This window comes from Varroa jacobsoni, unplaced genomic scaffold, assembly GCF_002532875.2.
Source record: "Varroa jacobsoni isolate VJ856 unplaced genomic scaffold, vjacob_1.0 scaffold_1428, whole genome shotgun sequence".
Lineage (NCBI taxonomy): Eukaryota > Metazoa > Arthropoda > Arachnida > Mesostigmata > Varroidae > Varroa > Varroa jacobsoni.
In genome coordinates this window covers 764690-1053047 of record NW_019214330.1, presented here as the reverse complement: position 1 = coordinate 1053047, position 288358 = coordinate 764690, and the positions used below count along the sequence as shown (strand labels likewise).

The following is a 288358-nucleotide window of genomic DNA, read 5'->3' as shown; positions in this document are numbered from 1 at the left end:
AGAGCCGTCATTTGAACAATGAAAATGAATAGGTAAGCTCGCGCGAAACAAGAAGTGTGTGCGTGTGCAGTTTTTAGAAAATGACAGCTGTGAATGGGCGAAGTAATAAATTACACATAGATTTAACTGAATGAAAAAAAATTAAAGGAAATCTTTACTATATTTAAAAAAACTGGTTTTAGCCTTTATTACTTTTGGGATTACCGCAAGAAATTTGCTAACGCTGCCACGAATGGATATAGCTCTTAAATACACTCCATAGAACAACTGTACTTAAAATTTATAGTGGCATATTTGTGAATACTAATACATTATATAAAGAACATAAAAATTTTATTGCTTTATTCACGTTTCCTCATACTATTAGGTCTTTACAAACAAATCGAATAAACTTTCAAATGAAGTGGCTTTTGAACTCATCTGGCTGGAATGGTGATTTCATAATATGTTAAAAAGCAGATAGTATTTTTTATTTTCCATTCACTTGTCTCAGCGCTATCACAGATTTTGAACAACTATATACGTACCATCCTCGTTGCCATAGCTAATTTTTTTTCTCCATAATTGTTCAAAGTATGTCTATTTTGGGATATGTTTGCCTATCGGATGCCGTTTTTAGAGCACGAAAACCGTAATCACACGAATTTAGATAGAGAAAATAGGTGAACTGAAGTCTACGTTGGATATTTTTTTGCTTAATTCAAAACCTCATTGAGGCATGGCGATGAAATCTAGCGTTATCACCGATTACTGTGTCATCCTTTTGGTCCTTTGAACGACCCTTTTGAGTAACTCGAAATAGCAAACTGCATTTATGTCCTTTTTTTTCTGCGAGTATCTCATAATAGCAGATTCCTTTACAATTATTGCTATCACCTTATGTTCGAACTTATTCGATACGATGGCTCAATTGGGTATCTTTTTCGGCTGATGCCATTGTTATACCTAAACGTTCTCTGGCTGGCAGTAGAGGCCGAAGCATGCCTTATCTCGGCGGACGGGTTTTTTCTTGATTAAAAATCCATAAAATGTACCATACGCATTTTTAACTGGGTTCGAGTTAACACACAGTGGATATGTTTTTAATGTTTAGGTTATAATTCCGTAACACATTACATGTGATATGCCAGCTTTGGTCAACAGGCAACAATATTAGGCCCAAAACTCCGCTTTCGTGGATAACTTCTTCAATAGAGGCAATGCGTTTTTATTTTTCGGGTCCTGGCATTTGGTCAACTATTCGCCGGCCTTGTGCGTCCCGGTCTTTGTTCTTAACATGTACACAATACTTTTGCTTAATGGCTTCTTGCCTAGCGTCGTCACCGATCTTCGATAGGTTTCCGCAGTCATGTGGCTCTCGACGAATAAAAACTTAAGCAATAAATGTTACTTTTCGGAACCAAAGGTTGTCTTTCTTCTGAGCCTGCTAACCCCTGACAGAAATTCAATCATAAGTTTCTAGAGCACTGACCTATTCACCAGCTCTTTCGTCTGCAAGCCCCGCGAAATTTAAAAGTAATTTAGTTTTAAAATTCGCCAGATTCGCTTGTAAGAGCTTAATACATTATCTCAATGAATGATCAGGCGTTGCTTAATCGTTTAAATCTATCAGATGGCCACTAAGTCTTAGACCATAACACGTTACATGTCTTTTTCTATATTACGATTTCCGGTTTTTGATCCCTGTATGCTAATCATTATTATACCACATCATAGCAAAGGAAATACCACATACTATTTCACTGAAACCGCAGTACCATACTCATGCAGATAATATAATAACCATATTCCATATAAGGAGCAGTAATAGAGTGGTACAATGATAGCACTCGATCGTAGAGTGTGCCATACGCGTAACTAAACGACACACACAGACTGTTTTGTCGCCACAGACCCTAACTAACAACAAAGGGCAGACCCGTAGGCGTGTGAATCCGGAGAAGGTCCGTGAATGCTATACCTCGTTTTGCACAGCCTATAACCACGCATGGGCTCCGCCGTCCACAAATGACAATGTACGACCTCCTACGTCTAGCGGTTACAACACAGAACAAAGCACTTCGTTTCTGTGAGGTCGCGTGCCGTTGCCTTAAGTTCAGTTGCAGCTGGTACAGGACCCTCGCTGTCATGCTTGCAATCCTTGTCAGGTTCAGTCTGCTGTGGTCCGCCCCGCTGTCGCCCACTGACTATTCCGTGGGACTCTATCTGAGTAGCGAGCGGACTCTTTTGGGCTGAATATGGGACCTTGTCACGATTCTGTGAAACATTCATGAGTTACCCTCGCCTCAACCCCATTCAACGGTAGTAACGGTGACAGCAGCAGTAAGGGAAGCATGGTCCGCGCCTGCAAATCAAAGAATATGAAGTTGCCTAGATTGTCCAGTTATGCCATTCGCTGGCTAAGCGACAGCGATCAGAATAGATGTATGGCAGCATCGTACTTGTAGAATATGTCTAAAGAGATTACACATATCGGTACCTTGTCTATGGCGACAAGTGCTAGTACGGGGCATACTGTCTGGAATGATTTTGTTGCATAACTGAATACAAGCGGCTATCGGCGAAGTAGAAATAGAAATTGCCGAATGAGCTCCTGCTAAATCTATTTATGTACAGTTGGCTGGTTCCAACTAGCCGTCTTCGTGGCATCTGCTCTACTGTCGGGAAAATTGGAAGGCACTACCGTATCTTTTTTTAGCGCCCTTCGATGCGAACTCATCGTTTCCGGCAGGGCAGTAATCCTTCCTCTCAGAATAACGCCGTCAACCGGTATTGTGCTTGATTATGTTGTTGTATGAAGGCAATGTGCTACGCAACCCATAACCCAGGTGAAGGCGAGGATTGCTGGGCGTTCGGTGCCGTGAGATTCAACTGATAGGCGAGAGGCAATGTGCGTGGTGAAATCGAAAAGCTTTGCAAACTCTACTTGAAAGGTAATGTCAGCTTGAATGAATGTTTCATAGCTCCTTTTCCTTCGTTCGATTTCATCTTAGCTTAACGATCTCCGATGACAGGGGCTTAGAAGGGGATCGTGCACGAGCGTTATAGACAGTGCTACGCGGGCTTCAGCGTGAATCCATTGAAACAGGCTGAAGATCGGGTCAGATCGGCGATCGAAGCAAACAGCTTCCTGTAGAGCCTAGGAGGTCTTGTCCCTAGGCGCGTCGCGCCTGTCTCGCCAGCTTCAGGTAGCAAGACGCTCTACCTCCCAGGTAAAAGAAAGATGGCATTTCGTAGCTTTCCCAACTTATCTAAGCTTCTCCTTCTTTCTCCTTTGTGTGCCTCACTGCACCCCTCAGCCCAATCTCAAAAGAGCACAAGAAAACTAGCGTGGTCTTACATCCGCCCATGTCCATGCGTTCGTCACCACCAAGCAGACCTAGCCCCGATATTCAATTCACGCCCTACTATCGCCAAAGGTGAACGGGACCCAGACAAGCAGGCCGCTACTGTAAAAACCGCGTGATTTATTATTAGTCTTTGATAATCTCTTTCGCTCTGGCCCCTCCTTATCATTGTTCATCTTTTGCTTATGTACCTTATAGAAAACACAGACACGCTCATGCATAAGAGCTTGTTTCCCGCATTCTTGTCATTAGCTTTTACCCCTGACAAACGCGAACAACTATTATTTTAATGAAAATCACCAGAAAAGTAACAGTTCGAACAATTAGTTTTTAGTGCTACTGCTGTTGCTGCTATTGTAACTGTGTATTACTGATGCACGCGGCGCGACTCAATCTTCAGATCCGGGCCTAGTTCACCCATACAATACTCAGCACTTCCGTCGTTCTGCCTCAGATTAATGGCAAGCTACTGGATAACTACAATCCATTCATAGGGAAGTGACTATAGGCAAACCGGCAATATTACCTATTTTTTTGCCTTCCCTCGAAGCATCAGCGGCGGCTGGGTTGGACCAAACCTAGTTTCTTTGTTTGGTTCTTTTTTCGTTTTTGGCTCTCGCAGTTGTAGAAAGAGCGCTGCCAGAGAACGAGGCCAGTCGGGAACGGAGCAACGTACAAAAAATGGATCGAACTCATAAATCACGTACGTTTTGTAGTCCTTGTTGGTTTGCGATCGCAGTTACAAACAAGGGAACAAGAAGCAAATCTTCACCTTTCAGTAAAAACGACGCCCAATCCTAAGCTTCTGAACAGCAGGACAGCCATCGCATCTTTGATCTATCCCCTTCTACACTCAGACTGTTTCAGGACTCATCGAACGTGCCTGTGCTTGGGTAACTGATGAAAAAGTGAGAGGAAGGGAGGGAGGGCTGCCCAAATACTAAATGCGACCACCAATCTAAATGCTTGCTAGGACCGGATACCGGTGGCGAGCCTGCCTTCGCTGCCTGCCGGTTGTTCGCTATGGTAATTACAGGTAATCATAAACAATAGCCAGCCAACTAATCCACCCATAATAATAATGATAACAATAATAATTAAAGGCCCGGCCGATGAACGCAAGTTACGATGGGCGCGAATGAGTAAAGGAGACGAGTAGGTTGAGAGTCCGGTTGTTGAGTGGAAATGCGTACGCTAAAGTAAGTTGCCGGCAACTTTGATGTCTTGGATTGAAATACAACAAGAGGGAAACAGAACGAGAACAAACTACGAATATTATAGTGAGCAGCAACGGATATAGAAATGAAATAAATATATGGTATGGTCGTATAATTCGAAAAAGCCAAAGACGTCAAAGGGTGGTGTAGTGAAAATACTGCAATCAGGAATGGACAAAAAGAAAAAAGACCATCTTCTGCCGAAAATTAAGTTGCAAGCTAACTATATAGCTAGAAATAGATGGACTAACACAGTAAATACAACTGCAAAGGATAAGGACGGGTCCGTTCGCATAAACAGAAAAACGTGACTACGACCATGCCGATACGTCACGGTAATTAAGGTTACACGTTATACCCCAAATATTTTGCCAAAGTATTGATAAGGTAGTCTATAAGAACTGAAACATTCACGAAACAGACGGATTTCATAAGAGTACATGATACTTTTAGACAATTGAAAGACAACTCGGTTATGGTCAAAGAATATATTGTTAGAATGTAACACTATTAGCATTTCTACCTACGTGCTTTGTTTTTTTTTTGACTACAGATTGCGAGAAAAATAAACCTAAACAACAGCCTAAGTCAACATTGCTTCTCAACTATTCCAATTCAGAATTTACTTTGAATTCCCAAAGCGACGGGTAAAATTAAGTAGTGCCCGCGGATAAGAACAATGAAAAAGTTCGTTTCGGAAGATTTGGAAAAGTTTATACCATTCTATAGAGTAAATTAAAAGTACTAAAAGTAAGCCAGGAACCGCATTGAAAAGGACTTCTTGTAAAACTATAAAAAAAGGTTGATTAAGTGGACCTTTAGGACAAACCTCCATACAAAATATCACAGCGAGACATCATATAACAAACACGAATCTCGCTTGCTTCCAGAGTAGAATATAACGCTTAAAAAATAAGTATAAAGAGAAAGCATCAAATCGAACGTTGATTACGATGGCAAACTGCAGAACGGTGAGCAAAGCAAACGTCCGTAATTTCAAAGTAGCTATATTTATGAGTAAATCAAATCTAGTTATTATCAGAATCCGTTCGGTACTGTCCTACGAGGTACAACAGAACCCTAAATCTTCACCCCCAAATCCGCCAGTTTCATCGTTAAGACAAAAATGAATTTTTCTTAAAAATAGCAATCCGATTGGACCGATCACCGACCTGCGAAGCGGCGAAAATGAATTAAAAAAAAAAAAAGAAAAAAGAAACGTTTCCGGTTAAAAATATGTTTCATTTCAACAACTGCACTTCTAGCACCGGAAGATCGAACTGAATCGCTCCGAAGATATTTGTTTGAAGATAGTGGAGAAGTCACACGTGTTCTTCATACTGGACAATCCGGAAGATTTCCTTAATTGACACAGTTTGTGTTTGGCTTAAAAAAGATGCCAGCCAGATTTTAAAAGCATGCCTCGATGAATAAACTAGTCACTGTTTATTGAATTCTGCCTTATACCTAGATGACAAAAATGTTATAGGGGAAATGCTACCTCTGTATCCGGAAACGAGTCACCGGCAATGTGCATTGCAATGGATTTACGTAACTATTTTAGGTAGTTAAATTTCTTTTAATACATGTAAAAACATGCGACGTATCGTTTGAAACGTACCGTACAGCTGATTTTGCACGCCATCATTTCGATGGTATCGAAGTATCATTATAAATGTTAATGCATAGTATGGTAGTTCTCAGTTAGCTATAGAGAACCCGACCTGATTTTAAAGGATCACTTCTTGCGCTATTATCCGAGGTACTCAATCAAGGCCCCGCCATTAACGCAGATTGAAACGAAGCCTGAGGAGCTGTTCACATTATAGTAGTTAACAATATCGTGAAGTACACCACGATTTGTGACTATTCATGGCAAAATCAGGCTGTCATTTGAATTTCGTTCGATCAGATTAATGAGAGACACGACTGCAACAGCGAGTGAGGTAGGGGAGTCGTCCAGACAATCCTAAAAGAGATGACACATTAAAGAAAACCCTAAAAAGCTAGGACAAGCCAGTTCATGAAGAAATGCCCTAGGTGTTATATCCAGTGTGTCCTATAACCATTTCCTTAATATTATTCAGGTAGGTTATAAGTAACAAAATATTTACGTTTATCTAATAATAATTTAGCTAATAAAGGAACGTCTAACAATAAACAATGGTTGAGCAATAGACATGACAGAAATTATCAGAATGTGTTTTTACTGAGCGCTTTATCTACGAGTTCTTCTTTAACCGAAATTGTTCTCTCAAGTAGACTTTAACTGCTTGAGATTTCCAGGCTGCCCGCACGAGATTCGAAAACGGCCTACTAAAAAATTCCACAAAGATCAGACGCCAGCAACACGACGAAGAAACGCGACGGTCGCTGGAGTCATCGCTCCATGACGCTTCTTCCTTCGCCTCGACTCGTTCAGCTGTCGTTCTCTCTCTCGCCGCCTCGGAATCGGAGCCTACCGAAGTTGCTCCCAACTACTCATTCTCCATATGCAGAGAGCGCAGTACCTCCATCCACTCCAGCTCCACTATCAAAGGCAATGCTACCGGCACAAGCACGACTCTGGATGCAGCGCCCCCTAGACGCCCTCGCGCTCCAGCGGCGGGGGGGGGGGGGGGGTCAGGCCGGGAGGCCATAGCCAAAACACTCCCGTCTCGGCCTTCAGTCCGAGAGACCGGGCCGAACTGAATGCCGGCTGTATGGCTGCCAACACGACGCTCGTCGTAGCTGCGGCCATCCTGCTGGCCACAGCCGTCTACCTAAATACTCTGCCAGCAGATTTTGCCTACGATGACAACCGTGCAATCGTATCGAACCAAGACGTCCGACCAACGGAGCCTCTGCGGAACGTGTTTACTAACGATTTCTGGGGCACGCCACTGCGTCATTCCGGATCGCACAAGTCGTATCGGCCACTGTGTGTGTTATCCTTCCGGCTAAACTACCTCCTCAGTGGAATGGACCCCCGAAGCTATCATCTGTTAAACGTGCTACTTCACGCTATGGTAGCGGCATTATTCGCGTGGCTGGCTGGAACCCTGTTCGCCTGGGAAGAAGTGCCGACGTTCCTGGCGAGCATCATGTTCGCTTCACATCCGGTCCACACGGAGGCAGTAGCAGGCGTCGTGGGACGTGCGGATGTGGGCGCCTGCGCTTTTTTTCTTGTTGCGCTCTTCTCGTATATGAAATATTGTGAAAGTCGCGACGATTCCGTCAGCGTAGAGTCAAAACAGCATAAAAAGACCTATCTCCGAACGACGCTCGGCCTGACAATGGCAAGCATGCTAACAAAAGAACACGGTATCACCGTTTTATCGGTGTGTGCAGTGTACGATCTACTCGTGGCGCAACGTTGTAACCTAACGGATATCGTGAACCTCCTACGGAATAAGCGGAAAAAAGGATTACACCTTGAGGGGATAGTGAATTTGGCTTGTACCGCTATGGTACTTCTAGCGCTTCGTGTTTACCTCATGGGATTGTCGCCGCCAGCGTTCTCCAGCTCAGACAATCCGGCAGCCGATGATAAGTCATTGTTGACTCGCACGTTGACGTTCCTATATTTACCAGTGGTCAATCTTCAGCTGTTGTGCTATCCGAAATGGCTGTGTTTTGATTGGTCAATGGGCTCCATCCCGCTAATTCGCTCCTTCCAAGATCCGCGCAATATGCTGTCGCTTTTCCTCTACGCGGTGCTTACGTTCATCACGAGCCGGCTCTTGCGTGCAGTGAACGCCCGCGCCGACATCACGTGTAACGTGAATAACAACAACGAGCCATGTCAATGTGAAACGAATGTTCGGATTGACGCTAGCGTACTGGGTATGGCGATGTTGGTACTGCCGTATCTGCCTGCATCAAATCTGTTCTTCTACGTGGGCTTCGTTGTCGCCGAACGTGTTCTTTATATTCCGTCAATGGGCTATTGCATTCTGATCGCTATCGGCGCGGATTACCTGTACAAGAATATGCCCAATATCAAATACATTTGGATAGGTACACTTGCGTTGCTCGTGATCAGTTATATGGCACGAACCATGCAACGCAATGAAAACTGGCTCAATGAAGAAAGTTTATATCGCTCCGGAATTACGGTTAACCCCCCTAAGTCCTACGGCAATCTGGGAAACATTCTCAGCCAAGCGGGACGGAAAAGTGAAGCCGAGCAGGCATATCGCAAGGCGCTACAGTATCGTCCAAATATGGCAGATGTTCACTATAATCTTGGCCTACTCATGCACGAACAGGGTCGGTATGATGAGGCTCTTGAAAGCTACCAATTGGCAGTCCAATATCGACCCACACTTGCTCTAGCCCATTTGAACATTGGTTTAATTCTCGTCATTCTTGGACGGAAATACGAAGCTGAAACCGTTTTTAAACATACCGCCGGCATTGATGGTACCGGTTTGAAAGATCCGAAACTTCACGAGGCAACCAAGACTTCTGCACTGTACAACCTGGGTAAACTGTACGCCGACGACGGCAAGCATCGTCTGGCCTTGAAAGTATTTGAACGTGCTGTTACCACGATGCCCCGCTCATACCAACCTCAATCGCTCTATAATATGATTGGCGAGACTTATGCCCGTATGGAGAATTTTTCCGAAGCAGAAAAGTGGTACCTGGAAGCCCTCAAAGTCAAGCCTGACCATGTACCCGCGCTATTAACGTACGCCAAACTTCTGGCCCGTGTTAATAAGTCTGCCGACGCAGAAAAGCACTTTAAGCGAGCGATCGAAATCCGGCCGGGTGACACCGCCTCGTATCGTCATTACGGCCAGTTTCTTCAAGACCACAAGCGGTACCGTGACGCAGCCAACGTGATTCTTAAGGCAGCCCGCCTAGTTTCGTACGATTTTGAGACGGTGTTCGCGGCCGCGAGCGCCCTCCGTGAGGCGGGCCGCAATCAAGAGGCGGAGTCTCTGTACAGAAAGGCCGCCCAACTCCGGCCTCGCGACCACGTCGCCCATCTCAATCTTGGCGCCATGCTTCACGTCAACGGCAAGTTGGCCGAGGCCGAATCTGCCTATCTGGCCGCGTTGGACATACGGCCAGGTGATGGCCAGACCACCAGCAATCTGGCCAAACTGAAACATTTGCTCAATAAACAATAAAAATCACATCGAAATCAAAATCAGAGTCGCCGACCTAAAGTTCACAAAGATAGTGTAGAGGATTTGGAACGTCAAACACAACGGCAAAAACGGCAGAAGCGACAACAACAACGACGACGACGACGGCGACAGGCCAATCGGGAGCAGGTGACTTCAGCGGACCTTTCGAGCCTGCGCATGAATAATAACGACTACAAGAGACATTCGTAAAAATCGACAGAGCTATTTAACTCGAAGGGTATTTCTTGATTAGACGACGTTCATGCGATGGCCGCGAGAACGAACGTGGGGAACGGAAAGTTTTTGTACAGTAACTACCGGTGATACGTGGCTAGCAAATAGTCCACAGAATCGAAAGGAAGATGTCGGTACCGTACTATTAAGACTGGCATGAACTCCTTCTCATCAGATCCCTTCGAAGAAGACTAGTAAATCTGCGATGTACAACCTGGTGGAAAACTCGTTGAACAGTATTGGTGGGCGGTGCTACTTGTTCAAAAAAAAACTTGTTCTCTCGGTAAAAGAATCTTGTTTACGTGAATTCATCATCGTAACGTATACTTCGATCCGTGAAATATCACTTCCGTTCTAGAAATGACTATAACCACTAATATTTTTATGAAATTTTTCAGTTTTGCAAGAAAGACTTAGAAAAACAAGACACCTGGGAGCCGAAACTCGCGAATGAATCACGCCCAAAATGGATAACACCGATGGAAGGCGTCGGTTGTTACGATAGGGACAATATGTGCAAGAAATGTATATATTAACTGTAAATAAATTTAATATACATGCCGAAGATTACGATGAGCTTTCTGTGTTGTTATTTCAGAACATGCAAGCATATACTTGATTTAGTATATTCCGAGGTCATATCTGGCTTTCGGTCGTCTTTAATGGAGCTAAATACTGCTACTGAACAGACTAAAATCTTTAAAAAAAATGACCAACGTCTTTCCCCAGTTGTCCTTGGTTCATTTCTGCATGTATTTAGACAGATTGGCGTTTAGACTTGACAAAATGTTAGACTATCCAGTTCTGACCCTGAAGATAACCCTGACATTTCCAAATAAGCCATTCGGCCCACTGCTTTGAGGAAAGCTGAATAAACTAGGCTGCCAAACGAAATGGTGTAAACGAGAATGAGATAAAAAATTTACCTAGGCGAGCGACGTGAGTAGTTCTTCAAGCTTCACCTTTAGTATTAAAGTGCAAACAATTTATTTGTACAGCTGCTGGTTTATAACACATATTAAGGTCGCAGGCAACGTTTCACTTGCAAGGATGCCAGGTCAATTCTCTGCCGGGTTCCCATATAGCTTCGAACGCTTCATTTACGTATTTTCAAGGCCCTAGACATATGTTAGTCGTCGAATCTGCCGGTAATTAAATAAAAATTTCACCTGTTAGTTGAAAATTCTGGAAAAACAAAGCCTATTTCTATCACAGCCGACAAAATAAGATCCTCTTGTTCTAGCACGTGTCAAGAATGGTATAAAGTTCTAATATGTGTTCCAATATGGATATGTGATCCAAAAAAAGATAAGGTCACTTGCTACAATACAAAGTAAAACAGTAACATTATTGCACGACACAATCTCCGGTTAGCCCATCCGGGCAAAGAAGGCGCCGATTGGACTGAGCGACATCATGCTTTTAGACTTTCTTTGAAGACGGAAATTTATATAAACGAGCCAACGACCATGCGAACTTTGTAAGAGGAAATCGGGTCTGAAATTTAGTCATAGTGATGCCAATTGGTGATTGAAAATATCGTAGTATTGGGCTTCACCAGATAACTCGTCCCATATTTAACGCTCACACGTCCACTTCAAATCAAAATTCTAATACTGAAATAGAATTTTTTCTTCAGAATTTTAATATTGTGCCCTTGTTGGGATACCCGACACATAATGCCACTTATCAAGTTTTTAATATAGCTTTATTATGTCAAAAAGGGATTCATAATAGTAGAGGCGGTATGTGACGGTACGGCAAAAGGTTATTTATCTTTAGTGAGTAAAGCAGTGTACATAAAGTTGGCAGGGGCATTGTTCTTGTGCAGACATCTGGACACTTCCATACATCGAGCTATTACCTTTACGAAACTTTGGTTCTGCCAATTACTTCGTCCAATATTTAAAAATGTTTCACTCTTTAGATGCTGGCAAGGCTAAAGCGATACGTCGTTCCCTTCGAGTGCACAACACCGGTAGAGTCTTTCAGAAGACTATTTAAAACTTAGTCTATTAGTTGTACGACGGCAGAAAGAAGCATTACACTATCAATCACGCTCGTACTAACAAATGAATACTCCATTTTTTAAAATGGCGCATTTATCATCTGACAGAAACATGCCGTTATCATGGCACCAACAAAAAATATAGTCCACGACTGCAACGCTTCATAGGAACGTTCATTCGATTCACAAAAGACTGTCAACGTGTCCGAAGGTCCTTTAGCAACTATCGGTTAATGTCTAGAGCCGATATAGCATATCAGAGTGGTAAGATACAACTTTTCTACGGGGACATCAGAAATAGGTGGCTAAGACTGGCTTACCTTACTATCGACTTTAAAACTACTATAAACGACTATAAAAATGGAACGATGTTTGTTTTCTAGCAACCCATTATGATCTACTCTATAAACCGCACTTTTCTGGTCAAAATATATGCGCTGTCTACGGTACATAATCTTGACACGTTTCTAAGAGTTGCGTGTAAGTATAGCAGTATGGAATAAAACCGTGGTGTGCTGGATGTAAAAAAAGTCAATAATTTTTCCTCTGAATAAATCACCGATTTTTATTCAAAAACGTTACAGCCTAGGCCATCGATTCTCGAAATTGGTTTGCCGAAATAACTCAAGTTCGATAGCATCAGCATACGACCTACCAAATATTGAATAAAAAAGGCCTTTTTTATGAAAAAAAAAATGGCGAATCGTTTCAAGAGTACAATTATTATAAAATGTAGCTTCAGGCATCTTAACACATCCAAAATTACAGATGTGCAGATTTACTACTACGTCCAGAGGAAGCTGCAAGAGGAAGAAATGCCGGCCTCTTAAAAAAGGTACTCGATAAGAAAGTTTGCAGCGCGATCTGACCGTTCTAAAATCGCTAAATAGGCACCACGTCTTAAACAGCCTGAGAATGAACGGCCATGTTTGAAATTGAAGTTTCGATTTAGTTAACACCCTCTTTTTACAATTTCTAGGACAAGGTGTAGATATTGGTGGATCAAAATGCGTGTCATCCTTAATAAATGCAATTTGGGACTGAATTTTGCGAATATAAGCGTCTGGATCGATGGGTTGGGTAAAACTTTGAACAGAAAAATAAAATCATACTTTACTTTCGTACAGTCGCTAATATCTGTTAACAGGGTTGCGAGCAGCAATTCTGTCTCAGTTAATCTTCTTATCAATCTACCTGTCCATGTTCATCAAGAAATAAACATTATGTACTCTATAAGCGTTGGAAGATATAGCCTTATGATATGTTTCAATGGGAGAAGAACGCGGGATTGTATCAACTAACTGAATCAGTGTAAGAAACCAAAAATAGGTTCATGCTCAAGTTTGAACACATGAAATAAGTTCAAACGGGTCGTTATTATAACCGCGGTTTACAAATACGTATTGCTTCGTCATGTGGAACAGCGGTTGCCCGGTCTACGTTGGGTAAATGAAAATTACCATGAACTACTATAACTTAGAAAATTAAATACATCTTTACTATTGCAAATTTAACCATTTCTTAGATGAGCTAGGTAAATTGATGTTCTGGAAGATCCAACTCTATTGAAATCACTTCATTTTTACGGCACATCAACATAACCCATTTTATGAATCCTATTCAAGGCATAATAATGCCAAATTCAAGTTTAGGTTTGTGTTAGTTTTTGCGGACCGAAGGTCATGCTACGCACTCTAGATCATTGAGTTAAAACACGGGTATCACATCGCAGACATAGTTCAGCAGCAAATGTAAAAGCTAAATATATTTGTGTTACCTACAAAGGCCCACAAGCAAAACATCCTTGCAGGAGCGATTTGTTTTTTTGTTCTGACGTTATTAAAATATACACCTATGAACAACCAATAGCAATGACTTAGACATTGTCTATTTCTTTCTCAATACCAGTATAAACCAATACTAGTAAGTGTTTTTCCCAAACAAGGCAGAAATTTTCCCTTTTTCGATCTAAATCAACCAACAAAAAACTACAGCAGAGGATATTGAGGGTCGACGTTTTCAGGCACCTCATTTTCAACGTTTCGTGCGGTCGTCATGTCGTCGAACACTCCTCCTCCTGTTTTCATACAATATCGTGAAAAGCTAATGAGTACGTATAACTAACTACTTTCAATTAAAAAGAGAAAATAAACGTATTCTCTCTAATAGTAGTTCACCTACGTCAAATTATTGAACTGACTAACCGTGTCCCGCGGTAACGTACGAAAAGTGGATATCCTTTATTGCTAATTTTCATCCTACATACAGGTATTTGTATTGTCCTGCAGGCGTCCTGCGTACTCCTATACAAATACAAATCTAACTATTTCCAAAGCTTTCCAAAATTCCAGCAGCAAAAATAACTGTAGCAATTGATATCAAATTTAAAGCCAAGACTATCTATTGTGTTTAAACTAGTTTGCCCTAAAGAAAAGTCTATTTACAATTCCAATAAACTTTCTCTGATGTTGTTGTATATATAACATTCACCAATACTACAAACACAGTTACCAGATAATTTGCCACACGCGGAGTAAATGAAAACGAAAAATTTCAACATCGAGTCAAAGCCACTCGTTGTCTTGAAATCATTATAAACCGACTGAGATTCAATAGCAGAACTTGCAATTACTAATCGCACAACTACGTAGAGATAGGTTTTCATCCTTGCAGAGTCGATCTGATCACTTACCTGTCCTCAACTTAATATCGCAAAGTACTTTTTCCTAAATCATAAACCATAATTAAATGTATATGTATAACTGAGTACGCGAAAAAAATTTTAACGGCCCTACTATTTCTTAATATATTAAAATATATATAAAATATATATTAAAATATTTTGATTGAACGAATATGCTTGTTGCACGTTATAGCATCGAAAACGTATTGACTAGCCCTACTCACTATGGTGCATTTTGGGTCGGCAGTCAGTCCCCCACCGAATCGGCTATAAAACTTAACATTGAATCTAGTAAAATTTATTTCAAATAAGAACACTTCATTTCATATTTCAAATAAGTATTGTTTTCTTTTTCAAAACCAATCATTGCTTTCAAGTTGTTCATCTTCATTTAAATGTTACACTTATCTTCACTAAGTTGTATTTAATTGAATACCAGTCCTATTATGGGGTACGTGTACAGTCATTATCTTTTCTCCGTTGAGGCAGATTAGATTGTTTGGTGTTTTTCTACAAAAACTTATTTTAGACTGGGACAGCGCGTTTCAATTTACGTGTACACGGTGGCGCCATCTAGCGGCTTATTGGTAAATCTAATGACAAAACAAGACTTCGCAGAGAAGCAAGCTCTATTCAAACCGGGCTGTTACGTGTTTGTCGTCTCGTTTATAAATGCAGTGCAATCCAACCTTTGGTCGTTCATGGCCTAGCGCATTCAACTCGATACGATAAAGTTCCATTACGATATGAAATTATGTCGAGTAAATAAGTAATAGATCTAAAAATCTTGAGCCAAGGTTGTGGTGACGTCTACCTCTAAGTTCACAATGCTTACATACAATCCGGTGAGTGACACTAACCGATGGGGCGGGGGGGTGGTGGGGGTGGGAGTAAAGGGGAAAACCGTTAAGAGTAAATCACTGATTAGATTATGTGCTCGTAAACAAAGAACGATTAAAAATTTCAAAATTTACTTTTGAAGGTAGATTTTACCATTAGAAACTTTAGATTTGTCCGTAGTTTAAACATAATGCGCATATCAGCATCCTAGTTATTGTCAGGTATAAACTCCATGATTGCAGTTACAGTAAGCAATTACTTTTTGGTGTATATTTGTATAAAATGTTTAACTAAGGGTTTCATAGTTTGAGTGTTAACGACAGCTTGTTTAAGTCAACCTGCCATAGATAAAGGCTACGGAGAAATGTGTATTCTAGCTTGAAAAAAAGAGTCATTTCGAGCATTTTCTATTGGTATAAATAACTTCGCTTCTATAAGAGCGAGCTCCCAAAATAGGGACGACTGGGACGGGATTGCAGTCTTTGCATTTTAGTCACTTATTCACTTCAGTCAGGAGAAGAGCTAACATAAATTCATCTGATGCTAGCATCGTTTGTTCACAAGCCTCTAGGCGCACAAAGGTGCATAAGGCTAAAATAAAAACAAAAAGAATCAATAAAAGTTTTTAGATCATGTATCTCGAAGTTTTTTGCCTTGGAAATAACGCTGAATGTCAAGTTCAAGTATCAACAATGATCTCAAAAAGACTGTTCTTTTCTATCTATTTACTTAGGGGTAACTTTCTTATCGATGAATAGTTCTCTCTTAGATGATACATTCAGTATTACAAATATATTCGTGATGAAAGACACCTTCTATGGAAATGTTTTTTTTTTTTCTTATTTATTAGCTGCCGACTAACAGCGTATATAAAACGTGACTCACTGGAAACATAACCTACCCTATATGAACTCGCCTTGAATAATGATCTTACGATGTCTTACCTCAACATGTTGTCAATACCCCATGTTCAAGTAAATTTCACACCGTTTTACGGTAAGATGCAAAAGTGTGCCCTGCCCACATGGCTAACGATCTAATATACGGACCGATATTTACACACGTTATCGTTTTAAGAAGTTTTTCGAACGGTTTATATAAGTCATCATTCATCAAGAACGCTCATTATAAGAACTACTGACGACTTCCAGGGAAGAGTATTTGCGTTATAGTACAATTCGAATGTTCGAAATAGCTATTTCACTATCCTAAATTTCGGAACGTTCATGAGATTAGGTCTCGGTAATTATGATTGTGCTAAGGAAACACTTGACTTGTGGACAAAAAAACCCTAACGATGAAAACCAATGTTCCAGACCAACGTCTGCGTTTGGTACTTACCGTTAACAGAAACTATAGCTGAGTTTTTATCAGTTTGTATCAAACCTTAGATAGACCTAAATTTACTGGTCATAGTGCAGCACTGTTGGTATGGTACTAAAAGCTATATCTACATTGTGATGCGAGCAACTTTTGCAGAATGTACCTTTCGTCGAGTCGTTGAAACTAGTTCCGGGCGTTCAAATCCGAGTAGATGGACGTCCAAACTCTGACGCCAGAGCGTAAGTAACAGTTCAGGCAGCATATATTATCTATAGTGTATATTTTAGATAAGTCTTGGATAGAACCTCGGATAGCTCCTGTTGATTGGTAATTAGGCAGTGATAAAGTGGAGATACCGAGACCTGCCGTAGAAGGAGCAGCAGAGACTTAATAGTGGAAAAAATGCATTAATTTTGAATAAGTTTTACCTCGATACTAGAGTACCAATACATCTTGCACTATATGATTAGTTGTTATTTTTGTTATGCAGCTTTGCGATTAACCTGCAACAGGGTCCTGGTTTAAATCCTCGTTCACCAATTATACTGCATTTAGCTGCTTTATTCGAAGGATTCACTGGAGAAACCGGACGTGTGGTACGAAATCACCTAGTTGGAGAACACTGGGGTGTAGAGGAGAATCACGGACCTTCAATGCCCTTTGCTAGAAACAAGCCTTTCAGCGTACTTTTGCTGGTCCAGGACGCCCATTACAAGGTGTAGACAAATTATTGAAATACTAGTCGTGTTGCGCTACGCAAAAAATACCATTACGTTTATTCTTAAATCAGCAGTAGATTTTCGCTTTGATAACATGGCGAAAAACCCGAAACTCCATAGGTTACATTGTACCCGGGAAACTCCATATTTTATGCCCCTTGAATTCAATACGACGTCGGATTTGTTTATTTTTTCATCACCACAACCAGTTACCCGCAATTAACTATTTTGTGATACGCTGTTGTTGCTTTCTCAGATCGCTGTAGATGGGATACACTTCTGTGATTTTTTCCACCGACTTCCGTATCTCACCTGTACACATCTCGTGATAGATGGAGATGTTACCCTTAACCTAGTCGAGGTGACCCAAACATCGGCCATTGATACTGACCTCCCGACGGCGCCACCTGAGGTAAAAGTAACTTTTATAGTTATGCAACAGAATTGTTAAAGATGCTACAGTGGTTTCAAGTTATGCATACTTCATCTTCTATGTACGCATGAATCTAAGCTTTTCAAGTATTTCACTATTACAATTAGTAAATGTTATGCTGGTAACGGTTTTCGATTGTACACGTTTTTCAACTTGGTTATAATACAATGGCAAAATGTTCCTTACATAAGCTATATTAGGTTAAGGGCAGCGTTCCTATAGTGAGTACTATATATAATGCTCGGACGAAGCTACAGTTTTTTGAAGCTTACTTATATAAGTATATAAATAGCTATCGATGTCTTAAAAATACAAACGAACCTAGCTAACAAACAAACAAACTCCGTTAAGCTGTGGCTTAACAGTAACTTTTTTGGCTAGTAACAACTACAGTTAGGTGCGAAGATTCTGTGTACGTAACACGTAGGTTTCAACTACGAGCTGGTCTTAATAACTTTTAGCCGGACATTAAACTTTAAGACCGTCCTTTTTGTTGGCTAGGGTTCTTAGCATCGACTAGTCCAGCACTAAAGCAAGTTTCTTCAGGTACTTATCTTCAAAGATTATTAAGGTGTTGTATGGAGGAGAGTTGGGCATGAGAAAGTATTAGAGTGACTCGTACGAAAATAGCCATATTTTCCATAGGAACCACACTATGCTTCCATCAACAATATGTCAACTCGAGCGTTCGACACAGCATATCAAACCATCGATAAAGAATCATATACTTCATTGTAATTTATCTGAAGATATTATTCTAAATCGAAATCGATAAGATAAATCTTGGGGCAGATTTTACAGGAACTGTCAACGTAAGTAGCTCAGTTACTACAATATTCAATAGCTAAAACTAATATCCAAATGCTATTAACTAGAGCGTATTAATTCGTTGAGAGAATCAGGAGACCCTGTAACAGCTTTTCCCGTTTGGCCACGTAACTTCCAAACCTTAATCCTTTCGTTTAGTTCGTTAACGTCCGGTCCCAGAGCTATCTCGCTCGCACATGCTTAGATTGCATAACGTATTGATACAACATTTGTCCGTAACTCTCCATATTTTCCGTCATATTCTACTTGCCATTGATTCGGGGTCCACGTGAAGCCCTGATACACAGTGCACCCATAATCTGTGACGTCATCGCTGATAACACGACTCTCTACCCGTTCTCAGTCATCATGCGGCATTTTCTTTGCCCCTTCACGTTCAGTCTTTCCTACTTACACTCCTTTCATTGGACCGACGACGGCTTTGCCGTCCGCAACGGCACTGACACGCAGCGGATGTTTCATACACGTCTCACACATGGAAATAAATGAAGTTATTAGCTGATTTCCTATAAGATTATACATTATCTTATTATTCTTCACCGATGCATAGACACTGTGCCCTGTAGTGATGCACGAAAAGCTGATGACATTTTTCTATAGTTGGTGAGTTCTGTTTTAGAACGCTGACATCGCTGGTCTGAGTCTAACACGCGGAAACATTTCTGCATCCGCAATAATTATCTTGTACCGACCATATTACAGCAAGAACAAACCTCTCACTTAGCATCCAAATCAATGTCGATATTTGAGTCGGCGACTGGGGTCATCAATTCACTCTTACGAAAGGCGCATTTAGACACCACGGCAGCGATTATTTGTTATATCCGCCGTCTGTTGCTAGTCCGACCGATCCCAACTAGCTGTAGGACAACACGTCAAAAGGCTCGCTGACACAGCCACTTCCTGCTGTAGTCACTTTGCTCCTTGCCATCTAGGCCTACTGCATCAGACAGAACGTGCGAGAAGAGTGACAGTGAAGGCCCGTAGCGATGTCAATGATTTGTGAAGCAGTTGTCCCACTACTGTCGAACTTCAATTGAGTACGTTAACTGATGCAGTGCAAGTTGACAAAGCGACATTGGGGTTCGATGGTCTGAGTCATTTAGTGTTTGTAACTTGGAACTGATTTGTTGTATGTACGTCGATTGAGAAGAGAGCCAAAGGGTTAAGAAAAATCGAGAAGTCAGTGTTTTTTATAGCATGATCTATGTTCTAGAACAGCTAACGGAGTCAACTTAAAATCATAATGGTTAGTAACTTAAAGCATTCACTGTGACTCAAGTTACGATGCATTAACACATGGTGCTTATTCATAGCTTAACAGCTGATACTTGATATACGAATATACCTGCCTTAATAGTACTCAAAATAATAGAGGACATACTAGAAAAAAATGTGTAGATGCTGGGCTTTTGTCTGCCATCATAACTGACTGCTGTGCTTGAAGTTTCTCACAGTTATTCAGCACGGGAATAGTAGTAGAATTCGTCACTCGAAGGTCAATGTTAGCGCATTACCTGTTCGTGTAATTCGTAATTTTGCCTGACTTGGAGCCGTAGAATTGTGCATGATACCGATCGAACCTTAACACACTGTTTGTTTACGCAACAAATCTTCCAGGTGGCTGTCTAGTTGGATTTGTTCTGTCCGTAACTGCGTGGGTTGTTGGAAAACTTTATTATAAAAAAAGAAGTTAGCCTCGGAGCCTTTACTTTCTGTACTTGTCTTTACTGGAACTGTTATATCGATAACGTGGATGGGTCCAAATTTTCTTTGTTAAAAGCAGTTATGGGAACCTTTTTACAGTGACCTTAAATAGCGTTATATTAAAATCTTATCTGGCCATATTTGGTTAGAGGACTGGAATGGGAATATAGAGCTACGAATTATATTGAGTTTCGATGCCATGTCAATAAAGTAAATAAATTACCATATCCCTATATCGTTATTTCTTGTTCACTCATATTCGACACTTCATGTTCAGATAAGACGTATTTGACCTCAGCTATTCAAAGTTCAATTTCTGTGACGGTTGATTTGGGAACATTAACACAATTCCTGTTTCTCTGCAGCCGGGCTTCGTTTCCTCGGGCAGCTTTTATCCCAACTGTTTGTACAACTACGGCGATAATAACAATTATGGACCTAGTAAGTACGGGCCTTCATGTTATTTGCAAGAGGCTTGCAACATATAGTTATGGTAGCAACGACACCAGCCGTACAGCATCTTAGTAAGATTCGACGATTTGATCTTTTTTCAAAGAATTCTCCAGATTTTTACGTTTACTTTACGGTTGCAAGGTCGTAGTCAACCACGTTGCTGCTATACCATTTGCTTATGGAGATATTATATACAGGATAAAGTAAAAAATCAGTTAACAGTAAAAAATTTCCATTTATATTTGTTAAGTTAACATAAAACTATTATAACAGCCCTGTAAGTATCCAGAAACTTGCCTTCGAAGTGCCAAGGAACTTTTGCTTCATCAACTTCCATGAGTGCAACTATTATCCAATTATTTTACTTCCAATACAGTTGAACAACGTTCTCTGGCCCATTTCTAAGCATGTTGTGTCTGACTGCTTTATTTTGCTCTTATGTTCCTATAGGTTCCGTAGCGCCCCCTTATACGTTACAATCTGTGCCGTATCCAGGCGCATGCGCCTCAAATCCAAGCTATCCACGGCCGGCTCACGGTAACGTCACGCCATACCCGCCAGCTGTTCAGCCAAGTTATCCTGCACTGGGGGGCTACCCAGCGCCCGCCGGTTTCCCTGTGCCCCCACCAACAGCAGAGTACACACCCCAACCTAGTTATCCTTCTGGTGCGGGGTGTTTACCACCAGGACCATACCCAGGATATCCTACACAACCTGGCCAACCATCTCCTGTCAATAGCAGTGGTGGCGCAGCTTTGGGCGGGTTAGGGACCGCCTTCAGCAGCAGTGGCATCGGGGCTGCCGTTGGTGCTGCCGCATCGAAAATTTTCGGCAAGAAACATCTGGTAGGCTACACCAATGGACGTACAAATAATGCGAATGAGATGTCCTCCTCTGTCGCGTGACGAATTCAAGTACAAGTACCTAAGAGATTTTCAACGCTAAGAGAGAACGATCATGAGACAATGCGTAACTCAAATATGAATAATATTAAAAAGTATATTGTTTAATTATCTTACTGGTTCTGTTTAGTTTTTACTAATTGCTGAAAGTCCAATGGACGATTCTCTGTGCTATAATATTTACGAATTCAGAGTACTACCTCGTGATGCTGTACCATTCAAATAACTGCAGATGCATTTGGTAAATTGTAGCAAAACACTTCCGGAGCACATTCTGGACATTCGTCAAGCGGTTCAGCCTTAGGTACCGTTTTGGGCGTGGGAGCTGGTGCCTTAGCAGCTGGTGCTATACTTAAACATGCTAATCCGGTAAGTGTTCAACAGAGTTAGGATACCCAATGGCAAAAAGGACTTGCTTTTTTTTTTTGCATTGATCATTATTGTTCTCGCTGTCTTGTCATTTCTACCATCGGGCGTCACCTGAGCTAGTATAATTTCGAGTCGGATTGTTTTAATGATCGCCTGAAATTATGCAGTGCTTTCCTGTGAAGCGGCATAAGGCCACTTCGCAGAAATAGAAAAGATCGATTTTCTTATATTGCCAATAAATATCAGCTGCTCTTTTTTCTCGTATTGGAACTGCTGGTGAATCTAAACTATCCCTTTGGGCTAAGTTAAACTTACTTTTCTCGATAGCAGCACGTGTTGAAATTGCTTTAGATTCTTTTGCACTGGACGAGTCAAGTTTGCCAATTTCATTAATGCCTATTATTCGTTTTTTTCCGATAGAATGCCGCCCACAATAAGGTCTTTGCCTTAAAGATATATGCATATATATATCGAAAAGTATTGTCTTGGACAGTTGAAAGACATTTATATTGTTTCCTAGAGTACATCACCGGAACCCAGGCCGATTCATGGTAGGGACCTAACACTGGATATAATTGACGTTACCAAGTGTTGTCCGCGCGACCTTCGGTGTCCTCGGTGCTAAGTTTCCATTGGCGTTTTTCGGTCTTCGTCCCTCAGACCATCTTTTTCTAAGCGAAATTGCCCTATCTCTTTGCAGTGGGAAGATAGTGAGTGAACGACTGGCTGTTGTTCATTAATTCCATTATAATGTTCTCGTGTTGGTTTCAGTTGAAGAAAATGATGAAAGCCTTCGACTACTCGAGCTCCTCCGACAGCGACTGAGCACAGTGACGCCACGTGCAGCGTTTATTTTCATAATTTAGTGACGCCATAGGCAAATGTGGTATAGACTGCACAGGCATGGACCGCTGGAGAAAGGCAGGTTATTTACTGAGGTCTATCGCGTGCAACAAAACACAATTTCGAACGATAGAATTGACCACGTACTTTACTTCTACTATGTTCCCTAAACACATTGGGCATCTTTTGATAAATGGATGCCATTGCGACTGATAACGAATGCGTCTTGTGCTGTTAGCTCGCAATATAAGCTATTGAAGAGATAGGCCATGTTCGATAGTACAGCTATAATGAATTTAATGTACGCCATTTACATAAATGTTCATATTTCTATAGATGGTATAAATTTTCCAGATGATCTAGCCGACGCAATAGCTATCTAGTTGTAAGAAATTTTCAGCGTCAAACACCGAGATGTCAAGTAGTGTGTTCTATGAAGACGAAGCGATGATAATTTGTTTTTAGGTACTATACTTGATTCAACTTATAAATTGGTTAGTTAAGTTAATCTCATAAGGTAAATATCGTAGCGCTGCATGTCAACCGGGCAAGCTTTAAATATACTGAGTGCGTACACAAACGCGATCGCTACGTATAGAAATCCAAAAGTTCAATAAAGACTTCGACAACGGGTTTTCTATTTTCTCAGATACGCATTGTCATAGAAACCAGATGTCACCGCGCCGTGTTGTCTATATTGTATCATCTATGCGTAGACATTGTTTGTCATAAATAACGTCTAGAATTTGGCAGGACCCTTTTCGCTCCGTATTTTTTTCGTATCTTTCGAACGGTAGCGAAACGGAACCTTTCAAAACTTCTTGAATATATCTTCTACATATATATATATATATATATATATGATAATCACTTAGATGTTCCGGTTCTAACGATAGCTCTACTGCCTTATTCGTGAATGGTTGATCCAACAGCTTTATGTTTGTTATCGAAGTCACTATGAAGTGATCATCCATGTACACATTGTCGTATTGCGCATAATTGATGCCATACAAAAAGTGCGATTTTTCCCCCACTCGTCAGTTAGCGAAGCTTAAAAAAAATGTAGCACAGACACGGTTTCCTGGCTCACCAACGGTCTTCATCTTCATCGTCGCAGCTGTAGCAGTAGCAGCGATTAAACTCGTAGCTTCATAACGATACGGGAACTGTCGCTAGAATATCTTTATTTATCAGTTTGACATTCTACTGGAAATTGACTGGAAGATGCGAGCGATAGGCATCTCTAATTGTCAGCTGCTATCTGTAATGTCCTATTCTATCGGGACGAACAGCGTAACATACGGAGCCGCTCTAAACGCGTATGCTATTTCTACTTCATACACGATTGCGATTATTTTCAACATTACGCTATGTTAAAAATGAAGCAAGTATGTCTCTATGGAAAACAGACGTAAGTCTATACGATTTATTCGAACAACTTCATTCGAAGTTCTTCATTCTGTCAGTCTTGGCTTCATGGCAGCCTTGAAGCATTTAAGACCCTAGTGAATATTTGCACGCAAAAAGCATCTGTTGGTATTCCGATAGTGCACAAGATACTTGAGAGGTTTTTGTTCAATTTAAAGAGCTTCCTTTAGGATCGGGAGGACGACTGTTTTAATGGATCTTCATCCGAAACATATTGCTCTCTGAGTTCGCTGCTAGCGTCGAACGACAGATGGCGAACGATCGCTTAACCCACGGCTTCGTAAAGCTCATAGCAGATCACCGTTTAATCGGCGGATTAGTCGAGTCGATCATTAACTACTGGTCGAAGCCCAAATAAATTGCCGTGTGAGGATTTTAGAGGTCAAAAAAATGGGCTTCGCATTGTCGACAAACGAGTTGTTGTTCAACAGTTACGATGGTTATCATCTATCCATAATCCTATGCGTATATATTCGACAAATAAGGAAATGATAACAAAACGAGTCAAGAGGTCCAAACGAATATTCCTACGACCTGTGAGGTTTACTTCTATACGCTTCTATATACTATATATATACGCTATATACTTCTATCTACTCTATACTGTGAGGGAAGTGTACTTCTTCTATACGACTACTCAAAATCGGGCCGATGATCACCATCCGTCATGTGTCAAGTCATTGTAGATAATGGAAACGACCAAGTTAAAACGCTGTACGATTATTTTGGAAGGTCTGCCGAGTCCTGACAACGAACGAATTAAGTAAGGCAATTGAAAAGCTCGATTCTGTCATCATTTCAGAATTTTAACTTCTGCAAGTTGTATCACTAACACAAATTACACTGGACATAAAGGGAGTGAGAGCAATTGCGTATGATTTGTCTTTTATCATAGAACCGTAGAGACTGCAAATGGCACAGCGATATTTGCTAAGGCTGGTAATAATCAACGTACAGTTAAGAGCGTTAGGTGCCAAGAAGTACCGTTTTCCAATTTACATGCAATTTCATATTTGGTTTGTCCGAACCGTTATGTCAGGCTATGGATAAAAAACATCCCGCACCCACATAATGGACGATCTTTTTCATTTTTTATTTTCGCATAGTAAAGTTGCTTTACTGCATTTATATGTCTGTATCCGTTTACTTAATAGTCGTATCGTATTCTTTCCCCGCCTTATCGCGCTGTTCTGTATTGTGTGTATGTTTCTCAAACTAAGAAACGCAATTTAGTGCTTAAGGCAAGAAAGCATACAAACAGGCGAAAAAGAGCCAGTGGAAGGAGTTATTAATAGCTAATGCAATAGATACGTTGACAGATACCTAAGAGTAACGTATTAGGTGGGATTAGAGGACAAGAAATCGTCGACCAGGATCGCACGCGCACGCAGATATTGCACCCGCACAAACCTGGTCGCCTTTACCAGCTTCAATGATTTTGGCGGGTAGTACCGCAATAATCACTATCGCCTCCTATTAAAAAAAGCCAAATAACTATTAACATCATTATAGCGAAACGAAGGTACGCCTCCCCCATTCAACGTCCCTCGTTTATAGATGAAACAATTCTCTGACTTAACAAGAATAGAGATTTATTTTTATTTTTGTCGTCAATAAGGGAAAAGAGATCCAAAATTAGCGTTCCTACCCTTATTCAACATCTAGAGAAACAACACGATTACAAGAACAGGCAGGGTCTGCGCGCGTGACACAATAGGTAGACCGCAGGGTCGTTAAGCACGCAAGATTCAATTTAGCAACTGACGGCCATCATCTAATTTCCACCTGAATGTTGTCGATATAACGGGAACAGTTTTACGGCGACACCTGCCTTATATTGTACGACACTTCAATGCGTGTCGTGTACCGTATGCACTTTGACAGCGACACATCAGTCAAACTCAGAAAATAAAAATTCCTTTTGTTCCGGAACAATAAGGGCTTTTTCCTCGACAGGTATCCTCTCTCCATCCTTGCCGTTGACATCACTGTAGAAGCGGAATCAATTATTGTCCGTTCAACAAGACTTTCCCATCATATCAAACTAATAATCATCATTATCGTTATCACTATGTACAAAGCAAGAGCAGCCGATTCCAGCGGCATCCATACTGGTAGCCAAATAGTGGGGGATCCATGAAATTCGCTTCTTAACCAGACTTGAAGAGCAGAATAGCAACCTGGCCGAGGTAGAAATAGATGAAATGCTTTGTCTCATGTGTCACATAACTGCCGAAATTACGACCAACGATACAGTGCCATGTTGGCGAGTATTTCTTGTCGAACTCCTTCTTGATATACGCCGCAATGTCCTAAACGAAAAGCATCGGCACAGAAGAACGAGAAGACATTAGCGTTTGTTTTCTAGCAAATGTTAAGTGTCAGTAATGGTTTGAACCTTGGCCGCAGTTACGCATTGCTTCAGAAAGGTGTTTCACTTTCGATTTTGAACCTAAATCGCTCTACCGTGTCTCGAAACTTTGTAGGAAAATATGCTGTCGCGTCACCATCGAGGGGATGGGGAAAGATAAATCTAAGAACTTAAAACTTAATTTATTCGCGAAAAGTTCGTTAATTGCAGTATGAACGTCCTATAAAGCAAGTCGGTGATCGGCAATTTTACTTCAACTTGACTTTTAGGCGTGCCAAGATATGTAGAACAACTTGGGTAGATATAACACAGTGTCCTAGACACTGAAACGGCACAGCGTAATCAGAAGTTCGATAGCTCTCTGAAACATCTCTGAAAAAAAGCGCCATTACAACCCCGTCCTATCTTTATCGCAACTATACATAATCTGTTGCGCAGTTGATGAGGCATCTGGCGTTCCATGCTTTAGCACAATTTAAATCTATGGATCTTCTAAATCTACAAATAATCTAAAACTAGATTTACCAAAAACACAGTCAATAATTTATTAACTTCGATTCAAAATCAATTTCACACAGAGATGACAACTCATCGGCAACTGTTCTTCAAGTGTCTTCACGCACATGCATTGACCGATGAGGCAATGAAGAACGCCTATACCTGCTGACATCGTAGTACCTGCAGTTGCGACCATTATCCTATAGCTGAGTCTTCACGACGTCGACGCTAATGGATACACTGTTGTTTTCATGCAAAGTTCACTTTTCAATATTAATTTTGAATTTAGACGAATTTCACGCAACGTTTCCCTTACTATCTTTCATGACTGCTCCGGACCTAGTCACGGTGATAGATAATTACCTTTTCGATGTTATATTTCTCCATTGCCTGTGTGGCAATATCGACAGCATCCTGCTGCATCTCCTCAGACATGTCCGCATTTTTAATGACGGCCTTTCTGTCGCTGCTCATTTTGCTGTGTAAACGGTTGTGGACGATCTCTGCCAATTACACGTATCGATAAATCGGGCTAACAGTAATCACAACAACAAAAAATAAATTTAGCGCGTTAAATCATACTGCAGTTCGTGATTGGAATGCCATACAGAGGTGACGAATGGACACCTTTTGCCGTAGGGGGCGCGGGGGTGTAATATATAATATTATAATTATTATTGTTGTAACAATTGTAATCTGTCGTTACTTTTACCCTTTTCAATTGTGATTCGCAACATGTTTTTTTTTTAAATATAATAACTTAAATTTTTTAATGTAAACATAATAATATAAACTAAAAATAAATTTGATAGAATAATTAAACCACTAATATTCATATAATACGTTTTGCATAAATACCATGTATTCTAAGATACGGTTCGCTTAATTGTTTACTCTAGAAACGTAATTCTAAGAAAGTATTTATTTTCTTAAGGGCATGTTATACCGTAATTGGTTATGTGTAAATTATGTGATATGGATTTGTATAAGTTCATTCAGTATTTCCTTGGGGTCAGATGAGAAATGAACACTTTCGTAAAAATCGTACCACGTGCTTACTGTGGCGTAATTTGCGTAGTTGTACGTGCACATACGTTTGATCGTACCACATAAACCCAGACAGGTGGCACGATATACTCTAGATTTACTACTACAATTAGGAACCACTGTTGCCGTATCAGATGATTGCAGTTACGCTTGTTTACAATATGGCAATAATTCGTATGAATACGACGACTTAAAATATATTTGAGTGCGTTTCAAATTAAATCTCATTCCAAATGCAGACTAAATCTCGAAATCGTCATCTTTAACAGAATGGCTTACATCGATCGATACCTCCTACCACAGCGCATTCCGACCGCTGATTCCCCGCAATGGGAAAAGGCCTTCTACGTTCGCCGTTATCAAAGCGCTTCTTTCCACGCCAGCAATAATCTGACTAATCTGACTTACGCAGAGAAGGACAAATACTATGTACCGAGTAATAACGTCCATTCATAGAAGGCACTTCCGCTAACTCTGCTGTGACTAAACAAGTGGAAAGAGGTAGGTCAGACTCTCGATAAGTTATAATAATGTTTTTACAACTTATATATATAAAACGGCGCTTATAAATGTTTTTCGTTAAAGACGCTAGTTGAACGAAAAATAGATAAAAACTAGCTGGTCGCTAAGAGTTTTTAGATAACGGAACAGTGGCGAAGTAGACACCAATTCAGTGAGCGGTAACTACAAGATAAACATTGTTCTAAAGTTTAAAACGGTACGTGTTGTTATTTTCGTTGTGAACAAGCTCACGTATTATCACCAAAGTGGCAAATTAACGAAATATAGTTGTTTCGTTGAATGTGCCCTTCAAAACAATCTTTTAAGAGTCGCTCGTCTTGATATTTAGATAATGCATAACAGGTCTACGCTGATGCCTACATCGGCCATCATGTTAGAGTCATGATCAAAAAAATGGCCAAAAATTTTGCATAGACATTCAACGTGTCGTTTTGCGCAAAAGTGTCTTTTCTCTTTTACCGACCTTCAGCGTGTGTATTCGTTTTTATCATTAAATATGCTTGTTATTTTTAACTCTGATCAAGCGAACACACGCACTCTGCATAATGCTTAGTTTACCAAACGACAGTTATCTGGTACAGTATGCCGAATTTCATATATATCATGGGTACTTCTTAAGACCCTTCGTTTGACAAATCACCTATAAGAGACACTGCCTCGAAGAGTAGTCCGAGTCACAAATTTCTTCACAAGAAATCAATGAAAGAGGGTATTCGCACTTATCATTCGTATGCATCAACATATCGGCAACGCAAAACATTGATTCGGTATCAAACCCTTTTTCGAAAAACACTTGTTCTTTTATTACTGTATAATTGTCTGTCCTGTATCGGGTTCGAAGTACAGGCCTATTCAAATAGAGTTGCACAATTTATATTATTTTTGTTTGATAAGTTATTTATACCACAGTTAATTTAAGATCAATTTTGCTACGCCATATTGCTACCATATTAAAACGCTTCAGTTATCTTAATTTGTTTTTATACAACTCTAGGAGACCACTAGGAGAAAGCAGCTCAGTGTCGCTCTGTCGTCGAAATCACTAAGTGGCCGTAAAAAATTCTGTTATGCAAGTAGGCGCAGTAAGAGCCGGGTGAGCCAAAACACTCGCGCCAAAGGCATCCGCACCGTCTTTGATAAGATTTGATTGGACACAAATAGACGAGTTTCTTGTTTTGCAATTTTTATAAATCGTTGGCAAAAAAGCAAATTAGAAATCGGTTAATTCTTGATAATTGGCTAAAATTTGTAACATGTCCACCACGGTACACTCTCTAACCAATTTTATCAACGGCACCTATTCCTACTCACATAGCTAAAGATTCAAGCTGTGTAATAAAGGAACAAAAGGCCAACGAAAAGCTTGAATCACTTACGAGACCTCACCCAAACGCTGACCTAAATCAAAACAAAACTCACCTATCCTGGACACAAAGCATGGTCGGAGACAAATATAGCCATGTAATTCGGCAAGAGAGAATCTCAAAGAATAATATACCGTTAACTGATAGATGAAATTTACAACGGAGGTCCCTCGACCAAAGAGGGTTGGAGTTTAACTCAAGTTGCATCTGGCGTGACCTTACTCAAAAGGCGTATCGCAGGGTAAGGTCGTGCAAAACGTTATTCTCATAGCATATCAACTGTAATAGCCAGCCCCGCCTTCGATTGGACTTCGATTGAGGTGAATCTAGTGCTCGCCAGTCCTTTAAGCTCATTGATGGACTCCACGTTAAATCTATAATACGCTTACCGCTCTAATAATCAACCTATGCCCTATTCGCTTTACGTCGGCGTCATTTTACATGGTCATTATTTGATGATTCAGTCCTCTCCGTTTTTGCTTGAACCCTCGGTGCAGAGTCATACGGTCATGCCAAGTATACTAAAAGCGATGGCCGTCAGCTATTCCTGCTGTGAGTATTAAATTCTCCTAACCGTGACGATATAATGATCGGTCATATGAATCTACACAAACTTTCTGGTAAAACAGGAACATCGCAGACACCTTAGAGGCGCAGTCACGCCCTACGAAAGTTATGTGCATCGTACACGTAGACGAAAAGAGCTTTACGTAACTGCCATACTTTGTTTATAAATTTTAGAAAATTCCAGACATTTCTTTATAAAGAGTTACCCTTAAACAATAGGTTTCTTTGCGAAGAGAAACTAGTAGCAACACCGAAGCATCAATGTCTAACATACTCATATTCAATAGCAACAATCACGACAATAGAGACATATAAGGTAACACTTGTATATTTCGAACAATTTCATAACTATACCTTAGAAGTGTTTGTTTTAATTTATAGAAAAATAGCTGGGCTTTCTTCACGTAGAAACCGTACGACCAGTGGATAGGCCACACTCCTAGCTGGCGAGGAGAAAGCAGAAAGAAACAGTTGACAGGAGGATCACGCACACACGACTACGAAAAGCCATTTATTGATGTGGCCCCTGATACTAACAATAACGGTAACTCGTCATTACAGATGCATCATCATTGTCAAGCAAACTTGACGGATAAATGAGACTCGTGTTGCCAACATCGCCCTCTTGCTAACTATACGTGAGAGAATTGACTTAGCCTAGGCGTGACGAGCCTTTCGTGAACAGCTCTGCCAGCAAAGGCCTTTCTGACTGGCTTTTTTAGGCTTCTATTTCTAGTATGAGCATTGATGTATGTGAAAATCCTTTACACGAAAACTGTTACTTTCGGCTATTTGCAACGGCCACACGGAGCCCACAACACAGCAGTTACACGCATATCTGATAGAGAGAAATGGGCCGATAGTCACCAAATACACTGACAGTAACGCTGGTAGGACAGGAACGAACTTACCGGCTCGTTGGCGTTTCAATTGACGAAGGCAACACAAAATGATTGGTTACAGATCGTCCTGGTTGATTAGCTCACGACACGCACTTAGCCAGCGGTAACTGGATGACAGACTAAACTCAATCCACTCTTAGCCTGAAGTGTGAAACGACAATTCACGGTTTCTGTCCTGATCCGGCCGGCACAGTCGTTCCGAGATAGAGATGCTGATTGGCTGGCTAAATTGAGCGCGCGCGCTCCGCATTGGTCAGTAGATGGTCTTCCAACCGGACTTCCAACAGGCTCCGCCCTTTCGCGAGCAGACTGCTTGTGACGGCGCCATTCCTGGCGGACATGGACGCGGCAGAATTCGAATGAGCGCGCTAAAATGGCAGAGACTTCCCGCTAATAGCCACCATTTATACGACCACTCTTTCTCTATAGATATTTTTTCTCCTTATTCCTATTGCTGCCTGCAGCTGTTTATAGCTAACAGCGTCAACAGCGCTAGCTGCACAGTGCTCCCACCATCCAACTCTAACCTATGGACGGTTAGTACCCATACACGGCGACGGTGACCGGTGGTTCCTGCAATGACAAGCAGTTGACAATAGCAGCGCCATTGGTTGCAGTATTGTGCCACTTCTGAGGCATTCTCAAGGGCAACACGAAGCTTGTCATTCAATTTTAAGTGTATTATAATAACAGTAATAATAATATCAGCAGTAATATCACAATGCCGCGCCACTGTACAGTGTACCGTGGTGTGAACAGTGTGCTACGAGCAGTAGCAGCAAAAACTGGTAGCCGTTGATGAGAGTACGTCTAACCGTGTCTTTCTCGTCCGTCCATCGGCGTGTACTGGTCTATCTAGGACTGAGAAGGGAAGTGAGTCACAGAGACTTTGGATGATGGACGGGGGGCCATTACCAAGGTCTTGTGCCAGTACACTTAGACGCATTGCCGTCGGATCATCCGGCCAGCCGAACAGGAAGACAGCCCATTTGCTAGTTGTCCACAAGCAGTGGAAAAAAATGGCCAGCACCCAATGACAACGACAACGGATGAATGAACAATTAAACTGGCTTACTTGGCTTGTCAGTGTATCTGCCGGTACCTAGTCAACAATCATCTGGCTCAGTCTTACTAGGCAGTTCAGATCAACGCGACAATCAGTCTAGCGACCGCGTACCGCAACAGCAGTGACAGTAGCGGCTCATTCAAAAGTTCATTTTGCGACACTTTGCTAAGCGCTGTGTGCCTAGAGGCAAACACGGAGAGTCGGCGCAGCTGTGTATCTGCCCACGAGTCACAACCGCGCACGAACGGTAGCCGAGGCCGCTCTTCCCGCGCCCTGTCATGCTTTATACAGTAATTGCCGATATATATATATACGTACACCGCAAATGTGTATACAACAGCAGGCACAGCGACAGCCGTTGGCCGAACACGAAACTGACACGGGGGAACGTACGGTAGTAAAATGTATGATAGGACTGGACAGCAAAATCGACCAACAACTTTGTGGGCATCGAAGTCACTTTGTGACAACGGCTATTGCCAGCGTCTGAGTTCGTGAGGCGACTACTGCAATAGATGGGCGGTCCCGACGGTTGGATTCCGACCACTGTTTGGCGCTACGAATGGCTGTTCTGTACGATACTGATGTTGTCGCTGCTATTGGGCTATTATTCGAGCGGACGCCGCGAGCGCTGCTTGCACTGACGTTCACCTAACTCGGCGGCGAAGTCGGCCTCACACTTCACACCGAACTCATACATTTCGATACACATACATATATGAGAAAACATCATGACGTTCATCTATATGAATACATATATATTTACAAAGCCTAGGAGCAGCTGCGCCAGGACACCAGATGCGCTGAGCAGTAAGGTATACCTAAAGTCAACCCGCAATACTTGAGGGTACGGGGTGGACACGTCGGGCGGTGAAGGAATAGATTTCTAGAATCGAAACATGCAAACAAACAGATGTTATATGTATGAAGCAAAAATCGTCGCACTAATTTTATTAGTGAGAGATAAATTAAAAAAAAAAAGTAGTCTTAGTCAACACTCATTTTTTTAGAGCATATACAGCCCGTTGTCGATATGGCCTCGACTGTACCCAAAGCCAAAATAGAAGGAAAGAAGTAGTGTCATAATAATGAGGCGGAAATCTACGGAGGCGGAAGATAAACGAAAAAAGTTGAAAAAGATTTGCTTTTTTAGAAAATTTTTATCGTAAATAAAGGCTTGAAAGAGTTGAGTCCTGCATATCCGCGTGAAGCTTTTGTACTGCTAGAGAAAAATCACTGGCGTCAAATATCAAGTTTCGCTATATTCTACATTTTGTATTTTACAGTCGATTATGATATTTTGTACACTTCTTAGGCATTACCTTTCCGTGACCTGTCGACTGCTAGTAAAACTCAGGATCTAAAACTCGTTATAACTTGTCTAGTAATCTCGCTATTGAATTATAATATACCTGTAATTTTCGAATGCCAGCAGATCCTCCACTCCTTTAAAGTAATTAGGATTACAATTTGAAATCACCAGCGCCTATACGAGTTTCAGTCTGCATCTGCGATATGTCGAAATCGATTTTATGCAATTTCTAGTAAAAGATGGTTTATCCGTAGATCACATCGCTATGTGAGAAGGCAGACATCGTATCACATCTTGCTGCTGTTCAGAGTGACCAATAGGGAAAATGATTCCGCCCCTAGTGTAGACATTTTTCAGCAGCGCTCGACATGAAAATCAACTATATCATATATACAAGCGTATCATATGGGTATCGAATGTTGACAATTCATCAAATACTGATTAGCGACCTTAATCCACGTTGGGCTCAACTGCCTTCGAAGTCGCGAATCTTTAGGGAACTAACCTCATTTCGGCATGGCACGACCTGAAAAGCCACTTCAAGCACACTCTGATACGAAACGCTGGCCTAATTTTTTATTACACGTAGATCTTTCAGGTCAACGAGCAACGAGTGTCAGATAGTTAACGCCCAGGAAGAGTCTACCTGATATCTGCAAATACATGCACATCTATGTAAATAGCGACGAAATCAATTTTAACGATTTACGGCTAAATAAGAATATTGAATATGTAATATTGTTGTGAGAACAGTCAGTGGTTTATATGGGTTAGCCATATTCTGGCTATGGTTCTCGTACGCGTGGCTGGCATTTCCATTGAATCGCTGAATTTTATCGAATATTTTTGAGCAATAACGGGCTGATTATTTTTTCCATCTAATCTGTGTTCAGACATAGCTAATTGGGAATTTTTATAGGTTCTAGCACGAAGATGCTATAGGTATATTACGCGTAACAATAATGATATGGGTTTTAGAAACAACGCAACAGTCGGTCCTAACATATGGGTGTGAATTAAACTCGATCAGAAACTGCTTCTCGTAAATAATCACTCGTTTCTCGCTAAAACACTGAAAAATCTATTCTGTCGATAGTTAAGTGAATTATTTAGCGACGTTGCTAACAAATCTAAAACGTTTGTATCCAAAATAGCACGGAAACGACAAAAGTCTTTAATTTTTCATATATCGGACATCGGATGAGCACCGGAAAAGATAATGGATGTTACAGTATCGCAGAGAAGCAGTGATACATAACGTCCGATGCATCCCTGCTACGATCATATAGACATGTACCACTCCTTTTTCAACGACGTTTCAAGCAAATCACTTCGCCAGGAGTGGGGTTGATCACGCGGATGTGTCGAAAAACTCGATGAATACGTAAAATCAACGAAGACACCGAACGAGTTATTGCGGAGGTCGTAGCAAATCAATTCTGTATACATCTACCTTTTTTCGTATTAAGGGTTACTGTTTTCCGCATTGACGTTTCAGTAACAGTAGAAGATACTTAGTTATAGGCTGAATGGCTACATTTCCTACATCGTGCAATACTGAATTTCAGTATTTTTAGCCAGTTTTATTTTTAGTTATGTTTGTAAAAATATTTGTAGTTTAATAATATAAATTACTCAGGTAAATTCTAAAAAAAAAGACACATGATTTTCATTAGTCCTGAGTGGTCCCGAGCAAAATGAAAAGACTCGACAGCGAAAAAAATTATGAGTGCGCAAAAACCAAGTTCAAAGAAAGCTCCTTTTTACAGGTTAAATAGCTAAAAAAATTTTTGAAATACTGCAAATTTGTTATTTTAAATCAGGATTATAAGGTTTAAGTATTTTAGGCATACCTTTTTAAGCAGATACCGGCATCTAAGTCTCGTCTATTATTTCTATTAGAGAATCTACATAATAATAATTAAAAAAATACCATTGTCTCATTGTTAAAAGTCCAGCTGATTGTAGCTAGTAACCAGAATCACAGATGCTACTATATGAGACAGAAAGCCATGAAATACATTAAAACAACATTCCCATATATGTATAGAGGAGATTCTGGGTGTAGTACAGAGTCGTTCATGTCAGTAATTCCCCATAATCGGCTGTTTTCGTATTCTTGGCATTTGTTTTACAAGAGTCCAACGGACGTTCGGACATCCTGAACTGCCGCAACGTATCATTTAATGAGCAGTATCGCCGTTCTTCAGATGAGCCAGAAATATTTCCAGTGTGATGCGCGAAGAGAGAAAACGTTTTTATATAAAACATACATACTCACAAGAAGTGGTAAGATCATTTCGATAATAGTAATAGATATCCACAAATCACACTATCTGTACTGATCGTGATATTGTGCTGAGTATAAGATAGGAAATGAAAATTGACAGAGCTATTATTTCCATATTCTTTCTCTAGCATTCTCGAAACGGGATTTAGAACTTTGCCACAGTTTGACTCATAAATATTGAATTATCGAAAAAAGAAAGAAGACCTTTTCATCTACATTATCTCTTGTTTTATAATATTCAGTTTGCTCTAAATTCATGGCAGGTGTGTGATAAATTCAGTACTAATCTTCGATGTTAATATATCATTGATAAAAGCACATAAATAAAAAAAAAAAACATATATGTGACGTAAAAGAACAGTTCGCAAAGACTAATCAGTCCGTTCTTAGTTGATTCGGTCCATGCTTTCTTCTCGTCAGTAATAACTAAAATAACAATATACGCTGGCATAATATCAAGCGCGAAGATTCGCTCACTTATCACCACTTGTTCCTTGACAATAAGGAATTACATATTCGTATTTCCAGCCGACGATATGGTAACGTTACGTTTTTTTTATCTGTGATTCTTAACCGGTGACGCAAGGAGCAAACAGTGGGCTTTTGGAAATGTTTTTACAGTAAATCATTTTCTCATACGTGGCAAGAATATTTTCGTATACAAAAGCTAGCCGCGCAACGAATTCAAGGTCCTCCCTGTTCGAATTATTGCAGACACGGCTGTTAGACGACCAAAAGCATAACAGATAGGACCACAAAACAGGTCAAGATTTGTTAAACATTGTATGAATAGTCAATTCCAGCTCGACAGCACCTTTGCCTAAATGATCAATATAATATTAGATAGTGCTTTTAGTGTGTAGCAGTGGGTGAGGAAGGCAGCCTGCCTCGCTCCGAATCTAAACTCAGTTAATATTGAGAAGCAGGTATTTAATGATACTGAATCAATGTACTTGATAACTCGAATGCTAGCTGAGAATCTGACAAAATATTCCAAAACTTTTCTTGAGCCTTTAAAAGCCTGAGCTTTGAATGTCCATAATTATATAAAAAAAGACTAGATTAATTTAAAGTATAACGAAGGGGCCGACTTTCTGACCGTTATACTTGGTCTCGTAAGTAATAGCTTCGTCTTGCATGTAAATCTCAGGTCAACAATACAGAACTTCTGAAAGCGACGTAATATTCAGCCATTGTCTTTTAGCTAACCCTGAAGAGCTAATAAAGAAAAAGCGGAAATTTGCGCAAAAAAGCTGAACTAATGACGTCCTGATATTCATTCACAGCGTACGTTTAGGCGAGAGCTATGTTGATCTCGGCGGCGTACTTACCAGATTCGCTTAAATGACGACAAACGTGACTAGGCAGAGACGTGAGGTTACATACCAGTCACTTAGTTGCAAGTACTTGATGAAATGCATGAGGAATCGTACCAAGCTCGTATCGGGGAAAGTAAAGTAATATGATAGGATCGTTATGACGGAAATTTGGAGAGATACTTGACTGAATTAGTAATAGATCTATTCGGTCCACTTGTTTAATAACAGTACTAGGGAGGTAAAACTAATCTGGCATAAGAAGCTGGCATCTGTGTTTAGAAGAGACCTACATCTTTAGCCTATAGGTATGAATATTATTACAAATAAAAAAAATTATTTGATAAAAAACTTTTTACTTTAAATTGAAAATGGGAAATATGAGTGTGTGAGAAACTTAAAAAATTAATATAAGAATTGTAGAACTTGGAAATAGATTAGTGGTAAAGCTTTTGGCTGAATACCACCCGTACTAAAAAGCTTGTCTCTTTTATCTTGTAATGGGCGTGTGTTAATGTACTTTGGATTTTCCAATTAGTTGTTTAGTCACCAGAAATATGTAAGCTCTATGTAATTTATAACCGTAGAAGAACGTTGTTTGATTTTCAAATAACATCTACTAATATCCTTTTCGGAAATTGAAGTTGAATAGATAAAAATAAATTGTGTTCCGATGGACGATTTTCACCATTAACCCTCTCCGCTAAAACGATGTTGACAAACTGAGCAGACGACACCATCAATTGTTTTTCATACATGAAAATAGAACATTGGCGTCGCATGTGCCTGTTCTCAAAATCACCGCGCGGATAAAAGACGTTTTATAATAAGTGTTGTAATCTGTTCTGGTCGCTAGTTATCAAGGGTAACTCGAGATGCTTCGCACGGTACGGCAATTATCCAAGCAACCTCCTGCTCTTACGCGAGGCCTCCGCGGGCTCATACCGGAGCTCGCACCCACTTTAGAACAGCGGATGGAAAGTTAGTGAAATACGAGTGCTTAATAAATGCACATACAAGAGGGAAATCTTTATACTGATGACGAAAACGCTTGCCTTAGTGTATTATTTAAATTTCTACTGATTTAGATTTCTAGTTAATAGTCTCGTGTAAATGTTTCGTTGTGATCTACCATGGTCAGCAACTCGATCTCTGTATTGGATTTTGTTGCATTCAGTTTCAAACAATAAACAGATTTTGTAAGCCGATCTATCTATATAACATCTTTTGAGATGGTTTCATTACATTTGTACAGAGAGCAATTTTCCTATTGAAGGTTCCGTTTCTGGCTTTTAGATGCATACGATACAGGTGCTTGAAATACATCTGTTGCTTTACCTGTTCTGAAGTCTTCGCTGTCACGAAGTATATCTTATTGCTGGAGTTTAAACATAGGTCCATAAGTTTTTCAGCAAGAAGCTTAGGCATCAAAGCCACCGCGCCGATAAATTCTTGAATTATTTTTTGACTATGTCTAAGTAAACTTAAATTTACAAATGCAATTAAAGAAGTGAAAACTTTTTTCTCCAAGTTTAAGACCCCATAATACTAATACGCCCTTTCTACCTCAACAAACATCCTTTGATCGAGACTCATATGTGCTATCCTACGCAATAGCTGCATCACACAACACAACGAGATATCTAATTAGTTGACTTAGAATAAATGACCGAACAGACTTACGATCCATTTTCCAGTGCTAAACCCGTGGAATCAGGAGCTGCATGCCAGAGTCAATATTGGTTTTTACGAGAGGTGGAAGACTCCTCAATCGAAAAAACTCGCAAAGCAACGGCTCGCACAGTGGAAGATCTTGAAAAGGAATCACGAACGAATGGCGCTCGCCAAAAGTGGAAAACGTTGGTATAACCGCAGTTATACAAGCATAGACACTGGTCGATAATTATCAAAGAGCTCTTAATACTCAATGTATAAACACTAATATTCTATGTGGGTTTGAGGCTGCAAAAGTTCGGCTTAGCCAATTGCAATTCAGCTTCGGCAGATTCCACCCTGGGAGTGTACTGAATACCCCTAGGTATATAAAACAACTGAAAATTGGCGTTTTTATTTTCGCCGGCTAATATCTGACTATTATATTATGATACACCTGCTTTTTTTCGGCGATACGCCTTCTTTGTTTTCACTTCAAGTAACGCAGACCTACAGAATAAATTACAGCTTGGTTTCAGGATAGCGGTAAAATCAACAGTAATGTTCTACTAATGTTTTTGTTTTTCAGTGCTACTAGACTATGATAAGCAAAAAGAAATCTGGGCAGAAGGCAATTTCCGTACTCATATTAAATTAGCCGCGGACCACTACAAAATATTTCATGATCTCTACGAGTACGGCTACTTCTTCCCAACCACAGTTCTCAATGTATGTGCTGCTGTTATTATAACAGAAGATAAGTATATTATTTTCTATTATGTAAACAAGTAGACTTTTTCCAACAAAATTTTGTACTGGAGTATTATATGTTCCATAGGAAATTTAGTCGATAGGATTAATCATCTCTATTTGTTTTCTGCAGGTGCGTTATCCATTAAACGAAGAAGAGTTCGCGCCGGTCTACATGGGTAATATCATGTCCGCATCGGATACAGCGTCAGTGCCTGAGGTGGCATATGCTGCCGAAGAAGGCGAGCTCTTTACCCTGGTCATGACTTCGCTTGATTCGCACCTCGAAGTGCCACAAAACGAGTATCTCCACTGGCTGTTGTGAGTTGAGCAATCTTTGTACATTTGAATCATTCTGCTATTTTATATATATATATACGTCCTTTTTCGTTCCAGGTCTCTCGTTTGGGGGCCTTTGGAATTTGTAAGTATCTCTGGCTAGGAGCACCTTCTACATTGAACGCATGTACTCGAGATAATAATTTACTGTTAAGCTTTTTTAATCATATTGAGGTGGTGTAAAATTGAGAGAAGACTATGGTATGTGGCTATGACAGGCTATCAGCGAGTAATGAAATATAACTGAAATACATATTCAAGAAAGACTCATATTTGTCTGGATTCAGAGGAATAACTTTTGTACCCCGATATGCGTATGGTAGAACTAATATTCCAGGTAACGATATTTCGAAAGGAACATCTATCTGTGACTACATGCGCCCATTCGTGCCGAAGGGCGCTGGTTATCATCGTTTCGTATTTGTACTTTACAAGCATATGAAGGGAGAAATCGATCTGAGCGATGAAAAGCGCACACCGAAAACGTAGGTAGAAGCACATTGCAGTCTTTGACATCGGCCCCGATAGAAAGATACGACTGGGCGCTTACTTTTGTGAAAATGTATGTAATAATTGACGAAATTATATCTTAATAATATCTTTCTAATCACTATATGGTAAAATATCGTTATATAACAATACTGTGAACGTGTTACCATAATATACTTGGTTGTGCCATAATATGCTGTGTTTTTCTGTAGAGCTTCGTTACGTGAGCGCACCTTCCGTACACTTGATTTCTATCGAAAATATCAGGATGCCCTGACACCATGCGCCATTTCGTTTTTTCAATGCAAGTGGGACGATTCACTCATGGATTTCTTCCACAACATACTCGGTTCGGAACATTTGTCATACCCAGGCATCTGTTGTTGGCTGAGAGCAATTTTACTGATGTAGGCTTTTAATTATAAAATGGCTAAATAGAGAGAAACAAATTTCAAGAAGCTCATAGGGCGTAGAAGCGACTCTTATTCGTATATTCAATTTACGATGCAAACTTGCTGTTGCACTTCATGCACAGCGACTGATCGAAATGTGATTAATGTTAATTCCACTGGTCTATGTAGAGGAAGATTGCTACTGCCATGAAAAGATTAATTATTGAAAACAATAGGTACCGTGTAAATGACTAACATGTGAAATATTTTGCTTTGCGATGTAGAAATGAAAGTTCCAGTGTTTGAGCATATACCTTTAGATAAAGATAAACTTCGCTTTAAAAAATGGCCCGAAGGAGAGTCATTTAACGAGTACATTGACCTCTTCCGAGATGAGAAGGAGATCGCCGAAGAAGTCTATTGCAAAAGACTCAAAGCACTCAACCCTTTCCAGGTACCATACCCTGCCATTAGTATCATCAAACCTGCGCACTAGTAGTTTTAATGTTGCCAATGTCGTACGGCTAATTATTAGGTATAAGAAGAGAAAACTTTCCTTGCTCGTTAAGACTCATATCCTCAATCACGGTTGAATCGAGTAATATGGCAATTTTTCGTTTGTATTAATAGAGAGGGACGATGCGCAGGAATTAATATATTCAAGGCAAGATCATATAATACATGTATTAACCTATGAATATATTGATGGTGTTAAATTCCAGTGAATACCAGGATTGGCATAATTTAAATATGTTCGTAGCGTTCTTATGCAACATACGGTGAGCACCGCATTTCATCTGATACTAAATTCAATATATATTGTAATTTCTAGGAAGAATCGAGTGGCCTGAAATTCCCACATGCTCACGCGTTTCCACAGGGTACACCATCGTGGTACCGAACAGAAATTAGCCGTGAACGTTCCAAGATGGGCAAGTATCGGCATCTGAGGCGATTCTCACTTTACGAAGGATCCGAAGAGGTTAACGTTAAACCGTACGACAGATACGGCCCTCTAGAGGAATAGACGAAGCTGTAATTTTGATTAAGTGCAGCATACTGAATTGTTTAGTCGTAGGGAGAAAGGCGCTTTTTGGCTAATGACGATCGTTGCTAGTTACGGAGAAGTAGAAGTGGATAAGGAAAGAGGCATAATAGAGTCTAGTAACTTTCAGTCAATAAAGAAAATAGAACAATATCATCGTTTTTAGAAACATTCGTTTTCATAACTTTAACTTATCTAGAAAAGAGTATCATTACGGTGGAACCAGAAACTTCTGGTTAGAGCCTCGTGGCAACTGCAAATGTCACTAGACATGAAATGTCAGTAAGTAATGTCAGTAGGTATATATATGTACTACGGATCCGAGGTAATAAAGGTGTTGGCACAATAAATCATCACGCATTTTCATAAAATATTATACTTCAAAATTTATACAAATATCTATAAAATTAATAATACTAATAATAATAATAATTATGAGTGCACTTTTCTCTGATTAACCTTAAGTGTTGCCAAAGAGATCCTCATATCAAGTATATAAGTGTACAAAGTTTATAGTATTTTGACACCGTTAATGGCAAATACGCGTCGAGTCAATATTTCCTTCATGCCTTCGACCTTATATTGACAGCAAAAGGTGAAAATGAGAAGCGATAGATGAAGTATACATTTGAACTCTTTTTCTTTTAAAAGATGCATTCTTTAATCTTAGGTGATTGACTTACTGTAAAAATACTGGTTTTGTGACAGAGTTTCCTCATTTGGCAACAATGATTCGTTATGGAGAAATATTTGCAAACGCATCTAGCAGTTTTCTACATTGAAGTCGCGTGCATTAATTCATTGCTCTTTACAAAATTAATTTCCAATTCAGTCACGGTTGCTGATAGTTGGCCAATAACAATTCTGTCGTATTGTAAACAACGCACGCAATATATAAGTAGGTCATGGTAGTTGTCCGTTATTTATATGCCGTTGCCTGCATGTTCATTTTTAAACTGGTCGGGCATAAGCTTCCATTCATCTCTGGTTATTTTTATCGTGGACTAGTAATATAAAAGATGTTTTCAGCACTTGTAAACAAACTAATTTTGGCATCAAAACGAATCCTCCATTGTAAATATAGTGGACTTCTGCGGCGCGTAGCAAATATTCAGTTGTGGTGAGTAATCGTATTAGATTAATTCTTTCTGTCAAAAAGTCAATAATCCAATGACAGTAAATAACTTGAGAACACTTCTGGATTACAATGTCAGTGTTTGACGATTTCAGAACGTGAGATGTCGATGTCGACTTCCAAGAGTTACCCGTCCAATTAACTTACCTCAAGCATTATTAAAACACTCTAATGGGCCACAGATTGCTGCGTCATTTGTGGTTGTAGACGTGCTTTTGGAATTTCCTCTTACAGTTTATTTGTTTAACCAGCTCAATATAATTGCGCTCTGTTTACCGGGATAATTCTCGTTCTTCCTAATTGGCAAGTTCTTCTAACAGTTGTTCTAAACTATATCTAATGTAGGATCTAATCATTTTTTTAAACTGAAAGATGTCCGCAGCAAAAACGTTTTGCTTATTACATGTTAAGTAACAGACCTCTTTTATATAAAGTTTTAGTTGTGCATATTTCACTTTAGCCTCTCTACCGCCACTAACTAGCCGCCCCCCAGTTTTATTTCCACTGTTGTCCTCATTCTAATTTGATTGCCAACGTGTAAGGATTTGTCGATAAAGATCGATGAAATCGGTAGGTGTCAGACACCCCTATAACTTGCAAACACCAGTCTCATTTCACTACTGCGCGGAATGATGAGCATCGTCTGTTCCGTTCATTAACGTCCTTGAAGGGCGAGGACATCCCGAAAGTGGGCATAGCAGCGTGTGCGCTTAGATAATAAGGCGCAAACTGACTGTTAACCTAGCTTTAACCCAAATCCCCTTTCTGTGTCTGGAATAGATGCGATTGCCGTGCGCCGTGTGGCTAGCGACGACGAGATACGTAAGAAATAGCAAGAAAATTCTCTGTTAAACTGTACCTGCGACGAGCCCAAAGGGAAAAGGGGCCCTAGGCGCCTGTTACACGCTATGCGTTTTCCAGGTAGTCATCACGAATAACCAGAGCTATCAGTCTCTTCGTCGTGGTAGGACGTTCTAGGCTAACATCTGCTAGCAACACCGCAACAAAGAAAAATTTGGGATAAAGAGAAAATTGTAACAGCTATCGTCAATGATGACAATGGCGTTCTAATTACGAAAAGAAAGTTCTACGAAAAAAGTTCAGCTGGACAAAAGTTTTTCAGGTAGGGGAATAACGGACGAAGTAACAAAGAAAATAACAAATTAAATGCCATTTGTTGTGACGGCTGAAAGGTGAAAAACCGATTTTTGTTAGGTATTGCAAAATTATCTATTGTTGTATGAAATTGTGGAGATAATGGGTTCTTAGCAGCAGAAAATTATAATGAAGCATGTTACGCGAAAAGATTACGTAGCATTGTGAATAAATATTCGGCAGAATGTAAAATAATGCAAGTAGTCAAAAGTCAGTAGAGTAGAAAAGGTATGGGTGCCGATTTCTTACAATGATTAACTTAGTATAAATGTAAATAATGGTAAATATTGCCTTTGTTGACGTCAACGAGCATATACTATCGTCGTGTGAAAAAATTCAAAGTAAATCTACCTCCAAAAAACAACTGGGCGGATTAGCTAGAGATTAAGTTGAGAGAACCATATGTGGGTACTACACAGAAAAACTAGATTTGGGCATTAATCAGTCAGAGGAGTCTTATTAACCTAACTATTCGAAACCAATCGCAATCACCACTTAGTCAAACAGAGTAAAAATTGCTGCAATTCTAAATAAACGTCATAAGGCATATTGCAATAACTGTGTGTATTTATAATATATTGGCAACAGACAGCTGAACGTGAACACGTAAAGGTATGTATACACCGATTTACTTAATTATAAAATGACTAACGAGTGTATCGCTGTTTCGTGACCTCTTTTGCAATTTGTTCCCTAGGCGTTCATGTAGATCAGCCATTAGGCGTCACATAAGCTGACGAGTGCGTTCCTTGATGCAGTACCATAAACGGTAATCACCACGTTCAACTTTAGTACCGGCAAAAGAAATCTGAATCGGTATTACTAAGAGAGCTCAAGGTGATAATGCTGAAAAGCGTTTTGTTAAATTTGAGAGGAATTCTGTTACACACGTTGCCTCGGCCATTTAATCGTCAGTACGATAAATTTACCATTTCAACTAAGAGAAGCATTGATTGATGACTACCGACTCAGATTTAGTACTTTTGTCTGGCTATAAAATTGCGTATGTGTAATCTATATGGACAGGGCAAATGTTTCTTTTTTCCATAGTCTTCCAATAGTGTAATCATGTTTGCGGTATAAATATGCTTTTAGGCAATATTTAAAATCACACGCGTCGCGTATGCATGAAAACCACAGTACAACCAATGGCCAATCATCAGTCTGATTCAGTTTGTGCGTTTATTCGGTTGCAGGCATTTGCGATGAGTGGCACAAAGGCTAGTCCGAGCAGTTTTGTGGTCTCGATTTCACCACGGAGTGGCGAAGACGTCTCGACCGTGCTCTCAAGCTTGTTTGAAAATGCGACAACGATACCTACCATGAATGCTCCATCGGGAACGTTCGCGGAAGTGTACGAAAAGCTCTTACCAGTTTTGTTACAGTGTTTCGTCATCGTAACGCTGGGATACGTTTCGGGTCGTAGTCGGCTCGTGCCACAATCGGAAACTAAGGGTCTTCAGATGACAGTGTCATATTTCTTTCTGCCAGCGCTGGTGTTCCGCTCATTGGCGACCATCGATCTATATATGGTTAACCTGAAGTTCTTAGCGTCCATTTTTATCGGAAAAATGATCATCTTTGTATCAACGGGTCTGCTCACATGGTTGCTCAAGCGCGAGAATCGAGCGAGCTTTGCGGGCCTATTTGCAATTTTCTGCAGTCAGTCAAATGATTTTGCTCTAGGCTATCCTCTCGTAAGTTATCTGTACGAGAAGGACCACCCTGAGTTTTCCCATTACCTTTACCTAATTGCGCCAATTCAGCTAATGATCTTAAATCCAATTGGCTTCATTCTTATGGAGTACGGCCGTATTTCAAATGATCAACGGCCAGTGCAGTGTCAACCGAGACCTTCATCTCATCTTCGAAGAACGATGATGGGTGTCCTCAAGAACCCAATCATTGTAATGACTGCTGCGGGTATTGCGGCCAATTTTGCGTTTCAACGAAAGCTACCTCTCGTGATCGCAACTATTGTGGAGCCCCTTGGTGCCGGATTTACGGCGTGCGCTCTGTTTCTACTTGGACAGAACATGGTGGGCGGGTTTGATACTATGTGTAAGTACACCCTTCTAATAACGACGTTGCTAGTCTGTGTTAAAGTACTAGCTGCGCCTATTATTATTCGAGAGGTGATATCGCATATCGGCATTCCGGACAACGCGTACACGGATTTCGGCTTTCTGTATGGCATGTTGCCACCGGCTCCAACCGTGGCGATATTCGCGACTCAGTTTTGCCTGCCTAAGGACGCGGTGTCAGCTGGTGTGGTCTTGGGCACGTTCGTCTCAGCGCCACTAATATTCATTACGGCCACAATGAGTAAGATTAGTGATAATCCCTCGTATCAACAAACACTGAGCACGGCCATATCATGCACGAGCCTTGTGGCGCTCCCATTTTGTCTGTGGACCATGTTTGTACTACTGCCGAAGCGTAAACGTGTGACACATTCATCGACAATGTGGCTTTTGGCGGCGCAGACTTTCACTTCACTCGGAGGTTTGATGCTGTTTTGGATGAGCGAAGATAGAAATGTGCTCTTTCACATACATACCGCAGTGTCGATGAGTGGTATCTTCGCTAGTCGTATCTGGACTGCGGTTATCGCAGTTGTTCTCATGCTATCTCACCAGCGTAGCCTATGTTACGTGTTGAAAATCCGAAGCACTCTAATCTTTGCAGGTTTTGCGGCATCGCTGATAGGAACCCTCATATTAATTGCGGGGATTCCGTTCGGTAGCCACCAGCCCCTCGTCCACGACCCGAACTTCCATTTGGGCAGACTTCAGGCCGCTGTGGCTCTAATAGTTCTCTTGGTATCCTTCCTATTAAGTCTGTACGGCCTGGTACGCCAGCAGAGGTTCCGGTCGCGTGACGAATATAGGCCAATACTCTTCCCTGACGATGGAGAGAACAACAGCACAGCAACCGTGAGAAACCTTTCGCCATCATCCGGCAAACTACCACGAGTGTCATCGCTCAGCGCTTCGACAAACGCTCTTCGAACATCGACAAACTTGTGCGCCAATTGTTTATGCTTAAAAGACAGCAAGCAACCGAACAGCGGTCAAGATCTGGTACTCGACTTAGAAGACATCGGGAAGCCAAAGTTTATCAAACGAAAGGTGCCCCGCGTACGCCGTCTCAGCGAGAAGCAGGCAGGTGCAAATGGAGAAATAATATCGGAAGAGCTAATTGCATCAGGCAGTAGGTTCAATCCATTACACTGTGGACCCACCTACCACTGTACAGTTATTGAACGTAAAGCATGCGTGTCGACAGTGAAAGCGTATCTCAACCAGGTCTATAAGGGAGAGGAAGTCACCGAGCCCGAGGTTGATCTTCATCAATCATTCAGACACGTATGTCTCCTAATAATGTTGCTGTTTTCGATGCTTATTGGTATTGCAGTATGTCTTTGGCAGCTTCTGATCGAAAGGCCTAGCGGGATACTGCTAGAGCTCGAATTTCTCGACATTGTTTTTAACTATGGCCAAGGCATTCTGACGTTCATCGTATTTGGCGCAGACGCCTCCTGCGTCCTGTTTCCGTTCCTTGGCATTCTCGATGTTTTCTTTTGTCGAGGTGTCGATCTACCGGCATTCTGTGAACTTTCTGTTGAAGTCAAACAACAGTGCGAACAATTCCGCATCTATCATATGGACATCTGTGCGAGTGATATCTGTCCCGATGTAGACGTCGAGAGCGTGGTGTTTTCCGGACAGCAGATGTGCGACTGGTTGTGCCTTGTCGGGCTGGCGCGCACTCGAGACGATGCTGTTTCATACGGGCGAGCGTTGCTTGAAGGTCGTACAATCGCGCACGTCGCGAACGCGAAACACTTTGAAGACGATGTGCACATGTACCGTTTTATTAGTTACCCGCCCTGCGCGGCTATGGTAATTAATTCTTAGAGGGTTGACCCTGTTGTCCGAGATTTTCCCAACTTTTCGGCGACTCAAATCGAACCTAACGCGATACTCAATACCCTTTGTGACGAAAAATGTCGCTGTTAAATATCAGTGCAATTATGTGCGTAAGATTGCGTCAAAAGGGAAATCCGCTAAAGATGGATAATCGAAAGGCCAAAGTCTGAAACACGGAAGCTATTAACTTAAATTAAAAATGGACAGTCGCGAAGTTCAACAAAGAACAAACTATGTTTTCAACTGTTGGACTCGAGCTTAGCGTTGACCTGTCTATTGAACCATCCACGAGTAAATGAAAGATCTGACTTATCATTAGTACTATTAATTAAATATATATGTCCGCACTTCGAACATATTCGAAATGAGTGACAACGTGACTGACAGTGAGAAAGTGTAAATATTATGTGTATAATGTAAATTAAGTGCTTAGTAAATGTTGTGATCTAAAACAGACAAGTGGAGTGCTCGTTTTTCTCAAAAAGATTTATGCAGCTAAAATAAATAAGCGTCTAAAATAGTGATTTTTGCCTTGATATAAGAAGTTCAATTATGTTTCCGTTTAACGACAAGTATGAGTTATAACTGGGGTAAAAGGGACCATTTAAAAACAATATTAAGTTAGGCTATCATAAATATGTACCTAATACAAAACGAAAAATAATTGACACGATTATAAAATTCCCGAAATAAGATAAACGGTTCGAAGGTTTCATCTTGAATATGCAAGTTAGCAATGCGCTGACTACAATAGAGCCACGATATCGGCACGATGATCTAACAAAAAACAACTGAATGTGTCGAAATTGTTTTTGCAGTTGTTCGAGTCGCATAAGCGTCTACAGGAAGATAGTTCAAGTTGTCAATTCTTTCATTATCACTATTGTTTGTAGTAGGTGAAAAGTATTGACTACGAAGTTAGAAAGTTGCCTAAGCAGTATATTCACTATAACAGATGCCCTTTCTGAATACTTTTAAAATAAGTTCAGTCTAGAGATTAGTAACACATACCTTTTTTGTATAATGTTCATGTGTAGATGTAGTGATATATGTAAAAAAAAAACTACACACACAAAATAAAAGTCTTTGGCAGCGGTGGGATTCGAACCCACGCCCCCGAAGAGACTGGTGCCTTAAACCAGCGCCTTAGACCGCTCGGCCACGCTACCGTTGGGAAGTGCACCGCTACAATCAATTTTTACCGACGGAGGTGGACTACTACAATTATAATCATTATTTTGTAACTCATTACATCGAAATTTTAAAATGTTTTAACAAATAAATCGTTATCGGTGGCCCTGAGCTCACCTGCTTCATGGGTGCGTTTTCCTACATCTCTGGCTCAGATAATTAGTGCAGAGCGAATTAGCCAATACAATATCGGCTTTCTGTAATCTATTATTCAGATTGTATTAACATGACAGTCTTTAATATTTAGAATTAACAAAGCGAACGTTTCGCAGGAACGTCGCAGTCGATATGTGCTATTAAATAAAAATCAAAAAATTGATAGCAGAGCGTGGTTTCGATCCACGGACCTCTGGGTTATGGGCCCAGCACGCTTCCACTGCGCCACTCTGCTACTGTGCGAAATACGAGTAAAAGCAAGTTACCTCAGTGCAACGAGGTTCACCTGATCGTAGTTCATCTGAAACAAATCGAACGAGCGATGAAATGTTCTGAAACAAAAACCATCTGCTATAACGAAGCGTTTGGAACTATGCATATATGTATAGCATTACTGTCATTTCTATTAATGCTCTTTTAAAGCTCGGCAACTGCTGCTGGTACAGCTAAATCGGACATATAGTTGTCCAATACTAACACGGCAAATACAAACTGAACTAATGCTAAGCCGAACTGAGCAATAAATTGTGCACAAACTACAAAACATAGAGGGAATCTTGTTTTTTCCGACAAGAGTACGCTGTTCGTATAAACTATTTGACTTCATGTGTACTTCGCAGTTGTGAACGGTGCAGATTATCTATACTTCGAAAGGAACATTTCACCAAAAGGTACATGAATAGCTTTTTCGAATAATGGCATCGTTCTAAAGCGGTTGTAAATTTCCATTGTACTGTCTACAATCAATTTCCTTGGTAGTGCACATTTTACTTCCGGTAAAAAATATTTTTTCTGTTTAGTAAAGCTCTGCAGCATGTTTTGGAACTATATATATATCTCCCTTTTTTGTCTATTTGCTCTGTTAACCTACTACTGCCGCTCTGTCCAGATAATGAAACTTGTTTTTGAGCCTGGGCTTCAATTGTGTATATCAGTTTCAGATATTTACTTAAACAAGAAATATATACTAAACGTCGAGGGACAAGAACGGACATAAGTCAATACATCGGGTACAGCATTAGGGGTTGGCTAAAAATACAATGGTAAGAAATAGTGGGATCCACGTTTGTCCATGTTCGTCCTTAGCTCCTGGTTGGTTAATTCAGCAGACGATGGAAATTGACAGAATCTCACTACTTCCTAAGTGCAAGTAATGCGGCAAGTTTGAATGATGAGTTTCGGAAACCGATTCAAAACAGCAAATAAAGTTATTTTCTCGTTTGAACATGATATTATTTTAAAAAATAACTAGTAATAATTTTATAATTTTAGCGGACCTTAAATTTCCTACGAATATATCATATTCGCTTTTTTAACTGGAATAATCGGTAAAAAACGATTGTCCAAATCTATCTAAAGTCACTTTGGTGTGATGATTCTCAATCAATTTTTAGCGATTGTGTCCCTTCTTTAGCATTGTAGGTTTACTGCATTGACTCTAGTTACATTTTCCAGTCCACCATAGCAAATGCAGCTTTCAGTAATGTAGACGTTTCTGGGACTTGTAATGCTTTGTTGCCATATTGATGTCTCACAAATGTATAATCTATTGTTTGCTACCGTAGGGTTTTGTGTGGAGCCTTATATTATGAAAAAGCTCTAAGATTTGCTAAGAAGGGTACAATCAGTGCTGTTCCGATGGAGAAGCTCGTCTGTCTACAAAGGGCCCTTCTGCAAAACGTCCTTTGCAAAAAGGAACGATAATCTTTGGACTTTCAAATAATGATGCGCTAGTCCTAAATAAACTAAAGAAGCTTTTAAATCTGACAGATGTTTCAGTGTGCCCTTGATTCGTCAGTCCAAAAGCGTAATAGGGTGTTCTATAAAGGCAGCAAAATTCTGCGCCACAGGTGGCTGACTATTTTTTCTATTAATTGTTCTAATAATTCTAATGATCTGCAGCTACTACGGTAGGTTCAGCTGATCGAACTGCCGGAGTTATAAGATGACTATTATATCTCGATATGACTGCAGTCCCTCTTGAAACGTAGTTTAGTACATGCCAGCCAAATTCATGTAAGTGTCACGCAGACTGAATTAGAAGCACCGTTTGACGTGTTTTTATACTGATAGACACACACTAAATATTGACTAAGATGTAAAATTGTCTCTAAAAATGATAAAAAATTGTTAGCTTGGGCCGATATGCCTTTACAGCTATCTAGATGTCCTATAATGAATATGTTTTTATTTATGCAATTACTACTCAAACTGACAAAGTTCCCCACATAGGAAAGTAGAAAAAACTTGATACAATGCATATTCGGTGTACAGGTTTTCCGTTGCCAATCGCACTTCAACGTGACCGTTTTATAGGCCCGTGCCTGCAAAGTTCCAATGTGAGAGAGAGAGAGAGAGGGAGAGAGAGAGATGATTAGTACTTGATAATATGCGAGTTGCGTCCATTTAATCGAATCGTCCATATAAATTATTGACTTGAGTTTTTTTATGGCAAAGATATGACTAAGGGGTGTAGGAAAGTAGATACCCATTTTGGTCCACCTAGGACACAAAGACTCCTCGATTTAGATCTCTAGCGCCGGCGCACAAATCCGCCTACGCGATTGTCCCAAATGTTGATTATAATATCAGCTAGGTATTGCTTCGTAATTGGTGGCCTTTCTTTACTTATTATACCACCTGCTGCCACGCTAGCTGGCCAACATACCCTAAGTCTGCTTCGATCTGAGCTAGAAATTAGTCAGACCTGCGCTCCAGCTGATTGCTACTTTCATATTTGACTACATATAATAGGATGGTTTCGTTTTCCTTTCGCTATCTGCACTATGATAAGAACTGTTAGTTGTTAAGGCCTGCACATATTGCATAAATTACACTATAGCCATTGCAAAAATATTTTATGAATTATCCATTAGACTCGATTCGATAGGCTAATTTCGAAATGCTTTTTGTTATTGTTTTAATGAAATAAGTACTTGTACGAAAAATTTAATTTGTCAACACATGAATGCAGACAGCTGGCAAAATGTTTTTCCGTTAATATGGCGAGACTCGTTGCATTGAGGTCGCATTATGTTTTTGCAATTTGTGTTAAGCAGGACTTCAGTTGAGATCCAAAAGGGAAGCTTAGGTAGAGGGACAAAAATGTAGGACGTTTCGATGCATTTCGAATTTTAATACTTATCAAATCATACGAGGCGTATTTAATACAAATGCTCTGATAATATGCGAATGTTTTGTTCCGTAAGGAGCAACCATTTTTTTAATACGTTACTTACATGATCAGCTGAATTGGCTTAAATAGGAAGTTCAGTTAGCTTTTCGATGTGTGGAAAGAATGATAGGTTCTAGCTCTACGTTGAATTTCTAATCTAGCGTGTGTTAATCTATTCCATAGCAATAATAAGAGCAAAAATGTTCTTACTGTGAAAGCCCAGTTGTCCTGTGTATTAATTTGGGACACGGTCGACGTCCACACAGTATCAATGACATTACAGGACGGCAGATTATTGGCTAGCCCCAAGGTATTGAAATGGTAAGATATACCTCATTGTAAGTGGTAGATACCCCAGCAATTGGAAATGAAGTAAGGTAAAAAGAAAACGTTATCCATCGCTAGCCAGGTTCGTTGTTGTTGGCCGTGTTGTCGCCTCCCTAATCCCCGTTATTCTTTAAGTAAAGGTTAAACTACAGGTTCGGATAGCGTCTGCAATCGTCTCACGTATTTGCCTACCAGCAAAATCATTCAATACGTATCGTGGGCTTAGTGTCACGCTAGATAAAGCCAAGGGTCGTTTGTTGGTCCGTCCATCCCTCCGTGTAAACGCGAAACATAGGTTCTCAGAGAAGCGTTGTATGTGACACGAACAAAATTGAGTTGTCGAAAGCATCTGGAGGACCCGTAGCAAACGGGCACGTAAAAGCACAGAAAACCTTTCTATTCCGACGCAGACGGGACTGCTGCTGTGGACAGGAACAGCGTTCGAATCACATAATTCCTATTTTTATTACTAAAGTATGTTTCCACAGTGTATGTTCTCAGACCGTTACCTTACAGCTGCTTCAGCTGCCCAGTAAGAGCATAAGAAGGAAGTAATAATGGCAATGTTTTAACAGCGGGCACGCAGATACAGGCAGGTAATGGAGAGCCCGCTCGAACTTACCATCAGTATAGTTCTCAGCTTGCGCAGGCGCTGTGACTCTTTTTGGATGAGCAAAATGCGATTAATACTGCAGTTGGGTGATGGGGGCGATGCGATGAGACACTAGCATTGCGTTAAGTTCTAAACTAAAGAAGCGAGTTCAGTTGAACATGAAAGCAGTCAGCAAGACACAGCTGCCTTCTGCCTAAATTCTGATATCCGATGCTGCGAAGTCGAAGTACAATTGTGATAAGAGTTGGGTTGTTGCTATACCTTTGAGATGCCATTCACGCCTCGGCGAATGATTTGGTTCTGTAGAACCATCTTAATTACGCTTTGGCACATTTAACAAAAATGCATACTGCGTTGTACTTCGATAGTAGGACTTGTACCTCGTTGCTTTGATATGTTAATGATTATCTGGCGGTCCGTTTACCAACGGTTTGTCTAAATTCACTAAGTATTGACTTCGAAAATGTTTTCGAAAGTCTGAGAAAGGTTAGGCTTCTTTTTAGTCATCACTGTTTTGTAAGTACAATCAAGTTGATATTGGAACCAGTCCAAGAAAACTAAAAGATAAAGTTCAAGCTGCTTGTGCTAGACACATAACAGAGCTAAAGGCGAAATTAAAACCTGAATTATAATAGTTTCGAGCATTTTGCGTAATTAATAATATCTTATGTAGCAAAAAAATATCACCTTAGGTAGATCAAATAAAAGTCTACGTATAGGGTAACTCCGAGAGAGCACCATGTGACATGTGGATGGTCTTACAAGAACGGTTTAAGGTTTACTAGCCGCATATTTTTGCCTGAAAACGTCGCAGTAGAGATAAGAGATAGTTCAGAATTACAGCCTCAGATCCCGGCATTGAGCGCGATATAGGGAAACTTCGGTCAGTCGATCCGTTCTCTTGATTAGACTGTCGGAGGCTGGTGGATTGCAAAAAAGCTGTTTGATGATCTCTTTTAATATAAAAACAACTCAGTAGTTGTGGAGGCATATCTACTGCAATGGATAATAGGCTATCAGGTTTTATTTTTAAAATGATTAAAAAAATGTTCTGATTTGCTGGGGAATCTTCAATTTACACGTTGGCAAGAAGAGATTCTGTAATGGACAAACAGATGCCTTTTTGTATCTTTCGTGTGAGCAGGTGCTCATCATTACTTCTACGATCCACACCTATCCTTTGTTTAGGAATTTTTTTCATAGATATTTATAAAGTAGTGAACGAGTCTTACAAAGCTATGTAGCCGTGGTGGCTTAGTGGGTAACGTAATTAAGTAAGAATAGTAACGAAACGTTGCGGTGTATGTTCAAACTCGGGCATGGACCAACGAGTGGAATTATGCTGAACGGCGGTACCGGGCGTTAAACTTGTAACTTAGAGGTTCTACTTAATGGTGTTGAATTTTTTTTACTTTCGAAAGTAGTTCGTTTTACCATTTGAACAGAAAAAGCATACTCGATGTACGCTATTTTCTAAAACGCAAAAGCTATGCGATAGGCATTATATTCTCATGCGGGAGGACTGTTTCATCTATCGTTGCATAGATACCCCAAAGCCGAATCAACGCCCTTGCAAATCTCATTATTTGCCTATACCTACGTATTAGTACTTCGTTACTCTATACTATGCGCCAATGAAAAATCAATTTTCTATTTTGAGAATGATCCGAGGCAAAAACCAGGTGTTTTCACCTAAATCCGTAATCACCTAAAAACGCTCAGTGTTATGACCCGCCGCAGTCAGCTCTTACATATAAATCTAATGTTATTAGATGTTAGGAGGCAAACGTGTAAGCACGAAGCAACTCAAAGAAGCGTTACAAAACTGCTGATATATCTGTGTCCTTATTAAGCCATTGCTCAACGCAAGGAGAGTTGTCGACGATGGGAAAAAGTATTAATTGTTTTGTTATGTAATGCTCTTCGTAGAAAGTTTTTATCTGTTTTGACTATTTTTCCCTCAAATACCGACTGTGATGTCTGTATAAGGAACAGAGTCTTTTCGAAGGACGAAATGTACGTTGTCCAAACTAGACTGTTATTTTCCACTCAGTACCTAAAGTGTACACACACAGAGTCCCTGAGACATATCATCTCTCCATAAAAATGAGTCCACCAGTTAGATGAACATTATTTCGGTTTACTGAACAGAAGCGGTACACGTAACGGCACGAAAACATGCCGAGCTTGAAGCCATATAGGAAATGGAACATCATAAAAGAACATTTATCATTATTTGTCGTTTAGATTTGTTATTGCAAAGCGTTTAGCGTCGTTCGGACTACTCAAAAATTATTTGTCAAACTATATCATGCTCGTCGCAGTATTACTTACCTATGTCTTACTGAAAAATATATTTATCCTTCGGTTGCGTCTTACACAACATGATTTGCCCAATCAATGTATTTACCATTATTTAAGAATTGGATCGGCTGTGTATGGATATGACGAATTTCTAACAAGGGCAGCTCAGTGCTTCGTGTCACCAACATCGATTAAGTAGCAATTTTATGGCGGGCGCAATTAAAAATTTTTGTTTACCTTTTCAGCTTCTTCTTTAGCTGCAAATTTTTTTTTATATGCATACAATAAAAAAAACGTTGAATCACATAAGTAAGTCAATAGACTTAAAACAATGTCAAATAAGTGAGCCCTGATGACTTGGATACGTAAATATGAGAGCAGATGCAAAACTGGCTCTATATGCAGCTAGAGGAATATCGGGTGGTTTAAAAAAACCCGCGTGATATTTGAGTGGTTAGCGAATTGGTCTACTAAGGACATTCTAGGGACATATTGTGATTTAGGTTCGAACCCGGACATAGACAATTCGTTCCGTGATGGGAGCCAGCCGTTCGTATGATGGAACTATGCCTAACGGCGACACTCGTAAAAACTCGAAACATAGAGGTATTTTGAGAAAAAAAAAATATATATATATATATATATATATATATTTGACATAACATTCTAAACGATGCATCGATTGCTTATATTCAAAGACACTTTCAATAACTTACATAGATTAAATTAATCAATGATGTACGTCGCTAGCTTGGCCATATTTTTTTTGATCCATCAAAATTTTTTCACAAATCCATTACTGTTGGATACGCATCTTTTTTTCGGTCCTTCTGTTTACCTGCAGCATTCGTCTTTTGTTTGACCACACTATCAGTGTAGGTAAAATAGTTCCAGCACACAATCTTTACACCATCTAGTATATCTTTCATTCAAGTAATTTACTTAAATTGTGTCATGTCCAAGAGCAGACCTGGCTCAAAATATATATCCTATAGAGTCTATCGGGTGCGACCTAGAGAATGAACAGGAAAATTAGGACTCTGATATTTTCATATATTTGAAAACGGAAACAATACTTACCGGTTACCAATATAGAATTAAATTTGGGATAAGTACTATAAGTGAACTATCCGGTCCGATCCGGTTAAGGAGGCAGGCTATATTAGAAATGAGGACTTTGTTCGTTGAAGATCACCTGATTTTACAGCTGCCGTCGGCTTTTGAAAGAAACAAATTAACACGCTTAGACATTAACAAATTATGCATGAACGCATATTGGGAATGTTTCGTTGAGCACGGGATGGCTTTAACTCGGAAAAGCACGTTATGAACGTGTGCTTATCTATTGGGTGCCATCAACAAAAACAACGGCCAAAATCGGGCTGAGAGGATTTCTGAGAGTCTAAATAGTAGTTGATATGAATCATAATTCTTACTGCTACTATAGTGATCGTCAGTGTGTAGATACTGCGACATCATGCAATGTGATTTGCGAGTATTTTAGACACATGACTGGTGGGTTTTGGGTGCCAATTAAACTAGACGTTTTTCTTCTACCTAAAAATTACTGCTACTTACTGCACAACAGTAAAGAAGAAAATACGTCAATCGCATTATAAAAGTCGTTATTATTCTTATAAGTTAGGGTACTATTTACGTATTTAAGCCCTCAAATCCGATCTTACGGGATTCCGTCGTCTTGTATGGCAATATTTGCAATCACGGTCAGTCCCGTCGGGGTCGCAAACTCTTTCACTCGCTTCGAGACCGGATCCACCCGTGTAAGCTGAACCTTTACCCAATCTGAGATCACCGGTCAGAAAAAATGTATTATTTCTATTTGGCCCAGGCAATTATTGAAGAATGTCGTGCAAAAAGTGGTTATAGTAGCTTCTTTAGCGCGAAGCCTTGGTTCGGAAATGAATGAGTTATTCGAATTTTCGCGCAACTGAATGTGCCTGTTATCCATGCTTTTTTTTTTACAGCGTAATAAATTGAAGCTTTGCTACACACAAAAAACATTTCATAAACATAGGATGCAATTTCAAGTTCGTGATGATGAGGTCAAGTAATTCTATATATTAGATGTTTTGCGATTTTTGCTATATGAAGAACGGAGTGTGTATTAAATTCGACCGCACAGAGCTTATACGAATGCTACGAAACGTCTACGGAAAGTAAAGCTTAAGTAAAAAGATGGTTTGGGCATCTCGAAGACAGACAAGAACCAGTGAAGAACTATTTTAAAAATACTGCCCGGTTTCACAGTCTCTAAAAAATACTATGAAAAATTTCAAAAAAACATGCGAGCTTGTCCGACGCATGACATTAGAGCTCTGGCACGATGCGTTTTGGGGGTCTTCCGCCATGACAATGCGCTAGCACACACTTTACTACTTGTACACCAGTTTTTAGAAAGAAAAACTCGATGTACATGTTACCCTAAACCCCGTATTCACTAAATCAAGCTCCCTACGATTTTTACCAAAGTTAAAAAAACTTTGAAATTTAAGAATTTCGACACAGCAAAGGAGATAAGAAAAAAAAGCTGTAGGCTATCCCGACAGTCGTATTTGAAAGGTGTTGCCAGTATTGCAGAAGACGATGATACGAGCCTGTTGCGTATAAAGGGAACACCTTGAATTGGTTACTTGTAATGAACTAGTAAAGAGATTTTATACGATATACGTTTGACCTTCGAAAACCTTTTTAGCTAAGTTTAATAGCCACTAATTAAAGGCTTTGTGTATTGTGTAGGTATTGGCCAAGGATGACCTGGGCGTCATTAGAACTAATGTATCTGCCTTTGAGTCGGATGTCATTTTAGCGGAAGTGAATTTCAATGGTAATAATGTTACTCGATGTCGCTTACTCTCGATACAAAAAAGGTAGGCTGTGGGGTGAGAAACTTTTTACCAGAGTATGTCGAAATAAGCTGTCAATTTCGAGAACAGCGGTTAGAAGAGATTAGATTGGAATCACCAAGTACAATTTTCTAGTATTTTTAGTAGTACTTTTTTTTTCTATAATCCGTTCCATACCAGAGTATCCATACCATAGAACCTATAAGCTTGGGCTATAGGCTACGGATGTTCTGTACTGCTGATACGTAATGAAATCGACGATGTACTAATCAGCGATTGAAATTGGCTTAGAGCAAACATCGATGCTGTTCTAAAAGTACAAAAATCCCTTAAAGGCTTGTTTTAGAAAATTAATCTGTAAAATGTAAGTAGTCATCTAGATCAAAATACGTTCGATACGCCTATGTCGGAAATTAAATTGTTGGCTTTCTCCTTGCTGATTTTCCATTCGCTCTCTTGACCATCTTTACTATGCACAGTTTTGTTGTGGTCGCTTTGTACTCTGACATGGAAATTTTAGAGAAAGTCACACGTAAAAGACTTAACGTACAGTGTAGACGTTATAATTTTCTATCTGAAACAGAATCGATAAATAGCGTTTATCCTGTTTCAGGTAGCGATGACTCTGTAGGTAATTTTGGTGGTCTATTGGCTTCTGGTTGAGTAAAGCGTTCGTTTTCGTCATTCTAAAATACAAAACTGTCCAATATAATTTTAGATAGAACTGCCTAAACAATTTCTCATTTGTTTCATTCCTACAACAGGTAAGATAGATCTGAAATGTTTTATTGGTAACTCAAAGATAAGCATTGTTTAGTATCAGCTCTGTTTGGCAGATTTTTTTTTGTTTTGGTGATTACACCACGTGGATTACGGTTTTTTCAGCTATCCGCCTATTACAGTGAGGAATTAGTAGAGATTCCAATCTGATGCTTGTATGTAGCTAAGATCGATATCATAGAATTTATATTAGTACACCGTAAAATGAGTACAAATTAAAAGCGTCAATAATGTAAAGTACAGAAGAATACAAACGTTTGCTTCGTATCTCTCCGTACTTCTTACAGAGTCCTAAAGCTTCCTTTCTTTCTTCTTCTTTCCGCAACGGTTCAAAATTGATGATATGATAATGAGTAACTGGGTCATTCTCTGTGGACAAGTAGGACAAAATGTTCTGTGTCAGAGTAGCTATCAGCAGGTGGTAAACCTGCTCGAGTACGGAATTGCCTTAGGTGAGATAATATGGGTTGTCGAATTATATTGAAGCTATAGGTATTGCCTATGTCCATAGCATACTGCAAGTAAGTACTTCATTGTTGTCGAACCAGTAAATGCAGTTGTTTTCGAGAAGCGATTGAAAAAGTCAGACACCGTATTTCGTTTGCTATTAATTTTTTTTTATATCGAAATGCTATTTGATGCTTCGACAGGCACGTTATGGTGTGGACCGGGGAATATTGCGCCTAATTATACTTTTCTTAGTTCCGCCACCCAAACGGATCTCTGTTGTTGCGATCGTGACTTTTGCCCGGTGTGCGTCCCACCGAAAAAAGAAGCCCACGGGCTAACAAAAGACCACGAATATTCTGTGCTTTCGTGCCAGTGTGATTTGCTGCTGCGCAACTGTCTCCCAAAAAGCCACCGAAAGTGAACATGTTGCTTTTCTCGTGTTAGAAACCTATCTTGGAATGTACGGCGGATTGTGTCTCAGGAAAGGCCTCTTAGGACATTACATTCCGAAGGCTTTAAACGAGGAGTTCGTGGACTAGTTAGATATAACCTTTACATACTTACCTCCTTGATATAATGTTGCCATGCAGCGTCCTACTACTCACGCAATACTGGTGTTCCAACATGTTTGTCAAGAAATTTTGTAAACAATCGCGGTTCGCTATAGCTCTCAATCTAGTATACTATGCTAATAATTTTTACATTTCTAATATTTTAGTTCGTTAAATGTGCATATAATTTAACATCAACGCCATTAACGGCAATATATGTATCTAAATTCCTTGCTTTAGTCGATAGGGGTTAGTTATTATGAGGCAAGCTTGTTTTTGTCGATGTTCGACTTCACATTGGGCTGAGTCCTAGTGGAAAAACCTGTTGCGTTGTAATGTAGTTACAGCACCTGGCGTTCTTTCTCGTTGGCTAGCGTTGAACATTGTCGGATCCTTCAATGGCTTATGTTCCCGGCTTAGTTTCAGTTGATGCCGAGTTACGTTACACGCTTGGTCAGCGCCAATCAACCGCTACTCACCGACGTTTTGGGTTAGCATTTAAGTGCCACCCACTAATAGAATAACGGAATGATACTAAATCCACTGATCATTCGTCTTATTACGTCGCTTGTTGTGGGAACAAATTTATTTTACCGTGGTATATTGCAGATGCTTGCTTTTGACAGAAACGGTTCTGACCCTTTGATCCCATTAAACGATAGATGTTTCTCTTTGTGCCTTATGTTCTCGCTTCGTATAAATGTGTCAAAATCTCCAAACAAGCTATTCTTAGTTTGGAACGATTGTTGAAAATCATTAGTTATTTATTTATTGCGTACGGTGCACTAAAATATGCCACCGTTGTGGAAGAACTCATTAAAAACGTTGATATCTCGCTATCACTATTCGTAGGCCTATGGCTATGTTACGTTAGAACACAACTAACCCTTTACATCGTATTTGACGTTATCGACGCCCAGAAAAAAGTAGGCCTACCGGCCCTCAGCTCAGATATCATACTGCATTTATAATTACACAAAGTTACTGTTAGAACTTGTCGGCAGTTCTCCGCGAACCCCCAAAATGATTTCATACCCAGTAACTTGGTGTATACTAAAAGGCAAGGTAGAGTAAAAAAAAACAAGTTAATCTTCGTAAGATGAACTTTATTTCTACTCGTATCTGCATTTAACATAGCTTTATTTACGAGAAACGCTAAATAACTAACTACCAACAAAAAGCAGGAATAACAATGAAAATATATTTTTAATTTCTTTGTAAGACACTTGGCTTTTATGTTCCTTTACTCAATGATTTTTGTCGTGTCGTAAAGGTTAAAGGCGGGGCTTAAACCAACTAATACGTCTACACATGCTTTTGCGGTAAAGATAGTACCGATCTGTATTTTCCGGAAATAAAAGATCTGATTGACTCCGTCTGCTTGGATAAATGTGAGGTCATTGATATGGTGTTGAGGATATTGATTAATAATCAACACTTTTTAAGTTTGAACGCTATTTAATTTACATCTGTGGTGCTATTTCTGTTCAGGAAATAAATAAACCTGAAAAGGCTACGGCTAAAGTAATGTATATAATTTAGAGTGGAAAACTCATCAGTTTCTTACTTAATCGCTATTTCTATTAATTCCGATTTTTCATTTAATCAAGCTTTTTCTTTTTACTCCGTTCCAACGAGAGTTAGTAGCTTGTGCCAAGACACTTAGGAATTTCTAAGGAGGCTTCTTGTGATAGCTTAGTGAGTATCGTATTTTCCCTTTAGTCTTAACGCCTGTAATCGAGCTTCAAACCCAGGCATAAACAGACTGTTTGTTTCGTTCTGGGGGCTAATTGTCTGACGGAATTATGCCTAACAGCGACGCCGGACGTAAAAATTGAAACATAAAAGGTAGAGTTCCTAATAGTGGAATTGAATACAATATAAATGCAACAATATTTCTATTTTCATACAGTAACTAGAAGAACGTAACAGCTGGTCCGGTAGTAAAACCTTCAAATTGCTCATCGGTCAAGCCAGATCGAAGAAGATCATTTCAATCCGCTTTATCAGCATTAAGTCGAAAACATATGTGGAACCCCACCTGCCGATTTGGTACATGGAACAGTTATTTGAAAAAGGCATCACACAAAATCGGAAGTTTGTGAGACCAGCTTCTGAAACATCGGAACTATGAGATCTTTTGATTAATTATTGATATTGTATTTTTTTCATTGAGTTCACGTATTATTTTTACTTTAGCCGAGTCAAATCTCGTTAACATGCCTAATTCTGCAAGCAGTGCGTAAATATTACTTGCTTCTACTCGATCTAATGAAAAATATATTGTTTCATATATGTAATAATATATGTAAGTTACTTAGCGATGAACTACATTACACTGATAATGTTATTATATATTATTATATTATGGTATATAATGTTTTGACCTTGAGCACCTTCAGTGTACATTAACGATTGGTATTGATTGAAAGGTATCTATGCCTAAGACATGTTTTTGTTATCGATTGGTTGGACGATTATTTCGTGCCTAAAGGTTTATAAGAGACAGCACGTTCAAATTGCTTATAGTTAATGGTCTGGTTAATCGCTGAGGGCATATACCACTGCTATCGGTGAGCAGATTGGCGCCGTCACAAGCTGATAATAGTACCCAATTTGTACTCGCCTTCGTAGCTTATTACAACACTCGTTTTGGCGACTTCTGCCGCTTGCTCTTCTTGATAGAGATGATCGCACTCGTTTGCTCGTTTGGGCTCGCAAAACTAGCCGTTTCGCTATTGGCGATGCCTTGCAAACACTTTTAACTTCGGCTCTTTTCGCCTTTGCTTACGATCGCAGATAGCGGAGTCGATACCCTAAGTAAATAAGACGAATCCATCCTCAGCGCTGACCGCACCTTCGCGCTTCGGTGGTCCCTAAGGCGACACCAAACGGTGAAAACGGGCAAACCTGCAAGAAAGAAGGAGGACAGCGGACTTAGCGTGACGCACTTGTTTTTATGTCGTTGCAGTTTTCGTGAGCGGATGTGCGGGATCGGCAGCTACGCTGGTCGTGACGCTCGTGGCAAAGACTTGAAACCATGGCACAATAGGTGGCCGTTATGAATTTTAACGATAGGAATGAACTAAACGTTTCTATTATGCTGGCAAGCTACTCTATAGTCGGCAATGCCGCTCAAGGGCCTATTGCCGAAGTTCTCGGGTCTTACACTATAAAACGCCGTTCGTTCGTCCCGCGGGGCGGTAGACGTGACACAAGGGTCACCTATGCGGCCGCAATCAGAGTGGGTGCAGTGGCAGCCCCGAGGTAAGGATCGACGCGAAAAGAAGCAAGTGAAGAGCTTTTTGTGCTCAAGGAGCGTAATAATGTAGAGATGATTTCTTTTCTTTGTGATAGTGTTGAATACTGTCACGCAACCGTTTGTTGTTGTAACAGCTGTTCTTGTTGTTACTGCGAATCGCAATAAGTTCTTCTGCTCTATACATAGCTATTTCACTTCGTCTATTTCTCAAGTATATCATCATCCCACGACCAATGCCCCGCCCTGCCCTTCCGCCGAGCTGCCATTCTCGATTTTCGTTTGGGGCAAACAGCTCAAACGACATTTGGGGCACTACACCAATAAGAGTTACGACAATGACACCAAGCGCAACGTCGCCACTGTGATCAGTAACAAACTATAGCAATGAAGAACGCTACTAATAAAACGGTACGCCGATCGGAGGGCAACAGGGCGTTATACTGGTTGCCCCTTGCCCCATAGGGTGATCATATTATCTAAATGCAACAGGTATTGCCACTAGAAATGTGCTTGCATCAATCATTTTGCACTAGCCAACCGCGAGGACTATTGGCCAGTTGCTGGCACATATTGACACTCACACACATTGATACAGTCATAGAAACGTGGGTGTGCGCGCATATAGAGCGTTCGCAACAGTTTGGTAAAACAGCATCAATTTCGCCCCCGCCTTTACCCCCTCGAGAACTGCTGGTGTGTAAGAGGTCGGCGGGAGGGGGCAGAAGTTACAAGATCAGTCCGTCGCAGCTACCCCTGAAGATCCTGCTTTTACCATAGTTTTACCATTGAGTCGGAATATTTGTGAATTCGGTCAGGTCTCGCATCTCACGATGTTTGAGAGAGGGTGATCATGGCGCTGAGGGCGAGTTATTGAAGAGTGTCGCGAGGTTCAGATGACAGACAATATAAGCATCCTGTAAAACACCGGCGGAGACATGTGTACCCTTCGTTGTTGTGTCCTCTGTGCGTGTATGATTAAGGCAGTGTTTGCGTTAATAGGCGAAACGTGCGTGTGGTGAAGAACCGAAGTCCAACGCCTACCAAATTACGGAATACACCACGAGTAACAAGCAAAGAGGAAGCATCATTCGACTTCGCTTGGATTAGCAGTTCAATTAGCGATAGACCACTGTTGGGAGTTACTTGTCTGATAAAGTTCGAGTTGAAGTTGAAGCTGCAAACGATGTCAGTATTATGATGAACTTGTCGCACGACTCGAACTCGAGCGACGGAGTACGGTGCAAATGTGCTTTGTGTTCGTTACTAAAATCGTGAAAAATTACTGGACACTATTATTTCTAGTCTATAAATAATTAAATGAAAACATTGCAATAGCGAAAAAAAAAATAACTAAATGTCGGAACGCAATCTAAAATGGGTTGTAAAACTGTGAGCCTTGATTGGCTCTTTATCTCATCAGACATCGAGTTATTATTATGAAAATTATAAATAATTTTCACAATTTGTTATACTACAGATCATCGCGTACCGTGTGATGTTTTCTTTTGTTTATTTCAGTAGTTTTGTACATCTTTGGTCCACGATGGTACTGGCGCGTTCTCTCGTTCGCAACGTGGGTTTTTTCCTCATGCTGATTTTTTGGTATCTGTCTATAAACCATTCGCTAGCGTTAGCTGCGTCGAACACTTCGATGAGTTCGTTACAGTCGGGATCTAAATTAGCTAAAACGGTCTCCTCGTCACCAGCGGCTGGTATCAAGTCGTCTAAGACAGCTGGAACTGCCCCTCAACCGCGCAGCTTTTACGGCGGATACGGTGGCCATGACCTGATCGATCGCGGGTTTGGAACTGATTTTCTGCCAATTCTTGCCTTAATTGGGTTTGCCGTTATATTTCTACCTGTACTGGGTGAGTAGATAGTTGAACTGAGCAAAGAATCTTTATTTTATTAATGTATTGAGAAAATTTCCATTATCTTGATGTACTTTCTAGTCAGGATACCTTTAGGGGAGCAATAGATGCGCACTTTCTTCTAACTAGCTCGACTAAATATATCGTAGCTTTAGTCAAGAAGCAGCCAATATAGGCATGTCATATCGAGAATTGGAACCATTTACATTTGCATGAGGCACTTTGACATTGAGGTCTTTAATTCATTCAACAAGGGCAGTGCTGGAGTAGGAAACGTCTGTTAATCCAAGAAACATTTTTACTCGGATAATTTCTCAATTACAGCTACAGGCCATCGTTGATTAGGCTGCCTGTGATAGAAAATTTAATTGTTCCTAAACTTTGATGAAATCGAACGTCACCCCCTAATCTGTAAGCAACCTTTACTTCGTTATAACTTTAGCCATTAAAAAATACTCGCCTTGTTAAGCAATTCCCTTCGGAAATCGTGATCAGAGTGGCGAAACGAATGGAAGTAATAGTGTTGGTCGATTCAAATACAAATTTAACTCATTTAGATTGCATGATGTAGGATAAGTAGAAAGTATCTCCATTGATTTATGACGGATCTATATATAAAAATAGGTGTTTTACATTCTTTAGCAATAATTGGTTCCGGTTGACACATTTCGAGGGGTCCCGTCACGTCATTTTCGTTGGTAAACGGACGATTAATTTATAGCCTATTAAATGAAAGCCGCACTTCCCGATTGTTGTAACGTTACTAGAGCGTTCAAACCCTACAGCTCATCGGCCGTTCAACAGCATAACACAATAGTAATCCCACTATATATATATATAATAGTAATAATCATGCTAGCATATTTCAATTTTCAGGGGCGCTAATGGCTTCATTGACGCAATTCTCTGCCCCAATTGGTTTTCCGTTGAATCAAGCTGTTACCACAGCAACGGTGGCGGGCCGAAGAAAACGTAATGTTCCTAACGAAAGTATAATTAAGTTGATGAACGGATTTGAAAAATTCTACAGGGGATACCAAGCAGTTCATACCTAGATGTGCAATGGTAGTCCATCGTAGGTCACTGACAAGTTTGCTTTATGAGGTGTTACACCTTTATGGATAGACGGCTGTTTAGAGAATGTCTTAGGACTTACGAGTCGTTCGGCGCCGATGTAACTGTCTTAAGGTTGAACTTTCTTGGAAACAGATATTTTTTCGAGCTTGAACAAAGGGATGGTTCTGGAAAATATGGAAGCTCAGAAATAACCTACTCTACTTGTCAGTGTCCGATATTGTCATAAAATTCAAATATAACGATCCACCTGTATACTGAATTATTAGAAGCGTATGCTCAGAGCTGATGAAGCCCATGTCATTATCATGATTTCAAGCAAAAGTCACCTTTAAGTCAACGATGTCCATCCCTTTTGTCTCTGTTTCGTCGACCAGCAGTATTTACTTTCATCAGCAAGCTCTGTCAGTCTCTTGTCGCTGTGCATGTATCGAGTCCACATCAGCCATCACCTAAAGAACACACGTTTGCTTAAAAACCAGTCGTTGAACGACCTATCAGAACAGATCAAATCTTTAAATACAGACGATCAACATTCAGCGCCCATGTTCAGCCGATAAAACAACGCGTAGTTATGCTACTGTAAAAGAGTGAGCGTGTCACTGATACTGTCATTAATAAAGTTGATTAGTATGTCGTTTCTAAACAAATTGCATTGAGCTGTTTGTGATGTTGTTGGTCCACATAGTTCTTTAGATAGAGTTGATCTTAGCTAGGGGCTTAAGTCATTTTACTCATTTCTTATAGACTTTGAAAAATTGTTTTTAACTTTAGAACATCCTTTTTGTTACTAGACTTTGTGATTCGATTGAAATTAAATCTAGGATTATATAAGAAGCGATATCTTTCAGCGTAGATCGGCTGCGAACAATTAAGCCGCGGAGGTTCTCCAAATTTTTTCCCACAGATCACGTAATCTGTTTGTTTTTTCAATCACTATTAATATCAACCCTATTCATTGCCTCCGAAATGGTAAAAGGAAAACTAAAAGGAAATAAAGATAAATGAGGATTTGTCAGCAGCGAAATCCGTGAGGTGCCTACACCAAGAGTCCCCGCATTGTTTAAAAAAAAAAGCCAGCTGGGCGTACCATTGTAATAATGCATATTAAATGCTTCCTGAAATAGCGTCTTCAAGTAAGTTATACTTATGTAAATAAATAAATCTATCCGTACGCCTATTATTTGTTTTCCGAGCATTTAAAGTTTAGATTCAGTGTAACTACGCATTAATACGTTAGGAATAAACCGAATTTTCTCGAAGACGAGATTATACATTAGAGGGACACAGTCATGCTGCGCTGTTTTGGCCTCTGTTTTATCGATAAGCAGACGATATTCTGTGCAGTGACCGTCAGACAGATTCGACCACCTGTTTCTAAAGAAATTGATTGATGAAGCAGAAGGTAATTTATATCAATAAAAAAATCAATGATGGTGTTTTGTGAAAGGCGGACACTTCTGCGGGAATAATTGAATAAAAGCTTATGCAGCTTTACATATTTACTTACGTCTGTTCTGTGGTGTATGCCAATGACCACGCTTGAACCAGTGGTTCCTGGCATTTTTAGCAAAAGAATTAAGGTAGAAGCCATCTAGCTAATAGGAACAATTACTTACGATGGGCGATGGAAGTTAAAGATATTGATTTTGAATCATCCTTTTCTTTAGTTACTCTTAAGCACCCAGAGTAAATTTGACGGTGAAATATTACATGGGAACTTACACGTAAGTTAGCGTAACATAAAGTAATTAGCTGGCGCTTAGATCGCAATCATCACAACCTCAACTATTCGTGCCATTTTCCTGCAAATTAATAGTAAGGCATTAGTTAATCCGACAAAATTGTCATGACAGAGTATCAAGCAACGGGATGATGCGAATATTTTTCTTTATGCACATTTTTCGGCTTGGTGTTATTTGGGGGAACTAGTTTTTAGAATTATAGCATAACATAAACGATTCATCCCTAAGATGTTTCACTGGAAGGTAAACGACGTGGTTTGTGACGCGCAGAAATGGCAAGATCGAAGCACTGTTGTTTCGCTGACTCTTAGCCTAAAAATATTGTACTTGAAGCCAGAAGGAGGACTTCGTTGGGTGCGGTGATTTTTTTTAAACTAAAATTTCTAATGCAATGCGGTATTTCGGTGATAGCTCACTTATCTCAGAGGCGGTTTTTAAAATATGAGTTAATTTATTATAATACTGTAATAATGAGTACAAAATTATCCGTGCGGATTCAGATGCCTTTGCCAAGAGTGTACATTTTTTCTATCTAAAGTCCAATTTAGTTCATGAGGTTCCAGTTAAACATTACTATATCGAGCTTACTCCATTGCAAAACGGTAACATTATCGTAGTGATCGAGATTCTACTTCACTGGGATGTGGCGCGCTTGCGATACTGAATCAATGAACATCAGATGATGCGGTGACTAGGTGCTACAGGCGTATTTAGTATAAAAGGACGACGTTGCATTTATTTAATTGATATTTTCATCTAGCATATCTATTATCAATCAGACGCGCTTAATACTGTTGACATCGTGATCTTTATGATTACAATTATAATCTCTGATAAACGCGGATTTGTTTTATCATCGCATGTACCGGCTAGCACCAGCCCAGGTCAAATCATGCATTATTCCTACATTTCTATAAAACTTGGCTACCTTACTGGCTTTTGTTATATTATATACTGGAGTAGCCCAGGAGGAACCTAAGACATATGGATATTTAAGAAGGCAGATTTAATGCCTGCAAACAGAATCGCGTTTGTTTTCCATAAAAGACTAACGCTGTTAATAAAAATAGTAATCGCATTACCCATAGAGTATCGTTCTTATTTATTTTTATAATAAACAATAATTTTCCATTTTCTTCTATGTTTCTAGTTTTACGTCTGGTATCATAGCGGCTAGACATAGTTCCATCAAACGGCTGCCTGGTTCCTAGTTATCACGAAGTGAAACTAGTCTGTCCACGCTAGGGTTCGAAATTAGACCACAACATGCCTGCGTTACGCCTTAAAAAACTATTACGGGAGGAGTCTTATTTCGAAGTTTTGGATAAGTCAATCGCTAAAAATGCTGACTGATAAATTTACTGCACCTCCGGAAGACTTCAAGGGAGAACGTTAATTATGCTGCGTTAACAAATTATTTGATTTTTTTTGTTTATATTGCGAAAAAAAAGTCTCCTGCGAAGCACTAAATGTAAACTGTGGGTTTATAAACTAAGACAGCCTTTTTATTATGTTTGAATCCGATATTATCAGGGTTCGAGCACTGATTTTTCTAGCTTGTTTCTAGTGGTTTGCGGTGACCGAATACGAAGCGTAAAGGAAGCTCAGAGCTCTTGGTTGGTAAAAGGAGTTCCAAGTGTGATAGGGGTAACAATTATTAAAGAAAAAAAAACGCTGACGTTATAGCAATACCATTCTATTTTATAATGAATTTTCTATAGTATTTATGAATACGTTTTGCGTTGTCCCAAAATATGCATATAGCCCCATATGTCCTTAGCTCCTCCTAATACTCAATCATATTACCGCTGCTACTATTTCAGTATGTCATAAGTTATTGTTCCTGACTGCCTTCAACGTTTAACTTGTTACTCAAGTTAGTATCGTCTGTTATTTGCAACCCATTCTATGGTAAGGGTGATGCAATTTTGTTATTTTCTCATAAGTGAATTTTCCACTCCTTCACTTACTCAATGCAGTTTACTTGCCAAGAGTTTTTTTTTATTTTTAGAAAAAACGAATACCCCTAATTTATGTTATTCATAATACTCTTAGTACTACTAGCACGGTTTGCTCGAGATAACACTTATAAAATATACAGAAGCGACAGTTAAGCAAAGTTAAATCAGGTGTGACATTTAAATAGGCTAGCAGATATTTGTAGACAATGTAACGATTGTACATATACTAGTTATTCTATAAGAGTACTGACTGTGCGCAGTTACTTGTTATCATTAACTTACTACCAAGTTAGTTAATTAACTCTAAGACTGCAAGATCCAGTAACTAAGCTATGTTACAAATTAATTTGACCACACCTATATATACTGCTACGGAAAACTGATTAATTAAAAGGAAGCTTGTTGAAGCAGTGTCGAGTACGCTATTTGGGACATGAATATTTGCATTTTTGGCATCGGCAGTCTTCTTTGAGTGTCGCGACAGGCAAAAGTGTTGACACACAACATGATTCAACCTTCAACCGCGCTGCTAATCCTATCGCTGTTCTTCCGAAGAACGCTCGTTATGGCTTCTTTCAGTTAACGGTCCGGTATATGTTCATACTTTTAGATCAATCGCTGGCATGTTCATGTTTCGGGTACTGCGTACCATCTCCTGAGCTCTCGGATGATTAGTGATTTGCAGGCGATCAAGTAGGCCAACACCGCAGAATTCATTGGCTTTGGAGTGCCTCCAGACCAACGGCACTTTACGCGACACAGACAAGGCTTTTTTAAGAAAGAAAAATGTTAAGACTATTTAAGTGATAGCTCGTGTATGCCTAAAGTTTAGTGGGGAAATACGTTGTCGCATCATCGTTGTAGGCGCGTTCTGTGCACTATAATAATTAAAAGTAAAAATAATTATTTACTTATAGCAATATTATTGCAAAAATTAACGGGACACTCTGCCAATGCATGGCATTCAAAGTAGGCGAAGGTGGAACGATATGAGACAAAGGCTATATGGCCCATTCTAGTTCTTCTAACAAGGAAAAGTTGATGTGAAGTTAATAGTTTCAAACTTTCAAAGCTTTTCAGGTGCACAAGGGTCAGAATTGTAGCATAATTTACGTAACTGAACGTATTCTCTGGTCAAATTTAAAGAAGTAAGGCTTTATGTGACATTTAGATACCTCTTTTGGATCTCATAGAACTTCCACTAACGGTAAAAAAGCAAAGTAACCAGTTCGTTTTTCCGCCTACTTTATATCTATATTTAAACTGGAAACCACTTACGTTTTACAGCAGTGATTAAACGTCGTTAGTCCATATAACCTCATCTTGGCCAACGACATAGGTGTCTACGATTAAGATTTCCTTAAAAATTAATATCGTTCTTTTTTCCCGTAGCCCCAGCTGCTTTGAATGTAGTCCTATTTTTCTCGCCATATTTCTAAAAGTGGATCTCGCGAAAAATTGTAGGAGACGAATGCTAACTCCTGATTTTGATTGCCAATGAGTGGTAAAGTCAGGTAGCTAATTGCCGTATTATTATTATGAAGAATAAGGATATCATTCACAGCTACTATCTTTGTGAAGATATTATATACAATAGAATTCAGCTGTTATGAACTTCCGATAAGTTTTCAGTAATACGTAGTTATTGCGAAGTGGGTTAGAAGAAATGATGCACATAATGAGGTATTTGTATTCTTTTACCACCTCTGTTTTGTGTAAGTACTCATATTAGAATTATATCTATTATAGAGTGTACTACGTCCATTGCCTGCGTAACGCTATGCAGCCCGATAGCCGGCAGGATTTGAAACAGTAAAAGACCGTTATCGAACTAAGACTAAATATTTATACTTCAGAAACGACATATCTATCTATCTGTCTATCTATCTCCAATGATGATCGTGTATAATTCAATGTTATAAGAAATGAAGCACGTCTAACAAAATAGGATATATTTGGTTTATTACTAGACTACTTTCTCGCTTTAAAACATGTCAGAACAGTTCGTGATTATAAATAGCCATCACAAATATGTGTTATAACGTCACGTAAACCGAACTCATTATGTGCGTTTCCGTTTTCATATAATTCCGTTTTCATAATTTTTGCTTCACTTTACATATCATTCAGATGACTAATCAATTTTCCTCCGACAACGGCTCGGTACCAGCTTTTTGTAACGTATATACAATAGAAGTATTGTTAGGCCAGTTAAGGCCATAATAATATTCCATATATCTGTTCGCCAAGTAAACATTAATTTGGCAAAATCGCTAATTTGCCGATATTTTTCAACGACGAATCGTCGAACAATGGGGATAAATGGGAGATCTTCTATAACCATTGAAGGCCGGAGATTTTCATTTACAGTGAGTCGGATCATTCGAAAACCGCGGGCAGCCGGTGGATCGGACATGTCGGTCGCTCGCGCAGGCACACACACACGGAGCGACCTCGATTGTATTGAGCTTTCGAAAACTCCACGTGTCATAGATTTGCCTACAGCTATCTGTTGTAGATTAATACATGATTGTAGTTGCAGGAACGCTGAATCCTTCCTGGGCTATCGCTACCAGTTGTCATCAGCAGCTGGAATATATTAGAATGGCTTAACGCTACCTACAAATCTGACATCTAACTGCTTAGACCACAATCACTAATTATAATACTTGTAGGTTTATACAACATTGGCGTTTTGCTGTAGCGCACCTCCATGAACTCCTAGTCGCACTCTATAGCAGCACTATTTGTTTATGCGTCTTGCAAACATTTCCTTTTCGATACGTGCTCAAGTGTATCGGGTCGATTCTGCCTGCCCGCATGCGCCATTCACACTAAAGACTTACAATAAACAAAGGAAATTTATTTCGAATTTGTCCAACGTTCTTCCCTCGGCAAGGATCCATACGCAACAGCTGAACTCAACAACAACAACAACAAGACTCCGTAACTTTCCTGCTATTAAGCGAAAGCGCAAACATTGTTCAGTAACAGACTGGTACTTCAGCACACGGCCGGTCTGGATCCATCGGCTGGCAAAGCTTCAACGCTTCGGGAAAGGCGGACGTTAGCAGAGAAAGCCAAACACACATATCCGTCAAAGCGAGACAGAGAAAAGATCCCGAACAGCGCCACCTCGCCTGTCGCTCGGCGACTATTCGGCTGGCAGTAACACGAATAGAAACATGGGAAAAGCGTCGCCGAATGGCGTGAGTGGTGCGTCACGGCTCTGCCGTTACGGCAATAAGAGACAGAATGGACATTTCCTGACGTCAGCGGAAGCGATGAAATCAGGAATTTAACGATTGCTGATCGTTGGCTCTGCAGTTCAGGGCCGAGCAGAAGATTGCCTCGCTTGTTAGCAGTGAAGAAGCTTTGAGATAGCAACAAATAGCTTGTTTAGTTCGTGTGGAAGACATCGATGAGCTTGGAATGGATGGACTGAAAATCACGGAATGTTACTTGTCATTTTGAAAGTAACAGATCTAAGTGGCTCCGAACATCTATGGTGAATTATGGAAAAATATTTTTTTCATTTCCGGTATGCCGTTGCAAATTGCTGCTTCGTAACTTATACTATAGAATGAGCGCATCAATGTAGGGTCGAATTTGTTCTATTCAACCGTAAGGCACTGACGTGCAGGATATATGTTAGTTATGTACAGGCAACTCAATAAATAACAAATGGAATATATAAGTTCAACTAGTACACCTTCAAGTTAACTGAGGTTTTGTAGAAATGTTACTTTTATGCTTATGGAATTTTATGAGCTTAGAGCTTTATTTTATATTTATCATTACAAATACTTTCCTTGCCTTGTTTTCTAATACTCCCTTTTGTCAAAAAGTTTTACCTTACAGTATACAGGAACTTAATTTACTGCCGGTTATGAAGTGTGACGGCCTCATCGGGCAAAACGTGCGGAAGCTATTAAAACAATTCAAACCAGCTTGTAATATAAACCATTCCCACATTTTGGACAGTGTTGCTTCGCAGCTTTTATATTTAGTTCCTTCATTACATATTTATTGTTTATTATAAAATTATTTTAATTAATAATTGTAATTGGAATAGTTGTGTGCTAATGAAGACTTCAACGATAATATAGATAAGTTATAGCAGTCACCTATACAGGGCAGGGAATCTAAATATGGAGCTTTTCTTTTCAACTGTTTTGTAACTTTATCTAAATGAAAGTGCATAATTCAACGAATCATTGTCATCCCTGACCGTTACGTTTATAATATATAAGTACCGTTCACCGCGATTACATCTTCAATTTAAAATCTACACCAGTCGCTGATCATTTTTTCAGCCCTTCGTTACTAGCAGTAATTGTAAGCAGAACAATTTTAATAGGTGTAAACTTACTAACCTGTCACTAAACTATGAAAAAAAACATTTAATTTTGGGCTAGTAGCAAACGAAAGTCCCAAAGTACGGGTTCAGAAAAGAAAATTAGAAAACATGCAAAAAGGCGCAGAAAGTTTCAGAAAGAACTAAGACCTTATCTAAGCAATCAACTGGCAAATAATATTCTGACACTTAGTTTTCTAGTTTCTTTTCTAGTTCTTCTAGTTTCTGTATAAGAAAAAATCCAGGTTTATCAAAAATAGCGTTTCGGGTCGTCGAACGCCTTAAATGTAAAGCTTATCGAAGATCTTCCGATTTGCCTTCTGGAAATCTTTCTTGAATTCTTCACAAGTCGCATGAAAATTGGCAATGACGTACATTTCGGACAAGCAAACTTTATAATTTCGGTGAGGGTTCATTCTACGTGAACACACAAGACTATAGTTGACCTTTGCGCAGATTGCAGAAACAACACAAAGTCCTTCTTTGTGATGAGCTTGCTTATTATTATATTCTAACTTCCTGCTAATGTCAAAAATAGTAACTAAGCACATGGCCACTTCGACATGTAATCCGCATTGAAGTTCATTTGAATTTGACTGCCTCATTCTGTACATTTAGAATTAAATTAATATTACACAGGTTTAGGATCATTTATTTCGCAACGTAAGGAGTAGTATTTAACTTCACCACTTACTGCTGTTTCTTAAGGACTCGTTCTTCCCGCACTAGCGCCCCCTACGCTTTGTTGTACTGCATGTACAGCATTGTATCTAGGAAGAACACGCATAATCAACGGTTGAGTGTACTTTCGCTCATTGATTGGTTTTGTATCATCACACTGTCAAATTATGAGAATTACCCAAAACAAAAAAAGCAAATCGTGCCTACTAAACTATTTGGTACTAAAAAACCTTTCAGTTTCTCTTAAGATAAGCTAGCCAACTGCATTTGTAATGACTTTTGTGTTCTATCGATTACCAACTAGCCACAAGCGCCTGCCGCAAATTCAACAAATGGATACAGCGTTGATTCATTCCCACCCGACACATATAGCCCGAAAATAAAGGTACCGATTATGCCATAAAAATGGTTCCTTTTATTTCGGTTTTAGAAGAATTAATTTGTTGTGTGTGATATATATATATATATATATGGACAAGGGATGGCCTAATAATTCAATGCAGACACACTAAAATAATAAAATGTATTTAACTTAAACAAATTTGACTCTGTAGGCTTATGACAGCTACCCCGACAAGTTACGTAGATATTCTTTTGGAAATCCGGCAGTTTTTGCCTGGGTCGATGCAAGTCCCTAACGTTCCGAAGCGATAGAAAATGCTTAATTTCATTTAATAAATGAGCTATATGCTAACTAAGAGAGGACGTTTGTTGGAGGTAGGTAAGATCACCGTGTCGATCACAATCCTAAACTGACTCACTTAACGACCTATTATTATTTGATATGATACACATGCGTGATTCATTTTGTCTGAACGACGTACGAAGCATCAATGATTAATTCTTAAAGATGAAGAGTTTACACAGATAGGCACAAGCGTTTCAAGTGGTCGAAACCCTTTTACATATAGAGGTGTACATCACATACCCTATATCGAGGTCGAGTAGCGTCCAAAGAGGCCCGAACGCCGAAATTGGTAAGGCGTTTCGGACAGAACGTCAGCCAAATAATGGACATCGTTTTGTATGAAGTGTACGTTGAAGCCAACCCCTGGATTGTAGCACGCCTCTAATGATGCTCTCATTGACCCAGATTGCACCCAAATTGTATCAATACTTGCGCATCCACTTGTACGGACAAACTATCTGACACATTCGGATGTTTTGCTTAAAATTATTCCGTAGCTCCGTGATTTCATAGCTTAGCGCATAGCTTTTCATTGAGATAATATTGAGACAAATACCGACCCAAGACCAGAAACAGAGTAAAATATGTTCATTATATCAACACACTGAGTGATGCTAGTTCATATGCAAAAAAGAGTCGACGCACCTTGCACGCTATTGAGCTGTACGTACAGGGCCGCCATTACTAAGATCATGCGCAAGTTAGGATAGAAACGTATGTGCGCTGTTAAAATCGAGTAGCGGTCAAGCATGTAGGCTAAAAACTAAGGTATCATTTGTTACCCCAACGAGGGTGATTGTTGTGACGCGTAATTCAGTTGGAGAAAACAACGACGTAAGCAATACGAACTGTAAGTCTTAAACAGTCATTATTTTAGTAGAATGTTTTTTTTTTTCGTTTATTTAAACGTGGCCTATTTCTGTGGCTGAACAATTTTTTCTGCCTGACCGGCACCTGAATTGTGACTTCCCCAGCCAATGTTTTCGGCGGCTAAATTATTATGCAGCTCGCGACTCTTTATACTTCCTTGCCTGGAGTCAAACACGTGACGCATTGGCTCTGTCTCCTGAATAGAATACTCTAGAAGGATTTGTGTGAGCACGGATCTCAATCTGTATGAGAGAAAACGGGATGCACTGACGAGGACGACTCGAGTGCGGATTGAATAACTCAAAACTGGTAGTCCGATATAACCAGCTGTAAAAAGCGTCAGAAATTTATAACAGCAGCTTGGATCAAAGGGATTATTCCTAGTCAAAGAAAATCTTCATAGGGACATAAATCAACTAAGATATAGGGGAGCAGCGACGTCGTTCAGTGGCTACAAACTTAATAATCGTTCAAAAAAGACAAAATCTTTTTGATAACAGTGTCCAACATCTAGGTGGTCTCGTACAAACGACTACTTGGCAGACAAACGTGAAATGTAAGCAGAAAAGACGAGTTGCTCATTCATACAATTCCGCATAAATTTCTATATAATTCAGGATCATACTAGAACGAGATGATTTTATTAGGACGAGCATTTTTCAAATATCAAAATGTGTTTGACAACTGACAACAGTATAAAGTAAAATACAAAATATTGCTTCTAAGATGTGCCACTGGCGTTGGTTGGGAGTATTCACTCAGTAGAACATAGCGGCAGAAGATCGTTTCTATGGTCGAGAGTAAACACATTCGTGTGGCATCTCCGGACGGATGCATCGTGAAACTTCTTTTCGTCTCGAAAATACCTGACAGTTTCTCATGACAGATATTATTGGAGATCAAAAGGCCTGGTGGATCGCCGGCAGGGCAAGCAACAGGGCAACGATACGCATAGCGCAAAGCTTTCTAACCAGAGCCGGTTATAACGCCGGCCGGCTTGTACCTAATTTAGAACGAACATCAACGGAAACGGCTTGTTCATAAATCCGCTCAAAAACAAACTTGTAGAGCTTCGACTCGGATCACATAGCTCTATGAAAAGAATTTTAAGGGTTTCTATTGGCTATTTTGGTGTTTTGCCTAGTGAATGCTCTAGGGTATTGCTTAAGAATCATGGCTATGTAAATACAGTGGCCGGTAGTCACCGACAATTATGCAGTCCTTAGAGTACGGCCCCTATTCGTTCACTGCTGAAAAAGTTCAGAGCATCCGATCTTATTTGCTTCCAGTGTTTCGCAGCTTACTATTTGGATGGGAAAAAGGTCTCAGATATTTCAATGCTTTGTATTGACTCAAGTGAGTCTAGCAATACCTTCAATAATTGATTATGCGTTAATTTACGGAGACCTTGACATAGGCTGCAACGAACACCTTGAATCAAGAACACTCGATAGATTTTGAAAACTGTCAAGCTCCGATAGTTCCTAAGAAAACGTCTTCTGTTTGCATATTTTTTTCATTAAACGAAACGTCGACCTTGTAAATTTAATCGATTTGGAATATGTTACTACTGCTATCCTTTACTAGCTGTTACGAAAGAGGAGACGTTTCTATGACAGCATTAAACGCTTACTCGTACCTTCCGTCCTTATCAGTGAACGGGTAACTATATGATTTTTTTACAAAAGGAACGGAAAAAATAAATAATTATCTATTCGAAATGTTTAATTATCTACACGGCAATATATGTGATTAATGTACAAACGCGATTTGATGAAGGCATTTGTACAGGCGATTTTGAAGGTGCTCGCTTGTCACACGGTTAATTTAGAAAACTAGCTGACAGCTAAAAGCCCTCACTGGTGGATAACTTCTTTGGGCTTATCACGCCGATGGTACCTGAAATTGCAATAGACAATTTACTAGGTAGACAGAAATTTCCTAATTAGATTGGCCATGTTCTAAGAAGATGATATACATCCTAAAGTGTTATCCAAAAAGAACTTCAGGTCATGCGATACTACGGTCACTCGATCTAATCCAGGCAGTTGTCATATGGAATATCATAGCTTTTGAATTTTAAGAAACTAAGATAGTTTTTTTTTATATCAGCTGCCAGAAGTTGAATGATATCTATCATCGATACAATGTGACAAATACATTCCCTAGCTGACAAGTTCCTAGCGTACCTCCCGAACGCATCGCTCATTCGAATATAGTTCTGCAGGTCAACGTGTAACTGCGGCGCCTGATGGATAGCGGCCACCTCATTCTTGTCACGTGGCCGCTGTCGACGATTCGGATAGTCCCACACCTGACAAAGGAAAAAATCAATGACAAATTAGGATAGATATGCAAAACTCAGTGGGTACACGGTCTGGGCACTAAATGACTCGAACGTTACAATTCACGATCATACACAATGGTATTGTGTGTTGACCAGGTCAGATCGTCTACCCCACTAGTTGTGACATCACTCCCCACTAGATGCTATTTTTGTATAGCTATTTCACCCCGTATGTAAAATTCATATACCCAGCTAATGCAAGGCGGGTTTAATATACAGTAGTACTGACATACTGGTATAGAACCTACAGCATAAAAACAAGCTAATTATTTACTCATAATGAAAGCTTTTTTTTTTTTTTTTGATATAGTAGGCTTATCGAGTGCGTTTCAGTCCAACACACGAGTTCGGGCTCGCCGTTCGATACGTTAGTAAAAAACTATCGTACTATGGATACTAAAAAAATCGTACTATGGACGCTGCCCGCCTTGCATCAGTGTATTAGTACTACCTACGGTGAGCCGATATGGCGGATGAGACTCGCGGCGTTCGACATTGAAGTACTTGGGCTGCGCGTCAATCGTCCGATTGCGGGCTTTAAATTTAAGACGCCTTTTTGCTTCAATCGCTCTGGTCAACGCACTCGATTGAACGTGTTTGGCCTTCTGGTGAAATCGTTTTCCAAGAACCTGTAATTATTTAATAAATTTTAACAAGCTCAACCATAAACTTGATCATCGAAATTGTAATGACCTTGGTAACAGTCCGCGTACAAAATAGTCATCACATGTCCAAGAAAATCCATGGGAGCCTGAGCTATGTTACAAACGGACGCTACAGTTAAGGTCCTATTGTCTATTTCAATACGGTCGGATAAATGAATGTTTCTCATAGTACAATGTACTATAAAGTATAATGCTTTTCTAGATAAAAGCATTACACCTTACAGTAAACTATACTATGAAAATCATGAGGTTAGCCATATTTTTTTTTTCTTTTAATGTTTCAGAAATGGCGTTGAGCGCTCTCAGCTTAGTATTTGTTGTGACATGCCTGTAACGTCACCCTGTTTTTGTTGGTCGTGAATCTCAATAGTACCTTATAAGCAGCATTAAACAGTTGAAAAATTCCAGAACTATGAAGTATGCCAAATCAAGAAAAAATACGTAAATAGATTACTCTTACGTTTAGATAGATAACGGTTTATCATAACTGTGACATCGATTGTATTTCGTCTCGGTGATCTTCAGCCTTCAATATATCTAAACGCATATAAAGCGTTCGGGCTCACTGAGGATATCTTTAATAATAATAATAATGACCATTCAATAATAATTAGTACGATGAGAAAATATTTGTACAGGTTGATTGATACACATGTCAGTTAAGGGTTAATTGGATTACTCCAAGTGGATGAAGTCGGCCCAAAATATCATATTGTTGTACTATAATATAAGCTGTATGTTGTATAAGTTATCTCGTTATAAGTTCATCCTAAACGTCCCTAATCTCTAAGAGTATATGGGGGTCCTCTCAAGGTTAGGCTTACTTTGAAATCTACGGCGACGTACATGGCTCGAAAGAAGATTTCCACAATTTCATAGATGACAAGAAATCCGAAGGAGAGGTACACGCCAACAATTCCGCCCATATTCGATATGAGACCTGCAGGCTGATATTGGTACCGGGAACAGATACGGAGAGATATACGTAAACAGGCTGTCACAAGCGAATCCGGCGGACTTTCAGAACGAATAATTTTTTAATTGCGTACTGTCAGCAGACGGAATTAGGATGGTAAATGCCCTAGTATTCTAAAAACCTGTGAGCGAAGCTCGGTGGATTTTTCTAAAGGAAAAATGAGTGCGGAGAAAAAACGTGATTTAGTCTTGAAAGTCAACGCTCAGTCGTCAAGTTTGTTATTCGAAGATCACAAGGATGCGGAAGATCATCGAAGATTAATGAGGCCATTAGGCGTACGTATAGAATGTTGATGGTGCAAGCGTCCAAAAACGAAGGTCCGAATGCCGCAGGCCAGCGGGAAGGCAGCCGGATGTCGAGACCTGAATGAAGGACTAGAACGCATTGCTTGACTAGGGAGATTTTTCACGAAGGCAAAGCTTAAAGGCCCTGTCGGCCCTCCGTTGTAAAAACAATTGTAAAATTGTTAAATAAAAAAATACGCAGACGGAGTAACAGTGAGTTCTCCGTGAATTGACTTCAGGCCAGTTGAAAATGTGTGCGGTGAGCTTTAGCTGAAAAAACTATCGTCTAGAGCATACGGTCGTCATAGGCAAGGCATGGTTCAATCAGACCGGGCAAGAAAATAGGGTCGTCCTGGGGAGAGCTCGAGTAGATTCGGATGTAAGGTTATGCCAATACTTACGGTGGATATTAGCGGGATTTGCCAGTATGAAAAACCCGCCGAAAACAAAAGAATGAATGCAGCCTGCTATCCGAGTTCCTCAAGAAATTCACGGACCAAAGGTGTATAATTTGATTACCCAATGACGACGCCAGACTTCATCGCATTTGAGTCACTCCGTGGACCGAATAAAGATATACTTGATGCGTTTATTTCTCCAGTCTATATCGGTGTAGCTAGGGGACTTTTTATGGCTTAACGAGGACAACCAGTGGGCAGGCACATACCACGATCGATTTATTTCATAGAAAAATCATATATTACGCACGGAAACACTAGTGTTTGGTATGTAGCTGTTCAGAAACTACTAGAGATTGGAACAAGCACGTAAAGCTAAAAAAAAAAGTAGTAGCCGTGATGCATACTAAAAAATCACCATTCTAGCCTGGCTAATTCAATAGTTTTCAATTTAAAAAATGAACAGTAGATAAACAACATGCAAGTACGCAGATCCCCATCATCAAATCGAGGAAACAGAAATTAAAGTGGCATTGAATGTGCGTGCGTCTAGATCCATCTCTTGAGTTAGTAAGATGCGTGTGAGCCTTTTGCAGTTGCGATGTTTACTAACTAAGTTCGAGTATTTCATATTGATTTAGGAACACTGAAAATTACGTAAATGAGCTTTGTGGTGAAACATTGTCTACTTAATGGTAAACCATAGAAAACTGAATAATGTAACATACGCAACTTCAAGTTTACACGATAGCAACTCAAGAACTGTGTTGCAAAATCATCAGAATCTAGATCTGGATAAATAGAAGCTCTTGTTCTGCAATCTAGTATAACGACCCCATGCTCGAATGTGCCCTCTAGTCATGAAAAGAATCCGCATCAGAATCATTTGTACTTAATCTAAGCAACAATGGGGGGTAGATTTTGCATCAAATCGTTTATATGCATTATTGACGATTAAACGTCACCCCGGTAAACGCTAAAAGAGGTATGTTTTATTCTGAACGCTCTAATTTATTGTGGTCCCGCAGCCGATCACTGATACTGTCTGAAGATCTTGTTCGCAAGTTGTGTTCTCTACCCTATACCACCTTGGTGCGTTAGCTCTGCAGTTGAACGGCGCAGGTACCGTTTGTTGTTGGTGCGACGAACTGCGAAATAAATGTTGCAGCGTTAAGCGTTGTATCTAGATATACTAACATTGTATTGGGGAACTTGGTTTATAGTCTCTATAATAAGACTTTGGAGATAGATGATTATCTTAACACGGGTCTCTTTTTGAGCCGACGAGTGCTTCGATGTGACGAGGCGTTGGAACTCGGACGAGGTAGATGCTTTGTTCGAAGTAGGTCCAGGTTTCGCCGTCATTGTCGTGGTCGTGGTCGTTGACCCCACCTGATCAAATAGAGGCCCCTAAGCATTTTCTCAAATCATTTTTCAACTGTTTCATATTTTTCCTGCTTAAACGGTGTTCCAAAGCTTAGTAAGCAAGCCACAATGACGAAATTACGTCTATACGAAACGCGAGCTGTTGTACGCGTTTAGAGGAACGCCTTAGTTCTAATCGTTTATAAATTTCTGTCATTTCGCTTAAATGGTCAATCGCTCGAATCAGCATTTTGTAACGAACGAAAAGCAAATCTCTCAGTCTCATAGTGAGATCGTGACATGGACCGGAGTGGATTTCCTCTACGCATTTCCTTCGCAAGCAAAAATGTTTTCGATCGTACGCTCTGAAAAAATATAGCAATTCGGTTCTGGATGGCTGACGTGGATCTTTTTAAGTGCCATCACCATGGGCATGTGGCTATCAGTAGTTCAGCGTTAAAAACTGGTTATTATGACATATTGTTACCGAGTCCTCCCGCAGTGATACCTCACAGTTATATATGACAAGTCAAGACTAAGTATCGGCATCAAAACGTTTCTTACGTGAATTAGGATTGCCAGTTTCTTTAACCAAGCAACCCCTCTGCGCGATTCAGGCTGAAACAATGACTGCTGATAATAAATAAACACGCCGACTGCATGTTTAATCAGATGCTGCTCATGATAGTTTGATTCTTGAATAGTTTGTTGCGCAAATTTATGTGGGATTAAATAAAATAAAGGGCGGTGTTTTTTCAGATAATTCTGTATAGTGTACTTGTGCCTTTATTTTTCAATGGAGTTTTACGAAATAACAAGAAAAGGTGTGCGATTTTTGCTCTCCCTGAATTGCGAAACTAAAACGTATGGAGTATTATTAAATCATATTTATAGAATGGGTGTTTTCACCTTTTTCGTCAAACGGCAAAATAGAATGTTGACATGGGATTTAGATAACTGGACCAGTCGAATAGTACCAGAAAGGTTGCACTTAGGATCAAATCAAAGAAAGTCGAACAGGTCATCTTTTGTACCTGAGTGTCCTTCGCCCAATGCGCCGTCGACGTTGTTGTCTCGTAATGCAACTCTCTGTAATGTAGGATTTCATGATTTCAGTATTGGCTTCGTTGTGATGTTGTCCTGCCTTTTGAACCTGAGTCATTAATCCTATAGAGACCAATAAAATAAGGGAACACTTTTGTTCGTGAGGTACGTTTTTCCTCAAAGAAGCAAACTTCGCTAGATTTTTAGCGTGCTAAGTTTTACCACTGTGATACGCATTCGTTTAATTTAATTGTAAATAGTCGAAACCCTTCATTAAAATCAATCAATTGCCATGTCACCCTAACTAACAGTTTTTTTTCTTTTATTTACGTATAAACAAACCGTGGTTCGTTCCATATTAGATATTGATGCGGTGCTTGAGACGTACAATCTCCCAGCAGAGCCAATCTATAATATAGTAAACAATTTTCAACCTTTACTTTGAAGAAGCCTTGTAATACGTGAACAAATTCATTACAATTAAAACAAGTCGAAGGCGTTAAAGGTTATCATGGACTGAACAATAAAAAAAAGAAAAAGAAAAAAAAAGAGAAACCAACTCGAGAACGTTGTTTGTATAATGGTTTATTCTAAAACGGCGCGCACTTTAATAGCTAATAGCTGAATAAATAATGGCACGTTGTTTATACAAGCCATCTTGCTTTCTTCAATGCATAGATGAGCTCTATATTATAAAGTAATTAGCATTAGCTTGCAGGGGCTATTTCATCTCGCAACGTACTTGATTAGGCTGAACGTTAACCCTGGGGCTTTGTATGCTATCTTACATAAGCCTATCTTAAGTAATAAGCAGCAAAGGTTGTCTCACTCGCAGGACTGCGGACAGGCACAGAGTTCCTGAAGGTTTCCTTGTTCCTGGCTCGCACGAACCTCCTCGATACATACGGCCGTTTCTGTGACGTTGAGCAGAATCAAATCACCGTGATTTTTTTTCTTCGTGACAAACTAATTAGATATGCATGCTTTGACCTATCATACCTATTAAGGCGTAATCATAAACTGAACGGTAGACGACACAATCACCTGATACTGTCTATGAGATGGTGGTATTACTAGTAAAATTTAATGTGTCAGACTGCTTTTTTCATCCTCCACAGAAACGGAGGGATGACTGCGGCAAAACTGGAAATGGGTGCGGATCATCGATTATGACACGTGAAATTTCAAAGCGTAAAACAAATAGTAACCACGTAGAGCACATAGATGCGCAGAAGATGCACGCATCAGGTTTTTCTGATTTCCGTCACAGAAGAGAACGTCAAGGTTCGATCAAAGTTGTGTCAATATTTTAAGCAAAGTGTTACGGTTTCTACAAAAACCCTTTGTGGATTTTGCCAGTACTGTTTTTTAAATGATGAAATACATTGTGCTATACAGATATGCAGTCGGAAAAAAAAAGGCAAACAGAAGTTATTGCGAAGTTAGTATCCTTAACGTCCAACATAGTGGTCCTATCCAATATAGTGGACTTCTATTGGAATCTATTGGAAGTAGTTTATCACAGTGGACCTTAAATATGCAGCGACACCACGAATCGCTTTCAAAGTTCCACATCAGACGGTCTAATTTTCAGTGAAGTTTTGGGAATACGGAAGGTAGAACCAACCTTCCCATTTGAGATTTAGTTGGGCAGATTTCACGATGCTTGCTGTATGTGGCCTCGCGTTATCCCCTGAGCTTTTTTGTTGAGTTTTTTTTTCTTAAATAGCCTGGTTGATCCAATGTGGTTTCGAAGACCAAAATAAACGTGCCGATGAATTGTTTGGTTCGCAAGAGGTAATTCCCAGTGAATCAAGCCTCAAAGTCCCATCAAACACAACGCATAACCCTCTTTTCAAATGAAAATCTGCTTCGACTCTTGGCCTTGACCCTCCTGAGGCCCCGTGTTCCTCTCTCTGGTTCATATCGAGCGTTTTAAAACCTAGCAAACTACTCTTGAGTAGTCTTTTTACTCATAAGCCGTTTCAGCAGCCTCAGTGTTGTCCTCATAATACAAAATGTGTTAAGAGTTTTTTGTTTTTCGTCTGGAACATCAATTTTTTAAAAGTTCTTTTGAGCTGAAATTGCGTTCTCATTATAGTACTGTTTCAGCACAATAATAAATCAGAAAGAGCACTTTCTCAAAACTAAGTGTCGAATAAAAAAGAGTAATACGGAAGCTTTTTTTTGAACCTTTATCCCGAGCTTGAACCACTTTGGGTTCGTTTGCAAGCGACACATTTCGTATTGTTAACAGCTATCTTGGTATAACTTTAATAATATATTTACATATGACTGCAAAAATGCATAATCTAGAGCTCACCGTAGCTGTTAGTTGCTTGACTATTCCCTCTTAAACGACGTCTACTAAAACGCTACAGATCGGTTCTGGAATTCGTTCTATCGATATCATGAAGACCTCTTACAGCAGAAGAACGCATACAATGCAAGTAGAAGCCGCCTGCTTCGTTTAGCGTCGACAATATGCCTCAAAAGGAAATGCTAATCGTCACAAAAAATGCGTAGGGAGTATCGAATTTAGCGGTCAGCATACTCTACATTATCATTCGTGGGAGTGTACATACGATAAGCATGATCGCAATAGCTAAAAACAGGCAAGCTTTACGACGTTTTGCAGCGGTACGTTTCTTCTCGGCCCTGAAAATAAGATCAACGCGATCTTCACGGCTATGCCTCAATGCAAGGGTACTTCGCACAGTCAGCGTACAGATTCGGATGGCGGGAATACGTCAAAGGAGCACTTTTCAGCTGATCTGAAATACCGCGTAGGCGGGATATCCTATACCTTGTTGTCTGTACGAATAGTATTCTTCAGATCGGATATACAAAAACGACTCATTTATCGTAGTCGCTGAAGGAAAATATAAACTTCCTGATAAACAAATGAGAAGGAAATTGCGATTCGAGCTCGGCGCATGGTCATACGAGAACATACGACCTTATGGAAGCCAATCGCTAAAAGAGCGACAAAAGCATGGTCATGCTGGTAAACAGGCTACTCAGCGAGAGGACGATTTTGCACGGGAAAAACAACGAGTCGAAGGAGTACAGCAGGAATTCAGACCCGAATAGCTTAGACAGAAACTGCGTTTTTCTGTAGGAGCAGATCAGATATGGCGAGCTATAACAGGTAGAAAAACGCGACTGTACACGTACTAGGACTTTCGTACGCGCTTGCAAATTGGGCATGTTACCAACAATTCTTGAAACGACGATTATCGACACCAGCTTTCAAGCTTTCAAAAAACAAAAAAAAAGATCACCTCTATATATACATATGGCCAGATGGATTACCAAATATATGCCTTATTCGACTAGCTATATGGAGTAATATCAGCCAGCCTAAATTGAGCGTGTCGGCAGTTATTTAAGAGGACCTCGTGCTTATTTTGTTAGATACGGAGTCCGTGCCATAATTGCTGTTACGTCTTCCTACTCTTTGCAGTTCAGTAGTGCAGCGCTATTCAATGTACAAGCTTCACAATATCGTGACAATGTAAGGCAAGCATAACTGTTGAATTATTCGTTTTTATATGACACCATCTTGACTGTACCAAATTTGAATTTTGTTTAAATTCTGCGAAGATCTTTAGGCGGCATCTACAGAAGCAAGGCCGTTTTTTGTTTTTTTTTTATGCTTCCATAACAATATCACCAGGATGATGTTGATACAACACTCGAGCATGTTTCTTCACTGGTACGAGTCTAGGAACCTGAAGATAGAGAAGAGACGCAATTAACGTAGGCATAGAGGAGGATTGATTCGATAAAACCTATGCGGAACTTAACCCAGATCTATGCACACAGGAACATCTAAACACACGCAGCCATCACAATTGGCGACATTGAAATGTTCGGCCTGTCCAGTCTTTTGCTTAGGCTGAAGGTACACCTTTATACCTCGCAATATCGTTGCAGCTATCATTCGATATATGAGTTACTGCGACGACTGCTCTTTTCAGGTTACGACAGTTCGCCGGAGCACGGGGCGGCTTCTTGCTGGCGTACGCTCACCAGGATGTTATCGTTCATAATAACACACACGCACAGCCAATCCCTTAGGGGTGATTTTTAAACCAGTCGTTATAGTAATCAAGATAGTCAAAATGAAATATTTGCCCCTTGAAATAGCTGGCATTTCCACGTTGAATGATTTGGGGGGATATATATATAGAAAGAGACAAGCTGCCACCGTTGTTGTCGGTCACCTGCTGATATTTGAAGATTGTTGCTGCTCGCATCGAAAAGCCGATACGTCGAGTTTGTTAGGGACCAGCTAGCATTCAGGTAGCGCGAAAAATCCCATAGCGAACATCGTGTAGAATTCGAGTGCAATAAAACCGTAAACAGCTCTGAGAAGGGACTATGCGAACGGACAAAAGTAAATAGGCACTAGGTGCAAAGCACGTTCTAGGTAGGGTGGTTCGTTGCCACCACTAGTAAGCCATAGAGTGTAAGAAGGCATGAAAAGCAACATTTGTTTGGCTCTGGTGTTTTTTTGCGCGTTACTTGTGAGAACGACGTTCTCTAGCCTATTACGATCTCGTTTACTCATAATATAGGCAAGCATACGAACGAAAGAGGTCACCAGTGTTTGATCGCAAGGACCACGGCGGTACAGGCTCCACTATTAAGTGTAGGCAAGACACTTTTAGCCTTTGTACAAATACGGTTAAACTAATAGCAGCAGAGAAAAACGTTTTTGCATAAACGGGCGGGAAAATCCATCGTTTGGTGGTGCATATGTGGCCTCGGTGAGACGGCTGGCCAGACATGTTTTTGTCCTGAGTTTGTTGCGCATTTTTCCATTGTACATATAGCTGACATAATCAGTAGAGTTACGCGGTGTTGATGAATTAAACATTATCTAAAAGCAGTGTTTGATTTCACATATTGTGAAGATCAGGAGCATACGTTTGCTAAAATAATCGTCACCTGACTCTGAGACTGTGAACCATAGCATAGATTATAAGATCAGAATTTCACCGCTGGACGCGAATCAGGATAATATAGATACGATCCATTTAGTTATTTGTCAATAACTAACGAATACATAACTGTACAAATAGCAGCATCTATTTTGAGCCTTTTATCAGCTTACGACAAAATAACTAACAAGTCGCCCGATATAGGTGTCCTGTTTAAATATGGCCTACCTAAGTAGTAATTTATTATTTATTTTGAACACTGATAATACTAATAATAATGACTATATAGTGTACAAGCGGGCTTCCAAAAATGCCTTTTTGGCAATATGTTTGGAAAACTTCGCTTATTTACCTAATCTAGTAAGTATTTTTTTGTAAATAAAAATACTTGAACCGCCAAATAAAACACCCAAAACAACATATGGTCTCAACAGTATGGGATGAATAGCTGACCATACTTGTTTAGGAAGACTAATTTTTCATACTAAAATAGTTCCTTATACTTTCTGAAAGCTTTCGCTAAGTACAATACATACATGTAAGGAATCGTTGTTACAAAATCATACTTTTTTTTTGCCATCTTTCGTTTGTTTTCTTTACGTTACGCCAGTGTCATATTCTCGATTTCAATTTATCCATTTTGGTCATCTCAGATATGGTTCGCTCTTGTCTACTTCAAAGAACATTAGACAAGCTATTCACAGCCTTCCTTTGCTTAATGGCCAAAAATACAAAACCATCAAACGGATTCAAACGATCCGAAGCCAACTCGGCGTAACAAAACGAAGATACTTTCTCTTCACTACAGTGTGTCATGTAACGTAAGCTCACAATATAAACCTACCATTATAATCAATGATATTGCATATATTTCTCGCGCTACTTAGCGCCGGAAGCTGTGCACTTTCGCAGTCGCATTTCGAGAAAATAGCATCCTGTAGGCAGTACTTGAGGCAATTCTGCAATAACATTAGAAACAACACAGGGCAACCAATAAGCCGCAAAGATCCATCCATACTGCCGAGGATCTTTTAAGGGCAAAGGCCGTTCGGTCATATCTCCGTGCTTCACTTACGAATCGTGTTCATTCAATTCTATTCGAAAGTTCTGCTGAAATCTTGTCTACTTATCTAACGAGAGAAAGACGAGGTGCAGGCACCTGGGAACGTGATATATTGCAGAAAGGTAATCTCGGTTCGATATATAACATTCTGCCAGCCAATCTCATGGAGTGTCATCTATTCCCGTGATAGTTTTTACCTGGTGACGTGTTTGCCTCCAACACTTCCAAAAAAAGAGGACAACTAGCAGTCTAGGTTTGAATCCGGGCGTAGACACATTCTGGCACAAATACCCGTCGTAAAACTCGAATCGTTAACGTGATACTTTCTATTTTATAGAGAACCTGGAATCAGCGACCGGGTACTCACGCCTCGGTTGTACGAATTGTCGTCGTCGGGTTTGATCGCGTCCTTCGACCATTTCGAAATACAGTGCGCTGGGTATGGAGTAGCCAGCCGATTGATTTTCCGCTGTAAAGCAATGCGTGTTAAAGAACCACGAACAGCTAGATAAAGGTCTGTCGTATTGATCCTTTGCTCCTGCGTTGTACTGTGCAGACACAAAGAACAAATTGGTCCGCTTTTCTCAACCACTGATTGTGAATCTGGGCTCTTGCCCAAATCGAAGCTTTAACCACCAGACAATGGCTGCTATCTATTGCTAGGGAAACTGAACATATTTTTGACATTTCGGTCAGTAATACGAGTCGATAAGTGTTTACCACGGTAACTCCGATGTAGGTAGTTCCGTCTGGTGAAACAAACACGCCATCCGTTGCATCGTCAGGTTCCAAGTTATGGGAGTGAATCATCACTAGATAGCCTGCTTCCGAGGTGATTGGGAGATACTCATTTACTAGCACCAATAACAGAAAAAGAAAAACTCATTAAAGCGCTGATATCGACTAACGTTATTAGTAATTAACGTATTTAGTAGTAATACTAGTAATAAGTAGTAGTAATTACTAATGGTCCAATCTGAGCAAATTCTTGCCACGAAATAGTCGATTTGTGCAGAATTTGGCCGAATTAAGTAATTTTTGCTAGAGTTTTAACGGTAATCTTGGCAAAAGATGTAGCCCAATACATTATCATTCCTTCAACTGAGAGTTAATTAATGTAAACACGCCTTGACGAACACGTCTAATGGACGTTGACTACTATAGATAGAGCGAAGGCCTCTAAAGTTCAACTTTGAGTAAAACACTGGCTTTTAAAAAATACTGCCAAACGTACTTCATGTAAAAGTGAATATGGCATTTTATAAATATTGCCCTTAAAGACCAAAAGTTGCTAATACCGTAACATAACATTGCAAGATGGTAGATCTTGTCAGATGATATTGCTAAAGCATCAATTTTCATCTCATGCGACCAGAGGAGGACAATACCCAAATTAAAACTTTTGTCATTTTATCTGGAAAAAATATATGGAGCCAATGTTTATTCTACATACACGTTAGAGTTCGTCAGCTAGTTACAAGGCAAATTGTTTTAGATAGCTGTTCCTACTTACTTTCTACGTTAAGTATAAGCTCGAGCCCCTGTTCCGGTCCACCGAGACGATAATAGAGGAAATCACCGGTCCTTTGGGCCTGTTTGTTTGCCGTTATGCAGTTCCCGTAGGACTGGCTAAATGTATCAGACCAAAAGCTAAGAACGTATAACCCCGAACATATTAGTCAATGGATACCCGCCGATATATTATAAAAGTTACTGGCAATCGATTTTTCTGTATTTCTATTCGATAGCTTATCTTACTTATAAACATTGCGTGAGGACAAGCGAAAGGCTTAAATTGACGACTGCCCCAGAAGCTGCGGACAGACGCGCTAGGCGTATTTAGATTTTAAGCCATTTTCCGTCATCCTTTCCTCCCCTATCTATCGACCGCTTTCCTAGTTCAAAACACCAAACGTTAACTTGATCGAGCAAAATCCCACCGCGGCCCCCATATATTCTTATTTTCGATAAAATTAGGATAAAGGAAAAAGTATCCTTTCACAGAACGGAATTTGAAATTAGCTATATTTTTAAATGTATATTTTTTTTATATAAAATGATAATTATCGTCAGAATCGCATTAGATTGATTATATAAGTTAACTGCCCAATACAAACTGGATGACACATCTAGCTAAACTTTATATGAGCATTACGTACACACATAACGCCTGCATTTTCTGAATGTGTTTTAATTTTAATTAAACAGATAAAATGCATGATGTCTCCTTTTAATTCTCAACTCACTGCTTGATGTTCGTGCATTTGTTGCCCTGTAACGTGCAGGCCCGCACATTTTTCTTCATCGGGTGTCCTAAAGCCTTTACTGCCTCCTTATTGAGTCGTTGGCTGTGAGCTAGCCAGAATGAGAATTGCTCTATCACATCCAGATTCTCATCCTGGATCTATGGCTCACAAATGTAAAGAAAAACGATTAAATACGAGGGAAGAAAACTGAAATGTTTGTTATGCTGTCGATAAAAGCTGGCCATTTCGGATGACCTCCTCTGTTCTGATATCGCTATGGCCACTTTGCACGGCCATCAAAGCGCTGTGTATATTATTTAGTAGAAAAGAATTTGTCTAGTTCTCTTGCTGAAGCAGTGTTAGCTCTCGCAGTCAGACATAGATATGACTATAATGAATAATATATTTCTGAATGGAACATAGATTCTGCAGATTTCATCCACCGTAGCCAAACTGGTGGCTCCTGTTTGGTAGCACAAAGCAGTCATTTGGGGTACAAATATATTAACTATAATATATATATGATTTAACACTTAGAATAATTAACTAACCATTTTTTTCACTATTTTTTTAAATTACTAAACTCTATGCAGAACTCACGGATTCACGATAGGTTTCATTGCAAATATAGTCCTTTACTTCTTCAGGAATCGATAAGACGCTATCAGCATTTTCACAAATCAAATGCCGACGTATAGGATTGAGATTACAAATCGTAACCGCAGGAAACAGTAGACCAGACGTGTCTTCAAGCCGAATAGAAACGGATACTGGATAGGAGAAATAGTCTGAGAACAAAAGTCGGAGAAAATGAAGTGCCACCGCGGTCATTGCAATGTATGCTGAAACCATGAAGCAATGGGAAATCAATGAGAATAGCCTAAAGAAGATGATGGGTAACATTCCGCTTCGGACTATAATTAGCGTCATATAAAGACACGAATATATATAACCGTGTTTAATCTATCTTAGCTTTAATATCATCAGTTAATCACAAAGACGAGCTAGGAATTAAAACCTGTATCATATAAAGCCAAGTCTAGCGGTTATAACCAATCTATGCCATTGTGTCAGGATGAAAAAACACGACAACATCTCAGATTTTTCGCTCTGTAACACGTACACTAAAATATTTCAGGTCCTAAGACAAACCTTCACCCCCAAACTATATTTCTAAACATGTTTTCTACGCAGAGAGCCATAATGATTAAGCAATCCGGCAAATTATTGATTTTCAGCTGGTGTGATTTGCTATATTTGTGGGTCGACAATACACCGACCTTTTACCGGTGAAGCACGTTGTGCTTCATTGTAAAAAAAAAAATGTTCACGGCTCCATAGTTTGGCCAGAAGGTAGTTTAAGTCCAGCTCGCTTTAGTTTTTTTCCTCACACACTTAGGTTTGAACAACACGGGAGGGATTTTTCGCAATCCACGGTCATTATGGATCGCTCAAAACGGTTTTCTTTTGGTACCTTTTGTCATAATAACTTATTTTCCTTCTACAAAAGCCTGCAACGTTTCGTAAACATTATCAAGCAAACTCTAGATTATAGAGCCTGGCATGCAAGTCGGGACACATAAAATTGCTTTCTCTGGTGAGCGTATGTTTGAAGTCTAAATGCGATTTTTTTGGAAACAGCTATGCAGAACTTACAATAAACAATGCAGAAGCGTCGATTAGCGCAACATTTCATTAAGGGACTTCCCGCAAACACAAGAAATCTAGATAATTGCTGCGCAGGCCTGGTGGCTGTCGACTATGCGATCGTAAGCTGACTGTGGCCACCGAGCCCTGCTGTTATCGACCTTTGCGGGCCGTGACCAGCAATCAGAAGCCTCTTTTCGACAGGACGTTAGCCCCAACGTTACGTTGTACTGTACAAGAACTTTACAAGAAGCGCAGTTCCACGCGACTGGTGATCCTCATTGTGGAGTTCCGTTATTACTGGAAGGGTGGTGTCATCTAACAGGCTACGTACCTTTAGAAGGGGCAGTGCCTGGTAGCGCTTTTTTGCACTGATTTCTGTTTAGGCACGGCCCTTTCTTGTCTGCAGAGCTGAAGTGAGATATAATTGAATTACTTAAATTAATTCATCATTCTGCAGTAGGAAACACCCGTACATTACCGTACGTAATGATATTCGGCAACACGCAGTCTTTTCATTAAGGTGGTAAATGGGCCCCGTGATAACTTCCTGGATAACGTATTTGCTAACTAATCTTGGCGATACTTTGTGGCTTAGGTTCAAACGCGGCTTTGTATCATGCTGGGAGTCAGCTGCCTAATGGTATGCTTAACAGCGATACTAAACGAAAAACTCGAAAAATATAGAAATGGCCACGCTATGTCTGTTAGGTTTGATGTATCTAATATTTACAGGTCATAGATAGCAGCACACTAAAATTAACGCAATAATGAAACAAATACATCTAGCTTACCTTTAACAACTCTGATAAAAGGACAATGTTACGAGTGAGACGTATGTAAACCATAACACACCATAGCAGTTTGTGCAGAAAACTAACGAGAGTTAACTTCGACTTACTGAGTGCCCATGTTCCGACACGACACTTCGAACGGCCTCGTAACATCGAGCTAAGTCCAGGTACCTGAGATTCAGCCATCATCACGCGTAGGTTCGAACAGCAGCTCCTCATTAATACAGGTTGCGCTCTAAAAAAACACGGACGCGTTGGGCCTTAGTTGTATAAATCATTGTGCAAAAACAAACTGTTCTTTTTGAGGGTCTTTCATTTAAGGCTCTCTTACATAGGCAATATGAATGAATAAAAACGCTATTTTCGTTGTTATCTTTGTTTACGATTCCCTGGCTTAAACCACATGTACGAAACAATGATTGTGATTAAATAAAACAGCGGTAGCCATTGTGAACGATTGTATGCTATCGTCGAATCGTAGCACGCTTAGAAGACCTAATAAAACGGTCTTTGTAACACTCACAATTTTTCCTGTTTTTTTTCGTCGGTAGATCCCGTAGATTTTTGAGAAGAGCTTCTTCTTCGCCACTTCGTAACGAAGCCAGGCATATTCAGCTTTGGGAACCGCTGCGAATTTCTCAGATTTGCTCTACTATTGGAAATGATCAGCAATACTTTAATGTGACGCTAGAATACGCACGCCGAACTGACTAAACAACGTAACTAAAAGTTTAATTGAAATGTTAGTAGAAACTAACGTGACGGATACGGTAAATCAGTAGAAAATTTTTGAACATTACTTATAAACGCTAATTTAAAGAGTTGTCTTTAATAAATTAAAAAATTCCCAGTGGCGTAATTGCGCAAAACGCGAAAAGATCTATTTTGTATTAGGACAATAGGGGAATATAATAGCACTTTAAATAAATAGCCGCTCGAAAAATAACAATCAGTCGTTGTTACCTATTGGTTGACCATACATAGGTTAAACATAAACCTATTGGTTTATTATTATATTTATTACTTATTCATTTATAAATATCCAGCCATTGAACTCGAAAGCGATTTAAATATATATATGTACAATTATCTAGCATAAATCTGAAGATTTGACCGACCTGATTAGTAATTTTTCGCCGGGCACAGGTTTAGAGAAACTGTTCATAGGCACCTCTTTCCACGGACCTCTGAATAGTTTATTCGGGGTCGAAGGGTGAGCAGTAGCCACGAAGATCTGAATGGACATGAACTGAACAAATGCATAGTTGAGGGATTGATCCGAGTGCCTTTTTTTTTTTTTACGGAACGGAAATTAAATGTTTAATGGTGGTCAGTCGCTTCAATGACAACCCGTAGCCTAATCGTGGAATCGATTTCGCCAAAAATGACAAATATTATTCATGGGGGTCGTGGCTTTATGCGTAAAGTAATCATCTATCGCGTATTACTACTTAACGAACACCTAAATTAATATGGTAAAAGAACGAGTTTTATTGAAAGTTTACAGGAAGGGACGCACCGTTAGGCAGATGCGGTCACGGCAAAATGCTCATGTCGTTTGTTCCATACGTAGTTCCTTTAGGGTTTTACATTAATTTGGAAACTGCTCATGACTATTGGTTAGTCTCTACTTTTCCTGGCTTTTTGACCATCATGTCTTTCTGTAATATCTTCTATGCTGCTTTCGGGCAGTGTATTTAAGTTGTTGATTTTACGTCATCGTTAAAGATTTCGTGCACGTACTAACGCGAACGCTGATACAAGCGGACCAAACCGTTCCCTTGTTTTCTCAGTGGATTTCAAGAGGAATAAGACTAGCTTTTTAGCGCGCCATCAAATCCGTAATACCTTTGTATATTCTGTGAGGAGATAGAACCAAATACTCGTTCTAATAAATAGTAATCGGAAACGTTTTGCCGCGCACTACGACGTAAACGCTAAACAATCGAATGCTACGCCTGACACAGCAAAGAACGTAATGTTATATGCTGGGTATATGTTTCGCATCTCAAAAGCTCTCTCATTAATGCTACTACGTTAGATAGTTCGACGTTCGCGACCTGATTGCGTCCGGAGTGGTATATCTAGTCCATTTGCCCTATTTTTTTTTTGCTACCATTTTGAATGGTACACACATCTGCTTCATTGGAGGACGTATAAGTGAACCGCAAAAAAAAACATTTTTATTCATTGTTCAACTTTGGTATCACTGGTTGGGGCGCGTTTGCGTCGCCCATGATGCTAAAAGACACAGGCATATCTCGAGTTGGTCACGCTAATTTGACCATTTGCCTTTGGGAGATGATTGAATACGATCGAACTGTTTCACGATCACAGTGTATCCATAGAGTTATTCATTAGTAATATAAAAAGGTGAACGAGATAAGACGGTGCGTTCAATGTCAGTGGCTCGTACCGTTATGCTTGCATCTGTTAGTAGATGCATACAGCTGAGCGTTGTTCTTCTATCTGATCGACAACATCAGCGGCTTTTTTTTCTAATACAAGGACAAAAGCCAACTGCAACCTTATAATTGCAAAATGCCGTTTTAAGTTTTAGTCGCTTGTTTCGTTCGATTGTGCATATATATATATATATATGTATGTAATAAGTAAAATGAGATGATTGGAACCATTGTATTAGAATTCTTATAAAGTAATGTTTATCGGATATTGGTGTTGATGTATGGGTTTGCGAATAGATAAACTGGCTTACCTGGACAAATGTCGCTTGGCTCGATGACTAGACGATTGGTAAGAGTACGTTTATATAAATTAAAATATAAATTTATATATACCGTTTATAAAAAATTCAATAAACGGTGTACGTATTTTAAAATAGTATAGGGCATCTCTCTAAGTGCCATACAGCACACGAGTTTGGAACTAACTATTAGAACGAGGTACCATGGTAGTATACAAGATACAGCATTGAACTTCTAACGAATCTTGTCGCAGCTAGCATATGTTCTCCGCCAAAACTCGATATCAATAAGAGCCCAGTTTTATGAACCCATGCGTTTTTAGGAGTTTCGGCCCACTACCAACACGATAGAGTTTTTTTGATGTCATGTATTTAAGCAACACTTCAGCGAGCTTATACCTACCAATATAGCTTGACGTATAGTTACTATTGAGAAGTTACTTGCGGAATCAGGCAGGCATATTTTGAAAATGACTCAAACTAGTTTGGATCTCAGGTGGAAAATATCATTGCGGTGACCAATGGTTATTCTAGATAAGCATTATTGTTAGGGACAAAATTGCTAGCACGTGCAAAAACATCGTTAAAACAGCCGTGTTTATTTTAGAATAACTTCAAAGGAAAAGTCTGGCCCTAATGGTGTCTAAAGGCGTTCATCTTATCAGTGGAAAATTTTATATAAATAAAAAATACTTTATACAACTTCCTCTTCATCCCAGTTATCTTTGTTTTTTCCGATAAAACTTTCGCAGATAAACGGTTCTCAAACGACGATCCGCGGAAACAGTCTTCCCCAGGTCATTTCACAAAATCATTTTGATTTCCGACTGATAAGCATACTACGGCAAACAATAAAGTAGAATATAATAGGATAAAGAATCAAGTGCGCTCCGTCTACGCGTTCGCCTACGTTGAAGCCTTGAGTCAGTTCGGTGACCTATTTTATAACGCTTTCGGAGATGGCGATAAATGTATAAAAGCAGATAAATATAATACTTACTAAGCGGACCTGCGGGCTTTACTCCACACTTTTTTTACTTTTGTTTTATTCGATTTGTTGATTTTACAGCCAGTCTAACATAGACTATAGTAAATATACATCAAGAGTTATTCCACCCAGCCCGTTACGATTGTGCTATTATGTCTGATTCTAATAGGTGTGTTCAGGAGCCCTAGTAACTGTCCCGTAAGATTTCTATAATGTAATGATTGATTTCGTTTTCGGAACCCATATGAAAAGTGTCGGCCGACCTTTAAGGAACATACGTGAATCGAGTTGGTCTTCGTTGATCTTCAATGAATATTTATCGGCGATGGTGTCGACCAACCTATCCTGTTCTTGGACATCAATGGGGTTCATGGAATTTCAATATATTTTTACTAAGAAATAATAACATATACTGTATAAAATTAAGATTGATAGAAGTTTTTATTCTTTTATTCTTCATGACGATATATATGTATGTATGATTTGATGTATTGACTTTGTTGCTTTCGGTATTGATTTTTATTTTCATTATTAATATATAGTTAAATATATATTTGCTTGACACTTACGCGTTTATCTCTAAAAATACGTTAGGGAAGATCAACTTCACCTTTGCCTCTTCAATTTTCGAATCGATATTTATTAGGAATTCGCTTAAAAAACACTTAAAACATTCTTTCAGCTCATGGTTTCACAGGGAAACCCGTTTGGAAATTTTCACCCAAAAATATTAATTTTAGACGTGTGCGTATGTATAAACCCCCTGACAGAGATTTTCCAGTTAAACTTTCGCTCGTTAAACGGCATTTTCCACCAAAACTGAGACTGAGACCTAGGCTCATGGACGTAAATTATATCAATTCTGTTCAGCAAAAGCTTTTGATTGGTACACGAAATACCTCCTTTACATAAACTTCTACGTAAAAAAAAATGCCATCTCAGTGTCACCTAAACGACAAAGCTATTACAGTTTGTGGCCTTTTTTATGGCAAAATATACACTTTTTTGCATTTCCACTAAAATTGTCAAGGTCTATTGAGGCGTGTCAGCAAGGTAGTGTTTTGGGTTGAAAGAATGTTTTTGCATTTCTCTCAAGAAATGCTTCGATAAGCATGTTTCATAAGGCTCCCTAAAACTTTTCAATTGAAAATTAAGAGAAATCCGTTTAAAAAGTACTCAGAGCTTGCCAAACATTAAACAGATGACGTAAGGTATCCTTTGATTGTCGCATTACCGTTCCATCACTTTATAGCTGCTAGTTTTTTTTTGGTACGTTATGTTCGCCTTGGTTATTAAGCACTAATTGGCTTCTTGAAGTTCAAATACCGGCAGGGTTTTCAGCGGGTTCTTGATAGCTTCAAATATTAGTCATGTATTAATAAATAAAGTGGCAGGCTCATACTTCGTGCGTAGCGGACCCGAGTGCAACTAACCCTAGTAAATGCGCTTGCCTCAGGCGTTAAATCAATCAGAAAAGGCATGATCTTTTCTGAATGTGTACCCAAATTCTTCCACTTCGTTTAAATAAAACCATCATGTCTTCTTGTTACGTTCGGTTCGGTTCGGTACACAGACTAAGCCGGTGCAACGTAAAGAAAGACGAAATAATCAGCAAAGATTATAAAGTTATTGAGGACGCCACTTAGGCAATACTCACTGAGAAGACTGAAGTGTTGTCATTATAGAAACAAGCTTCGTTCTCCTGGAAATGCGTTCTTACATTTTTGTAATCGCTGAAGCGTTTTAACGCCGATATACTCGCAATATTCAATGATACGAATGACACAAAGGTGACCAGCTACGAGGCTTACGTGTGTGTGTGTGTGTAGGAGGGAGGGGAGGGGTATAGTAAAATTTACGTTTTTCAAGCGGAATTGCCCAGAGAACTGAAACTGAACATTCATGAAGAAACAGAAGAAGTTCTGCGATCCGTAAGCGAAATCATGTGATAGGCATGATAAAAGAAAGGAATCACTTTGGAAATGCCACCAAAAAAAATTCGCGCAATACAAGAGCCATCTTTTCCTGGTCACCTCTCTATGGAGCTGCATAGCTGATTAATCGCGTGCTAATCTTAGGTGCACGTTGTGGCCTAGGTTCGAATCCGAGCATAAACACACAGAGAGAGCTGCATAGCTATATAGTGTAACAGAAACTTTAATAGATACGACCTTATTGACGGTGAAATGACTGACGACGACTGTAAACCTTACAGCTTCTTTTTGAAATTCCCAGAACTATAGCTAACTCAGGCCTTGATATTTAGAACACATTATCAACCGAGCTTTAGAAACTCGACTACAACGTTAAATCCGAAATATTTTGCATCTTTCATTCAAAATAATGTAACACGCAATTACCTCTTGGGGGAGCCTTTGTGGACCTAGATCATTTTTCCAAAACTGCTTCAGTGCTGCGGACAAATTGTAAACAATTCGTTGGCCTGGTATTTGGATGGGTCTGCTCGTGAATCTGTCACTTTTTACCAATAATCAAAATTAAATCACCATAACTGGCCTAACTCTTCGTATATTTCCTATATGCACAGTAGCCTTTTATCCTTTTCGAATCTCGTTAAACTGCAAATAATTAAAAGTGATACAAGCAAATATCGGATAGCTCGTGTCGCCCTACGATCATAGCTCTTAAGCCTTTCCTCTAGAATCTACATATGTTTTGGCTAGATCTTGAAGGCTAATCTAGCTTTGTGCAGATTTTCCTGAGACTTCTTAATAAACATGACAAAAAATTACGGGTCTTGCTAACTCATACTAAACAAATTCGATTTGGGGTCCTTGCATTATGATACCTATGCCGACCGTTATCTACCAGCCGTTCTGTTCCAGTATTTAGAAATTGATCCTTAGCAAAAGGTCCTATCGGTCGATGCAGGCCTCTGTACTCTCAGTTGACTTTTCTAATATGGTTGCCTTCGATAAACTATTGTCTGTTATTATACGTTGTCATGAATATGCCTCGCTGCTACTGATTTATGTCAGTTAGTGCACAATGCTGCTAACGGCTCGAATAGAAATGCTTTCGAGTATAGATAAAATCGCTTCTTTCCAATCAGGGCCTCTTAGCGCTGTCGTTTGGTGTTATTATAACAAACGATGTCTAAAATACATCGGCCAGTAACCTATGGAATAATCGTAACGTTGAATATCTTCTTGTTACGGCTTTTTCATGAGCGAAAAATTTGCAGATCTATTTGTCGTGTAGCAGAACCAAGCAAGTTACATCGGGCTACAGAAAAAGAGAACTGCCCAGTGATTTAACTGATGCGGAGAGCATTCATTTCATAGGTCAATATTAATCCTGCACGTTTATTTCAGGTGTCTGGGTCTGGTGATATTCCATCGGGATTTCTGTTACACCTCTGCTTGTACGGCATAAGACGCGGACGGTCTGAACGTCTGCCTTATGCCAAGTTTGTGAAGCTCAACGGTTGAATAGAGTCAAATATTCTTCGTTCCTTGTTTCTTTTCAAGCGTGGCGAAGTATCACAAAACGTTTCATTGAAGTTTGCTGTACCCAAGATCCTCTCTTGTCAAGGCTGCAGGCTCTTTGCAAGTTGTTACGCACGATTAGCCAGAGAATGGGTCGCATACGTAAAGTTAAAAGTTCTGCTCAATCCAGTTTCTGTAACATGTAAAATTATCCATTTTGAAAAACTATTTCCCTTCTGCAAATTCACGGTCGTCGATGAGTGATCGAAGTTAATAAAGTACCGACAAATACGGGACACAATGAGGTTTCTACACAAAGAAAATATCGAGCGGTTAGATCGGGTAGCAGATTATCACTAAAAGTGTATGATAAACTGGTTAGCTGAAAATTCTCATTTTATACGTTTATTCAAGCTCGCTTTGGCCAATGGCGGCATTTTGGCGAATATGCTTGCCTCGTCATTTCAAAGCCCTTTACATTCCGTCGGTAGTAATATAATTAAGTGTACATAATTAATCGTCTCCATTCTCTGCTCCATATCATTAAAATTAATTAACGACTACCCGAAACAAATCAAGTAACAAAAATCAGGTAACAAAAAAAAGTAACAATTTATAGTTTTGTATAGCTCGTTTTGTAGCTTTGAATACTATGTTTGCTCACAGTTGATGTAAGACTGTATGTCACTTTTTCCGCTTTCTGAAGCGCGTGAAGCTTTTGTACTACAGCACGAAGTGGCCGCTAGAGGGAAACACGCTACAAATGGGTTCCAGTTAAATATTATTTAAGTATATGATGCGCCTTAGTTCCCTATTGAGGTTAATTTGGAAAAGTGTATCGTTATGAGGCATATAATCCTTAATAGTAGTTAGCCATTAATACGAATGATGACATCATATCTATTTCCGTTATAAGCTGTTATAAGGTTGTCCAAATTGCATTTTAGCCAATTGTTGAACGAGAGCTGCTCCACAGCTAACCGTGAAGTCCCTGTTCCAAATGTCTATTTGAGTGAAGTTCTCATTTTTAGATCAACTTGCTGAATTCTAACTTGCCCAGTTCTCCGTGCAAACGATAATGTACGTAATCATATTAAACGCCGTTCTTCAGGTCGTTTCATGATGGCCGATTATTAAGCTGAACATATGCGTTGCAGAGGATTCGGGCATTAATCATAGAGTCGGACTCCATGGACCATTGAATGACATGGTGCTAGCAACGATTTGATGGGTATTCCATTTTTATTCTCGAGACGTTGGCTGGTGCCGCTAATTTTCATCGAGCACAGTCTTTATCCGGTTGATGCAATGTCGGTTACTTAGAGGAACGCATTAGGCGACATCAGTTTAGCTGGATCCTTGGTGTTGCGATAGCAGAACGTCGTCCATACGCCAAGTAGAAGGCAGAATGAGAACAGGCCTCCTATGGTGCCTACCATAGAAAGTCCGCGCTCGAATCTCTCTTGGAGAACTGGCCAACAGGGTGGACACCTGAATAACATGAAAGTACTTAGCACGTTAGTTAGCTAGCGAGGACTACATCTAGCCCTAATGTACTTGCAACATATGACCGTTTATAGAGATTGTTTATTACAAATTATCGTATTCAGAAAACTGGAGGGCACAGGGAAATAACATGTCTCCATGTGCTCACTCCTGATTCCTCCAAGTTCACACACAGATAACAAACTGGTTTTCATATACCTAGGGCTCTACCAAGAACCAAGAACGTGCGATAATATTGAAGGGCATACCTGCAGTCGTTTCCGGGCCGAGAGCAGCAGAGAGCATCAGAAAAACATCCTGCCTCAGCTTCGGTCGAGTTCTCGCCGAAGCCGCAGCATCGGAGCTTGACCTCCGTATCATTGCGTAATTCTGGCGACGCGTGTTCCCAGCTCTCGTGTGCAAGTTCTCTGCAATTCCCACATAGGAACCAGCCAATGTCACTGCACGTATTACTATAAGCCTATACTACGCTCAATTAGAGTGTTGAATACAATACACGCATATATAGTGGTAGGGCAATCTAATCAAGCTATTTAGAGATTTCGCATATTGATTAAGGAAATCGCGCCTAAATTAAATATTTGTTTGCGGTTTCTTTCTGCTACCTCATGACGACACTTGCTTATGGGGCAGTTGTTGTCAGCACAATGCGTCTGAACGTTCGAGCCTTACATACGGTTTGGGTATCTGACCTCCTCCTCCTCCTCTTTTTTCATCGTCGAAATGTCGTTATTATTTTTTTAGTGTCGCTCTTATCTATCCGATAACAACGATACTGAAGCAAATTTCAATGGTTTTCGTGACTATTAGGTAAATTTGCAATGGGATTACGAAAAGACCTCACGGAAGAGTAGCGGACTTTACAAGGGAGTTACAAGGTTTTACAAGACTTTACAAGTTTACGGAGTTACAAGGGAAGCAATTGCAAAAAGCAACTGTTTAATGAATCGGACTACCGGAATGCAGTCTATAACGTAAAGATAAGGTGTTTTTATCCGATAAAATAGAAGATCAAAATTAAAAACGGTGTACGAAACAGCGAGAAGACAGGGTCGTTCTAACCGAAAATTTGAAAGACAAAAATTCGAAGCATATAAAAGCGAATTGCAAGAGCGATCGTTGCTAGGGATGGGCGACGAAGAATTAGTTCCACTATATACCTGCTTTTCCAAAGCGGTTTGGAAATGCCTCTCCAGCGGGAAGTGTTTTGTGTTCGAGTGCGGAGATATCTTCGATCAAGCTCAACAATGACCATATATATATCAATCGTTTGGTTTTGTAGCAAATATATGCCAGTGGAACTGAACGTCAAGGCTACAAAGGGCAAATAACAAGGCTATAACAACCCTTGATCTGGTAAGTTAAACCATACATACGTTTCCCTACATAAAAGTCAGTTCTTTTCTATAGATGTTATTTTTCTCTATTCGTTTCATACATATGTAAAGTGTGTCCTCGTGCAATGTGTACGGAACGGCCTATCAAAACTAGCCTGGTAGTGCAGAATCGAACATTTTGAACAAATGCTCCAGCTTTCTAATGTATTCTCGAAATGTACGTCCTCTTTGCGTCATCTGCAGTTGAAATCACTTACTTTTGCTGTGATTTATCGATGATATGCAGCGAGCATGAGACGCTGAATTGGCCTACGAACACGACGAAAAGAATCACCATGTAGAAGAACAAAATTACCTGATGAAATCACCGACAGAATGGCAAAATCAAGCGTATATATTGCGAAGACATACTCCTTTCCACTATATGGTATTTTCATGTTCTAGCAGCAAGCCCTCGAAAGTACACAAAAACGATCTCATGTGGCCTCGGTGTTGTACCCGCATTTTCTTTAAAATGTACCATATAATATAGCTTTAAATTAATGTTTTACGTCGTGTGCTCGTGCAATATATGATTTCGCCTATTTCTGCAGTGACCTTTGCAAGTTTTCCGGCTAAGCGGTTTCACGTTATCTACATGCAGTGGCTTAACTTAAGACGGACGACCAGAATTAAAAAAAAAAATAGTATGTATAAGTATTTGACTATGCTCGATCGTTGAAAGAACTTGAACGTGCTGTTCTATATATTATAGCAAAACTGAAACGTCAATTAACCTGATGATGTTGAAGGGTTCCGATGAGTCCAATTAGTGCGATCAGAACAAGCAATCCGCTTGACCATAAAATTCCTCCATAGGCACGTAACGATACCACGGTCGCTTCATGATTCAACCAGACGAGGGTAACCAAACCGGTAGCCAATAGCTAAGAGCATATACACGCCAGGTAAGCAATGACCACAGAGTAATACGAGCATCAATGTTAGACTGTCTTCTCAATGAACTATACTAGGCTCATTTAAGCACACTTATACTTCCACAAGGTCCCATCAAACTAGATCCATATACTGACAAGATGCAAGTATCTGTCTATAGCGTATATGAAAATTGTGCGTGTTTATAGGGCGTACGGAAATCGGCTATCTATTTGCTAGTTTGTATATTGCTTGATCATTAAAGCAAGCAATGAACTTCTAACAGGAAAACATAGTATGTAACTGACATTCGGGTGGCATAGGGTCCGCTCAGTGTTATCCTATAGCAAGCGTCTTTTCGACCATGGAAATTAACCTAGTTACGATTTCGCATTGACTTCTATGCGTCTCCTTTGTCCTACCTACCTCAGAAAACAAACAAATGTAGCTTGTGCGAATTCTCTAGATTAAGCCTGATTAAATTTAGTCCTTCATTCATTTTTAGTAGTCTAAGTTAGCCAGTCTCCTTTAAGAGGATCGTGCGTTTGCCAGCTGCAGCCAAACAGAATTACGTAATACTTGTAGATCCTTGTAGAAATCGTAGTCTATTTTACAGTGAGATATAATGAGGCTCAAGAGCGTAACGCTCATGCTGTGTTGTTAGAGACAAAGAAACATCGGTCTCATTGAATAATAATAGAGTTACGACTGGCCTACACGCCTGATCCGATTGGCATCGGATGGTCGCTTCTATACTGATCGGGACAACATCTACCTATGGACAATAACAGATTGAACGAAATATAGTAACAAAAAAGGAAAGAAACAATGCGCTTCCATATGAACGCAGCTAGAAATCTGTAGATCGATTTTCTCTTGATTGATTGATTGATTACAAACCTGCTATTAAAAAGTGCTGAAAACTGAAAAAAGGACAAATTGGAAGGCCATGAATACGACGACGTTATGCGAGATAGAAGTAAAGCACGATTCTTTGCAATGTATTGCATATTGTATGACAAATATCAATCTTCAACGGTGGATTATGTGGCTGAGCAGTCATTTAACTCAAAATTCACTTCCCATTCATTCATGTTCAGTTACCCTTATAAGTTACTTGCTTACTTTAAGCGAACGCCAATATCCTCCTATCCCTACCAGCCACAAAAAATATTAATAATAATAACGATAATAACATCTTAACACTTATGGCCATCACACATAAACATAGCATATCTGAAACGGCGTAGAAAACTCTCTCGCCATTTATAGATCACGAAGATACACGTTATCATATAATATATATATCAATAAGGTATGAAGTAACATCTGCCCTTTACAAACCTAATGTGCCCTATTTCCTTTGTATGTAGAACAATGTATAGGTGCTTTAGCGGCCTAAACAACGAACTCTACGTAAATATGCTCAAATATATGGTTTTCACAACACAACTATCGAGCTACAATCGCCAGAGGAAATACCATTTACCTATCGTCCAAATTTCCACCTACGTATATGAGGACAGAAATCAATGTGTACTTCCTATTGTCATCTTCTATTTAAAAGACTGTTTTAACTTCCACCCTGTCTAATACGAAGTTACAAATCCCAGTACTAGTGCATTTATGGTCGTTTCTTGACAGTCGGGAAGATCGCCGCATGTCACCTTTGCCGTAGCACAAACGAACTTCCTAACGGAATAATTTAACTGAATATGGTATTGTCTTTACAAGGTTCGAGCCGTCAAACGTGCCATAGTATGCTGATGAAATGTATGGTATGTACTATATTGTTTTTGGCACTTATTCACTCATTGAAGCCTGTTGAGAAAAGATAGCTGAAAAACTGTTGAAATCGTGTAACAAATTTTCCCCACCTCTATTAGGGCACACAGTAAAATAACGCTTGAGTATCGCTTGCTGCCTATGTCCTATTGTTCCATGTACACGTAGCTAGCCCGATGTCGTATGAAGCATAACATTAATTCCACTTAGCGACAGTTCGCTGGAACTTATCGTTTTCTGTCATTCCCCCAGACAAGCGGATATCCAAACTATAGACGAAATAACAGACATAACCACCATCTACCCTTATTCTTGTTACTATTAATATCAGTCGTTCCCTTATCAGTAGTGCTACTACCCCTGTGCTATGTACGTTACAAATTGCTAGAGTTTACATACGATGTAGATGAGATTAAGCACAACGAGACCCCTTCGCAGGCGGTGGAATCTGTTGTATGGTAGAACGGCCATTGCTGAACCAAATTCAACAGCTGACACAGATATCTGAAATGCTATCTCTTCACCGTTGTTCCTACTTTCAGCGACGTCGCTATTGTTTCTGTCGATCCCCTCCTCTTAATAAGGTCCAACTAGCAAGTATCGCAAAAAGACTATGTCACCACTGCACGAGACTGACGTGTACGTAATTTCACTAACAGCCTGAGCGAATTCGCCAAAATACGGCGATGCTGAAAAACGCTTGCATGCTAGCTGGTGTAGAACTGCACATAAGCTAAGTTTCTGTTTTATCCCTTGGCCACAGCAGCAGGTTTGCCTGGCAGTTCACTTCTTTACAACGTCATTAGAAACGGCAGCATTGGTAGTGGCTTATCGAATATCAAAGCCAACAGCTAGTTGAAAGTAGAGATGGAACCAATAAGAACGGTCACAGTGCCGCTACGTTAGCGATAGTTGACGGGGGTAACGCGACGCGTGCGTGTAACTACACCTCTGTCTACATCCGTACGTCCTGCTGTGTGGAAGGTGGTCTGAATCCTGTGGCCGTTCCTTCTCTTTGACCCAGTGCGATTTCTGCTCGGGCAGTTGTTTGTTTTTGCTGCTGCTAAGGCTACTGGGAGAGTCTGGGGAGGCAGCTTCGGAGAATCGTAAAGGGAAGGGGTGTCGGGGATCTTAGCGCTGAGCGAGCTTACTAGAGGCTAACGAAAGGAAGCCACGAAGCCCGGGGGGTAACTTCCCCATATGCAGTCTTATAGAAAAGATCCGTTCCTATGTTTATAGTGACGCCCTTCCGCTCCCGCTGCTCGAAAAAGCGAAGATAGGGAAGCGGGTGTACATCCGCCACAATACACTGACGGGCGTACTCCGGCGTAGGAGAGGGTTGTATGGTACCAAGTAAGAACGAAGGCAACAGGGGATATAAAGAAGAGACGGGAACGGATACGTTGTGATAGGATGTGACAGCGGCGTCAACAATAGCAGGATAACTAAATTTATACGTAAGTGGAGAAGAACGACTTCTTCTCCAACTGCAGTGAAAATTACTGGCGTTGTGTACCTGCAGAACTCGAGAAAAAGTATAAATTTGTAAGGATAATTTTTAATTAAGTTACTGGCTTGAAAAAGTTTATTTACCGTAGAGTCGTTTTGGCTTTAACATGGCAATAAAAACAATGATTGTGCATGAGTGGACCTAGTGGGTAGCAGTCGACTTGGCAGTAGTGTTGAAGCTAACTAGGACAAAAGTATATAGGAAAGTATCTAAATGCATACACATGTGCAGGGTGTTCCCTTTTGTATCCAAAAACATTGTATTAGCATATTTAACCATTCCTCGCATATCATTTATATACTTATATATATAAACTGAATTCTACTCAACGCATACCATAACGATAGCAAGGTGCGACAGTACCTAAAGAGTAAATAATATATATATATATGTATATATAATTGTTTTGATAGTCTATGAACGCGAAGTTCAATACCAAGGTTCACTGAGAGCTGCTTTACGTCCTTGGCAAATATCTGCGCTAGTCGCATTGGACAAAGTATGACCGTTTCCATTTTGATACATTTATAAGGTTTAACGTTAGTAGGTAGCAATAAGTATCTTCTAACCTTTTTCCGCTAGAAAGGGTGAAAAAGCTCGCACTATGTCACGTAAATTAGGGCATACTCTAGGTATAGCGACTAGTTCGAACGGTAGGCTTCTTTCTGAAAATTATTAGAGAAACACAACGAAACTATTGAGTAATCGTAATTATTATAATTAAACGATCTAGTATTTGAAGAACCATAAAAATATAATCTTCGGCCTTTTTAAGGCTAAGCCTACTCAAACAGACTGTCAGCGATTTCTTGTTGAACCAGGGGTGTGTTTTCGGAACACTAATCAAGTATACAAGCTAATGACAGATCAGTAGTAAATTTTGTATAAAACTTGCTAGACTTGGGTCAGTTTTACTTTCTTTCGGCGCTTACAGCAAAATATTGAAGTTAAAATACATTGCACATACTTGGTTTAAGGCTAAGACACTCACTGCAGTCAAATTGGCCTGTGTTGAAAAATATCACAAACCTGATAAACATCATATTCAGTTTTAAGGTCGACCCAAGTGCGCGTTCAGAAGTTCAAAGAATAACAACTAATAGACGATTTTTTTTTAACTGAGATATAGTAGTCCTATGAAAAATTAAGACAGTCATTGATTTCCAGTTCGGATTATATGCATGGTTTAAGCACGGATTGAGCGATGATTATTTTTTTTTAATTGAGCATGTCTCAAGACCAAAAAGATGTTATAAGATCGAATATATTGAGACGCCCCTGAACCAAACAACGTATTTTTCCGTGTAACCCATCTTTTTACATAGTGGATTGTAGTTCTTGAAAGTGTTTGAGGGTGCAGAAATCAATTTTACGCCCAGCATACGCAGATTGCGCCAAAATACGCACACCATAATGTAAACATTAGCGCATAAACTTAGGCAATGTTGTCAGCTCGTTCTGTAGCAACTGAATTTTTATAGACAGGTTTAATAGAATGAAAAATGTGGTGAATCATATTGTGAACTAGTAGAACTTCGGTAGAATGTTAGCTTTATCGTCGATGGTCGTTTGGAAAATAGGTGCGTACATTAGACTACATGAAGAATTTGAGCAATATCAGAAATTGACTGGCGACGTTCTCATCTGTAACTTTTTGTGATTTAAATTTTTCTTATCGTATAGGAATCTAGACACTTTAACTAATAAGGCTTTAACATGTGGTATTTGGCATAGTTTCGAATACAGCTCAGCTTTAATGTCGTGAGATCAATGAGTTCCAGCGCTTAAAATTTCTTTGTACATTGCAAATGTAAACAGCAATACCCTTACCATAAAAATAGTGACTGGCTACCGAAATGGAAAATCTCTATGCTCAAGTTTATTATCAGATTAACTTATCTTCTAACTGCTTAGAATATACTTCTGAAACCAGCTTCATCGTGCGGACAAGACATCCAACGCCAATCCCCATTTCTACTCAAAACTGTCCAAATACAATTTACTTCATTTTTTTTTACAAGAGAGCCATGCAAAGCCCGTTAGCTAACCGGTTAATGTCGCTGCCGTTTTTCGAGTATATGATGAAGAAGTATGCTGATCTAATAAAAGTTTACTCTGGCATTTTTTGCATTTAATTTTTGGAATATCAGGGTATTTGCATACTGATGTAGCACGTGCTCCCCGCTTAGGGCTTGGCTCCAATACAAACGAGCGGATAACGTTTGTCAAGACGACAAATGCGGTCTGAGCATACTTTTAAATATGTCCATTTATAGGATAACAATAATTTAAAAAAATGAGCATAAGTAATCACTAATATATAGATCATACAGATTTTGTCTTTTGAATACATAGACCCCATATATCATACGCCCCGAAATTTACTGACCATTTTCATACCGAGCAAGAAGCAGGAACATTAGCAACTACATCAAGCTTAACGTCTTCGTGTTCAATAAAAAACCCTGAAGTAATTTATTTAGTTTTGAAGTAGTCGCTAATATCGCCGCTCTCTGAGAAGTTACCCCGTTATTCATGTTTGCACTGACACGCTTCTAGTGTGTCTGATACCTTTTTATTTAACCAGCTTCTCTGTTATATTGAACTTGTGAGTTGAAACTACTTAGTAGATTATATACACGTTACACACGACATAATTAAATAGCAACTATTGTCAGAATAACTTGATGCAATGGAAGCACGTGTTTTTGCGTCCAACTCCTAATTGCTGTTTCGATATTATTGCATTCAAATGGTATCTATTATGTTGTTATGCTGTCGGATTACTAGACATGCCAAACACATGTGGGTGTTTTATAAGTTCATTTACATATTATCTGGAGAAAGATATTTTCAAAGCTCTGCTATTTGAGAACTCCAACGGAAATCATGGCCACTATGCGTATTCAAGCCGCTTGCAGGAACTACGAAAAATTCGAAATAATCCAAAGTTAGCGCGTTAGTTATATCAGGCTTACTGTTATATGTCTATTACATACGCTAGCATTCTTATAATATTTAGTTTTTATCCTTGATGTTGTCCACTGCGGGGCTGTAACAAAGCTGATAGCTGCATCCATGTTCAGACAGGATGTCAGTCATTTGAACTTCTCATCTTTTTGAGTAAATACAGTACTATAGGTATAATTATACCTATTTGTCGATAGTTTATGCATCAGTGATGTGATGTTTCATGTAATTCAGATTCGGTTGTGATATGTGCAATAGCTTTGTTTTTCTATATTCTCGTAGACTGCGTATTAGCCGGTCTGATTGTGGTCCATCGATCTTCTCATGCCTTAATAGCGCTCTGTAGATGTCTTCGACCAATGTCTAATTCGGTCCTTCAAGGAACACGCGGTGATAGTCAAGAGAGTTACATATAGTTGTTGGATTGAAAAATTAGGATGCTTTTGAATGATCTGGATAGACGTAAGGTTATATTATGTTGCATGCCCACTGCTACGTACTCGGTTTTAGTATTTTTTCCGAACTAAAACTGTAGCATTTCTTTAAGGTAATGTTGTTTAAGATGCAAAAGGAAAACGACAGGGAGGCAGATTTCTGAGTCAGTGAAAGCAACTATTCTTTTGAGATTAGTTTAATTAATGAGCAAAATACCACTGATAGACAAAGTAAAACAGAGTTGAAAGCAAAAGTAAAAAGGCAAGGAAATAGTCAAGACAGCTTGCGACTCAGCCGCATGTTTGTGATGTTTTCTCGTTTTGACTCCGCAAGATTAGGCCCTGGGCCTGAAGCTTGACGCATGCTGCAGCCCACACGTGCGCAAATCGTAGGTCGGAGGAAAAATTCAATTCTTCTTTTAAATCTACTCGGAGTATCGTTTGCGTACCACTGACTTGCCGATAGTTAGGAAACGACGCTGTGTATTGTTTGTTTAATGCCAGATATAAAGGATATTGTAACCGTATGCACTGCACTTCTTCTGTATACTTGCACATCGATTAACTTGAATTTATATAGTCGCACGTCTTGGACATTTACCTTCTAATATCAAAAAACATAGTTTAATTTTTTCTTGCATTGTTAGTTTCCCCCTTATCCCACATTTCAAGCAGATTTCGTAGATCAGCGCACGGTTGGCTAACACAATCATTGAGAGTAGCGTTCTTGTAAAAAGTGCCAATATACCACGACGACCTAGTCGTTGTTGGCCGTCATATTGAAACCTAATGGTCTCTTGCTTTTGCTGCCGTCATGTATTTCTTAGCTAAAAAAAAATAGCACTTTTGTCCGTTACCGTTTCACTGATAAACAAATTTACGGCTATAAAGAATAATATGGCGCTGACAAGAACCAAATGATCCAGAAAGAGGCGATCCCGTAGTGAAGTTACACTTTGTCCCTATACGGTACTCCTTGTCGAAAAGAAATAGAAAAGTCCTAGCTACGGACGATAAATCGTATGTTTTCTAATCTAACCAACATCGTTCACTTATCATATATCGATGCTAGTCGTAGGCAGGTCAGACCAGTAGAGGGCTGTACCCCTAAAACTTCCAGTAACTACTCTCGTCTATAGGCCGTTCTTGTTCCTCGTCATGAAAACGCCTGCCGTTACTACGGCCAATAGTTAACGGAAAGGCAGCCTGGCGCGCTCTAGTTGGCTTGGCTTACCCTGCGCTGCTCCTGCTATTGCTACTACCGTTACTATCACTTTGGACCTTTTTTGTTTGAGGCAGCCGCCACAGCTTGCATTCGAAGACCTTCCCTACGCCTGATATGACCGATGATTCTGAATATTTTCAAAGCGTCTGTGCGTGCGAACGCAGCCACACGTCATATGCTGCGCATCGAGTATTGCCCGAGCTTATAAAGGCGCAATGTAGAATTTTACATCGATTCATATTTTGTATGCAAGTAGGTTAAAAGTTTTCTAGCTTCATCGTGTCTTCTATGTTAGTCTGATTTGGGTGCTTTCAAGAGGAGGTTCTATACAGTAGCTATTATAAAATTATGATTTTATCGTTAAAATGTAAAATTTTTTGTGAAGTGGCACATTTTTAATTTCTACAGGTCTCACATAGAGATATATGTGATTGTATTGATAACACCGTTCTGAATCCATAGTGAGCAATACCCTTTTAGCTTTAAAGGGGGCACACCAAAGATATTTGCTATTTCGGGAGGCCAGCATAAAAACTGTTGCATAAAAATAAGATTCTCGTCGTTCATTGATATTCATCGCATCGCTCAAAAGCCCATTTAGGCTAGCAACACTTTGAAGCATGCTAATGCTGTAGAATGTACATGTGTACTTTCTCTTTGATTGAAATTGAAGGTCACACCTCAGGAGCACCCACGGCAAACTGGCATGGTTGACCCGTATCGTACGCTCAACACATATGAGGAATAAAGTAATGTGTTACTCTAACAATATTTTTTCGAAATTTTACAGCAGCGACAAACGTTTTTTCAACCGAGTCCTCGTATGAGTCAACATATACATGACTGTTCATGTGTCGCAATAAGAACATATTTTCCTTCTATCTAGAATATTCTGCCAGAGCGCCCGCTTTCTTAAGAAAGACACTTACTTCTATCAGGGTACTAAAAAAAAATACTAGGAAGTAACTTCCTGTTGACCTCTGTTGCCAAACGTTAGTGGCAAAACGGTGTTATGAAGGCACGGAGGTGTATTATACGAATCCTTAAGAACTCACTGATACGCACTGTGTTGGTGAACCATACTTCTGCGTGTACTGGCAACTTTTTAAGTAAAAGAGGCAAAGTCAAGAAAGTCTCTATCTTATAAGAACTAGTGACAAGACCTCATACATTGCGGACGATCAACTGTCTTCAACTTGTTGACAACGGTGTTTGATTAGGCGTCTTGAGAGTACTAGCTGTTCGCTTTACTAGCTGTCGCTGGTATGATGCCGGTGGTAGACCTTTTGGTTCAGATAATCTGAACAAAAAGGTCTACTAAATAGGAATTTAGTAGAACGAATGTAACAATTCGTCTTATAATTTTGTGAAGAATTAATCTCTACTTTTTAAATATGTAATATATTGTAATTTATTATCCTATTTAGCTATTAAACGATTATCCCGCTTATAAGATTCCTACTTTTAGCATCATAGATGCCTCGTTCGATATTGTAGTGCGATTCTATGCGCCCTATATGTTACGTACTCCACTTGTCGATGCAGTATTTCTTTTGATACGTACAGATTGTGTAGGTACAAGTCGAAATATAAATCAAGCACCTTGATTTTCGTCCTGTTCTACGAGTAGTAAGAGATCGTTTTTGCGTGGACTAGGCCATTTCCAATAAGTATTCAGTATCTTCTACTTCTCCTGACATAAGTCTTTGTCATTCTGGATGCGGGTGCCTCTCCAGCTGCTTCGATTTGTCCTTGCCCGGTTCGCTCAGTTGCTGCCAGCTTTAGCATTGCCGTTGTTAACAGAACAATATCGATTCAACGCGTGCACGTAAAAGCAGCGTAGTGCAGCTGCATATCTCTGCATACGTTAGATACATACATACATACATATGTTTGTCAACGGAATACAGTTCTTGCAGAGCACAGAGCAATGGGTGATCTTTTTTGTGACTTTGGTGATTTCTGCAGTGCCACGAGGATTGAGACGAGAATCTGGCCTTCAAGCCTCTACCACCTCAGTTCCTTTGGTAGCTCCAATTCGCGTTCGATGCCTCATCCCATCGCGTCCGACTCTGATTCCGATAGAATTCTGTTCGGCAGCATCGTTCTTCAGCCGCTGCTTCTTCTCTATGCTTTCGGCGCTGTCTCCACCTTTGCTATTCGTTCGTTGGTGCATTGGTGACGATTTACAATTTAAATGGATGCGAAAGGCACTGATCGGAGGGAAACGTACATCACATCGATAGCAAAGTCATCCGAGCGGGGAAAAATGGCGAGAAAGAAAGCAATCAGGCTGAGTCCTACACTGGTCTGTGTGTGTCTGTGTGTGTGTGAGTGTGAGTGCGCGCAGCGTTTGGTATTAGTCTCAACATTAGCAGCATGCAGGAATCAACGAAGTGTATGATACGGACGATGAGTTATCTAGTAGAGAGAATTCATACTGATAAGACGACTAGTATTGTCGAATTGATGTAGTTTGTGATTAACAGAAAATCAATCAGTATAATTTACGACTTTGTTTTTTTTCGTTTATGTTTGTTTAGTGAAAAAGGCGTACTTCGGGCAATCGCCTGGACTTCTCCCTTTTATTGACTTCAATCAATCCACCAAGCATAGTTAGCTGTACGATAATTTTGCAGAGTGATATTCCTAGTAAGATGCCTTGAAGTATTACCATATAACGAATTAACGCATGGATGTTGAAAGATTTCGTTAGAAAAATCTACGAGAACATGTGTTGACTGGTATTTCAGTAAGAAATCTTGTTAGCGGAGCATCCTGGTTACGAGGTTCGCTGTAAACATAATTTAGACATCTAGTTGTAGCCCAGAAGAGTCAAAAACAGCTGGTATAACAAAATGCATGTACTGTCTCTAGCGTTATGGAGTCATTTTGTTAAAAAAAATGCATCACATATTATTTATTTCTGGGTTGGGTATGAAAATCAATTAATTTTTTCCAAAGTTTATTTACGGAGCAACCGGTTATTACGGTCATACATCGAGCGTTACATTTGGGTCAAAAATTCCACCCTGAAGAAAACTTGAACTCCATTTTATCTCGCTGTTTTCTGGCCGGGAGGAGGGATATGACTGAGCTCTTTATGGTGAATTCTCTAAGGTCTTTCTCTTCCGATCATTATTCCGTCTATTCTAGGGGAGCCAGGATGAGAAAACAAAAGATCCAGTGCGCCAGCTAGCGAAGAGTTCAAACATTAGCTGGAGAAGGGTATTGCCTCGTCAGCGTCGAACGCCGGTTGCACTCGCTTTCGAATGTCCCCTGGGATTCAACGAATTTAGCTACCAGACATGAACAGACTCAACTTTCGCGTCGTTAGGGTTACTGGCGCTGCAGCAGCGAGAGATCTGACAATTCTCGTTCATTGTCCAGTAACAAATTGTCTGTACACAGAAGTCCAGTGAAAACTGGGCACGATCTTCGGGGCTGTCTGTATACACATGTAACTTATTTCAATTTCTTTTTTTGATTTTTGATCAATGATGAATTGATGATATCTATATATATATATATATATATATATATACATATATAAAATCTAGGCGACACCGAGTGAGCGAATAGAAAGGATGATGACAGAACGAATGACGAAAGAGTCAACGTTCGGTTGAAAAATAGAGTATTAAGCAAGCCACTAAATCAAATCTTTATTTTTTACGTCTACAGCTTTCAAAGCTTACCGTCTATTTTCTGTTATATAATGTCATATTTCCTGTTTATTGATACCAGCAAATGTGATAGTAGATCCTTCTCAAACTGTTTGATATGTCCGAATTCTTTTCTAATGCTATCAGATTTTACTACCAGCTACTACAACAACTACCAGGATGACTGCCACAAAATCCTGCGAAGTATCCACCAGTCAGTTACTCGGATGCTCCTGTTTTAAATTTTAGGACTTTTTATGTCCCGATATACATAAGGCTCAAGATGACACGGTGTTTTCAACCACTAGTCCGGTTCATAAAAAAAATTGATGCAGTTAGTTTCCTAATTACAAGATGGCTTGCCTTGTTTATGGCTACATTAAGAAATAGCTAGATGGAAATCTGGGAGGCAAAACATAAAAAAAGCGTTCCCTTTCCTTAGGCGAAACGGATGTTTTTCCAGCGACTTCCCATGTGCGGTTGTATGGCCGTCAAGGTTCTGCAAAATAGGACCGTCAGGGAATACGTCATTCCACGGACGTAGAAAGGTAATCTCCCACAGAGTCCACCGCCCACTGCCGCCTACTTTGGATTTGGGATTGGCTCGTTGCGTTTGCAACCGAATTACGTGTGTGTCTTCCTGCGCATGCACGCACAAGTATCATTTGAAGTTCTTTATTCTTGTCGTAGTATTCATTTCCGAGTCGCCGAACAAAGATCTGTTCGTACACATTTTTAGTGGTGTCCATAGAGTTGGCTAGAGTCCTTTGTCGAAGAAGTAGCAGTACATAATATTTCGTAATTTCTTTCCGGTTGATAGAAGATTGCGGCGTTCATCTTAAAGAAGCAGTGAGCCCGGGCTATCTCCTCAAAACGCAATTGTTCTTGATTTTCTGTCATGACAGATTCTCGTGGTCTAAAAGAAAATGTCGCGACAATGGCGGACGACATCAATACCCTGATGTATCGAATGCAGCCTGCGCACTTTTGTCAAGAAAGATTCGTGTTTTACACGTTTACCTTGTTTGCGTCAACGCATCAGGGCGTAATATTTTGTGCTACCAAGCACCGCACAATAGCACAGAAGTAGATGGGCGCTTGATGAGGTCGCTGATGTACGTGTGCACTCGTTTTCTCTATCAGCCGAAATGTAAATGGAGAGCGATATATCAGGCCGCCTGCTGACTACGTGAATATATGGATATGTTGTATCATAGCGAAATGTGGATACAGCCTAGAAGGCTAGGCCTTTGCATTCTAAAAGAAATGTGTACCCAACGAATCTCTCTCTCTCTCTCTCTCTCTCTCTCTCTCTCTCTCTTGAACAAAAGCTATGCATTGGTATGGTTTTTTCAAACTGTTAGGCTTTGTAAATGCTTTACTTTTATTTTAAGGTAAAAAATATATGTGGATATAGAACTATAACCGATCAAAAACGCAATTCTTGTTAAATAACACAGTTACTTTTAGCTTCGCTATATGGCAATTACACAATAAGAGGCAGACTGTTTACCATTATATATATACTAAAAAGAAGGCACGCGAACGCATTTTTTAAGTAAGTTCAAGTTCCGATCGTAATTCGGTAAGCGACTTCGCATACCTGTTGAAACCGTACAGTATAGTATTGTATAATATGACTGAAAAAAAAAACAGGTGCGGAACAGAGAAAATGGACCTGATGGGATGATATGTTCAATGTCAAACAGTTGATTTGCTTAATTTACCGCTATTTAGTGGCAGACTTGTCTATAATCTTTTTGCGTTTGACTTAGCGAAACTTCTACTAAACATGCTAGGAAATGTATAGACAAAAATTTATTCTGTCTTTACGCAGATAAATCGTCGAGAATAGCGACGATATTACTCATTATAGTGCTATCTACTGAATAAACGTGTAGCAATTGACTACACGTTTAACTGCGATAAACTGCACTTAACGACGCCATGCGCATTTAGTTCAGCGATCCTAATTGTCACGGATGCTGCATAACATGTTTCTCACAATGGCAGGGCCTCGGATCAGGCGGTCCAGCCTAACTTCACAGCTAGCGAGGCAATAAGTTCTGTGTGCCGCTATGCACGTGAAGTAGGAGAATTCGCTAGGTAGTACATAATGAACGAGTGTCCATAGCTTATTTTCAATTGAGTGCTACGGCCAAAGGCTGTACCATGACACCCAATCTATAAACGACCATTGATTTTTCTGTTTGACACCTGGGAGCTAAACTTCTGGGAAATCATGATACAGAACAATCGAATAATGTCCCAAAGCCGAAAGCAAACAGCGAAAAATGCAGCAAAATAGAGCGAATTGTGGATATTAGCAGTAGAAAAACTTAGGTTAGTTTTAGGATGGAAGAACTATATGGAGGACTTTTCGATGAAGGAAAAGGAGTAACTTGTGTTTGTGAATCCTACATTAGGCGCCGTCAGAAAACGCAGGGGAAAACTGTTTCGCAAACACGAGAAATAAGAAAGATTATCAAACGTCAATTAAGCTTAAGGCCATTTTTAGTGGCGTATACGTACATAGGCGTCAGCCAAGCTGGTGTTTAGTTTTATACCGTCCTTGAACCCAAAAGGTGTGTATTAAAAGCGCGGCTCTGACGCCTTTGTCACACAATGCGGCTTGTTTTTTCTAAACTCAACTAGCTAACAAAGATTGGCTTATTCTGTGGAATTAATTAATTCAGCTAAGTTAGGTGTAATTTCCACACATTATACATTTTTACAAGTGTTTTTAACTTAGGAACGTGTGAAATTTGGTAGTTCAATATCTGTATCTTCCATTTCGATTCAATGGTATGAATACTAAGCGCGATAGGCAAGGTTCACAAAATGTTTTAGTATTATACATTATTAATCAATAATCTGCGGCCGTTCTAAGAAAGTTCAATAATCAAACCACTTCCTAGTCCATTTTTTAAAAAAGAGAAGACTTTCACGACAAAGGTAACTCAATGCAGTAATGCCTAGTAGTAACGAAAATATACGAGTTGGGGTGTATCTAGCCACACAGGGCGAGATACGATAGATTCTAGTCAGTCACGAATTTGCTGATTACCAGGTTACAGGCTAAGGTAAAGCTCAATCTTGACACTAAGAGAAAGGGTGTCTTTCCATGACGGTGATGGCGCTGTTGTCAAAATTTTTGAAAGTACCGCCCCTTCATATGCGATGCACTGTAGAAAAAGAGTACTGCGACGCTTCTTAAATTTCGATCCTTCTTCGGCTAGTTTTGCGGTATCGACTTCTACGACCGGAGTCGAATTCCCTTTATTTGCGCTGAAGGATGCCGCTTGTCAGTGGAAGGGCTTGTTGTCAATGACGCAAAAAGGAAATCGATGAGAAGAAGTTTAAACTGTAAGAACGAAGTATGTATGACATTACATCATTAGTTTCGTCCACAAAACAAATTGGTAGAATAGGCGTTCGTTCTTCTTCAAACAAGCTATTCTAATATTCAATATCTGAAATGCGTACAAGAGTCGAGTCTGAAACCGTATAGCCTTGAAAGCTTATTAAAAAAAGAAGAAGAAGCTTACATTTATTTTCAATGAGAAATTTTGGAAAAGTTCTACAATCATCTTGTGGGGTTTGCCTGCTCTTCCTTTGAAGTTTTATGGAAAAAATAACTGGCCGTGACGATCACAATGATATTGTTGATGTTACTGCACCATAATTTCACATCAGTTCGTGTTGTTTTCTGAGTAAAACTAAGAAAAGTATCCAAGTAAACATAAACTCAGCTGTGGCACTTCGAAGTAATGCCCAGTTTTCAATTCCACCTTATTGGTCGTTGCCGGCAGTCGGTTCAAGGTTCTTCTTGAAATTCGTTTAACGACTTTGGTATAGGAATGCGCCAGACTCTGGTCTGCTTCAACTGTTTATACAGTTCGCTAATCAACAAATCCTTTCTCCGTTATGATCATGGTCGTATTTCCCACTGGATAAAAATCGCATGAGTATTCTCGTTTCCGTGACTCTGCATGTCGGGTACCATACAAATGCAGTTCAATAGAGGCTATTCATTTTTGTATGTATTTTGCTACTCCTCTAGGCTTCCAATACCCTGCCCTCCTTTAGGTCAAGCAAACAAGGCAAGCGGGCAAAAGCTATAAAGGCTCACCGACGATCCTTTTCATAAGAAAACATTTGAAATAATGTACTGCCAGAAACGAAAACAACTATCGAAGGCTTCCAGCCGAAATTTTCTATAGCTACCGAGCGGTGGTCAGTTACAATCGACACATCCCCTCAACCCACTTACGAAATGTCCTGTACTTCACCATGATAGATTAGAGGCTACACCCCACCTAGCTAGAGTTTACATTACCTTCGATATTTCTTGACATAGAGCAGTAACGATATTCAGAGAGAAAAAGTCTCAGACTTTTTTTTTGCTACGTGCATACCACCTTCGTACAAGGTAAACAGCAGAACGTTGTCACTATAGTAATTTTGACTCATTCTTCAATACATCCATGTGGCCTGCACCCTAAAGGTCAAATGCCTTGTCCGGTCTGTCATTGGATCGTACCTGCTTCTACAGATCTATAAAGCCAATGCAAGCACTGACTCAGCGGAAGTTCGAACCAACTTATGTCCTTTTTTTTATAGCTTAGCTTCACCTTTTTGAGTGGTCTCATGATAGATCTCATTTATTGTGATTTCTACCTACACACGAACAAAGCTGCCTTAACTGATTATTAAACGCGTCTATTTGATTGCCTCGTTTGTATGAACACAGAACATCGAAATTTATTTATTGATGAGTACGTATGGATATATTTAACGGTAATGTTTGTCTCGCTTTAAATACATTTTCTCTTCCTTTGAAAATTATGAAAAATAAAAGCGTTCTTCGGTGTTCTTCAGTTATATTTGTTTCTATCGTCTTAGAACTACAAGTTAAACGAACTACCTTCTTCCCTTCGATTGTAACTTACTGCATGTTATACTTACAATCATATTTTACATCAAAATTATTCCTATGAGGAAAGAAATATTGTCAATACTGTCCAACGCTAAACTGATGGGTCCCTCAATTAACAGTAGTCGGGAAGCATCTATCTGTCGTTTCCAAAGGGTATATGTCCCCCTGCCTTCGTTGGTGAAGGCAAAGCTGAGAAGAAACACACGCCTAAAAAGCCCATTTTTCCTTCGCTTGGTTGTTTAGAGTCCTCGCCTGCAGACTCTGTGACCTGCAATCAACTTCAAACTGGCCCGGTTATAAAAACAGAGAGGAACGTCGCAGAAGTGGATCGACACGGCCTTCGTTTCGTTATGTGCGATCTGAGGTCCATCTGCATTTTAGCCGCGCCAAAAAAATCTGAGAAATATCGAGAAAGTGGCCAGTTTCAGCAAGAAATGACATTTCATGTAAAAAAAAAAATCTTGATTACGATTTTAAATGGTAGCAGTAAACATCTTCGTTAAAAGCTGTGGTAAACATCCAACCTGTCAGGCGTAAATTTGCCATGCTGAGCGTAGCACTTCGTATACCTGCATTAGATCGAAGACTCTACCAGCCTTCTGAGTGTTTTTGATCTTAGGTTATCATACAATGAGAGCCGTTTTCTGGGTTAGCTCTGTTCTTGTGCTATTGTCAGATCTATTAGAGGAAGTAGTGAATATGATCGTTTACCTGACGTGGGCCGTTCTGCGCTATCCGCCGGATGTCACTTTGTTGTGTGAGTGTGCGAGTTTATTCTGTAAAATGATTAGTCATGAACAGTTTACCAACTTAATTTAATGAAATATAGTGCGAATCTATGAATCTTTATTTCAATTTACTGTCAATACTGTCAATATTTAAATCTTTATTAATAGATCTGGGTCGAACTGTGGGTACTATAGGGATCAGAGTTCGGGTATTAAAGCTCGATATTCTGTTTGTCCATATACCAGAACTGCCTAATCGTGCACGTGCTACAGGATTACTTTTAAGCAAAAAGGACAAGCCTCTAATTTCTATGTTTACGTGTCCTTGTCTTTATGAGTAGGACGAATGCATTACTAAGGGCCTTAAACAGGCCATTAACTTAGCGTAAGCCTTTGTATTGGCTGATTGTTTGCCGAGGGATTCTACTGTGATTTATGGAGCCACCATTTTCGAACAGTAATGGCTGCCTACCCGTCTTGCATTTCCGTTATATGTTATTACAATGTCGGCAGGTATGAGACATAGCAGGACCGAGGAATCCTCACGCCGGCGGGACCTATTTTTATCCTCGCCATAGTAAAAAGAATAATGTGTTTACATGGATGTACTCGCTTATGTAGGTGCTTGAGGCGGAAGGCGAAGACCGAAATTCTGTCCAGCGCTAATACGCCGATTCGAGTCGTTCGGTGCAGCTCGATGACCATTTGGCTTAACGACAGTAGGTGTCCTATGTGTAATACTGCTCAACAAACATTCGGCCTGTATTGCGTAGGTACGACGTATGTATAGTACATGGCATAGATTAGACTGCTTGGCTTGAACTGTCAAAGTTATCTGAGCTAGTGCTATATGTAAATATAAGTACCCGTGGTAGGTCAATGGGTTGCCTGTTAATTTTAGGACCGAACGTAAAACTCAAAGCATAGAGCTACTGTGAGATACTGACTCAGCTATACGTTTGCGCTGAATGAGCTGCGTTGCCCAGATAAATCCTATGGTTAGGGAAAACATACCCCTACGATATGATAACCATCATGAAAAGACGTCGACCGGAATCTTATTTTCAGCATTGAATTTGTCAATCATATGCTAAACCGAAAGGTAGGTTTTTTTAGCCAAGCAGTATAGAGACATGAGGCGCAGAACATGGTTTCGAAGCTTTCCACTAGTATATGAGAACTAGACAATTTTGTATTGAAATTTTTTAACGATGTGCTAACGACATGAGTTTCCTATACGAGCCAATCGAGATACCAATGGGAAGATTTACGTGAAAAATACAATATTTGCGTTCAGATTTCACTGAGAAATTCCGCAAATATCATGTCCTACAGGCAGGATATTCGACAGCAATTGACGTTTCCTTTTCTAGCGTACTCAAAAGGCCAAATTTTCTTGCGTATTTACCCTATATTCACAGGGGCACAAAGGGGGGCATATTTATAAAGGTTCTTGGCTGGTGGCTCCATCTTTCTTCCGCACAGAAGAATTACGAAGATGTACTCAGATCGTTGCTGCATGCGGTAACTGCCGCGGGATTGATATTTGGGTTTGCAAATTTCGCTAGCGAACTTCCGGAATGTCTGCCCCCTATCAGTGTGTATGTTGCATGCATGAATTTTTAGTTATGGCACCGTGGCAACGTAATTGTCAACTGTTGCTCTGATGGACTAATTTATGGGTTGGGTATTAACAAAGAAACCAAATATTTGAGGGCAGGCTTTCATCCGCAGGTAATGCCATAATCGTTTAAAAGAAGTCGACGCGATATGATTTAAAGCATGTAGCAACGTCATCAATTTCATTTGTACCAATAGTAAATTATATGCCGAAATTTTTCTCCTGTGCCCATTCATCATACTCGGAGCAGACGCAACGTACTACAATATTAATAGACGAACTCAAAATGCATCGTGCAAATGCACGTTTCTTTCACCTTTTAATGGACTTCGGACTTCATTTGTTGGAAATAACCTGTTTTTTTTCCCTGTCCATTCTGTCTAGAAGGTAATCGTGTCTGTAAAGTTTTCATCCCTAGAAACAAGACTTTTTCCCCCTCGATACATACTCAAACAGCTTCCTAAAGACCGTGCTTGTCGTAATCCTGTGATAGTGTCGTTCCAGGCTCGTTGTATGTAAATGCGCTTAAATAGCCATGTGACAAACCTAGAACATGCAAAAAAAGCTACTTACTATCATGTTGGGGCTTTTGAGACTGATTCAAGCTGCGGAGTTTTAATATTATATAAAAGCAATGTCTTACAGTTGGGAGTATTCTTATAAAAAAATGTATCTGCGTATTTCCAAGGTAGACTGCTGTTAAAGCTAAGATCCTTGCCGAGATCGCTGAACCTTTGCCGGTCCTGGACCTATTCGTAAGTACCGTTTGGACATCGTTTTCCGCCTGGGTTCAATGTATTGTATTCTATTTTTTCGCACATTTTGCACGTTGGACGCACGTTTTTTGTCATTGTGTACACCGATATGAGTAGTTCTTTTTGACTGGACTATGTAAATAAAGGTAGACCTTGAATTTTACAAAACTCACACTTAGGTGCAACTAGTACCAACGTCAACGATATAAACTGTATCGTGATTTGAACCTCGGCTTACTACTTGTTTATATTATGCCCTTGCTGGATGAAGAGGGTTGAGCTTTTTGATTAGCAAACCTCTCAACTCAGCTTTGTCTTTATTTAGGTTTTTCTTATTATTACCTCAACTCGCTAAAGTGTATAAAACAGCTTCGATAACTAACGATTTAGAAAAACCGAAGCGTCTATAGTCAGGCGTCAAAATTTCCATTCGTACAAGAATGTTATTCAACTCGATCACGTGACCTTTGGTATCAGTCGTAAAGCTAAAAATTTCCTAAGAATTATACATTATTGCAAGTAGCACACCCTGAGTTATGTACACAGCATAGCAAATCCATTGGTAGGCTTCGCTTCCTTAGAATTGAACGCTTACAAGACCACTTGAAACTAGCGGATGCCTAACACCAATCACGACAAGCTAACCAACGTGGCACGACCAACAATCAATACCTTTGAATTCAATGAAAACAGCCATCGTCGACTCCCCGTCTGCCTCACCACCCAATCAATTACCTCCTAACTTTTGCGGTTCTACCTGTCTTTCGTGTGTACTATCTATCATGTGGCCGCGTACTTAATGCTGGCAAACTCGGTGCAACTTATCAAGGTTCCAAAGTGCTTCTTTACTGGACTACTAGACTTCGCTAGAAATCTTGTTGTCACTACGAGTGATGACCGATCGCTGCGGCTGCTGCTGTCACGAGTCTTTCTGCAGGGAAAGTCAAAAGCGTCGTCAAAAACGATCGCGGAAATCTGTCGGTAATAAGCTTGAGTGGCTTAGCTGGGGTTGGCGTAGCCTTCAGACAAAGCTTTAGGATTAAGCGGACGTCAAGGGACTTAAGAGAGCCTGACAGCTGATGTGTATCGAGGGGAAACAAGCCAAATGCTAGCGTCGGCGTCGGACATTGGGTTATGAGAAAAGATTCACTGTGGCCACAACCCGCTACTGATTCGCTGACCAAAAAACGAGAATGACCAGTATAAAAGGAACCTGTACAGAGCGAGTCCGCGATCTCGCTATTGCAACGGAACTATTGTGGTGGTAGTTGCGAATGCGGTCAAGACAGCAGGGGACTGTCCGCGTACATAAATCATCGCGCCTCGTCAGACACCTTTCTGACGGTGGTCACCATCGTGGCTATTACTATGTAGTGGTCGTTCCGTCGGCATATGTGGCCTTTACAGAGGAGGCACTAACAAAAGCTACATTTACGACGGCGTAAGCGTCGTGTGGCTGCCTCACTCCCCTATACTCTTTGCCGTTACTACGACTACTGATGCTCTCCTGAATTCTATGTGATGGGTCGGATCGGGTGAATGGTGTTTCCTGTGGATTTCATAATTGCATTTGCTGTGATTATAGGGTAGTTGAATTTGGTGGGCAGGTCTTCCTGAATCTTAGTATGCTTTCGGTCGGCTCATAAGTCACGTGTCGAAGAACAGGCAGAGGAATGACCGAATGCAAGTTTCCGTTTGATTTTTGTTAGCTTTAGAGGTGTCTATCAAAAACAACATATTACAGAATTCAAAACGAAGCCATAGGGGCAATTTAATTTTTTGAGATTCTGGGTTTTCCGATAAATCCTTCATTTAAGTGATATCAGATTATGTTGGCCCGCCTAAATTGATTCGTTGATATACGTAATAACAAATATGTAGGTGAAAATAGTCATAGATTCAGGGAAAGTTGATTAATCTAGTTTGTATATATATATTCATGTTGAGTGGAAGCATTTGAACAATAGGTTCTGTTCCGGTATATGTAACTCTACTGAGGCAGGCGAACGTTTGTAACAAACACCGAAACATTGGGAAATTCATACCAGCGTAAAACTTAGCAACGCGTGTCATTATGGGCCAAGTTATCTTCGCTCATCACCGTGCTTCTTGTAATGACTTCAATAGACGGAGACGTTAGAGAGGCGGTCCGGACTAACAACTGCAATCACACGTATCAATCTACTTATGGCGAAATCTAATGATTTCTTGCTCAAAATCACACCTACATTCTCTAGACAAATGCTCCTCTGTGGCAAATTTTTTCTTCTAAATTGGTATACTTTGTTTACCTACCCTGTTGCAGTTTTCTTTCTGTACGCCCTATTGGAACCGACAGTGACCTACGTGTGCAATTTTCCGCTCATAGACAACGCTGTGTACAGACAGGATCTATACGCCACCCACATTCATCTAGAAACAAGCAAAAAACACGTGGAATGAAGCTAGGAAGTCACTTCACTGTGTATTTTCAACGATTTCGTTTAGTGGCTAAACGTGTCACCATGCCACTTATGTTTGTATAAAGCCAACAGTAAAATGAGACCCAGACATCAATGGAAATATTTATTTATAGAGGAGCAGCTCATTTCAAGCGATAAATGGCAACGGCGCCCTTTTGCCGGCCCTCTTCGGACTCAATTTGTGTCTGACATCATCCTCATTTCCCCGGGGCCATGTCGTATCCAATTGATACGGCATCGTGCCTACCTAGCGATATGAAAGTCAACGATGTATTTCATTATATCTCACAACGGTAGCGTGACTCATTTTGTTATAAAGTTCTATTCCTAGTGCATTTTATGTTTATCGTATGAAAAAGAACTATAAAAAGGTATGCTATTCAGAGGCAAACTTGCAGCTTCGAACATTAGGAGCTAAGTTTACTCAAATATAACTATGTGTTAAGTTAGATATATGTACTTGCGTATACTTCGCATTTCAACAGTTGACGCAAGCTGCTTGTTGGCTTACTTTGTAGACCGACCACAGTATACCTGTGATCGTGACCAACAGCAAGGAATGGATGCTTCCGCCTTATCTAGTCGGGTATCACGTATGGCCTTATACAATTCACTAAGTCAACCCAATGGGACGTTTGGCTTACCATTATACTTATTTGGCCGCCATAAGTTCTCAGCCTGATTTATTTGTTTTCGAATCTAGATACTGAAAGGATTTCTACATTCAAACTTCTAATATAAAGTTCAGCTAGTCAGTCAGTGTCGCACTATGTATGTCCGTATCATAGTTGGTTTTAGTGCTTTCTTTTCAGAGTTCTTTGATGGTATCGCAAATGAGCTAATGAACGGTTATGATCTTATGAAACGTATTATTAACTAAAAAGATCATTGACAAGAGTAAAAAAGAACAGTGCAATGAGTGAAGTTCGTTACGCCATGATCGAAGCGATAAGTTTCAGCTGTACGGAATCACCTTGTGGGTACGACGCTTAGACTAACGGGAGATGTTCATCACGAACAAGCTAATTATGCCTGGCGAAGGCAATTGTTTTTTTTGCGCGTGAGATGATTACGTCTTTCAGCCTGCGAATCGAGTGAATTGCCGCTAGGAAAAGGGACCGGATCGGTTTGATTCTATTGGCCGAAGGGTTGACTTCTGCAAAAAAAAGAAAAAAAAGTTTATATGTGTACTTATCATTAAATTCCACGTATGGCTAAAAGATCACACTTTTGCCATTTGTGTAGCTCTGAAAAAAATGAGCGACAAGGCTGGATCAGATAATGAAGTCTAGTTGTATCGTCGACAGGCTTTTAAGTGGAGCTAAAAGGCCTTTTTGTATATGAAGAAGGACATTAACGTACTATTAGCTTGCGCTGGGCGGGCTAAATCTTTACATGGAAACTACTGAAATTTCATTACTTCGCTTTAAACGAAAATAACATAAGCGCACATTGAAGCCGTAATGTATGTTTACTTGAAATAGTGAACTTCTCGTAAGGAATAATGGTTCATTCAATAGTGGTTATTCATTGATCCAACTTGGACTGATCGATAAAGAGGTTAAGCTTGAACAATTCTCAATTGATTTCTAGTCTGTGGAAAATAACACCGTGCATTGGCAGAACATCTCGTCAGTTTTTTAAATAGGGTGCTGAGGATAGTCTGTGTTTTGTCATGTACAACTAGAGTAGAATTAAAGAAAAATTCGAAAATTTGTTGATTTCATAGTTGTCACTTTTCATGGCGAAAGAACGTCCAGTTATAGACGCCTGCCTCTGTGGTAGTTTAGTTTGTAACGCCTTATTTAGGACACGTTTTGCTATAGGTTCAAAGCCGGGTAGAGACACGCGGTTTGTTTCGTTCTGGGACTCAGCCATGCGACGGGACGTCTAATGGCAATACCATACGAAATTATAGAGAGTGTTGAGAAGGCTCGAGGACAAATGCTTTGTTGTATCCCGTATTCTCGCTCACAGTTGGACCACAATAGGTTATCACAAAATGCCTTACCGTATCAGCCGTCACTCATGCCCCGCTCGAACTTACTAATCATCGGCTCAAATATGTTTCGATTAGGTCACAAGATAGAATCATTTATCCATTACTATGCCAAATGTTCTTACACGTTTCCCATCTTGTCATTCGTGCCATTTGTCTTGGAACATGACTTTTCTAGTCGCAGACCATTGAACACTACCTAATAAATTATTACAGTAAACGCTGACGTTTCGGCGATGCGGGTGTAGTAGTAAAAGCCAGTAGTACTATTCAACCAATCTAACTGGTCATTAGGGCGTCCGAAGCAAGATGGAAGCAAAAGCTGCTCCGGGCAGGAACTTTGGAGGGATTCCGAATAATTAGCACAAATCCCCGTAATTTCGTTTCGTCCAGATTTGGCCTGCTGCCATTTTAAAAAGCTTAGCAATCAATTGGCTAATCAATGTATGTTTAAAGCAATATAGAATTTATCTTGTAAGTGTCTTGCGTGTGGAATGTTCGATGAAACAGACATTTCCGCTTGCGAGCTCCACCCCGCGTCTCTTTTGTGTTGACTATTTTAATTAATCCAGTTCGTTCATTTAGGCTAGCGAAAAGTGTAGGTCAAATAGGCACATCAGCAGTTACCCTGTTCCTTATCCTTTAGCACTTAATTCTGTACCCTGTTCGCCAGGGGGCTTAGCCACCTTCGAATTTCTGTCGCCTGTTATGTGTTGGCTTTCGACAACGTTTTTCAATGTTGGCTGATTGTCTTTGTTTGCGGAACGCATATGAAATCTTGAGGAGTCTTACTACTGATGAAGTAGGCTAGGTTATTGATTCTGTTAATGGGACGTCTGTGAAGCTCACAGAATCTTTAGATTTTTCTAAAGAATTGAAACTTTTTTTTTTCTATTTAGACATTTCTTTAAATGAAAATATATTTACTTATGGATCTATATATGCAATTCTATTGATGCGTTTTGTGTGGTCGATCGATTCCTAGGACGTCACCAAGGCATAAAGATTTTTCGTCTTACTTCCTTATCAACAAGTAGTTGCATATACTATGCTAAATAGAGACTGAATGAACATGTCATAGAGACTTGATGTGTCTATCTTCTTGTGCAATCTACTTCTGGGACATTATCAAAAGTTTATGATTTTTTACCTGTTTCCTTTTCTAAATATGTTTATCTGGCGTTTGGGCATTTTTCCCTAAATATTAATAACAAAATAATCATTTTCATGAAAATCAACTTTATGTTCGTCGCTTCAAGTGTTTGATTGACGTTTTTTTACAAGTTCGCTCAAAAAATCGCTCGGAACGCATTTTCATGAGAAATACCTCTTCGCTACAGACTTCTACGTAAAAAAATTCATTTCAGCATTACCTCAGCAAAAAGATCACTACTAGATGTGCTTATAGCTTATTTCATACAAAACATCAATTTTAGCTATACGAGGATGTAATGCATGTTTACTCAGCTCGTGAAGATCTATCAGTCTGTATGAAGTGCTGGCGTCAGTAAAGCGCCACGAGGCGTAGAAGAAACATTATTTTGATGAGTCACGGAAAAAATTTTCTAGAGAAAACTTCAGAGCAAAAATTCGGTCTGTATATTTGTTATGTCAACCATCACGATGTTCTAATTGACACTTACCCTAGTTGTTTTCCGACGATGATCTGACACAAAACAATATGTCCTATGAAACGTAGAAACTTTTCCATCATGTGACAGCGCAATCTTCCATTTAAAATGTGATAGAACCGCTACTGCAGATGTTTTAGAATATAGCAGAAGTTAATATATTTTACTAGCTGCAAAGTCCCCAGGTAATCTCTTGTATGAGTCGTATTATTGCAGTGAAGGAGACCTAATAAAAAGCTTTTTGGAATCAGCTTTTCTTGTTCAGTTTCCTGACAAGCGTCAGAGATTCGCTTACCTTGTCCTCATCTCGTTTAACGCTTTTTCTGGCTTCGTCCTTCCAGCAACCTGATGCAAGAGGCAACCTTGAAAAAGCAAGCGTGCGAAGATATCTTTAAATAAAAAGTACGTCGGCAGCCTTCATTTTGATGAAATCGCATTACAATTAGCTTGAATACCAAACGAGAGTTTTTGAACGAAGAGAAAAGCAAGAATGCCAGTCAAGATTATCATTGCTGCCTCAATGCTGAACCTAGCAATAAAATGCTTGCCAATAAATCTAACAACTTTTCATCAAACAAACATTTTTTTTTAATCAAATACTTATCATTGACAAACTCTATTACTTGATTCTGAATGTCAACAATAACAACAACATCGAATAGCTTTGTGTTGTCCTATCCAACATCTGCGGAAGCGTTCTATACAATGTCGCAGATCGAGTCGGCCGTCTAGATAGGAACTGTTATCATATCTGATCTGTAGGTGGCTCATATCAGCCACTATCAAATCAGGCGTCGTAGATTAGCAAACGTGATTATAGGGGCCGTATCGTGCCCAATAACACGTCATAGCTGTAAGCATTCCACTTAGTTACAGCATGGCCAAGTAATTTAGTGAAATTCGTAATTTAGCAACATACGTCTTTGGAAGAAAGGATTAATGGGAAAGAAACGAATTCACAGAACAAGAGAAAGAATGAGATACGTTAACGCTTGTGGTAGCTTCATAAACGCGCCCGGTTCCTCGAAAAGCCGAAGGAACTTTCAAAAAAGATGGACGTACGTACCACTCAGCAAGTTAGAGGAAGGAAAAAATATACATATTTGCATAGTATACATGAGCTGGCGGGCCGCTGACTAGCTGGCTCTGTACATTGTTTTTATAGGTTGACATCGTAGGTTCTAAGAGGGTCCTTTTTGAAAAATAGATAACCGGAGGAGAGCCAAATTAAATATGTATCTGCTCATATTAAAAGAAGGACACTTCTAGAAATAAGTTGGTTAAGGGCAATTGGGAGCCAACGATAGTTCCGAATTTGCGTACTTGAAGATACGCCTGTCATCGGTACAGGCCATTTATAATGAACAAAACTTCCCATATTGACGGCGGCTAATGAGGCACCGGCATCGGAATCACGGCTCGGCTTCAACCTCTGCGGAAAAATGAGCACACACTTTGTTCTTCTCTAAATTGAAGTAAAAGCACGTCTATGGTACTCCATTCTCTACACTCTCCTGTCGTACGTCATACTGAGACCTTTGCTAAACCTTTTTTGACAGGCCGTTAGCAAGATAGTTTTATTTAATTTCAAATGCGCTGTTCTGTGTGGCCTAATATGTTATAATTCAATGAACGCGGGAGAGCAACTGTCTTTGTTGGAATAGTTCAAAGTACGAATGAGCAACGTATGTGGTCTTAGAACTTTTTAAGAGGCTTTCGTTCACTACGGAAGTACATGTGGAAATATAGGGTTTTATATTAGCTACAAGCGACATATTATACATAAGCGGGCCAGAGGGAACGTTTTATCGAAAAATCTAAGAAATTTCAATTAAGTGAACACAAGTAGGAAAAGGTCCCTCCGAGTTCCTTGAGTTCGCACCAGGCAAAAGGAAAGTAGCTCCAAATTACTAAATCGAGCCTATAGTCTATTTAACTTATGGACTCGTAAACTGTCGCATCACTATAAGTTAAAACTAAGTTACAAACTAGCAAAAACATAGCTCTATATGTGATAGAACACTAGACATTACTTGGAATACGAGTAGGAAGATATAAAACACAATTGTTGTACCATAAGACGTTATTACAGCTCGCGGAGAATTGAAATCACAGTAGACAACAGAAGACGCCGCATACACTGCTCTTTGCAAACGTTTGTTAGGCCTATGAGTCTGGGTTACTATGTTACTCAAATTATAGTTATATTTAAAATGGACCAATTTATCGAAAGAGAGTAGTCCTTTAAAAAGAGCCGTTCCCCTTTTTATGAAGATTGATCACCGGTCTGCAATCAATTTGTAGTACGATACTACAAATGTATGTAGGCAGTCGACGATTTTTATTTTAACGAAACGAAAGTTTGTTATCTCCAGCTGAACCATTCAGACCTCTCTATGACAAAGCTGATGACTTTCAATTCTATTACAAGACATTACGCCAACAGCCGTTACGGAATCATTTCGATGCCAGAATTACGTAAGGCCTGATGAGTGACTCTCCAGCGTAGCCGAGTAGCTGGACCAGATATAGCCCAGTTTGATCCTAAGATGAATCTTAAAATTCAAGACCTGGCAGATATTCATTCTTTTTGTGCTATTTCATCTCGTCCTATCATCTCCTGACAGCCCGCATAGATAGATCCTCTCGAAGAATAAACTGTTCTCAAGTTCGGCTGCATTCACTTGCTTGAAAGGAACGGCAGACCGGATGAATGAGAAAGATGGTTCACGAACCCAGAACGAAATAGGCAGACATATTGTTTCCTTCCTACAAAATTGCAGAAACGCATCTTAGCAAATTAACGATTCTTATCATGAATCTACAAAGAAAAAAGTGCTTCCTAATTGCGCAGAGGGGCAGTCTTCATCGTCAACGAGGAACAACGGCGTACCTGTGAGTGTGTTTGTGGGTGTGCATAGGAACGCACTAACACATTTATACTGTTCTATAATTAAGTCAAATGCCATCTTTTTAAATTGCCCCCCAAAAAAATATGTTTTATGCACCGATATACGTCTATAGAATAGAGTTTTTCACTATATGTTTGTACTTGAGTGATCACCAGCAAATACCGGCAGCCGTATGCTTTGCTTTCATGCAAATGAAATCAGAGGAGAAATGGAATCGTTAAATTTAAAAAACAGCACTATTCTATCACATACAATTTTACGATTGGTTCCGATGGTGAAACCTTATTTGTTCTCCCTATCCGTTACAGCTAATGTTACAAATATTGAACAGATTGCCATAACATCTAAAACATACGTCACCAAGCTAGCCTAAAAACTACTAAAAGTATTTATGCATTTATTACGTTGACTATATAGTAACAGTAACTCGAACATATCATGGCTATAAATTCAGGTAAACTTTATACCTGGTATATTCACTCGAATAGATCAGGCTGAAGAGGTGTTAAAAAGTTACGACATTCTTCCAAATGAAAAATTCTAGCTTCAGTTACCGGCTGTGTGAGCTACAATGACCCTCGGATCACTGAACTTGCCGACTTCGCTGTGGGTGAAATGTATCGTTATAATGTTTCAACTGCTGGTTATGCTTACTGCGAATTCTATAGCGCTATGATAACAAACGATTCTCTAGTTCTCACTTGGCTCAGGCCGTAAAAGCGCTAGATAACGACTCTTTTTTTTTTTCTTTGATTTGGCATCTGAAGCGTAGATAAGATGGAACCAAAACAAAGCTAATTTCAACCGATAACCACATCACTTGTACAGCGCCTTGTACAAATGCTGGGGCCGTCTCTCGGTCTCAAATTTGACAGACGACCCGTGATTCTATGCATTGTTCATGATCTGATGGCTGTAAACGCTTATATATCCTAATCGCGTAGACATTATCGACAGAAAGCGTTTTCATATGGAAATCTGCACAAATGCATTCGATCAGGCAGCGTGATGTCATCAATAATAATATTGTTGTTCTATTAGTCCACTATGCGACGCTTCAAAGCAAACGCTAGTAGTACGTTGGGTCTCGTTCATCGTTACGTGGATTTCGCAACGAAACAGTCCGATATCTTGTTGCTGGGCACGAACATGTTTCTACGCGACTGGAATCCCAAAACATATTCGTTCACTTGCCGGCAAGCGTTCTCTTCCGTTCCGCCATGGTAATAACGTGCTTGTAAACGCACCTCTTCTAGCTTTCTAGCCATTCGTATGATTACCAACTGGTTTGTACGCCCCTCTAATTCGTAGTTATAATACTGCTGGCTTGAGAGCGTTTTTATATTACACTTGTTCCGTTTGTAAAACAGGGAAGAAGCGTGCCTTATGGCAGGGCAGGCGAAAGGCGCGATATTTTAAGAAAACGAGTGGAGAAGCAAAAGCTAAAAACGTACGTAATATCTGTGCCTTCTAACTCATGCGTAGTTTCGCATGAGCACATTCTCAAGTGTCGGCGCAAACTATCAACGCATGCTAGCCAGCCCGGTGATGATGGCGCCGTTACGACCGACAGAAAGGCCCTTCCAAATAAATATTCCTTGTAACCATTTGCATTAGCTGTATGTGCGGCCGTGTACGCGCGTGCACGTCAATGTGTATGTGTAAGATGTCTGAACGCATTATCTGTATTTACGTATCTGTTCGTATGAACACGGAAACGGACGTGGTAGCGGAAAGGGCGAGGCTACTAATAAGTGTGTGGTTAGAAAATGACGCGAAGTGTAGGAACAAGCCCCATTGTCTCGTACCGCAAAACTCCCATAAAATCCGTTCCTGCCATTCTGCTATTTAACAAAGACGATAACATTAGACGAGCTGCCCGACATTGTGGGTCGAGTCGGATCTACACCGTCTTCTTTGGTCGGGCCCCACCATAATTCAAAAGGATAAACACAGCATCGTCTATGTTTGCCGCGACCCCCTCTGTCATATTATGCTATCAAAGTATATGCTGCGATAGTACTGAAATAAGCACTATTTCACACCGCACCTAGCTATGAATGCGCAGGTGTTATAGCGAAAAACTGTATAATTCGTGTGCAATTTTATGTTAAATTCTGTAGAGTTGTTTTTTTTTATTTAACCACTGTCACTATTAAGGCCATGTTTTCATCAAATTAACAACACGCTTGACGTTTACGTGTCATTATATATATATATATATGGCAATATTAGATGAATCACTGAAGTGTTGATATTCATGGTACAGGGAAAAGCAGAAATACATCGATATGGATCAGACTTCACCCGCAGACGCTTAGCACAGCAATCATCAATGTCCATCATAAATAGATATAATAGTGACGGCTACGTTAAATTTACTATTGTTCGATGTAGATTTCAAAGATGAAGTAAGGAAAGCCGCGACCCGTTTTACCGGCATGGCCGAACCTACTGTTTGTGCATTCAGTTGTCGGGTTGTTGCCGCAGTCATCGCCGTACCCGTTTTTTTTTTTGCTACTGGCTGAGAAAATCCGCACTGAGGTATTTTTCCATATCCTTTAGAGTAAGTGCTTCCCGTAAAGGCGATCGAAGCGTTATTTTCCGGCTCGGTGCATTACTTCAATATGTTAGTCGTGACAGGGCACCAAAGAAAGACGCGACAAACTGAGTGGCTAGACGCCATTTTGTCAAACGCACTCTGAAGTCAGGGCTTCAAAACGCGTATGAAACGAATCTCGAATTCAATGTAGATTGTTATATTCGTGACGTATGTGTTCACGGAAATAATACTGCCGGCCAACTATTAAGCAATAATGCTATTCAAAGGAAAAGAACTATTCAAATAATATTCAACGAGAAGGCACCAACAACGTAAAACCGTGTTTAATAATCGTTCGATACTTTTTTCAACCTGTGCACCGAACTTAGCACGATGAAGATTGGTTGCTTCCTCTATATGCGTTTTCCTTAACGACAAAAAAAAACGTTGCGTTTGCAGAGTTACTAACAGAGTATTCTGAAGATCTGCAGGCAAGCCACATCGAATTTTAATTATTACCATTCCTTGTGCTTCTGAAACATATCACAGAATGAATGTTCAGGTGTTTTCTTCGCGAGACCTCATTCAAATTAGTTTATACTTTCAGAGGACTTGCCTTGATGTAAGTATAACTGTTCAAAGAATTACCTGATATACGCCTGTTTGATCTCTCTCTTACGTACGCTTCTCGTGTACAGTTATTTACAATAGATTATTGAGATACTTCTCAAGACGATCTCGCCGAGGTCCAATTATTATCAGATCTAAAGCTCGTCTCCATGGTAAACAAGGGCAGCCCATTGGCTATTCATTGTCTGAAATAGAAATATGTCGACTTCTTTTTGTTCGGGTATCTTCTTTGAGCTATAGAGCAATGCTGCACAACATGCCGCAGCGTCGGCAAAAAACGTACACCGATATCAAGCTCAGCGTGACTTTTGTAGTTAACAATATAACTTGCTACAAGGTGTACGCCCAAGCACTAAAATGCGGCCGTTACAGACAGAAAATAAACTACGTTTACGGACATATGGATAACGAAAACTTATTGCAGTTGAGAGCTACTTTACGTTTGTCTGAACGCTGATTAGCTTAATAATGCGTGGGCTTACAGCTTCTACAACTAAAAGGCCAAGTAGTACGTATGATTTGACAATTTGTACAGTAATTATTTCCCTTTGCCTCTGTAGTTTTATAGTTACGTAGTACGGACTGATTCGTACGCTGTACGTCAGAACGTCTCTCCTTGGCGGCGATTTCTCCTCTCCCGAACCGTCAAGTCTTTCTATTTTTAATGGCGGTTGATTTAAAAATCGATAATAATCGCTATTCGAAGTCATCTGCTTCTGGCATACCGATTTTGCGGCGGTTCAAATTCAAAGATTTCCATCAATGATAACATTTGCTGTGTAGTGCCAACAAAGTACCGAGTCTGCCTTGTACACGTGACCACACGCAGTCATTGAGGGGTTGGAAAAACTTATCTTAGGCTTCAGTGGGAAGTCGCTCGACAGGAAAGAAGTTCGCAGAAGCAATCGACTTTCAGGGCGGCCATAGCTATCGATCCTGTGTAGCTTGTGGTTGAATAATTGAAAAGAGATATGCTACAATTTTGTCTTCTCTCTGTAGAAGTAACAGTTTTTCTGACAAAAGCCAATTGTCAGTAACTCGATCAGTATCCAAGATTAGAATTTACGGAAGGTACAATACAAAAAGCAAAAGAAAATGGGAACCATCTTCCTCAACTTTCTATTTTGCTAGCTTTTTAGAAACTTTACATGGTAACTGGCTCCGAAGTAACGACAAAAAAGGAGATTATAAAAACGGATTCCCATGTTATACCTCAGTCATTGAATTTGCAGCTAATCGATAATCCTTTTCAGAAGCAGGCGCATGTAGTTATGCTGGGAGAATTTTCGATGGACGGGGTATAGGGCATTGAACCTCTAACAGTTTGGACCCAGAAACAACCCGATCTATTAATCTCAATGAGAAACTTCTTGAAAGAAGTAAATAAAAACCCGAAACTTCCCGAAAGCTTATCGGTACCACAGCAATATATATAATAATGAAACTGCATATCGATATCCTTTCCAGGAGCAACTCCGGTCTCGTTTGAGCTCTACTGAATATTTCCACCCAGTTTAAAACATCATTGCATGATACTTTACTTCATATTATTTGCGTAGCCCGTATATCAGTTGACTTGCGCGTAAATTTCTATTCATGTTGCTTTGTGCAAGCCTTCGACGTGTTTCTATCTATCTTTTGGTTTCATTGCGGTTACACTCAACCATAAACTTTCAAACTATATCACTCCTCCCTCTAGCTACAAGCTGACTCGTTTTCCAGGACCTGCCCGCTGTCGACAGACTGTACAGAAAACGCTAATATTGCCACAGCAGCGACATTGCGCAGTACATCCAATAATCGGTTTAGCCTTTTCTACTATAGATAAATTCTTTTCCTGTAACACATAGTGACAGGACGAATCAAACTGGTCGGCTCTTTTCTCTTTTTGGAATAACGATGGCTGTATCTATACGTCTGTGTCTCTAAAGAGCTGACAGAATGCCACCGGCCACTTTCTTGTTAGGCGAAGAGTGCAGTCCCGGGCTGCCGTCAACATTTCGCTTCCTGCTTTCATTCCATTGTCCTTCGCAGTTGCCTTTACGGTTTCACGTTAGTTTTCACGCTGAACAACAGCAGCAAGACAGACGCTTTCCTTCCATTTTGCTTCGTTCTTTTGCCTTTTCCCGCTTGCTTCAGCCCTCTGGGGTAGTCAGGCAGTCTTCAAGACACAATAGGAAAAAAAACCTGAAGAGGAAGGGTGACCCTTGACCTCCGACCCTTAGTCGAAACGACTCCCTCCGGTGTTTGACCATCCGTTACAGGGTCGAGCACGACTTACTTCATCTCAAACAGCTCAGCTAAGCGCTGCACAGTAAAATCTGCTGTGGCCTTCTCACCATTGCCGCCAGCTACATAGTTGTTCGCTTTACGAACAGCGCTATGGCAGTGGCGGCTCTAGTTGCTACAACAATTTCTCTCGTTAATCTCCTTGTCGAGAGCTTTTTGTTCTATGGCAGCTGCAGCAGCTACCCCCTTTCTCTCTCTCTTTTAAGAAGTGTTCGTCGTCCTCTATGACCACTGAAGCGCCCGCAGCCTGCTGGCCTATACGAGCACTTAAGCTATTCACGACTATATTGTGCGGTGTTTAGCGCAGGCCTCACGGCACTTCGATTCAGGCTACGGGCGAGCCAACGGTTCAATTAACTATCCTGCTCCTTTTTCAACCCCCCCCCCCCCCCTGCGCCTTTTCGAAGACGGGGAGAAGATGGGGTTGAGACACAGTTTTGCTGCTGGGCATCCTATAGAATGAATACTACAAAAAGCAGATACTCGTTTCTTTTGCTTTGTTTCCTGGGCGGACGCGTAGTTACATTGTCTCCCTTCTCATAGATGTCGAGCTAAATCCACCCTTGTAGTCAGCCCTCCAAGATCATTTGAAGTCTCCAAAATGTAGCGAATGCTTTCCAGCAGTCCGTGGTAGGTAACGATCACGTTCGCAGACAGAGTCGACGGCGGCCATTAGCTGAGACCAGGAAGGTCAAGGCAGAGAGGCAAAACGGGCGGCCCCTTTTAAGTGCAAGCGAGGGCAGTGGACGAAACAGGGGCAAGCTACAGAATAACCTTGGTTGAGACAGACGACACGGCCAGGTCAGTCATGCTAGACCAACGTAACGTTGAAACAATGGCATAAGGCAACCCCAGATGGTAAGAGAGCAAGGACGTCTGGGGTTGTATCTCGGCGATCTTCAAGAATTTGCGCAACATTTTCAGTGGATTTTCCATAAGCATTGCAAACATATATGTGGGCCCTGTATTCATGTTGGAGCTTAGGCGCATGGTAGTACTTTAGATATACTGAATATTTACGACGCTTAAGCATTATTTTTGCAAATAAGTGGCAATTCACGTACGTTATTCAAGTATCGTAAATATAGTACTAGTACACTGGCACTTGGGATCTGCTGGCATAGAGTTCTGCTTCAGCATGCAGGATAGACATCGCTGTAAAATTGGGCTAAATGACTGGCTGTACATGTAAGAGTACCCGGGCACTCCGCGAGAGTCTCTGGCAAGACGTCGGCGTCTCAACATTCGCTCGCCATAAAGTACCACTAGCTAACGGTGGTCCAATAGCCACATGCACGTACGTAGCAATCGCATTCAGTTTAGAGTTTGAAGCACCAAAACGAGAGCGCTGAGTTGTGTGAACAGGAATTGCTGAATGGAAAACTGCGCTTAGCCCTTCAAAAGAGACTTACCTGTCCACTAGCGTTTGCTGTATATGTTTCTGGTCGTACGCGAACCGATGACTGCCTTCCCTTCTACGAGCAGCGCGTCTGCCCGTTGACATCATATTGCGTACTTGTGCTTCAAAAGCAGCGGCAGTAGCCAAAAGGTAACTTGGACGCGTCTCTACCGATGGCCTCCGGATCTTTCTGTTACTACTCCTGCTCACTCGTGTGAAAGAGAACCAATCTGGCGTAACTCCGAAATTGAGATTCATGTTTGGCGTAATTTTTTTCTCCACTTTCTCTGTATGTAATAGCTTGTCAAGAACGAAGTTAGGACTATTGGCGTGATAGCAAAGTCTCATATGCACTCAATATGCTAGTAGACGGTAGAGGCTTATGCAAGATAATTCAAGATAATATGTCCCGCTGACATTTTTGTGATACATATGGATCTCATAGTTATACAGCATATTTTTAGCTTGGTCTGGACCATCAAGAAGTAAAGATCTACTTAAGAAATTATTTTAATAAAAATATTGATCTAATGAAGTATACATTTGCAGTGAGATGAATAACTTGTCATTGAAAAGCTTGATAACGAAAAATTCTAGCGTTTACTGTGCCAATTCAGTTCACTGGTTAAATGTAATATCCTTTATTGGATACAGAGTTACCTCATAAACATAATGGCACAAATACCAGTTTTTATCAAGTATAACTACTAGCCTGCTGTACAATAAATTGGATTGACATGATAGATAGCTTACATACGCTCTTTTCAGGTACTTTTTCCTTTTTTATTTGCTTGTTCGAAATGTGCGCCCAATTTGTGACCAAATAAAGAGATATACGAGAAACATTGCCCATCGCATGTTCCCTATCCAAGTATTCGATGTATAGATTAGGAGCACAGTTACAAATAATAGTCTTTTGCCTTAACATCAAATTTAGCGAGATTGTCCTAATTCCCAAGTGATTGGGGGAAAAGTTCCATGTTATGGTAACCGCCTGTTTTAAGCGAGGTTGGTTAAACGGAGTTCTGTCGTTAGTAATAATTAGGGTTTTCGTTCGATATAAAGTTGAAGCACCAGTTGATGATAGAGCTTACCGACAATTTTCCACGCTACCATTTTAAAACACTGGTTATTATCCGGAACCTGAACAGGCAGAGTTTTACTATAAGAGGAAATCTTTGACCAATTTAGCGCTCCTATGTAATTTTTTTTGTGTCAATATTGGGCAATGCAGTAACTCCACGGAGGTTCAATAAAGACGCCACAAACGCACGTAGAAATAGACAAAGAATCACTAACCTTGCCAATGGAGTAAATATCCAACTAGCGCCCTTGTCTTGGATGTCGTCTAAGCGAGCACATATTGTCATATGATATTTTTCTATAGCAGTAGAGCTAAAGCAACCGCTGCAAGAACCAAAACACCATTTTATCACCATCGATACGGACGTTTGACTGAGCTGACTTGGAGATAACAGATTTAGATATATATATTTACGGTCAGTGGGAGCAAAAGAAGTATCTATGTAAGCTGTTATTAATTCGGGCAATTGCCATCGTATTTAGGCCCTTGTTCACTTAGAATAAATGGGAAAATATCCAACGCAAACAGCACAAAGAAGAGCTACTATGAAAAGGACACAAAATAACGTTAGTGAATCAAATAGAATAGAGAAGCCCTTCAAAAGAAGTGACGTTGTAAAGAAAACGTTTTATATTCGTACTAGCTTGATTTTATTATGTAAGTAATATGAAAAACATCGGCAAAAACTGCTATCTGGCCAAAAAAAAAATGTTGACAATGTAGTAAGTTACAATCAGTCAAAGGCCCTGACAACGTCGACAAAGTGATCGGCAACGACGTAAGGACCTTTACTTTTTTTTAAGTTATCTCTGTTTTGTCATTATGAGCTATTTCGGTCAATCCAAATTTGCGGAATCAACACTGAATTTTATCCTTTTAAGTAAGATTAAATCTGCGTATTTTTGTTTAGGTCCTTATATGCCATCCTAGAGCGTCGATTCAGGGCTTGTAGAAACTACTGACCGAAATCTTTATAGAGAGAACTTATCTGATGGCATTTGAAAGTAGTCGAAAAGAACTACTTGCAATATCAGCAACTTGCAATTATATACTAAAGACGTAACTATGACAGAAATGACAGACTTATCTACCTTGGACAGGACGTAACTGAAATCACTTTTAGAACCTATTTCAGTATTTCACGCCTCGGCCATACCAATGAACGATTGACGTGGCTTCCCACGGCCCTTGTGACACCTTCAAACCAAAAGATTATATAAAAGTAAAGTACGCAGGCATATGCTATACGCCTTTTAATCTGAAAATCGGCCCGCGTTAGCTAGAAGGCGCCGCTTGGCTGTGCAATGGGGCCACAAATTCGTTGCATTAACCAGGTGACTCCTTCAGTAAATCAACCTTTTCATAATATTGAAAAAGGTAGATCTTGATCTACTTAACTTTTCGTCGACATGCAAATCCGGAGCGATATAATTTTTCCTAATCTGTGCAATATTGAGACAAAATTATCTAGGAGCAAGTCTGTCGTGTACGTCTACGTCCAACTCGACGTTCCAACAACCTTCTAGATGCGCACGCAATAGGCCTTGTCTTTGTGGGAATTCTATTTTCATAAAGGGCGTGGGGCTTTGATATGGTGCTCGTAGAGATATCTAATGCTCTACCTTATCAGATACAGTAGTTAGAGATTTAGCAATCAATGTCTAAGTAAATATACCATAGCTGCTTTCATTACAAATGCTCCACTTATACAAGTCTCATTTACCAGTTCATTCCGCTCGTATCGAACATGCTCGTCAAACATGGAAACAGTTCCAGGCCTCAAAAGGAGTAACAAAGGGGATAGCGGTTTAGTAAATATTATTATATACCCTGAATTGTGAGAGTGCGGATTCGCCTGTTCGCGAACAAGCAAGTGAGCTTCACATCTAAACCCTAATAGATCGCAAGGGAAAATAGCTCTCGGTATGCCTCTCGTAATTAAATACAGCACCCCTTTAAGGCACGCATACAAACTGAATTTTGATAACGCTTTTCGGCGGCCCTGACACGTAAAGTTAGGTAATATTACAGAATCACACGTGACATGATCTAAGTTTGTACCCGATTCCAGATTAGGAACAGACTCAATCGTATAAAATGAAAATAGATAAAAGCATGTGGAAATGAAATGACAAATTAACATTGAAGGCCTTCAACAAACGGAGAGTGAAATTTTTACATACCAACTAAGGCTCGATTGAAATTACCCTGGGGGTGTAGGCTGAAGACTAAGGAAATCAAATCAATTTCGAACAATAGAGTCGCAACTTCCTTTACCCTCTGTGCAGCATCAAATAAGCGGATATCCAAACATTTCCTGAAATTGCACTGAATTAAAATGTTGTATCTACGAAATAAGTCGAAAAGTTCGTATAAGCTATAAATGTACTTAGGACAGCAGTACAGTTTCAATTGGTACACCCAAACGGCTGGAAGGACCTCCATGTCACCTTTAAAACAACTACCCATATTCCTCTACGTGAACTACAAATAGGCCTCCTTGTTAGTGACCTTATTTACACGCGTTAGATCAATTTTTATTGTGTAGTAAAAAGTGTCTAGGATGAAATTGAATCATGGCAACAATACGTAGAATCTACTGAGCGTTCTGAAAATCCTATACAGATAAAATCCTGTTTCCCTTTGGTCTCGAAACATGTGACAAGCCTACCAGTAAAAGTGTCTGTCATGTGGCATTTGTACTATGTGGGCTATCGTGGAGCAGTCGTATTGCGGCGCAAAAAAGTTACGTAAATACGCATAAACCCACAAAATTAATGACAACACCCAATTGTCTTCCACCTCTCCAAGCCGGGCGTTACGACCAATCTATCAACACCCATATTTCTTTTCTCGCGACAACTTCTATAAACAACACCAGTGAAACTGCGTGACCGTGTGCGGTTAACTCGCGTGAGTGTGAATACGTATATACATATACGTATTTACACTCACGTAACGCCACGTACTAATTTTACATTAGTGAAGTAGCAGATATAAGGGCTACGTTATCTTTAAGTATCTAGGATACGAATGAAAGCGCTCTCGTGTTGTTGCCTGCCGTTTACGTGCTTAAGTGCGGTTGGACATAGGTACACTATGGGAAGGTCAGGCATTACTTAGCAGTGGCAAAAACGATGTTATACTCCGAGCTGAATTTCTAGCAGTGGCTGATGGCGGCGACGGTGTGACAACAGCCACCGTAATTATAAATTGCACAGCAAGAAATAGTTTCCTGGTATCCGAACTGACGGGAGCGGGCAACACCTGTTGACAGTAAAGCCACGAGTCGATTCGATGAGCTCCAGGAACAGCAGCAGGATAGACTCCGCCGCTAAGGGTGCAGGAGGTGAAGGGCAGCCAGGGAAGTTCGCCCCAGGGCGTGACTTCCTTTTTGCACGAGCTTGCCGGGCACCGCCTTGCACACTCTATCCCTATAGCTGCCACCGACGAATGAGAACGGCGAAAGCGGCGATGACTGGAAACTCGCCGACAAACAACGAACGCTGAATAAGAACTAAAGGCAGTTTTTTTTTTTTATTGAGATTAATGCATAATGCCGCACAAAAAGTTAACTACTTTTTGTTCTCTGCTGCCTTTACAGGCGGCTGCGAGCAGCAATGAAGCCATGGCTCAGGCGAAGGCTTCTTGTTGGGAGGATACACGCCTCCGGTTTGTATTGCGGGGGTTGCTCCGTCGAAAATGGGACGATGAGTGCAGTTAGGGTAAGTGACGATAGCAAGAGTAAAAGTCGCGATGTCCTGAATAGTACACGTATTTCGCTGCATAAAGGTCGCTGGACAGGTAGCTGGCATGTGAGCGACCGGTAAGAAGTTTATATTACCTTCCAGGCAGTCGATAATTACTTAAACATTTTTATGCGCGATCTATATTGTTTTTGCAAATTGCTACAAGACAAACCATTTCGTGTTTTGTTATTGTAGAAGTTGTTGTAAATTGTCTGTAAATTTAGGTGTATTAAAGAATATTTCGAGCTACTTGGCACCTTGGCAGCATGGCGGTGCTTGCAAAGCTGTCAAGACCAATTTCGAAAACATCGTTAAAAAAATTGTAAAGTGTCAGCTGTGAACAGAAATTTAGCACTGCTATACAATGAAACTAACAGAACATAACGATATATACGATACTACTGTGTTACAGTCTGATAATGGTAAGTACCCATTCACAGACACAATCAGGACATTAGATCTAACAATCGTAGGAACTCTTGTAGTATTTGGCGGTCACAGTAATAAACACTTTTTTGATGTGGCGACGCTTCGTAAATGAGTATAGATATTTGTTTAGCTGACTTTCGTCGCGTGTATCTTTCCTCATAATTTCCACGTTTTTCCCATGTGTAACACATCTGTATGCCGCCTATTAGGTCTTTGCTATCTCACGGGGTCATTGTACTGAATCGCACTCAAGGTCGCGTAGTGCTGGAAAGCCGGCTAAATTCCTACACGAATACGTTCCTACGAAGGTTTATTATTTATCTCCTGTTAATAACAGGGAATATTGTTATACTATTCATATTGTAACTCTGTTAATAATAACACTTGGAATAATTTTAGCATTATTTCTGTCGCTAGCACTGAATAAAATGTGTTTATCCTGTGCTCTCTATCCATCAGTCCTACAGCCATCCAAGGTGCCGTCAAAACGCGCCCAGTCCACGAATACGTTGTGAATACCTGCGCAATGTTTTGCTACAAGTTACCCATCTAGAATTATCTCCTAGTAACAGCGCTTGTCCTTGTCGCTTACCTACGCCTTTCTATTTCCTAAAGCCACTATACAGACACGAACAGATGTTGTAATTTTTTGTTAACAAAATATATCAGTCACCTTGACATAGGCGTACTGGCTGTACTTGCAATTTAATCTACATGCGCTGGATAATAAATCTATTCCCGACGCTGAAAGCGAACGTCCGATTCAGGGCCCGTTCGGCCCCCACCATTAAATGTATTGTTCTCGATGGAAGCTTAACACTCGCCCTTTGAACGCACGTCACGTCAGCCGACCACACTCGGATAGGATCTGGACTCTTGCATTGATAGCAGACGCACGCCGCCGTTCTTGACGCTTTACCACACGAGAACAAATGACAATGACTTTATTTTGGCTGTTTAGAAACTATTTTCTTGTATTATTCGTTAATCTCTATATGTGTATGAATGTGCTTCAATCGTACCTTTGATACGACAATGCATTTGATCTGGGTCGCTTAGACAAAATGCTGGGCCATAAGCTATTATTACTGATACCGGTCAAGATGCAAATCGACAGTGATCTGTTTAATTTGTAATGATTTACCGGTTTTGTAAAAGAAGATCAAGCAGCCAGTCTGCTCTATTGTTTTTCTCATCGATGCATAGCTTTGTCTACCGAAAGGTATATGGATAGCAATTTACTAAAAATATTAGATTCTATAATAAAACATAATATTATTATCCTGAACAGCGGTTTATTTTTAGTAATAGTAATAATAGCGTTTAATACAATGTTTTAGGCTCTCAAAATTACCATGTATTTATACATGTATAAGTTCGTATATATGCTTCAGGCCCGCGGCGCCGTCTGAAGAAAATGTTCGTGGAAACTTTTTGCCGGCTTATTTGTCAACCTCATCGGACCTATCCCTGCGATACTACAGTGATATCATATTTGCCTACTGAACTTATATAACGACTTGCGCTATTTAAGGCAGTCTGGCTCTGAAAACGATTCTAAATACGCCTGTTGCGTGCTGGGAACCAGTGATCTAATATGATATCTAGGCGCCGTACCTGACGTAAAACTTGAAACACCTTTGTTCCTGAGCTACTGGTCGTCTAGCAAAATTGATATTAAAGAAAAATTAACGCCAGAAAGTTAACAATACAAAACTATTGTTGACTAAAATTACCATGATCTTACTGGCCACACGCCGTTAATTAATATAGACACAAAAAGATACGCACGTCAAAAAGCAATATCTGTCGTGCGCACGACGATGCCTTATCGTGGACTTTTGGCTGAAATCCATTTTTGCACAAGCCTTTACAAACAGCGTTACAATTCAATAGGTTTATCGAAGTTTTGGTAAACTTGTAGTTAGTTACTTCCAATGACAAACAAGAACGCCGATAGCTAGTTACGCTTTAAAACCAAATGGGCCTGAAGTTCGTGATGCTGATCTTCCGACGACTCTAGATTCGTTTAGTGTCGCAAAACGTACCAGGTCTTTTTGCATAGTTCACATCATGTAAATATTATAGATGGCTTCATACGTAGCGTTCTTCTTTAATCTAGGAGGTATCGTTTGTTAAGCAAAATTCTACATATAATGTGAGGTTTACATTTGTCATATATATACGTGTGTGTGTAAAAGAGGTAATTTATCTCAAAATAATCATCTACAAGATTACTTGACAAATTATTTTTGTTTAATAGACAAGAAAATAGGATCGTTACAACATGTCGGCATCTCATGCAATATTTTAGTCTTTACTTAGCATTACTTGAAACGTGGTACGTATATCTATTAGACTACTTCCGTCTAACTGAACTTTAACTACCTGCTTTTCTTAAAAATAAAAAGTTGACATTAAGTCGAAATACGGATTATTCAGAATAGGTCTGAATTCGATTGAAGTTACGTCGTTTGGTTGTCGAGCAAAAATTCATTTTTATAGGAAATGTACCCAGATAGGAACTACTCGACTATATTAGTGGGAAAACTTTCCGTACAAGATGATCACGGCAGTCTCTCCTTCATTTTCCTTTTATTGAAAGGTTACAGTGTCGCCGAAAAAAATTCCTTGAAGGCTCATGTGGATCTACTGACGTAAATATTGGATGGATAGATAATTTTAAGGAATCACCCATTGCATCCGTAACATCGAGCTCGTCCGGCCCTGTCCGAGTGCTGTCAAAAATGTCGCTTTCCCAATAAGGAATAGTTCATCTACTTTGCGATGTCACTGGTTTTAAATGTTGTGGGTCTCTTTTTAGGCGCTCAACCTATCTATTTATCGAGAGTTGCTTAGTAATGTCTGGCCCATTGACCGTTTCTTCTTGCCTCGTACGACGCAGCCGATATCAATAGATTGTCGAAGATGAACGCTGACACAAATCCGGTAAGCTAACTCATTTGCCCGACTACTATTAACTCTGGACATGAGGAGACGGGGCAACACATGTGTTGTCCAACGAGCATGTCAAGAGATACGGCACGTAGCCAGTTGCAACACTGTTTCTAAAGGGCTAGTCTCTATATTATATACCACTTGTTTTTCCTTTCAATGAAACCACGCTTTTCGAGCCTGTGCTAAATTGTTATTGGCCAGTTTCACGCCCTTAGGTCAAACAAATTAATAATTTTAAACTTTGCATTCCTCTTGCATTTCAACCGGATTGTCACAGATGTCGATGTAAAAACTAACATTGATTATTAAAGAATATCGCATATGACTTTAATACGCGTTTCGCTTAATTCCATATAACATATGCAAGGCATATATATATGAATTGGTGGTGGATGGGATGGTGGGCTACATTTTATCCCTGCTAATTTATTTCGTGGACACCGACGAGGTAATCCACGGAGTAGAATGGTCTTTGCAACGTGTCGTTGCGGATGGTGCGGACGAAACCCACAAAAAACACAGAGCAAGAGGGAGTAGGGCCGAAAAAAGTAAGAGGTAGAATAAAGAGGTATTTGCTCGCGAGGATGGGGCTCTATGTGCCCCCCTTTGCCGTACAATACCTCGTAGTATTACACTTGCCCCACCAGCCATCGTCATCCTTGTCGTCGACGGCCTTGACACTCAATTCCGTCGAAGACACTCGACGTCTTTTCACTAGAGGAAAAGGGCTGTAATTCACGACAAGGAGGCGCTGTTAACATCAGTGACTGCTACCAAAGATCCGTAGGCCAGGCAATATGGGATCGTGACGCTACGACGCTGACAGAGACACATATCACCAAGCCAGAGCTTTAACACCTTGAAGACGAAACGCACTCTATAAAGGACGGTAAAGTATAGGAAGGAAAGTGTACGAGATGGGTGGGCCAAACGCCCAGACGAGGCGACGACAAGAAGTGCTGCCATGCCCCAGCGGTGGCCGGGCTCGTCGCCTACGGATGATTCGAACGAATTGAATAGCTGCATCTAAAAGCATCCGAAGACGCTGAGAGAAGCAAGTTAAAAAAAAAGCCAACTAGGGGAAAAAACAACGGTAGCGATAATGGTGACGCCGAACACTGCGTCCGGTGTCAGGAATGCACCGGTTTGTCACCTAGCCTCTTACTAGTCCGTCCGCAAAAAGGAGCCTTAGCAGGGCCTCCGTACAAATTGTGTTTGAAGTTCTTTAGGATACCTTCGAAATATGTGAGGAGCTGTAGTTGGTTCGACTGGACCTTGTATAGAGTTATTCGATAGCTGTTTTTCCAAAGGGCTACTTATTTAGCCAGGCTATTTAGGGTTAGTCAAGAACGCGTTTGATACTGAAGAAATTCAAGTGACGCGGGTAATACTTACAAAATTATTCCTATTCACCACCATTCTTGACAGTCACGTGATGATTCAGCCTTGTCTCATAAACGTTTCATAAACAGAAACACATCAATGGCTTGTTTTAGGAATGAAATTTTTTGACCACTGTTGAGACGGTGGGTTTTAGATGTACATTCACTACTGACTTTGTTGCAGTCTTAGTTAATAAGAACCTGATAGAGGCATCTTAACGATTCGAATTGGACATTGCCTATTGTGCAAAAGCGCAATTTTCGTTTCAGAAAATTTACTTTAGAAAAATTACGATTTTGATAGCTTCGATGTGGGGTAAAGTATTTGCGTGCATGCTCTTACCTCATCTTATATATACCCGCACATATATGCATACATTTACATATACTATATGGTAATGTTATCCTATCGAGACACTTAATGCTCGGTATATAGGCAAAGGGGTGTATTATCGATATTGTCGCTAGTACTGTGGTGTTATCGATTACGAAACGATAATACTGCATAAGCCAGTGTCATTTAGCCCAATAGCAGGGTACTATCGCCCACTTCGTGAGTACTTGAACGACCGAAACTTGACGGTGCGTTACGATAGAGAGAATGGCTTAATTTAGCAGCAGTAGAAACTACTCGGATAGCTAAAACGCCTACGATGTACTCGTACGCATGCAGCGAGCGTTTTACCGTCGTCGTTTTAGCGTATGCCCACTTACTGTCGAACAGGCGGTTACACGTGTGTCTACCTATTGAAATTTTCTTGAGTCATTTCTGATTAAGCCCTACGTAAGCTATACGCAGGAATGGTCCGATTTAATTAAACCAAGTGGATGTGTGTGTCTTGTATCTTACTCGTATTAGGACCTAAATAGACAGATATTACCGGCGCATCAATATCGGGTACAATAAGGCGTACTGTAATTGTAATATGGTGTACATAGAATCGCCGGTTCTGTTTAATGAAGGCCACAGCAGAGAATCAATCATATCCAGTTGAGACACTTCAACATGGAATGAAAGCTGCGCGTTGTTTTCAACTTGATTATTACCTCAGGGGGTAATCACAGTGCCTCTCCGTTGGAGAAAAAGTATTTTTTCTTTTTTTTTCCACGTACAATTCGTTAATGGTGCGTTGTGTAGTATATGGGCAACTTGTTTTTCAAATCTCATTTGTTCCCTGTTGATTTCTAATCTCTCCATATCTTGTATTCGCTCCTGTTTTAAATGTCCTTTATTTAATGAAATATGGAAATTGCTACCTTTTGGAATGTAACCTATGTACTACACCCCGCATCCGGCCTAGATTATTTTTCTAGTAATGTCCACTCTGTTGAACTGGGAGCATCTCGATTAATGTATTAGTGTAACTGGTCAAGAAGACATCTGCCTACGATAGCGCTGTGAAGAGTTTGGGGTTAACTCTCTTGATAAACTTGTTTGTCTTCAGCCCGTTTAGGCCAAAGTACTAATAGGCGAAGTGTGCTGTCTCTTTAGGGGAGTACATTGACCGTGTGGCACATGCAAATGTTCATAAGTATCTAGCTTACAAGTAGATTTCATTGGTGGAAACATAAAGTAACATAGCAAACGTCATAAATTATGTCTGCGTTATTGCTCTCTGAAGAAAGTAGGCACTAGCAAACGGAAGTCAACTCAACTTTGATACCAGCACGATATCAAACTAGGTTATTAGAAAAAGTCGTCAGATAAAGAAAAAGGAAAAAAAAGAAGCCTTTGAATCAAATACGCATCAAAAGGAGTCCTAAATGAATTCGAGCACTTTGGTCCATATTAGCTGATCTAATCGTTTATTTGTATTTGATTGCAAATCTATGAGGACTCTGTGCAGGGTAGACAAGCGGGTTTGCCATTATTTCTAGCTCAACGAGCAGCTTCAGCCAAAATCGATAACTATCGTCCTCAATAGGTACGATCTGCTATCTGTAGAAATGGCTTTAAAACTTGTCCTAGTTATCTAGTTTTGCAACTAAATGATTAGTGTAATTAGTTGTTACGGCTTATATATCTCTAAGTACTGCGAGTTATATAATACCTTTTTTTACCGGCCTAGGCACAGCGGTGGCCTTTCTGTTATGGGCGATTTTCTTGGCGGCGTGCATTCCCAAATCGGATCGCAACTAAATGAAGGCTGTCACGCCTCTAACTAACAATTCTATAGGAATAAATAATGATTTTAACTCTGTTGGCAAACAACACCACAAAACGCACTTTCCACAATTCCTATTATCCTAATATGTCCATTGCTGCAACGCAAAGCTTATACGTGGTTTTACCGTCTGCAAAGTATCTTCTTTCCTCTACGTTTTTATTTTGAGTTACATAAAAACCCATTCCCAGGTCTTCTCCTGACGGCCTGGTCAGCGGTTTTACTGCTTGGCCCTTACGATCCCCAGGGAAGCTAGCGTTGGCTGTCTACGTAAGAAAATGCCAATTGTGATAATGACATCTCGACGGTTTAGATTTGTTGACATCGCCGTGGGACAGTTCCTGTCTTTGATTCTGATTTACTGTTTTCGTTCCCGTTCGAGCTCTCACAAAAATTCATTATAATAACTCTAACCGATTGAAATTCTGCTAGTTTATCGCTTAATACTTCCCAGCAGACATCGAGCGACTAAGTGAATTGTCCTCCCATTTTTGTACTTTAATATAGCTTGGATTTTCCAGCATGCCTGGTGGATACGTATTCAAAACTTAAAAACAATTCGGTACCTATTACTTTTATGGATATTTTTACCTTAAGCAACAAAACTAGTTAGTTATTGTCCAGCCGTAGCCGACGCAGTTCTATTGAAAGGCGATAACTCTAGCAGGCTGAAATTTGTTACACAGAAAACTGAGCAGGGCCAAATTTGACTTCATCCTAAACCACTACATCTGACGTGTCTAGCTGAAAGTCTACCTTCTGCTTTTTCTTTTATATTCATCGGACGCCTATTCACTATATGGATTAGCCGCTCTCAGGCCCGCTTCAATAACATCAGAGAGTCATACGAAACTACACAGGCCTGACCCGAACATCCATGTAGACTGGAAAGCATATGCCCGAGCGGAGATTCGAAATTCAACCAATTAAATTTTAACTTAAAGTAAATACAAAACTTAAAGTGTTACGCTATAACGTACCATTCATTTGCATTACTATATCGATATAATATACGCTTATTTGATGGCTAGTTTTACTTCCTCCGGTATGGTCATTGTCAGGCTACCGCTAGACATTTGAAGAGTCGTTATGAATTCTCCATTAATTTCAATGTTTCCGACAGCCGTTTCCACCCCGTCGAAATTCTTACAGTGACCGCGTGAATTCAAATGATGTGACGAACGCCTTTTCGGTGACGCGCGCGGTGCCATCTAGGAACAGAGGGCGTCCAGCACCCCCCCCCCCCCCCCTGAAGAGCAGAAACAAGTGCTTCTTAACTAACGTTTCCAGGCCTTTCCATCGCTTAGTGATCTCGTTCTACAAGAAGGCGTGGAGTTCTGCGGTACTTGGTATTTCGTTCGGGGACCAAACATTTATCCTAAGGCAAGCGAATCTGGCTCAGCGACACCAGCTTTTAAATAGGTTGTAATAGATGGATGTAGTCGGGTAAAGGGACAAGTGGAAAGAAACTTTCACCATGCCCTAGAGACCTATGTAAGCAGTTAGGCTGATCCAAGTGTCTTTGGCAGTTAATCGTGCTGTGTATCGTTGGCTCGGAAGCGTACCTATTGACCTATTGTGTGCCCCTTACTTAGCAGTGGAACTGTCATTTTGTTTTAGAATCAATTGTGCAACCAGTACATGAATTTGGTTGGCTCCATTAGATGGGTACTGTACTGCGTGTGCGATTATTTATCTGTCGAGTGGAAATTCAGTGCCCTTATTGTCATCGGCGTCGGGCACGTCTAAAATGGATCCAATAGATGGCGCAAGTTTAAGGTTGACATTTGAAAAATAGATTTGATATTGTTCGATACAGGATCGTCAATGATGGAAAATTTAGGGGGAGACAGGCCGTTCTTGGAGATACCACTTCTACTTATATTCCAATGTAAACTTTACTGGTGGCAAAACATGGGCGTACTCAGACCGTGCTTTATCTAGTTGCGGCACACTTAACTGTATGTAGTTATAACCAACAACGAGCAGAACAATTAAACTATGTCTCGTAAAGTTGTGAGACACAGCTTGGTTTAGGTTCGAAAAGTTTTTTTTTGCCAAGTTACTGGGCCCATGTACCAGTACATGGTTTATACATTGATTATGAAAAATGTCATCAGATATTTATGCGCCATCTTCTTCTGGCAAACAACGATTTTGCAGTGCCACATCTATGAATGCCTTGTTTGTTCTTCCCAACTTAGTAAATTCTACAATGGAATCGCTAAAATTATCCCCATGATACTATTGTGTAGCAACGATTTTGTTAAATTTTCGTGCCACAGCTGCGTCCGCTGTTCAGATGATGTTTGTATCAGAGTCTCCGTTTTATTAGTGAGCTTTGTTTACCCACGTCTATCTTTCCGATGAATCCGCCAGCGACGGAAGCCTCTAGCTATGAAATAGCAAATTAATTAGAACATTTGCCAACAACAGCAACAATGGTGCTAGCAATAGAAAACTCCAGCACGAGTACAGAACACCATGAAGTTCAGGCTTTGCCCGATGGCTGTCGTATACGTTGGTGGTCGCTTACTCACATTCGGCTGGAGTCGGGTAACGAAGTTCGCTCATTTTGACTGACTGACTGACTGACTGACGGCAACAAACGCTCCTGTTGGTCTGAACTGAGACCCCGGAACCTCATCTAGCTTTACTCTTTAGCTGCCTCTATTCAGACATTAAGACGGACTTCAAAGCAGCGAGGGCGCAAAAGACCCAGAATAGGACATGCAGTAGGCAGGCTCTGTCAGTTAGCCTGATACCTTCTCTCTCTCCGATGTATCGATAATTGATGGTGGCAACGCCCCTATCAAAAAGTGGCAGTAGCGATTCAGACCGTTGCGCCAATAGTGACGCTGCTATTGGATAGCGCTCTGCCACTGGCATTATTGTGCCCAGTTTGACGCTGCTTTTGTCGTGTGCCACTCAACTTTACATCGACCTCGTTTGGCTTCTCCTTACCAACTGAAAACGGGTGGGTGAAATAAATCGGGTGCGAAACATAGAAGATGATGATAAAGAGACAGGAAAATGGCGAAAGGGAGAAAAAGAAAGATCTAAAGGAGAGGAGTATGATCAAGCAGACAGCGAAAGACAGAATGTGTGCGAGAGGCACGAACAAACACATTCTAACGTTGCTCTCCGCGTCGCTGTTCTCGGTTTCCCATAAGCGAGCGACGTTGATGTGGAGGCTACAGCCAGGTCCAGGCTGAGGACTGGAACGAACACCAAAGCCAATAGTAATTCAATGGCTAACGCTGTGAGCTCTTGAACTTTACTGCTGATTGATTTATCTGGCACCATTAGGACAGGCGACCTGCGCTGTCGTCCAAAAGCACCCTCGTGATTTTTCCATATCTGGGCCAAATGGCTATGACAACGGTTTTATTTTCGAGACCAATCGTTGAAGAAGTTTTACTAAGGAAGCATAAATTGTGTCGGAGAACAAGCAAACAGAACGAGTCGATATTTTCGAAATAGGTTAATACACACTAAAGATGGACTTCCACACGGTTACTGTGCAGCAGGAAAGCTACGAGCTCTACGTGACGAAGGAAGCTTAAAAGGTCTATGTAAGTGAAGAACTATACTTTTATATATTGTGTTTGGGTCCATAAATGATGCACGACTATTGTGTCACTATGTTTTTAGGTACATTGTTTAGGTCCAGGTCGTTAAATGATACTGTGGTAGCCTTTGAAGTTGTTGAGATACAGTTCAAAAGCATAGTGTTACAGGTTTCTAACGTGTTCCCAATAAACGGCGCTTAATTAACAATACCCTAACTTGACTGATGAACCCCATATATGTCTGTTTAACTAGTACATAATCTACAGATTTCTAAAACTAAACGATATTTCTGTCTGCAATGTCAGTTACGCCAGCGAGAAACGTATCAAATAATATTGATTTCTTGTTAAGAGTTTATACACAAGTCAGCGCGTGGCAAATTTACTACCCACTCAAACTGAGAGCCTTTTCTCTCTGTATCATTTCCAGAAATATGTTTTTACTACTGCAAAAAAATGACCTAAATAGAAGATAAACATAGTGAAAATGCAGCGGAAACTCGATTATAGTATAACGAAAATACAACGGTTCACCAATGTCACCGCGTTAGATAAAGACGATCAGCTTTTTTGGTTACCCAACAGCTGCAGTTTACTACATCATAGACGGAAGAACGGTTCAACAGTAACGGAATGTACATAAATTGCAAAGCTAATGATTCATGAAAGAGGAAAGATAGTAAAAACTCGAAAACGTATAGAGGAGATTCGACGGACGTTTTTGGCGGCTAGATTTGGCATGACTTGACGAAACACCGCTCACGAAGGCCGCAGGTACGTGTCGAAAACAGCGGACCGTTTTCGATTCTAACGGAAAAGGATCTGCTAGAAAAGGTACGATTAATCGAAGGAGTGACCTAGAGGATATCTAAACACGCGAGTATAACCGACCGTTTTGCTAGTATTCACGTTCCATACGTAGTTTCCAATGGTGGCTTTGCCGCATCGTCTTCAACAAACATACACGTTTCAACAAGATAGTACTTTGTTCCATATTTTCCGAATACTGGAGGGGTGGCCAGTTGAACATATCGGAATGGAAACTGTTGGCCATCTGACAACCCATATTTAGCTCAGTTGAATTAATACATGTAGAGCATATTTGAGTGAGTCTATGAAATGACAACAATCACTCGCTCAGTGTTGCCATGTATCCGTACAAAAAGGTTTTATTACTGGACTGCAAGCTGTTTAGTATCCGAATTCAAGCCATGATCTGACTAAGTAGTAGCTACGTTAAGACATCTGCAAATTATACCCCTTTCGTTTAATGTAAAAACGTTGCGCAAGCATGTGTTCTCATCTGGACAAACTTAAGTCATATTCATAAAATTTTGCTTACGTTTAAATAGGACTGCATTTTCTTATATTTTTATAGCAAAAAATAGAAAGAAAACTACAATGGGTGGCCATATCTTGTCTGTATTCAATGCTTTCGTCTAGATGCTGTTATACATTGCTTAGTTAGTTTTCGTATTTTGGTACATTTCCATCTCGATTTTGTCAAGACCTTTTGTTAAGCGCCTGTACTTATCAGACCTTTCATAGACACTGAAAATATATTCAATGAATACGAATGCGTTTTAAGTCACGATCGTTCAGCAACTGAGGAAAGAGTTTGTAAGTATGCCCTATTAGTTTATAGGGGCACTGCGGCCGATGCTATACAAGTCAATGTACAGTTGCATGAAAATACTGACGCTAACATATAGACGTATTTCAATTCAAGAGTTTTATCCAGGATCGTCCTAGGACGTGAAAACATATAGATACTTTTTCTGAACCGTCCATAGGGGTATACCACATGTTCGAGCCGCTTGGTCGACAGGCAGCCAACAGTGCTATGACAGGGAATGACATGCTGTTTAGTTTGGATGAATAAATTTTGCTCAGATATGGATTTTACCATTGCAGCGGAGGAAAACCTTGACGGATTTTGGCAGACCTTTGCCTCTTCTTCTTTGTCTGAGGTCTTTACTGCCAAAACTCCTTCAAACGGAAAACGGCTGTAATTGAGTTTGCGTGTTTGCCTCAGGTGAGCTCGTCCCTGAAGCGCACTATTGCTGCTGGCCGACATTGCTCCGAGAAGCTCTTCGATTTCTTGCGCGATGCGCTTCTCCTCTGTTCCGGAGCGCACACAGACATCCTATCGTCGTCTGCTAACTCCTCCCATTGCCAGCCTGTTTGCTGGCTTATCTCTGTTCGAGTGGATGAGTAACCCTGCCCTTCCGTCCCATATCACTCATATAAACCTCCTCTCGAGACCCACCTACAGCTAAAACCGAGAATACGCGAATACGATTCTGTTCGATTCTCGCTTGTTCCTGCTTCATCCACTGGCCCGTTGAAGCTATGTCGCAAATTACGTACCCCTCAAAAAACTCGCTGCGGGCTGTAAGACAACTTTATCAAAAAAGCCTGTAATTATGTGTCTATATTAAATTGCCTTTTAGAAAGCGTTACTTAATAGATACCTTAGATCGCACTAGGTGTAAAATCATCTTGATATTCTTCGTTCCTACCGCAATAATCTTTTTCAAGCAGCGTCTGCTTTTACAAACGAAGTGCCTCAAACATTACGAAGATCTAGGATAGCTTTAGCGTTCCCCATACCTTAGCTAGGCTTGTGCCTAGATTAGAAATTCTAGGATGTGCGTGCCTGACAAATCACGTTTGGTCACCTCATTTATTCCGTGTATTAATTGCTCTTTGTCGCTAAATGTAAACACTGGCTTTTGCTTACGGTGGTAAGCATTCACTCAGAGCAGTTTTCGATTCGACGATCGTTGGCCAACGCACTTAGACGCAAAAAAAATACGTACAATCACGTTATGGGATTCAGGCGTTCGGATGTGCTTAGATCTGCTAACCCACTCACAATCTCGGTAGTAAAACGTTCGTCATGTCTGCTAGCGCTTTCATTGCGACCTGCAAAACATTATACTCACGAACCACGTATCATTACTTATTCTGTATGATGTACGAGCGAAAGGCTCTAATAGTTATTGAATAATTGTTATTCAATTTTTCTATTGCAGTATCAGCAGGATCTCTGAATTGTGAACAACTTAAAAACTTCCCACCTTTAATTTTTTTTAGTAACATTTTGGCTATATTAATCATTTAATATGAAGCACGACAACCGATAATACTAACAAATCCCCTGTCAAAAGACCAATTTAAATCGTAGAGTAACTAACTCCAAGACTAACTTAGATTATAATTACTCTTAGGATGAGATTGTTTGGCATTATCATGGTGCTTATATTAAAGGTGTGTTTATAGATCTTCACCAGCAGAGGTCCGTTCGTATGTTAAGTTGCACGGACGACCCCTGCAAGGTCCTATATTAGGTTTAACCTTTAAATCAGTAAAAGATACAGAGAGAGGAGGCGATATACATGCTTTGCGAATTCTACTGAGTTTGACGTCAGATACCACCATACAATCCCAGCTCCGCAGTCCTCGTTTCAGGCCTTCGGTCGCCGACGCAGGTGCTTCGTACCTCATTTCATCTGTTGGCCCAGTGAGAGATCGGCTACCGACCAACTGTATCCCACTGCATCGCACAGCACAGCCAATATTCGTGCTGGTACCGCCTGCTCCTACTGCCAGGCTTATTCGGGCCACTTATTAGCGGATGAGCACTAACGGAGCTGTGTCTGTTCGCAGCGTCAAAGACCGTCGTTGGATTGAACCTACTGGTAGAATCGCATCGCTCTCTTCTTCTTCTTCTTCTTCTCTTGATGGCGCAGATCTCGCTGGGATTTCGTTAGTGGACGTGGATTACGTTAGAAGAGAGCCTGAAGCTTGTGACGCGGTGAAACTAAAAATAAAGCCGGGAACGAGGCCGAAATACCCTAGGTCTCACGTCTCATGGGGCCGTTTCCTGTCGACGTCAATGGCAAGAAAGAGATATAGCGGCGACAGCAGCTCTAGGGGTCTAGCACAGTAACAGCGACACCGGCGGCTATACAACTAGTAAGACTCATCCGTATCGACGTGGGTCGGCTATAATAGAGGTCGCATGTCTCGTTATAATGAAGTCAAGCCACATATAATATATACACATCTACCAGGAGTGTTAGTGGTTGTTCTCCCGGTTTTTTTTTTCTTTGTTTTGTCCAGCTTGTAAATACGCTTGAAGAAGTAATCGTATTGATTGTTACTGCCATTGAGTATGTTAGAGATACGCTGCGAGATAGCTCGAGCTATTGTGAAATAGGGAATTTATTGTATATCAATTTATATGTGTAGTAACTGCGGCTATGCCTGTTGGGCTAGCGATTCAAACTATCTGTTTGTGAACGATGTACTTCATGCTATACTACAGTTATACTATGTGTCACTGTAACATAAACGAAGTGGCACACTTCTTCGCAGTAACAAAACAGCTCCAATCCTATGTCAGTTAGATCGTAAGTTACTCTGAAAGGGTTCTTTTAAGCGGTCTTAAGCGACAGTGTTTTTTGTCAATAGTATCAATTAAGCTAATCGAGATACGATAAAATAAGCCTTATTGGTTTAAATAGTTTTCTATGACGCGTAATTGTTTAAACATCGTTTTTATTTCTATCAGATATTGGCAAAAAGCTAATTTGGCTAAAACTAATTTTTGAGATAGGCCTTCCTGAAACCAAAAAATAAATAAAGCGTTCATAGCATTTAGGAAACGTTGGTAGTATTCGCAAATGCTTTATTTGGCTCAAAAAAAAAAAGAGAAAACAATCAGGTTGATGACTTGGTCTAATCGAGACCCTGTATTAACAGGCAAGCGCGCTAAATGTAAACGAAGGCTTCCAGACGGTTGAGATGGGCTAATATACATTGTGAAGGCCCTGAAGCTAAACTAGGAAATAAGGGATTTCGAAAAACAAGAAGCCACACTCTTGCTACGTAGCTGTTAAACACCAAAATTACTGCTGAAAGCCTTCTGTACTCCCGCCGCGAAGATCTTTAGCCGAGGACCGATGGCTTTTCTATTCGAAGCCATATTCTGGTAATCGAGTTAGTTATATTCTGGCATGGCCTTCCGTAGAGTGTGCTTGAGGCAAGCAAGATTGATAACGCACTACGGATGCTATCGACTACGAAGTATATCGAATGCCCCCCGAGCCTATATGGGTAAACTCGTGAAGCTGTACAAAAACTCAACCTTTGTCAAAATATTACCTTTGTGTTAAATATACAGACGTACATTTTCCAGTACGGCAAGTATTGTTTTAGAGAAGATATCGAATATGCATATCAAATCATTAGAGGTCGTCATATATTTATTCAGGCTTTCTTCATGGCTGTTTTCCTTCTTTATGTCCTTATTGAATCACGGGATTATCCTACAAGAAAGGCCATTCACCCTCCCTCTGCTTTTAGCGTTTCTCTCACAAACGTGCGAGTCAACGACAGCTCGGTGCTTAAGCTCTCCTCCAGAGCCCAATAAAAGAGCCTGCGCGCCGCATCCACTTACTCCGAAGGTTACTTATAAGCCGTCAGGTAAATCGATAATTTGAGTGGGTGCTGAAATTATCGGGGAAAGTGCAGACTTTTCGTAGATATAAACGGCGTGTTTTGTTATGATTCAAACAAAAATGTACAAGGGAGAAAAAAACTATATTCAATATGACCGAAATAGACCTGCGATTCCAACACACCAGCTGACTCGTTTATTTTATGGCATATGAAGACGAATCCTTTTTAAATCGCATTCAAGAGTTGAAGAACGATCACAGTTTTTTGTCAAGAATAACTAACTACCTTTGCAAGCCTTTCTGAAGCCGTGAGGGTTCGAAGGCTAGATTTGTATTTATTATTATTGTGGATTATTTATACGTGAATAGACCTCGTACTGTTGCATTGGTATATTACACTAGTACATTAGTAATATTATATATATAATACACACCGACCAAATGGTTGCCAAATTCTTGCCAATTTCTGTCTATGTATATATGTATATATATATATATATATATTGTCCCGAAGGCTTTAAAAAGAAACTTGGAAAAAAGGCTTCGAATTATTGCTTCTATTAGAAGTTCAGTGTATCTTTCATCGTCGTTAAAACAATCATACGTCCTATGTTACGTAAGTCGGCGTATAGCCAGTATCGAGTCGATTGACTATGAAGCGTTATATTTTCTGAATAACCCAATATCCATAAGTGTGAGTTTTTAAGGTTCTAATACAACAACGTTCGGACCTAGTAGCGCAAGCACTCTTAGAAATGATCGGTAATGCGCCTCTTTGAAGATATTTATAACCTACGAAAGGCCGCAATTCAGCTTATGACTGTATATACAGGAAAAGCGTTCACTCTAAACCCGATATAAAATCATAGTGTATCTACATCTTGATTACGATTTTTAGGCGGTAGTGCTAAGTCTTCGCCTTTTTTTTTTTCTAGGACATAAGATCTTTTTGCACATTCTGTTGATAATTCGATATTATAGTACACATACCTACAGTGTTCAGGATCTAGTAGTTTCATCCGAGGGGTTATGGCTCATCAGGGTCAGCCCCGGAAAAGACCTACTTTGAGTTCTGCCCCAACACAGATACAGATTTATTCCAAAAACTAATTATAGGTTGTGTGGACACCCAATCTTGTTTGACGTGACGAAGCTTGTGGGCTGCATGCACAGCTCATATATCAAACGAACTGGGTATAAATCTGGATTTTAGCACACCTACGGTTAACGCATACCAGATGTAACGTTTCTATTGCCACGATTTGAGAAATACAATTTCTGACACAAAGTCAATGTTAACTAGATCTTGTCCAAAATAATATAAGCGCAGCCATTCAGGTTTGGAGCCCTACGTTCCCCGATCCAAACCCGCAAAGGACCACCAACAACGAAAACTGATGGTTTTATGTTAGAATGTAATAGTCCAAAGTGTTATATACCACTATTTGCCGTAGACAGCTGTAATTTGTTTCTATTGTGGTGTTTCCCCACGTAGCACGCGCTAATATTACGACACACGCATATATGCAGCAAGAGTTTTTCTTAACCAAAAAGAAACAATTCTGATCCGGAAAGTTCTAGCCCATATTAGCAACGTGCGCCGTCATCGTTATATACATATGTTGCAAAATTTTAACTCTAACGGTCTAAGACGCATCCAAGATTTGTTTTTCTCCTCATGTTTCACAGTCTGTATACAGTCACCATGCCAGGTTCGCTCACCCCTTTTCATCTATGTATCAGTACTTAGGGTTTCTTACCGTTTTCTTCAATTCATTGCAACACATAAATGCTAAGACGTTGTAATATAGTAGCGAAATGAAGCTATCCGATACTGTTGTCGACCATCCTATTGTGATTATCAGTTGAAGCAAAGTCGAGGAGTCGCTATAGTGGATCGGGTCGACGGGAAATAAGCGTCCGCGCAGGCTTAAGCCGTCTCGCTTAAGCTTTCGCGGTGAACTTTTTGGCGCCCCCCTCACCAACAGCGTGATCAGCCATTTCAGTTCCTGTGGCAGTTCCGGGCACAACCGTAGCCCGAGCTGACGGGTGAACACAGAAAGCTCATGTGAACAATAGGATCTCCCCAGGGAAAGCTATAAGGACAACGTGACGGCCGCTAGCTGTTTGTAACCATCCAACGCTACGTGACAGGCTCAACAATATATGCTGTGGTGCTCTGTCCACAATCGCCCTACTGAGAAACAGTGGGAGAATTCAACATTGGTTCATATGGAAAACATGGGCGACGGGACGTCCATTCTGCCGCGTCCGTTCCGTTGCGGCTAGTCGCTTTGCAAGCGATTCCTGCGGCTTAATTTCTCTTTTCGGTGTTCCGTTCAATAGATGCGATTGGAGCTAAATCACGGATCGTTCATTTTTGAGACAGGACTTGTAATATATGCTAGAGATAGAGAGACAGACACAAGTATTGCGTTTTTAGGGTATCCGTAGGTCGGATTTCGATCGCTCAATAGCAGTTTGGAATAAACTCTTGTCCCGGCCTCTGAAAATTTATACCAACGATTAATAAGCAACTACTAGACGTACACTCATATGGGCAGTGCCCGATACGGTAGCTTGGCTAGTTGGGGTTCGGAGTAAAAGATTGCTTCGAACCGCGCTCATGCATATTGCCGAATTTATAAATGAAGTTGTATGGACAACCCCCAGTAAGACCTTGTTGGTGCATATTGTATTTTGTGAGGTGACGCACTGATATTGTACGTTTAGGATGGATGATAGTTTTATTCAACATATGACCGCATATAATAACGTGAACGTATGTTGTTTGTATCCATTAAGTGCAATATTATCATAAACTATATTCTTGTTTTGAACTGTTTTGGTAACAGGTAACAAAGGTCTTTTAGTGCGTTGGTGATACCCAGCGTTGCGCGTATAATTCGTCTGCTGTGCACAAGACGAAACTCTACGATTTTGTCACTTTAGAAGCTTTTTTGGACCGGTTAAAACACTACATTGACTGCACGAATGATCAACGAGAACTTGAAGTTGTATGAATGGAATAAATAAATATGTCAGCAACCTACGACAGTTATATTACCTCCCCAGCGAACTAAAGAGCCATGTAATCGACTAAATATATACAATTTCATCTGGCAAACGAATTGGACTACGACTTACTAGAGTTTCCACAGCATATTCTGCATAATATCGAGGTTCTATTCTTAAGAGGTAGCAGTTTACCTATGCAACAGAACCTTGAAACTATTAGCTTACTTACATTAATCATGCCTACTCGTTTCTAGCCTTCACGCTAGGACGATATCTAATGGTGGTACCCGACTGTATCCAGATCTTTTGAAAATCATTCTGCCAGAGCCTTTTTATGGACCCGATATTAGCGTTTTCTTAGTTCCATTCATCATTTTCTCTCAGGTCAGTATGGCAGTGTGTTTATCTACCGCCAGATACTGTATATAATCCATCGATGATTCTGTGTTTTTATCTCCTATCTTTAACCGCTTATTTCCCTACTCAACCCTGACAAATATTTGCGTCTCTGCATCGCTCCTGCAAAATTCGACCGGTGATTATAGATTCTCACTCACGATAACTTGCAGATTATCCATTTATGTCAAGTTTTTTCCGGTTCTTCTCGTGCACGACGGAGCAAAGGCTGGGTCTCGTCGTTACCCGTGCAAACCCGCTTGTACGCTTCTGTAAGACTTTGATATCGTTTCTTCTCGTTCGAGCATAGCGCCTAGTTATTCGTCCTACCCACCGCGGTGGTAAAGGTCGCAGTTGTACTTGTAGCTATCGGGGACAACGAAGGCATAAGCAGATCAGAAAGCGTTTTACGACTTTTGTGCACTGACAGAATCATGTTGGCTTAGTCAGAGGTTTTGGAAAGGATCAACTTTTTTGGAAGGGAGACACAGAGAAGATCTGTCATCGGAACGTAATGAAGCATGAACAGACGGACCACAACGTAGAACAGTGACGACTAGGAGAAGAAGATGTTTTGCACAGCGCAATTCACTGGGGTGTTCACTGAAGACGGGTGCTTTGCCAATGTTCGGATAGATGTACTTGCCAATACAGCCGTCGGCGGTCAGACAGATTGTTTTTGGATTGTCGTTGTAAGACATTGTGCTATAATGTTAAATCAAGTAAGCAAGAAAGTGCTAACAAAATACGGACAAAGCTATAAGAGTAAACGAATTTACGATGGTCGCGTTATGAAGTGTATAATTATTAACTGAAGAATACGGAGCTTCCGCGGCAAATACTTACGTCTTACGTTGCCGTAATCAGAGTCAAGAAAAAAGTTCTCTTTAAGAGAACTTGTGAAATTTTTATTGCAAACAAAATGTTTTTTAGTCTCAAAAAGGGAAACGTTAATTGAGTGATCGATTTGTAAAACGAGCACAATTTTCAAATGGAATATCAAATTATAAATGTTAATTCACACTGTTTGTGTAGCGCGAAACACCGAATTATCAAGCTTAATGATTCAAGTTTCCTATATCCATCTATGCCCCTGGTTCGTCGAGAAAACGGTCGAAGTCAAACACTAACGAAACAGCATCGACTTCGTTCGACGTAATACGTTACCTTAATCAGTTGCAACTATGCCCCCAGATACCCTTCAGAAGATATTTGCAATCATAGGTAGTTCTGACCCCTCGAACTGATAGAATATGCTACAGAGATTGCTAGTGCGTGCAGCTCTGTGTCATCCTAAGATGTATTAATAATTGCGTACAAATGATGATTGTTTTTTTAGGTTCGGACATCTTCTTAGTTTGAAGTTTGCCTTATGCTATAATCGATATTATAGCCAAAAAATGTAGTTTTTTTGCCTTCTGAAAGTACTGAACTTCTTCGCTTTCAATTGAGACGTCTTTTTAATGTTTCTTGGCCCTAAACTTTAGTTACATCTCGATGAAACTTTTGAATTAAATCCAATTCATTCTCAAAATAACTCTAAATGTATACTTGGCCAACCTAAGTGAAATACCTGGGAAATTGGTTGCGTTTAAAAAAGCATCTTATTGTTGTTATTAGTACTATAATTACCTATAGTAAGGTTTATCGTACTTCTTAGTCATTTGCATAATACATTACTAGCTTATTAAACGACGATCAAGCTGCTGTTTTGGACGCACACATCTGCACCCCCACAATTTAATGAGACCGAACCCCGTTATACCTAATCGTAATCGCTTCGTTCAGATAAAAACAGGACGGCTATAACTTACGATAAATCAGGGGTGATACCCAGTCGCACATTCTAAGGTGACTATGAATAAAAGAAAAGCAAGAAACCCAATAAAAGCACATTGGCTTCTACCACCACGTGTTCCGCGTAGTGTCGTTAGTATAAAAGCTGACAACGTCTATAAGACACAAGATGGTCAAATAAAATCTAGTGATGACTTCTTGTCATCAATGAGAGGACTGAATTATAAAAATAAGCGCCCACATGTTTGCCATTAGCTAGCAATGTTAGATCTAATTCATGTATTTCCAAAAATGCTTCCATCTGTACGACAAGACTTCTGGCATCTCAATCCCAGATTCTTCCAGTCGAATTTAAAGAGATATGGCTGAAGGCCGAGTTCTTGTCAACGAGTCGCACACCGATGATTGCAGTTTCACACTGGCACCAATTTTGTGAAGAAGAAGACCATTAAAGCTATTGATAAATAGTTGCGTGCTCATCCCTCAGGTTGAAAGTACTTGAAATTAGCCGGACTCACGGCCACACGAAAGATTGATAGGCTAACTTCAAACTAACGGTTGCTCTTTTTGGCAAGAGTAAAACTTATTGCTCTTTGGCCTTGATAAGGTAAGAAGTGAGAGCTTCTGTTGACACGCGTTCCAGCATCAGATGATGAAATACAGACTCACCCGTTATTTAAAGGAATATGGCATTTGATAAAGCTTTAACCAATCTGAAGCAGGATTCATCATTAGACACGCAATTATGAGGAACTGGCAGCTTATGAACGAAAGTTAGGGCAGGAGTCTGTGAGAAGGTGGCTTGAAAGGGACGAACAATCCTTCAGCAACAGCTGGCAGTTTCGTATATACAGACCCAGTCATGACGTATGTACTTTAAATTCAAGATCGATAATGAATTTACAGAAATGCTTTTATTGACATTACGCCTATCTATTCGATTATGATACAATATCTGTGCAGCGCAGGAATCTTCTGCTTTGAGCGTCTGCTGCATTTATTACTATAGAAATCGTATGAAGTCCACAATAATTTTCAGTGTGTATCAACTCAACAACAAAATGGGACTACCGCGGAAGTTTGTGAAGCCATGGCAACGAGGTCGAAAGCTATAGCCATAGCTAACCAGTAGTTATAAGTTAATAATAATGATATGAAAACAATTAGATTAAAGGCGCATTCTGCAAAATAATGGAAGTCGAAAATGAACGGTACTTATATTTACGGCAGTATATACAATGCTTACGGCTATCATAAGTCCGGTTACCATTTCTGTACTCACTACCGTCTACCTTCGTGAAACCGTTCGAGACATCTAAGCGTGCTATATTAGTCTTTTACACGCGTCTTCATGCTCCTTCATGCTGACTTTTACCGCGGTTGTTTTTTTAATAACACGTTGCATTTTGACATCTCAATTTTGTGAGTTGAGTAGCTATTACTTACGATCAATGCAAGCTTCCATGGGCGCCAGTAGACTGCTCGAGCATGAAGGCCCCCGGCATGGTTGCAGCAACTGAATGCCTGCTACCGGTCAAATATGTCTCTTAAACTTCGCTCATGGCAGTGCTCGTCCGTCGCTAAAGTCGTTCTGTGCGGATATCAGCAGTAAAACTGGGATAATAGCAGGGGTCACTAGAGACGGCACTAACATAAACTGCCGAGCCCTCAATGGCGTCCAGACGGAAACCGCAAAAAAGATCGGTAACGGCGACTTCTTGGCATTTTTCACCTACCGTCTGTAGAAGGCTTGTCTGTGCTAGTAGTCCCGAGCTTTACCATCAGCTGTACTAGTCAGACAAGACAAGCAGCCATCTTGTAAGTTAAAAGAGTAGAGTCGGGGCATATCCGCTGCCCCCTTTTCCACCACCCTTGTCCCATAGCAGGCGACCGAGTTAGTCAAACCAAACATCTATCAGCTGCTCAGCGGTAAGAGCAGGTCGAAATGGAGAGAACGGGTATAGATGGATAGACAGATGTTAGTGGATAGTGGCAGAAGCACCGTTCGTTGGTTAAATGGCTGGGGATGGACAAATGTTTCGTGTTCGTGGTGGTTCGAACCGACTGACCGGCGCCTCCGAGGACGAGGGCAAATCTTCAAAGATCCAAGGAGCAGTCGGAGGAAAACAAGACCACCTACACCACAAAGAAACGAAAAATAGCTGCAATCCCCCACCACTGCAGCGTATGTTCGCCTGCACTACGCTCAACGGTGATGTTTTTGCTGCGTAGGATGTGGCGGCCGACCAGTAAGGCACGGTAGGTCAAACACAAATAGTGAGAATGCGATAAAAGAAAAATAGATGAGAGAAGCTTCTATGACAGGAACACTTGTCGAGGCATCGCCCTCCCGCCATAACTACCATGTCACTCCCGCACGAGGGGAAAGAAACCTTAGCAAGCGAACAGTGAGTATAAGTTGGAACAAAATTGGATAGAACAGAAGAACAGAGCCTGAGTAGCAAGGCATACCGTAGCATAAGCGAATGAGGCCACACAAGCCACGCCGGGGCTATACCAAGGAGGTTCCCCACTACTGCTACTACATGTGTTCTTGCTACTACCGTTAACCCTCCTATCTTCAACCTCAACGGGTGCTTTCGAACATCTTCGCTTCTTACCGCCCGCTTCACCAATTTCCCTAACCCTTTACTGAAGTCGTTTACCGTCCGTATGAATGGCCTGCCCTCACCTTCAACTTCCCGTTCTTATAGCTATTCCTATTTGATGCGCTCGTGCTGGTTGCCGCAAAGCGTAAGATCGAAGGCGTTGGCTCTTCCGCTGTTAGCCTGGCGTCCCAAACCAACCTTTTCCTTATTGTTCGCTTTTTTGCGAAAAAGGGAACACTGCTGACAATGTGCACTGCTACTGATCGCCGCTGCTGCAACAGCGTGAAGAAGAAAGTGGTAACTGCACTAGTCCCCCGAGATGCAGAGCGAGTACCGGTGCCTGAACCGGCTTTGGTCTTACTTCCAAGTGGTTGCTGCTTTCGATGCTGATGATATGGTAAAAAAGGGTCCAGCGACCAACGCTATATGAGGCAAGCAAAGCCCCCTAGACAGCGTGATGGAAAAGCCCCGGTTAGAGGCAGCTTTCCCCTCACGCCCTTTTCCGTTTGCCCCCTGACTTCTTACACCCCGTTAAAGGCCAAAGGCGGTTACGGGCAGGTCGAGAACTTTGCTAGGTACGAAAACGGGAAGTGGAAGGGCGATGGACCGAACGTGCTTTGAAACCCTTTGAACACCTACATACAAGCCGGGGAGGAGTTCTACGGGGGAAGGTGGTCAAAGTCGCCATTTCTATTCATCAGGCGTGCTTTCGGTCGAACAGAGTAGAAACTGCGGCCAGAAGCGACAAGAAAAAATAGCTCATCATAAGATCTACGGTGCATCGAAGCAAACAGTGAAGTAACGTTGTGGGTCGCGCATGACCCGTGAAGACAACAGGCGCGAAGAGAGGCATTATGTATGAGCAAAACAGTGTGTGCTGGACATCTCATAGATAGGACTGATAGGACGCGACAAATATACGGGTTAGCACATGAAGTATTTGCACAATAGTAAGATTAAGCCATCAGTAAGTACAATGTAGGCCTTATCTGCTTAAAATCCTATGTTCACGTGCTGGGTGTCGTCCATAATAATGACCTAGCTGATTTTAGCGTATGCTTTCCCAAATATTTGATGGTAGCCGACAACGGTATATTGATTAGTCAAAGTGATGACTAATTTTTTTGTTACTCAATATGCTACAGTTTTCTGGACTTGAATGGTAATTATCTTTTAAATACTAATGAGATGTGCTGTTACGCAGTGAATGTTTACTTTCTCATTGTGCACTGGGAGGCGTCATAGATTTTGCTTTGTAGCACGAATGGGAAATCGTTTTATTTTTCAGCGCTCTCATTTACTACGATTTGGGCGCGCGTAAAATGTCTTCCTCTATAGCGAACAATAAGAGCAGACACCGAAGAATGGCCTATATTATAGTATTTTTATTTCGAAACTTTGTCCGCAGTGAGAGTACAGTGGCACTGCGTGCACCAGCAAAAAAGCTGAAAAGCACGGCCCCGCCGATAGGGCCTTTCATCAGAAAGAGAAGTTTAATCCGGAATTACTCTGTTTCATTCAAGGCCTTTTAGTGCGAGCAGCGTAATACGTTTCTTACTCGTAATTTTCCTAAACGTCAGTGATAGCTAGATCAAAATGGTGCGCTTTGTTGATACTAAACGTTTTTAAATAAAGACAAGTTTCCGGACTGGAAAGTGGGAGTTTTCAACGATTGTCCTTGGTTGGAAATAACAGAGCTTTTTTATTATGTCTTGTGTTACATCGTATTACCTGGACAAGCTTATTGGGGTAAAATCTCTGCATTACACACCAGCTGTCAATAAAGTCACCCTCCATGTAAAATCCTCGTTTTGAATTAAGTTTTTCTTAATAACCGATTTGTATAGTAGAATTATTCAGCCCGAATCAAATAAAAAAGAGCGGTAGGGTTAATGCTGTAACTGTCACAACTTATGTCTAATACCTATTTGGCCTTTCGGTCCCGCAAACGAACGAATTGACAGTAACCAAAATAACTAGTTATTATACGCGTTTGTGCCGGCACGATAACTTGGAAGGCCAAGCCTCGGGTTACAAAACACCAGGAGTCACTGCTTGAATGATACATAGTACGTAACCTTTACAAATAGAGAAGGTTGTAATATACACCTACGCTAACTGCGATCCATACAATCATAATGGATAGCATTGTTAACGATTCTGAATGTTACGGATTAAATATACCTATAAAAGCTGTGATATGTTTGACTTTGAATAATGATTACCATCATCATCACAACTGATAATAATAACTATAATATACTATCCTTTATGTCGCAGTGTTTTACCAGTACTGAAATTAAATGGACGTCACAACTTCTTATAGATCAGGTCCTCTCGAAACGGCACAAAGTAAATGGTAATCTAGCAAGTTTTTAAGATAAACAGAGCACTTTTTACCGCATCATTGTTATACTCCTATAACCTACAATAAGCAAAAGTTACTTGAAAAAGTATACATTACATCGCCTTATCTGCCTCAGCTCGACCATTTTCAATGATACAAAACTTAATGAGCGAGCCGACGGTCAACTCAACGAATTACGTCTACGCCAGCCACCTCGTCGAGATTCGTTCTATAATCAGGCGACCTTTTCTTGGTGTAGAAAAGTTATGCACTTCTTATGCAGTTTTTATGTCGGGCAGAAAACAGAAGCGCAAATGACGAACAGAGCAGATGCTGACAATGAATAGAAAGTCCATAGTTTTTTGAACATCAATAAGCTACGCTGAAGTGTTCAAATCTACTATCTAGAGTGAACACGAATTTACACAGATCTTGTGAAAAATACGGTAAAACCTTAATGCCGGCTATCGTTGAGATCGTCAACGAAGTCAGATTTTTAACGTCCCGTATTGATTGTTTGTACCTTTTGGCTGTGGCGGGACTTCGAAGGACGCATGTTCTCAAAGACGAGAGTATATGAGCGATACAGGAAAAGGTATGACCTTGCACGTACGAGGACGCTTTGTGCTATCGCACATATGCTTCTAATTTCTGTAAGTCTAGATGTAATACATTTATGAACTTATTCAATAAATAGAGCCTTCACGATGTGGCCTGATAAAAGGCACTTTGTGAAATATTTCTTAAACAATATCCATCTCAAAAGCAGAAGTTCAATATGTACCAGGTGTGTGCTATATCAGACGAACTAAATGAAATTCCACTAGAATTGGTTGATTTTTCACAGAATACCCGCAATTGATTACGTGCATTTTTCTGCCTTAAAATATCTGCTGTATATTTACAGAACATTAAGCCGGTTCAGCTTCGTATTTGAAACTGAAAATTCAGGTATTGTTGGCCTACTTAAACAGGAACATGTATATATCTATATATATATACATGTATAAACATGTTTACTTTGAATAGAGAATGACTGACTTGGTTCAATCCCGCTAAAATTAATTCGAATAGAAAATGTATACACCAAAATGAAAATCCGCTTATAGTCAGCAGTGTTTGTTGCAGGAGCTGTAAATCCCCTAAGGTGATGCATAAAACATTCTGCCGTATTAGTGATGACATGACGAAACAAGGTCTTAACGAAAAGACGTCGAGCTCTTCGTTTTTCGATGTTGCTAGATTTTGTGAATATGTGCGCGCTGATAAGCGTACCACGTACCGTATTGCCTTTACACTACCGCCGTGAGCAGCATATATATATATATATATATATATATATACATATATATATATATATATTTTTTTTTTTTTTTCTTGTGCACATTCCCTAAAACAAATCAGCTTAGATTGCGAATCGGCGAACGTTCTAAAGAGCCGTCATGGCGAATGCCGTCCATATATTCCTTTTGGTTTTAACCAGCTTGCTTTCCCCCAGTATAAGCTCAATCATATCTAACAAGGCCAAGACCCAAACAGCCCATAATCTTAACGTCCGGTCCGTTCCGGATCAGCATCGTGTCGACTTCTGTTTTTTAATTCGACGCCCGATTTGTAATCTGGCAACAAACCCGTTACCTAGTGCGTAGTGAATAATCATCAGAAAATTCAGTCATAACGGAAACACTGCAACTTCGACCCTTGATTCCTTCCGAAGATTCTGTTAGAATCATTATAACCTTGGCTTCCGGCACTCAATTTTTTCAATATTACTTTAAGATCGGCTGGACAAAATCTGACACTTAGCACGGTTTCAGGTACGAATTACTCGACAATTACCAGGACTTCGGCTTTAAATCAGGTGACTTACCATGATCTCGGCCGAATAGTAGAGGATGTTAATACATCAGGTTCATGTTTAGAACCTTATAGTCGCTAAAGTAGATTTGTAGACTGTAACAGGCAATTTGCAACAAGATTGTCTATTCAGCAAGCTAATTAGAGCTAAGGGATGCTTTAATCAGAAGTGCGGTACAAGCTGAAAAATAGGCGAGCCAATACGAAATACCAACAGCAACATACGTACCCGCATATACCTTACGGCTATAAACTGTCTATAGAAAAGTTCGCAGAACGCTCAGTTAATGAAAAAGGGGAAGGGCCAAGCGTTCGTAGCCATGATGTCCATTGTCGGGCCGACGGGTCTAGCCTTTGCATGCAAAGGTCCAGTTTCTCGTCAACAAACTCTGCGAACGAATTGGGCACATGAGCGTATAGCAAACGTTTTGTGGAATCTATTGCGTGTGTTGTTATGAGCTTCTGCCATTGACTGCCTTGCAGAGGCATGTCGGTTCATCATGAAGTGTTCATTTGCTTGTTGGCATAATGAGCCCGAACGATTCAAGTCTGATACGAACATGCTCGATCTTCAGATCCACCTATGATGGTCGTATGTAGATAGCATACGCGAGACGATCATCTCAAGTATAATAACATTTGTCTCAGCATCGGGTGTGCGTGCATAGCGTGTACGGCAATTGCCTGTCGCATTTCACAATTGTAACCAGACTTATTATACGTTAGCCTCGGTAATCTGACGGGAACGCACGTATGCATGTGGTTAACATCGCTTCGCGTGCTAAGTGAGCGTTTGGGTATCCAGTTAATGGCAAACTATGTTGCTTGTGCTGGACTACTGCCTGATGCTGTCCGAGTCAGAAGTAGTGGAAATTCAAGTTATAGTAAAGAGAGCCTATTGCAAAGCTTTATGGAAAATAGAATGTCAATGTATATTGTACGACGGATATTGTACGAACTAACTTTCTTGAAATACGCTTATCTGAATTACGTTACGTTACGTTACGTTACGTTAACACCGTGGCAGCTCTTCTTTTTCGTTGAGACGATGCTTCTTGATGAATTCTTTTACCTTAAAGATTTTAGGAGAAAATACGCTTGCAATCGGACTGTTGGAAATGAACACGACCTTCATTAACCTAGTTAACAAGATTGTTTGAAAATGCTATTTTGTATAGATGGCTTGTATTAGCTCGTGGATCGACCTTCTGTATAATGCAACTAAGGGTTAATTCGTTTTCGAACCGCCCCTTGAGCACCGCAGCTATATAACGCATCAAACGTAAGGCAACTGATCAAACACTAGTATATATGAGGACAGCATATTAATGCGTGATAAACGATTACGCCTCAGCTAGAGCTGTATTCCATATCTAATATTTTGTGTGCATTTTTAGCTAGAAACTGTTACTCAATCTTACATGGACCCACCGCCATTAAAATTCCATCTTTGCTGGTGGTGGGGGTCGAAACCGTCATACATACAAGTTAATATCGCGCTATCGGGGTAACCAACTTAAACCATTTAAATCAACGTCCATCAAGCGGGTTGACATCAAAGTAAGTTATTTAGCCGGTTCGTACATCTTCATCGCGCCCAAAACAAAGGAATTCTCACCAATCTCCATGAATTTTCGTTCGAGTTCTCCAGGTTCGTCCTGAATGCTTCCGTTGCCGGAAGCCCAAAGCAATGACATAGATTTTCGAACAGTAGCAAGAAATCTGCTAAGAAATACACGAAGCGATTTCAACTCATTATGTATAGTATTAGTGCTTTTTTAGAAAGGAGGCTTTGACACGATCTAATTGTTCGAGGTTCTTCACTGTAGGAACTACTGCACTAGGTTGCGATTAGAGGAATTTTGAAATCAAACAAGGCTAAAAGTAGGCGAGTAATGAGGTGATTCGATCTTCTGCACCTTTCAGTGATGTACGTAGCGGAACATTTGCTGTTTGCGGCGGAAAAAGCTACCTCAGTACGGTGAACGGTTTGCATAGGCAAGAAGACAATTGGCTAAGTACAAGATGTTAAAGGTCGCTGTCCTGCTCTTTCTTCTAACCTTTACGTTCCACTTTTGTAGTTAGCTTTGTCATCAGTCTAAAATCTGTGGCTGCTGCGTGAAACCAAGAGAGAGCTTGCTGTGTTTGAAACCCGTACATCACTAAGTTATCTGCATAGAAGATAACTCCGACTGATGTCTTCGACTTCCTGAAAAGACACCCTTTAGCTAGCTGGAGAATAGGTTATTGCATGAACCAAACGAAGTATCTCTGTGAAGGGCGGTAGTTTAACCACTCTACTATTAACGGTTGTGCTGTAGAATCGCAATGAAAATGTTGAGTATATTTATAAGGACACTTACCTCGGCACTCTTGTCGAGCCGAATTCTCTTCTTTAGGAATTACTTGTAGGGTAGCATCTCTCTACTGGGCTGGAAATGTACCAGTATATAAACATTCATTAAACAGTGTTGTCCAACAAAGCGCGAGAATGACGGCGCATTTTAGGTTTTGCTCATTATAAACTTTATCTAAACCTATAGGCTCTCAAGGCATAAGTTTGCGCACTTCGAAATATTGTGTAAGGATATTGCGTTCTATTGAGATCCCATTTTACCACACTACTGCGAAAAAAGGCACCGCGCCTGGTGTTGTTTCCCTTGGGGCAATCAGCTTCGAGAAGTGAGTTATGAGGGTCTAAGGAGGAGCTAATTAGACAAGCAGCCGAGCTGTCGCGGTGCGTTGGCCGCTTTTATGGTCGACGTTTTACAACGGTGATCAAACAGGTATTCTGTCGTTCAAGGCATTGTTGCCTGTGAGACGCATACGTTCTTCTATAAATCGCTTTAAAAATGTAGGCTAAAGGGCAGAACTCGGGCTGCATGTACCTCGGCTATAAGCTTGAAGGCCATCTTTGCCTTCTAGGCAACGTTGCAAGTTTAACTGAATTAGTGCCTATGCTTCCCAGGAAGACTGTACGTTGGAAAGTATCAAGCAGACTAGGTACATAGAGAGTTTCGTGAGTGTCGTATAGGAGCTTGTCTACAAGTAGGCATCACGATTGAGCTTGGCTAATGGTATGGCGTACGTGTAACTTGACATAGTAAAGTCTATCGCCATTAGTATGTGAGCACAAATGTCTGCTTCGTCTGTCAGAGGATGATTTTTACCCTATCCCTGATTACGTTTGTCTAGGAAATTTTACCCTACGAAAGTCGTTGTCGAAATAAAATTGACTATATCACAACTAAACTTTATAAGAGTATTTAGAAGTGCGATAGTGCTGCTCGAGTTCGGCTGATCCAGGTAAGCGTTGAAATCATTAGAGGGGAGGCAGAATGAGAAGACAGTCTGTCCGGTCCGCTGACGGATTTCTTCACCGGTACGTATGTTGACTCCGACTCAGCAGGCCAAACTGGGCTGCTACGAAATTTAGCCGTTGGCCACGTAAAGCAATGACTAGGCACGATGTGAGGCCGCCTATCTTATAACTATAGAAAGTGAAGAAGCATCCGCGAGGGCGGCCTGGTTTGTTTCTCCTTATTGAAAAGTAGCATACACAATAGAAACGCGGTACGTTAAAAGGGCTGATTGCCTAACTCTCCGCCTTTCTGCTTTGCTTGTTTGTTTGGTACTTGCTTTCCCAACTCTATTGCTTGATGACATAGGAACGTCCTATTGATTAATTTTTTAGCGCATTTCATAAATTGTTCTATTGATCAGCCTAATGTTGGCACAGAGTATACCCTATAACGCAACTTGCCTGCTGGGTCGATTGTCAGATCAGCCTGATAGCTAGCCCCACAGGCTATATATATATATATCACTTTGTTACACTTTGAACAGCACACACAAATATTGCCTCACGTACACTCGTTGTATCTCGTGCAAAGACTCCTTCGTCGCGATTCTTTCGGGCACGATGATTATTATGGGAAATACGGCCGTTTTCAACGTGTCCGTTTTGCCATAATCTCATGTGGCATCGTCACGTGACTACATGCCGTTGTCCGCACCGCAACTTCACGTAACGCACCAATCAGTTATGTTATACATAGCGCGCGATATTCAAAATTTGACTCACGGTTTGTCGTAGCAGGCGCACATTGGTCTGCCATTGCTGATACCAGAAAAAAGCTACTCTTTTTTTAATAAAGTAATAGAAATTTTCCTTTTGTCCGAAATGAACCGTCTACGCTGTCGTCAGTTTTTATATGGCTTATGGAAAAAACGAGAAAGATTTGTTATGAGATAAACCGAAAGATTCTCAGTAGGGTTTCAATTCGAACGGTTCCAAAAGTTACTAAAATAATGCCATTTTTGATACACTTGGATTTTTTCTACAGAAATCAACGATCCTTTAAAAGGGGAGCATATTGACTACTAATTAGGTCGCTTAAATAAACCCCCAACAATCGTTTTTTAAGACTTTTAGGCTGTTGTCAGGTCGAAATGTAATTCCGCTAGAACTGTTTGGATGTGTGGCACTTCACTAAGTTCACACCTACCAATATTAGCCAATGTGCAGTTACTGCTAGGTTAACTGTCAATTAAATAGAGGAACATATTGAAACTGGTCCGTGGCTTACGTCCTGCATTAAAGTTGCATTGCAATGATTGATAATTGTCTTAAATAACCATAACCGTTTCGAAACACATTTCTAGCGCATGCAACAAATTCGTCGAAGCACCTGTCTCTGTTTCATATATATCCAACAGTTGTTTTTTCTGCTTATTACAGGAATCACTGAGTAAATGGCACCTATAAGATCCGCGGTGTCTCATTTAGAGTTCGGGTCTATTCAGGCCATCAGAACACTCGCTTTGTTGGCACTCACTAACACTAAAATAGGAAGTCTGCCAACGATTATTTGGCTTGCATTGCCCAACAGAGGCGAAAGCTAACCAATGAAATCGCGTACAAACAAAACATGAAAGCAATATCGGCCGTCACTACATGCCTAGACATGGCGCACGAAGCGCCGCTATGGCCGTCAACGCGATAAACCCAACCTATTGCATTGTATATAGCACAAAATTGAGTCACTTTACGGTTTTCCGTAAACGGGCGGGTCAGGAGGGGCCTAGACACGAAAGCGACAGACTCCAAAAGCAGAAAATATAAAAGCTTAGCCCTTAGCCACCTATTAATATGTAAATTTGCGACATCCGATAATTGCCGCATTTAGTTAGTGAAATAGGCCTGCCCCTCAGCTGTCACTAGCGTCGTTAACGGCGTTGAGATTTCACTGACGAAGGCTGAGTGTAAATACGTCGCAGCGATGTACAAAGAGAGATGCTCACTTACGACGCCGTTTTGTAAGAGCTCCAAACAAGAACGCCCACAAACGTAGAGGACATGAACGCGGGGCTGCCATCAAGAGTACAGCCGCACATACGACAAAGACAGGCCGATGAATCAACTTAACGATGAACACGTTCTTCGTGTTTACCAGTTACCAGTATTTCGGTAAGGTTCAAGGTTTTTTGACTAGCTCTTTCCCCGGTCGAGATATGCTGTCATGAATACACGAGAACATCGATTTGCTGCTACGGGGAGCTATTAAATAGGTATGCGGTAAGCGCGTATATGCTGCGAAAAGTTTCATATCTCACTAAGAGGTTCGGAAAGGCTTAACTTAAGGATTAACTGCTGTTAATATGAAACCAAGATAAAATTATTTCAATTGTGCCTAAAATATTTAGCATTCTGTGGTTAGTGACAATATAGGTGCCTCATGAAAAATCACTCGATCAATCAAATTATAAAGAGAAAATATTGTGAGACCATATTTATCTAATCAACTTACTAAGGCGGAGTAGGGCAAAGAGAGTGCATTTTTGAGATGTTATACAGAAAGTTATAGCTTAAACGTTGTTGCAACGATTGGTGATGGGGAACGCAAACTAGGAGAGTGAGCAAAAGCTGAGGACGTCGGGGGTAAACGAATACAGAACACAGCAATTACGCTTAGTGCCGTAAAAACTTCTGATGAATATAACGTTAAGCTAACAAGTAAAGGCTGCCTTCACAAAAATATAAGTTATCTAGATAAAACACGAATAATTTCGGAAATGGCTCGAAGAGCAACATTTGGTACAACTTAAAATTATTTTACCTTACAGAAAACTTAATTCCTTACTCTCGCATAATAAATGAACGCGAGAGATAAGAATAAATTTTCGAAACAAAAATTTAAGTTTCGGAGAAAAAACCAAAAGATTTGAGCCGGAATAGATGGAAATCTGGACACAGAGATGTCTACGAAGAAGGCGATCGGCAGAAACTGCCGTGCAAATGGAGGCCAGCTAAAAAAGTAAAATTGCTAAAAACTACATATTTCACAGTGGACAAAGTTGTAGAGTCCGTTGGGCGAAAATCTTTTTCAAAAAAAAAACCATTATTCCTTTGAAAATATTGGCTGTCTTAGAAAGTGATCGACAGGGGTGTCTATAATAAAGAGGTGGTCGTTACCAAGGACCAGGGCCTAATTAAGGGTTACCACTTTCCGATTTGATATGCAAGGCCTTTGGTTGGCTGAATGTAGGAAAAGAGGGTACATATATAGCAGAAATAAAATGGGACCTAGAAGAATCCATTATGAATACGTTTTCAAAAAGCAGATCATCCGTGGATACTTATTATTAATTATCATGTAATTAAATTTCTAATATGCATGTATACAGATCGGAAATGCTTAAGTCTGGTAATGAATAATTGTTGATAACGATGACATATAACGGTTTGCAACCATGGAAGCATTTTTATGACGATACATATGTAGAAACAGTTTTAAGGTTCCATAGAACACACTTTATTGTTTTTCTTAAATCCCAAAAGAAAAATGCTTCTGAAACACATGCGACTCGTACAACTAAAAGAGCAAGAAATATAGGAAATCTCCCTCGCTGCTGGATCAATAAAAAAAACGTCTGCCCATTCCTCGACCAGCCACCGAGTGCTGCTACTTTTACTGCCTTATTTTCTATTATAAATCATCTGTTCAAGTTCGTCATATATAGCACGAGGGTGTATGCATACGCGTATGCCTGAATTGACGCGAAGGAAGAGTGTTTCGTTTATAAACCGATTGTTTCTCATCGATGTCACATGTGGCTAACTGCAAATAAAAGCGGCTGCCATTTTGGATTTCATCATATAAACCCAACTTAAAAACTATCCACTTAGTCGATTAGCTTTTAGCTACGCGGAATGAAGTGTTCTATAGGAACACTCAGGCCATAGTGTGAGACCCTCTATTTCTCAATACAAGCTTGGGATATCAGACAGGTGCCTTTTATTTATGTTGATAATATTATTGTTCATTGACGAGAAAAACCTTGAATTTAGCTTGAAGTCGATGATAGCCCATATTGTTCTGCTCAGTAATAATAGTCAAACTATGGCAAGGATATGGATATCTATTCTTTGTGCCTTTTAAGTTTTACTTTTTGATCTAAGTGTTTGTTTGTGTTTTACTGGTGTGGAACAGGTCTCAATTATTGCTGGCGGTTGTAGAGCCGTACGAAAACAATGGACGAAAGATGAACGGATACAACAAGCAATATAGTTAGGCTATTAAGGTAATTTTGTCACCTCCTTTTCTAATAACAAGAAAAACAATAGACATTTATTCACCCATTAGATAGGCTATCTGAGGTTTTTTTGGGCCTTGGCGGACGTGCCGGCCTGGAGTGCCTCATAGCTTACGACTTTGGGATCTATTTAACCCTACTACAAACTTACCCTGTTCCACGGCCACACCAGCTCTAGGTTTGTCTCGGTTTGTCAAGCTAGTCTTGACTACTCTCAGCAGGAAAAAGGCTCACTCTGACTATAATCGAGCGAGACCAACCGACTATTGAGCATTGGGAATCGATCCGACTAAGCAATGCAGTAGTAGTGCTTTTTGGGGTACGCTGGCTGGGCAGCCTGTAACGCGTATAAAATAGAAATGCTGCTGGGTCTAGTATAGGGTGTGACTGTGATTCAAGTCAAATGGGTTGAATGGAACATTTTGATTACAGATACACATCTGCAATTCATGGTATGGCTTTCATACATATGTAGAGACAGCAAATACGGTACAGGATTATGCAACATGTGACTCTGATATGAGATCAGTGAGTCGATGAACATGTGGCATGTTTTTTTGTAATTCGTTGATTTGCTTTATGGGTTTAATATTGCGAAACCCGAAAATGACAAAGAAATATCAAAAATAAAGTCAGGTCTTGCTTTAGTTAACGGAACGGTCTAATTACAAATCAAGATTACATGTCTTTTGTTACAAAGGAGTATTACAGCAGCGTTATGAGCTACTAAGTGAGAAGTATAACAAGGACTCCGTAGCATCATCGCGACTAAGAAAAATGATCGAAATAATCGAAAATTCTATACGTTCAGAATCCGGTTTGTTTACAAAGAGCTAACGTTACTTATCCTTGCCCTGGCTACATCTGTGGACGATATCGGCTGAGGATCTCGGAAACTGTAATTAAGGTTCAGGGAGGTCTCGTTTAATTTTTGTGCCAAAAAAACCAGACGTTCGTGCATCCACCAGGTTATGTACCGTCCACGGTAAATCTCTAGTACAACGGTCAACTTAGCACATAATTGATACTCGATATATTAGTTTGAAATACGCTCGCGCAATGGCCTCGATAAGCTTTTTAAGCTACAGGCTTCAACCTTGAAATCGGCAGAAAGATTAAATGGCCGTGATCAAACACATAAGATACGTAATCCGTAAAGAAAACACATATCGATCTCCAGGTGATATAGAAATGGTACATAAATAAACTATCGGTTATTAGTTATACTTCGACTGTAATAAGATTTTGAAAATTCCACCTTGGCCAGCCCTATAACCCTAAACCTATATATATATTTCCAGATACGCAGTCTTAGATAAATGTTTCAAATTGTACGATTTAATCAAATGATCTTAATTAAGCTTTGTTTCAAGCGGTTGATTCGATCACGAAATGAATCGCGTGCCTGTTTTCGGCCTTAAACCTAAACTACTATTCTAAAATTGGCAGGCAAGAAGATTGCCACTGTATATATATATATATATTATTAGATTTACATATAATGATATTATAGCTCATAATACTGCTAGCGTCTTGAAAGGATTTTCATTCCGTATTTATTTGAGCACACATTTCCGAGAAACATACAGTACTTATCAGAATTCTATAACACTTATTTAGATAAATGAGCTTGAGAAAGATCAATTAGACATGGCGTGATATACTTTCATATAAGGAAGCGGCATAGAAAACACGTAGAAAGCTTAGATATAAATACGTTTTTTTGCACCGTATAACGTATCGCTAGTTCGTAGATGCATTAGATTTCGCAGAAAGCCAATTGATTTGATGACTTTTTTAATATACCTTACAATAATCATAGAAGTGGGGTGATAGCTCGAGTTCTGGCGGTTTAAGCCAATACTAACCGAATATTTGAAATCACCCTTTAATAACATAAATGTTTATTCCCGTATAGAAAAGTTGAATTGAGACTGGATTACATATCAATATCCTCATACGGTCTAGTTACCTAATAGCTGGTAATATCCAAAAAGACAGTTTCTCATGAATATTTACGAAACTTAGTGATGTTTCACGCGCCTTCTGGTTTTTGCTTTCCCGACAGTGGTAATGTGCTGATAGGGCTTATCTAATATTATATGTGGAGGCTTTTTCAAAAATGCACAGCTTTAGTATACCCCAAATTGTCTCCTGCACAAAAAGTGTGCATGGCCTCGGCGTACCTGCATAGATAAATGCACTGCTTATCTAAATTAGTTGCCCTACGTCTTCGTATTATGACAATTATGATACAACTAGTAAGCCAGTTTTTATCAAGCAATTTACTCGCACGTAGCCGACAGTTCCATAATGATAATGATAATTGTTATAATTAATATTATTAGTACATACGTAGCCTTAAACCTACTCGCTTGCAAAAACATAGTCTTTATATTTTATTTTGTTCTTATACGTTATTAATTTGAATGAAACATGTGGCGTCACGTCGTTATACGACATATATTAGATCACGTTGAATTTTCACACCATAGAACCATGACATCGAACATGACTGTATGACACGTTTATAAAACGACGTTTAACTATTCTACCGTTTAGACTGCCGTCGTTCCAAGTTCTGTCGACCGCTGACAAACTTTGTTGGTTCGGTGGCAGAGGCCACAAGGGTGACTGACCAGCAGGCCAAAGGCTCACAGGCCGAGTTGATTTTGATTAATTCCGTCTTTCTAATCTCGTTCGTGGTCGCTGGTATTCCTCGTGAGAATAAATTGATCCGTTTCAAATGTTTCAATTATATGCCAGCCGAGCAATGCTCTCATTTCATCGTTTGGCTGCTTTCCCCTTTCCATCCAGTTGGCGACTACGCATTGAGACGCAGGACTTTCTGTCTCCCGGAAATTCACCAGAGATTAAGTGGAAGATTGTGCCAGTATATATCACAACGCGGGCGTAAAAACCAACTGTGACAACAATAACAGCAACATTAAAATAAGCCGGATTGTCTAATACCAGGTGTGGACTGCCAGACATAGATATGACACGCATATCTACAGTAATTGTCGAACGCCGTTCCAGCAGTAACTTATGATCCGGACGTGTTCTTATCCCAGTGCCCTGGTATCGTCTTTTTTCGTCCCGATTGCAGTACCAAAGCAGCGGCACTACACCACACCAACTCTACTGTTGCATTATGCGGTCATTGCAATATAGCAACGAACAGCTAATGCAAATACCAGTTTATCACCACGAAGACCCCCAAAACCCCGTCCACCTTTGCTATAACCACTCTGTATTTCCGATTCCAACTGTGGCTGTTGCGGTCGGCTGCATCCTGCGCCCTCTGTCACAAAAGCGAAGCGCAGAAGCGTGATGTTGCAGAGGGTGCTAGCACAAGTCAAAGTCGACAAAATGACTTTGGCGGATTACCACCAGGATCAGCCATCGAATTCGGGAACATTCACAAGAGACTAGTGACGGCAGACCTGGCAAGCATTGCAAACAGCGAAAAGTTTCCGGAATCTTGTTTGAACGTAGGCTTTACCTAGCAGGGAGCTAAGGACCGACGTGGCGACTCACTACATCGCCGCGCCCCCATCACGACTCGGCTTATGCAACGATACTAGAATAATAAAAATAACAATAATCGAAATTGAGCCCAGCTTGACCTAATGCGAGCAAGGTGTTGGTAGAACAGGGGAGCCTTTACGGAAAAGGTGCCAGAGGGACGGGGCGTCGAAAATTGAGAAGCCGAATGGCTCTACAGAACCGAAATTATTGGGGGGCTTCAATAGAACCTTTAGTCGGTGGCGAAATATGACTATACTCTGCTTGTGGTAATCAGAAACGCACTTGTGAATCTAACGAGAGACGACGGGCAATTGTTTACTGGGAGGGCTTTTATCCAGTACAGTGTCGATGCTAGGAAAAGGACTGCGGCTGAATCAAAATTCACGTGTAAAGGTTTCAAATATTAGATTCGAGGTGCCTGAATACATGTGTGTGTATGTACGCCTCTTACTCTAGGCAGGGAATGTAAGAAAATGTATGGCTAATTTAGCTCACCGTAAGGAGGTCAAGGTTTGAAGAGTTACCCAAAATGGTAGACATAACGCATTTACTCGGTTGACAATTTCAGAAGTTTTTCTGTGATTAACACGGTGATTATTGTAAGGCATATAACTTGATAGGACCGACCTTATAGGTCACCCGCGAAAAATATAGTGGTGTACGTTCACACCTAATTTTGCAGTATTTACTTTCTTTAGAGTTTCGTCTGGGTTTGCAGATCAATACTATAATTAAGCCGAATGTGATCATTCTAAGTAAATCTTATCCGAGTAACCGATCGAATATCTGGATTCCTGGATCAAACAATAAATTACAGGAAGTCAACCTGAAACAAATTGCCATATCTTCTGTACTAGAAATCTTATAAGATTGATTTTTTTGCTATGTGTAACAAAAGGTATGCTGTTTGGCATTCCCAATAATAATACCAACCGCTTTGAAGGACAGTCAACGCTTCAGTTTAGCTCAAGTAAACATAGCTGGCTACCACTTATAAAAAAAAACGAAAAACACTACTATTAGTCCCATATAGCAAGCCAAAGCATTATCGCTATCGGAACCGCTATCGGCTTGAAAATTAAGACCGTAAACCATGTGAGACAGTACACGTGCGCGCGTGGTCGGCACCTGACAACAGCATCAGTACTAGCCTATGTGAGCGAACAACGGTAATGGTCTACCTATAGCTACCTAACTTACCAACTACCCTACGTACGTGGTCGCCTTGTGCTGTACGGTCGATCTAGAGAGGTAAATTAGTCTAGTGGGGCACACTGGTTAACATCTTGGTTCAGCGTTTTTCTCTTTCTTGAGAATAGATGCTGCCTGGTCAACTTACCGATTTCTTACCAGTCGACTTTTTTCGTTCGGCGCACAGGTATTGTTGTTCCTGACATTGTGCCTACTTGTCTAGCAGCCCAACTGTCTACCAGTATTTGGTACCCTGCTGGCGGTTTGCTTGCGTTGTTCTAATCTTCATCTCAACTAATCCCAAAGGACTCCCAGGGTCCTGCCTATTGTGGGCAGTGGCTTCAATGCTCAACGGGAAGCAGAAGGCGGAAAAGCCTATATTGACCTTGGTTCCACCACCGGTCTAAACTTGAAGGTCATGATGTGATGCGGCATGCAAGGGATACACGAAATGAAAAATAAGCTGGTTCTAGGTCAGAAAGCATTCCTCGCTTGCAGTCATATTCCACGATGTCGACTAAGAAGCGACCGACCCCGCTACCGATCACAACAACGAAATGTAGAAGGAAGATAGTTGGTGAGTGCTCAGCCAAAAGCGTACCGGGCCACTTACATCCTGTTTGGGTTAGTTAAAGTTTATACAGTATTCTAGTATAGAGCCGGACCGCGCGGACAGGTAGTCGGGAGCACAAGGTCTTCATGCAGCAAAAAAAAAAAAAGGAAAACTACGCTAGTATAAATACGTGTTGGCTACGTCCACAAAAGCGGACGATTCTACTGGCTGTAAAACGCCACTTCTACAAGTAGACTGCCCAGCCCGTCCGCGAACGCCGCCTTGTCTTAGTTGCAGCGGCTATAGCGACGAGATGAATTGAGCACACTGTTACTATCGTTCGCATACGCTAAAAACGATATGCAGAGTTTCTAAAGATCAGATCAGTTGGTTGGACGAGGGAGACAACATAAACGTAGAAGTTTGGAGAATGGCCGCATAGGTAAGTAAATACGAATCTTTTATTGCAATAAACAATTGATTTGACTAAACAGTTAGAGCAAGTAACATCGTTAACATTTGGATATGTTTAGCGTAAAAAGAAGTGTATTAGATAATCGTACGCTCTAGTAATAATATGGCGATCACTAAAAAACTGTGGTACTCCCGAAGCTGCAAAGGGGGCTGCATGCAGTAGTTGTTCGAATATTGTCTCAGCAGAAAACACGGGGTCTTAGTGAGGGTCTTCTGTCCTACACGCTGTACTAAGTGGTAAAGGGCGAATCCGATCCCAGCGAAACGTCAGGTTTTTGAAGGCCTAACGCTTCCTTAGCTTTACGGAGATAACGTACCTCATTAAAATCGCAGGATGTAATAAATTTATTCATATGAAAACAGTATGGCTAAAAATCTGCGAAAGGTTAACGAGCCAGGTGGAACAGGCAATTTTCAACAAGTAGAATGTGTAAACTGTAAATCAACAAATCGGCAGCAAAGATAAGCAGCAAAACAAGCGTGGGACAAAATAAGCGGGTCTATCCAGAAAATTTTTAAAAATCTGTTAGCAGCTGTCTATGTGTATTTAAACAGATCGTAATTTTCGTGGTTTAGTACAGAATTATATAGGCTAGAAAACTGCGTATATAATAGTAAGTTTTTCGCATGTAGTTCGGGTTAGGTAGCAGAAACGAGCTCAATCGACCAAACGGATACGACGTACGGATGTGTCAACCGGAAATGTGATAATGGTAGATTAAGCACTGGGTTGCGTCGTTTAAATGTTAAAACTTCTTGATTTCTCTAGAAACAGGTAACCTTGGGAGCAGCGCTTCGGAGAACATCCACATTGTCGCGAATAAAACTAGCCATAAAGAAAATGAAGTTTAGTGAGTTAAGGGGTGTTCTCCGGTGAGCTTCGAACTATGCTGAAGGAGCCGCCTTCTTTGAAGTCTAGAAAAACTGATAAAACTGTGCACCTACTTGATGTGTCTCGGAGCCGCCAGGGGAAGCTGGAAGCCAACAACGCTTGACCGACTTTGAATAGCAACTACAGATAGAATAGTCCTAAAAGTTTAGAACGTTTTTCTTTAAAGCACTGGTCCAAGGAACAATATATAAAAAAAACAAGCCAAAGTTAAAATGAAGAGCAAACATTTGCTTTTCTACTTTGTTTTGCCAGAGCTTTTAGTCCTTAAATACACATCGCTCAGGGGTTCTACTGTCGAAAAGCAGGTGAAACTGTTCGCAAGCTACTGGATCTTAAGTATTTTGTGTATATTATTATTATTAATTCCTTTAGCTCTTAGGGAGGGTCCAACAGGACAGATATGATTTAACTTATGAGTCAATGTTCTATTATTAAGACCATACAGGAAATTTCCTCGCTGACGAAAAGTTCACTGACGTAAAAGGAACTATTTTTCACACGTATAATTCTTCTTTAATCCTAAACATTGTGTAAAACGTTTGTATACAGTTTTTGTTTGGACGTTTAATAATTATGTTATATGTATCTCTGCAATGCGGTGTATACTGTCCTTGCTTTTACTAATTGAATAACTTGGTACTGATCATAACAGACCCAAAGACAAGCTTACATTATTAACTTGGCCATAAATAATTATAACATCATCAGCGCCTTAGAGAATATCTTGGCGGTGGTCGGAAAATATTCCGTATATTCGTTGTGATATCTCATAATTATAATTAAACAAAAAAAAATCCCTAACTTAGCGCCTCGTAGACCCAATAGCGTGATCTACTGCATATAGCCTCTGGTCTTGCTTGCTCTTTGTAAAAAGCAAGCCATCGAATTCCCTACTTTAACAAGTTTAGTGAGAGTGATACGAGTCTTCGCCCCATGTCTGCCACATAATCTACCCATACGATCTATGCATAGGCATATATGATTTGATGCATATGTAGTAGAATAGTCGAATGGGTTTCGGGCGTGGTACATCTCGGCCGAATACGTCGATCGAATCGCCGTTCCACAGCAAACATAAAGTAGATGTCCGTTTATCGGACACAAGCTCGACCGAAGGACAAAGAGACAGATGCCAACAGTCGTGCAAGCAACGATAGACTGAGCTTGGACCTTGGCTGGATTTATTTTAATACATTTCTGCAGCTTAGAACTCGAAATTGACTTCTTTGCCGTGTATATTAACTAAAGTATAGACTTCCTTTAGGTTGACGTCATTTCTAGCCATTTTAGCTCACAAAAAGTATCAGCTGTATGTTTTGAATCTGCCGAGAACGGATCGATTTTCGTAATAACCTGCTTTGCTTCTAAAATACTTAAAAAAAAGACTAAAGGAAACTTCGACAACGGACTCCATTGTAGCGCATGCGGGAGTTATAGATAAGTAAGGAAAATACGCATGGTAGATAACGTTATATTATGTCATTTTCCACTGTCATTCGAAATGTCAATTTTACGCGTAGAAACAATGCGCTTGGCCTGCTAGTCCACAACGATCGATTGATACCAAACTGAGATCCCTCGCTAAACACAGTAATGTTTTTGACCCAAGGTGCTCTGTGTGGGTAGAGAAACATGAATCGCGTTTTGTAGTCTTGTCGATGGGAGCTGAAAAAATGATATCTAAGCCTACTTTTTGTAGTTTCATCACTTTGTTTCGAAAAAAATGTTTTCGTATTCTTACTAAGAGTATTATCATCTAAGCTTATGTGATCTACCTAAAGTTTCCCCATAATTAACTTTAAATGTTTCGCTTATAAACCTAGGACTTGGTACCGCTGTTTAGCATCACTTCAAAGATCTATCAAGGCATGGAAATTTACTTTGAATAATATCTATGTTACGTCCGATATCGCCGTCAGGTATTCTATCAGATGGCTGGCTCCCAACACGAAGCGAAATCTGTCTATACTCAGGTCCAAGTCTAGACTGTAACGTGTTTTTAAGTTCAGTGGAGAAATATTTCGTTCGCTATGCTATCACGGGGACAGTCTGGAAGGACCGAGCAGGGGAAGGTATTATGACTATGTCCATCGTCTTTGCTACTGGTCGGACCGTTCATACATTTTATCTCTATAGACCTATGAAGAATCCTCTTAAGGAACACCTAAAAGAGATCGAAAACAAGTTGGACTGTCAGACAGAAGAACAGGCACTAAAAAGAAACGTGTACATGAAGGATGAATCGCTGGATCGTAGGGTACGAAATGCATAATCTTGCTATGAATTTACGCGATTTTCCTAAATTTTTAACGTTGAGCTAGACGATACCGTACCCTGACTTTATCCGACAATCTGTAAATAGCAGTTAATCGTACCTGTGGGCGTTGACGTCGTAGAGAAATGCCACATCTGATAACCTGGAACAGTGGCAAACCCTGTTAGCAATTCATTAAAAATGTGATATAGCAAGACGTCGTATTGTTTATGCAAAAATTGTACCGCCATCTAGTTGAAAAAAGGAGCTTTATTTAGAAAGCAGGCACATACGCTCCATAGCTTGTCTTTAGAAAACATAGTTTCGTTTGCGTGTAGAAGACAATTTATATATTGCTACGCTGAGGCTTCCTTGAGAGCCATTCATTCTTGGTCATAAGAACTGATGAACATGAAAATATGCTCTATTAAATTAGCTAATGGAAAAGTAGGTTTTCGTGACATATGGGAGGATAGCTTAGTAGAGATACAAGCCTTTGTCTAGTGTGTCTAAGTGGAAATATTTAGGAAAATGCGAAACACTATGGCTGTGCATTTTTCTCCTATTGCATTTAACAGTAGTTTTGAATCGGAATTTCATCTAGTCGCTCTCATTAAGGATATATCACCCCCTATCATCTCGAGCAGCGGGCCACCCGTAGCAAAGACAAATTACCAATTCATTTCTTACACTAAGAACACACGTAGAGAAAACTCTGTGCCTACATATATGTGTTATTATTATTATTTCAATCTTTAAATTTAAATGAAATCTGATAGAAAATACAACGTTCTCTAAATCCATTGGATCTATGCTTTCCTGTAACGTCTAAACTAAATCGTCTCATTATTTTTATGTAACGACTAACCAATACCTAATATACTTACCTTTTTTCTCTTCCGAGAAGGATTCGACGCGTGCTGTACCCAATCAATGTATCTCAAGCGGTATCTTCTGCTTAGGCGGGCCGTAATTTCGATTCGTGGTAAAAACTCCGCATCGAAGGAACATGGCTGAATGATAATCAGGCTCTGTAGAGATATCAACCGTTTAGCTGCATGAAATAGCTATTTACGAGTATTACTAGTAGTACCCAGCAGTAGTAGCGGCAGCATTCAGTAAAGCACTTTGCCAGGCAGCCAACAGTGTTCTGTGCGAAGGGGTACGGGGTAACCACTAGTGGAAGCCAAGCTTCACAAACTGATGTACATTTGCTACATAGCGTTATAACAGCTGCCCGGATGTCGATTGTAGGTTGACCGTGGTCACTTGTCGGTGAGATTGCTGTTGGTGCAGGTGGTCAGCCCGATTCTGCTGGACCATTTGCGGCCTGAGTATTTGCATGGGTTTTGGGATAACTAGCGATACTATTTGCGCGCCGTTACTGTGTCTCATGAATATGTATGATCAGAACGGCCGGTTTAGGTCTTGCTGTCTAAAGAAGCGAAGAGGGATCGCACTCCCTACTAGCCTGATACTTTGCCTGCAGCCGCCTGCTGTCGGTGGCTCACTGTCATGTAAATACTTCACCCTTAGTGTCTATGCGTGTATGTATTTATGTGTTCATGTGTGGCCTTGCAGGGCATCCCAGGCCGCGGCATCGGTGCGGTTTGCGTGCGTTATCAACGAGAGTTCCACTTTCTCTGATAGTCATTCCGGCACTGCCACTACTCCGATGACTGTATCATCCTAGTGGCATACATTGATCGATCTATTGTATTCACTAACGACGGATTTTCTCATTATGATTCAGTAGTTTGCTAGCACTTTGTCTGCCAGCCTGCTTATCTATTAATTCTGCTTGCTGTGTATCTGTCTCGGCTTTTTGGAATCATCTATTCGCCTCTTCACGTCCTTTTTATTTGTTTTCCTGTTTACTATGTAAGTTTGTATATGTGTGCACTTGTTGATAGGGGACCACCGCCCTGCTATGTTGGCGTAGTTATTATTGTTGCTATAGTTGTTTAATTAGAATGTTAATGTTCATCATTAAATAATCTTGGATTCGTGTTCCTTATTTTTTTTTTATAATAAGGTTTAAGCAGTGCGACGCTATCGCAACTAAATTTATTTTATGTCGGCCGAATGTGAGGTTCAGCCTTGGGCTTGTTTCCGCCCTGACCAGTACCCACAAATTTTTAGTTTTTTTCTGCTGCACTTCGAATCAATCCAGATTTTCCTGTCACATCTCTATAGTCTAATAAGAAGGGAAGGTTAGCACCACTGGATCATCAAGCCGAAGTCGCTCTGGTCAGGTTTCACACTTCACTATACAAGCTAATTATCAGCACTAGGGCATATCTCCCATGGGTCCTCTAAGCCTGAGGCCAGAGCATTTTTTGAGCCGTCCGTTCTGCTTAGACACATCTTGGCCAGGAAATCCTTTTCCCTCAAGATTTCATTAGCCAGGACATCCCTCTAAGTTGAACGCTGGCGCGAGCGAGTCATGCAAGACATAAACCCTTTCATTTTCACCAAGGGAATGCAGCACGCGTGCATTTTCGAAACGCTCTTTCACGTGATCAAGCGTCGGTCATGCCACTAGGGTGTAAAGGGCTGTGTCTTCGGTGCTCTCTGCATATACTACACAGCTACCTGAAAAGGCGTTGTCTATTTTGTTTAACAACTTTGGAAAGTTACACGGCCGATTTTCGTAAATAATCGTCGGTAATATGTGAAAAACTGACACAAATAAACATGGGGTATACCTCAATCCGTGCACTGAGAGGGAAGCTGCTACTACAAAGATTGCCTAGAGATAAGGTTCTTTATGACACATATATAGAAGGGGAATAAACAACGAACAAACTTGAATTGTACACAAATATATGATGAAAAGATATATATATATATAGCATGTAGTGATACAAGCATTACAATATGATTTAGTGAATGAATACATGTGTACGGCAACTCGGATTCGCCAAGCCATCTGCTCGCCACCAAAAATATCACCTTCAGTAAACAGATCATGGCGTATCAACCAGACAGTTCTCGGTGAGCGACGGTAACACGGGCGTGGCAGGAAGAACTAAAATTGCATGAATTTGTTCTCAACGAGAGCACCCTAGGTACGTCTGAAGAAAACACAACCAGATCCGCCAGAATCCGGTTTTGATTTAATAAAGGCTGCGGTGTTTCTAGCCTGCCATCACCCAGTCGACGTCACCCAGATGTAGACAAAATTTTATACCCACTGACGACGTGCTACTCTGCGAAAGAGGAAATGGACTACAGCAAATGAGTACACATGCGGATACGATTTGTGCCGGCTTGTGTGAAAAAGCCGGTAAGGTACGTGCCTCCCTATTTATCTAGTTTGATAAGGATCTGAGGATCGCGGGATCTTATTGGGCATAGCGCATTATCGCGGTCAAAACGAGTATTGCCATGACAACAGGTCGTGCCTCGAGAGGACGAAAAATCTAGTTACGTGGGCCTGTTGCCAAGGGCTCGTGCGAGGCGCCCCGATGGCGGCGGGAACCGGAAGTTCTGCAATCCGTTTCGGAAACAACGGAGTCCTACCCGACACAGGAAGAGATCACGAGGAATTCTGGACATCGCGATATGAAGTAAAACCCATTAAGCGCTAGGAAACACCAGCCGCGGGATGAGGACGTCCCGTCGGGTAAGCATGGCCAAGTTCGAATGGTACAAGCATTACAATATAACTTAATTAATATATACGCGATTATAACTATATAAATAGCAATGACGTGCCAGCAAAGATAACCCAGCCCGCCTTGATATATATAAAGTATACATAAATTCTGAATAAGTTGACACAAATGAAGCTCTAGGATATATCTTCCAATCTCACTTTAACCGTACATTGAACACGATGACAAAACAATGTTTGTCTTACAATGCCCAGCCCAATATATTTAAAATGTAAAACGTTTTCTGGGTGAAGTTCTGCACAGCTTGTTCCCAAAAGAGGTTAACCTTTTGGGAATACTGCATGCATGGCTTACACGGGGTCACGCTAACCTGCTGTGTAGTCCTGCAAAGAAAATTAATTAGATTATACTGTGCTGGCTCAGCGTATCGTCGATCCCAGCCGAGTAAAATAATTGCTTCTGTTTGGCGGGAAAGTTTTTTATTGTTATTAAAAACGGGCAACAATATAATAGTTTGTCATGAAAACCTGCGAATGAATGAATACATTTTTTGCTTAAGGCCTGTTAAAAATGATAGAGGCATGCGAGCCATACTTTTTCATCTTACATTGTAAGCCAAAGACATTATTTGCAGCCAAATATCCTCTTTAGTATTCATTGGTTTTGTTTAGAAACCACTTAACGTTCGTCTTAAATCACCGTTTGATTAGATAGTATATTTCCATGTGCTTATACAATATGTACTCGAGTCGGAATTTCTAAAGCCCTTAGTAATCCTAGACGTGTCTAAGAGATAATGTTGGATATTGCAGATTTGTGCCAATCATATCAGATTGTCAACTATCTATTCAATTTTAATTTTTAATTATATACTATATATTCACTGCTCACGTAGACCGGAACTTTCTGAGCGGACTAACTTTTTCTACGCTTTTATAGCAAACCGAAGTTTGACCCATATCCTGTAGCAGTACCGGAATCGCGCGTCGAATGATCCACGTACAGTATATTCCAAACAATTACCGCTATTTTCTATACAAGTTCTTAGTGGACGTTACAAAACACCATTCTAACTGTGTTTTGTAAAACAACATTGGGTAGAAAAAAATTAATTTTCTAGGTACGTTACTTGAAACAGTGTTATTAATATAAAATTAAAAGTCATGAAACAACGTAATTTTATGCACGAATATGACAAATAAAGAGTAATGAACCTCATTGCAAGAATTTAGCTTCGTTTCCGCCTGGATGTTGTGGATTACGGAGGTGCGCACTGCTCAAACGTCACCAAATCAAAAAATTCAAAATAGATAGTTACACCATAGGTTGCCCAAATTTTTAAAATATGTCAGACAACCATCCTTTTGAGTTTCGATGCGAAGAGCGTACTGCGTCGCTTTTCATTGCTTTCTCAAGGGTCTTTCTTTTTCATTCAACAAAACCCTAACGTTTCTGGCGGACTCGTCTTTTAGCCTTCTTTAGTCGGCCAAGCAACAAATGACGAAGATGTGTGCCCATCGCTCCGGGAGCTGGTCCTTTTCAACAAAATAACGAGCCTTCTAGCCACTCCCTGCTTGTAATGATCTGCTCAACTCTAGTTCGTCTCCAGAAGAGAATTCACTGTCAAAGCTAGGAAGACAGAACTAGCAAGCCCAAATTAAAGCTGTGTATTGGACCACCATGAGACACAACATTGGCGCTTTGTATAGAAGTAGCCGGAAAGTTACACTTTAGTACGTTATTTAACACATTTGAAAATATCTAGTAATAGTGGATTTTATCGTTTTGCTTAGGGTTCTACGTAAAATATGCGCTTGAAAGCATAACTATTATCGTTACCTTCTGGTGTAGTGACGCTACGGAGAAAGAAATACGTTTTCACTGTTACCTAAAACAGGACCACGATTAACTCCTAGTATATTTACTAATATAGATACTCATATTATTATTATCGAGTTTTAGTAGCGTATTGTCTCTAACGTCATTTTTTACGTTTCCGTTAGTTCTAATAATGCTTAGTTAATCATAGCAAATAGCATTCGACCCAGAAAATCTATGACAAGTATCCAACACATATAAACATCTTTGAGCTTCTTAACCCTACCAGTCGCTTTTGTTGCCTTTCAAAAGACTTCCATCGTACACACGAATATCGGATGCTTAGCGTGTGTGCACCAAGGTGTGCGCAGTCGGATCGCCGTATCTATTCCACGTATAGTAAAGGTATCCGAGATATGGAAACGAGCACCGAACTCTTGTTTTATTTTAATCAATAAAAATCGATTCGACTTTTGGGGGTGATACCGGAGAGTGAATGGTATGGAAATAAAAATGTATTTCGTGAAATGTGCCAAGTAAGCATTTGATAGGGTGAGATTAATGTATTTCTACAAGTTCCTGCATTTGTAAATGTAGGATAGTGGTAAAACTAATTATAATACCAACAATTTCTTTTATTTTATTCATAAAGTTGTTTGCGTGTGCCTATTTATGTGCGTAATTCTTAGATATCTGTAAATATACTCATATGGCTAAACCTGAAAATGTGTAAGAAAAATAGGCTCTGGTTGACATGCCAGTATTTTCGTTAAGCAGCTACAACGTAAATACCCAAAAACCCAATCCTGCTGATTACTGATTTTTAAAATCATATAAAATTGGTTGACTAAGTAAAAGTCGTGCAAATTTAACCCTTACCGCGTGGTGGAGCCTACGCTTTGTCACAGTGGCTGATAATTACCGACCTTAAGTTTAAATGCAGGTCTTCTCTTCTATTAAGCAAAAATATCGTGGCTGCATAATAGCATTTTATTGGCCTACAATTAGTGCTTTCGATAAAGTATAATTTTCTACATATATATTATCACATATTTTATACATCGACGGCGGAAAAGAGAGGAAAGGTCACTGCCGGAAACCCGGTTAATGATAATGTGGATAAATAAGAAAAGCAACTTTATATCCTACAATACTAGTAATTGGCCTTGCCTTGTTAGAAATTTATAAGGTTTATAGAAGGGTTCGTTGAATACTAGCGGCCCAACAACATGTCGCATCGATTGTACAGTACTACCCAATTCATTTGTTGTAGCTTATTGTTATAGAAGTACAAAAACTTGGTACCCTGTGCCCCATTTACGACGGGTATTTCTCGAATACAAAGTGTGGAGAAGCTTAACGATTCCACAAAGCTCGTCACAAAAATCTCCATAGAACGACGTTTTAAAACTTTGATTAAAAAAACTTCGCTTCACAATACCACTATTCGAATAGAGGCATCATGCACATACGATAACCCCTTCGAAACGTGAATATTTGTTGGTAACGAGCCTTATACCTAAAACCTGAAGAAAACAGTATCAAACGATATTTATGGGCTTAGAAGACTTAGAAGGCTCAGACCTCTTCACACTGCGCTGAATCATACCTATTTTGCGATTGATTAAATTGTATTCAATGTGTTGGTCTCCTTTTTTTTGCTTCACCTATTCAGTAATTGTGTAAAATTCCTCAATATGTCGAGTGCTTCAACCATTTGTGTTTGTGACACTTTTTTTTTGCCCGACCAACCTTTCCATTTAAATTCGACTTGAAATGCTGACAACATCCCGCTATATTAGCTGCGTTGACTTGTAACCGATAGTATCGAAGCGTAGTTGTTCCCTGAGCATTCGTTTTGTCTAATTTCAACCTGTTCGACGCTTTTATTGGAAGACGGCTTAGCTGCTACCGATTTCTAAGGACTGTCTCCTGGCTTTTAGCGTTTAACATGTAACCTATACATTGAATATAGTCATTTGACAGTGGAATTTATGAGTCAGCTAACCCAAAATCCGTTCGTATCCCAGGATTAAGTACACCTAATATTTTTTATGTTTTTCTATTCTGTATGCTTCAATCAGCTACAGGCAACAACAAAGTCCTGCTGCTGTGCCTTATTGAGTCTCGACAAGCAAATTGTTCTTATCGTTGCTGTTGTGCTTGGTAGAAATGTGCATCATTAAACTGATGCTTCGTTTCGCCGTATTTTCCATTGTCTTGATGGCCGCAATCACCACAGCACAAAATGAAGTACGAACAACTCCCTGCGCCAACCCTGGAAAGGGCAAGCTAAGGATGTTGACTGCGACGCCATGTCATTCAGACCCCTGCGAGATTAAGAAGGGCGGAGTGACGACATTCGATTTCGTATTTGTTCCCGACATGACCAGTACCACGTTCAGGGTCGACGCTTACGTGAGCATAATGGGTTTCACTATCCGTATTCCTGGAATTGAACCAGATCTCTGCAAAGCGGCAGTACGATGCCCGATCAACAAAGACGAACCCGTGATAGGCGGTTTCAATATGTCCGTACCGAAAGTGCCAATTCGACGAACCGTCGTCGAAGTGAAGATCACGGGAGATCATGGAATGATGTCCTGTTTTACCCATAGTATTCTGCTCGCGTAGATCTAGCCTGAACGAGTAAGCAACGGGACGCGTGTTCATCTGGTGGGAAAAGGTTGGAACGTTCCGTGATGTACCGTAACGGTCCGTAATGGAATGCGAAAAGATTGTAAAAGCGTTGCTCAACTAGAATCAAAATAGGGACGCATGTGAACTCACGCCAAACGTTGAAAAAATGACGTTCATCTTAAGGGGCGCTGGATATGGCGACGGGTCGAAGGTTTTCTGATTTAGTAGAATTTTTTTATTTCGTATCTCATATCTCTAATCATTCGCTATTCGTTTCATAAATTATGCCTGCATTAAGGTTGTCTCTTCTAGTGAGAACATAGCAACAGTTTTTTTAATAGTGAAGTACATGTCTAAAGTTGTTTATACTTATTGGTAGTAAGAGTGATTATGAGTACTAATATCAATCAGCATAATGTTTTTCATGGGCACCATTTAAAGTATCCGAGAGACGACAGTTGATCTGAATTTCAAATATCTCAGAGAACGCTGACAGTCAAAAAATCAGTTCTCAGGCTAGTATTAAAGCCAATATTTCTTTCTTTTCACAATAATATTAGTAAACTACATATGCGCGACTTAAGTCAATTTTTCCTATAATTTTTTAACACCATAATCCTACCACTGTGCAAATGTGGTTTCTGGGAGGAAAACAGATTTTTCTTTCCCTAGACAATTGGAATTTTGCAGGGACCGAAACAGGTTATAGTCTGATGGTGTAGGTTTCGTTTTAAATGGTGAATGCACTAAAATTTCCAATGCAAGTTAGCTCCATTTTTCCGGAGTAGCTAAACGTAAGACGAAAGTCTGGCATTGTTATGATGGTTTCGGTCGATTTTTCAATTTCATTAATTTTTTTATCGCTACGAGGAGTGTACTTCGCATCGAAATTTCCAGAACAAAAGCGATAACCATTTTTGAGCCTTGCCGCTCGATAACTCAGCTACTGATCATAAATATCACATTTTTATGGGCTTCCTTGTGTGCTGTATCCTTATTCTAAGACACTGCAAACTATAATGACTTTTTGAAGAAACTGTACTCACCTTTAAAATGCGTCATTTTTAATCTGAATAAAGGCTTTTCAACAATTTTAGAACGTTTACTGCTGTCCATATTTGACTTTTAAACGACACCAGCAGCAACTCGATGCCGCTCACATAACCTGAGATAGGTGACTTTAAAGCCGCTTAGCTAGAAATACCATCAGCAGTTTTCTGACAATCCAATATTTTTACAATCATGTTTAAAAAATAATTGTTTGTAACGTAAAATGATTTTCTCTGTAAGGTCATTAGATTTTTTTACTGTGTACGTGCCCCCATCGCACGCTGTTTATACCTTTCCTAACCAACCAAAGAACCTTAGAAGTTATTAAATAGCACTGATAGGCTTGTTGGCTCAAATTAAACGAATACTTACGCTCAAAGTAACGGTCGTCTGTGACAGGTTTACGCAGTCGAAGCACCTGCATGCATGTGCCAGCAAAGCTAGTGAAATGTTGCACTTCCTTCCAAAGTTCTCCGAAAAGCATGTTTCCTGGTTTTATACCAGCTTTTACAATTAGCAGCATACAGGAATAGATACGAGTTGTCTCTTGCAATGATTTATGAAGCTATAGGGTTGCCTAATCGAAAACTACCGGACCAAAGCCGACCTTTAACTCTAATATAGGTTGCATAGTACTAAGGTCATCTAGCACTGATTTCCGCTCCCTTGAGTGATTATAGGTCGCAGATTTCATTTTTAAGCTACGGCCCGATGTACATTGGTAGCTATACAGCAAGATGCACCAGTAATCGTAAGGCAGTAGATGCGAACCTTGCGTTCGAGCCGCACACGTGGTTAGATCATATTGAAAAATTAGAAGTAAGATTAAGGCTTAAACCACTAGTCACTGCCTGTTTGACTTCGCCGGGTGACGTTGCGAGGGAGGCGGACGCCTTTTGGGAGGTCAGATGAGTGTGCCGTATGAATGTGACCGCGGACCCCACTCGACTTTTTCAGTCGATCATTTCAGGACGTACAGGTTCTAGACAATGAACTCAAGGCTCAACGCACGAAATACGAATGCTCGCTAATTCATGCACTGGCCGTGATCGATACAGCTGGATCTGCGCTGGAAGATTACTACATCCATCTATTAAGTGTAGCTGTTTAACGTATTCGCAATTGTAGATGTAATCTGTTCGCCCAGGGGAACTACTATTGGAGTTAGTTTTCCGATAAATTGACATTGTTTACCTCTTTTAGAGCTGTTATACGGCGGGGGCGGGCTAAAGAAAACATCGCCATAGGGCGAACCGATAAATTTACATAAAAACACAACGAGATCGTGAACATTTTTTCTAAATTCACGTCCATGCACTGGACGACTTTTACAACGTACCCCTTCTATACCGGTAACACCACATAGCAGCTTTTAGCGATGAACCTTGCATATGTATAATGAGAGCCGGCATGGGAAACATGGCGGCGGCCAAATCTCACGACCAAATTCTCATATGCTAAAATATATATGTATTTTGTTTCACTTAAGGAACAATACAGTTCTTTTCAGGGGTAACTCAAGCGTCGTTTGCCACTTCTATACTCGTACCTTCTTCTTGTTGTCATGGGAATCAATGGTGATTGTTTGATAATCTGTAATACACATAAGACATCTGTAGATAATTTCGTCTCCCATCTCAATTTTACCATAGCCGTTTCCCTTTATATGATATTCTAGAAAACAAAAATCTGTGCTCAATTATAGTTCGTGCGCTTTAAACCAACATCCCTAACCGGTGCTGCTCGGCTTGCTACGGACCCATATCACATACCCCTTCCGGTCGATAGCGATCACAATCGGTTATATATCAAAGTTTCTTGTTGTCCATACCTATTAAATGTTCAACTTGAAGTAACATGACAAAAATGGCAAATCTGGAAATGTCACCCTTTATCTTGACGGCCCCGATATTAAACCATTTTTTGTGTCCTCCTTACAACGTTTCTTGGCCAGCCGCCTTACAGTCACAAATATTGGTGTAGACTGTTGACCAAAAAAAGTTAGAGGTGTCCGTATTATCCCCGAAAAAGACAGACATGCCCTGCAGAAACGGCAGGCCGCGCAAGAACGGCAGCTTCCGCAATTCCAATTTCAGTCGCAGGAGACCAAATCGCTTCTGCTAGCGCTTTTCTAGACTCACCCACCTACTAGACACAGTCAGCTAGCCCTAGCCCCTTTGAGTCGGCAGTTATCGTTTCCTGAGGAAAACTTCCGGAAGAAGAGTGGCAACTCAATTAGTTTTATCGGGACTGCGTTTTGCCGGTTACTGTAGCTGCTGCCGTCAGTCGGTAGCTAGAGCTCGTCTAGTTTTTTATTGCGCTCCGCTTACCTCGCCTCTTGGCTAGCTAGTTACCCGCCTCTTCTCAGCCAGACCGATTTTCTGACGTTTGACTTATCATTCGTTTCACCCCAGTTAGCCCAAGCACGCCTGCAGCGCACGGCACCCCCGCCGCTATTACTGCTCTTGATGTTGCCAGCAACTATTCTCAGGTACTACTCGGAACAAAGCAGGGGGCTGAAAGGTTACTGAAGAAGCTTGAGGGACTGAGAAGTAGAATCGCGTACGCGATCAATTAGTTGGAGCGTTCTGCTCAAGTGTATATTTGAGTGAACGAGCGAATTGATAGAAAACTCGGTTCGATCGGAGACACTGGTTCATAATGGCACGCAAAATAAGCGTAGACTATCATTTATCGCGATCTGGAAGCTGGGAAAAGAACGTGATGTGTTTTGAATATTACATTATTGCTAAAACCATGTATATATGGAAGATAGACAAGATTTTCGTATGGGAGCTTGTAGAAGAAGGACGGTTTAAATTCCGAAAGAGTATATTGTAAACATAACACCAGGGCTATATAGGAACAAATGCTTTCGCTAAGTTTTGTGTCGCGTTTATACTTGTATTATAATAACAATGTATTACCTACCTTAATGCAATATACCATTCACTTGTATTAATCGATAAGAGTGATAATAATAATAATTAATGAGCACTTCTATTATTGTTTAATATTTTTTCAGGATTTTTACTGATTAGGACCTATTTTTAAGGCTGCGCGATTGCTTTCGCTGGTATCAACAAAATATATGTACACAAATAGGCGTAAATTTTCCATATCAGCATATGATGAAGCGTTTCCACAGGATAAGCATGCCTATCTACAGTGACAGACGCCGATTACTTCAATGAAATGCAAATCAATTGCCTTTAAAAGGCGCTCGGTTTAGCTTAATTTCCGATAACCCTAAAATTAAGGGAACATAACTATATATTTTGTATCGCACGAATCCTGCGCACTTCCTACGAACTGCCATGGGACTTCGTCTCCATACCAGACTTAGGCTGTTTTAAGTACACCTAACGTAGCACAAAGTAACTTGTCGTAAACAAAGCTTTCCGCGCAGATGCTGTTCGTCAAATGCACCATTTAAGATCCAAGTAACTGGCAATTAGGATTAGCTGCGGAAGTTTTAACTATGTCAATACGGTCCTTGCTTGTGTACCAAGCAATACGTATATAATTTCCTCGTTTGCACACGAGTCTAACGACTTTTCGATTGGCTGCAGCGTGATGTTCTTATGAAGTAAGCATTGGCATGCTCACGTGCCAGCCAACCCGCTAATGGCGGTAAGTGTTTGTAATAGATCGTGCTGTGGTGTGGAAATGACGGTACAGAGTAAAAATGTCGTGGAGATGCGTTTCATAATTACCTGAACAAACAGTTTTTACACAAATGTTACACATTTCAATAAGTGTTTTTGTGCCTAATTGTGTTTACTTCGTCTATTTGCGTCTATTTCGCCTATCTTGTTATAATACACACTATTTAAGTTCATATATAAAGGTTGAACAGCATTCGATCTCTAACGCCTAATCTTCCCGTAGTCTAGAAACGATTCCAGATTTTTCTTTTAATTTTTATAAATTCATGTATATATAAGACTTTTGCTATTATTAATGATAAAAATAAATTAACCCTGACCGCCTTTATAAACATGCATTACTAACTTAATGTGTAGATTATTATACATTATGAAGATTACTGTATGTACCGTGGAAAACGAAGTGTTTCCGTGGAAACGAAGAGTTTATACCGACGTTATAATAGTCACGTGCATCTTAGCCGTGTGCCTTCACTGGCAGGTGGAAACACTCGGTGCAATGGATAATATGTATGTTAATGTTACCGATAAATGCAATTTGACAATGTCTTGAATAGATCGAATTTTCAATGCCGATTTAACAGTATATCTATTACGAAACAGCCCAATAGCAATTGTTTCACCAGCCCGACCCAATGCTACGGCACAGTATAAGTGAACGTACGGTCCAATTGTGCAATCGAAAGAAGCAGCACTATTCAGCTTCTCAGCGATAGGTTATTTATATTGCTTTTTTCTTACATGAACAAATGATCCAACATTCTAAGCACGATTCCTTCATGATTGCAGTCTATTTCATGAAGTTCCAAAGTGAAGTTTACACCGAACGTGCTTGCAGAGTCAGCTGTTTTTCGTCGTCAGAACAACCTAGACGCCTAGGAAGTGCAAATGTGTCCTTCGTCTGACGCATTTACAGCTTAGCTTATTGATCCCACAAAGATTTTCGGGTGGTCTGACACTCTGTGCGAACGCCTCTAGGCCAGTGTCAAGTAACAACAGAAATACCAAAGCGAAAGTGTTCAGCTCTAAGATAGAACGCAAAAGAGCTAGGTATTCAGTCTTATCAGAAAGTGGCCTAAGAAACTATTTCAAACTATAAATCCATATTTACTTTAGGATAAACCTAGGCCGCTAACCACTTATCATCAAGTCGCCATTTACTGACCAGTAAGTTAAAATTTCACAATGAATGAGCCATTTAGCAAATATGGTACTATTCAAGAAACTGAATCCATACTTGTAAAATATTTGCGTGTGAAGCTTAAGGTTAGTCTTGTCTATCGGCATTTAGCTGGTTACTTGGGTGCGGCTGAACGCATGCAAAGTTAACAGCGTCGCATAAGTACACTAAGAGCTGTTCATGTCCACAGGTCTTGGTTTGACCTGACTGTCGACCCTTTCGGAGCTGCGTCGCCTTTTCTAACGATACCACCACGACCTTACTGGAAATTGGGCTGTCTCCACGGCTTCCGCACCTTCAACGATCAAATTGTGTGTGGGCAGGCTTTGGCAGAGACGAATGCATAGATAAGAAATATCGAACAACAGTAATCTGCTGATAGTCATATTAGGTGCTTTAAAGTAGCAGTACTGAGAGGAAACACGCCTGAATTAAAAGCGTGATATTCAATTTGTAGTGTGAAGTAGATAAACGCATTTAGGAGTAGATCTATACGTATTCTTCAGGGGGAACGCACTGGAAAGGGGGTCAGTTAAAAAAGATCAATGAAACGTTGACAATCAGGCAAAGAAAATAACTTCCTTAGCAAAAAAAGTAGCGTTCGTCTTAGCTTAAACTTTCTACTTTTTCTTTTTTTTACTTATATTTTGCATGCGTAGACTAGACGTTATCCAAAAATACGTCAATTTTCATCCCTTTTTCTTGTACTATAGACGCCCATTATAAAATTATACCTATTACTCTGACTGTCAAGGCCTACACAAAAATCATGTTGCTGATATAGTATATACTATCTATGCCTTAAGAGAGTATTAGCATATAGTATGTTTAGGAAAAATAATATCCGATCTCAAACTATAGTATAGCAATTAGTACTAAGTATATAGTAAGCAGTCAGCAGGGGCTCTTTTTACCTTAGTTGACAGCTCATAAACCTCATAAAGGAATTAAGTACTTCCCTGTGAACTTCTGGTTATCTTGTTTTCGTAACGATGAATACCTGTGCGACGAACTGCGTAGCAAATCGATACGATTAGAACACATGTCTCAGAATCACACAAAAAAGATAGACATTTACAGAAATGAATTTGGGAAAATCCGGTCTAGTTCCAATAAGGCACATAGAAAGCAGTTTGGCTTTACAACGGCGAAGTAAATAACACTGCTGATTATTTATACGCACGTTTATTTTATTTTTTTTTTTAAATATCGTATTCTTTTCAATGCTGCTGTACATATAAAAATGTTACGAGTTGGGGGTAACGAGGGAACAAAAGTCGCAAAACAAAAAAACAGGAACAAAAAACATGATGATGTCCACCTTCGAGGTTAGCATCTACATCGCCGCTTCTTCATCAATTGAATCTATAGCCTTTTGCTAATAGTAATTTTGTTGAGTCTAATAGTTTGCTAAAACTCAGAGCGGCGTATTTTCGAACTCGACAGACTCACGTGTATCCAGAAAGCTAAAGACCTCCTTGTCGATGACGATCGGCAGCTAAGAATGCATATGATGTTCATTGATCCTTATGCGTGCAACTGGCGATGTTGTTTGCACCGTTCTAGGCAAAGGTCGCCTTTTACCGACAGCGAAGAACACCTGATATTCGAAATGATGGCGCAGCAAACACACAGGTGTAAAAAAAGGCTGCAATACACAAACTGGCTTAGCAAATTTGTGAAAAAATCGCGCTTGTGCAGAATTAACATCATGGTCACGACTAAGAGTGATAAACGTTCACTTAAAGTAATTAACCCAGGTAAGACGCACTCGTCCAAGGCGAATACCAAATGGAAACATTTAGACTGTTCTGTAAATCTTCAGCACTGATACACATAATCACACGCACACACCCACACATTAACATCCATACAAACACACAGACACACACACTTACATTCACTCATACATACACACAGACACACATTCATACACGCATACACATCTACATACATGCATACATACACACACACACATATTTACATACATACATACATACACACGCACATTTACATATATACATGCGTACATACACGCACACACACACGCGCAGATACACACAGACACATATATATCATTGATGAATCGCGTTGATAATTATAATAAATATTGAGTTTATATAAGAACAATTATTTTTCAAAAAACTGTAAAATTAAAGACCGTAAATCCAGGCAACAAATGATTGTTTTCTTAGCCGTAATTTTAAGCAATCTATTCCTCGCCCCTCAGGTAGGCTTAAGCCAATACAGTTATTTTGATAATATTGATTCTGGATACCGTTCAAATAAGAAATCATTCCAGGTCGACGCGATCTTATACTTTGCTATGTGCTCATGTGCCCTTCATGCATGAAGAAGATGCCAAATAGTACAGCAGCTTATATTCATATATATATATATACTGTGATATTAATCATCGCAAGTTTCACTTATTATAGAAACGTTACTTCGAAGTACGCCCAGAATAATATTCCATAAATAAATGACTATGGTCAAACTGATGATCGCATAGTTCGCTACGATTTCTGTTTTCCTTCAGCAATGAGTAACTTTTTAGTATAAAGACTTAAAGGCAATTCGTATTTAGATATTCAACTTATTAATGTAGGAAGTTCGAGTAACTGTTTACCAGAACCTTGCTCTGCGCTACTGGGAATAAATAATTACTTAGGTAGCCAAGTTAACAAAGAGAGCTATATTCCTCTGATTATCCCGCAGGTATACCCCTTAAATAGTGCTCTGGTTACCGAGTTTGCTTTTCACTGGAGCACCTTTACGTATCATCTTCGTAAAAGGGTCCTACACTCTGAAACAACAAAACAGAAAAGAAAAATAAGTTGCTGAATATAAATACAGTTTCTATGGATTAAGCTAATTTTAATAAAATAATTCTCCACTGATAAATGTCAAAATTGACACAATGTCGGCTACAGATGATGCTTTTAATCCATTCATTCATTATCTGGGCGCATTTTATACACCAAGGAGATTATGAGACTTTGAAATAACATATAGGTTTTTTTTGGCTTAGGAATAGGTACGTGCTAAATATAGGAAAAATACGAAACACTAGAAGAAATTGCTCAAGCGCAGAAGCCCAATCAGTTACTATTTTTACATGGTGGCGTTCGTCATTGATTGTTAGCTTGAACTATCTCTGAGCGATGTATTCTGTTCGATTTCTAACAATTCTGCGGCACATTTTTTAAAATATATTGAAGTATATTAAATCATTTTTAATTGCCTATAGTGATAAAATGTTGACGAAGCATACTTTGGCTTCGTGCTTGCACCGAATATTTATATTTTATTCAAGGGTACTAAGTATAAACAAATCTGTTTCTGCACATGAGCTGATCTCCATATTGATATTAAAGGATTTGTTAATATAATAATATTAACTCATAGCGTAGCTAATTCACCAGCGCATTACATTCACTACCAGTATTGTTATATATGCGCTCTTATTGTCCCACGAACAATAGGGTTTTAGAGGGGGCATTAGTCGGGAAGCTCTAGCCTCTGGCAAATGTAAAATATCACTCGTAGACGTGTCAGAAACGCAACGATGTGTTCTGTTACCGATTACAGGTAAAACTGTTGAGATGCAGCGTAAAGAGAATAAGCTTCTAGTCAGGATTTTGGCGCTTCAATTCGGTATGGATGAATCACATATGCTGCAAGTCTTAAATGACGTTTCTTGGGACGTCGATTTAGAAGTCGCAAAGGTCAACTTGACGGAAAGTGCGATCTTTACGTACAAAGTTCGCTTCTGGGCTCACAAATCAGGCTGGTCATATAAAGATGTATGGGAGCTTATAAAGTGCCACGAATACGACTGGCCTTTAGTTCGCACAATGATTATTTGTTCTAAAAAGGATTTTTCACCATTTACCGATGAGTCTGCCTCTAAAGAGCTATCCAATACATCATGTCCCTCAGTCTGGCTAAACAAATCCGCAGATCTAGACATTCCAAGCCACTCAAGCACCCCAGATGGCACAGTCGACTTAAACGGGTCAAATCTTTCGAGGAACAATAGCATCTCAACAGGCCGTAATAACACAAAAGGCCGTAACACTTTGAAAGACGGTAGCGCCTCAACAAAGGGCAGCTCTTCGAAAAACTGCATACATTCTAAAAACCCAGACAGTCCAAACGGTTATGGCACTTCAAGGATTGCAAGCACATCAAAGAGCCATGAAACGGCATTGGAACCCCAGGTGACCCAGATACATTAGATACACCGAACGGCCTAGGTTCCTCAAGTGATCATGAACGACTGACCATCCAAGCTCCTCAACTTTTTCAAATACCTCAATGCGTCAAGGCACTTAGGCTGCGTACGCTGGCTCAAAGCCTTCGAACTCTCCTAACCATTCTTACTCGGTGCAATCAATCAAAGTGCAAACGGCGAGGACATCAAAGAACTACAAGGTCGCCAACAGTATAAAATAACTACAGTTGACCTTATCATTATAACTACCTCTACTACTTAAAGTTGATCACGTTCGATCCGTGCGACTGAAATGGCAGTTTATAACAAGAGAATCCTGGATGACAAGGCTAGCAGGTCTAATAGCCAATTACAATCAACCTTACATGCTCCGAAAGTACCTCGGGCATGGCGCGTACGAATCGGTCTTTCCCTTTTGAGGCTCAGCGGTCGTTTCAATTTTTCAGGCTTGAGTCATTGCTTAATTTGCAAACACGCTCCACTCGAAAACAGACAGATGGTGAACATTTTTTATTTATTTGGCTGGATTAACCTGAAACAGTAAAAATATTTTGCTGTTTATCGTGTTTACCGTTTATCGCGTTAGAAGGAAAATGGCGGACGGATTTTTACAAGACGGGTTTCAAATTTGTTTTTTTTTTTCTAATTAGATTTTTTTAACTATGATTATTGAACGTTTTATATATATATATATTCTTTATTTTTATTACGAATAGCGAATTTCGAGAACTTTTTCATATTCTCATAAGTTTGTGGAAATCGGACAATACTTATAATAATAATAATAACATTGAAAATATATAACAAGGAGTCCTAATTTGCACGCAGTTAAATGATACAGTGATGTTTGGTGATAACGCAAAACCCGGAAAAAAATAACTTTACAGGAGAGAACGCTAGCGGACGCTCGATTTGTAATCCAATGTAAACTTAGTATAATATCAGAATTAAATAAAGCCAAAATGCTGTTCCAAAAATATTGCGGATGTGTAAAAAAGCAAATCAGAGCTATTCAGATATTTATTTGATACTTGAAAAAACGAACACCTTTAATTAAATAATGACAATAATATTGTGGTTACCAAAGCCATTAATAACAGTGGTTACTGTTTACTTGTTGGTACATATTAGTCTAGAAATGGCAGACGGTGGTTCGGCTTTTCCGTGCATTTGCACACTGAACCCTTAATAATCTGAAAAACCTTATCACCTATCGTAACGGAATAGTGTGCAGACAAGACAAGGCAGCGACTGCAAGAAGCGATTAAGGGAACGGGCGATGGCTCGCACAACTCACCGGCTGGCGGTCCAGCTAAAGGCCATTAGGATCATCAAGGACGTTTAGGTATAGTTACAGGTTCGATGCAAGTAGTATCTGATTGTTGTATAGTGAGAAATGAAAAAGAAAATTATATCCAATATATTATTTTTGCTGCGAATCCATTGTTCGAAGCTTCTTTACAAGTTCGATTCGTTTATAAGGGAATAGAAGTGGAAGGGAATTCGTTAAGGGAATAGAAGTGACGCTTAGCGTTTTCGAATGACAAGGTTAGATCGAGCACGAGGGTTAACTACATAATTTTAGGTATAGTCGGATCCCGATACGCGAGGTCAACGCGACGCTGTCGTTGCAGCGACTTTATCAGCGACCGGAAGCCTACACTGTTCCAAAAATCACCATCTGCTCGCTAAACGAGCAGGCAAATTCTATGTTATTGTGCCTGCCAGGCAATACGACACGGTGTGTTCAGAGAGGACGACGTGACAGATCCACAGTATCTATTGGATCCTAGTGCTGTGTTGATATTTATGTAGTTTGAAAACTGGCACAAAGCTAATTTCGAATGAATTACTAAGTGTAATGAAATCGTACTGCAAAAGATGACTTCCTGATAGAAACTGACTGTACAACTATTCTAAAAACAAGGCCCAGATGATTTCAAACTTGAATTACCCGTTAACACGAAAAAGATGCACTTGTATAACTGACTTATGCATTTCTTCGTAGTCATCGTTTAGTAGGTGTGCGTTTGATGGCGATGCCTGAATAAAATAATGCCTCTTTACTTAGCCAGGCTTTTTTTACCGTCTAAGCCGTCGCTCTCTCTCATATATGCATATATATGCATATATATATACACGTCGTCACCTAATATATGAGGTAACGACGTGTATAGGGGGTAAAAACGGGGTTAAATCTGAAATCTTTGTCCGAATCGGAAAGACAGGAAATGTTTGGCCGTCTATAGATCTACGATCCTTAAAGTCCGAAGCCTTTGGTCATGAAGTGCAGCAAGCGGAACTCTGAGCAAAAATAGCAGAAGCACTAGCACAGGAGCGCTGCTGGCAGGGGCTGAGTAGGAGCTGCTGGAAGCGTGTGGTTGACAGCTCAGCAGGCAACGTTCCTTGCCACAATGCTATATCAATACTGTGGATGGGACTGGCGGTAGCGATCGAGCCGATGACCGCCAACGGTTCACTGGGCAGCCGTTGTGATGCCGAGATGTCGCATGTGCGGTGTAAACTGAGGGTAGCCGAGAGTCTATTGTCGTTGACTCACCGCTGGAAGGTCGGATCCGTGGTCTTCATCCTTCCTCGTTGTTCAGCTGGTTCATAAAGACGCAGATCACGTCTTCATCCTCCCTCAAGGGCCGCCAGCACGGCCGTAGTCTGCTTACCGGAACATCCTGTCGGGTGCCGGAGGGGCTGGGTCACTAGCGGTGGTTACGGCTTGCCAGGACGCTGTTTTCTCTGCTCAAAAATTCGGCTTTGCTTTTGTATATCCCACAGTAGAAATAAATGAATAGTAAGATGAAAAAGCAGATGACACTCTCGTCGTTGACGGGCAGCCGTACGGTAAGGTGGAGCTAGAAAGAAAGACGAAAAGAGCTGCGTTCGAGTTCCTAACATCTGAGGAGACTGACTGATGAGCTAACGAAGCGACAAGAACAAGTCTATTGGTATGTTGGATCTCGTACAACAGCACCACGATATGACAGTCTTATACGTGGCTGCGTAAAGTGAGATGTGCAATGGAGCAGTAAAGATTTACGTCTAACTGGCTCAGTTGACGGTTTTTTCCACTTGCAGACGCCACGAGAAGCTAAAGCTATGGAAGACCGGCGACCGCCAAACTCAATATACTAGGCCCTTTTGTTGCTTCATCAACTTCCAGAAATTTGGCCTTGGGTGCCCCAAGCCACATATAGTTTAATGAAGTGAGTAGGCGAGAACAGGTATCGTAAGCATTGATTGCAGATGCGCTATATTGGGTTAATCTGATCTTTGCGGTCACGAACTACCGTGTACATAGAACCTGTATCGCTTTTGAGGAATAGTTTTATACGTTTTAACCTAATAGAATCATAGTGTTCATTTTCAAGTGGATCTGAAAGGTGCCCAATTTTGACGTAAATTCGTGTGTAACAAAGATACAGTAGTAATGCAAAATGCAATTTTATTTACTATTTTATTTATTTTAGCCATGTGCAACAATACGAAGTGAACAGAACTGAAATAGACACAATGACTTGAAACGTTAAAACGCTTATCCAGTTGGATCCTTAAATGTGAAGTGCTTTATGTGTACTAAGTCAGCGTCCTATTATACAGGGCATGTAGAGTCAGACCTCCGTTGACGCAGCAGTCACACGCAGGTGCATTTGGCCATAGCCGACTTCTTTCCGTTATCACTGGTGCTATGGTCGACACAACGACATTGTCATATGACTGGGTAGGATTCGTGGATAGCCCCGTGATGGCGCAGCTTGTAACGTGTTCCCCTGCTCAGTTTAAAGACACTTAGGTTTGAATCCGGGCGTCGACGAACTTCGTTTCGGACTAGCAGAAGCCAGCCGTTCAAAGTAATGGCTAATCGATCAAATGCGGGATATTCGAAAAGCCAAATAGCCCTGGCTGCTGAAGCCGACATCATTTTTTCTCTACGCCGGTCCATACAATTTCATAACTGTTTTTCCAGTCGGTCATCTTATTCGTGGCTTATAGGCAACAGAAAATTACCTTCTGTCCTGTCTTATTTCTTAATCTCGTGTGCCTATTTTGTCACAGGTGTATGGCTGACCGCCGCAAACCCCGCTGCTTATTGGTGAGTGCGATGTGTTTTTTTCCAACAATCAACAGTGTATTCATATGGAAGATATGATCTTAGGTTATTAGTCATGCAGGCACTTGCCACTCCTCATCTTCAGGTGCAGTCGTTCTAGATGAGCAGAATGTTAACACAACGGCAAGCAGCTTCGACGTTATTCTCCCGCTTTTGGTTGTAGGCAAAGCTCGCTAAAACCTAGGAGAAACCACTGAGCAGTTCTGCTTGCAACATGGCAATGTTGACGCTTACTGGCGCCTGTGCGAAACAATAACACTAATAACATCCATTAATAGGATCGTACACAACAAACATCTAATCACTCTTGCACTCGCAGCTAACCTGGAGTTAGTAACAGTAACATACACGGTGCACGCCGCTTTCGCAAGCAGACGTTCCGCTGTTGCGCCGGCTGACGACTTCAGCGCAACCATCTCGCCTGGCGTTTACACCAGCTTATCGCCGGTGCTTTAGTTACTAAAACCGTTGGCACAGTGTTCGAACAACCGGCTCGTAGAATGGCTGATCGAACGACCTGCCATGTACGGTCTAATACGAACGCCATCCTTTTATGGACAGTAAACGACAACCTTCTAGGCGCTGTTGATGATAATGGCAAGCTGCCACCGTCATGGCACACCAGGAGCACAACTACGAGGAAGCTGTCGAGAAGGATTCAAGATAGGGACGTTGTAGAGCTGACAGAAAACAACAATGAATGATGAGGAAAAAGGGAAAGCATCGGATAGCGCTTAGAAATACCGCAGTGGCTTCTTGCGTCAAACACCAAGAATGAGCCCGAACAGGAGGGAGGGAGGGATAGACAGCGAGAATGAAGAAAGTAGTAGCTTTTGACTGAGACAAAGACAAGCACTCGACGTGTCTGCATGATACAAGTCAGTGGTAACTTTTAATATCCTCTGCGACGCCAACGTTGTTGTTGTTGTTGACGCCTGTTGCCGTCGCCATCGTTGGAAAGCGTTGGCACCCCAACTTCTCTTGACACACCGCTGCTGTTGATGTTACCTACAGTGCGGTTGTCTCCGCCTGCTGTGCACCCCATTTCGCAACCTATCCCCTAGTTTCGGCAACCCTGGCAATATCCGCGTCGGGACACTGAGTAATATCCCAACAGTTTTCGTTCTAAACCCTCGAATACGTCGGACAAGGGTTTGAGAGAAAGCAACCGGATCGCGCAGCAAGTGGAAAAGCGGCAATGAGCTCAGTTCTCTATCAGCGGATCTGGCAGGATAGCTACTCTTAATTTTAATGGAATAAACGCAAAACTGAGGTGTCTACCACAAGAAGTAGGGCAATTGTTTTGTAGCACGCTCACGCAGAGAAGGGTATATTGAGGGTAAAGGAGGTGTCAGAAAAAGCTCGAACATAGTGCGACTTCGGCTGAAATGTTTATCAGCCGTTTCGTTGCGGATGGCGTAGTAGGACTCATGACAACGTGGAGTGCGGAGAAATAGAATACTCACAATTGAAGCTATGCAAAAGAACAGTAGCAGCTTCTTAAAATGCTAAAAATTGAGGTAATTAGAGCCCAGTGAAAACGTGGTAATTAGCGATGAGCGTACTCGCGACGCGGCTTAGGGCTGCCTGAATGACGGAGGGAGGAAGGCAACTAGAAGACAGTAAAGTAGGACCTTCTCAGCGTGAGGATGGTTGTACACGCCGGTAGATTATTACTATTGAGATACTCGTGTTCGCAGATACCAGCTAGTTTCTTTGCTCGACTTCAGCAAACGTGTACTTCAGTGGAGTTTTGATAACGATGGTAAGATTTGTATGCGTAAAGTCTGTGATGCAGTGTTCCATATAACTGACTGGAAATCTGTAACAAACGGTTATATATATATATATATATATATATATATATATATAACACTGATTTCTAAAGGTAAATGCTTTAAAATTTATTTATATTACAGTGTTTAATTGTGACCCAGTTCTGTATTCGAATAGCTAAAGTGCAGCGATTTCCTGCTCATATTTGCCAATGAACGTCTAAGTTGTTGCGTATATTTAAATGCAAAGAGTGGCCGTGGACTGCTTGTTGATCATATCAACTTCTATTATCTTCATGTAAAGAAAGCGGCTGAAACTTTCAACACAGGCCATGCTATAGACCAAACCACGATTAGCTAACAGAAAAGACATATTGAAATTAGAGAGTTCCGTAAATTTTAGCATTCGGGTTAGATTTTTGCGCTGGCCCATAATACTTTTCAACCCAGAAACATCATCCACAGTGCTGAAATTATGTTTGAGTATTATATGAACAAATTGCTACATATCTGCATAACATTGAGCTATCAGTTTTTCCTAGGACTCGTCACCTTCGCCATTTCTGTTATGTGTCTAGCTACAGCAGCAACGACATCGTAACTTTTCACCACTATTCTAACATAAGAGGAAAATTCATAAGAACTTCCACTCAGTGTGGACTACGCATAGAGTGCATGGGATCTTTGCTACGAAAACAGCATTTATTCACGCCTGTACACGATCATCTGAACGGATCAATGGAACAATGCGACACCGAAGTTATGAGGGAATATATTGTTCGATACAAACGTCTGCCCACTCGAACTCCTCCGGCTGGTTAGAGAATCACACTTCGACGGTGCGACGAATATATGCTACGTAAATGTAGAAATAGTAATTTATGTTATAACTCGTCGAGTATGCTAAACGCTTTCTGCTGCTACCGGTACGGATCGACCTGAAGGAAGGGTAAATAAGGTATGCCATTTTTGTTACTGGCAAATCTAACAAATAAGACACGTAATTATCAGTAGGAATATTGCCATCAGGTCACATAGGATGAGACAGGAAAGGTGGCGAGGCCGAAGGAGTTGCAGGCTAATTAGTGTCAGCCAGAAGTATTTTCAGGTCATAATCAGGTGGCTGTTGGCCGTCATTTTGTAAACGACTAACTAGCTGTGCTTGTTATTGAAACTGTTGGGTGCTTTTCAAGACCTAGCTGGATTCACTGCAAGAGTTATATCATTATGGGTTGTAACAGAGGCTTTCGACCCTTCCCAATCAATGGAAGGAGATAACATTCAACCGATTGCTACACAGCCTACTTTGAACAGTTGTCGGTAAAGTCTCCTGATTCTTCTTTTGAATTAGCTTTTCAACAAACACACTCACTGTGTTGCGAAAAAAAAGAAGATTTTAACAGGTCAGCACCTGTATGCCACTTCTGCATAAACAATTTTCCGTCGCCTGCAGTGTAGCGGAACAGAACTTTGAAGGAAGAGTTTCCAATTGAGATTCATGGGGTTCTTTAGATACTCGGAAAAAAGGAGAATTCAAATTGCCTCCTAAGAATGCGAAAGTTTCCATAGAAGAAACAAGCAAGGTCATTTGTTATTTGCGATGCGGCGAATACCCCCTTGGGCTATGCAGCTTCGGAAGTTGAGAGGCAGACTTGTCATACTGATAAAGTTACGCTCGTAAGTAGACAACCGAAAACAAACCAGGGCTATTTTTGTTGTCCATGTTGTTGTTGTTGATGCTTTTGCGCCTAAGGCGTAGCTCAGACGTAGCTTGTCATTGATATTCACAACCACAGTGGATAGCAAGCGTCAATATGCATCACACATAAAATGACAATTTACCATAGGCCAACAAAGGACTAGATTCAGTAGATTTTCCTTACTAGGCGTCGTTGAGAAGACAAAGATATAGTAATCTCGTTGAGCATATCTGTCGGACATGTTCAGTTTTTTTGTCTTCTGCAATTACCGCTTTTATTTTATATAAGCCTGTCTTAAATGATAGAAACATTCTGGTGATATGCATAAGGGCGATATGTCTGAGCCGTATTCTGTCCATGTCTACTCGAACATATTTATCCTTAAAGCACATGTGAAGATCGTAGCGCGCAATAGATAAAAATAGTTTAGTGTGTCGCACATCTTCGTTATGCTGAAGTCGATTAAATTCATCCAATGACGAGTTTGCTGGTTTTCATTTTATTACTGAATTCTCAAGATTTTCTTTACCATATTGGTGTACTGAAGCTGTTGAGATTAACAGCTGCCGCTTTGCCGGTGGTCGAACATATAGAAATATAGGGCAGACTGTCCGATATCTGACCCGCTTTAAGGTGCTCTCCACGTGAAGATGGCGACTCCCGTAAACATAACAGAACAACGACTCTGTGTGCCTGTAAGGACCAAACGAAAACCAAACAGCAAACCTTGATACTCGTCAAAATGACAATCAAGTATAGAATAATGAGGAATGGTCAGGACCAGACTAAGAGGTCATTAGTGTTTTGAGACCCTCATCTGAAAACAGTCCGGGCGTAGATAGTACTATTATAAAGGATCATAAAAGTCACATATACATGTACACACCGACACTTCACCACCCTAACACAGCCTGTGTACAGGTAAGAGGTCCACAACCCAAATCAAAAGTGTCCGCCAACTTAGGCTGGTCACTGTAAGAGAAACTAGTGCAGCATTTGCGCGGTGTTCTTCTTAGCTAGAATTTCCCAATACTTACCACACCAGCTGTCCTTCCAGCTTAGTATCAGCCCGTAGTGTAGAACAGTTGATTTTATATATTGATTTTTTGGCCACCTTGTTCCTTGATAGAATCAGATCTATCCTATGATTCATTATCGAGGTGTAGTCGATCATCTTGGTCTGTCCGCTACGCTAGCTAATTTATCATATTTTTTCAGATTTATTGTAAACATCGCAAGTATAAGGCGTTATATTTTGTTTCACGACGATCTACATCTTAAACACTACTGTGATGATTCCATTGCAAGCGTATATATATTATAGGTTTGTTATCCTAATACGGACATAGCTGGTTTCTTTTTGTTTTCCTAAAACTATTATGTTTATTCCATGTATTATATATGCAATTATTCTATATGTTCTATGCATATGAAACACAAATATAGATGTGGTTATTTTAAAAGAAGAGATTTATTCCAACGCTCATATGTGATGGCCTTTCATTGTTCCCGCTCCAGGTGGCTAGGTAGCTTGATCGTTTTTATAGCGTAGTTTAAGACCCCAGACCCAAATAGGATTCTGTATTAATTAACTGACTATCAGCACTGTCTGTTTGTTTCTATTTACGAGTACGCAGGAACACACTCATTACGCATATGTTTATCGATGGTATTTTAGGCCAACTATTAGGCGTGTCGAAAATAACTAATAAAACAGGTAACATGTTAGTTTATAAATTCACTTACCTATACTTACAAATATCTAAATTCCAACAAAATAATATCCAGAGGATAATAAATTCGCATTTCATGGATATCTAAAGCTTTGTTGACAAACTACGAGCTCGTCGACCGACTGAGGTCAACATGGAGGCTGCGTGCTTACCATATCGGTACGCTGTAATATAAAAAAAAATCAACCGATCGTCTTTGTTTTCGTATTCCTACATTCTCGTATTGGCCTTAAACACGTCTCTGTGTTGTTCTATTTCCTTCTCTTTTGCCTTTCCAATATTATTAATGGAAGCAGTGGCCTCTTGTAATCCTCATTGTTTGCACTATGTGTACGATCGATCGAAACTTTGCCTTTTCCCTACCTTGTCTGCCATAGCTAAAGGGCAAATTGGACGTGATTTCCGTGTTGCCATTCTCCAGTGTTGTGGACTGAGTCTTCGTTTGTGCTATCTATTTGTCATGGGCCGTTTTCCCGTCAGTCCGGCAGCCGTCACACGCCGTGGCCCTCAATGCATCGGGAGGCCCTGATCCCGTAGTCTCTACGCGACTCCTTTCTTGCCATCCTTACTTCAGTGCCGCCTGGTTGCTGGCTGTTTGTTCTGGTCGACTGTGGGTGACCCGTGCCGCTCGCAGAGCCTTTTCCCTACACTTAGCAAACAGGGTGAAGTATTTCAAAGAGGAGAAGAAGAAAGCTAGTGCCCAGGAGCTATGACTATTTTTACTTGTACAACTAGTTAAATTAAATGCTTCGCGTTTTACCGCCGTTAAGCCACTGTCCCTCCTGCCTGTTCAGCAAGAGGAGCGTTGTGTCTACAGCCGGCATTTAATATACACGTGAGTCCTGCCTAAAGTCAGTAGGCACACACGTTAGGACCCCATGTGAGCACATTACTACTGCCTCCACTACCGCGGACATTACAGACACGGCGAGCAATGTGAAGAGAAAAACTACGGAAATTGTAGGTCCAGGAGTAGGCCTGTACGATGCAGCTGGAGCCTGAAAGTAAAAGGTCGCCGTTGGCTGCGCTTCGAGCTTTCGATACTACGCTTCGTTCTCCGTTTTTCTTTTTCTGCAGTCGACGATGCTGTTGTAGGGATGGCTGGTAACAGTAGGACAACACGTTTATTTTCACGCCATAGGCGGAACAGAGGGCGGGGACTTAACAAAAGGCTCACTTCTTCTAGGCAGCTGTACTCTGTCCCTATGGCGCGCTAACATCACCGATGTCGTCAAGAGGTCCAACTCTGTGGAAGGAGTAAGCTTTGAAAAGGCATGAGATGGGGAAACGGGCTACGACATAACAAAACACGCCGGGAACACTGGTGAGAGACGATGATGAGGCCTCGGAAAGACAGGGCAGGACAGACTGCTCGGTGCAACGAAGACCGCTATAGCTATTGCAGCGCCGCCCATGGTGATGACAACGACATCAGCTACAACAACAGCTGCAGTTGCATCCACGACGACCGTACGACGTAATAGAGAACAGGTCGTCGCCTCATCAACTTGTCATTCACCCAGTATTACGCACCCGACAACGTTCGCGACGGCAGAAACGGTGGCTACGAACATGGCAATCGTAGTGTACACTTAACCAACGAAGCAAGGAAACCACATTAACGGCGACTGAAGAAACTACCGCAGCCAAGAGAATAAGCGCGATTGGGGGAAAATAGTCGACTTGAAGTTCTCTACTATCCTTAGTCCGTAACGAGGACACAAAACTGCTGACATAACAGCACATTGACACACACGTACCGTAGTGTCAATAACCTGATCGATAATTTGACAGAACTGGGACAAATCGTACTCTGTATGGCTTGGCTCATGCTGCATGTTTGGCGTTTCGAAGCGCCTCCTCTATAATAGTAGGCTTAAATGTTCGAGTAGGTCAAACGCTACAAAAAAAAAGCTAGCAGCTCTGCGCGGAATCGTATCGGATTGTATTCTGATTGAGCGTTTATCGTATGCCCGTTTGAAACAACAATGACGTGTTCTCTAGGATTTCCACTGTTATCCAGACCGAATATGTTCGATTTAAAGTCGGTTTAAAGTCCATTTCAATACACGTCAATACGCACGTTACACATGGCACGGAGTATACCAAAACGGCTCGATCCACCGGGTTTCAGTTATTTGGGTGATTGTGGAAGTTATTAGCAATAAACACTATATACAAATTTACGAGCGAATTGCGGCTTCAGAGTCACGCCCCAAGAGGGAAATAAAAAAAAAAAAAGGCCAGAATTTTCTTTTTCTGAACGACGGCGATATCTGCAGCAATCAAAGCTACTGGATGAACATCTAAACATATAAATATCATTACAGAAAAGTTCTATCTGCTTAAGGCAATGACTAATTAACTTGGACGAGGTGGATCCGCTTTTTCTGAAAATATTTTTCGATGCAAAATTTAACTTTCAACTATTTCAACGTTATTATACTTAGAGTGTGTCATGTGCGGCAGTCGCTGCTTACAGTTTGAATTGGTACATCTTTAGGTTTAATCGGTCAAGTCTAGTCCTCGGCTTTACATAGAAAAATTCGAAAAGTGCTGTATGATTAACTGGTTGAGTGGGAGCGAACTTTTCATAAAACATATCTAGAACTCTAATATTAGAGCCGCACGTAAAGCTGAAATTGGTATCGAAAGTATGATTTGACGACATTATTACCCTCAACGCTGTTGTGTTTGCCGTTAAAAACTCGTGTCCAGACGCGCCCGTTTCAACTTTCTCAAGTAATCTCGTTGTTGCATGCTGTTTCCTATATTAACCTTTATCGTATTTCACTCGACGGAGCTATAGTGAATATAACCGCTATATATATATATAAGTATAATTACTGCTAATAACCAATTTTAAGATATTAATCAACTTTGAGCTGACCCCCTGCCCCCTACCCTCCCGCCCAGTCTAGACTGTTACTATCAGGGTTCAAGTCGAAAGTTATCGGATTACGCCGTATATATCGGGGTTGGAAGTTACTTGCGAGTCATTACAAACAGATACTACGAGACATTTCAGATTCAGTTGAAAATTCTACGTTCAGCAAGGAACGTTCTCGTGGTAACTTAACGGGTAGACATTTGACTGCTAATTTTAGGTGTAATTTCGAATCCGAGTTCAGACACTCTGTGTTAGGAGGCAACTCTGATGGACTGCCTAACCGCAATACTGGACGTAAAACACAATAGAGTAGTATTTCTCAAAGTTCACAATTCACCGATACCAGCAAACTTTTTTTGCCAATGGATGGCGTTATTCTGCTCAAAAATTTGGCACGGTCGGTCTGCATTAAGCACTCGTTTTTATACCTGAAGCACAGACAGGCTGAGGCACAGATAGGAAAAGACAATTGTAAATATGAGTTGGCCGTGCTGGTCTTCATTCGACATCGATGACTTCTCGAGTTAACGCCCGCAATTAGCGTCTCGGTACGTGTAGAATCGCCTTCTTATTTGTTACCATATATATATATGAGTTTTCAAATTTAAAATAGATAATTTTAGACTCTGATAGGTATCCGTTCGGTCGTCCTGCGCTCACCCACGACGCTTTCTTCTGTGAAACCGTGTTACGGTTTAGTGTGATGTAGTATTAAGGGGAGCATGTATTTTAAACCTATAATAGTTAGATGGCAGTATATGCAACGTGCTTAAAATTGAGGTAGCCTGTTTCAGAAGCGCTTCGTAAATACGTGCTCTCCTAAGATCTACGTTAAGTAGGATAGTTTATTAGAGACATAAAAAAACGATATAAAGTTGATTAGGCAAACATAAACCATGAAGGCCTTCAGTAGACTCGATATAATTGGTTTATGCATAAGAATAGCAATTCCTAGTTAGTTAGTACACGTCTACCCTTATATAGAGTCGTGCGAAGAACGTATCTATATTAGGCGATGTAATGCCTACCGTCCTAATTATCAGTTACTAACGTTAAGCAGGGTACTTATTGCAGTAAAATATTGCAATTTTCTTTCCTTTTAGTCCACGTACATGCCCGGCTAGCCTATATGGCGTGTAGCGTCTTTGTTTCATACAAGTGACCCACCCATGTGGCTAAAATTGTGTTTATCTACACCGGTGCAGGGTGATTATTACTGAATTAACTGCGTGATGGCGTGTCAAAATGCGTCAGCGAGACTGTTTGCGTCGTTGTCTTTTCTGCTAAACGAAGACTAACGGGCATGCTCCCGGGGGCCTATTTCCTCACTTAGCTTCAAGTGAAGTATTAACAGTCCCGGAGTCGTTAACTGCCCTGCTTAATTTCTGCTCGACGAAGAGACTACATGAGCTAGGAAATCTTGGCAGAGCCTCGCGGCATCACTTAGCGTTGCTCGCTCGTATTGGGTTTCTTTTTAGCCTCATCAGTCTATACGCTTTTTTCTGACGCTTCGATGTCTGGCTTTGACTGAATTGCGTCTGATAGCATGTTCAGGTAAAGCGTTTTTGGTGGTTATGTTGATACAACAAAAGAATTTGTGCACGAACGTTCTCATACGTAGCATCTACGCGACTAGTTAACAAACAAAAGAGATCAGGGCAAGCAAATCGTTTGAAATTTGCTCCCATAACTTAGGATATGTTGTACTTACCAGCAGAACAATTGAACGCATTGAATAGCCGCTTATTATCACGTGCCTCTTTATTAGTTCGCTAGTCGTTACGATCAGATGAAGATAGTTATAAGAAAAAGCCACTTACAGATAAGTGAAGAATAAATATCTGATAAAACTGAGTGGACGCACGGTTGGGTCGACTGTTTGCAGGAACTAAGTTCGGCCTGGCGCTAGTTCGATAAGGGATTATCATGATGGACGTAATGAAAATGGATAGATTCACTTCAATAGAGAGCGAAAGCGGGAGCTGAAGTAAAACCCAGTTATTACTATGTTTAATTTCGTTAAGAGTGCCGCAACCCAAATATTTCGTTAGAGAAATGTTTCATTATGAAAGCAGTTCAATTCAGTTATTAATTTATTTGACAATTGAACAGTTTAATTATTAAGCGAAACAAAAGCTTTAATTAGCTTATTATTTGGGCAGCTATAAATAGTATTTATGTCCGACATTTCCTAAAGGCATTCATTAGATTATGTTCTGCAAACAAGTCACTCACGAAATCTAACCACGATTTAGGTGCTGACAGGGGCCATGGATTGAATTTCCATTGCTATAGTGCATGATGTAATTTCAAGCGTAAGGACATGTTTGAGTAACGATTTTGCTGGCCCTTGGTTACTCTTCCAAAGTATCTGTCAGGGGTAGGTCTAGGGTAAATGTTTCCTGCTCGCGCAGGTTTTGAACGCAAGCTGGGTAAACATTTACTGGAATAGTATTTGTGTAAGGATTGCACGTTTACGTGGTTAAAAGGCAAATTGTCTTTGAGCATGTACTAGTTGTCAGGTAAGTGACATGTTGCCAGCAATCTTGCTACTATCGGATCCTGAATGAAGGGTAAACTTATTCATGAACATTTTTTTTCCCTACGTTAGAAGAACGAAATCTTAGAATCAGGATTACGAATGCGCTATTTTACTAGCACCGACGACCATGAAAGCGGCTGTGGAGGCTCGAAGGAACACTGCTTCTTAATTGTCAGAGCGCTTATCTTGTTTCAGAAGTTCATTAGCTTCGACATGGTGGCGAAAAAGTGGGTCTTCGTACTTTTCAGGTTGTTCTGCGTCGGCAGAAAATACACCGGATTCATTAAATAGAAACAAAGGATGAATGTCCGGAAAGCCCTTGGATAATAATGGTAAGAATAATAGTAGCAGAAGGCACATGCAAGCTTGTTCGGTAGGAAGGTAGTTATAGGCAAATGAATCCTTGGTAAGAGCGACACTGTTTGACTGAACGTGTTGTATGTAGAGAACCAGATTCGATTGGAAACCAGATCAGACATTGGCTTGTGCTTATCGTACTGCTCTATGCGTACCTGCTGATGACTCCATTGAACGCATATGTCAAGCATCCGGTCCATACTGTTCTATTTTATTGAATCAATTTTTAATGCGTCAATAGCTTGCAATAAAAATGTGCCTGAATAGAAAAAAGAAAAGAAAAGAACCAGAGCCAGATAGAACAGAATTGTTATAACTTAGTGTGAAAAATCCGTCAAACTGCAAACAGAAAAATCCGGATTTATTAGGTTTGATGCGTGTTAAGTTTAGTAAAGCATGAACCGTTGCTTTATTATTTATTTTTTTATTATAAATTTATTATAATCTGTGTTATTGAATGTACAGATGATCGTCAATTCAGAAATCATTTCGCGACCGACGTGAACTATATATTATTCCAATATACTATAGTTATTTTCGGCTCTTTCATTTTTTTTTCAAGGCCATACATTATAGTATAGTTGAAGCTGTCGTCGGTAGTCCTGCTAAGAGTTGTTCTATAGGTTTCTATAGTAAAAATGCATAATCTGTTCCATGGTACATATTTACTGTGTTGAATCATCAGGACGCTTTTACAGCAACAGGAGCATGGGCGCATAAAGAATGATAATCATGAAAACCCTTCCGTAACAGCGACGTTAACCATCTGATAACTGCTACTACTATTGGTCTTACTATCCGTATGCAAATGGCCATCAATGTTAAACCCAAACTTTGCCTCGAGGTCCACTTTTTGCGCTTTTCTTTATTGTTTGACCTTTTCTCTTCGACGATGTGGCTCAACACGTGATCAAAATTTCAGCATCGGCTGCAACTACTTCGTTGTCTAAACACCAATAAACTGGGCCGCAGATTGCGTGAATCCGTACGCACCGTGTCCTCGTATGCTGCAAATAGATAACGCGTGGACCGCTTAACAACTAAACAAACGACCAAACGAAAACACTTGCAAATAAAAAAAAAGTACCTACAAAGTAGGCACCTTGTCACCATCTCTCCGTAAGGGCAATGACCACATAGAAAGGTGCAGTCAATAACAATGGTACTGGTTTGAGTATTTATTAGAACCTGTGACTATAACCATAGAGCAGCTGTGATTTAGGTGCCTTTCACAATGCGCAATTTCAAATGGGGTCTCGAATATATCTGCCACCGCTAAAATAACTGGCTGGTGCATTTCCCAATATTCTTTACTGGAGTTTGAAAAGACAGCTTCTTCAATATGTCAGCTTGAGGCCAATTCTTGTCAATGTAAAAAGAACGCAGTCAACATAAAACGGTGACAAGGCAAGAAAAATAACGATAGAGGATCAAAGAGACGGGAGATGACAATAGCTACGAAGACGCGTTACCACTATCATTATACCCACGCTCGTGAGTCCCGTCTCGCCTTCCAGACCTATTCCTTTTTAAGAGGAACATGCCTTACTTGTACGAGTCTGTTTTTATCTGCGTGTCGACCTATGGCCTGAACTATGAACCGAGGCAGTACCATGACACTGACTAACGATTGCAGCGCTCGCAAGAAGTCAGGAAATAACAGAGATGGAGAGAAACATGCGCAGAGTATTCGTGGACGTTACAATTTCCAAAAGAGTAAAAGGACGCACGGCGCTATGGCAAAAACGTGCGAGACACGGCCGTGTCTTTGAAGACAGATAGGGCCCCGTCAGACCATTCGTTGTCGTCAGTCGCTTCGTGCTTGCTCCCATTGTATAATTGTAGCCGCTGGCGCTCTCGTGGATTTTTGCGATGACCCATTCAATAATCAAGTTCTTACCTTTTCCAAGAGTCACTTCTTTTTCTTTTGTCTTTCTTGTTCCATTTCTTTGTCCTTCAGTTTCCCTCTCGCATATGTGCATCGCATGTCTGCCATAAAAAAAAAACTTCGCATTTATATCTCCGAGATGGCACGTCCATTGCGCGTCCATAATCCGTCGCCATCTTCGCCCCCCATCCACGCTACCACCACTCTCAGGTAGGTAGGTATCTGCGAGTGACTATTTTAATAGACATCAAAAGGCGAACTATTTTGCTGCTATATATTTAACGACGAAGCGTGAACAGGTCCGACGTACAGACGCTGCCAGACACGGACAATGGCTGGACTACATACAGGGACGCGCTTGTAATCGTTTAAGAGAAAGATTAAATAGGAGAAGCCCAACAGACATTAAGCCAATAGCCTGCCGGGACACCATGACACGCCTGCTGAGAAGATTTATTCAGCGATATGTTGTAACGGATCAATGCACGGGCTATTCAAACAACAAATGATAATTTGTTTTTGGCTTCGGTTTAATATTTATATACGTTTTGATGTCTAAATACTGGATAACTTGCGTCAAGGTGTTTTAATAGGTTAGCTTGAAGGTAAAGCGAAGGGTCTATTGAACGCTAGGTAGAGCAAGTACTAGTTAGGAGATGTGTGAGAATCAAATACGTACCTAGACGTACAAGTGAAATGAAACTGTACTAATCATATACGTTATCTAGTCGTAATAGCAAAAATCTCTCAACGTATCTATTAAAATACCATATTTTCAAGATTGTCAAGACTTAGATGGTATACACGAGGTCTTTATACCGACACGCACATGTATGCAGCTCATTGCACATGAATCATCTCTGTAAGCCACAAATGAAGACGCACAATGAGTCCCCGCTGTCTGTTGACAACTTCTTTGACGATGAATTTTAACGCTTGAAGTAAGGATAGCCGCCAAGGTCATAAGGCGGTTTCCTGACGAGCTGTATATAACCCGTCTATATATATATATATATATATATATATATATATAGACCTGTACGAACGCAAGCATCGAGTAATAAAGAGAGAGATCACTACTACCGAATGCCACGATTCTAGCGTAGATAAAGACTATCTAGTGCCACGTGATCGTTGTTTCTTCGGGACGCTAAGAGTGCCGCCGCGACGAGTACAGACCCACTTAGCGTGCAACCTTATCCACTTGCTCTTGAGGTTGTTACTCTTGCTCGAAAAGTTTATCTTGTGCTGAGGAAAATCCCTGTGACTTCAACTGCTCTTGCTCATTCCCATTCTGTCTTTGTCTATATCCGTTTCTTTATTTAGAGTGGGTCTGGGGAGTTTTCTCCTTATGGAGCTTGATGTCGCCTCCACTCGCCGAGGGAGGAAGCATTCATGGATGATTAGTTTCTCCTATCGCCCCTACGTCCTCTTAGGTACCGAGCAGTAGAACAGACAGCTTCCGACCGTTTTGTCGGCCTGCGTTGCCTGCGGGTGTGAGAGCTTTTCAGTACTCCCTTGGGGCACATGAAGGACTCCGACTTTCTCGCGTTCTCCCACTGCCTATCTAGCTGCCCCCTGTTCGCAGTAAGTATTCCAGAAAAGAACAACGGGACAGACAAGGAAACTCTCCGGTCCAACTGGACTACCCCGGTTCGATTGTTTGGTCTGGCGGTGTTCGCGGTCGGTCTGGCCTTGCCAGATCTGCCATGGACATCGCAAACCAGGACCAATTAGCCAGCTTGCCACCACCAGCTTGAGAGGTACGGGACAGTAGATCACAAAGTCCGCCGGTCGTTGTTAGGGAGTTACGTTCTACTGACCTGCTTGCCATCTGTACAAACATTCGTTTGAACAAAGATTCATATATAGCCATACATGTTTACAGGAGAATCAAAAGCTCAACGCCGCAAGGCCGATAGCAGTTTCACTAGTTGTATTCTATGTAGGCGTTCGTGTTCACGGGGGTGAACGGGGGCTGGGGGGGGGGGGGGGGTACGTGGATAAGCATGTGGAAGGGAGTTAGATGATTCGGCAGAGCTGCATCCGTAGACCCCGAAAATTACAGGTCAAGTAGTAGTAGCCAGGCGACACACCCTGTAGAAACGCCATAGGCAACTCTAGAGCTGCTATCGACCAAACTAATTTGTTTACATATATCATGTATATAATTTTACATAAATGCAGGAAAATAAGCAAATAAAGGAGTAGACATCCGTAGGCGCAAAATGACTGTAAAGGCAAGTTGCGTGAGGCAAAAAGCTGCAAATGTGTAGCTATTATAAAAGCGTCAAAATGCCCAATTCTTAAACACTTTTCCACAGGACGTGATTCACTATGTGTCGTATGTGGAGATACGAAGGCAAGGTATAACGTGAAAAACGTAACTAAAATAATGCATGTCTACTTCCTAGACTCAAAGACGCACACTTTAAATAGGCATTACGTGATAGAATTATGGTTTTTGGCTATAATTCAAGCGTTGGATTAGATTAAAAAGCATAGAGAACTTCGATGAACTCAGAAAAATGTAAACTTTCTGATACTATTGACCAGCACTTTGATTGTCTACATCGTATTGTAGACGGTAGTCAAGGTCGAGACTCAAAAGTCATGTTATTGATGATAATTTTACAATTCGTCTCTCAAATGCAATCCGGTGCCGATGTCTATGATTGATTCAATAAGTCTAAAATGTTTTTAACAGCAAAATTCATTGTTCTTGAGGCTCGTTCAAGCAATAACGGTGGTACGATGTAAGTGACAAATGGAAACAAGTAGAAAGCTTCGTATCGCAGCCACCGAAGTCGGCTTTGGACAAACTAATTTTGTTTTGTGTAAGAAGTTACTATAATATGAACTCGTCTATGAAGGAAAAAAGGAACGTCTATGAAACTCAATATATCAAGTTTTTTCCTTCATAGAAGGCTGGTTCGCACTTTTAAATACTTATCACTGCCGTATAGGGCTTTAGCTAGCGTTTGCTTTGTGTAGCATTCACTAATGCTTTCCCTTGCTTCTTGCTAGTTCAGAGTAAGCAAGTGTTATCTTAAATTTTGTCATATAACTTGTAATTGTTGAAACACTGTTTCTTTTTTTTTTTTTTTTTTAACTATTACTATCGCTCGTTGAACAACTGGTCTTAGAACACCAAATGGGTTTGCATAAATTTACTTTTCCACCCTGAAAAAACAGTAAAAATACGTTATCAAATAAACACATGTGGATACTCCGCTACGCGTGGTTATTCCATGCAGACGAAAATTTCTTGGCTACGAATCTTCAAAGAAGTAGATGCCTCATATTAATAGCAAGCGGCCTGATTGGACTTTGGAGGCAACGCTAGGTTGTCCGCTATTTATATATATATATACGTTAAAGCTGAAGTATAACGTAAAGCTGATTTCGTGTCTGTGCTATACACGGCAGTAATGGTTTAATAGTACTTTTAATATTTCTTTCTTGAAACCTCAACAAAATTATGATTCAACAGGAGCCGATGACATTTTCCGCTGTTGGACGTCCAGCTTCACGCAGATAACCTTTATATATATATACCCTGGTTGTAGAATGGTGCTTAAAAGAACCGTTAGGGCGCGCTACGCGTAACAGCAAGTGACCTCTTGAGTTGAATTGAATAACGTGATTCACATCGGTCTCGCCGAACCCTGGGTAACGAAGTAACGGTTCGGTAGTAGTTTTTCCCTCTGGCAAGATAGACGAATCGCATACCCAACATTGGGCCTACATTCGATGCTGCCGATATACGAACTCTGAAATAATACAAATAGGTAGATTTGCCTTTTGTCCGTTGGCACCAAAATGGGTAATTTATTAGGTTCGCTTTCACACAGGTCTAAGCAGCGTATGTTTGCTTTTAAAAACGTTGGAAGGATGATGGCAACGGTTTTGCTAATTTCGTCTAATTAACAGCCTCTTTTCAGCAGTATCTCGATAACAATAGATACTAGATGACATGTCCGCGGGTTTCGCTAGCAGAAGTCAGCGATGACGGATAATCCTAGCCTGAGCCGTCGTCCTCAACGAATAAGAAGTAGGAATAGGGTACCGCCAAAATCGACAGAGCTCATGAGAGTGCTTCAGCGACCAGCTCTGACATTTGGAATCGCTGAAGCACCCCTTTACTGCTGCGCTGTTTGGATTAGGCTAATGAAGTTATCGCCGCATAAAGGGGGTGAAAATACCGTTGAGCTCGACCACAGGGCCGACCCGACCGGGCCCCTTGGTAATGCTAAGGCAACGTTTTAGGTACATAGACAATGATACAATAAAAAGCTCGGCTTCCGTTAGTCCACGGAGGCTTACATTGAGTCCTTACTGACTCTCCATCTACGTTAGCCAATATGATATAATTTTGAAATTATAGAAAAGCGTTTTCTACCTGCCTCAGAGATATGCCAAGATGAGATAAATATTAAAGCTTTACGTGTTACGTTTTATATAAAATTAAACGTTTTATAAACGTTTTATAAATAAAACGTTTATATAAAAAACATAATAATACATTGGGCTAGACTTTCTTACAAATACAATTCATATACGCTAAGGTAACCATTTATTGCAACTCTGTATTCGCTCTAAATATAAATAGGTTAGAAAGAACATCAATAGCACCATATGTAATGTGTAGACTGTTATTATCCTTACGAGCTGAAGAAGAACCTAGTACCAAGGTTGATTTTTAGATTAAGTTTTCAATTAAGAAATTCTCAAACCCAGCTTATTGTTATATGTTAAATTACTAACCTTCTAGTTACTTGTTAGGTTTCGCCATGACCAAACGCTATCGCGTCCATCTGAATTGCAGAAAATGGCAAAGACCTTTCATTCGAACACCCGTTAACCTCCGGAGCGACTTGATAATAGCGACATAAACGTAAAATGCATCTACTCTAACGAAATTTGTAAGGGAAAATGTCTTGCCAGGAAGTTCATGTTGGCAATTTGCTACTTATTTTTGATACGGTCGAATGAGCCTCTTTTCTCATAGAAAATTTCACTGCGTTTTGGAAACATGTACTCGGTCAGATCCCTTTCAAGACCCGCCAAATTTTCTACGGTGTCAATGTAGGAGGTCCGCTTGAATGTCTTCTATTTTTCTTCTACTGATGAACCTTGTCGCGCAACATTTGTGCCTGACGCCAAACTTGTGCAGAGATTAGTTGTTAACATCGGTACGAATTAACATGAATGCATGCTAAAGCCACTGGAAGTGTCTTCTTTTAAAGTGAGTTTATGTGAGACTCACCTCCCTGTCTTTACAATAGTTATTAGTGTATGCAGCTAATTTAAAACAGTCTAGCAATCGAATATTGGCCGTGCAAAAGGTTCGCAAGTTGAGAACATGAAAGTTCCGCGTAGCCAGAACCTGCAGTTTATCGACATCCGCTTCTTATTGCTCTACATCCAGGTCTAACTTCTTAAAGCACTGAAACTAGTTTGGGCAAGCTCTATCGGATACTGCTTACCTTGTATCACGTGTCTTAACTTATCCGCTGTCTCGACCTTACCTTTTCTGGTGGTAAGCTAACGGACAAATTGATGACACAGTATCCGACGGGCAACCTTTCGGTCCTATGATTCAGTCGCAGCAGACCACTGATTGAAACAAGATGTAAACAGTATAGCGAACGAACACGATGGCAGCAAGCTAATTTTAATTAAAAACAATATGTGAGTAACTTCGTGTGAAGCTCACCGAAATTGATTTTGATCTTCTTACAGTGTTGCTTTTAGGACTGGAAAATTTCAGGATACATTTGGTGTTACTCGTTTTCCCTGTCCGCCATGAGAGCACTAGGCCATTATTGTTGTCGTGGGAATCGTTGCGAAGATTAAAAAAAACTTTAGCCTCGTCCTGGCATTACGGGCTCCCAAACGATCTATGCAATTGGATCTTTCAGAGACTTTCGTAGGGTCACGCTACAAAAGGAATATCTCCCACAATAGAGTAGGATGTGTTTTTTTGGATTGACGCCACACTTCGGCGTGAGTCGAATTATTGACCGGTCATTTGATTTCATCACGGTACGATACAGTCCCGCTACAGGGTATCGTGCAGGATATGCGTATAAGGACACGGCACAATTGCGGAATGGTGAAAAAAAGTTATGCGCATACGCTTCACTAGCGACTGAACCAAGAAAAAGTGGGCGTTTGACCTCCAAACCAACGGAATCAATTGACGTGTTAGGAATACTTATATGGCGTTCTATTGCCACCGAGTGATCTGATAAGAACCCTCGCCACATTGCGTTATTTTTGCACGGGTACGATCAGTGATCTCCAGCGGTGGCAGTGCGTAAAGAAAGCGCAAACGTTAAACATCTATTTGTTCCAACGGTGACGCTTAGATTATAAAAATAGAATTGAATTTTTTCGACGAGCTTCAACGAGAATAGAAGAACTTTTGAATATATATTTTGCAAACGTTCTTCTTCGATTTACTACGGCTTGATATAATGTTCAATAGTCCGTTCCACAAGGAGCTTCCAGATTTGATTTTTTATTGTTATCCATGTCTCAACTAGGAGTGGAAGAACAATTCGCTTAATGTGCCCGCCGCGAATCTGTTCTATGCTTTACTGTGGAAAAACGTTAGCTCATCGGCTTCATTGAGTATTATTTTTTTCAATATATTGTCTATTTGCTAGTTTTTCATGTACCTACCAATGGAGGTCGGGAAAATGTGCAGGGGGTAATCGCTAGTTCTACGATCATACCAGATCCAGAAATTATTTTGACTGAGGCATTTGAGGCCGCAAACGTTTCGGGATACTGCATTACCAATTGAGCCATATCATCCATACTCATTAAGTGCGTTTCTGTTTGCGTTCTTTGGTATCGTCGTTCCGTGACCGTCATCGACGTCGTCTGGCCTCAGCAAAAACGGCCACAACTTCGATTAACAGCACTCTGTGTTCCTCTATCAACAATACCATCTACACATACGTGCATGGAACGTACGAATAGCACATACATACGAGTTGTTCATCTCGTGGTTTGTTGCTTTTCTGTCTGCCGATTTCGCTGCCACTTGGCCGATTGGTCGTGAAATGATCAACGACTACCACCGAGACCTGAAAGAAGGCCAGTCAAGCTGTCGAGGCTATGCCATTTCGTTCCGTGCTGATCTTTCTCTTTTGGCCTGTCTCGTTTATTTTTTCACGCACCGTTTCTCCAACTACTTAGGAAAACCTTACCGCAGGACATGCAAAGAGACTGGAGAACTGGGTGAGACAAGCAAAGTTGGTAGCGGCAGAGACTGTACGTTTAGTGCATGTGTTATGCCACTTTACCGCGATACTTTTATAGCAGGGTCGTCATCTCGGCGGCGTCGTCAAAAAATGTGGGACATTGAGCAAAGTGAACCAACTGCAGAACGGCTGACAAGAATGACGCTAATGGCGGCAGCTGCTCCGAAGTAAAAATAGGTAAAGGTGCATGTGCCCCCCAACCATGACGCAGGGACGTGAAGTGTGGCGGCTGCGTAACGCTTAGTTTTTTGGTTTGTGTCAGCAGCAAGCTGTAGCCGACGCTACTATTGGTGATGACGATAGGAAGGCATGGGGTAAGCAATAACAAATGGAGTCGCCGTTTACGAAGGCGAAGAGAGACGACTTTAATGAAGGGAACCTCTCAGGCTTACGACGCTTTAGCCACAGCCGTCGCCGGACGCCTGGTAGTCATCTTTATATAAGGCTGAGCAATAACTATAGCTCAATTAACTCTGCCATCAATAAAGGGACCCCTAAATATACTAATTCCGCAGGCACAGTGACGAATCGCACTAATTCGCCGCTGTTCCTGCTGCCAAACGTTGCTTTTGTCTAAGATTAGCCACCAAAGCGCCTATAGCACCCGGTAGGGTACTGTTGACTATATATCCGAGCTGTACTAAAGTCTAGTTAGGTTCATGTTTGCATTATCCAAACTTTTATTTTCAGGCTCTGCTTGCAGGCGGTAAACACAGAGATGGGACACTCTTACACGTGTATAACGGCTCCCAGATACGAACGAAACCGATCATCCTAGAAGGTATACACAAGAGACGACAAGGGGAATATAGGGCAAAATATAGGGGCCAACGCGACTTAGAGCGAACGCAATAGAGATGTGGACGCAAGTGACGACAAAGGCAAATCTAGCGAGTGACGACTTCTAACTCTGTCTCGTACCTGCCACGGAGAAGGACCGCTCGCCTAGACTAGCGGTGTATGACTCGTCTGCATTGAACATCGTCGTCAGTCCGAAACTGAGCTGCACAAAACTGGAGGTATTCGGTCCGTACACAAGGATCCAGTACATAGAGAACTGCCATCTTCCTATTGGAGTTGGGACCCCTTTAGGTTACAGGTTGTCTGGAATACTGATCTGTTGAGACAAGTAGATTTACAAAGGTCGAAATGAAGCATACTTACATCAAACTCGAAGATAACCGATGATACATATAATCGTATAAGGACATTGATAACGGAAACAAGACGTTTTCAAGTACATATTCTGTTAGAAGTTTGAGGAAGTGATCGCTCTGTACTGCCAGACATGTAAGGAAAGCTAGGATATAACATTATCATACTAATAAACATTGGTAGAAAAATTATTTGTAATTATTTATTGTTGTTATTTAGACTTAGCATTTAGGTATGGTTTAAAAAAAACGATAGGTAAATTGAGATAAACCTGATTTAGTCAATGAAACTTGCTGGACAGTTCAATGCAAAAAGAAAAAGCAGACAACTTCTTTACAGCTCGTTAATAATAAATAATTTACCTACATGGCAGAACATTCATGATTGAGAGGGTATAAACTTGCACGAATAATATACCGGATATTATTGAACGAAGTACTGGGTTGCACATTGGCTGCACTGTTATTATTTCAATAGAAATTTTACTCTTTCTGTGCCTGGCCAAGTTCTGCTTGGCGCCGGTTCTCTACGGAGAAGTTATTTAACTCTATAAAACTACAGCCCATAGAAAAATAAGGGTAGGCTCTGTCAATATGAGGACGGCACCGCTCCGTTGCTCACGGGCAGGACAAGGGGTATTGCCTCCTAGGAAAGTGATTGATCGTCCTTTGAAATCTTCGTTCGCACAATTCCAAGCATCCCGCATACATCTGGCTGTCAGCCAATGTTCTATGAAAAATGAACGATTTTAACGGTATAACGTGTCAAACTTGGTAGCGACCTTTATGTGCATACGGGCAAACTCATTAACTTAAGAAAGACGTCGATTAATTTGGCTTACTAAAGATTTTTTTACTCAATATTCTAGTAATATTTCGCTCAGCGGATGTTTTTGTTAGAGAAACTTAAGATGAAAACTTGTTGGGTTTCTAGGTTTCCATTGAGCTTACTTCGGTGCCCAAAATTGTTTCCGGAATTTGAACATAACTAGATAACACATTAGGGATTACGTTTATGTCACCGAACTGTGCTACACTATCTCTGTGCCTTGATATAAAACATGCATTAAATTTTAGTAGAAAAATAGAATAAAGATGAGCGATTTTTTTCGAGATTTTTCTCTAAGCTAATAGCTATTTGGTGACATTTAATACCCATCTTATTGTATCGAATATATTTACTTAAATATAAAAAGTATATATATTGTTTCTAAGATCACTTAATAAAAAAGCTTTTTTTTTTTACATGAAATATGACGAATAGGCTGGCATTTTTTAACTTACAGGGAACTTTTAATTTCGTAAGGGCTAAAATTCCTCTGGACTAGGTATCGAATTTGCTGTACTACTCATTTTATCTAGTAGATCATATGTGCTAAACGGGTCCGGACTCGGTCAGCCGTACCTAATAGCCGTGATCCTCTACTACAAGTCGCATCTGACCTAGGAGCTCCACACTAACTTACAACGAACAGTTATGTCGAAACGACTTGCTGAGAGATGCGTGTCTGAAAGGTTATGTTACGTGTCGTTTCTGGGCGTTTCGCGCAGTGTTTCATGGGCAAGCTGTGTAGCTCTTTCGAACGTGAACAGCCCGTGTAGCAACGTTCTGCTTTTCGAGTGAAAGGCCTTCCCGTCTCCTAATACTGTATAATTTAACTCGACCATAATACAAGTTTGATTATATTTAGATACGTTGTTTCCAATTACCGCTAATCCATTACTTTTGCACTAGTTAAATATTCTCTGCCAGACCATTGAATCCAGCAATGGCCAACTAATAGTTGTAAGTCTGAGAGCTTGTCGATTGCAAGCGCCATAGTGATCATTGAATTTGTGTGTTGAAATCAATTCGAGGTTTCATGCAACCCTATGTTGATCGACTGTAGTGAGAAGTTCCTGCGATCGCTCTATGATCCCGTCGGAACTTCCGTTCCGGCAACACGCATGATGGGTACATTTTATTTACTAACGATTGTTACGACTTAGATTTAATCTAATTGCACCACTCTAGTTATCGTTTGAACTGAAAAAATGTGTATCTTAGCCGAAAGCAAAAAGCCGTTTACACACATTAATCTGATCAAGGTAAATTGATAGCGGCCATCGTTCAAAAAATCCCCGTAAACTTCCTAGTACTGTTTTTGTTTCGTTCAATAAACAATTCTCCGTTCTGCCAGTTTCTCTTTCTCGGCTTTTGCTCGTTTCGTCGTCAACTTATCATCACTTTTATACTGAATACCTACAGATACACAGACATTGTGATAGCGTACACAAAAATTGCTCGAATCAATATTTTGTATAACGCTTCGTTTTACAGTAGGTTGGTGGTGACCGTGGCCACCGTGTAACATAGTAATGTCCCCCATACAATATGCTTCGCTTCGACAGCCTCGGCCCTGCTGCAGCGTCCGCTCTCAATTGGCGGCCGTCATCAGACCAGGCCCTATCCACCATGATCAGTGAGTCTCGCCTGACGTTTGAGTGGATTTAGGTGTAGTTTGAATTAGACGCTGCTCCAGGCAGATCCCTTCCCGTAACCAACCTAGCGTGAATTTACGTAGCCAACTAGCAAAAGCGTCGCGCGCAGTTCCTATATGTGACGACGAGAACGAACGACTTTGAGGCTCGCATCGGGCTGTGCGTATAAACATGTCTTCGTGAAGACAGAACGCTTCACAGCTATAGAACTTGACAAACGAATGCCGAACGCTCAGCTGTATACGACAGAGTCCATTTTTGGTAGGGTCTCTGTCCTCTTCTTAGCGGTTTTCGTCAGCCTCCAATGGATGAATCGTATGGTGCTTTGTGGATATCCTAAATTCGTCTCTGACGAAAACTTACCGTTGGATAACGCAATTGGATTTAGATGAGGTGGCTAGATATAACACATTCATGCTGGTAGCCGTAGCAGATATAAACAGCGTTTTTATCGCGGAAGCTAAAACTAGATAGGTTAAAAAATCGATGAATTTTTTCTTGTAGTATAGCTTAGATAAATACTTTGGCTCTCTCCAAGTTTATGATAAAAGGGAAAAAAGTAACGCTAATTAAGGAACAGAACCTACTATAAACTATCTTCAAACGAGGCAACTTTGCCTAGAACAACCTATCAAAAGCGCAAAGAATTTAATACATAATTATAGCAAGTTTTTTTTTTCTAGAAATCCGGTATGGTTATCTCTGAGACTCTAAATACAGATGCCACTTTCTGTATGCCTTCTTTACTAAGCAAGGAAGCTCATTATAGGACCCTATGAACCGAATGAAATGTCTGAGAAAATGCTAACGTTCTATCTAAATAGCTGGCCGACAGGGTTCTTGTCATCTCGTTGGACATACTTCACTCAAGTTCCTATTGTGACTCGTCAACGATCCTCAACGGTTAGATTGAAAGGAAGGACGCTGATAGAGACACGGCTAATTTAAATGCGATAATCGATTAATCACCACTTCACTACGAAGTACCCTTTATGTTTAGAAGGAAAAAAAAAAGAAAAGTTTTACAGCCTGTTTCTTCACAACAATAGACACTGTTGAGTTTGGAAACGCGGCAGAATACAATGAACTTAGCGCTCGTAAAGTTACTATCTGCAGCCTTAGTGCGCATTTCAGAGAGTGCTTTCTATACGTATATGTTTCCGATCTCTAATTAATGCTTCAAGTTTTCCTCAGGCATATGCTTAAAGCTCTGCATAATGCTGCAAGGCAGGGTTTAAAACATGGTTGGTACGAATTATTATCAAAATCCTTCTAAAATGTCTTTCCGGATGACAAATATCCGAAAAGGTGTTAAGACCAATTTTAATGATTTATTTGTCTTTCCTCTTCCAGCAAAAAAACAGTGGTCCTTACTAAATAGTGCAGGCTGTCATAGTATGCCGGCTGCCGCTACGCCAGGTTCATGTATCCTGCAACTTGATATACAATCATTATTAACTAAACAATAAATGCATATAAATAGGTAGAAGTTCTTGGGTGATTTGTATCATTCTTTTACTTTAAATATTCTTGTTCTGCTTCCGCTGGTCGTTCAGGTAACGATCTCAAAAGCAATTCATAGAAAAAGTGGTGTCTTCAACCTAACTGTCTCAAACCGCTATATTCTTTGCGTTCGTTTTTTGAAGGTGTCACAGGTCTTATCCAGGACGGCCCTTCGGTACTTCCCACAATTGCAAGCGAAAGCACGCATTGCACTTTGAGTAAGGCATCATCCTCGTTTAAGCAAAATCTAAGCCCTGCAACCATAATAACAATGGCTAATATATATGGCGTATCGCCTCTATACTGTGGATGCTACAGATAAATGAATGTTTTTGAGGCTGCACTTATCTGCACTCCTATTGCACTTATTGGCATGATGTGGCTACAAGGCCACTTTATTAAGCTAAGATGTCGCTTCTGTTACGGAAGGTTAACAGCGAATAAAATGACCTTGGTGAAATCGCCGTATATCCATAAGCCTCCCTGATCCGACGGTGACAACGAGCTCTAGCGCATCAAGACGAGGTACTCCAACGTCGGCCTCGTGGTCACTTAACAGACACGTCTGGTATTCACGTTGCAAGTGTTAAAATGGAGCTGGAGTATCGCTTGTTCCCCCTCTACTATCTGTGTCTGATCCCAATTACAATACCCAGTGCAGCTATGGTGATGCTAGCCGGACCAGCAGCGGGTGGCTTTCGAGAACCGGCTTTCAATGATAAGCATCCAATCGTACGAGACAGAGAGAGAAGAACCCCGCGAGTTATTATGCAGCACACATGTGAAAAGAGAAGGATTGACCTCATATCGAACGAATTCAGATTCTCTGATAGTCGTATCGAGGGTCAAGAATCAGTAATGCTTACAATACGGCTCGGCCGTTAGGCAACTCCGCTCGCGCAGCGATACTGCGCTAAAGGGAACTAAGAACAGACAAAATTATAACCACGAACGTTACTCACTCGTAAAGGAAATAGCACGAGGGATTTGCCCACTGATGTGGTCGCTGATACGTTCTAGTCGAGTATATTATCACGCTTGAACTCTAGGAGAAGAAAATTTTGCAATTCGCTGATGAAGCTACGGCAAAGGACAGCCCTAATTAATGGTAATGCAACTGGAAACAGGGAGAAACTGGTGGACTACCTAACGTCGGTGTAAAATTCGAAACATCTAGAAACCGGAAAAAATTCAAATAATCTCGGTTTTTCAAGGCGGCCAATAGGGTCGACTTCGCTGCTCTAGACAAGCAGACATTAGGAAGCTGAACACCCCCTAAATAGTCGGGCAGAAAATGAAGTTGCAGATGGGTTTGTAAGTGTTACTGTGTCCAGAATAAATATTTTAAGGTAATTCACATAGACAATCAGCAGCAGTGTTTCTATGACAGGAATAGGACACACGGACTCAATGAAGACGATGTCGTTTGAGTAAAATATCTAATCGTGCTAATTGTCGTACAGAGCAACGTGTTTCTTGCAACTGTTATTCGTATTGTAAATTTTTCATGATTCGATTGGGGTTCGAACCGATGTGAAATGATCTGTAAAAAATTAATGAGGTTTACCACTCATCGAATCGCAAGGAAACCTTAAACAAGTATGGTTCAGCTATGCTTAATAGGTCGATGAGGTCAGCTGATAAATGTCGCTGAGACAAGAAAACTTCGTCCATTTTTATTTGTTACTATGTAGTATAAATCGCTTGAAAGTTAATACTTAGACCAGTTGATTTTATATAGTACCGATAAAATATGGCTTTTCATCTAATTGACCACTGTCATGTATCGCTCCCAGACCACTGCGGAGACCATTACTCTAACCAGAGTTCACGCAGTCCGCATGCGTATTCTTCCGGCATTGGTAGCATTTTGCGCCACACGCTCCTGCAAATTCTGTATCGTTCGTGCGTTTCAGTAGATCGGTGACTTATCTAGGAATATTTCATTGTAACCGTCGTTTCTTAGGTGCAGGTCCATATGAGTAAACATCATATCTTATCAATGAGCAATTTGTGTGTGGCTGACAAATTTGCTGACATGCGAGGACGGGAATGATAGAAAGAAGGTAAAGTTACAGTTGGAAATAAGAAAAAAATGCTACGAATGCCGGACGCACATATGTGGACGTTGCGTACTATGATACGATAGCGCAATGTTTGCGGTGGTGGCACTCTCGATAGTTCAGTTGGAACTTGTCTGCCCACAAGGCTTAGGAGCGTGCGAGATTACTTCTTTTCTTTTATGCTAGGAGCTAACGTACTGCTAACGTAGTTCCAGATGTAAAACCCTTAATATCTATTTATTAAAAAAGGCACAAAGTAAACAGGGGCTAATGTCCGTTTATTTAATTTGCACGCTGTAACTAAATAAGTTTGCGTCTAACGGCCACGCTATAGTAGGTGTGTAGAGACTAGATTCGACAACATTGCGTCAGTTATCAAGCCGGCGCCAGGTAGCCTACATAAGCATAGGAAAAAATACTGTTGCAATTTTGGGTTCGGGAAATAATTTTGTACGTAAACATTATCACTTTGGGTTCCTTCTGCATTAAGGCTCATTGTAATATGCCTATTTGCTTTGGAAATGCAACACAATTGAACGGTAGCTTTTTTTTACACGACGCAATACTACGTGAGATAGGTTTGTTGAGGTCTTCATTTTGCGGATGTGGAAGCTCATATATATATATATACATGGTAAATCGTGGCCCCCGAAATCAACTTGTGGGCCTTGTACGCCATGTATGTTCCAGTTCTTCTAAGCATTTTATGATCACCCTTTACCTATAACCCTCTGCTAAACCTATTTATTGGCAGTTTCGACAATGAAACAAATGACCGTCATTAGCTCTACGAATCCGAATTCTAATCTAGCGGTTAGCACTAATCAGAAAAAGGGGTTTGCAAAAAGGCCCATAGAATGGTTCGTTCAGTTCTTAAAATCACACTAATGGTACAAGCAAAAAATACAATTATATTTACAAATATCACATTATGCTTTTGTGTGACGTTCGTAGTTATTTAGCATCAATTAAATTTAGCTAGAGAATGCCCAATGAACCCCGATAGAAGTGACACATAAAAAGTATGCATATTCCGTATAACGTACGCGGGGCACCTGCGAGGGACTACTTCCAGCATTTCCACAGTTTCTATGTCGAGTGGGAATGAACAATGAACTTTACCACCGGACAAAGGCCGGGAAGAATAAACATTAGAAACAGATTGCATATTCAATTACCTACGCTTTTACACTGCCCTAATTTTTGAATAGCAGTGATTCGAAATTTCCCGTTTATTAACTCCACACGGAATCAATATAACCATCGCTGATTACGTACTACTGATTGAGGATTTCAAGTCTTGCAAAAATATCATGGTACAATCTAACAAATTTGATATAAGTCAAAATGGAAAGTATAATGCTAAGTTTCCTCGAGGCCCTAGGCAAATTATAAATAAGAGCTATTCCTTCATAGTTCACATATACTTCGCATATATAGTACCAGATGAGGCATGTTGATGTGTAAAGGCCTACACTGTGTGCCGTACAATGTATACGGTAAGGCGTATAAAAAAGGATGTACGGACACCACAAATAAATAGACAGGCCAGTCCATATGGGCCGACTGACTGACTTTAGGTTATTACCAACAATTTAATACTGCGCTAAAGTTCTGATCTGCTAACAAATGCGAATTTTAGAAATAAAAAGGAAGATATCATTACTTCACAATAGATAAAATTTCAGTAAGACTTCGCACTATTTTTTCTAGCATCTTTCTTCGTTCCACACATACCTGCTGCAATTAAAAGGACTGCTACTAAATCTTCTTTACAGGAGATATCATATAAGATTTTCAAAAACCGTGGATAATCGTCAAGCTCTGATGAGGAGATTGAGCACTATTACGGTAAAGGTTTCATTCAGTGTCAAAAATAGATGAACGATTAACATGTTTTTCTTTAGACGCCAGTCTGTAGATGAAACTTCTTAAAAGGTTCCAAAAAGTACTAACAGAAATCGAAAGACTTTGACGAAAACGGCTTTTTGGACTCTTGGAATAAAACCTTGTATCTTTATAAAAAAAAACAAAAAAACACTCCTGTGGTCAAGGTCGAGGGTTCACATACAATGTAAGTTCTTAACATTAAAAAAAAAACGTAATGTTAGAACTAATGAGTGCTATTGATGCCGATTTGTGCTAGCTTTGTCACAAGACATATAAATAATACGCTTGCGTCCAATTGTTTTGCAAATCAATGGTTACATTCGTATGCGATCTGCTACTAACAAACTTGAGCCGATATTATTGCTCTAGTTTGGATCGCGTTACTCCAGCTGACGGTATCTAAAGAGGGCAGAGTCCACTGGCAAAGCCAGCCAAGATCTTGGACCTGATCTGGATCCGGGCGTATGCTGTAGTGCCGCTGCCCCATGAGTCACCCAGTTAACTATTCAATCAGAGAGAGGACCTATCAAATCTGTTCCGACTCTCAATAAAGCCAACATCTTTCAGCTTTAGCGACTTACCAGTATAAGTTGAGACGAACGCTGGTATAGAAATATCATGTTTTCCAGCTTCCAATCTCAATTCTAATGAGACATTTTTGTCGTGGAAGGGGGGTGGTCAGCTGAAATGCTTTCAGCCCTTACATTTTGTTGCGCGCAGATGTGTCCATGAAGTCATTTAAAAAAGCAGATCAAACTAATTTGGTTGTTTAGTAAATAGTAGTCAAGTTTTTTCACGTCGTGTTCTGAGGAAAGACTGCTTCGCCTGGTCGGTCCAAGGCTTCGCAAAATTCTTAAATTTTTATGTTTTATATATATATATATATATATGCTATAAGATAGTGTATATACGAAAAGAAAATTTTTGAAATAGATGATCATTTGACGTTTTTCTGCCAAGCTAGAAAACACTGTCTAGGCTTTTCTCACAACGCTTTTGTATAGACGGGGCACATGCGGCACGAAAATGTAAAAAAAAACATTGTCACTTTATCAAAAACGAAAGTTCTGGAGTGAGGTTCCTTAAATCAATTAGTCTTCTAGTGAGCAGATAGAATGTGTACTTTTCACCTTGCAACCTTTCCTTTTAGAGATTTTCCAATACGATGTAGTAAAACATGTAGAAGCTCGTGTTTGATCAATTTTCACATCCATACCGTAGATGTAAGTCATTATGATGTGCGTTGGGGTTTTTCGCAGGCCAGGGATTTTTCTGTTGACTAGGGACTGTGAATTTGCACGCCGAGGTCCTGCTCAGGTCAGCGAAACGAATTTAGCTCATCGTCGGGTTTGCTATCTACATGAAAAGCACATTACCTTTTATGCTACCAGCTCGCTATGAAATTTCGCCTAGGAGCCCGAGGAAACGAAACTCACATCGTTTCACGCGTCTACTTGATCTTCAAGGCGTGTGCCATACGACTTCGCTTTGCCTGCTCCTTGTATACCTCTTTTCGCAGTGTTCTCCACTACTCTACTACAATATATAATATAATGCTACTGCTGGAGAAGGGAAGTTAGATGTTATCCGGACGACTGTTGAGTTTTCACTCTCTCGTTTGTAATAGAGGTGCATTCTTGCGCTACCACGCCCCCTGAGTTCCAGCGGTGGCCTGCAATGTCTCGTCGCAACGCCAAGATAAGGCTAGTGCAACGGGCCTAGCTCGTTCAGGCCCGCTCACTCGTAGGCCATCGCCGTGGACATGGCGACCACACTAGATCTGCGCGACCACGCTCTACACGAAGCCGATTCCTATTTTACCTAAGTTCCTTTGAGCGCGTTCGATTGAATCGATTCTCGCAGCAGACTGCGATCCAATGCAACTGTAGCTTCCCTTTGTAGCTGAAGACTCCTTTTCGATTTGTTCAGGACACCGTTTGAACTTGTGTCCCCTTTTACCCTCTTATATAACTATCTCTATATAACTTTCCTGTCTTGAATAGTGGCAACAGAGGCAGTCGGGGTGGGTGACACTGCAATGAGTGCACGCTCAAACTGGCTCGGGATGCACCGGCAACCCAGTAGGATTTCATTATATCGGGCCTCCTTACATCGATGGTCGATTTCAATGATACTACAGTGACTTCTACTACCGTCATTACTGACTATTGCCGTTAGTAAGGCTTTACACAGACTAGAGCAGGCGGGCAAACTCAATTCGTCAGTAGATCAAGAAGGGCCGTAACAGCAAAAACAGGGGTGGTAAACTCGGCAAGTGTATGGGGGCAAAACGGGACAACTAGAAGATCCCGTGTGTACTGAACGGTGTGATGGTACAGTGAAAGCGGTCTGGCAGTGGTGCTGCCTGAAAAAGATATTGAGACCACCCCGAATAGTATTGCTCAAGAGAAAACATTCGGTCTCTCAAGATCTGATAGCACGGCCGAAATAGAAACGTTCAATCTATTAGATCAGTGGGTTGGGGGGCGACAAACAGGTGATTAAGACACGGCCGATTAAAAGTCCTTTTCATTTCGAGCAAATAAATTCAGTTCTGCTGATGTGCTTAACGGTTTCTTAGATTTCGGATTGATGAGCCAAAATTCACAGTTAAATTTGGCGTTTTTAAGAGGCAGCGCTTTCAGCGGCGCATGACAGTGATCGTACCTCTGTGCTATTCTGTTCATTTAAATGCTATAAATAGCTCCATTTTTAAACTGGGAGACTTTGGGAATGAACGCTACCATGTCGCTAGGGCAATAGCGCCTTTAGCACAACCGGGGCATATACTCTTTGTCTGAATGACACTTCTCTCTCTGATGCCGTTTTGTATCGACAACCGATTCTACCTCGATCAATAGTAGACAAGCAAACTAATGCAAATTAGTTTTCGGTTTGTCCACTCCCTGCCGTTAATTTCCAATCAAGTCAGATATATTTTGATCGTTCTTTCAGGCCTCCTTGCTAGATGCTTGTGTTGTGGCCTTTTCGAAAAAAAGCGAACCGACAAACTCTTTTAAACAGCCCTGTTCTCTGCTACTATCTGTATTAGCGAAGGCTTACTAAAGCCTATCTACTTCAGCTTGGTCCTCTGCTAGGTCTGACTACCGCAGGAAGTAACTATACTCAATCCATCTGCAGCTAATCTTGGCATTCTTTCTTTTTACCTTTAACTCCGTCTATTTTCCGCTGGCGGAAATGTTTAGCCAGAAGCTTGATTAATAGGTTGGCTTTGGGCGCGTTGATCAATTGAGGTTATAGTTGGTCACAGTTCTTTCATTTTACGGTTAGCTGGCGAAATGCCCAGGGTCATTGGGACTCTATCAAGCGGTCGAGTGTTGACAACCGAGAATCGATCTAAGACGACTTGTCCACTGGTACAGAGCCGTTAGGGTACCCGTTCGTTGGAAAATTGTACTGGACAATTCTGAAGCGGCGACGGCGACGAGCGTAATCTCGTCGAATCTATGCGGTCACTCTGTGCTGCTGCTGATCTTACTAGTACATGGGTGATCCGATATTGCTACATGGAGGTACAGCTGAGAACCGTATGGCGCAGGTCTTGTTCAGGAAAGTTGATTAAAGCATGTCGGAACTTTGTTAGCACTTCTTATAAAAGAGGGAAAAACAGCTTCTAATAAACTCAAGCTACCACTTGATTTCATTACTATTAAGTGCTGTTTAGGCCAAATTAACAAGTTGCTTTACTTAGTCTAAACATTTGACCATGACCATAATTAGGCCAACGAACCTTTTCATTTCACGTTATCCCATTCCATATGAATTACATGGATGATAACAGTACGATTTAGATAAGCTTCAATGCCGATTTATTATATCAACGTGTCAATGCAGAGTTTGTTTTAGCAGATGTCCTCCAACCCAATGGATTATAGTTTGTCGCTTTAAGCCGACAATGTATATAAGCCCGGCTGACAGAGACTGATCGCAGTTCTTGACTCTAGCGTGGCTCTTTAAAACGACACAACAGATCTTCACCAAATCTAGTAAATGGTCTCCATCACGCGGAACGCGTTTGGCCTTCGATCCCGATGGTGCCTTTAAGAGAGAGATTACTTAGAACTCATTTATCCACAAATGAAGCTTGGCATATTGGAAACAAAAGCTGACACAAAAGGAAAGCGATCATACGCCAATCTACGAATTATGAACAAGTTTTAGAAGCCAAACTATGCTTTCTCCGTCAGACAAAAAAAAAGTGCAAAAGAAAAGCTAAACTTAGAGGCACATCAATCGATTCTGTTATCGCGAACGTCCCTGTAGAAATTCCGTTCAAGTTCAATGTGGTACTTTGCATTTCTCATTCCAGCGTGTACTTTGAAACGGTTCAAAGATTTAATAGATTATGAGAGTGCAAATTTCGTCCTTGGACAAACTTATACAAGTTTGAGGAAAAAGGCTTCGTAAGTAAAATATGAAGGTGTAGACATGGTTGTATGATGGCGTAGAGTTAAAGTCCAGTGGTGTTTATCTATCACCGGTCGTAAAGATTAAAGTGCCCAGCTGACTTTGTTTACGCTGAATCATTCTCGGATTCATTAACTATGGTTGCATGGAAACCCAGACGGAAGGTAAGTGATGCTAGAAATAGGCCAATACCGTGGTTTACTTCAAATATTTACGTGCCATGTAAGTGAAGTGTAGTGAAATCAGTTCGAAAATGATTAAAGTGTGGAACAGAACCTATTAAAATGAATGCTGTATGATACAGGCTCAAAATCCGAAATAAATGTACGCAATATATGATGGAAGCACATCTTGCTTGACTTTTATGTGAACCAGGGCGGGGGGGGGGGGGGGGGGTAAAAAGGAAGCAAGTCCCTCGAGGGAAACGTCCGACTCTTTACAAACAAATATATATACTATAATTTCCCTTACCTATGGGCAGGTCACCACTGCACCTAATTACAGGTTATTAAGTAAGTTTTAGATTTATCCGTACCAAGAGAAATGGGCGCCATATTACAAATGTGCTAAAAAAATAGCTCATCATTCTTGGCCTCGCTGTAAATGTATCGTGTACTGTCATAAGCATCTAGGTCGGCTGCTTAGTTCGTAGTGTCCTGTCGTCACCTTATTAAGAAAAAGCTGTTGCCAGTATTCAAGCTAACTTCAACAATTCAGATATTCAAAAAGAAACAATCGCTCTTTTTAGTTAAATAATATGCTACGCACTTCTTTAATTCCCTATAACAAATGCAGTAATACAATCATACACTAAACTAGTATTTTCTCATATTTACAGCTGTTGTTCATACAGACTTATCTCGCACTGTTTGACGTTGTCTTTTGAGTTTTCGCTCTGCGAAGTTTATTTACAGCCGACCTCATTTATAAAACCAATAGACGGTACGATAAGAGGACTGATTCGTCACATGAGCCGCAAATACTACACTTTTTCGTTTTATAGGGGCGAGCCTAAAACAGATGCTTGTAGGTTCAAGGAACCTGTGTGCAGATCATTCCAACAGGCATATGAGTAACTTAAATGTTGGCAGAACTTCTGTTTGAGTGACCTCGACGCGCTGACAGCGAGGACACTTGCAGGTATAACGGTGGCTGGCTGCCACGATGCCATTGACAAGATGTGCACGGCCCTTTTATAGCTCAAATGTTTGGGATTGGCAACGCTTCGCTTGTTGTCGAGCGACGGAGACGCACCTCAATAGATGACAACGAAGAAGTTCTCACTTTGCGATCGAGTCTGCTTCAACTTCACCCGTATAGGCGATCATATTGAACCACGAAGAAAACCATCGACTTCTCGGGCCTGGTGTCGTGTTTGCGTTTGCCTGCTTTCTTTAATTATCTATTCAGCCATTTTATTCCTCAAAGAACGCCGAAATCGTTTATTCCTAGCGATCTGACCAGTGTGACATGTAGCGTAGCTTACTCTGGGTGAACATGGTAAGCCAAGGATCTTCATGAACAAACAACCTACTTATACCCTTTATGATAAAATCTGCTTGCATTGAGGAAAACGTCATGCGACCCCTACTAGTTCATTGAACCCTACTAGCTCATAACGTTTACATGTAGTGACGGCCAATGAGAATAACGCAGTATTGCACAGCACGAAAACGTAGACGGCAAGGTATAATGAAGTCATTTTATTAACAAATCTAGAAGTACAAGACCTTATCAATTTGCATGCGTCCAATTGGATTAGACCTACTGGTTTTAGGTCGCCGGCGCTACCGCCTACTCTATTTCGTAAATGGGCATGTATTGCAGAATGCGGATTGATAGACGATGCCTCGCTAAATCACGTGACTCGTAGAGAAGGAATCGATTGTTGCACAGGATCAGGGCACAGGTTGCAAAAGGCAAGGCACGTCCTTTACGACTAATCGAGGTGGGAATCTTTAGTTATTGCCAAGCCATGGAGCGCAGCTTTAAGACGACTAATTAGATCAGACGTCTAAGCGTGGGCAACACTTGATGCTAAATGAGCAGTTAAAACGGCCATGGGATTATAGGACCTGCGTTTCGTCAACCGCTCCAGCGCTACAGCACAGAACCTCGTCAGTATCGTTAATACAATATGCAATTTTGGTTTATACAAACGGGGGCATTTTGCTAGTGAACTATTAATCATCTTTAATGTATGTAGCCTCTAATGTGGGAGACCAGGGCCATATGGGTCGGCAATTGCTATTGTTGCGAGCAACTGATGTCACGGCGCAACAGCAGAGCAATATGTTCGTTAAAAACTCTTCTATTTTGTGACCAGTATGAGCTCATTATAATTTATTCATTTTCGAGAAGATATTAAGCAAAGATACTTTGGCCGTATGCTAGTTTAATAGTGTGGGGCAAATCAAAATTCTAATACACGGTCATGACGATACAGATTTTGATCTATAACTACGGTTATACCGTACATATGTCGATAATACCTGTTTTGTTCGAACGCTGCGTAAAATTGGCACAATTTTCATCCTGTGTTGTAACATGTTGACAACAACGATATATCGCAGGCCTTAGTTTGACTAAATATGTATGCATTCTTACTGTAGGACTATTTTTTTGTAAGATTGGCTATTAGAATTAGATTTAATTTTGCGTAGGCTTAAAATGCAATAGCCCGATCTTCCTTCCGCGACGACGGAACGACCCCAGGTTGATCATGATGATTCTTGAAATGAAACATAAGTTGCTTTCAGTTTGTCCTTAAAATTGTGGCCTTAGGACAACATACGAAAAAATATTTACATACTCCGTATAAGCGGACTTTTTGAAATTCGGACAAAAAGAAATCCAATGAAATTTAACCCATGAACATCTAAAAATGTCTGAAAGTTTCATAAAGTTAAAATGAACGCTGCCTTCCAAGAACAAGGGGAGTTGTCCATATAGCTTCAGCCTCATGTAGATCCATATTTGCCTATATCTATATGTATACATCCGCTGAAACGATCGATAAATTAAACGGCCTGCTCAGGTGTAGGCAACTACAGACTGGCCATCGTAATCTACGGAGTGAGCAAAATAATTAGTGCTATCTGTACCCACCGTTTCGGCCTTGCGCAGAGAGTTACTCACGCGACGTCAGTAGAAGTGCGAGCTACGAACGATTCGTATAGCGGAAAGAAGGGTAATTGTATCGTGACGGTTGCCACATACGTAGCGGACGAAAACATTAGGAAACGGAACGTTTCGACTTAGTTCGCAGTTCATTTTCACCGGTTCATGGCGTATTGAAATGGCGAAACAATACAAATCTCTGCTTGAAAATATAAGTTATCGAACGTACAATACAAGTTATTTTTGTCGGTCCTTAGAATAATCGCTGGTTTCCATAACATGCGAAAATTAATTTACTGAATATACCTGTTTCATGTGATAGGCGATAGAAACGTTCGAGTATCGTGTGATTAAACTTGTCCACAAAATGTTTTTCGTCTATAATAAGACCATCGAACTGCAAGTTACCTTTCGACATCCACTTTTACAATGGTAGCGCACTCACGCATGTCAAATTGTTTACTCTGGCATCACTAGCCAGGTTCGAAGGTACTTTTGCTCGACGAGTCGAGTTCCAGCTCGAACCAATGACCACGAAACTAAACCTGTCAGATAATCAGAGCCAAATAAATACAACACGATAGCCTATTGAATCGCCGTCGTGAGACTTTGAGAACAACAATGAACTTGCCCCCTCCTTTGTCGATAAGTTAAAAAGTCATGGCCGGCTTTGGATCCGCTTTGCTTTTGTTGTTTGTGAACTTCCCTCAATTTCTCCGCTTACCGCCCTCGCCTCCACTCCCCTTCACCTAGCAGGCTCGTACCTAGTATCGGCCGGCCCACGCAAGTCGCTGTTGCCCAGTTGTATGAATACGCGCCTCTGCCCTCAGTGTGCTTCGCTCACAATTGTGACTGACCAAGAATGTGGTACGGCCAACCAACCAAAACACTGCCTTATTCGGGCTCAATGCGAAGACACGTTTACGTTTCGGAGATCCCCCCTCCCCTTCCACTTAGCCTTTGGCGCCGTCGGCGTTCTCCATTGGTTTTCACCGCACTGTACCGCAACAGCCAAGAAGTGAGTTTTCAACCGGCCACTTCTCGGTCGTGAAAACAGGCCAAGACGTAGCAGAACAGAGAACACGGGCGCGCAGATCCGTCGTATGCAAACGGTGTTAGGATAGGTGCGAATTTTTTTTTCAGATTTTACAGACTAGTAGTGTTCGCTGAATGAATAGCATCAGCGGGCAACACCGGTTACGAGCTGGTTCGCTTGTAGTGCTTAACAATCCTCTTGCGAACGGTCAAAGAGCCGGCGGGGTTCCAGCAGCCGTGGTGTAGCTGCCATGCGGCTGCTGGGCGTCTAACGTAGGTGCTAATACAAAACATGGGATAAGCCCCCACACGAAAATCTACATACGGAAAAGCCACAGGACTGTTAAAGTTAGCGTTCTCTAGCTTTCTTATGATCCCACACTTTGTACATTCCGATTCGTCGGGCGCCTTCTACGCCTGAGCATGCTTACAACTAGCTTGTTTCGTGGCTACGGTTTCGTTTACTATATGTATGTTTGTGAGGCGAATGCGTACGCAGGCGGTCGCACTGCCACTCCATTGGTACATCACATAGTAGCTGTACATGGGCTGGATTACAGCTTGATGCGGGTATACAACTGGTCGCACACCACAGGGAGGCGATGAGGAGTCGATGAAAAGTAGGTAATTAAGACGTCTTGTCTTAGCCGCGACTGTTCTAGTCTCATTTCTTTGCTTGTTTCTGCCATGCCGCTAGCTCTGGATGTTAGGCTACATTATCATTAAAGGTCCACCGACAAATGCAAGGGCCTTCTGAGGAAGGGCCATTGTATAGAGTGTACTTGGCGGCCTTACACCGCCTCGCATAGACCTATTTTTTGATGCACTAAGCCGAATGGTATTGTTTCGTAGTTTGTTGTTTTAGACAAGCCTTGCGCCTTCGAGTTGCAGGAGATCACTTCTGTTTGGGCTTTGGTTTGAAAAACACAGCTTTGTGCGCAGGAAGGCGCATAGACAGGTAGATGGAGTCTATTCGCACAATGTTGCCCATAGCCTTTAGAAGCACTTGACGGATAAAACGTTGCTAGGCCAGCAGCATTTTCGATGTTAACCTAGATCGGATCCAACTTCTATCCATAGACTGTTTGCCATTGCCATTCATAGAGGAGATCCTCCAGAGGCCGTCCAATCGAATCGATCACTATATGTACATGCAGGCATAGAAGGACGAAACCGCTTTTATTTGCAGTACTTGGTTTGATCCAATATTGGCTTATCTATCGTTTGCAATGGGGCGACACCGAATTTCGTAGTAGGGTAGTAAGTCTTTCTGTTTTGTACGCATAGCATCGAGTGCAGACGCATCAAAATACACAACGGTTGAAGATTTAGAGGGGGTTTTACTGAGGCACTGTGGAGACTACTTCGATCAAGATAGCGGACCTTGACGTTTACAGTAGCAGGTCAACTAAAAGAAAATATGTTAACTTTGATTTTTTGAATTTGATTGAAAACTGGTGTATAGTAGTGACTTATACAAGTTTATTCAGTTAATTTTATCTGGTCGGTTATAAATATTTAAACGAGCAAACGTGAAGGATGTAATTCGTTGTAATGTTTTTTTTTTTTTAATTTATTTCCCATCATATACTTGCATTAGCTTTATTGTACGTTTTCTGGACCTTATAGGGTGCTAGTTGCTCATTTCCCGCAAGAACCAGTAAAATGATTTATGACAAAATCAACCACATTTCTGATCATGATCGTAGGACCTGCTAGCTTTTTCGACCACGCTATACCACTGCCTAAAAAAGATGACTGGTTTATAATCAAGACCAGATTTTAGTATTTGAGAAAGCTGCTGCTCGAGTATGGATTAATTAAGGGCACGCTAGCAGTTCTTTGAATGAATTATGTCACCTCGCCTTAGCGTAAGTTGATCAACCTAAATGAATTGCAAACATACATCTTATGAATAGTAAGGATCAAGCGACAATGAAAATTCCAGACCTAATTACTGTGGAACACAAGGCCACTTACGCACACGGGAGTTTAGCCGGTTATGTACCACACGACGACACCGTGCGGTCCGTTCGTGCCACCAGTCAAAAGCATGGACCGTTGTGACCCGCTAAATAGTGCATTCGAAGAGGCTGCCAGACTTCAGTTCCATACATTTATTAAGGCTCGACGAGTACTTGGCTTAGGGAAATGGGGCTCCGGTTATAACTCTAACAATAAATTGGAATCTAGATCCTTCGCTCATAGCAATAATAGAATAGGAATGCGTGACTACCACTTTACTGAAGTCAGTAGACTTTATTGAAGTTAAAGACGTGCATGTGCAATGCACATATGGAGGCACGTTTGCACGTCCATTGGCGTGAAACAATCAACTCAAAGTAGTGTCCTCCTTTTCCCAGTGTTTTGCAGAAAATGTGACGACGGCAGCTATTGCCGCAACAAAAGTGTTATAGTTGCCAACAGCGCTGCCATCGTTGCTATCCTTTAGAACCGTCGTTTGGTCTTGTGGTTTTCTTGCCTTTTTGGACAGCGTAAAGTGAAGGAACGACACGAGCGAAATGTGCATGTGACTTCCACCTCATGCAATCAGAACTAGCCGAATGAACGAAGCTGGGGCAAGTTAGCCGCGTGACGTCTGCCTGCCATAACCTCAGAACACCCAACCCAGAAAAGCAAACGGTAGAAGCACTAGTGGAAGTAACAGTCGCCCGGTTTCGGTTCAGATCAATCGGTTGAGTAAGGCTGGTCTACGCCATATAAATCGACCAACTAACGCCTTTCGTTTAAAGGCCTTTAGGAGAAGACATTCTGGGTTGACATCAGCCAGGGGAAGTGACACTCGGTAGCAGGCTAATGCGACAGCAACAGTTATAGTAAGAGTCAGAAAGTTTAAAAGGTTCCAGAGGCTGTCATCTGCAAGGAACGTCAAGCGACCTCGGATTGTTTGCAGGCAGAAGGAAATTCTTAAGCATTCCTTAATTAAAGACGATTCGTGACTATTGTTCCAGAACCCTCAGAGCTTCAGTATATATGCATATGTGTACTGAAGCTCTGAAGGTAGCCTTCAATTTTTAGACATTGGTAACCAAGATGCAGAAAGACAGGACAGAAAATTATGGTAAGACATAGAAATTATAAATTTATTAACCTGTATTATAATGATTATTAGGATTTTCTTTTTAATTTTGAATATATAGTTCTGTGATTCTGTAGCATGGTGAATGGATATCTGAATTAACTATAGCATCCAACCATTATTGACTGTCGTTTTCTTCCGTATAAAGATCTGCTAGCATTTCTATCTATAAGTCTGAGGTATTTCAAGGCTTTTCCAATACACAACAAGGACAAGGTTAAAACGAACAGAAAGTAAACGGCTGCCATTACTAACTCGTCCGTATGAGGCGTTATTAATTTTAATCTGATATCGTATACAGATACACCGTAAAATCGTCTGTAACTCGTCTGTACAAACCATATATGTTCATATAATAATACTTAGACAATGTCCTTTCATTCAAGGCTCGAGGTCCGTAGCTTAGTTTTCCACTATGGTATTTCGAGTTTTCGGTGTAGCCGGTCCAATTGACTGGTTTCGTAGATCGGTAATGAAAAGGAAAAGACCGGTCGTTTATTCAATAGCTAGGACTTGCAGCAGCAGCAGGAGCAGCGCTGTTTATGCGAATGTGGTAACAGTGATAACTGGAATTCCAGGCTCTTGCCGTTAGGCCCCAAGGATATTCTCCAAGGATTTAGCCCCAGCGTTGTCATCCTCTCCGTTTCGTTGCCGTACCAATTTCGAGTTGTTCCTACCCCTAATCAACTGAAGCACCTTCTGTCGCCGAAACGGCCATTTATGGGTTGCCTTGTTTCTAGGCGCCCTGTGGGACACCCGAAACAGGCACTGCCTACTCATTCTTCTCGAAGTACATGTATATGAATCCTTTCGTTGACAACTCACGACTCGCGGCGGAATACAGACCAAGACAGCTAGCAAGCAACGGGCAACTGGCAATTTGCTATAGGAAATCATAGACGTACAGATTTCGTTCCGCATGATTCAGCTATTAACGATAGATATAATTAGGTTATATAACTTAAGGACACAGCTGTCTTCGTTTATTGAGAGTTAGAGATAGCAGTGTATATTAAGGGGCGTGGTGGGTCCGGTGAGTGTGGTGCAAGTACTCGTAGTATTATACCGGAAATATTCGTGCTGTGCGTTAGGGTGTTAGATTTTTTTTTTTTTTGAAAAGATTCGAACCTCGTATATACCACGAATGACAAACGTATTATGCGAAAATAAGCAGTATTTGCGAAGAGAGTAACGCGAGGTTTTTTCTTGTTCTATGCCTTCGATAGGCTAACGCTATACGCCAGCTCAAAAGTTTGATCTCCTATGCACCGGTAGAATATATGTACCAAGCAAAATACATCTGGCCCGAATAACGCTACTTACCGTGTGAGTCCAATTGATTCGCGGCAAGTCAGTATTTTAGTAATCTAGATTAGCTGAAGCAATATGAAATACATAGTTTCTTCGCGTCTTCCTCAATTGCAGTGAACGTAAGGAGTACATTTACTTAAAGTAACGTAATGGAACGCTTCGCTGATAAGGGCAAATGGTTTTATCATTGCTGCTCTATGTGCAGTGGCGAACAGCACCGAAGCACGTGTATGGAAATTTAGCAATGACAAACACGAACTGAGGAACCGTCACGCACTCAACCTTGCATCGTAAGGACCGGGGGCCACTGGTCCAACTTCCGCCATCGACATACACTAGGTTGTATATGCAATGAAGCATAGTATTGAAGTATTTGATAATATTTAAACTCCATATGGCAGTGACTAAGTGCAAAGCAAAAAGAATCATTGGGCTTTCGAGCCCTAAAAGCATTGGCTGCGCCATTTTACGCTCGCAACTTGTATTTAGTAAAAAAGATATTTACGAAAAATACTATAGGGGTTTTTGAGAGCTCTACTAAGAGTATCCACAACAACATACAAATGTTAACTGGCAATTGAAAATTGGTTCAAGACATGTTCACCGTCGTGTTGAACATATCTATGAATTCTAAACAGTGCCTGATTTTAATGTACAAGTGACTAATAGGATGAAATCCTTAAATTGTCTGAACCTCTTCACTTGATTTATGTCCGGTTGAAACGAACAGAGGGCAGAACTAGTATTGCCATACTTTACTGGTACATAACCGAAAGTTACCATGATAAACAATGTTTCAAGCCGATAGTTAGCTGTCATTCAACATGCATCATGCAGATTCAACGTGCAGGCTGAGGTGCCGACGTATACATGGACCTATGTCAGCAAAATAAGCTAGAATCTATCTTCGATCGTATTCTGTTACACTTATGCCAAATAGGACAAACGTCTCCGGATAACAAAGCCATTTTGCCCGTGTAAATAAATATGTATAGCGTTCGCCTCGGTAAAAGTATCTATGCCTCAAGCGTTATCCGTGCATTTCGAATCGACTTCTCTGATAAACCGTAAACATCTTATCCGTACACACTGATAGATGTCATATCACATAGTATTATTTTCATTTAAGAAGTTTTTTTTATATATATATATATATATATATATATATATATATATATATATATAAGCGATGCTCATTTCTTCATTCATTCTACCTCAGACGTTCGGTGTCAAGAGTAAGATTGATACTTAGGGTGTCTAGCCACAACTGTTGTCAAGGGCAAAAAATTACCCTTCATACTAGATTCAGTAGTATAGTGTTGCATTCTGATCAAGTTAATATTTATCTTTAGTTTATATTACGTCTGCAATATTATATTTAATCTAATGATGACGCAACCCTACGATGAATATATGTTCCTCTCTTCTGAACATAGATCTCTTTCTTAGTAGATGTGAAGCCTCGAATCTGAACAATGTTAGATATCTGCAGAAAGATTATTCTCGAAAATCCTAGATTTTTATTTAGTAAACATTTTGCGTTATTTCGTTAGTATCAGTACCTTCATTACTTCAACGCTCGTATCAAGTCTCGTACTCTTCCGCCCCAATACCAAAGCCTAGCAAGTACCTGAAGGATAAAGTATTTCGGAACCGCCGAGGAAATTTAGGAAAAAACAGAGCAGAACCAATGTCTATTGCTAGCTGGAAAATGACGGCACTGATATGTGAGAGGTTTACTTGAAAGGGGACAGGTATTTGAATTATAGTTTTATACCACCCTCATATGTCTCGATGATTTTTATCAAGCGCATTCCGAAAACGTACTATTACACATGAGTGATTTGGTAACATTCGGGCGAGTTCATTTGCATTACGTTGTTTTACGGGCTGTAAGAGCCGGCACAAATTTTGCCTTTATCGCATACACATACAGAAGATGTTTAGGGCGTGAAAAATTTGAATAATTATGATTTAGGCTTATACCAGATCTACAACGGAGCTACATTTCGTTTAAGCAGTCGGTTTAGAACAAAGATCTCTATATGCTCCTCTAAACAAGTTTATTAGCGACGGACTTTATTTTTACAGAGTAAACATGGGGAGTGTGGTTTTGATAAACTATACGATTTCAGGAACTAGCTATACATCAACGGCACTACGGCGGAGTAGACCCCAGTTAACTGATCGTATGTTTTGCTAAGAAAAAGCGCTGTTAGATGAACGTGAGTAAACGTGCAGCTGCTCCGCTTGTTGCCGCTTACGAAGTCTATTCCTTCGCGAGAAAAGCACGCTGTTTGGTATTGAAGAAAAATATCAAATTTTTGGAGTATAGTCTGTTCTAAATTGCAGTCTGCGTGGAATGATTTTCACAACGTTAAAAATAGTTTCCGTCAAAAAGCTACAGCATATAGCCCGCAATATGTACAGTAGGTTTTTCGTCATCAATGTCATTGCCGATCGCGTAAAATAATCGTTTAAATAGGCTTCCTTCATTACCGACCTCAAAATTGGTCGTATTGAATTTGTCCATCTGTTGTTCAATGCACAATAACAACTAGGCCCGTAGAAGAACAAGAACACGAGCGATGTACATGATGAGCCGTTCAGTTGGAGTGTATACCACGTAAAAATTCACAGGTGGAAAAGGTGTTTAGCCAATTCAACAATAATGTCTATAGTCTTCAGGAAAGATGGGAAGGATATCGCAGTGTTCTGGTCGGCTTTCGGTGTGAACGATCTATGACGGAGATATGAGAAAAAGGCTTTCTGTTAAATAAGTACACAAGATGTACTCAAATAACCTGGTCGTCTGGCATCGGCTAATCAGTGAATCGGCACACGGGTCCGACTAGTGCATACAGACTCAATAAAGCCTGCAAGGTAGCACATAAAATCCGCTACTAGAATAAATAGACAGTTATTCAAACTTCCTTCCGCAGAAATCCATAATCGTCTACCTAATCTATCTGATCGGTCTAATCTAAACTGTACGAAGCAGACGGAAGAATTATCAAGCTTAATTCTCTGCTTATTTCATAAAATAGAAAATGATAAGGGAACACTAGCTAAATATGGTTGTTGTGCAAATAAAAGGTAACTAAATTAATTTTTGTCAGCTTGGGACTTGCAGTTTTTGACGACGGCCAAAGTTCTTTTTATTTGACTCACTTGAAGTTTACTTCATCATCACCGAATTTATCTAAATATCATTTACTGGGGTCAAATTTTCACCGCCGAAGTCAGTCCGAATCGAATCGTATCTCTGACGGTTTTCAGATCTTAGTGTTTGCATTTATATGAATATGAACCACATCGGCATTAAATGAGGAACATTACATGCCCAGCATTTCTGATCAGCTCATGGAACTTAACGGGACAATAACTTCTCTAAGATCTCGCTTGTATATATAATAATACCTAGTTGTTCTCTAGTGGTACGATGTCTTTTGTCCAAGAGACTATTTAATTTCTATGACCTTACACCAAAATTATGTTTATCTATTAAGTGAAGGTGCGCTTTGTCTCCTTACAGCTGTTACTCTGGACATCGGGTTTTCTTTAGAGCAAACCTTTCCGCACATAATATGATGACTTTATTTTCTCTCAGTTCGGTATTTATCGCGTTCGGAAATGTTTGACGACACGAAAACCACTAAAAAGCAAAGCAAAATACCTTACGGGCTTCCTTTAGGCTGATGGAAAACCGACAATGCCCTAATGTTTTTAGCTTAGAAATTAGTCTCAGCCTCTTGCCTACCTCATGCCTCACCCTACTTGGCGGAGCCACCGAAGTTAACAAACTTCTTTTGGCACTGTTCTTACACATTTAGCTGTTAGCCTGCGATGTTTTTTCCTGCGGTATACGAAAGCCTCGTGATAGCTATTCAATACCTCATCAAATCGCAAACTTGTAATCGAAATATACTATTTGTGAAAGGAAATTGGCCATTTAGATTTTACTGCGCCGGCTGATAACGCTGCTGTTTAGTGAAAAAGTATATTCGTCGTCGCGTCTTCCTAGATAAAACGCGTGCATTTCGAAATCGGGCCAAGTAGTACATTTGTCAGTACATATACATGACAGGCATATTATAGACACTCAAATAGGAGCCTAGTATGGTAAGCAGTCACAGCTTATCATGTTAAATTGCTACCAGCCCCCCCTACAGTGCCCCATTCGCCGCCGTGCCAGGTCCACGCCGTTCATCGCGGACCACTGACAGCTATCGTCTGTAGTTGGACTCTGCCTCAGCACCTCACATCCAGCTCAAGTGCAGCCAAAGGTTCGAAATCGGCCTTAACAAAGGGCGTTATACAGGGAGTGCAATGCTCAAATAAACGTTGGCACGTAAATGTTGCACTCCATTGGCAGACTGAAACAGTCAATCCTGAATATTCAAGTAGTATCCTAGGACACGGGACTGTGATAGTCTGCGCCGTATCGCGAGCTCAGGTTTAAGTCTAGTAGGACTTGGGCCGACATTGTTGATTACAGTAAGGTTGACAGAATTGGCCACTTCTTGAAGCGGACTTAGAGATTCAACCGTAAGACATGCGCAGGCGAAATTACATGCATGGCTGGCCGTGGGTCCCGAATTGTTAACGTCGCCTAATCTATCGGTGTGAAGCAGTGCCAGTAGGTACTCTAGTTGTTCGTCCTGACGTCGAAATAAAACTTCACTCCTCAGAATTTAATCGTATTAATGATAGCCATTAATTTGTACTGTCTGCTTATACGCAAATGACTATAATTAAGATATACGATTAGACGGGAGGGTCGAAAAGACAGAATAGCTAGGAGCTCTCTTCGGCACGGGGAGAGGTCAAACCAGCCATTACGGTTAAGAGTTGGAAAATTCCGAGCGCAGTAATTATATGCTGCGCGAAAGGCACCTCTCCTACTGTCGCCTCCTGCTGCCCACTTTGGACCACAGACCCAGATAACGCTTGTTGGCTATATCGCACGCAGATACCGTGTGAATTTGCCTCATTCAGATCGTCGGTAGAAGCTCGTCTTCTCCCGTTCTAGCGTTCCGTTTCAAACAGGTTCGCCCCAAAAAAAACAACTGGCGTCATTCATTGAGTTAGCATCTTGCCTAGGCTATTCCACTTGTTTTCCAGCTACGCTCTCTCTCTCTTTCAGTTTTTCCTCTCACTCTTAGCGAAACAGCGGGACGTGGGCCCTAACTCTGCTATAAACTCTGATTTACCCCCTGCTATAAAAATCTGACAGCTGAGGGAAACTGATTTAATGCGCATGACGGCGAATACAATTTGTCTGACGTCTCAAGATGTTTGCAAGATGCTCTTATTCTCAAAATAGCGATACAGTGTTTCGCTCATTTTTGCTAGTTCTCTCCTGTATATGTATCCTTGTGAATGGCTATGGCGATATCAAATCTATTTATTAAAGTATGATTTTGTATTTACTGTAGACATGAGGCTTGGCTGGAAAGGCTCATACTTCTCTATTTATTCAGCAGAAGTTCGTTTTTGGTAAAACAACAAAGGAAGAACACCAGAGAAGAGCAATAACAACGGGTAATAAGTGACATCTTGATCGGAAGGTCCCGCTTGCCCGACTTGACGGTCGCTTGGGTTCCGGATCGCACCCGCTATGCTTATTACAAGGCCTAAGGCAATCTGATATTCAAAACTAACATGTTTTGTTAAAACAGCCAATATAATACTTTGTAATAGACGAACTCACAGAAGAACCTTCCAATAATGATATCAATACGTGTTAAGACAACACGATGAGTCACAGTTGTTTTTGTTTTCATTGTTTATATGACCTTCGTCATAGTTGGCTCTCGGCATATTGTTAGCACCACTGTGGCCTTACAGCAGGTAGCCAGTACTAATACATGCTTATATCTCCAATATGTTAGATCTTTTGCTCTTCTCACGTGAGAAGGTCAATGTAGCTATTGTTATTATATGTTCTACGCTATGTACGTTAGCACTTAAATACTAGACACACAACAATGATTTTTTCTGTTACATGTATCTCATTTGTTTGTCGAAGTCTAGGATGTGCTCTAATCAAACTGATTGGATAATGATTTTTTTTCGTGGAGGAGTCCGTTTAAACTTTCCTCGATAGAACTAACTTCAGGCCAATTACTCAAGCCTTCGCTATATTCAGTTGCAAAGTAATACCAGCGTTCATGCTAGCTTTGAATTTTTATTTACACGTTCGTCTCGAATTAAGTTCGAACAAACACAAATTCTTATCGTGAACTTCAGTAGTCGAGTGGGGTATGCGTTCTTAAAATTCGTCGTTCATGATTGCCCGATTATTCCGGCTCCATTAGCTACAACGCTGCTCCATAGATGACTGTATAATATGGTAAACATCAGGAGTTAGTTCATGTTTGACTTCACTGATTTATGATCTGTTGTCCTACGCATTTAAGGTGCGTAAGCTAACAGGCCCACTCATGCATTCACGTGTAGGAATACAATTGCTAATGCAAAGCTATTGGTTATAAAAATGTCCCCTATTGACGATACTTTCACCAAAAAGAGTATACCAAACGAACCGGTAGCGTTTTGCTAGCGGACGTTAGTTCGAACTCACAGTCTATCCTACAAGTAGCATCAATATCCTGCCATAGGCCGAGACTACTTACATGTCTCTATCATAAGTGCTGACCCAATCAGAGCCATCGAATGCTTACAAGGAAGAATATATATATGATGGGACAAAAGTCTGTTGACAAGTTAGAATTAAAAGTCATCTAACCATTTAGAATTCGTCCTTTTAGATCTGACAGAATTAATAAGTGTAAGATGTAGTCAAGGTTCACGTGTGAAAGTATGTTACCAAAATACTTCTGTCCCACCCTGTATCTATATGCATCTGTAATTGCTGCGCTTCTAGATCAGCTTGTGGGGCTCGTAAAAAAATCGTGGAAATGGCCTCCAGCAAGCGACTCAGTGTTTACCACTGCCATCAGCAACGTAACCAAGACATAGCCCGTAAAACTGAACCCTTTGTCACGTATTCTTGCCCCAGCGTCACCCAAAGCATAGAGATAAGTGGCCACGCGCTTGGGCTTCTCCTGGGTTCGCCTTTTGTCGGTTGTCCTAGATCCGTCAAAAGCTGCATAAATAAGAGTTTGAACCTCTCAGGCTGGCTTTGCCCTCGTTACGCGACAGCTGAATCGCGAGCCCGGAAAACAAAAAGAGAGAAGCTTGTGTGTTTTGTCAGTTTAAAGCTTGGTGTAACAACGTGCGCACGAACGTTGCGTCTATTGTTGCGTCCTTCATGCCAGAGCGTCAGCAACTAGGTCGACGCTTAACAAATGCGTGTGTGGGTGGGTGGGTAGGTGGGTCTAAACATTTTGTTGTGTGTAGATCAAGTACCCCTGTGAAGGTGTAAATCAATATAACTATCAAAACGTATTTCTAGCGCCGTATGTTTTCGGCTATTTGAACAGTGCTGCTCGTCATATTAATCGTAGTAATACCGCTGCCTGATAATTATTTTTGCTTCATTATGGCCTACGATTTTTTGTGTCAGTGTAAATTAGATTCTGGCGGCAGAATAACCTTCGACCCTTTTAACGACGACATTCGTTTGTTTGGACAGCGGATGGGGTAGAGATAATAGGATCGGACAGGTCAGATTTGCGAAGCTTCTTTAGCCGAAAAACCGATGAGTGCTGATAATTCGTTTCAAGAGTCAATATCGTCTACGTTTCTATCATCCACTCACATGGATTACAAGGGACAGATTAGTTGCAAAATCCACCTGTGAATTGTTAGCTTTATCTCTGAGCCAGACTTATATTTGAAGGTCGGTAGAGTTAGGAGACCTTCTTTGACTTTACGCCACATTGCGCGATAGCAAAAAAGCTTATTTTTAATGATGGATTTGATGAACTTGAAAGCCATTTCAGTAACTGCTAAAAAACTGAATACGTTAGAAGCTTTTATCAGTAATATGGGTGTTTCCATCCGACAGAATTTTTCAGTGGTCTCTCGTGAGAACACGATTATTCGGCGCACAAATCACACCAGCTTACTCTCAAAACATTTCAAGCATATAGCACAGATGTACGTCCATGATGTATCAGCTCGCACTTCAAAAACTGCGGCCATCTTTAAGTTCACCGCTAGTACGACTTCTTGAAACTCATGAGTGTATACAACGGCCTTCTTTATCACTGAAATTCCCTCAAAAAATCTTAACGGCCAAAATCTCTATACTGAAATTTACAAACCGTACAATTTGTCTACAGAAGAACACTTCGTCAAAGAGAAAGACGATGTAGGGCTGAAAGTGAAGGTACTTGAAATGATGCGAGTGTCTCATTTTCACATCACTGGTAGCGTGCTCCTCATCAAATAAATTCTTTATAGGTTAGAAATGTGTTTCTAAGAAGTGCGTTCACACCTTCTCCAAGCCTTCTATTGCAAAGTGAGTCAATCGTTCATGGATCAATTTTTCAAGGATATACTGTTATTTTTCTATCAAGCGAAGGCTATGAAAAAGACTTAGCTCGAACAAAATTACAAAGGGCACAAGATTGTTTACTTAGCGCGTTGAGTACATAACAAACGACCTTACTGCGGCAGCAAGCACGATGCATAATCTACTGCACGCGCCACATAGGGGTTAACTAAAAATAGATGGATTCTAGAAAAATAGTACGTGATATCGTGGAGCACATTAACATTGCACGTTTCATTACACTATATTATACTACGCACCAGCGATATTTTTATAATCATTTCCTTTAGAGCAAATCGTGGCTAATATATTAGACCGAAATTAAGCGTTTCCATAGAGATTTTACGCAGTCAGGCATTTTTTTTTCAATATAAGTCGTTCATCTGTAGAATAGGAAATAATGTAACAAAGCCACCAACTAGTATGCTAACTAACAGTCTGTGTCTTCTCTACACATTTTGACAATTTTCAAGGCCTCTTATTCCTTTGCAGTGTAAAGGGCAGTGAGTTAAAGTTATCACTTCGTTTTTAATTTATTAAAAATAGACCTGCGTGAGGTCTTTAGAGTTTTGTCATATATTGAAGAATCCTATTCAGGAACAGCGACGATAGCCTGTTGTTAAATGCTGAACCTATTAGCTTCTGTTCGTCTGATAAATTCTCATCAGCTCATATTCAGCTTGCGATAAGATGGGACGAAGACTTCAGGATAGACGCATAAAGTTCAGTTTGGTAGAGATTTCGGGGTGACAATTTTGCAGGACTTTTGAGCCGCACCTATTTCCGTATAAACCTCGAGCCCTAATAAATGTATTAGTGCTAATGGTGTCTGTCAGGTCGGTAACTTTCTTTATAGGCCTACTTGAATATAAAAAGTGAGATTAGCCTATTTCGGAAAACAGAAAATTTTAGATGACAGATGTAGAAATTAAGTCGTCTTCTACAATCTACATAACGGCAACTAATGGAAAGGTTCAGCGCAATGTTAAATATGTTTATGTGTGACGCTCTGAATCTAGCAGAATGTAGGTTAAACAAAGAGTGGTCTATGATATATGGATCTTTTATTCTTACGGCTGTAAACGTATCTAAAGTGTACTTAAAGTTAGGGACCGATTGTGAGGCAGTTCTTGTAATGCAATTAAAACAACTGCCTTCCTGGCCGCTTTACTTAGGCTAATTGAAGGTTCTCATTCTTATAATCTGAACTAATCGTCTAAATTGCAATGCATCCCTTAGCAGTGACTGTTCATTTTTTAACAACTTCTAACTTACTAATAAATTCGTTTGACGAAAAGTTGAACAGACGATAAGGATTACATAACTTGACGAGAGAAAATGAGTAGCTTCTGTTGTATACGAACGATTTTAACTTTCGCCCTTTGTAGTTAATTTAATATTCAAATCAAACACCTACGCTCATGAACGTCTTCGTAAAGTCCAGTCAATGCTTCCTCTTTAAAGTAAAGGTAGTTATCCTACTTGACAGGTCAGAAACATCAACGGTTCAAGGCTTCATCTCGGAACAGACGCGTTTCTTTTGCAGTCCCGCTGGGGACTGATAGCCGTCTGACGCATTGTCTGAGTCCGGGCGTAAATCTCGAAAAATCTTTGTTTAAAAAGCGCCATTTATCACTATAAAAACTAATAGTTTGAAGTATGTGTTAGATTAAGGGTTGATTGTGTGTTGAAAAATGAATGAAGCATGCGTTTGAGCTATTTGTGAGAGTATATCTGTTGCTGGTTCTGTTGGACAAAGATGTTTGGCATGACAGTTTCATTGGCATACCTTGAAATTTATGTACAAGCTGTTTTTAAAACATTGTTGCTTGCCATAACATATGACATTAAAGAGAACAGCATTTTTTTTACTAAAAAAAAATACCACTCAAATACACTCTGGGAACAAATTGCATTAAAATAGAATAAACACTATCATTACAATGTTGTCATACCGAAATATCCTAAGATAAGCCGATATCAAATGGGTTACAAAAAAGGGTTGGTTGCAATAAGGTGCGATTGTTAGATCCGATGATATCTTGATAGCACCAACTCTCTTCTAACACACTGAATTTCAACATCCCCATGGTATGCTTTGCTCATCGGATGCGCCAGTGTCTTCGAATTTAGATCACCGTTTCAGGCTCTCCTTGCTCCTTGAAACCGTCCTGCGTCTCGGTGCATTCCTTATTGCACTGAAGGCAAGGCCGACCAAGCAGACTACAGGCGAAAGCGGAGCGGGTACTCGTTCGTAAACGATTTAGAATTGCCCTTCCGCTGCTCACCGTGTGGGCAACTAAGCGACGTAAATCGCTTTCGTGTGCCGTCTGCCCATCTATCGCGAATTTAGGGCATCTAGTACCAAGCTATTTTTGGATATTCAATTATTTATTAACAGTAAAAAAAAAAGGTAATAAAATGTATATAATATTTTTGACAGAAGCATACGTAGCTAGGCTCAAGACCATGACCTTCCTGTGACATTTTTTTAAAACATTCTTCCATCTATAGACGAAGGAAATTATTTATGCGCGCCTAAGCTTCACGTCTAAGGCATGCGCCCAGTAATGAGGGTATCTCACCCACTGTGAGTCGCAATTCTTTTGTGAACTCTTCCTCGGGAAAAAAGTACAACGAAGACACCCGGGATCGTTCTTTAGCGCCACTTCGAAGGACCTTTCTGTAATAATACTTTTTTTACGTCCTCGCTTCCCGCGCAGTGGAATTCGATAGCTTTCCGTCTAGTCAGCTGCCTAGAGAATGAAAATGGTCACAACGGATCACTGGATCTAGACTATCCTTCGAAGGTGTCCTATCAACCGGTGGAACGATCACTGGTTGAATGAGTACATCTTTAGCCTGAAGAAGCACAAAAGCAATACGATATATTTTATCATTTCCGTTGTATACAAATATTGACGTTTCGCAACTTTTGCAACTGCTGTATAGTATCTACTTGTAACTATGAACTATGCCGCGTTGTCATGGTAATATTTCTCGCAGGAAGATTTCGAACCCTTTCAGGGTTTTCTTTGTCACACAGGCGAAGTCTCCCATCAAGGCTCTGCCATGTTTGGCTTAGTCGATCCTCGATTATAACCGCACCTGCAACGCGTGCCTTCTTTCAGGGCAGTTTTTAAAGCTTACTTCAAGGATTTTACGTCAAGCATGTACTACTGCGTGCATCGAGATACCCTGTGTGGAGCGACGACTCTCGCAGCGCCAGTACTAGCGGTTGTAGTCGGTGGCATTGAAAGAGTTCATCGCAGTCTTTTCTGCCACTATGCCACTCGTGCAATCTCTTTTCCATTTCGAATAGCGAACAGATCACGACAGTTCTTCGCTGGCGTAAACGGCCAAGTAAATAGAGCATCCGTCGGCCGATGACTTTTGTACATCTAGTCGGATAGCTTGTTACCCCTGTTGCCCTGTGGGTATTCTGATATCCCCCAAACATGCTTTGTTCCGCTTGCTACATCTTTGCCTCAGTCATTCAGCTAGGATTTGCTGTTCCTTGTAGGCGCATCGGAGATGGCAAAAAAGACGAACATCGAAGTAGGAAGGATACGTCTTCAATTTTCCCGTCCCCATTGCGACAGTAGCACCTGTCATACCACACGTTTTCTATGCCCGCCGTTGCTGCCGTTGTTGCTGTCGCTATTCTGTGGCACAATGGAAAAGTATCCATCCCGCACGAAACTGTGGAAATCTAGGCCAACAGCGGCAGCACTATCGTTCGTGATGCCAGTATGCCACTACATATGCCAGTCGTGCACTTTTCTCCCTTCCTTGGCGCCGTTTCGGCATTGAGCGGCTGTGCAAGGAATGGCAGAGACAGGAAGCGACGTCAGCGGTAGCGTTTACGGATGCTAACGGAAGGTAAGGCGGAGGCTACGGGTAGTTGTAACGCGCAACCGGGTTTGCGCGTTATGGCCAAACAAGTTTCGACGTTCCTCTGCTTGCGAGTACTAAGACAAGGCGGCATTCGTCTGTTGTTCGTCCTCTCATCTTTTCCTCATTCCTCGAAGCAGGCAAACGGAAGAAAAAAGGACAGGGGATTAGGGAAAGGGTTTGGAAACACAGACTGCGAAGAAGGCTATTGAGGAAAAAGATGAGTGCTTGAATAGGAAAAATATGACGCGTAGTCAGTCGTTGAGCGATAGAACGGATAGAAATAGCAGAATATTGAGCGGCTTGTGGGGTAGCGCAAAGTAGGAGAAAGTACAACGATGCAGAGAAAGAGAGAGAGAGAGAGAGAGAGAGAGAGAGAGAGAGAGAGAGAGAAAAAAGAAATAAACAGGATGAAAGAGGAAGGGAAAGGAAACCAAAGCATCGCAGGATTTCACTTAACGTCGATCTCGTTGTTGCGAACAGACGAAAAAATCTTTCTTTCGGTTATTTCGGCCGCCTGGCCTCATCGGGCCTTACATAGATTTCAGCTGCTTATCTCATCAAGAGTCTATGCGACGTCGGCATCGTTTTGTTGCTTTGTTATTGTACCCGTCACCTTCAACCGATACCGCGCGCTAGGCCAACTTGCGCCCGTTTCGTTGTTCATGGCAGGCCCATTTTCCTTTAAAAAAGAACGCACTCGAATGTCGCAGCCATTGGCCTGTTGACCACATTATAGCTACTACGCTTTCTTGTTCTTCTGAGCTAAACCTTCCCAAACTTCACCCTCTCTAACTCTAAATATATATCCGACTGTCTTATCGTTACGCGCAGCACGCTCATCCTAAGGTTCCGCAGGCCGTCGCTAGCTTACGCGCCTCCGCTCAATTACCAATTTACCCAATAGGAGCGAAAGGAGGTACATTTGAATTTGAACACCGCTTGCTGCAGGGAAGGCTCTGTAGCTGTTCCTGTCCGCGCACTCCTGACACACCGTTTCTTTCCGTTGTCTCCTATGGAACTCACTCTCTGGAACAACTTACTCAGTATTGCAGTATGTTTCCGCCTTCGTCCACCAAAGCAACACACGCGACTCAAGACAAGTCACAGGGGCCCAGCAGGCTAGCAGCAAAGTAAAGTCGGATATGTCACTGATAAGAAAGAGAGACCTCCATGGAGCTTCTAACCGCTCGCCAACGGGCGATCGTTTTCGTTGTCTTCGAAAACAACGAAGATCTCGTTGCGTCAGTCGCTGATCAGTCAGGGACCTGCGGATTCAGATCGGGTACGAAGAGTATCGGAACGGCTCATCTGACTGCTACTTCTGCTAACAAGCAGTGAGGGTGGACCTTTCCTTAATGTTCCCATTTCTTCTAGCCAATCTCTACCTCACTTCGCCTGCTGTTCCGTTGCCCTTTAACCTGTAAAAGAGCACGCGCAGGGATGGTGACGGTAAAGGCGACGGAACGACCGTTTTACCGGCTGACAGAAACACACAAGTCTGTCGCGACAAGAAGCTCGAGGCTGGACAACAGCTAGCTGGATCATAGCACGTAAGAGAGAGGGACAAGAGCAAAGAAAGAGGTGAAAAAGAAGACGGCGAAAACTGTATGTTTGTACGAACTATACAAGGCAAGTTTGTGCGTTTGGATTTAAAAGCAGCCGAGCGCAAGAAGAGCGGGATCGGCTCAAAACAGTATTTGACGGGACCCGAGTAAACGAGAACGTAAGAAAGGAACGAATATGGTGATGCTGACGACGATCACGAAAACGGGCAACAAAGAAAAGACAAAGGGCCAACGAACATTGGCGTAGGACGTACTCAAAGACGGAACAGAGGCGGCCGTCAGTGTATGCCCTATTCGGCTCGACAACGGTAGAGCCACGACAAGCTGGTAGCAGCTAAGGGCTTATGGGCTAAGAGCTTTTTGCACAACCAACGTAAGACGAGTCGGTGGTCGTCCCGGTTATGGCTCGTCGTGGTGAGGCAGATGTCCTTAGAATAATTCATAGATATTTTTTATTCCAATACTGCACGACGCTCCGTTCTTCCCTCTCTCTCTTGAAATTGTCCCATTTTAGCAGGAGTTCGCCCACTTATGTTTTGCAAGATGAAAGCCATGTTATTGGATAAATTACTCTTGCTTTTTTTAGGAAACCTAAGATCTACTTTTATGTATTTATGGACAAAAACAAAACACTTAGCATAGTCACGGGAGAGCTGGTACTTCGGTTTTTATATATCATTATGAAGTCGAAATGAGTCTAACACCCTCGCGTTACTTACAACACAATTTCGTATATATCAATTAAGTTAACCGATTTGAAAAATATCGCAAATTTAAGTACTGATTTTGCTATCTTTGCTCCCATTTCTTTTTTTTTTGAAAGTGATATAGGTATTAGTAACAATTCGGCGGTAGATGAAGCGAGATTGCCCAAACCGAATACGTAGAATCCAGTGGCATGAAACAGATTTGGTTACGAGTAAAAGGAGCTTTGACGTATCCCATAAAAGTATGACTTGGCGTCTAGCTTTTAAATCTGATTGATTTTATATGGACGTACTTGAGATTCTTTAAATGTCGATATTGATCCATCCGACAGTACAAACGTTACCCTGATCGGTCAGAACACAATCCTACCGTTTCCTGATACGTCGAAGTTGAATAAGAAAGGGTTGATCAATAGGTAATCCCGCTTTATCGCCTCACCCTCCTTAGTGCTCACCACTATTGCCCCCGTTGCCATTATTATTATGCAGCTAAAAAAATTTGAAGACTAAATTTTTAGCCTTATATGTGAACTTCAACGGAGTGATTAAACGCATATATATATATATATATATATATATATATATATATATATGTTTTCCTCGAATTCCATTAATTGCTTGCTTGAACTTGATTAATTGTTTTCTATTCGAACGCTAGTATTACTGACATAGTACTTATTTATGATCAGCTGCAATGGACTTACATTGCATGGACCACACTTAACTCTACGCTCAAGTTCCCGGTGTCTAGATGACAAAGGTAAGACCACCTTCTTTTTGACACGATTGTTTGTACAACTTTTCAGACGAATCCATTCGTTGACATCATTAAGTGCACATGATACCTGCCCTGGGCTGCATATACGAGCGCGAATCAGCGATTGACATTTGGCTGTACAATAATGTGTACAAAAGAATAAACCGTTTACTTTAACCGTTCATCACTTATCGTTCACCTGATTTTCATCCTCATTGCCTCCGCTTCAAGATGCGTGTGTTTCCTTGAGCTCAGCATCGCCGGCGTCGTTATAGCACGACGTATCACAGAGGAAATAGACACGTAAGCAGAGCGGAAGGTCGACGCGAACGAACGTCTTTTTTTTTCAAGTATTGCCGGCATCTGCTCATATATAAAGGCTTCATTATAATGCGTTGTGCTGAGTCTGCAATGATCGTTCCAGTTGATGCCCACGTTGGTGTCCGTATGACCCTTAAAGGGCGGAGGATCTCTTTTTTACATCGTCGTTATTTGGCAGGGGCAGCACTCGAAGATACCCCGATTCGAACGATTTTCCTCCGTTAGGGGGAGAAGAGCAACGCACACATGCTTTGCTGCTGAGCCCCCCTTCCTCCCCCCGAAATGTGAGTTCACGGCAGGATGCAAAGGGCGTTATTTGTCAGCTAAAACTAGTCCTGTAATATGTTTCATAATTAACAGGTGCCGCTACAGATCATCCAATGGGACGAATAACCGTACCAATGTACTTTAGAATTACATAAAGAAGCCTGCGTTGTTTTGCGCTGGTCTGCCATTAGCACGAACGATTGGCGTATGTAGAATAGCTGGACGTCGACTCAGCTAGACTTTGCTTAATATATACTCATATTGAAAGGAGAATCAGGAGTACAGAGGGATAGAGAATTGGGAAGACTAAAGCTATGCATTGCGTCCGTGTATGCGTATCCTTCTTTGATCTCATAAAAATAGGCACGTGGTACGTTGCGAAGGAACGTGCAGCTGCGCCTTGAAAAAGGTATACAGTATCGAACTAATTCATTCGAAAATTTCCATTGAATCTAAAACAAGCTTGTTCATTAACTTGCCTTTGCACATTGGTACATATTTTCATAGATAATGATATTTTACCATTTACCGGTTACCCACTACGAATACATCCTTTGTTAGCAATAAAATATACTACTTTCACCCATTTCGGCGCAGGTATGCTCGTGATATTACAGTAGTAATGGAAGCAAACAAAAAGGTAGATTTCATGTAGTATATAGGCCAAGAGTGAGGCCTAAAAAGCGTCGAGGCAAGCCCCGATATATGCCACTTTAGAGATGCGACAGCGTCCAACGACGCCACAGGGGTAGTGTGCAGCTAACAGTAAAATGGAGCCAGCAAATACAAGCTCCTTTAAGGTCAATCTTTGATGTAGAAGGTAACGACGCATGCAAAACCTAAGCGAAACCTTGTTCAGACGCCCAGTCCGATTCGAGTACCACCTAATGGTGAAGTAGAAAATTGATTGCGTCATTCTATCCTAAATTTTCTGTTGATCTCTTGCTCATAGCTATTAAGTATGTAGTACTGTTTAACGAAATTCAATCATGTTTCTGCTTAAGTGGTGTTGTAGAACGTAACAGCGATAACATTGTTTGTTAGTGATAGATTCACTATAGTGATAAAATTATCGAGGCTAAAAAAAGCTAAGCTTATCATTCCGCACGAAGTCTCGCTATGATTGTTCAAATATGCTCCTTTGAGGTCAACTATTTTTTTGCCCTCCTTTTTGTTATAGGTAGATCTCTACCAATATTGCACCTCTCTTATAGTTATATATATAACTCACGTGCAATTATTATTAAATAAACACTTACAGAAGGCACGCACATTATATATACATAAAGGATGCTTCACCGAACAGATGAATGACAGTATGCAAAAAAGTACAGACCGTTCACTCATATGCAGGTAAACCAGGATGCATGTGGACGAGAAGTGCGGTCGTGCCAATGTTTGGTACAAATGATCTTGACAACGCCTGCTACGTCGGCGTGTAGATACAACCCAACCTTGAGAATCTATTTAATAACAGGAGTTTATCGTTTTTGATCCGGCCTTGTAAATCATCTTAGTATTCTGTGGGTAAATAAATTAAAAACGATTAATTTCAGTGGAGAAAGCGGCTATCGTATTATGCAGATAAGCAGGTCTGAGACTTCGCAAGGTTCGCATAGGTCAAACAGCCTTGTCTTGTGGCATCGTCCAAGTAGTTTATGTTGACTTTGTGCATTGAGCGTGTTTAATTATCAAATTCATTGAACTTTACGAAAAGAACCATGCGAGAGAGTGAAGATCGTATTCAATGTCGAGAAGAGACTTTACCCTTTGCTAAAGCTATGGATTTTCACCTTTGACGGTATACGATACCGAATGGGGACGACCCTTGCACCAAGTTATATCGACTCGGAGACGCAAATAGAGCTTTTCATCATCAAATTTCTCGTAAATGATTACCGTGTCTTACTGGACATGACAAATCTAATATTTTCCAAAGGTGGCGAAACCCGCCCTATTTAGCCTTCCTGATATAGCTGAACAATATTGTAGTACAAAATATATTTTTTCTACATGCTTTCCATCATAAGCGCCTCTTTTGATCCAAATGCAAATTATTTTTTATGGCAAAGTTATAATTTTCGTTCTTGAATTAAGTCCAGAATACGTATTTGTAAAATGTACGGGCTTCTTCCTATCTGCTGCGTTGGAAACCTCTCTGATAACTTTGCGTCCTTAAAATACGACTCCAGCTATCGTCAAATTGATCATTCTGGGTAAATGCATCGCGGGTATTATGACCACTGCTGGAAAATACTATAACGTGTGTTAGCAGCAAAACTAAGCAAGACATACGCCGGGCAACAATGTTGGTTACCAACTGCGACCGGACAGAGAAAACATATACCGCTTGGCCGCACAGGATTCGAATACCTTTGAGCTCATCAGGTACGTTTGCCCCGGAACAGAAAGTAGATGAGGCTCTATTTTTTTTTAGGAATAGCTAGCTATCTCTTCCCCAGTGGCGCATTTCTAATTCAAATGTAAACCATTTCGTAACGTTGATTTCATAGAGAAGCAGAGATAGTACTCTATAAATCCACTGTTTTAGACCTACTGTCGCATTTTAGTCTCTTGCAAGCCTTTTTCGCCCTTCGAGAGAATGAGTGACGACGACATTGTTGGCTACGCGTCTACGCAAGCTGCGGAAATCAAGGTTGTACCGGCCAGTTATTTGGTGTTTTTATTCGATTTGGTTAACTGCGACGGTGTACGCTCCCAAGCTGGAGTCACTGAGTAATAATTTCAATTGGGGATTTCGCTACGAGGCACTGCCCAAAGATTATGGCGCGTGTTGCTAATATAATTGTGTATTATGCAATACTTGTAAAAAAATAGCGTGTTTTCTGAAGCAGATATATTGTTTCAATGAAAACATAAGTAATTATAGTACAAAGCTAAAAAAATACTAGCTTTTGTAGGTTGCCATCAAAATGCACTAGAAAACTTCTTGATTTTTCTCGATCAACATCAATATTTAGTCTAGTGACGTACGGGCACCCGCAATTCCAGTTGATATCATGATACCAAAGCATATCAGTGGCGAATCACAGCTAAATCCATACGTATATCCATTTCTTTCCTTCCTTCCACATTTTGCCTTTGGCAGGTTCTATTAAATTATTGATTGGAAACAGTCTGGAGTTGGACAATGCACCAGGATCGAGACACGGCAGGCTACGAAGTGGCCACTAACCATTGTTTTTCATTGTCAACGAGACTCCGTCGTTATCTCTAGCCCAGGAGCAATGTTCTTTACCCTCAAATCTGGCTCTTGACCTCGTTTGCCAGCGTTTCTTTCAGCCCACAGTATTGCTTTTTGTATTCCATGACACCATAGACGCCTCAGTGTCGACTGCTACTAGGACCGGCAGTGCCTTCGTCGTGTAATTCCACTCAGATCTGGCCCAGAGCCAGGTCAAGCCTGGTGAGGGTCAGCTAGCCCGGAAGCCACGTACAGTGTCACCAAGCTATTCGATTGCCCATCCATTCCCACTCTGCTTGTTGGCTTGCCTCGCTCTTCCGTCTCTGTCCTTTGACTGGCAAGAAAAGGTAAGCCAGGATTTGTTTTAAAATCTTTCCAGGCAGTTTTCTTGCTGCCCACTGATGCTTGCAGCTGAATTCAAAATGGACCACGCACCAGCGTGTATCCTAGTTCGCGCTACGAGGTCCTGAACAGGGACAGTGGTTAAGGAGAAGCCATAGATGAGCTCGTTCGCTTGTTTTAGGTTAAGGCGCACGGTGGCTTTTCAGCTGATCAAAACACAGCACAGGATAGGTCGGCTGGACCTGCGCTGAGCTGCCAACTTCTGTGCTTTCCAGAGCAGGACCCGTCGCACATCTAAAAGCTATTTAAAGCGGACGAATTCGTGGGGTTGAACACAAAGTTCGACGTGGACTACGGCAGTCGCTATATTTCTAAAGCGGTAAGTAGCTCGGCAAGATACACGAAATGGCGGACTGTGCTGCAATTAAGTGAGAGAATAAGATATAGTATTGAGGATAGATGAAATATAGTATGACTAGATTGTCAACGAGAAAAGAAAGCAAAAAGGGTAAATGAAGTAACCCAAAAGCAATATAAAATGAAATACATAAAACTTGAAATAAGTTAAGTATCAGTCTTGTAAAGCTAACTGCACCCACATGTGAAAGTTGACTCAAGCCGACATTTTGAAGCATTTGTCTGAATAATGGATGTGCGCGAGATTAAGGACTCCATGGCAGAAACGAAGCTTGTCATGTCTGAACTGCATTATTTGGTAGCATACTAATTCACTAATTTATTCTATGCCTACTCACTCCGGTGGCCAAATCGTTAACATGGATGGAATCGTTTCAGGATGCGACAATTCTCCGTCGATCCTCAACGTGTCCTCCCCACTCAGTAAGTTGTAGTTTGTAATTTATTTAAAACGTTAAACAAATTCAAAGACTAAAACGGGACTGTAGAAAGAGAAGGCATATGGATGATAGGCATAGAGAGACCAACCGGTTCAATTACCTTCGTCCAACCTTCCTTTCTTTATGTACCAACCTGCTGTTTACCTGCGTGTTTTCTCGCATGGACAAGGTCGAGGCTCCCCAGGTACCTGTGCGGTACGTTCTCAACCACGATTTATTAACCTACGCCGAAGTTTGTCCCCACCAAAACGGAACCAGGAACGAAGCCAGGGACGCAGATTCGTTTCCGTATAATACGAAAACCCGTACCATCCAGTTTCGAACTAATGAAGACGCTCACCGTCCCACACGAACAAGCTCTTGGGCAACTTATGGGTTAAACTGGAAACAACTGTTTGGCTAACAATTGCCGCAGATTCCGTTCGCACGCAGCCTCTGCCCGATGGCAATTGAAGTTGCGACAATAAGACTTTGCTTGCTGCATGACAAACCTCAAATGGCCTGCGGCTTTTGTTGCTGCACCTTGACCTTGACGAACTCGCAGATCGTTGTTGACATCGTCGCCTTCATCGGAGAGCAACGAGAGGGCTCAAAGAGATGAACGGACTACACGAGCGCGGTGACTAGGCCGTCAGACTTCTGTGGGGCAGGCTACCATGCCGACCGCTAACATGGCTGCCAACTATGGCCGGTTCCGTCTATGACGTCTGCTTTCAGCAAACACCATGAAGAATTAGTTCCAATTCAACGCGTGCCATGGCCGAACTTTCGAACATTGTTTAGTGTTTGGGCTACAGACTGCTCAACGCGATTAGACGAACAGATCCAAAGGCTGTGGTCGACGCGGGGACAGGGCATGTGCCCCCATTCCTGCATATTTTACAATTATCGTCTATATGTTCCGCGATAAAATAATATAGAACTCTGGTGAACTTCATTTATTAGACGAGCGCGGGCCACGCAAGAGCAGACCTGTTAGTGTATCACATATGTCTAGGCCCGTATATAGAAAGGTACGAAAATACCACCAAATAGGGATAGAATCCTAAATTGCAACTTCCAGTAACATTATTTTTACAGTGGCTGTACACACCAGGGTCTGATTTAACGGGAGCACTTTGTCATATAATACAAGTAGTAAAATCTACAGTTTTCCATGCTGGTACAGCGTTGACGTGTTGGGCTGCCAAACTTCAGAGGGATGTGAGACGGTCTAGATTTGAACCTAGAGATAAACGTAGTTCGTTTCGTGTCGGGAGATATCGACTTAAAGCAATGTTTAACAGCAACCTCGTACTAGAATTCTACAGCAAATTATTTATGGCCTCTGTTGCCTTTCTACCGATTAAAGAGCCGCTAGACTAGCGATATTGGTAGCGATAATGGTTTGCCCACATCAAGCAGAAAAACGAGATCACCTGTGATGGGTACGCGGATCTAATGAAGGTTGTACATAATGCAATGTCGTATTAATTATAATTAGTAATTATATATGGATATAGCAGCCCAAATTCACTCAAGTTATTACCATCATATCGAACATTATCCATAAAAATGAGAAGCTTAGTACATACTTAAATTGAGGCACATCTGAACTGGCTTCTACTCAACTATTTGCTATTCGTGAGTTCCTAGTTTGGATCCGTATGATGCGATGCTAACGCAATTGTCCCTATGAGAAATTACCAATACACCTATTTTCGATATACTTTCCGGAGCGGTTTTTCTTTGTCGTCTTTATTTTCTCTTAGAAAGTCAATTAGTAAAAGCTAATTTTCAATACCCGATTCAAATGTAAACATGCAGATTTCGGTGGGCTTGGCACAATTCGTTATCTCGCTTGCGAATCTATAGGCCTTTTTTATTTTGATTAAACACCGAAGCGTGCAAGTTGCTTTAAGAGCCTCCGAGCCGCTATTACCAAATGTATTTTTCACGCATCCGTTCATTTTAGCTAACCAGATTTGCAACTCCAAAGACTGTTAACTTTAGGAACAACGCGAGCTGATCCTAATCCGCGGTACTAGTCGGCTTCGCTAGAGAAAACTCAAACCAGTTGCCCTAACTCGGCATAGGCATAACTTTATTACTTGGTAATAACATCATTATTATAGAACCCTTTGGATACATATAGAAAATATACCCTATACGAAACGAACATTACAAGTACACATACACAGGGTTCGCGTCATGCTGGCTGGTCGGCCAGAGACGACTGTGCTACCAGACTGTGCAATTCGAAATAATGGTGCATACGATACCATTCGTTTGATCAACGCTTGGATATCGACTAATGGGAACGAACGAGCGGAGTCGACCTATCATTATATTGCGGACGCCCCCTCTGTCGACGTATAGAGAAGGTAAATATAAATTGCCGGCGTCATCGATGGTTACCCAAAAAGGCGCGGCGCCTTTTTCGTTTCTGTTCATTGTTTCACAGGCTGTTTCAAAATCGAAAGTAGGTCCGAGCTCAGCCATTTATACTGTATAAAGATTTAGACCCCTTGGGCAGATAAGCCAAACAGCTGGGCATCAGGAGCTTCAGGAAATTCGAAGGGATGAGGTTGAGCTAGCCTGAAGTGCCTTCCGTCGCATGTGTATCGTATTCAATAGGATGCGGTGTGGGCCTGCGCGGCCGCACGACTCGACTGCGCATGCTATTCGTGTTGGTGACTTGCGAATAGAGCCCAGAACATTAGGTGGGTAAATGCTTAAGAAACAACTAAAAAGACACTCAGAAAGATGCATAAAAAAAGTAACGTTCCAAAAAAGGATTTCTACTTTAATGAACATAGAGTTTTTATGGATTAATTAAGCACATACACTGACAAAAATGCTAATAGGCAAAGGCCAACGGTAAGCAGAGGCCAGTTGTACTGGTAAAACAAAGGTGCTATGTATTCGTATAAAAAAGTTTGCTATTAAATAGCAAAACTTTTTCAAGAGGTACAACGAAATACAAAAGCTCAGCTTCTTATATCATTAACACCTAAACTGAAAGTCATCTCGAGGTTTTTGTAGGTTGCTAATCACATTGGATGTTTACCTTGTGTATATAGATATATAAGTATCGTAAGGCAGAACTTATTTGGAGAATTGTTAACAGGATCACTCCTACATCATGGATAAATAAACGGTAAACGGTAATTCTTCTAGTTATTCTTCTCAAAACTAAGATCTCTCCGGGCTAATACCCTCACTAAAGACTGCCTGTTCGTAACGCAAGGTTATTTTTTAGGCTCCAGTTAAGGTCATATATCAATAGCGTTATGATATAATGGTAATAATAACAGGATATTTTGATACTACAACATATCTGGCTTCCACTTGTTAGCACGAATGGAGACACCCTTATGCCGAATGAATCTCTTCCGAATGAACAATCCTCTGCATTGTTACGTTTCTATTATATTATACATTCATTTGACTCTTGGCGAAAAGTGAAAGGTATGCAAATTACTTTGTGCTTGAAAGTCGCTATGGAAACGCCGCCAACGAAAGTTCTTTGGTGTCGGATGGCAATGAAAAGAAATAGACAGAGAAGGTAATTTCATTTACCTCTCACATTCAATTAAGTCATGGTAGCGGTAACAGTAGCATTTGGAGCGGGGGTAAAGAAGGCAAGTCGTACCCCCTGGCTATGCTGACTGAGGTAGATCACTCAGTTGCCATTCAACGTTTATCAGGGTTACAATCCCAAATCACCTAATATATATTCTACTCTAATACTGCTATCCGTTTGCTTAAAAGGCCTACTAGAAGCGACTACTAAGGGACGAAGAGGACAGGCACGAATAAGCAGAAGGCCTCGCTGTACTAGTAAAGGGACATGAAAGGGGGGTACGAGCTGGAAATGAGGCGGTCTATTGGAGAAACCGATCGGACCTGTATGCATAGCTGCGTATAACAAACAGTAGTGTACGAAAATTAGCGGATGAGAATGTAGGTAGAGAGGTACCCTTATGGATCTTGGCGCGAACGTTTTGCCAAGGAGTAGCCAGTCAAGCTTTTTAAACTGTTCAATGGTGCCGTATTTGTTTGCCAACCGTAAGCACACCGGATTAGTCCTGGTCCGTAGGAACACTTTGCTCTTCTACTAACAATTAAAACCGGGGGAGAAGCGTCGAATATGGTCATTTTTTTTCTTGCTCAGTCTCTTTAAATTGCTTGTGTTAAGCCCCCCTACCATGACAGGCCGTTGGAACAGTGGTAAAAGAGCAGTATCAAAGCCTGTCATAGAGTCAGCTGTTTAAAAAAGGCTGTTGTACAGCTCTCTTGAGTCTATAAACGAGCAGGGATCAGTTAAAAAAGCATCGAGCAGTCTGATATTTAACTCTTTCTAGCTAAAAAAAAATCTCTGTGTAATTGGTCTATGTTAAATAGTCAGGCCACACCAATAACCATACTTGCTCCAGGGTCTCGTGGGTTAGGGTACTAGAATACCTTGAATACTGCATGATGTATTTTGCCTTAGCCTCTTGAAAAATGATACGCAGGTTAGCTACTACAGGTTCCCCTAATGATAGACAACGCGTTTGTTTACTGAACTCGACGACACGCGAGGTGGTCTAGGTTCTAAACTGGACAAAAGTGCACTTCGTTTGTAGTTGGGGGCCACTTATCTAAAGCCATGTTTAACACCAGTTCCGGTCATAAAGCCTCAATAACACATGACAATATCAAATACAAAAATCAGCGATCTGGGACGAAGAGCTCTATAGCTCTACAAAAACATGCCTTCTATGGCGGCTATGCGTCTTCTTGATTCGTAGGTAGTCATAAATAGATTGTCTGTAATTGTATTCCTTCTTGCTTTATATTCAAGTGAGATGGCTACTAGGAATAAACACCTAACTTTAGTTATCGGAAGAAGCAATCAGTATGTACATATCTGTAAATACTCAAAGATAGCTAGAAGTCTCCAGATATTTACACCCGTTTTGCGATACTCACATCATAAGGATCTACTTCACAAATAACGATAGAAATACGTAACCCTATATTTACCAATATTTAACTTTGATTTTGATTAAGTTTTCCTCATATTTATTTAAGAGTGTAGACACTCTTCACAGAGGAATCGATAAGATTGCACGAATTATGGAAAACGTCTGTGAAAATGTATTTCAACTTTCCATCAACGTTGTTAACCCACTTTTTCTATTGCGCCTCGATGCACTAACATATACTACGATTGTGGTCATGTAGGTCCATCAGCCCAGTTTCTCAATTGAAGCAACAGCCTCTGCTTTTGAGTTCTTTCTAAATGCTTTAACTCGAACGGCACTTCAAGTGCCTAGAGCAAAGCCTGAATGAATACTTCGTTCCTTTCCAAAGAAAACTGACATAAATTAAATTTACAAAATATAAGAAGATAATTCTGTCCCTTGCAAAAATTACCTTTTTCGTGTAAGGTTTGTCCATACAACAAAATGCAAAATGTTCCAAGAGCATGACAAACCAATATAAAGAATTATTTTTTTTTGTAATTCAATCTTCTTTATCGATATTTTACCTAATAGATATTTTAAATCGCACAATTAAGAACTCATACGAAGTTACTCTGAAAATGAAAGGTTCACGTATCATCTCATGTATTCAGTGGTGTCTCAACAATTGATCTTCAAGAATTTTCACGGTTTCTAAAAGCAGGAGAAGAAACAACAACCCAATTCTCAAAAAAGGTAAGGTAGCACTCTGTTCACTATATATCACTGATAAAAGCCTTATTTAGAACGTATCGATGCCAGAGACATGTAGTTTGAATCACAATATGTTATTAGATATGCTTGAAGCTCCGATGCCTTCTGATATATTATCCATAGCTAATGTCAAAACAGACGCCTCGTTATAGTCTCGATAATTGTTTTGCTCGGATCATCTAGTCCGTTACGTTTTGGGTAACAGGTTGTATGACGTTGCGGCGCTCTGTACAGCCTGGTGTCTAGACCGCTCGAAAAATAGCCGCCTTTATTCTACCTTTGATTGAAAATCACTTGCGGTAACAGCCATTTCGTTATCCCTTAAGTAGCGTAGGGGAGCACGGCCAGGAACGCCCCAGCTTCCAAAAGGTCAATTGTCATTCATTCTGCCTTTCGCTGTAGCCAGCGTCCACGGGGCTCTTGCTCTTCAAACTGTTTCTGATGGGCGACTTCCCTATAGAGACGGAAATAACCACTTTCTTGAATCCGCTGGTCTCCAAAGCCACGTATCTGAAGGCCTTTCCAGCTAGCGTCATTGCTGTTGTTGCTATTATTGCTGTTGTTGTTCCTGCTGTTGTTGCTCTGTACTGGGAAACGTGCTGGCTCGTCAGAAAACACCAGAATGTAAGCCCAACTTTGGCATGGACTGGTAATTGGCCAATTTAACTGCGATCTGTAAAGAACATCAGACAGAAAAGACCTACTTATTTCCTTGGAGACCCAGACGAACTCATTCATTGGAGAAACTAAACTTTGCTGGGATTAGTCGGATCGGAATCTCCATACCACGTAAACGTGTGTCTGTCCAGGGCTGATAGGGATAAATGTTTAATAGGTAAATCATTGAAGTGAAAGGCTTTCATATCACTGGAATACTTAAATATTTTTTGTTTAGATCATATAAACCGCTTGTTTGTCTTATTCCAAGCATTATTCATAGCTACTGATGCACAACAGAGTTCAGCGCTACTTATCGTCAACATACCATAGAAAAATTGTTTCTCGTGATCAATGTATAATATTTGTCATGTTTCCTTTACTTTTTTTGCCGCAAACTAGCTGACTCTATTGAAATTAATAAAAATAATCCATGTTGCATGTATTTATAGCTGGTTTATATGGGTCGCTATGTCGGAGTATCAGACACCTCTCAGACACAAAGCAAGAACTTTACCTGGTCAAGAGTATTCAACCCATTTGTTTAGATAGGCGAACAGCTATCAGAAGACCTAAATAGTTAGTCTTAAGTTGTGCTGATGCGTCCGTGTGTGTGACCAAATATAACTAGCGTCAAAAAAGAGCAGCTTGATACTTCAAGTTCTTACATAATCATATTCTGCAGTAAGTTCACGAAAAGCATCGTATGATATAAATACGCTAGTCGAATGAGACGTATTAAATCGAAACGAAAATAGAACAAAGAAAGTGATTCTAAAATCCCTATTGAGACCGAGTGATATGGTGGGCACCTGACAGCAAGTAAAGGGACCTACGTGATCCTGCATTAATAAAGCAGAAACGTCCTGATCTACCAATGCAATTTCTAATTCTGTTGTCACCTGTAACGCTGTGACACCAACATACATAGTAACAACTATCATAAAATACATAAGACAATAATTTCATTGAATAACGAAGGCGTCTTTAGATGAAGCAAACTAGAATTTTTTTATTGTGTGCGACTACTTCCAAAGCAAATGCACGGCCACCGTGGCTCTGTTGCATATATAAATGAGGGGTAGATACTAAGGGTACAAGTTGGGCACGGGCGAACATTAACGCTAAAGTCAATCGTGAATTCTGATATCGACCCTATTGATAATACATAAATCGAAGAGTTGCAAGGGATACAAATAGAAGGATGAAGAATGATGGTCGCGCTACCTTTTTAAGCGGCGAAAAAAGTAACACCCAGCGAGCGCAGCGGCAGACAGATCGCCCCGCGTACCCTACGCTTTCATGAATTCAGTTCATATCTGTGTACATGGTGACGTCTGAAAGTAGTTTAGATGTCAGACACGTTACTTTACTTGAATAAATGCGGAATAAGTACAATCCGCTCACACGAAGAGGCTCATGTCGTTGTCCAAACAATAACGCTAGCTTATAAACATAAGGAATCGGTGGCCTGTCTCTTTATCAAAATATGGTCGAACCCTGATCTACTCCAGGGCCCACTAAGCGTAAACTGGTAATCCCGGTTCGTGTGGAGCTTCTCGGCTCGCTTTGTCGTCCAGCAGGACGCCCTAATCATTTCACAACATCGTTAAGACAGCACGGGCTATTTCAGGGCCTGACCCCTTTGCAATTCTTCGTCGCTTGCGGATGTTTCCCATCGAAACACAGTTATCATCAGTTTGGCGATAGGTTCGAATAGGTAACTCAAATCCTCACTAAGTGGTGTGTTGTATCGCTGTTACAGCGTCGCGTTTCCGATTTCAAAAATGGCGTTCATCGTCAACGTTACAAAGATGAAACCATAAGGTAGATGTTCCGATCGAATTACTTCATAGGTTCAAGGCTGTGTTGCTTAGCCGCGCAAGTTCATGGCTGCGTCAACGTCAAAGACCTTTCAAGCGCCATCATGGGCGATCGTATCCTCGTTTGGGGAACGTCAGTTTTGTTGCGGCGTTTCTGCTAACAGCCAAAGGCATCCCAAAAGGTCGTTCCAGGGTTCCAGTTGGGGTAAGTATTAAAGTGGTGCGTCGCGCCTTATAGCTACCGCTTGCGTGGCGTACGAGTACAACCTGTTACGGCTAAATCATTGGGTGTGGAACTGAGATGAGGGCATCCTGCTCGGCGGTGTTGGCCGCGTGACACGACCTAAATTTGGGCGATTGTCATAACATTTGAAGTATTCAAGGTAGGGGTTTTTAGGGTAGAGCGCAAAGCCTGATAGAGTCGATCCGACCAGCAAGTACCGGCGTGGTATATATACGGTACTCACACTGCCGCCTTTCTAATATGAGTTCGACCCTTTCCGGGTTGCTTCTTCGGGTCGATTCTGAGAACCATCAATAAGGCTGCGACTCTTTTCTCTACCAGAGGATTGGGTACCTCTGAGAAAAACTCACACAACAGTCAGATATATGATTGTCTATGGCCGAGACATTTTTTTCGATACGATTGAATTTAGTGGCAGATTACTGAAGCATAATTGCGAACTTTCCGTCCATCGTATTGTGCCAAATCCCTGTATCGAACCGAGTTCTGCTTTACGCCGCTAGATTGTATTTCCACAAGAAGTATTTGATATGAGTTATTCTAAGATACGTTACATACTGTTTGTTTCGTGTTTATCTAAGTCGAGCAGATGAGCTTTGCGTATCGAAAAAAACCTAACCCATTTATCGATGCGAGTCGTAAGACCACTGTAGGCAATTTGGCCTTAAATTGGTTTCCGATTCACTGGGCACCCTTTCATACCACTGGGACTATTCGGTTCAAGCGATTAGCGCCATGCAGGTGCCTATCAGGTGTCCTAATTAATTGCCCTAACCCAGGCGTGCTTAAATAAAAAACATTTACAGAAATCCTTGATACATTTTAGAGTTGAAATGTAAGCCTCGAGTCCTTGCCTCTTTTATCAATAGTCGAAGCATCCGTATATATTGTGTGAAATTTACTAGCCGTGGCCTGCATCTCTGTGTGGACAATCTATGACTAAACTGCCATTGCTGATCGTCGCACGATATCGTTGACTCCTCTTCCCTCCATCCCTAGCTAGATGTCCATGCAACGCATTAAATTGCACCCGCCGTAAACTAGTCAACGAATAGCCATAGACACGATATGCGTGCCTTTTGTTATTTTATTTTTATATCTCTTATATGATTTTTTATTTTTTATTATCTCAAACGAAATTTAACTAATTACAATCTTTGTTTCTTCCAACTGTAAGAAGCTGAATTTTTTGACGTTTTTTTTTACAATAACGCCAACATGTATAATTTAGATTCTCTGCAGCAGGTAAGTATTATGTCGAGTCACTATATTTTCTCAATAGCGCTTCTCACAATCGAAGATGATCTTTCTAGAAACTTCTGAAAAGCTGCGAAAAAAAAAAAATATCGAGGGATCGACATGATTAACGCAACACGGAAAATCTTAATTTCCTAAAGGAACTGTTTTAACCCAAACGTAAATGAGTTCTATTAAAAACGATGTTAAAAAGTGAAATTTTCTACGCTTAAAAATTGAAGTCTGTAACTGTTTAATGAACTAAGTGAAATTACGCCTTTGAAGCACTTCTGACGCAATTTACTCCGAGAATACAGACTGTCAGTGGTGAGGCAACGACATTAGTTAGGAGAGCTTGAGTTTTTCTTCTTCAAAGAAGTCCAATTTTTTTTTTCATCGTAAAAATTGGTTGCGCAACGTGTAAGTACATTCAGCGCTTTTTAGGTAAAGGATTATGGAGTCGTTATACCCTTCCCCGGTCGTTGCCAGGTCGTATACCGCTCGTTTCGCATCGAATAGCGAGATAGAAAGCCATATCTCGGCACACTCTCTTATCTAAACGCCTGAGTAGTTAGATAAGAATTATCCCTTGGTGGCCAGAGTGGCCCGGTTTAAGTAAATAGTATATATATCATATATTTGAGAATGGCGTGAGTTTAATCTACAATCTATTTTACAGGATAAATAGAGTTAACCGAAAGTGCCTTTCGAACCATACGCACACCCATACATGACAGATAAATAGAGCATTTTTTTTTCATATTTATCTCGAATAAGCACCGACTCATCTCTAGTAAACACCGTTTAACGTGCTACAGTCCCTTGAGCTAACAATAATAACATGTTGCTACATTGTTGCGGCACAGTAATACGTTCACGAACCGCAACATAAAATGTTTACGAAGCATTAAGTTGATCAATTCCGACTTATTTTATCCACCAGCCAACAGCCGGGTGTGATCGTACCGGTAAAAATGCGAGCTTTTTTAATTTCGATACGTTATGCCAGCCGGAGCACGCTACCCTATGCTATATTCCATGCTAACACTTCCGCTTTTTCTATAGACGAGTCAAGAATGTATCATGTAACAGGAAGCTGTTTCTCTTTAGACTCGTATGTCTATACCCAACAACTTGCTACACGTTCATGTGTACATCATGTCGTATTGAAAATTAAGGCTCTGCAACGCCTCGCGTTGGTCAGGGCGCGTGCTAGCTGGTCACATAAGCGATGGCTTTGCACGTAGCTCCCTCTACGGTTGTGTCGCTCAGGTCTAGAGTGTCAGAGCCTCACATACTTCCGGAACCTGCAATCCTGAGCAGCCATCGTGGTGTACGCCTACTGATCTACTAAATGCCAGTTACAAACATGGTCCGAGACGAATGATGTCAGGCAGCTCGTATATTTGTTCACGTATATGGATTCAATGGGACGTTGCATTGAATGTATTTCACCCTTGGCTTGTTCGGAAAGAACTGACGGTCGTTGGCTTCCTCCGTGTTTGCTCGGCCTGAAGCTCCGGCACATCGCTGTGCTTTGGTCAGATGAAGTCTCAGCCGAGCCAAGTTAGGTTTGAACTTTATTTACTCCTGGTCTGTTCATCGAACGAATGTGCTGAAGGATAGAGCCGACCGTGCTTCGATCGAGTGAGATGACAAACGAAGTACCCAAGAGCTCAGGAGAAGAACAAAGTAACCGGCTTCAGCGCTGCCCCCACGATAGGCGTCAAGTGACGAAGCGAAAAGTCGCTTATCGGAGAAATTGATGAAATTCACCGAAGGTCATTTGAGCTTTTCGATGTTGGCTGTGTATGGACAAATTCCAGAAAGAAGATATCTTCTTGATTTTTCTACGAACGGTGGTATTATAGTTGTTTCGACAAAGTTTATATTGTGTTGGCACGGGCCGACGGCGTTGATCTGCCTGCTGTTCTCTAAATGCGTGTTGTCGCACAATGTGGCCTATTGACAGGGCCTCAGATCTGCCGTACTTGGATGCTTAGCCTAATAGTACAAGCAATTTTTCTCTGACGTGCTCCTAATACGTCATATCCACGTCGAAAGCCTTCTTATTCCTTTCGTTTGACGCGCAGATTAAATGTAGAAAACAATTCGAGTTCTATAAAAGATTTCTTCGTATTGTATCTGATCATAGAACGAAATGAAGCAGGCGTACCATTAATATGCTTTAATAACTATTGAAAGACGAAATCAATGTCCTGTTGCCCTTTCTGATAGAGCCTACATTTAGCTGGCATTCAGTAGGCCAGATTATATGTCCGTTATTTTTAATGTCGTTTGCCTCGCTACGACTAAAACTGTAAGAACTCGATAAAAGAGTAGACAACTTTAAATGGCTTTCATATATACGTGGCTCACGGTGAGCGACGAGAAAAACTAAATTAAGCATAAGTGAGCGAAAGAAGAATAATTCTTATATATAGTGGGGAACGCAAACTTAGCTTGGCACGGCAATGAAAACGCATCTAAGGCGAAGCACTATTGAAGCGTCCTCTAGGAGAACAGCCTAGGAACGTAGACTATAGACCTCGCGAAGTTTCGAGTTATTAAATGGACTGGTTCGGCAGCACTGAAGTCGGTCTTAGCCACGGCCTCCATTTTCGATGGCCCCGATTTACATTTTTTCTGGCTGTCACATATTCCCGCGTCTCAACTAACCACCGCAGTCAGTGAAACATTTGCGAACGTGATGC

The 288358-nt window shown here is 40.6% G+C and overlaps 11 protein-coding genes, 2 long non-coding RNA genes and 2 other non-coding genes across 64 annotated transcripts; 7 read left to right on the top strand and 8 right to left on the bottom strand.

Moving 5' to 3' along the window:
• The first annotated feature begins 6539 nt into the window (after positions 1–6539).
• On the top strand, positions 6540–10494 carry LOC111269989 (protein O-mannosyl-transferase tmtc2). The gene is made up of 2 exons (XM_022849959.2): positions 6540–10201; positions 10317–10494. Exon 1 carries the CDS (start codon positions 7267–7269, stop codon positions 9682–9684), a length of 2418 nt encoding a protein of 805 aa, XP_022705694.2. The 5' UTR covers positions 6540–7266; the 3' UTR covers positions 9685–10201; positions 10317–10494.
• Positions 10495–15208: 4714 nt separating this feature from the next.
• On the top strand, positions 15209–23704 carry LOC111269961 (galectin-4). 2 transcript variants are annotated; one of them, XM_022849913.1, is made up of 8 exons: positions 15209–15454; positions 16929–17011; positions 17263–17488; positions 17748–17903; positions 20825–20900; positions 21363–21757; positions 22067–22183; positions 22955–23704. In XM_022849913.1, exons 1-8 carry the CDS (start codon positions 15437–15439, stop codon positions 23006–23008), a joined length of 1125 nt encoding a protein of 374 aa, XP_022705648.1. In that variant the 5' UTR covers positions 15209–15436; the 3' UTR covers positions 23009–23704. The 2 variants fall into 2 exon arrangements, with proteins under 2 accessions (XP_022705648.1, XP_022705649.1); XM_022849914.2 differs by having other exon boundaries at positions 15211–15454; positions 17328–17488.
• LOC147752185 (uncharacterized) lies at positions 17518–19993 on the bottom strand. Its single transcript, XR_015314786.1, has 2 exons — positions 19003–19993; positions 17518–17898 (listed from the first exon to the last, which is right to left on the bottom strand). It is a non-coding gene; the product is annotated as an uncharacterized LOC147752185 (long non-coding RNA).
• Positions 23705–26020: 2316 nt separating the features above from the next.
• Positions 26021–37745, bottom strand: LOC111269962 (dynein light chain 2, cytoplasmic). Of its 3 annotated transcripts, none has more exons than XM_022849917.2 (3): positions 37725–37745; positions 27687–27855; positions 26021–26766 (listed from the first exon to the last, which is right to left on the bottom strand). In XM_022849917.2, the coding sequence occupies exons 2-3, from the start codon at positions 27795–27797 to the stop codon at positions 26605–26607; spliced, it is 273 nt and encodes a 90-aa protein (XP_022705652.1). In that variant the 5' UTR covers positions 27798–27855; positions 37725–37745; the 3' UTR covers positions 26021–26604. The 3 variants fall into 3 exon arrangements, with proteins under 3 accessions (XP_022705652.1, XP_022705650.1, XP_022705651.1); XM_022849915.2 differs by lacking the exon at positions 37725–37745 and adding an exon at positions 31735–31919; XM_022849916.2 differs by lacking the exon at positions 37725–37745 and adding an exon at positions 31178–31337.
• Positions 36266–42727, top strand: mRpL38 (mitochondrial ribosomal protein L38). 2 transcript variants are annotated; one of them, XM_022849912.2, is made up of 8 exons: positions 36266–36392; positions 39407–39568; positions 39952–40091; positions 40246–40433; positions 40775–40936; positions 41153–41289; positions 41617–41786; positions 42165–42727. In XM_022849912.2, the coding sequence occupies exons 1-8, from the start codon at positions 36290–36292 to the stop codon at positions 42357–42359; spliced, it is 1257 nt and encodes a 418-aa protein (XP_022705647.1). In that variant the 5' UTR covers positions 36266–36289; the 3' UTR covers positions 42360–42727. The 2 variants fall into 2 exon arrangements, with proteins under 2 accessions (XP_022705647.1, XP_022705645.1); XM_022849910.2 differs by lacking the exon at positions 36266–36392 and adding an exon at positions 38456–38690.
• An 80-nt stretch (positions 42728–42807) lies between these two features.
• Positions 42808–49119, top strand: anchor (integral membrane protein GPR155 homolog anchor). 2 transcript variants are annotated; one of them, XM_022849909.2, is made up of 3 exons: positions 42808–44635; positions 45365–45436; positions 45864–49119. In XM_022849909.2, the coding sequence occupies exon 3, from the start codon at positions 45873–45875 to the stop codon at positions 48585–48587; it is 2715 nt and encodes a 904-aa protein (XP_022705644.1). In that variant the 5' UTR covers positions 42808–44635; positions 45365–45436; positions 45864–45872; the 3' UTR covers positions 48588–49119. The 2 variants fall into 2 exon arrangements, with proteins under 2 accessions (XP_022705644.1, XP_086828460.1); XM_086972334.1 differs by lacking the exons at positions 42808–44635; positions 45365–45436 and adding an exon at positions 44979–45279.
• A 567-nt stretch (positions 49120–49686) lies between these two features.
• TRNAL-AAG (transfer RNA leucine (anticodon AAG)) lies at positions 49687–49768 on the bottom strand. Its single transcript has one exon. It is a non-coding gene; the product is annotated as a tRNA-Leu (tRNA).
• A 341-nt stretch (positions 49769–50109) lies between these two features.
• Positions 50110–50181, bottom strand: TRNAM-CAU (transfer RNA methionine (anticodon CAU)). The gene has a single exon. It is a non-coding gene; the product is annotated as a tRNA-Met (tRNA).
• Positions 50182–50228: 47 nt separating this feature from the next.
• Positions 50229–67872, top strand: LOC111269969 (uncharacterized). 7 transcript variants are annotated; one of them, XM_086972316.1, is made up of 3 exons: positions 50229–50617; positions 65794–66140; positions 67020–67872. In XM_086972316.1, the coding sequence occupies exons 2-3, from the start codon at positions 65816–65818 to the stop codon at positions 67196–67198; spliced, it is 504 nt and encodes a 167-aa protein (XP_086828442.1). In that variant the 5' UTR covers positions 50229–50617; positions 65794–65815; the 3' UTR covers positions 67199–67872. The 7 variants fall into 7 exon arrangements, with proteins under 7 accessions (XP_086828442.1, XP_086828440.1, XP_086828444.1 ...); XM_086972314.1 differs by having other exon boundaries at positions 65791–66140; XM_086972318.1 differs by lacking the exon at positions 50229–50617 and adding an exon at positions 56843–56971.
• Positions 67873–72860: 4988 nt separating this feature from the next.
• Positions 72861–76600, bottom strand: LOC111270004 (uncharacterized). The gene is made up of 2 exons (XR_002686067.2): positions 73770–76600; positions 72861–73512 (listed from the first exon to the last, which is right to left on the bottom strand). It is a non-coding gene; the product is annotated as an uncharacterized LOC111270004 (long non-coding RNA).
• An 8724-nt stretch (positions 76601–85324) lies between these two features.
• Positions 85325–95483, bottom strand: LOC111269963 (FMRFamide-activated amiloride-sensitive sodium channel). Its single transcript, XM_022849918.2, has 8 exons — positions 95405–95483; positions 93457–93698; positions 92857–93014; positions 92124–92260; positions 91331–91464; positions 90978–91079; positions 90392–90506; positions 85325–85512 (listed from the first exon to the last, which is right to left on the bottom strand). The coding sequence occupies exons 1-8, from the start codon at positions 95481–95483 to the stop codon at positions 85424–85426; spliced, it is 1056 nt and encodes a 351-aa protein (XP_022705653.2). The 3' UTR covers positions 85325–85423.
• Positions 95484–99406: 3923 nt separating this feature from the next.
• On the bottom strand, positions 99407–109159 carry Tsp97E (Tetraspanin 97E). The gene is made up of 5 exons (XM_022849962.2): positions 108381–109159; positions 106058–106207; positions 105539–105636; positions 104193–104351; positions 99407–103929 (listed from the first exon to the last, which is right to left on the bottom strand). Exons 1-5 carry the CDS (start codon positions 108450–108452, stop codon positions 103758–103760), a joined length of 651 nt encoding a protein of 216 aa, XP_022705697.1. The 5' UTR covers positions 108453–109159; the 3' UTR covers positions 99407–103757.
• Positions 109160–121334: 12175 nt separating this feature from the next.
• On the bottom strand, positions 121335–181997 carry LOC111269993 (uncharacterized). 15 transcript variants are annotated; one of them, XR_015314769.1, is made up of 9 exons: positions 178287–181997; positions 176887–176955; positions 132216–132282; positions 131933–132045; positions 129264–129446; positions 128124–128240; positions 125522–125619; positions 123436–123500; positions 121335–123120 (listed from the first exon to the last, which is right to left on the bottom strand). XR_015314769.1 is itself a non-coding variant. In XM_022849965.1 (4 exons), the coding sequence occupies exons 1-4, from the start codon at positions 143060–143062 to the stop codon at positions 125599–125601; spliced, it is 348 nt and encodes a 115-aa protein (XP_022705700.1). In that variant the 5' UTR covers positions 143063–143086; the 3' UTR covers positions 125522–125598. The 15 variants fall into 15 exon arrangements, 2 of the variants coding, with proteins under 2 accessions (XP_022705700.1, XP_022705699.1); XR_015314768.1 differs by lacking the exon at positions 131933–132045 and having other exon boundaries at positions 121336–123120; XR_002686061.2 differs by lacking the exon at positions 131933–132045 and having other exon boundaries at positions 121336–123120; positions 178395–181997.
• On the top strand, positions 156524–234865 carry LOC111269990 (uncharacterized). 25 transcript variants are annotated; one of them, XR_015314749.1, is made up of 5 exons: positions 156571–157034; positions 157462–157865; positions 224186–224322; positions 226308–226445; positions 234203–234865. XR_015314749.1 is itself a non-coding variant. In XM_022849961.2 (2 exons), the coding sequence occupies exons 1-2, from the start codon at positions 206495–206497 to the stop codon at positions 209229–209231; spliced, it is 906 nt and encodes a 301-aa protein (XP_022705696.1). In that variant the 5' UTR covers positions 205039–206494; the 3' UTR covers positions 209232–210229. The 25 variants fall into 25 exon arrangements, 1 of the variants encoding a protein (XP_022705696.1); XR_015314748.1 differs by having other exon boundaries at positions 226308–226449; XR_015314744.1 differs by lacking the exons at positions 224186–224322; positions 226308–226445; positions 234203–234865 and adding exons at positions 160506–161012; positions 165355–172122.
• On the top strand, positions 198321–200183 carry Npc2e (Niemann-Pick type C-2e). Its single transcript, XM_022849963.2, has one exon. The coding sequence runs from the start codon at positions 198625–198627 to the stop codon at positions 199084–199086; it is 462 nt and encodes a 153-aa protein (XP_022705698.1). The 5' UTR covers positions 198321–198624; the 3' UTR covers positions 199087–200183.
• Positions 234866–288358: the final 53493 nt, after the last annotated feature.

Excerpts from the sequence above, each read along its gene's own strand:
- LOC111269963 (XM_022849918.2), bottom strand. The coding sequence starts at position 95,483 with ATGGCTGAATCTCAGGTACCTGGACTTAGCTCGATGTTACGAGGCCGT. Across the intron at positions 93,015-93,456 it reads ATGAAACCTATCGTGAATCC|ATCCAGGATGAGAATCTGGA; the intron begins GTGAGTTCTGCA and ends TGTGAGCCATAG. Across the intron at positions 90,507-90,977 it reads ACAATTCGTACAACCGAGGC|AATTGCCTCAAGTACTGCCT; the intron begins GTGAGTACCCGG and ends ATGTTATTGCAG.
- Npc2e (XM_022849963.2), top strand. The coding sequence starts at position 198,625 with ATGTGCATCATTAAACTGATGCTTCGTTTCGCCGTATTTTCCATTGTC.
- LOC111269962 (XM_022849917.2), bottom strand. The coding sequence starts at position 27,797 with ATGAGCAGCGACAGAAAGGCCGTCATTAAAAATGCGGACATGTCTGAG. Across the intron at positions 26,767-27,686 it reads AGAAATATAACATCGAAAAG|GACATTGCGGCGTATATCAA; the intron begins GTAATTATCTAT and ends CTTTTCGTTTAG.
- mRpL38 (XM_022849910.2), top strand. The coding sequence starts at position 38,585 with ATGCTTCGCACGGTACGGCAATTATCCAAGCAACCTCCTGCTCTTACG. Across the intron at positions 38,691-39,406 it reads TTTAGAACAGCGGATGGAAA|TGCTAAACCCGTGGAATCAG; the intron begins GTTAGTGAAATA and ends TCCATTTTCCAG. Across the intron at positions 40,092-40,245 it reads TCCCAACCACAGTTCTCAAT|GTGCGTTATCCATTAAACGA; the intron begins GTATGTGCTGCT and ends TGTTTTCTGCAG.
- LOC111269989 (XM_022849959.2), top strand. The coding sequence starts at position 7,267 with ATGGCTGCCAACACGACGCTCGTCGTAGCTGCGGCCATCCTGCTGGCC.
- LOC111269969 (XM_086972313.1), top strand. Across the intron at positions 66,141-67,019 it reads TATATTTCTACCTGTACTGG|GGGCGCTAATGGCTTCATTG; the intron begins GTGAGTAGATAG and ends TTCAATTTTCAG.
- anchor (XM_022849909.2), top strand. The coding sequence starts at position 45,873 with ATGAGTGGCACAAAGGCTAGTCCGAGCAGTTTTGTGGTCTCGATTTCA.
- LOC111269993 (XM_022849964.1), bottom strand. The coding sequence starts at position 143,062 with ATGACAATATGTGCTCGCTTAGACGACATCCAAGACAAGGGCGCTAGT. Across the intron at positions 132,283-141,705 it reads CAGCAAACGCTAGTGGACAG|GTTGCCTCTTGCATCAGGTT; the intron begins GTAAGTCTCTTT and ends TGCTTTTTCAAG. Across the intron at positions 129,447-132,215 it reads TTAAACGAGATGAGGACAAG|AAGTCAACCCTTCGGCCAAT; the intron begins GTAAGCGAATCT and ends TTTTTTTTGCAG.
- LOC111269961 (XM_022849913.1), top strand. Across the intron at positions 17,012-17,262 it reads CCAAACTCTGACGCCAGAGC|CTTTGCGATTAACCTGCAAC; the intron begins GTAAGTAACAGT and ends TTTGTTATGCAG. Across the intron at positions 21,758-22,066 it reads TTTTCGGCAAGAAACATCTG|CAAAACACTTCCGGAGCACA; the intron begins GTAGGCTACACC and ends GGTAAATTGTAG.
- LOC111269990 (XM_022849961.2), top strand. The coding sequence starts at position 206,495 with ATGCATATGATGTTCATTGATCCTTATGCGTGCAACTGGCGATGTTGT. Across the intron at positions 206,751-208,581 it reads ACTTAAAGTAATTAACCCAG|GTAAAACTGTTGAGATGCAG; the intron begins GTAAGACGCACT and ends TACCGATTACAG.
- Tsp97E (XM_022849962.2), bottom strand. The coding sequence starts at position 108,452 with ATGGCCGTTCTACCATACAACAGATTCCACCGCCTGCGAAGGGGTCTC. Across the intron at positions 105,637-106,057 it reads GAACCCTTCAACATCATCAG|GTAATTTTGTTCTTCTACAT; the intron begins GTTAATTGACGT and ends TGATTTCATCAG. Across the intron at positions 103,930-104,192 it reads CGGCCCGGAAACGACTGCAG|GTGTCCACCCTGTTGGCCAG; the intron begins GTATGCCCTTCA and ends CATGTTATTCAG.